The sequence below is a fragment of the Pinus tabuliformis genome, chromosome 4_1, assembly GCF_031772625.1.
Source record: "Pinus tabuliformis cultivar Carrire ecotype Pingquan chromosome 4_1, CPIR1, whole genome shotgun sequence".
NCBI lineage: Eukaryota > Viridiplantae > Streptophyta > Pinopsida > Pinales > Pinaceae > Pinus > Pinus tabuliformis.
The window spans coordinates 904,596,439-904,884,796 of record NC_142303.1 but is presented as its reverse complement, the minus strand read 5'-3'; positions in this window follow the sequence as shown (position 1 = coordinate 904,884,796).

The window sequence follows — 288,358 nt, the reverse complement described above, 5'->3', positions numbered from 1 at the left end:
CTCTTGAAATGCTTTGACAATGGAATCTACACAACATAATAGAAATTCATTAAGAAATATGTTTTCATAGTTGATGACTATACAATTTTAAAAGTTAAAGTTATGAATGCTTACCTCTTTATGACCCTTCACATTTACCCCCTTTTTATTTAAGAGAAGCACATGTACTGTAAATGCCCATCCTTGTCTTCTTAGGAATATCGACATTTTTGAATTCTTTCTTCCATATCTTCACAGAATATTGATATGTGATAAATCGACCATGTCCCTCAGCACCTTCTGCATATTCTTTGTATAGGTTGTATATTTCTCGTCTTGAGAAATTATATAGAATATGTATTGTCTCTCTATTTGGCATACACTCTCCATGCTTTGAAAATAAATCCTTCATCCCTGACATTGCAGTATTTGATAATGGCCCAAACTATTGTTTATGACGTACTTCTAAATAAAATGTGGGATCATTTTCCAAATTTTCTTGGATTCTTGACAGATGAAAATTACCCATTGAATGAAAAATTTTGAAAGCCTTTCTATAGATAAATAAAGACCAAATATGATAACCATAACCTAACAATGCAGATTGCATGCACCCCACTAAATATGAAATTTGCATGCTTTTATTCATTGACAAATATCTCTTCCTTTTCTCTAATGAAAACTTGAAATCCATTCGTTTCAAGCAATCTTTTTGACAACATTCACTTGAAATGAGAGCATTGATAGAACTTCTTCTCATCATATATTATGTTCTACCCTTTGTATAACTAGAACATCTTGGATTGATACGAAAAGGTCTGCTACTACTCCTCGATACAATATTTCGTAGCAACATCTCATTCTTTGGATCATCATTTGTATAAGCATTTTCATCATCATTATGAGGAATGTTATCCTCACTATGATCATCTGTGCTTTTGAAACATTGACATGGAGGATATTCTTCATCTTTCCCTTCTTTAGTTCTACCCTCATAGTCCTTAGAATTAGGACTAAATGGAAAATTTGACTCGATTTTTATTGGATATTCTTCATCATGTGCATTGTCAGTGTTGCTCTCATAGTCCATAGGATTAGGACTATGTAGAAAATGTAACTCTTTACTTACTGAAAATTCTTCATCCTGCCCTTTTTCATTGTTTCTCTCATAGTCCTTAGGATTAGGACTAAGTGCTTCATCCTATCCTTTGTCACTATTGCTCTCATAATCCTTAGGATTAGGACTAGGTGGAAAATGTGACTCTTGGTTTATTGGAAATTCTTCATCCTCGCCTTCATCACTGCTACTCTCATGGTCCATGGGATTAGGACTAAGTGGAAACTGCGACTCTTTAATTATTTGAAAATCCTCATCATGCTCTTCATCACTGCTGCTCTCATATTCCATAGGATGAGGACGAAGTGGACACCGTGACACTCTATTCATTTGAAATTATTCATCATGTTCTTCATCACTGCTGCTCTCATAGTCCATAGGATTAGGAATAAGTGAACACTGTGACACTCTATTCATTTGAAATTCTTCATCATGTTCTTCATCACTGTTGCTCTCATAGTCCATAGGATTAGGATTAAGTGGACACTGTGACACTCTATTCATTTGAAATTCTTCATCATGCTCTTCCTCATTGTTGCTCTCATAGTCCATAGGATTAGGACTAAGTGGACACCATGACACTCTATTCCTTTGAAATTATTCACCATGCTCTTCATCACTACTGCTCTCATAGTCCATAGGATTAGGACTAAGTGGAAACCGTGACTCTTTATTTATTTGAAACTCTTCATCATTTTCTTCACCACTGCTACTCTTGTAGTCCATGGGATTAGGACTAAGTGGAAACCATGACTCTTTATTTATTTGAAATTCTCCATCTTGTATTCCATCAGTGCTTCTCTCATAGTACTTAGGATTAGGACTAAGTGGAAGATTTGACTCTCTATTCATAGTGGAAGAATTTCTGTTATATTCATCAATATGAATAGAGTTGTTATGCGACGAAGATGTTGATGCCTCACAAAGTGAAACTTCAGTATCATAAGAATCCATACCTTTCAAATAGAAGAGGTTCAATGATACAAATGCACTCTCTCCTAATGATAATATATAGCTTAAAGAATGAAAATTTCCCTCCAAAGCTTCCCTCCAAAAAATTTCTTCGAAATTTTTCCACCCAAAAATTTCATTTCATGTATTTTCTTCTAAAATTTATTGAAAACTTTTAACTAAAATTTTCTTATGAAATTAATCTTTTAAACTAAATATTTAAATTAAAATTGTAAACTAAATCTTTTACCTTAATTAATTTCTTACTTAGACTATATAACATTTACTAGACAATTGAATGTTTTTTTTAATTTTATTATATCTTCTATCACACGTTTAAAATAAATTGTTATATCACCATAACACGATTTATATGTTAAGTTTTTATAATAAAAAAAAAGTAATACCACATTCACCATGCGGTAAAACAATTCCATAATGTTCGCTTTATCATAATTTACTATATTTCCATAACAAGATTTATATGTTAAAGTCTTTATAAAAACAAATTAATCCCATCGTCACCGTGCGGTAAAACAATTATGTAATGCCCGTTTTATCATAGTTTTCTATATTGCCATAACAAAATTTACATGTTAATGTTTTTATAAAAACAAATTAATCCCACATTAACCATACGGTAAAACAATTCCGTAATTTCCGCTATATCATAAATTTCATTATCATTATTCCCCACATCACATCAACATTTTCTGAGGTTTGTTAAAATACTTGGAGCGAATTTGTAGAGCAGCTACATTGCGATCAACAAGATATTCAACAGAAGATTATCGCATTTGAAAGATTAGTTTCCCTTTTGCTGTGTGAAAGTTTTAAAATTCAATAGGTTTAACAAAATTTAATTCTTTTTTTAGAAATTAGAAATTTAGATGAGCTGGATTTACCCAACAAGTTCATGGCAGGCAGAAGGCCGCTATGTCTGTAGTGCGTGTGGTGGGCCTGATCGTGCTCACCGGTGGAACCCAACCCCACGACCCAATGAGCCCGTGGGGAATCGGTGGAAGGGGGCTGCATGCAGCCCCTCTTGCCCCACCCCGATGGGCCATTGGGCCACGAGCGTGGGGTGGAGGGTCTAGGCACCAGCCCCTCCACCCCACCCCCGCAATCCAATGGCCCATCGGGGTGGCGGGCCGATTGTGCACAGCCCCTCCACCCCACCCCCATGGCCTAACGGCCCGCCGAGGGTGGCAGACCGATTGTGCCCAGCCCATCTGCCCCACACCCTCTGCCCAACGGGCCATCGCGGGTGGCGGGTTGATTCTCATGGGTCGCAAGGGTGGGGCGGGGGAGGTTGCATAGGGCCACCAGGGTGGGATGGGAGGGGTTGTGTGGGGCCGCCAGTGTGGGGCGGGAGGGACTATGTGTAGCCCCCTCTAAGGGGCTGCTCAGAATTGGGCCTCCACCCCTAGCAGCCTGTTGGGCCGCGGGGTGGGGTAGGAGGGGGCTGTAGATTTTTAATTTCTTTTTTTTTTTTTTTTTAAAGGTTATGTTTTACAAAATTATTTATCATTTATTGTTTTTTTGTTTAAGTTATTATTTTTTTGTAATTTACTGATTTATATATATGTGTATTTTTTTGTAGGAAAATGGCATCAAAGAATATTTATGTGAATCTTTCTAGACCAAATATTTCTAAAATTAAAGGCGGATACTCAAAAATCATTGTTGAATGAACCAAAACTGAGTTGATAACTATAAATCTGTCAAGTGTCTCAAACGATAAGAAGATGATTTCATACTGGAAGAAATCAAAAGAAGTGAAGCTTATAGAAAATGTATGGTATGTGAAAGATAGAGAAGGCAAAGATGTGCATATATATCTATATGCTGATATCCCTAACAATAGTGGAATTTATGAGGTGCTGAGAAAGGTCATAGACATGTGTTTGGTACTAGACACTGAAGTTGTTTATATACTTACAAAACCGCCCAAGTCACATGAAAAGATTAAATATCAGTTATCATTGTCATTTTATGACAAGGCAGAGGAATCTACAAAGTTGTGTAAACAAATCATAAATGAGATTGCACAATATATCGTAAGTATTGTTATATATATTGGTGTTTTGTGTTATTGTAATTGTCTCATTATATTTTTATAACTTGGTTTTTATTAACATATGATATTTTATTTGACAAAATTTTATTGAAAATCTTTTAATTATGTTGGGAGGCATTCATTTCATAGAGCAAGATATTGTGAATGTTATCAACAGTTTCTATTCAGGGTCAGAAAAAGATATGCCAAACAAGTAAAAAGTAGTAATTCATGATGCTACAAAACTACATCCAAGTCATCAGAAAAAAAAATGCCTCTAGTGGATAAATCTAGCAAAGGTAGATATGTTACTTTTGAAGATGAGGAAGTTGAAACTGACACTGAAGAATATGTTGCCATTACTGAGGATGAAATGAGAATTGATGTTATAAAGGAGAAGAGCCATAAAAGAACAAAAGTAACAATGCCCAGGAATGTCTTTGTTCTAGTTAATGATGAGAATGTTAGGAGGAAGAAAATTAAAGTTGAAAATTCTCAAGTAGTCATTGCCAACAGTGAAGATCCTAGTGAAAATTCAAAAGAAAGCAAGGAAATCATTACACCAGGAGCTGATTTAGAGGATGGAATTATTAAAACAAAACAAAATGTCATTTGATAGAACATGACAAAGAGAAACTTAATTGAGGGTGGTCATACCTTTCAACTTAATGAGAGACAAATCTATAAGCCAAGTGAAGGACAATGTAAATATGAAATCAAAAAGTCACACCACCTGCATGTTCACAACTTGAAGACATTGATGAGATACAATCCATATGCTCATTTGGTTAATTATGTGTTTCTTGTTAATCCAGTTCAAGTTACCAACAAATAAGCATTTGATAAGTCAAAATGTTTTGAATACAATTATTATGTGCTTGGGGGGAACCATTCTATAGAAGCTCAAAGGAAATTAATGGAGGAATATCCCAATAACCCACATTTTGAAACAATGAAATGAATCATTTATGTGGGTTTATCAGATACATAAGCAAATTTATTGGAATGGGATCATAATTCAAATAATGAATATAAGATGTCTATGACTTTCATCCTAAGGGTTAGATTTATTCATAGTGAATTTGAAGGAACATGTGGTGGGGATAAGATAAATGTTACTATAGAATGCTGAAAGGAATGTTGTATGGAAATAGGCTATCAAATTGAGGAGAAAATTATTTCAAAAGGTGACAGAGTAAATACTAATATATTTAGAAGTATTGATAACATTTTTCAGTTGGAATTTAGAACTAGAGAGATATAAGAATTGATTAATGAGATTTTTAGGATGTGGGAGAACATTGGCATTAAAAGCCAGAAGGTTAAAAGGTCTAAACCATTGATATGTAGCAATAGTAAATCAAGTCCTAAAATGAAGCAGTGTCCAGAAGATATGACTATCACACCTTGGAGAGCATTGCAAGGAGTGAAGGATGAAAAACGTTTCAAAGCAATATTATCTCCTATGAGGTCAGGGGAATTATCAGTGTAGGAAATGTATGAAGAATTTCAAAAGTAGGTTTGTTGAATTCTTTTTACTTATATCTATATTATAATTTTCTTTTAAATATAACATATTGTTCTTGGTAGTATTTGTTATACATATCATTATATTAACTTTTTTTACTTTATCTATTTAGTTACAAAGTTTACATGAAAATACAATAACAAATGGTTAAATTGTTGAATGAAGATAGTTGGGGTGATGTTGTATGCAACTATCTAGATTCAAGTTCTACATCAACACTAAAATATTTTTATCTTGCATTTAAAAAGGATTTATACATTCATTTTTATTCATCTATATACTATTTTTATTTTGTAACTTATACATATATTTGTTAATTTTATTAAAGATGAGGAAGGATGCAAATGAATCACCCAATAGTTTCGGAACCTTTATTGAAAAAATCAAGATCCAAAGACTAAAGAAGCAGTGTCTTAGGAATGTTGAACTTGATCCAACTCTTACTCATTTCAATTGGAATGGGTTTGAAACTATTCAATATCAACTAATACAAGGTGACTATGAAGACATTTCTAAACTCATACATAAAAGGAATTATTCCGTAGTTATTGCAGATATTCCCCATGGTTTCAATATCCCAAACATTGACTATGATAGTGACCCTTATACTTATCAAGATCTTAGTAAATTGGTTGTGAGATTTGTAGAAGTTACATCATCACCATTATGGAGATTTGTGACATTTCATTTAGACACACAATTGACAATATTATTTTCAAACTCCAAGGGGAAAACAAACTCAAGGATGCAACTTACATGGTAAGATGTTGAAAATGTATGTTTGATTAATGTTAAAACAATCATTTATGTATAAGTTAATTCAAATTTTACTATTTTTTGTTATAGGAAAAAGTCAAATCTTCTTAACCATGAATATTAACCATTTATAAATGATTGTAAGTTCATCCATATTGATAGTTGGGAAAAAGATGATAGCTATATGTCTATGCTTTTTAATTGGGTAGATGGAAAGAGTCATAGCTAAGTATTGGTTTATGATGTTGTTGTGAAAAAACTAACATATGAAGAGAAAGAAGAAAAATGAGAGATAGTTACAATTTATCAAAAACCATAGTCATTGATTAACTATCTTATAGACACATGTTCGAATGAAGGAGATTGGGTTCTGGATTTATTTTCTGGCTAAGGTAAGTTTTATTATATAGAATTGAATTTCAATATCTTCTTTCTTAATTTATATGTCATTATACTAATTTACTTCATTATTTATTTTGTACTTGATAATTAGGAACAACACTAGCATGTTGCCTACAAAAAGGAAGGAATTGCATTGCCATTGAAAAAGATCCAGTACAATGCAAATTTATTCAGTAAATAATTAATGCTCTTCAATTTTTCTTCCAGATGCAATGCATGAAATTGGGTTGAAGAAAGGGAATTTTAGTGAATCAGGTGTGGAGAAAAAGGCAAAGGAACCTCAATCACCATTACATCGAATGATTGGAAAGGCATACATTGGGATATTTGCAGACATGAAAGATCCATTAGAAGAGGAAAATGAGCAAAATGAAGCATAAAATATTATGGAAGAAGACAATGATGAAACTCTAGAGGATGAAGAGTTTGGATTACGTGATATTTTTTATTAAATATAAGTTATGCTTGGAAATAAAGCTTATTTTTTGTAACTATTAATTAGTTATACATGTAATGTTTTGACTTTGACATTTTATGAGAATAATAAGCATTGAATTAATGTTGCTGTGTTTTCAATGTTTGTATTATGTGATTTTCGCTTTAATTTTTATGTGAATCATTATTTTTTGAAAACAACAGTGATTATTATTCCTTTTTGACATGAAATTCATAAAAAAACATTATTTAACCATTTTTGCTAAATTTTTCCTATAAAAATTTTGATTTTGACATGTCATTTCTCGCAAAAAAATTATCAAAATGTGTAATTTTTTAGTGATATTTATGTTCAAAATGGTTATTTTTATGTCAATTGTTAAAAAGTATTGTTTTTTAGAGGCAATTATTTGATGTGAATTAAAAAATTAGTTAACGATATATAAATATGTAGAATATCGAAACTTTAAAATATCGACCTTCTTATTTAACTATGCAAAAAAAGAAAAACCTCACTACAAAAAAAAAAAAAAAAAAAACAAGAAAATATGAAGAAGAAGACCACTTCAAAAATTGTTAAATTTAGAAACTAATTATTCACATTTAACACATTATAAAATTTAAAGTCAAAAAATAGGTCTTTTAAAAAAAGGGCCTAATGCAGAATCAACACTTTTTAAAATCAGCATGCAAATCACTAACATTCTAAAAACTTGGTGGGCTTCTGTCGTTGTGCCTATGTTTCTAATTCTACCACTGTGAGCAAGCAAACAATAGTTACAATTATGGATTTTGAGAGGTGATTATTGTTTTCCAAGTTTGTTTCTTAGGTTTCTCATTTGAAATTTCCACAAAACCCTAATTGGAGCTCTTTTTCATCACGGTTATCTTATTTGTTGAATTAAATTAGCATACACTCAAATTGTATTCAAGAAACCATAGATCATACCTCTGCTATAAAAATTCATGTCAAGACCTGATAGAAAGAAACATAAGGGAGGAGTCATTGTTAGGTTGGAACCCTAATACCTCACCTTGATCAATTCATACCCAACAATCAAATTTTTCTTTGAGCAAGTTGGATGCAATAGATTTGGTGAAAAAAATCCAGGGATACAATGTACAACTCACTAAGGAGTTTTATATGAATTTCACTAGGCTGGAGGTTAAGATTCGAGAGCTCACCTTTCCAGTTTCAAATGTCACTATATTAGTGGCAAAAGAGATTCCTCTTCAGGGAGATAAGTGGTTCAAGGGCATGCCTCTTGATATTACCAACTATAAATATTTTTTGAAGCCTGAGTAGATAAATAAAGGGTATGGATCCATTGTCCCTAAAGAGTATTTAATTGAGCCCCACAAAAAACTTTTACAAGAATTTCAGAGATACTTTACCTGTGAGGTTAGGTTTGGGAGAATCTTACCATTTTATAATTTTGATGCACTATATAGAGAATATCCCCTTAAATCTACCCTTCTATCTATTCACAATTTTTAGCAAGATGGCAGACGAAAAGCAGGGAAAACAGAGCCAAGTGGAACCTAGTGATTTCCACTTTTCTTTAACCAAATTGTTTGTGTTGGAGAAAACAAACAAGATAAATCAATCATGGAAGTCATTTATATATTGTTAAAAGTTTTTAGTTGACTTACCAACCCGTTCTTTCAACAAGAAGGAAACACCATTATTGGGCCTAAGAATTATCCTTAAAATGCATCCACTTTCACCTTAAAATAAATCCACTTTCACTCCATTCACACATTTTCTCACCTCTATTTCACCACCATGTCATCACATCAAGCTTCACTTTCATCATTATATGGGTTACCCTTGTGTTTTCCAAAACATTATTAATTCTTAGTATTTTTAAGTGAATTTGTGGTTAAACTTTAGAAAATAATATCCTTATACTTATACCTAACAATTGGAATGAGAAATTTGACATGTGTAGGTACAAAGGAAGCTTCCAAGGCATCTTTATGTGGCACTCTATGTTCAAATTCGAATTTGAGGAGATCATGGACCTCATGGAGAAGATCATGGACCTCATGGAGGAGATCATGGAGGATAGGGTTATGTGTCACCATTGGTTGAGAAATATGTGGATCAAAGGAGGGAATAGTGGATCTACATTTATGAGTTTGTTATCATAGCTTTTGTATAAATAGGAGTGTTATCTCCTTCATTTGTAATCTTAATTTTTAGAATCTTAGAACCTAGTCCTTCATTGTAACCTAGTAATGTTAATCTAGATAGAATTTAGAATAGTTTTGGTTTGGATCATATGAGCTTATAGCCATTGTACTTTGAAAATTATGATGAATAAAATGGAGCTTTTTTTATCCTCTACATTTGACTTCTCTTTTGGTGTGCTTGTGAATCCTTGGAAGGATCCCCATTGCCTAGCAAGTACACTTTTGTTTTGGTAAGCTTTTATTTTATGTTTGTTTGTGAATTTCATTAGATTAAATTATTAGGTTCATATGTTTGAAATATTAATGAATGACCTTTCGTAAGAAAGTATTAATGTTTCCTTCAATGAATCTAATTTGTTATTTAATGTTTGATTTCATTAGTTTAAGTTTTTTATTTATATGCTTGAGATATAAATGAATAGTCTCTTGTAAGAGAGCTTTAATATTTCATGCAATCAATCAGAATTATGTTTAAGAGCTTCAATTTCATTAGTTTAAATAGTTGATTAGAAATATTAATGAACAATCTCCTGTAAGGGAGCTTTAATATTTCTTACACTTGTCACAATGTCTTTTAATTTTTAGATTTCATTTTGTTAAATGACTAAATAGATGATGGAGATCCCAATAAAAAAAAAACCTCCTGTAAGGGAGCTTTGGCATTTCTTCACCTAGCTTAGTTTAGTTTGTCTCTGAGTCCATATATTGGATGATCCTCGAAGTTTTACTTACCCAGGTTGACAGTAAATGAAACTCTAATTTGCATCCGCATTTTAGACCCAACATTTTGGCGCCGTTGCCAGGGAGGATGATTTGGAGATAGACTTAGGAAGTTATTTTTATGGAAATTTATTTTTATGGACTAACTTGTGAAACTTGGTGACAGCAGGATCTTCATAAAGGAGTTCAAGTTTGAGCTTTTTGATTTTTTTGTACTTAGTTTCAAATTCAGTTTTGAAACCCCCAATTTCTTACTAATCCATCTACGGATGAGAAAATTGAAAATGTTGAACATGTACTTCTTGGAGAGTAAGAAAAATATTGAAGATGGGTTTCAAAAGAACCTTGTGCCAACTCCAAGAATAAGACAGGTTACTCACATTCTTGCAAATAATCAAGTTAAAACTTTAAATCTAGATGTGAGCATTTTTGAATTTTTAGTCCATAGATGACTTCACTAGAAGCATTCTTTTACCTAGGAAATAAAAAAAATCTTTCAAGTTAAAGGTAGCATAGATTAAAGAAAAGAAGAGATCCCATAGAGTTTTCCTTTAGTCTCGTTTTCAAAAAATAAAAATAATAAAAATGTCATCCACATTTCTCATGAATAAATTTAGGTAAGAGCCACTTCATCCACGCTAACCTACAAAAATAAAAATAAAAAACAAATCAATAGGTTAGTATGCTCTCTTCCTGTGCTTCGAGCGATTAGGAAGATCAGAAAATCTCTTGATTTATTTTCAAAATTAAATAAAAATCTCTTGCTAGGAATTTTCACAAATCATTAAAACTACAAGCATTATAAGAAATCAAAATCATTTTTTTAAAGAAATTCTTTATTTTCAATTTCAAATTTAAAAATTAAATTTGTAGTTTTGTGATTTGATAATTGTGTTAAAACTTCTCCTCATATGTGCTAGGACCATTTCTTCAAACAAGCGAAATCTTCATATAAACAATTCAATATCTAGATATGGTTGGCCCCATCATTATTGAAATCAGTCTCGTTAAAACTCTCTCGAAAGGGTTCTGGTGTAGGAAAAACCTATCATCATTTAACCTGGTTGTTTACATAGATAACACACCCTTCTAGCACTCTAGTCCACCATTATTGGATGCAATTCAACAAAAGCAGCAATATGACTGCCTCATAGATTGCCATTACGATCTATGGCTAAAGGGTCTCACACCATGAATTTCTTGTTTCAATTACTTTCTTTAAACTCGAGAGGCAATGCACAATAACCTCACAGGGAGAACTAATAAACACAAACACTTTCCTTTGACAAAAGTGTTGAGACAGAAGGAGCTCTTCCATCAAAATCACACACTTGCACCAACCCCAATTGTTTAGTGCTTTGATCGTGTGCATCGTTCTACCGCTTCGAATGAGAATGTTCCCAAGCAAATCTATCCTACAGGCAATCCAAATGCAACATCTTTCTCAGATATTGGCCTCAAAGGGTGTTCTGCAGCAAAATTCGCACCTAATAGAGTGGATTTCGAATCCAGGTTGTCACTCAATGTACTCTCTCCATCACGCTGTCCCATCTTGCCATCCAAACTATTGTACGTCTAATTCCATTTGTTAATCTCACGATGAGCAACCATCACATCTGGCTCACCAAACAGAATATGCAACTGAATCTCAAATTGGAAATGAGGCTACTATCTCTTTGCTAGCTTATACCATAATGTTGCGCAATCACTCTTACCCTTATAACTTCTAAAATAGTGGCATGAATCCATCTAACCTACAGCCACAATTTGAGAAATTTGAGCGATTTGAGCATGCAGATTTTGGGGCAGGATTTGAGCAATTTGATGATTTGATGATTGCATGCAGATTTTGTGAAGCTATTAATTAGAGAAGATATCGATAGCTATTAGCCTTAATGGTGACCTGGCTAACTCATCTTGAACATATTTCACTTTCTCATTTCGGTAACTAGGGCTAAGCCAAGGATATAAGTAAGTGAGAGAGCCAAGGTTTAAGGAGTTGTGTTCTCTCCTTATTTCGTCTATATGAGTCACTGCGAGCTGAGTTAGCGAGTCAAAGAAAAAGTGATAGCGCTTCTTTCTTAAATGCTCAATGCTGAGCTTAAATCTTACCTAGCCAAATACCTAATTATTAAAGTCCACATTCAAATCTGGTTGCCTTCTCAAAATCCAAAACTCAGTCCACAATCTGCATAAATGACAATTTTATTGCAAAAAATGAATCGGTGGCCATTTAAATCAACACTCGTCGAAAGACCTCAGTTTGCTTGAAATGTAAAAGATATTTCGGGGAAACAACACAGTGAAGACCAACAATTTAATTAATTGAATACAAAACCTCACCTCGCATTTTTACAGACACACCAACATAATCAAATACTCGAGTCCGATCGACTACACTTTAGTGTTCCTTTCCACCTCGTTTCCCCAACTCTCTTTCTTGTTAATGAGTTGATTCGCCAAGCCCGTATTTCAGATCCCTAATCGTATGTAAACAAGCGAAGGCCCAAAATTATTACCATATTTATATTGCCGAATTAGTTTCGAATAGTTTTGAATGGAATGGAACATTTTCTCAGCACGCTTGGAAATCGTAAAAAATGCACAGTGGGTCAAACATGCCACTCAACGACCAGACGGCCCAGCGCATGCATAAGAAAGCTCAGTCACAGGAGAGTCATCAGGCACCATATGTGCAGCGAGGAAGTCTGAAAATGCCTGTCCTTTGATAGCTATTGGATGTATTCAAAATCTAACAATCATGCCATATTTTGCAGAACAGTTTTGTAATCTGCCGCCCAGAAGACTGTTCCAGAAACTTTCTGTCGAGGTAAGTGATCTGCGTTTTTAATATTTTGCCCAAAATAATGAGGGATCTCAACCCAAGCTTTTTTCCATAACATTTTGCAGGACAGTCACCATTTGAGGAGCTCAGTCAGCATTTCAGTTTGACTGTGCTCAACAGATATTGGTATTATCACGTTTCTTCTGCGCTATTATTTTTGTCCACCTGTTTCGATGGCTATCCCCCATGTGCACAGAAATATAGTATTGTTGCAATCTGACACTAATAATAATCAAATCCAATCAACCAAAAGTAAATTTACTGAGGATTGACAATGGCACCAGTCAACTCAACGTTTGGTAGCATACGAACCTACCCTTCATAGGAAAATTGACGATTATGGGTTGTATTCTTCAGGCCTCCATATTTCTTATGTTTCTTGTTGGTTCCTAGTCAAGCGCAGTTCTGTCAGCTGGAGTAGATCCTGAGGTCATATTTCTGGTTTGGGTTTCATTGATGTTGCAGCACAGGGCGGTATTTTGGTAGCAAAGTGGGTAGTTATATGTCTTGAGGGATCTGTGCCTTAGCAGGTCTTGTTTCAACATCAAGAGCAGACTTTGGAAGCGAATTTGGAAGATTGATTTATCGAACATTTGGAGGATTATCTTGTTTTGGCAATAAAATTATAACTTCTTCATGTTGTATGCTTTTATGTAACATACTAATCTGTAGGACACAACAAATCTATAATGCCAAGCTTTTACATGCACATTCCATGAGTCATCGGACACAAACAGGGAGTTGATTTATTTTTCATGGTTATTTTTATTAAAAATAGATTGTTATTAACATCATGAATTGGACTAAAATTATGCTTTTGATATTCCATAATCTGTTTCATTTTGGCATACAATTTATGCATAAGAATCAGGAAGGGAATGGCAATCTCTTCTTGAATAAACTTATGTTCTTATAACAAGTTTTTTTTTTAAGCAGGTTTCAGATGATCAACTGATCATTAAGGAGATTAAATTGTGATGACAATTGGTCTTCAAAAGACTAATTTCATGAGAAATTCTAAAGAACAAGACCATGATCATAAGAATGAAATTTCCAAAAAATTACAAGTTCTTGTAACTTCCTATAAGGGTTTAATGGTTTGATATGTTGCATGAGAGATTAGAAAATTCAAAGACTTGGGGTTTGTTCCTAAATGTACAAGGATGGTGAAATACCTATCCACACTTGAATTCGACGTCTACAGGTGGCTGGTCAATGCTGGTCAACCTCAGCTATTTCAACACAAATCCTAGAAATATTATTTTTTATTCTTGAGATTTTTCGACCTCTTTTGAAAAATTGTAAATCCCACCACTTGTCAAAGCATGCCATAATTCACTATTTCCCAGCAAGAGTCATTATCCATTTTTTTTTTCTCACATACACGTCATTATACATTCCTTATTGGAAATAATACTGAGAGGGGGGTGAATCAGTATTATCAGATCAAAAATTTTATTTCCCAAACAGATTTATATATGCTACTTCAGTGAAGTGAACTAGCGTGTACACACAACTGTGCTTAAAGAAACCAGCATATATGAAGAGAGATTGTGATTTAGACAGTTTATCTTGTGTTGAGCTTAAACCAGTATTTCAAAGATTTATTAGACAGTGTAATAAAATCAGAATAAAGAATCACACATAAGAAACACACATGAACACTAAGATTTAAGGTGCAAACCCAATGTGGGTAAAAAACCACTTGTTGTTGTCATCTCTGTCTTCTTTTAATAATAAGAAAATTTGTTTACAATCTTGTACTGGTGCAAACTCATACCAGTACGTAGGCTTCTACCTACAGAAGGTTACAACCTTCTCTCGTTTTCCAGCTTCTACTAGAAGGGAGCTACAACCCCCTAGCTCTTGTACTAGCCAATATGTTTACTAGTACGTAGGTGCCAGCCTACAGAAAACTCCACTCTTCCACCAGGGACCACATTTCATGAATTTTCAGACTGGATACTCCTGGATCACAACACCACAAGCTGAAGGCCACGTTTCATCAAATTTTCACACTAGACCCATCAAAGCCTTTTAAACTTAAACTGCATCAACCAATATTCAGTTAATCTGAACAACTAGATCACTGACACTAGAACATTGTGTTGAACCCAGAACCCTGCATCATCATCTAGAACCAGTTGTAACCTCAAAAATCATGCATTAGAGTGTATACACTACTTGGTTGAACCCAACCTACATGTATACGCTACTTCCTTTAACCCAACATGCGTATATCTCTAAAGATACTGAATCATAAACTTCTGAACCACAGACTGTACCAATCAGTGACATTCTGAAGATCTACTGTCATATTACAGAGTTAAAAAATAGATAGCAGCAAGGATCACCCTTCCTTCTCAATCAATCAATCAATCAATCAGACTCAATTTCCTTACACAACAGTTCTATGTTCAGATCTAAGAGGACTTCATTGACAAACAACAGAATTTGATCAGATAGATCAGTCAAATTTGAATAGAAGCTTTAATTTTTATATACGCTACTTGAAAGAGTCAAACCTACATGTATACGCTTTTTGGCTGAGACGAACCTGCATACAGATCTACAAATTTTGACTCAGAACTTTGCTACAATTTCAGACTTCAGACAAACCCAAATCATGATAGATAACAAGTAGAACAGGTGCAAAACCTCAGATCTAGTCTCAACCAATATCAGATCATTCAAGAATAAGTCATTTCAAGTCTCATGATTCCTGATCCAATGTTGAACTCAAGGTTCACATGAAAATTTCAGATCCAAATGCAAACATAACCTTGCAACATAATATATATACTTTAGATAGAAGTATTCCTTAGAATCTCATTGCTTGCGCACATTGGCCTAATGATCTTCTCCTCCTTATATACTCTTAGGCCTTTCTCAATACCTTGGACCAATACCTTGGACCCAATACTTAAGGTAAATACCTTGAACCAATGCCTCAGACCAATTACCTTGGACCAAGATACCATGGATCCAATACCTTGGACCAAAAACTTGGTTTTCCAACATGTACTTTCTTTTCCTCCTGTGAAAGTGTGTGTATACATTATACGCTACTTTTGTTCTGTTAAACCGCGTGTATACGTGCGTTGGACAAAGTGAACCAGTGTATACCTATCTTTCTTCATTCTTTGGAGTTTGATCTGTAATCCTTTGTTGTTGACCTGCTGCACTATGAACTTTTATCTGAGTGAGTTGCCATCAAGGACAACACCTGTATCATAATGCCAACAATCTCCCCCTTTGGACTTGATGGCAACAACAACACCAAGATACTCTCTGCCTTTGACATCAAGGGAAAATGGCGGACCAAGATATTCTCTCCCTTATGTTGTTCATGCTCCGCTCGAGTATATGTTGAATTGTCTGATTGAGCTCCCCTTTGTACATGCTAAGATGCACTGAAACCATCCATGCTCCCCCTGAGCACAAGCAGAGTCTGCAAAAATATTTTCCAAAAGAATAACATGACTCTATAACTCAACTATGTGAGTATGACCTTCCTATCACCAATGACTCATACATACATCCATCTCCCAACCAAGTGGGGATATACCAAATTTGACTCATCCACCCAACCAAGTGGGGATATACCAATTGTTTATACATGACAGAAATATAATTACATCATCCATCTTATGCAAAGTGGGGATACAAATTACATCATTTGTCCAATAGGACTTATTCAAATGTATGAGAGGACATATCACACCCTAGACTTTTACATGACTTAAGAAACAAAAGGTATAAATATATGAAGCCATAGCTGGACTCAGTAATCATAATGCCAAAAATGCAGAATTCGAGTGAAGGCTAATGCTCCCCCTGAACCTGTGCTACATGTGCATTGTTAACAAGTTAATGATCAAGGCATATTTGTCAGTTAGATAAAAATAAATGAACAGAGCATATCAATAGACTGTAATCACCAACATCAGACGTAGCCCCCATATCAAAGTCTGCCCCACTGTTTTTCTTGTCTAAAAAACATATACGCTCCTTGACCCACAGAAACCCGCGTGTGTACGCAACTATACTTCATGAAACATGCATATAATAACCTTTCTCTGAAAAATTAGATTTAACAGCAGGATGATGCAGCAACTACTCCCAGCTTTTGTCTGAGATATTCAAATGTTTCTCTGGGTAGTGGTTTAGTGAATATATCAGCAACCTGTTCTTTGGAGGGAACATACTCCAATTTGACCTTTTGTTCAAGCACTTGTTCACGTAGAAAATGGTATTTGATGGGTATGTGCTTGGTCTTGGAGTGCATGACTGGATTCTTTGAAACACTGATGGCACTTGTATTATCACATAGAATGGAGATGGGTGGAGTATATGTGATCTGAATGTCTTGCAAGGTTTGCATCATCTAAAGTAGTTGTGTGCAGCAAGATGCAGCAACCACATATTCTACTTCAGTTATAGATAAAGCAAATGAACTTTGTTTCTTCTTGAACCAAGACACTAACTTGGAACCCATATAGAATGCACCACCACTAGTGCTTTTTCTATCATCAACACTTCCTGCCCAATCTGCATTTGTATATGCATGAAGAGTAAGATCTATATCTCTAGGATACCATAACCTAAAGTCCTGAGTTCCTTGAAAATATCTGAAAATTCTTTTGACTCCCTAAAGGTGTGATTCCTTTGGATTTGCTTGGAATCTTCCAACTATTCCTACCGCATGCATGATGTTAGGTCAGGTACCCATTAGATAAAGCAGACTGCCAATCATGGATCTGTAAGTTGGTTGGTGTACTGCTGCCGATTCATCATTTGAGTTGAGACTACATCCTATTACCATTGGGGTACATACAAGTCTAGAATCTTCCATTCCGTACCTTTTCAAGACCTGTTTGAGATATTTGGTTTGTGAAAGAAAAATACCATCTTTATTCTGTTGAACTTGTAGACCAAGAAAATAAGTAAGTTCACCAAGCAAGGACATTTCAAATTCTTACTGCATTACTGAAGAAAAATTCTAACTCATGGATTCTTCATTGCTACCAAAAATGATATCATCAACATAAACAATAATAATTAGAAATTTATCAGTTTCAATCTTTGTATATAGATTGCTATTTGCTGAACCTTTTGTAAAACCTTGTTGGTGTAGATATTTGTCAAGGCAGTAATACCAGGCCCTTGGAGCCTATTTCATACCATAGAGGGCCTTTTCGAGTCTGCATACAAGTTTTTCATCATTTCCAAGAATGAATCCTTTTGGTTGTTCAATATAAACTTCTTCTTCTAAATATCCATTCAGGAAGGCTGATTTTACATCCATTTGGTATACTTTTAATTTATGAAAGCTAGAAAGAGCAAGAAACATCCTTTGGCTTCAAGTTTGGCAACAGGTGCAAAAGTTTCTTCAAAATCTATACCTTCTTGTTGAGCATACCCTTTACAAACAAGTTTGGCCTTGTTTCTAATGACTTCTCCATTTTAATTCAGCTTGTTTTTGAATATCCATTTAGTTCCTATAATATTTTTATCATGAGGTCTAGGAACTAACTCCCAAGTATCATTTTTCTCAATTTGCTCAAGTTCTTCATCCATGGCCTTGACCCAACATTCATCTTTGCATGCTTCTTTTACATTTTGAGGTTCGATGGAGGATAGTAATGCTAGATAGCTTGAGGTCCCTATAATAGTTCTTCTTGTCTATACACCTGCCTCTTTTTCCCCTATAATTTGAGTTTCTAGATGATTTTTCTAAACATCCTGGATGGAGTCTTTTCTTCTACCATTATCTCTTCTTCTAGTGCTTCATTGGTTTCTTATTCAATATGATTTTGATTTGATGTGGGAAATAATCTCCATCTTCTTCATTGTCATAATCTTTTGTTGATTTTATCTTTCTTTTTATTTTTGTGTGCTTCATCAACTACAACATCAATGCTTTCAACAATTTTTCCAAGTCTTTTATTATAACATTTATATCCTTTACTTCTAGAAGAATAACCAAGAAGAATACCTTCATCTGCTTTGGGTTCAAACTTACCAAGTTTTTCATCAGTGCTTTTGATATAAAATTTGCTTCCAAAAAATTTAAATTATTTCACAGTAGGAGTCTTACCATACCAAAGTTCATGTGGAGTTTGAGTGTTGTTTACCCGAACATTTGCTTGGTTGAGAATAGTTACGGCAGCGAATGCAACTTCACCCCAGAAGGTTGCAGGAGTTCCAGATTCATCTAGCATAGCTCGAGCCATTTGTTAAACTATTATGTTCATTCTTTCAACCACACCATTTTGCTGAGGAGTCCTTGCAAATTCCCCTCCGAGGTAAATTCCCCTCCTCGATCAGATCTAAGGCATTTGATTTTTCGATCTAATTCATTTTCAACCAAAGCTTTGAAGGCTTGCAACTTTTCAAAAGTTTCATCTTTATGCTTTAGAAGACCTATCCAACACATTCTGGAAAAATCATCAATGAACAAAATAAAGTATTCTTCTTCACGAGGTGATTTTTTCCTTGATGGCTCACATAAATCAATATGGACAAGTTCAAGAGGCTTACTAGCTGACCCTTCCTTTTCCATAAAGTGAACTCTGGTTTGCTTGCCGATTTGACATGGTTTGCATATTGTATTTTCTGGGATACTGATATCTGGAAGATCACAAACATCCTTGAATCTACATGCTTTTCTTATTTGAGAAAAGCTTAGATGTCCCAATCTTCTATGCCACAACCAGTTTTCATCATTTTTGCTTAGATAGCACTGTTGTTGTCCTCCCTTGAGTATGTATAAGTTGTTTGGAGTTCTTGTACCTTTGATCACATTCTCTCATATATCAAGCTCACAAACAACACATCTGTTTGATGGAAACACCACTTCATTTCCTTGATCACACATTTGACTGACACTCAACAGGTTATGCTTTAAACCATCTACATACATAACATTTCCAGCTTTAACCTTTTCTTTCAAGAAAACGGAGGCTTTACATTTGATGATAGCAGGAGTGTCATTTCCAAATGAGACATTCTTTTCCTTTTCTAAGGCATTATATGAGTGAAGTTTTTCTTTGTCCCCTGTCATGTGTTTTGAGCATCCACTATCAATGTACCACTGATTTTCTTATCCTTCTGCATACAAGGCTATACCACATGTTTCTGTTTGAGATTATTTCCTTCTCCATATCTTGGGATTTACTGGAGTTTTCCCTTTTTGAGATGTTTGCTGAAATTTTCTCCTGCATTCAGATTCTTCATGACCAAAGTTGTTACAGATTGAGATTCTATTTCATTTTCAAGAAGAGAAAAGTTATTATAGGATATTTTCTTGATCTCTGTTACATTCCTTTGATTTCGTGCTTCTCTAGTCATAACGGTTTTGTAAGCAACACATTGAGCAGCTTTGTGTCCAAAATTATGACATGAAAAACATTGCCCATTAAAGAAGTTCCTGCGATTATCGAATCTATTGACCTGGTGATTGTGGTTTCTATTGATATTCATTTTTGGAGAAAATTGAGTATGATTTACCTAAGGTTGGTTGTGTATTCTATTCATCCTTGGAGTAAATTGAATCTAATTTACCTGGTGATCTGCTTTATGCCTATGCTGACGATTGCCATACTGTTCACTAGTCTTTGCTGCATCAAGATAGCTTTTGGTGGAGGTTGACGGCTTTTGTGATTGAGATGCTTCTTTAGTATATCCAAGGCCTATCTTTATCGGAGGAGAACGTTGAACGTTGATAATTTCATTTAAATTTTTTGATCCTTTAGCAAATCTAAGATTCAAAGATTTCATTTTCTCAAGATCCTTTCTTAGACCCACAATTTCACATTCTAGTTTTTCATTGTGTTTTTCTTTTTCAGCAAGTTGGTATGTCAAGGTATTTATAATCATATTCTTTTCTTCTAAACAGATTTTGAGTTTAGATATTTCTTCATGAGGGTCTTCCTCTTCTAAAGCATCCCAAAAATTTTCATCGTCATAAGCCTTGAGAAGTCTGTAATCTTGTCCAATTTCATCTTCATAACTATTATATAAATCATTGCTATCTTCATGAGTATAGTAACTCCTTTTATTCACAACTTGTTTTCTATTCCCTTTTGCATATTCCTTTTCTTTTTCAAATTTATCTTTATAAGGACATCTGGAAACATAAGGACCGACTCTGCCACAAGAAAATCATTTGAAGGGTAACTTGCCTCTAAATCTTCCAGAACCCCGTTGAAGCTTTTTGACAAAGTTTACCTCATCTTCTTCTTCTTAAATATGTCTTGATTCATTGTGTTCTTCCTTTCCTTTTGCTAAAGCTTTGAATGTGGCTTCTCTCATATCTGATGATCCTCCTTTTCTCATCTTAAAGGTAGTTAATATTCTGTGAAGTTGCATCATAGTGATATTCTGCAGATCCTATTTTTCTTCTATGGAAGACACTTTGGATTCAATTTTAGCAGACAAGGATCTCAAAACTTTCTCAACTAAGGTAACTTCCTTAATTTCTTCACCCAGATTCTTCATACAGTTGACAACCTCATCTATACGTAGGAAGTAACTAGCTATGCTTTCATCACTATGCATCTTAAGAGTTTCATACTGAATTCTAAGAGTTTGAAGCTTAGCACATTTTACTTGAGACTCCCCTTCGTAGCTCAAAATGATTTTGTCCCATATTTCTTTGGCTAATTTGAGCTGCATGACTTTGACAAACTCTGTTTGTGATAGACTTCCCAATAAAGTATTGACAGCTTTGGCATTGGTTTCATATTGCTTTTTACTTGCCATATCTGTAGGAATTTTTGTTGGAAATGTATATCCTCCTTCCACAATTTCCCAGACATCTGTTCCAAGCTATTGTAGATAGGTTGTGGTTCTTATTTTCCAATAAACAAAGTTGCTCCCATCAAAGATTGGCGGTCTGATGGATCCCATGCTTTCTTTATTATTCATGTTAATGGATCTCCCTTCAAGCGATCAAGCTTCTTATGAAGGACCTGCTCTGATACTCATTGTTGGAAATAATACTGAGAGGGGGGTGAATCAGTATTATTAGATCAAGAATTTTATTTCCCAAACAAATTTATATACGCTACATCAGTGAAATTAACTAGTGTGTACACGCGACTTTGCTTAAAGAAACCAGCGTATATGAAGAGAACTTGTGATTTAGATAGTTTATCATGTGTTGAGCTTAAACTAGTATATCAGAGATTTATTAGACAGTGTATTAAAAGAAGAATAAAGAATCACACATAAGCAACACACATGAACACCAAGATTTAAGGTGGAAACCCAATGTCGGTAAAAACCACCTGTTGTTGTCGTCACTGTCTTCTTTTAATATTAAGAAAATATGTTATAAATATTGTACTGGTGCAGACTCATACCAGTACATAGGCTTCTACCTGCAGAAGGTTACAACCTTCTCTCGTTTTCTAGCTTCTACTGGAAGGGAGCTACAACCCCCTAGCTCTTGTACTAGCCAATATGTTTACTAGTATGTAGGTGCCAGCCTACAGAAAACTCCACTCTTCCACCAAGGACCACGTTTCATGAATTTTCAGACTAGATACTCCTGGATCACAACACCACAAGTTGAAGGCCACGTTTCATCAAATTTTCACACTGGACCCATCAAAGCCTTTTAAACTTAAACTGCATCAACCAATATTCAGTTAATCTGAACAACCAGATCACTGACACCAAAACACTGTGTTGAACCCAAAACCATGCATCATTATCCAGAACCAGCTATAACCTCAAAAAGCATGCATTAGAGTGTATACGCTACTTGGTTTAACCCAACCGGCGTGTATATGCTACTTCCTTTAACCCAACCAGTGTATATCTCTAAAGATACAGAATCATAAACTTTTGAACCACAGACTATACCAATCAGTGACATTCTGAAGATCTACTATCATATTACAGAGTTCAAAAATAGATAGCAGCAAGGATCACCCTTCCTTCTCAATCAATCAATCAATCAGACTCAATTTCCTTATACAACAATTCTACGTTCAGATCTAAGAGGACTTCATTGACAGACAATTGTGAAACAATAGAATTTGATCAGGTAGATCAGTCAGTTCTGAATAGAAGCTTTACTTTTTGTAGACACTACTTGAAAGACTCGAACCTACATGTATACGCTCTTTGGCTAAAACGAACCTGCATACAGATCTGCAAATTTTGACTCAGAACTTTGCTGCAATTTCAGATTTTAGACAAACCCAGATCATGATAGATAACAAGTAGAATAGATGCAAAACATCAGATCCGGTCTCAACCAATATCAGATCATTCAAGAATAAGTCTTTTCAAGTCTCATGATTCTTGATCCAATGTTGAACTCAAGGTGCACATGAAAATTTCAGATCCGATCCCAAACATAACCCTGCAGCATAATATATATACTTCAGATAGAAGTATTCCTTGGAATCTCATTGCTTGCACACATTGGCCTAATGATCTTCTCCTCCTTATATACTCTTAGGCCTTTCTCAATACCTTGGACAAAAACCACTTAGGACCAATACCTTGGACCCAATACCTAGGATCAATACCTTGGACCAATGCCTCGGACCAATTACCTTGGACCAAGATACCTTGGGTCAAATATCTTGGACCAAAAACTTGGTTTTCCAACATGTACGCGTTTTTCCTCCTGTGAAAGTGCGTGTATATGTTATACGCTACTTTTGTTCTGTTAAACTACGTGTATACGCACCTTGGACAAAGTGAACCAACGTATACCTCTCTTTCTTCATTCTTTGGAGTTTGATCTGTAATCCTTTACTGTTGACCTGCTGCACTATGAACTTTAATCTGAGTGAGTTGCCATCAAGGACAACACCTGAATCATAATGCCAACATTCCTAACCCAAAAATAAAACCAAGTAGCTCACTTAAAGGCTTTTTGTGCCACTTTCCATTTCCGTTGTCAGTTTCCATTTCCATTTCCATTTACAAGTTTGCAAAAAAATCCTACTTCTATCTAAATCACTGTCCATAGTCCTTGAGTCTAAATATCTTTCTAAAAACACCTTGAAGCTTACATTCCTTAAGGGCAAGCTATCATCGTTATTAACAATGGGAATTCATCAATGTCCCTTGTTCGTCAGATCTTCTAAGTATTCGACAACAAAAAATTCATTCATGCTTAGAAAGATGTGTTAGGGGCACCTTGACTCTCATCCAAATCAAAGATGGGAGCTCTCGTGTTGACTAGTGGCATCCATTAATGGCCACTAAGTTAACAATTTCTTGTTATGTTCGACACCGAAACATTTATTCACATGACAAGAATTGTGCCAACGAGTGTGGAAGACTTGAAGACATTTACTTTCATTTTGTAGCAGAGGAAGCAGATTTACTTTCATTACTTTTCAGTTTTTGATGTAAATGACTTGAGGACAAGTCAATAAATAAGGCTGGGGGGGAAGTGTAAATTCTGAATTTTGTATACCTTCCAAGCCTTATACATTTTCAGCCACATTCAACAGTAGATTCTAAACATTCAACAGAAGATCCAGCAGCAGATTTAGCAGCAGATGCAGCAACAATAAAAGATTCACTTTTTCGACTTCATCCACCATTTTCATAGCCAAGAGAAGACGACTATGATCAGAATTTTGCAGCCACACATGCACAACTCTCATCCATTTTTGAAAGGGTAAGTTGAGGTATGATATTTTCTAACTTTTAACCATTTAATTCCTTGAAAAAAAACCTAGAATGATAATTTTGGAAAAAAAGCACTTCCATTTCTCATTTCACACAACTGCCAAAACCATCAGTTTGGGGGGAGGATATATTTACATTCATACTTTGTCACATTCATATTTTTCCATATTCATATATCACATTCTAAAACCCACATACTTTCCAAATATATTTACTATTACATCATCATGAGCATATAAATGGCTTTGTAAAAAGTACTTAAAAGTTAATTGGATGCCAACACAATCATGGTTGTCACACAAGAACCAACCATGATGCATTCCAACAAAAATACTTTGCAATAAAAATCACATTATCATTATGCAAAGATCATACATTGAATGCAACAAACAAAATATGGTTGAAACACAAGAACCAACCAAGTTGCAATTCAACAAACACACTTTGCAAACATTAGTAAATGATATCATGCAAAGCTTAAGCCAAAAAGCTCAAGTATCAAAAGTAATGTAATAGATTGCATGAGGACATGCAATACCTTCAGTTTGGGGGTATGTTGGGCCTAAGAATTATCCTTAAAATACATCCACTTTCACCTTAAAATACATCCACTTTCACTCCATTCACACATTTTCTCACCTCTATTTCACCACCATGTCATCACATCAAGCTTCACTTTCATCATTATATGGGTTACCCTTGTGTTTTCCAAAACATTATTAATTCTTAGTATTTTTAAGTGAATTTGTGGTTAAACTTTAGAAAATAATATCCTTATACTTATACCTAACAATTGGAATGAGAAATTTGACATGTGTAGGTACAAAGGAAGCTTCCAAGGCATCTTTATGTGGCACTCTATGTTCAAATTCGAATTTGAGGAGATCATGGACCTCATGGAGAAGATCATGGACCTCATGGAGGAGATCATGGAGGATAGGGTTATGCGTCACCATTGGTTGAGAAATATGTGAATCAAAGGAGGGAATAGTGGATCTACATTTATGAGTTTGTTATCATAGCTTTTGTATAAATAGGAGTGTTATCTCCTTCATTTGTAATCTTAATTTTTAGAATCTTAGAACCTAGTCCTTCATTGTAACCTAGTAATGTTAATCTAGATAGAATTTAGAATAGTTTTGGTTTGGATCATATGAGCTTATAGCCATTGTACTTTGAAAATTATGATGAATAAAATGGAGCTTCTTTGATCCTCTACATTTGACTTCTCTTTTGGTGTGCTTGTGAATCCTTGGAAGGATCCCCATTGCCTAGCAAGTACACTTTTGTTTTGGTAAGCTTTTATTTTATGTTTGTTTGTGAATTTCACTAGATTAAATTATTAGGTCCATATGTTTGAAATATTAATGAATGACCTTTTGTAAGAAAGTATTAATGTTTCCTTAAATGAATCTAATTTTTTATTTAATGTTTGATTTCATTAGTTTAAGTTTCTGATTTATATGCTTGAGATATAAACGAATAGTCTCTTGTAAGATAGTAAGAGCTTCAATTTCATTAGTCACAATGTCTTTTAATTTTTAGATTTATTTTTGCTAAACAACTAAATAGATTATAGAGATCCCAATAACAAAAAAAACCTCCTGTAAGGGAGCTTTGGAATTTCTTCACCTAGTTTAGTTTAGTTTGTCTCTGATTCCATATATTGGATGATCCTCAAAGTTTTACTTACCCGTGTTGACAGTAAATGAAACTCTAATTTGCATATGCATTTTAGACCCAACAACCATCATCAGTGGTTAAAGATATACAATAACCATCTGGAAGCTCTGTGAAAAGGACATCAATTGTATTTCATTCATCAGAAAAGAATAAAGGTAAGAAGTATAATTTTTCTCTTGAAGTAGTGAATGTCCCCAAGAAGCCTCTCACTAGATCTGTTGCAAAGAAGTTTCCCTTGGAGCAAACATTTGAAGCCTTCAAAATCATACCAAAAGATGATGTTCCTAATGATAAAGACAAAGAGAATACACAACTACAAGAGCAGCTAAAGAAGGCACACATGGTTATTGCATGATTGCAGCAATATAATAGGGAATTGAAGAAGGTTGTTCTAGAAAGGATAGCTAGGCTTAATAAACAAGAACCAGTGACAAAGGCTATACCATATGTCACCAAATAAAAAGGCAAGGAGAAGATAGTAGGAGAGGACATTCAAGAGGTGCAAGCTCCAACAGCTACAATCACTAGATCTTCAGCTAGAAAATTGTAGATACAGGAAGAGAAGGTAGTAAAAGAGGAAAAGAAGGCAGACATAGATGAGGGACAACATACTTGTGACAAGTTGAGGATGAAATTAAAGAAGGCCCACAGTGAGCTTTTAGAGCTGAAGGAGCAATATGAAATGGATAGGAAAAAGATGAGTGATATTTTGGACATGTATCAACTAGCAATGGAAGATGTTAAATATATGTTGAAGAGGTATCTCCCACTACATAGGAAGCCAAAAAACATATGCAGGAAAAATCTTACCATGAGGAGGGAGTTGAGAGCTTCCAAGTAACAATTGAAGGAGATACAGGAGAGAGACAGAGGTAAGTTGTATTTGTTGGTTGAAGCAGCCAAAGTTTAAGTGCTCGAAAAGGTAAAACAAAGCAGTTTTGATTTTTGATTTTTTGCCTAAGTTTTATTGCTGAATGGGTTTGAGGTTAAGAGGTTATATTTGGCCTGAATTATTTCTTGCAAGTATAGTTAGTTATAGTTCTCAAGTGACTTTCCAAGAGAAGCAACTCACACAACATTTTTGTATCCTGTCAAAGCCGTAGGGTTAGGGTTTCGATGGAAAGACAAAAGTTTTTGTGAATAGGGGCTTGAATGGAGTTTGAAGCATTATAAACATAATTAGAATTATTTTTCTTTCTTATAGATCTCATCATCGATCAAAACCATGAAGAACAGGTCACACTACGCTTTCTCATTGGTGTTGTGTTTTTGTTATGGGTGAAATCGTGAGAGTTGAGAGCTTGATGTGATGAGAGAAAGTCTCTAAGGGGGGAGTTGACGATCTCCAGGCCATTTCTCATGTGAAAAAGTCATCAAGAAACTCAAGGAGTGACTGTAGCTACATAAACCTTGGATTTTCTCTGATTTTCTATTGTGTTTTTGTGTTTCTACTGAATTACGAGGTTGTGCAACGCTTCCAGGAAAACATCCTTTTGACCGAGATTTTCATGTCAAAACTTCATGTAATTTGTTTTTATGCTGATATTAAATTTCATGAGGCATCTAAGGACTTATAAGCCTGATTTAGACTTTATATTTAATGTAAATATGCTTGAAAAATATTTGGTCAAATAGTTCTTATTTTCTAAAAAAATAATAGTTATGTTTTCACTGCATTAGGTAGAAACATAAATCCTATTAGGGAATTTAGTTTCTAGAGGTGGGAACTGATTTTCTTTTTTTCTATATTTATCTTGTAATTTTAATGAAGAAAAGGTTTGGTCATGTTTGAGAAGAAATAACACTGTGTGTATTGTATTTTCTTGATTTTCAGTGAATGAAAAGTTAAAGGCCACATTTGACAAGGATTCCTGTGTTAGTTTCTTTGGATATGGGCTTGTTGGTTTTGTAAGTTATATTATGTTTTTAATCATGATTTTAAGTGTGTATTCTTGTTTAGTTGAATAAATATTTGTCTCATACTTTGCTTCAAAAAGTACTTTGTTTAGTTTGCTAAACATTTATGTTTTCCACTTGACTGGCATTTAGAATTCATCCTATTGGTTGATGCCCTATATGTAATTTTCCTACTATATTCTACTTACCCTCCTACAACGAATTTGACTAAAAAAACTTCAAAAATGATACCTACCTTGCCCCTGTAGAAGATCCCTATTTCTCTTCATCTTATCACTGGAAAATAATCAACTTATATGACTGTATTGCCCAATGGATTTCTCTACTCCCTTGCCAACAAATGTTTAAAATCTATATCCCTCTAAGCACCATACCTAGCCTAAAATCTTAGTTACTGAAGTTTTAGATAGAGATAACCCTCTCTAAAGCTAGAAGGGATAGATTCAAATATTCCAAGTGGTTTTTTGTTACCTTTGGGTTCCTCTCCTCAACTTAGAGGAATTATAGAGAGCTAACAATAGGGAAGTTGCCACTTGCACATTTGGAATGCTTACGAAAGTAGCATGATGTGCAGTCATATCAGGACCAACAAATGAAAGTTGATCAATATTCACAGTCCTTTCATCATGCAGGAAGCACATCACTCAAAAGAGTGTGGACACAACAACATTCATAGTATAAACATAGTCTCGCCCCAGGAGTAAATTGAAGTCCAAAGGGTCCATGATGACCATAACATCAATACATATATTTTTTCCTCCCAAGCTAATAGGAAACTGAGGAACCATCCCTAATGGTTGACTAGTTCTTCTTTTAAAAGCTAATAGATTCAGAGCGATGGACACAAGCTCTGGGGAACCCAAAGCTTTCCAAGCAATGGAGGATACAATACTAACAAAAGATCCCTCATCTATAACAGTGTGATGGATGTTATTATCACAAGCCTTTACCATGATCTTAAAATATATGTAAGAAGGGAGACAAGGTTCTATCAATTGACTCCAATAAAAATAAATGGCATGTTTTCTTAGGGGGGTTTCATAGGAACGGGAGAAATTCCCACTTGTCTGATAGAATTAGAAGAAATAAGAAGAACCTGAGTGGTATGATCCTCACTCTCTAGAGCAAAAGTATGATCGACTTAAGGTGAAAACATGTCAACCATTTTCTCAACCAATTCTTGGTTAAGAATGGAATGATGGGATTCACGTTCAGAGAGAGTGGGATTGACTGGATACATAGTTTTATCAATCACTTCATCAACTAGTGGAGGATTGGGAAAAAGCTTTCAATAACCAACTAGAAGATGAGGTTGAGAATCTATAAGGTTTTCCAACACTTTTGAGGCTTCATCCATATAAGGACAAAGGTAAATAGGATGATTCCTTTCACATAACTTACAGGGAAATTTGACTTTACCCTTTTTCCCGTGTACCTTGTTATCACTAGTTGAAGGTTTGTCACCAACATGATCTCTAGAAGCTGACGACAAAGGTTGATGTGAGCCTGTGTGTTATAGGCCATTTTTTCACATGCAATCAATAGGCCTCCTAATGGGAATAATCAACATCTTATTCCCCCTTATCATCATTGTTGCATAAATCCCTAAGCATGTATCTTTCATTCCCCTGAGTTTCTTCCCTAAACTGCATCATCTATGCCATTTTTAGGACTAACACACCCTGGCCTCTTGTTGGACAACATTCACCTACAAGTTTCTCCACTGTGGCCTGCGTTGGTGACCTATAGGTTTCTACCCTTTTCACTTATGTTGGTTCTATAAATTCAAGAAAAGAGATAAATTTAGAAAGCCTCCTATTCTAGAAGCTTCTAGTATTTGTTACAACCATTTACCTCAAATAAAGCATCCAGATCCTATCCTACCCTACTTTGGAGTTTCCATCCCTTATCCTTTGATCCCATCCTCCCATCAAAGGTGGATCTAAAACTTTAGATTGGTAACTGGATAAGAACTCCCAACTTACCCCACTCCTCTATATATTTACAACCTTCCATATACAATGGGTTGGCTTTTGGAGAGTGATTTTACCCTTATGCTATTGTGGTGAGAGGTTTCATTTCATGCATTTAGGGTGATTTCAGGTGCACATTGTGATAAGGAAAGAAAAAATAAGCCTTGGAGGATATTTTCTACAAGATCAACACCTATTTATGGTTGTAAACTCCTTCTATTTATATTAATGCAAATAATTCTTTGTTTTCTTATATGTGATGATGTGATTTCATGTATTTCATTACCATGTTGATCTACTAAATAGAGTATATAGATGATAGTGCATAAACATCGTAGTTTATTGGCTTGTGTCCTCTAGTTGTTCAGGTTATAATTTTGGAAATTGGAGCATTCAAGCTGAAGAAGGAGCGAAGCCCTCGACAGATTCTAGGTAGGCTTCATACCATCATCTATTAACTTTAACGAAAGAATTGGGTTCATTTTCTCTTTGTTGTTCTAGGTTAGCAACCAAACCTAGGGGAGATACTTTTGTCCGCAACCATAAATTCTGTATAACAAATTGGCAACCATAATGGGAATCATTGTATTCCCTTGGTGGTTCCTTTTTCCATTTTGTTTGATTACCTCCTTGATAGACTTTTCCTTCCTTGCCCAACCAAGAAAATACCTAGGAAGTGATTTCACTGAGTCTCATTTGCAGCTTTTGCGTCAGAATCCTCTATCCCTGGACAAACACACCTCCAGTTCCTCTGACAGAGCATTGCACCTCACCTGGGCCCACTTTGTACCTACGTTGAAAGGAACTAGTGCCTCTTCTGCATAGATTTTGGCCCTTGTTTTGCACAAAAATTACCTTTTTTGAGTCTCTCTTTGATCAGCCTATTCCAGGTGACCTTCCTAAGTCTTGAGTGTATTGTGGTCTCTCCAAAACCCCCATTTGGTTTGCATTTGTGTTTTATTGGCTTTGGTAAGAATTGGTTTTGTTTTTTCTTTGTTCTTGTCATTTGGTCGCTTACAAACTGATTTTTTTTGGTCATTGGTAGCTTGGATGAATTGTTGTCTTAGTCCTCATTCTAAAAAGTGCATTTGAATCAGTGATTACACATTTGCATCTTAGTTTTCTTCATTTTGAAAATTAAGTGTGTTGAAAAGAAAAAAATTGCATTGCCATTTAGTGTTTTGTATGTGCATTGATATAGGAATAATGTCATTTTGCACCTTGTTTGTTGCATGTTGTGTGTTGAATATTACTTTTTTCTTCCCTTCCTTAGCTATATTTTCATTAAAAGAGAAAGATTTCCATTTTCTCATGCTATATTTTCATTTTAGGATATTTAGGTGACATTCCTGTTGAGCCCAAAACTGAAAATTAATCAAAGATAAACTGTAAAATTTATTGAATCAACCTAAGGATAATTTGTAACATTAATGCAAAGATTTAGAGGTCTAGGCTAGAGACGTGTTCCAACATTGTTAAAAATAGGAGTTGTTGTTGTTTTCTAGAGTTGCATCCTAAGGATGATATCTCGTTCCACATACGTAAGTGTATAGGATCATACTCTGCATACCTTGGGGTATATTGGATGGCGCTCCATGCATGAAAATTATATGGGAATTATCTCATCAAACGATTACGCATTAGACAACACTACTATGGACTGCACTCCCACGTATCATCGAGTATAATTTGGGAGTACCCTATAGGTTTTTAACCATCCAAAGGTAAGAAATTCGACCACCTTGTATACCGTGATACACTGGACACAGAATCCAGGGAGATTGCCTCCATGTACGTTAAGTCATTGGTTCGCCAAGGTGTACATTGTAGTTCAAGGTTGCTTGGTAAACTTATCTAGTTATCCCTTTGTTTTGTTTGTGTCTTTAATTTCTAAAATTAATTAATTGATCAAGGAACAACATCCTTCTCGTGGAACAACTCCTTAGTGGATATTAGGTTGAGACTAATTGCAATAGTTCCAGAGTCTACCAATCATGGGAAACCATCTAACAGGAATCCTGGACCTTTTCCTTCTTTCAAAAATATTGGTGCTCCTTATATGCCAATGTTGTCCCTTCCTAGATTTATCATTCGTTTTCTGATTTGGTTATTTTCGATCCCTATGGTTCTGAATGCCCAAATTGCCTCTCAATCGAGTTCTCCTCCACTTGAAGAATATCAACCTCATGTTGATCCTAAAGCTAACCATTTTGCTTGTTCAACTATTGCTTCTTCATCCCTTTCTTCCTCTTCGCCTAGTGAAATTCTTGCTTCTAGTAACTAGGATGCTAAGAAGAAGAAGAAAAATTAACAGGGGGGAACTAGGCAACTAGTATGGACAAATATTCAATTAGCCTCGTAAAGTTAAATTCCCTTGCATGTTATTTAAGGGTGACCACCTTCTTAGAGATTGTCCTAGTATTCCCAAGGTATTTCAAGTGTGGTCCACAGGCTCACATCGACCTTTGTCATTAGTCTCTAAAGATCATGTTGGTGCTAAACCATCCACTAGTGATAATAAGGTCCATGGGAAAAAGGATAAAGTCAAATTTCCTTGTAAGTTATGTGAAGCGAATCATCATATTCACCTTTGTCGTTATATAGATGAAGCCTAAAAAGTGTTGGAAAACCTTATTGCTTCTCAACCATGACTTCCACCTAGTTGCTAGAAGCTTTCTCCCAGTCATCCACTAGTTGGTGAACTGATTAATCAGAATCTGAATACAATCAATCCTACTCTCTCTGAACGTGAATCCCATGATTCTATTCCAAACCAACCATTAGTTGAGAAAATGGTTGACTCGATTCCACCTTCAGTTGATCGTACCTTTCCCATAGAGATTGAACTTCATATCTCTCAAGTTCTTCTTGTTTCTTCAGATTCTAATGAATTGGAGAGAAATCCTCTCGTTCCCATCGTAGAAGAGGAAAATCCTCTTGTTCCCACAACACAAGGGGGTATTTATCTCATTCCCATGACACCCCCTCCAATTAGTATGGTCACTTCCTTTGATTGGAGTTGAATGACAAGATAACTTCTTCCTCCTTAAGTGCCCTTCCACATCATAATATAGGCTTATAATGTGGTTGTACCTAGCACAATCATAGATGAAGGTGCATCTATTAGTATTTTGTCCTCAACTTCTTAGCAAGATTTAGGTTCTCCGCAGCTTGTGTTTGTTACCCATAATCTATTGGTTTTTAACAGAGGAACTAGTCAACTGGTAGGGATCCTTCCTAAGTTACCTATTACTTTGGGAGGAAATATTATCTATATCAATGTGATGGTAGTCCAAGGCCCTTTGGATTTTAATTTACTCATTGGGAATGCCTATGTTTATGTCATGGGGGCTCTTGTCTCTTCACTCTTTCATGTGATGTGTTTCCTACATGAAGGAATAATCGTGACTATTAACCATATTTCATTCATTAGTCCTAATTTGGCTCCTAGTCAACTAGCATTTCTAAATGGTCCTTATATGCAAGTGGTATCTCCCCCACCACAGATTAATTATGTGGAAACTTTTTCAATGCGTGCGACTACTAATGATCTGGTAGGTGATATGGTGAATCATTTACTGGGGGCATTGGAGCATGATATTTCCATTGGATCCCTTGATATATATCCCTTTTAGGGAATTTTTCTCCCATTTGATGAGAACATCTTAGAAGCCATGGTCTCTCGGAGGCCATGATCAGGTCTTGGTGCAAAGTTCCTTTTTTTGTGTCAAGCTCCTTAAAAATTGAAACAAGGTCCTTGCATAGAGTTCCTTCTCTAGTGTCAAGCTCATTAAAAAAGGAAAAAATGTTTCATGAGCATAGTCATTTCCTGTGTCAAGCTCGTTAAAAAATTAAATAGATCCCCTTCCAAAGATCTAGTAAATTCCCAGTAGAGTCTTTCACTTCATTTCATAAGTGAACCTTCATTCCATCCATCTAGTAACCAGTATTCTACTTAGGTGAATGAAATGAATCTTGGGGGCATGTACCTCAAATTGAGTCATTACACTGAGCCATGCAAACTTATTTCAAGCATGGTTTTTTTCTATTTCAATATTGTGTAAAAATGAAACCAGTTTCAAGAATAGTTTCTTATGTTTCAATATTTTGTAAAAATCAAACCATTCCCATTTTATCCCTGATGATTGCCATTTTTATTAGCATGTTTCTTCTAGATGGGCCTTTGTTTTTTCATTCCGCTGTAGCCATCTTCTTGGCCGATCATACACTTTCACTTGGTTGTTTTACCCTTTCTCGAGGAACCGCTACGATGAGTGGTCTTATTAGCCAAACTCTTGACCTTTGCATGTGTTGGGGAGTTCCATCATGACCAGAACCAGTTGCTATCCTTTTGTACCACTCGTTCCTCTACGAGGAGTTCTCTTTCAGCTCTTTTCAGACTCCTAAAATATGAAAATATCTTCGAGGAATTGTCTTTTTGAACTCGTAAAAGTAAATGAAAAGACGTCTACTCAGTATAAGTTTAACTCTTTTCCAAATTGAGATAGACTATCTACGAAAAATGAATACATTATTCAAACATGGCTAAGAGGTTCTCTTGAATATTGTTTTCTATCTTCTCAGACTTGAGAGAATATCTACGAAAAGAGACATCTATGGTTTTCTTTTCGCATCTTCTTCAAACTCTCTAAACATGAAAAATATGTCGAGTTTTACCTTCGATGGACTCATTAAAACATCAAACAATGGTAGACTTGTTGAAAATTACAAGGTTGAACCACTCCTTCTCTGAGTTCGTTAAATATACTCGAAGGGATTCATTTGAAGGGTGAAGTTACAGATCAATCATATGTTATCCTCCTCAAGCTTGTTAAAAATAAATAGGTACTTACCAGTATGGTTGGGGAAATTGGGAAAACAGGGTATTCCATTTGCTAATTGCAGTGAGTCACTCTTGAACACGACACTCTTCCACTTCATCTCCGTGGCTATTGGGTTGGGTAATCTTCTTTTCTTTTTTTATCATACCATTTTTAGAGCCTCCATTTCGGTTGGGTCAATGCTGCCAACTCCATTCAATTTCACCGATGTGTTCAAGATAAGTCATTCAGATAATATCCATTACAATATTCTTAAACCTTCATTCCATGTTTTCCTTTCCTAATCCAATTCCATATCAACATCATTCTATCTCAATCATGATATATGTTTCATGTCATTTATGGCAGATACATCAAGGCCCTCCTACGACGGGTCACTTCCTATTGACATCAACACATTATCGAGGAAGTTGACTCAAAAACATTCGTTGGTACCTTGGTGCTTGCATACATCAATGGCAAGTTTCCTCACTCTCGGTGAGATGTTTACATAAATGGCCTTTGACCCAAAGACTTTGTTTGGTGTTCGACATCAACTCATTTATTCACACCATACAGATTGTATTGTAGTACCTTGAGAACCATTAACATCGTCGGTGGCTTCTCTCGCGCTTGTTAACAAATTACATCAACCAGTAATCAGATGGTGTCTACCATGTTTAACCTCAACTCATTGATTCACATGATTATGCTCGTATGTTGGTTGGTTGTGTGAAGGAGATAGAAGACCCTGGATCTAGTTTCATCCATTTGGCCTGTGATTTCAGGAGTTATACAAAGATCACATTATATGATGGTCATGATCATGTAGACAATCATCTAGTCATGGGTGCACCACTTTTCATCCATGGACATGTCTTTTCATCATTATACATGTTATGTTAGCTTATGTGTTGAGTATGCATATGCCTCCCTTAGCCAAAAAGATGTCATGATGTAAATTTATTGTAACAGATGAAGCTTGGTGATTGTTATTGATCTTGACTTGTCACAAGGTAAAGAAATTCAGTCATCAGTCATCATTTCTAACTTTGCGCTTTACATGGCACTTTGTTATAGGCCATTTTGTCACTTCTGATCAATAGGCCTCCTAATGGGATCAATCAACATCCTATTCCCCCTTTTCATCATCGTTGCATAAATCTCTAAGCATGTATCTTTCATTCCCCTGAGTTTCTGCCCTAAACCACATCATCTGAATCAATTTTGGGACCAACGTACCCTGGCCTCTTGTTGGACAGCGTTCACCTACAGGTTGCTCCACTATGGCCTGCAATGATCACCTACACGTTGCTACCCTTTGCACCTATGTTGGTTCTAGAAATTCGGGAAAATGAGATAAATTTAGAAAGCTTCCTATTCTAGAAGCTTCCAGAATTTGTTACAACCATTTAACTTAGCGAAAACATCTGGATCCTATCCTACCCTACTTTGGAGTTTCCATCCCTTATCTTTTGATCCCATCCTCCCATCAAAGGTGGATCTAAAACCTTAGATTGGTAATTGGATAAGAACTCTCAACTTACCCCACTCCTTTATATATTTAAAACCTTCCATAAAGGGGTTGGATTTAGCAAGTGATTTTACCCTTATACTACTGTGGTTAGAGATTTCATTTTATGCATTTAGGGTGACTGGAGGTGCACATTGTGACAAGGAAATGAAAAGTTAGCCTTGGAGGATCTATTCTACAAGATCAACATCTATTTATGGTTGTAAACTCCTTCCATTTATATTAATGCAATAATTCTTTTTTGTCTTATATGTGATGTTGTTATTTCATGTGTTTCAATACCATGTTAATCTTTTGAATAGAGTATATAGATGATACTGCATAGATCTCGTAGTATCTGGGCTTGTGTCATTTCACTGTGTAGGTTCTAATTTTGGAAACCATAGCTAGAATTGGAGCATTCAATCTAAAGGAGTGAAGCCCACGACAGATTCTTTGTAGGCTTCATACCATCATCTATTTACTTTAAGGAAAGAATTGGGTTCCTTATCTCCCTGTTGTTCTAGGTTAGCCACCAAACCTAGGGGAGATACTTTTGTCCACAATTGTAAATCTCGTATAACAAATTGGCAACCATAATTGGAATCGATGTATTCCCTTGATGGTTCCTATGTTTATTGTGTTTGATTACCTCCTTGATAGACCTTTTCTACTTTACCCAGCCAAGAACAGCCCTAGGAAGTGATTTCACTGAGTCTCATTTGCAATTTTTGTGTCGAAATCCTCTATCTCTGGACCAACGCACCTCTAGTTCCTCTGATAGAGCATTGCACCTCACTTGGGCCCACTCTATTCCTATGTTTCAAAGAACTGGTGCCTCTTATGCACCAATGTTTTCCTTTGTTTTGCATAAAACTTTCCTTGTTTTGAGTCTCTCTTTGATCATCCTACTTCCAGCTGACCTTCCCTTAGTCTTGAGTGTCTTTTTGTCTCTCTAAAGCCTCCATTTGGTTTGTATTTGTGTTTGATTGCCTTTGGTAACAATTGGTTTTATTTTTTCATTCTTCTTATCATTTGGTCGCTTGAACACTGATTTTGTTTGGTCATTGGTCATTTGGATGAATATTTGTCTTAGTCCTCATTCTTAAAAGTGTATTTCAATCAGTGATTAAACATTTGCATCTTAGTTTTCTTCATTTTGAAAATTAATTGTGTTGAAAAGAAAAATTTTACATTGCCATTTAGGGTTTTGTATGTGCATTGATATATGAACAATTGCATTGAAAGGAAATTGCATTTTTCATCTCGTTTGTTGCATGTTGTATGTCGCTTACTATCTTTTTCTTCCCTCCCTTAGCTATATTTTCATTAAGAGAGAAAGATTTCCATTTTCTCATGCTAGATTTTCATTTTAAGATATTCAGGTGACATTCGTGGTGAACCCAAAACTGAAAATGAATCAAGATAAGGAGTAAAATTTATTGAATCAACATAAGGAGAATTTTTAACATTAACATAAATATTTATAGGTCTAGGCTAGAGACGTGTTTTGGCATTGTTAAACGTAGGAATTTTCATTGTTTTCAACCATTTCATCCCAGGGGTGATATCTCATTCCACATATGTAAGTGTATAGGATCATACTTGGTATACCTTGGGGTATATTGGATGGCGCTCCAGACATGAAAAGTATATGGAAACTCTCTCATTGAATGATTATGCATTAGAAAACACTACTAGGGACTGCACTCCCACGTATCATCGAGTATATTTTGGGATTCCCCTATAGGTTTTTATCCATACAAAGGTAAGAAATTCGACCACCTTGTATACCGTGATACACCGAACACAGAATTCAAGGAGATTTCCTCCATGTAGGTAAGTGAGTCGACCACCTTGTATACCATGATACACCGAATGTAGCATTCAAGGATATTTCATGCATGTACGTTAATTCCTTGGTTCGCCAAGGTGTATATTGTAGTTCATGATTACTTGGTAAACCTGCCTAGTCACCCCTTCGTTTTTTTTGTGTCTTTAATTTTTGAAATCAATTAATTGACTGCAGAACAACATCCTCCTCATGGAACAAATCCTTAGTGGAACTTAGGTTGAGACTAATTGCAACATTTCTAGAGTATACCAATCAAGGGAACCCCTATGATGGGAATCCTAGTCCTTTTACTTCTTTTATAAATATTGGTGCTCCTTATATGGCAATGTTGTCCCTTCTCAGATTTACCATTGGTTTTCCAGTTTTGTTATTTTCGACCTCTATGGTTCAGAATGTCCAAACTGCTTCTCTACCAAGTTCTCCTCCACTTGAACAACATCAACCTCATGTTGATCCTAAATTTAACCCTTTTCCTTCTACACTTATTGTTTCTTCATCCCTTTCTTCCTTTTCGCCTAGTGAAATTCTTGATTCTAGTAACTAGGAAGCTAAGAAGAAGAAGAAAAGGATGAAGTAGAAAGAAAATAAGTAAGGGGGAAACCAAGCAACCATTTCTATTGACGCAACTAGTATGGACAAATCTTCCAATCAGCCTCATAAAGTTAAATTTCCTTTCATGTTATTAAAGGTGACCACCTTCTTAGAAATTGTCTTGGTATTCCCAAGGTATTAGAAGTGTGGTCCATAGGCTCACATTGACCTTTCTCATTAGCCTCCAGAGATCAGGTTGGTGATAAACTATCCACTAGTGATAGTAAGCTCCATGGGAAAAGGGTAAATTAAAATTTACCTGTAAATTATGTGAAGGGAATCATCATATTCACCTTTGTCCTTATATGGATGAAGCCTAAATTTTTTTGGAAAACGTTACTGCTTCTCTGCCACGACTTCCAACTAGTTACCAAAAGCTTTCTCCCAATCCTCCACTAGTTGATGAAGTGATTGATCAGAGTCTGAACCCAATCAATCTCGCTCTCTCTAAACTTTAATCCCATGAGTTTGTTTCTAACCAACCATTAGTTAAGAAAATTGTTTAATCGATTCCACCTTCATTTGCTTGTACATTTCCCATAGAGAGTGAACTTCATATCACACAAGTTCTTCTTCTTTCTTCAGATTCCAATGAACTTGGGTGAAACCCTCCCATTCTGACATTACAAGAGGACAATCCTCCCTTTCCCACAACACAAGGGGGCAGTTCTTTCATTCCCATGACACCCCCTCCAAGTATTATGGTCACTTCCTTTTATTGGAGTTGACTAACAATATATCATCTTCCTCCTTACGTGCCCTTCCAGATCACAGTACATGCTTATAATGTGGTCATACCTAGAACAATCATAGATGAAGGTGCATCTATTAGTATTTTGTCCTCAACTACTTGGTAAGCTTTAGGTTCTCTGCAGCTTATGTCTGTTACCCATAATCTGATGGCTTTTAACATAGGAACTTGTCAACTGTTAGGGATCCTTCCTAAGTTACGCATTTCTTTGGGAGGAAACTTTTGTCTATATCAATGTGATGGTAGTCGAAGGCCCTTTGGATTTAAATTTACTCCTTGGGTGTGACTATGTTTATGTCATGGGAGCTCTTGTCTCTTCACTCTTTGGTGTGATGTGTTTCCTGCATGAATGAATAATTGTGAATATTGACCATCTTTCATTCATTGGTCCTAATTTGGCTCCTAATAAACTAGAATCCCTAAATGGTCCTTATATGCAAGCAGTATCTCCCCCGCCACATATTAATTATGTGGCAACCTGTTCCATGCTCGTGATTACTGACGATCTAGTAGGTGATATGGTGAATAATTTACTGGGGCCACTGGGGTATGATCTTTCCATTGGATCCCTTGATATATATCCCTTCCATAGCATTGTTCTCCCATTTGATGAGAACCTCTCGGAAGCCATGGTCACTCGAAGGCCATGATTAGGTATTGAAGCAGAGTTCCTGTTGCAGGCGAGATCACCCTAGGGTCTTGGGTTGAAAACCCCAACATAGCGGATGGAAAACAACAGCAAGAAATGCTCAAGAAATCAACCTAAATGCTTATTCTATTGAATTGTTCAAGATTGTCCTTACCCGGAGGTCCTACATTTGAGTAGATCCTATAGGGTGCAAACCCTCATCTTCTCCTGATGTCTTTGAAACCTGAAAATTATTCAAATGAAACATATATAGTATTAGAAACATAAATTATGTTTGTAATATTGACTTTAGATCATATAAATGAATGAACAATTATGCATCAATATAAGATTCTGTTGAAGCCCTAAAAATCAGGTCTATAACAAGGGGGACACCCACCTAGTGCGGACCTTGAACACAGCTCCTTTTCCGTTTGGGATGGTGGGTCCAACTGGGGATAATGGGACCAGTTTCCCAATTTGTGTGTGTGTGATGAGAATCGATATTTCCTTTATAATGATTCTTAAGTAAAATGCTTTTAATCTAGTTCTAATTTAATAATATGTAATCATATTCTAATGAATAGAAATATGTAATTCTAAAACTAACCCAGGATTTAACTTTTCAGTTATGCGATCTAAAATAATTTCTAACAACAATTGGTAATAAAGATCATTCAATTACTATGAGAAAAGAATTCAATAAAAATGAACCATTTCGTATAAAAAGTTAGCCGAAACAATTTTGAGCATATCGCATAATAAGTCATTCATACATTAAGCATAAACAAAATAGTCATCACTGTACAAAAGTGCCAAATGATAAATCAAACATTCAAGCATTCATATATAAATAACTGAGCATAAATATAACTTTAACACATAAGTATAAATCATTAAGAGATAAAAGTACCATTGATAACAAGTTCTACTCATGAGCTTCAACAATATAGATTTATCTCTTCCTAATTCAACATCTACTAAGAGTACAAAAGTGCATTTCAGTAGCAGACATCAAACACAGATATCAATAAATCTTGTTCCACTCATTCATTAAAACCTCCTCCGAGGGTGCAGAAGTGCATGTTCTACGGAAATTTTTTTAACAAATTTCAGGCCCCCTCTCTAAATGCATGAGAGGGGTTAAAATACTACTAGCTAAATCCTAAAAATAGTCTATTACAAAAATATAGGAGGAGGTTTAAATGACCGTCCTCATCTAAGGCAAAAATAAATCAAAACTAAAACTAAAACTGAATCTGGAAATTAACTATCTATGTATATGTTCTCTGAGTTCGCAAGCATTCAGCATCAGCTTAAGGAGCGTCGGTTGGCCAACCTCTGATTTTAATTTCCCTGCGAAAACAGAATCAGCAAGTGTTGGCGCTATCTTCTCGGCAGAGTTCGTAAGGCATTTGAGAGTCATGCATTGACTATGCGGTTTAACCAAGTACTGTCTGTAAGAATCCCAATTCAACTTGGTTAACTTCTTGATGGACTCTACTCTTTCTTCAGCCTTTTGTCTCCAGCTTATCTACAGATGATGTGTCAAACAATCAAAAATTTGCATACCACCTAAGGATATCCCTGATAAATACTGCTGGTTTTTATAGCACGGGTTTCGCCTTTAGCCTTTAGCATTTCTTTCTATAATTTTCCAGGCTTACAGGCAACTGAGCGATCAGAGGCTTTCCTTCTCGAGGGGCTTTTCCCAGCAATGCATGATTAGCACTAAGCACTAATCACGCATCGTAAACTATCTCCATTTCTCGATCCGGGTTTCCCTGGTGCTAGTTTCACCTCTTGCGTGTTTTTTGGTAGATGATACATAAACCTAAAATCTTGTGGAGTGAATGACCCAATGAGTTCTTGGCTCTGAGTCTTAAATTTTCTATTTGTTACATCAGCACTGTCTAGTACTCACATGGCCATGTCTGTGTATGTAAGAATCTTGGGTCTTGCCGCTATCCGGTGCAAGAATGAACATGCAAGTTCTGTGATTGACGCCTCAGATGAACCGCGTGAGTCTACTGTTGCTTTAACCTCCAATTCTCTGGGATTTTCTTTTTCAAGTAGATTGTACATGCCTTCCCAAGTAGTTATGCCAGCGTCTCTGTTACAGGTGGTGTCTTTGTATAAGGGCGTCATTTCTTTATCCTCAGCAATCGGAGCTTTTCCCTTCTTTCCCATTACACTCTAAACATTGTTGCGTATATTTTTCTGCTTTCCACTCCTGCAATTTACAAGTGAGGAAAGAGTAATGATAAGAAATAAGGTGACAGGAAAGCTTTTAATGCCGAAATCATATAAAATATACCACCCTACGTGAAATGGCCTTTCGATCAGATCTAAACCTTATCTCATTAATGATCATCAACTAAACCATTAAATTGACATTAATGCACATAACTTGGTATCAGATTACGAAAAAAAAACTTTATTGAACGATGAGCCCTGCAGATCTGTGATAAAGCGATTTTGCAATTTGCTTCGTAATATCGCTAATCCGTTGTGTTAACAATCATCTATCACCACATGTTTTTGCGAGATGCCCTATCGCATATCACTGGGTTGAGATATTTAACCTTAAATGATACTTGAGGCATATGAAAACTGCGATGCGCGATGAGCTTCTATAGCGTACGATCTCACATCACGATCTTGCAATTTTAGTAGTTTGTTTATATGGTGTCGTCCATTACTTTTTGCGATGCAATGCTTTATTATTGAGAGAACTATTTTATTCGAACTTATCATAAAACCTAAGACCTTTTCGGTTTTGCGGGTGTTTTCCTAAGTTTATGATAGTAAGTTTTATTCAAAGGGGAATATAAGTTCTACATTTTATTTTTTTAGAAGGGTCCCCATTTATTTAGTATTAGTAATAAAACAAAATAAAAACGGGGGGTTGTTGCAGGCCACAACAATTGGCGATTCACTTGGAAGAACCAGTTATCTCTGATTATCTTTTGAATTTTCTAAACTTCCAAAACAGAAGATTTTTCTGGAAAATCAAACTTTATTATAGAAACATAAAGTACATCATGCTTTCAACTGTTAATGATAGTTTGTTTCTTCTGTGTTAACTCTGATTATTTACTTCTTAAAGCTAGTCATTGTATTTACATCAACCACTACTTAGTTTATAAAGATAAAAACAAAGTCTTCTCTGTAAATTAGTTTTAAATATGCTCATTTGTCGTAGGTAGAGGCTCTGCTGCCAACAAGCGTTCATAGCCTCGACAGGGTTACCTATTACCCAGCAATGATCCTGTATCCTACTTGGAGAAATATAATTTTTTCAAAGCGAAATCCATATCGACACTTATTGCTTTTATCTTTTAATTCTTAAAGAACACTGTGTTAGAAAATTATAAATTATAGAGCAATGGAACACATAGAATATATCATAAATATAAACACAGAAAATGCATAAAACCAAAGAGACACAGATATATGTGGTTCACCAAGTTTGGTCTACGTCCACCCCGAACAACCAGTTCTTCCTTTCTATTATCCATCGAAATGAAGAGACACAACCTACAGTAGATCCGCTGTAATATCCTCTATTTTCTCTCACAGTCTCACCTCTCTGTTTCTCGCTCAAAGAATACACATCTATATCATAGCCTCAATACAATGCCCTCATACAAAGAGAGGGGTTACCTTCTAGGGAAAAAAACCTTAAACTAAACATAAGTTCTACCGTGAGATCATCCGCCTAATGAATGGCCCAGATTGACTAGAAATTATTATACTTTTACAAGGAAATTTTACATCTATTTTTAGCTTCAGGGGCGCTACCCCCGAAACCCCCGTCGGGGGACCTTTGGCCCCTGGACCCCCCAGGCGGGGGGGATGGGCCCCCACGAACCCCCATAGTGGGTACAAGTCCCCCCTGCACCCCCCCCCCCCCCCCCCCCCCCCCCCCCACCCCGTGGAGGGGTGTACAAACTTCCTAGGGTATACATCTGGCTGAAACAAAGACCTCTAAATAATCATTCTCCACATCCAACAATCTCCCACTTGGAGAATGATTGTAGCAACTCCACCGCTGCTTCATTTTCTGGATAATGACTCCTCTTTAGACTTGGATGTTTCTCATCTTCATTGTCATCTTTGAAGACCATTTGAAACTGAGCATATTCTCAGTTTCTCCCTGGTTACAACTTTTGTTAGCATATCTACAGGATTCTGGTTAGTGTGTATCTTTTCCAACTTCAACTCTCCATCTTCCAACACTGATTGTATGAAATGGTACTTGAGTTGTATGTCTTTAGTCCTGGAATGAAATGTTGAGTTCTTTGCAAGATGAATGGCACTTTGGCTATCACTGTATAACATGCCCATATCATGCTCCTTACCCAATTCACCCATAAACCTTTGTAACCAAATCATTTCTTTACTAGCCTCTATAGCAGCAACATACTCTGCTTCTGTTGTTGAAAGTGCAACAACACTTTAGATTTTTGAAACCCAACTGACAGTTGTTCCACCTACAATAAATACATATCCTGTAGTGCTCCTCCTGTTATCTCTATCACCTACCATATCTGCATCAACATATCCCTGTAGAGAAATGTTTGAACCACCAAAGCATAATGCTTGATTTATGGTACCTTTCAAATATTTGAGAATCCAATTCACTGCCATCTAATGTTCCTTTCCTAGATTGTTCATGTACCTGCTTACAACTCCCACTGCATGTGCAATATCAGGCCTTTTGCAGACCATTGCATACATTAAGCTTCCAACTACTGATGCATATGGAACTTTAGACATATAATGCATGTCTTCTTGGGTCTTTGGACACATTTCCTTACTAAGTTTGAAATGGCTAGCAAAATATGTATTAACTGGTTTTGCATTGTGCATATTAAATATTTTCAACACCTTTTGTATGTACTCATTCTGAGACAATTTTAATTTGCAAATTTTCTTGTCTCTAGTTATTCTCATACCAAGGATTTGTTTTGTAGCTCCCAAATCCTTCATTGCAAATGAATTTGCCAATTTTCTTTTGAGCACATTTATTTCCTGCATGTTAGACCCTCCAACAAGCATGTCATCTACATATAATAACAATATAATATAGCTGCCATCATTTTTCTTTTTCAGATAAACATAATGATCAGAGTGACATCTAGTATAACCTTGTTCAAACATAAACTTGTCAAATTTTAGATACCACTGCCTTAGAGCCTGTTTTAAGCCATACAAGCTCTTCTTCAACCTGCACACTAGTTTCTCCTTCCCTTCTACCTCATATCCTTGTGGCTACTGCATATATATCTCTTCCTCCAAATCCCCATGGATAAAGGTTGTCTTTACATCTAACTGCTCAAGATGCAAATCTTCAACTGCTACTAGACTTAAAATAGTTCTGATTGAAGTCATTTTAACAAGAGGAGAAAATATTTCATCAAAATCAATACGTTTCTTTTGTGCAAACCCCTTCACCACAAGTCTAGCTTTGTACCTTTTCTTTCCTCCATCTTCTTCCTTCAGCTTGTGAACCCATTTATTCTTCAATGTAGTTTTTCTTGCAGGAAACCTGACTAAGTCCCAAGTCTAGTTATGCATTAAGGAGTCCATCTCTTCTTCCATGGCTAGCTCCCACTTCTTCCTGCTTTCAACTTGCATTGCTTCTTCATAATATTCGGGTTCACCAGAATCAGTCAACAATAAATAATATAATGAAGGAGAGTATCGTTTAGGGGGTATACTTATCCTGGTAGATCTTCTAACACCACATTCAGGTGTTTGGGGTACCTGTTGCTATTGTGGTGGTTTTTGTTGTTGTGGTTGTTGATTATTATTATTTTCAGGCACCTTTACTTTTTCAGTGATCTCATCAAGAACTGTGTATTCCTTGTTTTCTTTTTCCTGTTTCTTTTCCTGTAACTAATTCTTATACAAGACCTTTTCATTGAATATTACATCTCTGCTCCTAATGATTTTGTGATTTTCATAATCATATAAGTGATAACCAAAATCATTAACGCCATATTCAATAAAGGTACATTTCTTTGATTTTGCCTCAATCTTTGTTCTATTTTCTTTATTAATATGGACAAAGGCCTCACAACCAAAAGGCTTTAAAAAAGAGTAGTTTACCTTTTTACCTAACCATGCTTCCTCTAGAACATCACCATCCAAGGAACTTGAAGGCCCTCTATTTATTAGATAAACAACAGTACCCACAGCATCTACCCAAAATTGTAAAGGCAATCCTGCATTCAATCTCATGCACCTTGCACGCTCCATGATTATTATGTTCATCCTTTCTAACACACCATTTTCTTGTGGTGTTCTTGGAACTGTCTTCTCTCTGTGAACTCCATGCTCTGAATAGTACCTATCAAACTCTTTGCTTCAATATTCACCTCCATTGTCTGATCTGAGACACTTCAATTTCTTTCTTGTCTCAATATCAACCAAAGCTTTCCATTTCTTGAAAATATCAAATACATCAGATTTATTCTTAATACAATAAATCCAATTTTTTCTAGTTGCATCATCAATAAAAGTAACATAATAACGAGAGCCACTGAGAGATGATACCTGAGCAGGTCCCCATACATCTGTATGCACAAGCTCTAATTTTTCGCTCTTCTTTTCTTTCCCAACTCTAAGAAATCTGACTCTCTTCTGTTTTCCATAAATGCAATTCTCACAGAAGTCCAAATCAACATTCTTCAAACCCGACAAGAAATTCCTTGAGTGAAGAATCTTCATCCCTTTCTCACTCATGTGTCTGAGCCTATGATGCCATAATGTTGCATCTGCTCCTTTGGAAGTTAAAGCATAAATACAATGTACCAACCTTTTCGCCTTTTGCTATTATCAGGGCTCCTTTGGTGACCTTCCAAGCTTTATCTGTGAAAGTTTTCACACAACCTTCACCGCCTAACTGCCCTGTTGAAATCAGATTTTTCTTTAGATCTGGAACATGCCTTACCTCCTTTAGTAGCCATTGCTTTCCATTCTGCTGTTTTACAAGAACCTTACCCATTCCAACAATTTTACAGGGTTTATCATCACCCAAATCGACTTGTCCAAAATCTCCTTGAACATAGTCATGAAAACATTTCTTATCAAGTGTGGCATGGAATGAGGACCCTGAATCTACCACCCAGGAATCAATAATATTTTCGAAAGAAAGAATGAAAACATCTTGTAACACCTCACCTGTCACATTTACTTCATGATTGCTTTCTTGATGTGCATCTCCTTCTTTTCCCTTCCAAGATCTACAGACTTTCTTTAGGTGTCCTTTCTTTCCACATTTCCAACACACTATCCCCGATCTAGACTTGGATCTGCCTTGCCTTGATTTACTGCGATATCCTGAGCTCTTTCCTCTTTCCATTTTTCTTCCCCTAGACTCTACACTTAAAGCATTACCCAATGTCTCACTGGAGCTTTTCCATCGCATTTCCTCGCTAAGGATAGCACCGACAACATCATCAAACTTTAAAGTACTAGATCCAGAAACAGAGTTACTAATGGCCATTACTAAACCATTCCAACTTTCTGGCAATGAGTAAAAGAATAACAGAGCTCTAACTTCATCATCAAAGTTTACCCTACAGAACTTAACTGACTTGTAACAGTATTAAAATCATTTAAATGGTCTACAACAGATCCACCTTCCAACATCTTCATATTAAATAATCGTTTCATAAGAAATACCTTGTTTGATGTCGAGGGTTTTTCATATAGTTTTGCCAACACCTTAATCAAACCCTCTGTCATTGTTTCCTTCGAAATGTTGAAGGCGATCAATGCTGCGAGGCACAACCGTACTGTTCCGAGTGCCTTTCTATTGAGAAGGTTCCATTCTTCATCTGTCATACCCAACGGCATCTTTGTTTTTCTGCCCAACGATAGGTACAGATCTTTCTGATACAGAAAATCTTCCAACTGCATCTTCCACAGCGAGAAGTTTTGGCCATTAAATTTCTTGACCCTAAACTTACCATCTTCCACCATTGCTCCCACTCGAACAAGGAACCCTTCTTTCTTGCGAGTTTATCAGCCAAATAGACCTTCAGCTCTCATACCAATTGTTAGAAAATTATAAATTACAGAGCAATGGAACACATAGAATATAGCATAAATATAAACACAGAAAATGCATAAAACCAGAGAGACACGGATATATGTGGTTCACTAGTTTGGGCTACATCCACCCGAATAGCCAGTCCTTCCTTTCTATTATCTAGCAAAATGAAGAGACACAACCGACAACAGATCTGTTGTAATATCCTCTGTTTTCTCTCGCAGTCTCACCTCTCTGTTTCTCACTCGAAGAATACATATCTATATCACAGCCTTAATATAATGCCCGCATACAAAGAGAGGGGTTGCCTTCTAGGGAAAAAAAACCCTAAACTAAACATAAGTTCTACTATTAGATCATCCGCCTAATGAACGACCCAGATTGACTAGAAATTACTATACTTTTACAAGGCAATTTTACATATGTTTTTAGCTTCGGGTGCACTGCCCCAAAAACCCCCGCTGGGTGACCGCTGGCCCCCGGACCCCCCAGCCGAGGGGGATGGGCCCCCCTGGACCCCTGCGAGGGGGACAAGTCTCCCCGGCACCCCCCCGCGTGGAGGGGTGTACAAACTTCCTGGGGTATACATCCGGCTAAAACAAAGACCTCTAAATAATCATTCTCCACACCCAACACAATGTCTTGGTTTGGTAGCCAAATTATGACAATGCCATTCACTTGATTTGTAACTTTGCTGAACAAGCTGGCTCGTGATGAGACCCCTTGTCTTTTGATTACAACAATCTTGAGTCATTGCCCTATTTTGGTATGCAGTTTTTGGCAATGTCAGCAAGTTATAATATCTATGATCATGATAAGTCAGCTCGTGATGAGACCTCTTATTCTTTAAGTTTATAGTGTATCACTGGATTATTCCTTGAAGCTCGTAATTCTCAAGGTGGGGAGGAAGTCATTGGTTCCTTAAGAATGGCTCTAGACGATAATTATAGAGTTTTTGGAAAGAGCTTTTCTACAGAGAGTCTTCGTTTTTGTTATTGATGCTTTTCATTGGCTGATATAGAACAAATTCCCACTAGAGGTTGCTTTTTATCAGAATTCGCAAGGTTGAAACTAGTAACATTTCCAGGCTTATAGCCTTTGACTGTATCTTTCAATAATAATGACCAATTTTCCAAAGCAGTTCTATTTATACAAGCAAAAAACAAAATCTAAAAGAAACACTAGTTTTTTTCGTAAATTCCAAATGTAACCATTTACAACTAGTTTTATTATCAAAATTAAAGCTATAAACAATAATTTACAAAAATAGAAGAGGTCATCTCCTATGGAAAATAGTCTTTGAGGATCTTCCCATTAACAGGTAAATATTCTCTTTTCCCTGCTAAATCTTGCAACATAAAAGTGGATGGGTCTATGACTTCCATAATTTGGAATGGGCCAAGCCACATTTGTTGGAATTTCGTATGTTTTCCTTTTTCTTCGTGAGCTTTATCCCATTTTAAAACTAAATCTCCAATTTGAAAGTCGTTTCTAGTTACCATGCTTGAATCAAAGGAAGCCTTTACTAATGCTTGATGATGAGCGTGTGTTATTTTAGCATGTTCTCGTTTCTCTTCTAGCTTAAGGATTTGCAGTTGTCGTAGTTGTAAGGCTGAAGTTGGTGTTTCGTCAATAAACTAAACTAAGGCCAAAGAGGGAATTGCTAAGTGAGTTGGGAGAACCACTTCTTTCCCATAAACTAAATTAAAAGGAGAAGTGCCAATGGAGGCTTTCTGCATTATTCAGTCTACCCACAGAGCATACATCAAAGATTTGTGCCAATTTTTATGATTTTGATCAATGGTTCACTTAATGATTTTGATTAAGTTTTTATTCGTTGATTCGGCCAACTCGTTCCCCTGTGGGTAATAATTGGCAGAGTATTTAAGCTTAAAACCTATTTTGAGTGCAAATTCAGTCATAGCATTGCCAAAAAAATATGATGCATTATCAAACATTAAAGCAGAGGATAAGCCAAACCTGGTGATTATGAACTATTCTATGAAATCAATGATGTGTTGAGCATTCGCTATCTTGAGAGGAATTGCTTCTACCCATTTAGTAAAATAATCTGTAGCTGTAAGGATATACCTATGCTGTTTAGAAGAGTGAGGAACGATCTCACCTATTATATCCAATCCCCATTGATCAAAGTGTTGATCGATATTGATGGGTTGCAAAGGCAACGACGGTTTCTTTTGTCTTCCAGTAGCAGTTTGACAAACTTGACATTTCCTTACATAGCTATGCGCATCTTTGAATAGTGTAGGCCAATAGTACCCTGCACATAAAATTTTATGTGTTGTAGCATCTCCAGCATAATGTCCACCTACTAGTCCATCGTGGAGTTCCTGCAACACTTTTTCAGCTTCAAATTTCTCAAGACATCGAAGGAGAACAGAATCATAATTCATCCTAAAAAGTACATCGTTTACGAGTTGATATTGCTTAGCCTTCAATCTTAGGGCTCTTTTATTTTTATAATCCAGGTTTGAAGGAGCATATCCATTCTTTAGATAAACCTATGTTGTTTATCTAAAGCTGTAAGGATATACCTATGCTGTTTAGAAGAGTGAGGAACGATCTCACCTATTATATCCAATCCCCATTGATCAAAGTGTTGATCGATATTGATGGGTTGCAAAGGCAACGACGGTTTCTTTTGTCTTCTAGTAGCAGTTTGACAAACTTGACATTTCCTTACATAGCTATGCGCATCTTTGAATAGTGTAGGCCAATAGTACCCTGCACATAAAATTTTATGTGTTGTAGCATCTCCAGCATAATGTCCACCTGCTAGTCCATCGTGTAGTTCCTGCAACACTTTTTCAGCTTCAAATTTCTCAAGACATCGAAGGAGAACAAAATCATAATTCATCCTAAAAAGTACATCGTTTACGAGTTGATATTGCTTAGCCTTCAATCTTAGGGCTCTTTTATTTTTATAATCCAGGTTTGAAGGAGCATATCCATTCTTTAGATAAACCTATGTTGTTTATCTAAAGCTGTAAGGATATACCTATGCTGTTTAGAAGAGTGAGGAACGATCTCACCTATTATATCCAATCCCCATTGATCAAAGTGTTGATCGATATTGATGGGTTGCAAAGGCAACGACGGTTTCTTTTGTCTTCCAGTAGCAGTTTGAAAAACTTGACATTTCCTTACATAGCTATGCACATATTTGAATAGTGTAGGCCAATAGTACCCTGCACATAAAATTTTATGTGTTGTAGCATCTCCAGCATAATGTCCACCTGCTAGTCCATCGTGGAGTTCCTGCAACACTTTTTCAGCTTCAAATTTCTCAAGACATCGAAGGAGAACATAATCATAATTCATCCTAAAAAGTACATCGTTTACGAGTTGATATTGCTTAGCCTTCAATCTTAGGGCTCTTTTATTTTTATAATCCAGGTTTGAAGGAGCATATCCATTCTTTAGATAAACTATGATATCAGCATATATTGATTCAATATCATTTAGGCTTACATCATACATTTGTACTTCTTGATTTGAAGATGGTATTTCATAAATAAGTGATGCTCCAGACAACATTTTTCAAAATCCTTGACCTTTTACAATATTTGCTAGCTTATTCTCAGCGTCGTATTCTTGTAAGGCAGTAACCCAATTTGCTCTTTTCTCACCCACGTCTTTCTGTACCAAGAGATTTCTTACCGCTGGAAACGGTACTATGATTTTTGTATGGGTTTTAAGGAGAAAGGGTTTGAACTGCTTGATTGCTTTGAAAACAGCATAAGAATAATTTATTCTCAACGTCGGAATAATTTAATTCAGCCCCTTGTAGATTTGAACTGAAGAAGGCAATTAGTGCTTCCGCCTTGTCTTGATTTGCTTGAGTGAGTATCGCAGCATATGATTTATCAGAGGCAAATGTATATAAAATGAAAGGATCGGAAAAATTTGGAGTTGCTAAGGATGGGGCATTTACAATTGCTTTCTTAATTTGATTGAATGCTTCATATTCCTCTTGGCCCCATTTGAAGAGTGAATTCTTCTTGATCATTGCTTGTAAGAACCTTGAGAACTCTGGAACAAATCTCTTAACAAAATTAATCTGGCCAAGGAAGGATTGCATGGCTTTCTTGTTGTGAGGCAAGGGTATTTCGGAAATCTCCTTAATTCTATCAAGATCAATATGGATTCCATATTTTGACACTATAAATCCAAGAAGTTTTCCTTCACTTAATGCAAAAAAGGACTTTTTTGGATTGAGTGAAATCCCATACCTTTTGCAACATTGGAAAATCTGCTTTAAGTCCCTAAGGTGATTACCACATTTTTTAGAATATACGGTAATATCATCCAAGTAGATCACCACTGATTTGTTTACTAATCCCTTGGATGCGATGTCCATGGCCCTTTAAAATGTGGCACCAGTGTTGATCAGACCAAAAGGCATATTTTGATACACGTAAGTACCCCATTTAGTTCTGAACGTGGTCTTTAGTTGATCGTCAAGATGGACCAAAACTTGGTTGTAGCTGGAAAAACCATTTAAAAAGGACATTAATTCTGATCCTGCAACTACTTGTAATATTTCTTCCATAGGAGGTAGGGTAAAGTTATCCTTTTGGTAGGCTTTGTTAAGATTTCGAAAGTCAATACAAATTCTAATGTCTTCCTTTTTCTTTCTGACGGGAGCCAAGTTGGAAAACCATCTAGAATGTCGAACAGGAAAATAATTTTGGCTTTCAATAATTTGTTGAGCTCAAATTTAATCTTGCTTTCAAGATTAGGATGAATCTTCCTCAGCTTTTGCTGGACAGGTTTTTCATCAGTTATCATTGGGATAGTATGCTAAATGATTGAAGTGTCATAAGTCTTAAGGTCATCGTAGTTCTAGGCAAAGACACTTTTGTATTGTTTCAGGAGACGAACATAGGCTAATTTTTCTTCAAGGGCTAGGCCAAGACCTAGGTTGATATTCTGCGGCTTGGTATCCATTCCTAGATTTACTAATTCATAGTTCAGAGTTGAACTTTGAAGTTTTGAATTGGTATATCTCTTGAATCGGTCTTTCAAATCATATAGGTCTTCCAACTTGACTACATATTTTGGCATAGCATTATTAGTGCTTTCTTGTTGTAACTGTTTGTCGTGTTGGTCCTCATCGATTATCTGAGTAGTGTAAGAACCTTCCAATGTCAAGAAACTTACAATATCAGGATCATCGTTGAAAATTCTCTAGTTTGTAGCATTATCAGGAATCGAGGGCCTAAAGATCAATTCGATTGAGAATCTGTTTGGGCTATAGTCTTCTGAGGGAATGAGCTTGGAAGCTATGTTTTCCAGGAGGTCAGCACTAGCATTTTAGAGTCTGGGAATTGGTGAAATATTAAATGCTATAAAATGTTTAGTCAGATCTTGCACTAAAGATTGATAATGCTTTAAATTACCTGATAGACAATGTATAGTATTTCGTACCTATTTAATAACAATCTCAGTGTCTCCGAAGACATGTAGATACTTGATATCTAATCTGATTGCTTGTATAATCCTTGGACTACAGCTTCGTATTCCGCAGTGTTATTGGTGCAATCGAACTTGAGTCTACAAGTTAGCATAGTTTTGTTTCCCTATGGACTAACTAATACACATCCTGCTCTTGCTCCATTGTTAGACTTAGAACCATCAAAAAATAACTTCCAAAATAAAGACTTATTTATAGGACTATCTATAAAATTAACACATTTAGAACTATATATTTGAGAAAAGTTTTCTATTTGAGACAGAACAGAATGTTCTAAGTAAGGCGAAGTATGATCATTAAAATTTCCTAAGAAAGAGTCAACAGAATAGTTGCCAATTATATTGTTGCTATATGCTACAGGTTCGTTTTCTCCTTCCAATTCCGTCACTATGTACTTTTGGTGTCTTTCTCGCTCAACCTTTATCTGATTCAGTTTACCATTGTAATGGAGCCACATATGTGACCAATCGGTCGCAAAGTATCCATGAAGCTTTTCAAACCAATCCCTACTAAGCATTAAGCCATAAAATTTGGGAGTGTCTGCAAATAAAATATCAATGACTTGACATACCTTTGGATTAGATGACAGCCTTATGGTAACCTGATTTAGTTCACCAATTACTTCAACTTACGATCAGTCCAGCTAAACTATGCGTACCGCATATTTTTGAGGTTGGATGTTTAACTTTGCACATATTGTTTTAGGTAAGATATTAGATGAAGCTCCTGAATCTACCAAACAATTATGCAAGTTTTTATTGAAAACTTCATAAGTAAGAAGGAATGGGGGAGTATGAGATCTTGACCTACCTCCAATTAAAGCTATATCGTTCGGATCAAATTTATTAGTCATATTAGTTGGAGGTCTTCCCATTTCATGAGAAGCTTGCGAGATTACAACGGCAGGCAGAGGTGCAACAGGTATTGCGTGTAACTCTTTCAAAAGTAGCTTTTGTTGATGTTTTAGTTTGCTCAATTCATGCAAAGTAATGTTAGCTATAATTTTCTTCACGCCTTCAATGATATTATACTCCATCTCATCAGAAACAATCAGTGTTTTAGATGGAGTTGGTGAATTGGATTGGACTGGGTTTGTTTGAGTCGCTTTTGGTGATGATTTCTTACCTGTGACTTTATCCTTAGATACCGAGCTTGCGCTCTTCTGTTTAGAACTAGGTTGTGGAGGATCGAGTTGATTTCTACTTCTGGTACTGACTGGTGATGCCTCGTGATCCTCTTCATCTGGGAGGATGAAGTCCCACATTCCCTGTACTTCTACAACTTCATCTTCATCAGTAGGTTCCTCGTTATAAACTTCCTCTTCTTCTTCTTCTGATTCTGCATTTGTGATAGTGTTGGGAGGCTTTGAATCAGTTGAAGGATTTTTTCTATAAGGCTTGTAAGGCCTTTCATAAGAAGTCTCTGTTACTTGTTTCTTAATGCCAACCATTTCGTTAGACATCGTTTTTAAGACTTTCTGCAATCCTTCTAAATGAAATGGGTCTTTTGATTTTTTTTTCTTAGGATCATCTCTAAAAGTAACCTTCTTAGATTTTCATTCATCGACAACATTTTTCTTTTCTAAAGCTAAGATACGTTTTTCTACCACTATTGCTTCCTTCATATTAGCCAATGTTGTTTTGGCAGCCCTATCAACGAAGATCGCTATGTTTGATGGTAGAGCAGATATGCACCACTCACTTCGAATTTCTTCACTAGGCTTGGAAGCGGTAGGAATTTTATTCAAAGGCTTATTGAAACGCAAGTTAAAATCTTTGATAGGTTCTCTCGATTCAGTCTTAAGATTCGATAGATCATTGATCAATGTTGCAGTAGACCTATCATCACCGAACTTAGTCAAGAATTGATCTTGGAAAATATCCCAACTAGTGATGGATCCTGATGGTAATGAAGAGCTGGACAACAACATCTTCATTAGTAACTCCATTTAGATTTACAGATAACATAAATTTGTTTATGTGTTCTTCTGCTAGCATGCCTACTTCAGGATTAAACTTAGGCAGCCATTTTTCAGGATGGGCTGGTATTTGACTCAAGGGTTCAGGCATTAAGACCGCCCCTGGGTTATTCCATGGGGTTTGGGCCATCTTTGAACTACTAATAGAGGAAAGCGTAGAAGATGTTCCTTACAGTTGGGAAGATGAGGATATTACAATTCCAGATGATTGAGAATCATATGTTGAAGTTCCAGTAGTCTAGTGGACAACAATTTGAAGTGGACGGGTGGATGGTTGACTTCGCAGTGGACAGGTCAAGATGGATGATGATGATGAAAGAGTCTCACTATCAAACCCTTTAGGTGACTTCCTTGCTCTTTTCCTTTTAGGTAGAGGTAATTCAGTTGGTCCAATACCAAACTTTTCACTTTGAAATCTGGTAAGAGGATGAGAAGGATTGTATTGTGAAGTCACACTACCTTGAGATATTTCAGATTTTTGGGGTGATATGGAAAACCGTTGAAGTTTATGAATCAAAGATTCAACTTCAGGAGGCTCGATAGTAGATTTCTCTAAAATGTTCGGGTTTGTGGCAGTGTTTGTTGTTTTATCGACTTCTTTCTCAGGATTTAAAGATTCAAAGTGCGATGGAGAAGTCGGGGGAGATGTTGAGGGCAATTTACTCTCATAATGGTATTTAGATTTAGATTTACTAGCCATTCATAGTTCGAGGCCCTCCTTCTAGCGCCAAATATGTTGAAGCCCCAAAAATCAGGTCTACAACAAGGGGGATACCCACCCGGTCTAGACCTTGAAAGTAGCTTCTTTTCTGTTTGGGATGGTGGGTCCGACTGGTGATAATGGGACCAGTTTCCCAATTTGTGTGTGTGTGATGAGAATTGATATTTCCTTTCTAATGATTCCTAAGTAAAATTCTTTTAATCTAGCTCTAATTTAATAATATGCAATCGTATTCTAATGAACAGAAATACCTAATTCTAAAACTAACCTGGGATTTAACTTTTCAGTTATGCGATCTAAAATAATTTCTAACAGCAATTGGTAATAAAGATCATTCAATTACTATGAGAAAAGAATTCAACAAAAATGAACCGTTTCATATAAAAAGTTAGCCGAAACAATTGTGAGAAGCATATCGCATAATAAGTCATTCATACATTAAGCATAAACAGAATAGTCATCACCGTACAAAAGTGCCAAATGATAACTCAAACATTCAAGCATTCATATATAAATAACTGAGTATAAATATCACTTTAACACATAAGCAGAAATCATTAAGAGATAAAAGTACCATTGATAACAAGTTCTACTCATGAGCTTCAGCAATATAGATTTATCTCTTCCTAATTCAACATCTACTAAGAGTACAAAAGTGCACTTCAGTAGCAGACATTAAACACAGATATCAATAAATCTTGTTCCATTCATTCATCAAAACCTCCTCTGAGAGTGCAGAAATGCATGTTCTGAGGAAACATTTTTGACAAATTTTAAGACCCCTCTCTAAATGCATGAGAGGGGTTAAAATACTACTAGCCAAATCCTAAAAATATTCTGTTACAAAAATATAGGAGGAGGTTTAAATGACCGTCCTCACCTAAGGCAAAAATAAATCAAAACTAAAACTAAAAATGAATCTGGAAATTAACTATCTATGTATCTGTTCTCTGAGGTCACAAGCATTCAACATCGGCTTGAGGAGCGTCAGTTAGCTGACCTCCGATTTTAGTTGCCCTGTGAAAACAGAATCACCAAGTGCTGGCGCTATCTTCTCGGCAGAGTTTGTAAGGCATTTGAGAGTCATGCATTGACTATGCAGTTTAACCAAGTACTACTAGTAAGAATCCCAATTCAACTTGGTTAACTTCTTGATGGACTCTTCTCTTTCTTCAGCATTTTATCTTCAGCTTGTCTGCAGATGCTGTGTCAAATAATCAGAAATTTGCATACCACCTAAGGATATCCCTGAGAAATACTGCTGGTTTTTAGAGTGCGGGTTTTTCCTTTAGCCTTTAGCATTTTTTTCTATAATTTTTCGGGCTTACAGGCAACTGAGCGATCAAAGGCTTTCCTTCTCAAGGGGTTTTTCCCAGTGATGCGTGATTAGTGCTAAGTGCTAAGTGCTAATCGCGCATCAGAAACTGTCTCCATTTCTCGATCCGGGTTTCCTTGGTGCCAGTTTCGCCTCTTACGCATTTTTTGGTAGATGATACATAAACCTAAAATCTTCTGGCGTGAATGACCCAATGAGTTCTTGGCTCTGAGTCTTAAATTGTCTATTTTTTATATCAGCACTGTCCAGTACCCACTTGACCATGTCTGTGTATGGAAGAATCTTGGGTCTTGCCGCTATCCGGGGCAAGAATGAACATGAAAGTTCTGTAATCGACGCCTCAGATGACCCGCGTGAGTCTGTTGTTGCTTTAACCTCCACTTCTCTGGGATTTTCTTCTTCGAGTAGACTGTACATGCCTTCCCAAGTAGTTATGCCAACGTCTCTGTTATAGGTGGTGTCTGTGTATAAGGGTGTCATTTCTTTGTCCTCAGCAATCGGAGCTTTTCCCTTCTTTCCCATTACGCTCTAAACACTGATCCGTATATTTTTCTACTTTCCACTCCTGCAATTTACAAGTGAGGAAAGAGTAATGATAAGAAATAAGGTGACGGGAAAGCTTTTAGTGCCGAAATCATATAAAATATACCACCCTATGTGAAATGGCCTTTCGATCAGATCTAAACCTTATCTCATTAATGATCATCAACTAACCAATTAAATTGAAATTAATGCACATAACTTGGTATCGGATTACGAAAAAAACTTTATTGAACGATGAGCCCTGTAGATCTGCAATAAAGTGATTTTGTGATTTGCTTCGCAATATCACAGATCGCAATATCATTAATCCATTGTGTTAACACTCATCTATCACCACATGTTTTTACAAGATGCTATTTGTGAGATGCCCTATTGCATATCGCTGGGTCGAGATATTTTACCTTAAGTGATACTTGAGGCATATGAAAACTGCGACGCGCGATGAGCTTCTACCATGTGCGACCTCACAATTTTAGTAGTTTGTTTACATGGTGTCGTCCATTACCTTTTGCGATGTGATGCTTTATTATTGAGAGAACGATTTTATTCGAACTTATCATAAACTTAAGTCCTTTTGGGTTTTGCGGGTGTTTTCCTAAGTTTATGACAGTAAGTTTTATTCAAATGGGAATATAAGTTCTACATTTTATTTTTTTAGAAGGGTCCCCATTTATTTAGTATTAGTAATAGAACAAAATAAAAAGGGGGGTTGTTGCTTGCCACAACAGATTCATAAACTAATTACAACATAAATCAATGCATAAACATGTTTAATATCAGGAACTAAATTGCATTTCTTTATTGAAGTAAGCTACAAGTAAGGTGGAGAAATATGACCTGAGTCCTTCTCCGGCTCCAAGCAGAACCATCCTCCGATCCATCCTTTCCTGGCCTCAACAATCTTCCTCCATCACCAAAACAAGGATATCTCAAGAAAGATGAAGGATATCTCCAACAAGGAAACAAGGGTTTCCTTAAACTTTGGGGAGTGCAAGAGGCACAGGGATTTCGTCAAACTCGATCAAGGATAATCTCACTATAGTATCAATATCTCATATATTCTCCCTTAAGGCCTTCCCATGGAGGTTTATTTATACTTCTCCAAACTAGTTTGTTCAGTTGGGAAACAGTTGGGCCATGGGCTATAGGAGGTCAGTAATAGGTAAAACCCGTGAACTCTACCTGAAATTAAGGAAAAAAAATTAAGTGTTTTAACATATGTATGCGGGTTGGGTATATGCTGACCTGCATGTACACACCTTTATTATAGGGAAAAGTAGCGTATAGGGAATAAAACACTATTTTTTAGATTTTGGACCAAGTCTAGAAGGGTTGCCCTAGGCCATAATCAGAGCATCAAATCTACCAAGAGTGGTAAATGGTGCTATAAAATATGCCTCCTAATATATGAGGTCAGAGGGGGTACATGATGGCCGAAATGTATTAAGTGTATAGAAGGAATCATGCCGAGACTAGGGAGGAGTTCACCAGAATTCAGCTTGTCAAGCCAGTGAAAGAGATCAGAAAGAAAATTTTGTCTGAAGTAGGCATACCCATGCTCAGAAATAGTAAATCATGTCTGCATACAAGTACAAAAGCAGATCCAATAGGCATACAAGGATAAAGGAACTGAAAATACATAATGGATCATCTAATTATAATCAATAAAGTACATGTCTGAATATCACACAAAATGGCTGATGAATGATGCTGAAATATGAAGCTGATCACTGAAATCAAGAAACTAATCCAAATAGTACCAAGTCAACATGGTGGAATAAATGGTACTACACCGCAACTCGGGTGCCAAAATATAGGATGTCGCTATAAGGAACTAAAACATATAAGGTGGATGGTGTCAACTAGCAGAAATAGGAGCAATTGACAAGTGAACCAAGACATGCTGATGCAAACCCGAGGTCTTCACCGACCACTATGGTACATTTCTACACAATTGGAATAAATGATATGAAGTAGACCATGTGAGAAATCATTTGATTATCGGCCATTGATGTATACAGTTAACAAATGTGAGGCTACTCACTGATAATGATGATGACAGTCAAGGTACCCAGTACAATCTAACAAATGTGAATAAATGAGTCGTAGTCCAACACTTGGAAGAATCTATCAATCAGGAGACAATGATGTTTTTCCACTATCAATAGTTAAGGAATCTGCCACTGATGACTGCTAAGCCTAAGGTACTTCCAAATGGACTCTAGATCTCTTTCCCAGAGTAATAAGCTGAAGTCAATGGGAAAATATCCACTAGATGGAAGGCATTAAGGCATCCTTCATCAACCTAGCACAAGTGTAACCCGTAGGCCAATAATGTGGAATGAATCGGATGAACAAAGATGTAGTAACCAAACCAAAGCACGTTTTTGGCGTACACAAGATGTAATTAGCACACGATAGAAACCCTTTAAACCAACCAACAATGAAAGCTGACATAGAGATGAGGAATCCACCAATAGGGTCAAATGGAAACCCAGGACTGCATGAATCTTGATGCGTGATAATGAAAGCTGATGTCGATCACAGGGGAAACCAATCAGTCAAAGACCCATGATATTGATCAATGTTGAGCACAAGGTAACCAATCAATAATGAAATTAGGTTCAAGGTGTGGCTCTAGATCTACCCTCAGAACAATTTGTCATAGTCGATAAGAGGAAGACCCACCAGCAAGAAGTCAATGGAGACCTTCTCAAACCGGCACGAGAAAAGGACCAATATAGCTGATGTGATAACAAACATGGTGCTGACAATTAGGGATGACTGACTGAAAAATATGTCAAGAGACACCGCAGAGAAGCCGACTCAGGTTTACTTCATTTGAACAAAAGAACGACTCAATTGTGACTACATGGCAGCATATGATAACTTTGTATAAGTTTGTCATGCAGGAGGTGTAAGAAAACTCTCCATATGATTGGAAGAGATAACCAATTCGAGGAGTATTGACTCAATGACAAGGTTAAGGCTCTCCTAAGTCAAACTAAAGCCCATCCCAATGGAGGAAAGACTTACTTTTGAGTGCTTTGTTCAAGGGCGACACAACTGACTCTAGCTACCATCAAATATGGAAATAATGTCTCGTTCCTCCTCTTTTTTGGGATATATAATTTTTTTTTCTTTTTATTTTATATGAAACCTAAAAAAAATAAAAGAATGCTATAGTATAGTGGAAAGAATGAGTGTCAAAAAAGAATATGCTATAGTTCCTAGGAGGGGAACATTCCTATGCGTAATGCAATGTGGCAAAAACTAGTCAATGACCCTCAAAGAAATTTTCTTTCCACGGGTAAAAGGGTGCATCAAGTTGCAGAGGCTAAGTGATTGTAAGGTTGATTTTGTATAGGACATGGTTGAAAAGTGGCTTAAACACGAGTCCAAGTGAAGTCGGCTAAGGCCAAAAGGTGCAAATAGTCAATATGCAATGCAGCAGTACAACTCAATACAAATGATCCTCTAGGGTATAAGGCCAGAAAATAGCATAGAAGAACAAGAATGAGTCTTCAACGCACAAGTCATGGCAAGACTAAAGAGAAATCCTGAGCCTACTCAATGTAGCAACATGGGCAACAAATGTCAGCGAGGATCTAACTAAGATGCCCATGTAAAGTTTGTCTCTACCATTGCGTCATGATTTTAAAGTTGGTGAGTGAAAATAGTTTATGAATCAAGATACGATGGAGTGGACCCTATGGAAAAAATATCGCAATATGGAGGCTAGGATGCACAATGCAGCGAAGAGTGATATTACCTAACCTATATGCCAGTAAGAAAGTAATACCTGCCATGATGGGTCTATAGGCATGGGACCAAAGTGATTTCTCCAAGAAGTCTCCAAAATTTCCTGTAAAAATAACCCATTCCCGACACTCCAAGCCAAAAGGTCAAAACTTCCATAAGCTGAAAATCAACTTTTGAAAACATAATTTTTATTTTTCAACCTATATAAGGACTTTTGGACTCGGATTTTTGTCATTTGTGTTTTGAGCAAGGAGCTATGGAGAAAAACTCAAACAAACTTCTTCCATCAATTCAACCATTCAAATCGCTCGAAAACTTCCAGGTAACCCTTTAATCATGCTTTTAATCAATTTTTATACTTTTTAGATGTTTTTTCATAATTATGAAAATATGTTAAAATTTTCAACTTTGCGTACACATGTGTTGAATATAGGTAACCCATGTATACGAAGGCCGTACATGTGACTGTGTAAAAAGGGAACCCGCATGTGCGCGAGTAAAAAAATTTAAACATGAATTTAATGATTTAAAACATCTTTTTTTGGGTGAGTTAAAACATCTTTTTTTGGGTGAGATGAAAATTACCTGGTGTGAAAGGGAGCACAATGCCATTGATAACCACATGATGGAAGATCAAAATGCCGTAGATGCTTTGAGAGATTGTGATTTGTTAAAATTCTTTAAAATGCCAAACATGAAGGTGAATACTTGATTACTTGAGTTGTTGATTCACTACTGGAGTGCAGAGGATGATGCATTCATGATTAATCAGATTCCCCTAAGGATCGAGATAGGAGATATTTACTTCATTATCGATATTTCTCGAAGGGGAGAGATAGTGCATACTACTGGTAGGACAAGAGGTAGTATCAGTGTGTAACACTACATCCACATATACTGTCTTGGTCATCTTGAAAAGGTTGGAATCCAGATTCCATAGAGAGTTTATCCTTGAAAATCCTATTATTTACCATCACTAGGGTAAACGGTTTTGTTGCTTTACATCAGGCTTCACGTGTATCCATGAGCCTAGCAGTGGAATGTCTCACTACTGTGTTTGATTGGTGCACACCTCTACTGACCAACATGAAGAACCAACTCACCTCCATATAGAAGGGTCAGATAAAGAATTTCCGATATGGCACTATCGTATGCTCGTTCTTCTTTAAGAAAGTACCTAGGCTTTGACCTAAGGTATTATCGACCATTAGTAGCCCAAGGGATCCGCAGTTGGGCAGATGGGATGACTTGATGAAACACCTAGGGGATGGTGATGTCCCTACGATGACTTTTGATCACGAGTTTTTCCTTTGGTGAGATTAATAGGTCATTGTAGTTGACGATGACCCGTATGCCAGAATGGACTTCTAGGGAGATCCGGATCTAATATTGCCACCAGATGCAGCATGGGGTGCCATAGGTATAAATGAGTTTTTAATTTTTGAATTTTTAAGATTTTTTTTTGGATTTTCAATATAAATGAATTAAAAGTATTTTTGATGAGACAAGACACTTACAAAATATATTGATCATGTTTCAAATGTGGGACCAGTGAGACCTGATGGATTTCCTTGACATAAGGGTCATGGAAGAGATGTTGAAGGGGCTGCAGCTGAGACTGAGAGAGTTCTCCATGCAGTTCAGAGGAACATGGTAAGACTAACTCACCAAGTACCCATGATAGCCATAGAGGACTTACCAGAGGAGATGAAGTGCCACATGGTAGGAGTACCATGGGACAAAGTGAGACTATTTCATTGTGTGGCCAATGCCATTGTTTATTTTCTAGCTGCTCATCCTGAGCCAAATAGATAGATGATCAGATCTTTTTATGATTAGACATGATGATGGGCATAAGCCCAAATTTTGTAGGGAATTTTGTCCCAAATTTTTGTATATTATTTTGGACACAAACACTCTATCTATATACAGACGATTTTATGATGATCATATATACAGATGATATTTCAATTATTTTTTATGTTTTTTAATTTGATGAATGATTTATATGCCAGTCCAATGCTTGATTAGCAATAGAATCTGCTAAGGAATTTTTTGATCGTGGAATGTGAACAAATGTGATATAACCAAATGATTGTTGCAACAACCGCACTCTCAAAAATTGGTGATAGAAATAGGGATCTCATACCCGATAAATGTTATTCAGCTGAGATACCACCTGTTGTGAATCTAAATAAACCATTAACGAATCAATATCAAGAGATAATTCTTCAGATAGAAAATTAATAAGAGTAGTATATTTGGAAATATTATTCGAAGCAGGACCGATACATACTCCTCTCGAAACCATCAACTAGCCTGATGGATAATAAATCACTCACACCGTGGAAGCAAGGTTCTGGGTATGCCTACTTGTGCCATCAGCAAACCCTAAATATATTGAATCGTCCATCAATACCTGACAAAGCAGATCAAAAACATCAACATCACTAAAATTGATAGATAGATATGTACAAACATAAAGTATATAAAAAAAAGTAATTGCTCGATCAAAGCCTAAGCAAAGTACTTCTTAAGGTAGAGCCAATTTCTGGGCTTTGCCAACTTTTTTCCTTCAAAGTCAATCAATTCATATGCTTCCTTTTTAAAACTCTCTTGACAATAAAGGGACCATGCCACATAGACTTAAATTTGCCTGCCCCAAAGGCATCTTTGTCTTGATCGTAGACCAGGACAAGGTCACCTTCAGAAAAATTTCTTGGAGGGACAATTTTATCGTATTGAGTTTTTACCCTCCTTTTATGGGCTTCATTTATTGTGGCGGCATCTCGAAACTCCTCATCAAGATGCTCCAAATGAACAATGCGCTCTTCAATACTAGAAGTCTTTGGAAGAAGTTAAAAAACTAGTTTAAGAGAAGGAATTTCACATTCAATAGGAAAGATAGATTCCAACTTGTAAACCAGTTGAAAAGGAGTGAAGCTAGCGGTAGTCTTAACTGACTTCCGGTATGCCCAAAATTCCAGATACAACATGATGTGCCGATTGGATCTAGCTTTGTTAATCATCCTTTGAAGGATGATTTTAAGGGATTCTTTCATGGCTTCAACCTACCCATTGGCCTGAGCATAATACGGAGATGAATGCTCTTGTCAAAAACCAAACTTGAGAGCCAATTCAAATATCAGTTGATTTGGAAATAACTTCCATGGTTAGTAACAATCTCTTTAGGGATACCAAACTTGGAAATAACTTGATTGAAGAGAAACAAGGCCGTTGTTTCACTGTCATTCTTAAAAGTAGGCATGGCCTCAACCCACTTCGTAAAGTAGTCTATGGTCACAATGATATACTTGTGATTTCCTGCCAAAGGCGGATTAGAAGTAGTAAAATCAATGCCCCACTTCGTGAAAGGACCAACGATGATAACAGGGAAAAGCAGAGCTAGACGTGCATGCATTTTCCAAGTATAGACTTGACAAGGATGGCATCTTTTAACCATCTCAATACAGTTTTTGAAGATCAAAGGCCAAAAGTAGCCTGCTCGCAAAAATTTTTAGGTTGTTGCAAGCCAGATAGATGACTACCACAAGCTCCATTGTGGCAATCATTAAGAACTAACTTAGCTTCTTCCAAGGTTAAACAACGCCTAAGGATTGAATCAATCTCGCGACAATACAATGTGTCACCTATAATAACATAATTCTTAGCGAGGTGACGTAACTTTCTACACTCGTCCTTGGAAAAAGTGGGTGGAAACTTCGAAGTCTAGAGATATATAATGATATCCCCATACCAAGGATCTTGTGAGAAAATAAGAAATAAATGTTCATCATGAAAAATTTCCTCGTGTATAATTTCTTCCTCACAAGGCAACTCTGATATCAACTCCGCAAATACTAAAGATTTATTAGATTTAACCGACATGAATTCAAGATCTAAATCTTCCAAAATGACAATCCATCTATTATATTTTCCCCCAATCACTCACCTACTGAGAACAAATTGAAATTGATTGACGACTACTAAGACAAACATTTTTTGAAGAAGAATGTAATGTCGAAGCCGCTGGACAACATGGATGGCTACCAAAGCTAATTTCTCGATGGGAGAATAGTGCAGTTTAGGACCTACCAAGCCTCAGCTTAGATAGTTGATTACATGCTCACATAAGGCATCATCTTCCTAAACTAGAACCATACCCATGGTTGATTGTGCTGCAGTGAGATACAAGAGGAAATCTCTGCTATAATTAGGTGGACTCAACAATAGGGCAGAGGTTAATTATTTTTTCAAAGCATTAAAAGATCATTGTGCGAAATCATCCCAGACAAAAAGGACCCCTTTCTTAAGGAAATGCATAAATCCCTTTGTGATCTCAGCATAATTGGCTTTAAATCTCCTCAAGAAATTTACTTTTCCTTGGAGACTTTGAAGTTGATGTATGGAAGACAGGGGAGGAAACTAAAGTATTAACTCAACCTTGAAGGGATCTACACAAATCCCCTCTGTTTACACAATGAATCCTAACAACTGACCGGATGTTGCTATGAAAACGCACTTATTCGGATTCAACCAACTTTTATAAAAATGACACTACTCAAAGATCAATAGAAGATGCTTAGGATGATCTATTATCTTTCGAGAACGAGAAGCGAAATCATCTAGATATGCTTCAATAACGTGCTTGATGTCATGAAAAGCATAAGACATGGCCCACTAAAAGGTGGCTCCAGCATTTTTGAGGCCAAAAGGAATATTTTTATATGCAAATGTACCCCAGGGACAAATAAAGGTTGTCCTGTGCTGATCTTCGGGATGGATAGTAATTTGATTATAACCAGAGAACCCATCCATGAATGAAAAAATTGTATTATCTACACATTCATCAATAATTTGATCAATAAAGGGCGTGGGGTAATTGTCTTTTGAACAAGCCTTATTTAGGTCCCTAAAGTCAATGCATACTCAAATCGTTCCTTGCTTTTTGTCGACGAGGACTCGATTAGGGACCCACTTAGTTAAAGGAACTGGGTATATGAAACCTACCTTTAGCAGCTTCTCGACTTCAGCTTTGATAGCTGTTGATTTTCTAGGATTAACCGATCGAATTTTTTGACGAATAGGTTTAGCATTTTCATATGTCTTGATCTCATGCTAGACTATATATGGATCTATTCTAGGCATTTCCTCATAAGACCAAGCGAACACATCACGAAACTCTTTGAAGATATTGGTATAAGTTTGAATTTCTTCAAGGGAACAGTCAGCTCCAATGAAGACATTTTCAATTATGTTAGTATTCCTAGAGATGTTCACCAGTACAATTTGTGAGATAACAGACATGTTACCTTCGGCAAAAAACTATGCTGGGGCCAAAGGATTTAAAACTGTATGAACATCACTAATAGAAAGATTGGACAGACTTGACTCAATTCTTGCAAATGAGGGAGGAAATATGAACAATGATGTAGGTCATCCCATGGTTTATCAACACCCATTATTGCTTCTAGAATTGCTCCCTCAGATGGTAAGACAGTATCTAAGCAATCCTGAGCTGAAGTTGAATCGAGGGTCCAGGCCAGAGCCACATCTCCATATAACTCTTCTGGTGAGAAAGGAGTAGGATGGAATATGCAGAGTTAACATAAGACTGATAAGAAATTTATGCTTTAGACATAGGACATGCCATTCCACCTACCTGTCCTCCATCTAATGTAGTGGTAGATGACGGTAAAGGCCAAGGGCCTGAAAAATAATGAATTTGAAAGAAGTCTCTTCGAGAAGGTATGTTGGAGGATGAAATAGCATTTATTCTAGCTATAGGAGCAGGAAGATCAAAAGCAGCCATTAAGGAAGAGTACATTCCAACTCCTAAATTATCTATAGGTTGCATAGGATTATCCGCTGATGGAACAATATACTCAAAAGATGCGTGGGAGTCACCAGGAGAATAATCCATCTGATCAAATTTTACGATCCTCCCTTCATGAGGAAAATAAAGGATGCGAAATAATGATGATACTATGGCATCCATCTCATAAATCCAATTCCTTCCTAGAAGGAGGTTGTAATCTAGATTTGCATCAACTATTTCTACTTCAATATTTTACCCCCTTTCCCCCAACACAGATCGAAAAGGTTGGAATAATTCCATGCGGCCTATGAGAATGTCCATCAAATTTCATCAATAGAATAGGTGAAGGAACATATTGAGGTGATATAATGGCCTTCCAACATGACATGGACATCACACATGTGGAAGCTCCCTCATCTATAACAGTTTGAAAGATGTTGGTCTTTCAATATGTGGACTTTATCTTGAAAGCCATATGATGTGGAAGTCTCATTTTGACGTTTGACATATCAAAAGTAAGCACAAGAGAATTTTTTGGATCTACTGCTCTGATTGTCGAGAGTAATGTACTCCTCTGAGCAGGGCATGACTGGAGTACCTCTAATGCTAACATAACACAAGGACTCTGAGCCAGATCTTCTACAATCAAGTAGTTCTAGGCTGCCCTAGCATTAGGGTTAATGGTTGAGCACTTTGTGGAGCTTTTCAGCATCCGAGGTATAGACTCAACAGAGGGCCTCTCAATATGGAGCAGCACTGAAGCATCGGAAGCATACTTAGCCTTAGATGATTCTGATTCACCGTAATCATGCAATCACATAGTGACGTCGATATGGGAACTCGTCATGTAGACATTTGATGAATGATCCCCTTCTTGATTGCCCCCCAAGGGGGTACCAGTGTTAGAGTTTGCGCCAGCAAGTAATTGTTGCCCTTGGGGAAAAGGGTTAGTGAGGACATCCTGGAAGCTAGAGGACCCTTGCTGCACTAATAAGCATTAACTATCTTGGATCTTAGGGCAGAGATGAGTCAAATGATCTCCATTGCATAACTTGCATGGAAATTTTACTTTTCCCCTGGACTCTTTCCTACCCCCTCCGGCATCATTGTCGGGTTTGTTTGCATTTCCCTTCCCATCCTAGATCTTTTTCCTACCTCATCCTTTCTTCTTCCCATCGGATTGTTGGTTTCCTTTGGGGTTAGATGTTTGGACGATGTTTATAGATGTAGGTTGGGAAGGTGTAGATATAGACGACGATGCTTGCATAGAAGAAGCAGTTTGTAAAGAAAACTACTGCAATTGATTCAGCAGGTTAGCCATGTTAGCATTAATTGATTTGACTAACCTGTCTGCATGGGGACCTGGCTTCGATTTGGCTATATCCACATCGGATATAGGAGCATCAGGTAGAATTTTTTGAAGAACCCCATACTGAGAATATATAAGTTCCAACTGTTGGGCTCTGAAAATAGCCTGCTCTTTGGTGAAAACATCGAAGAGAGACACATCCTTAGAGATCACGAGTTGTAACAATTTAAGAAACCATTCAAGAAGGAATTATTGTGGAATATCGGATTTAATGAGCCTCTTTCTTCTTATCGATTCCTAGATATGATCTAAAATGTGGGTTGCGTAATCCTATTGCAAATTAGCCAAAAGCTCAGTTCCAACATCATATCAGAAAGGCAATTGAAAATGGTTCAAAAAGATAGTAGCCAAATCGCTGAAAGAAGTGAAGGTGCCCCCAGGAAGTTCTATGTACCACTTAGCCACATTCCTAGTTAGGGTATGTTGAAATAATCTCAACCTGATTGAATCATCTATCAGGGAGTTTGACGAACACCACAAGTGGAAAGTGGTTACGTGGTCACCTAGATCTTCACTAGTTTTCCCTTCAAATTTAGGTATATCTTAGGGACTTTTGATTGGTACCAGAGGCTAAACCGAATTATACCTAATTGGATCATTAGTTAATTTAGAGATATCTGGAAATTTTAACGTTGCCAGAAAAGGTAGTCGCGGAGGACCCTGAGGATTCCATCGATGTGGGCGGAACTCCCAACATTTTGAAAAGAATAGCCTAGATTTGTAAAGGCACCATGTTGCCTAAAGTAACTCGTAGACCCAACTAAACCATAAGGAGTTCCTAGTGGTCCAGAAAGAACTAGAGTTTGACCAACTCCTGCCGAAAAACTTTTGTAAATAGTAACATTTCCCCCTAGAAAAGTGTTAAAAGGAGTAGAGAACCCTTGGTAAGGGTTCCATGCATTAGCATAGGGAGAAAAGTTCTAGAAAAAACTGACAGAAGAATGGGACATGTTCCCTTGTTGGCCGAAATAAGATTGATTCTCAGCTCCTAACCCACTAACCATAGGGTTTGTCTAACCCTGAAATAGATTGTAACTTTGACCTGAAGAGGAAAAAGGTATTTATCCCAAAGATGGGTTGGAGTGTGGTATATGACCACCCCTGAACGAGAAACCCTGAAAAGAAGCTAATCCACTTGCCATGGATGTGGAGGCAGTTGATGGAATACTTAACGGAACTGAAGGAATCGTGTTGGTCGGCATTCCAAAAGGGAAAAACCCAATGCCAGAGGTAACAGCTTGAGAACTTCTACTCGAAGATGGAATGGAAGTAGAACCAAATATAGCAGTGCTAGGAATAACAGAAGGTATAGAAATTGTTCCTCCTCCTTGTATGAATACCGTAGTTTTCATACTCATAGCAATCTTCGTGGATTCCATGCTTCCATCAGTGGTCATCGAAGGAAAAGATCGATATAAACCTATGCTCGAAGGCCTGTTGGTCGAAGTCCTGACCTATAATAAAACATCTGGATGATCTAGAGGCAGAGGAGAATTAGGAGTCAAAATAGACTCAGGGAGCTCCTCGGCCTCAATAATGACTTCCGACTGGAAGAGGACCCGAGAAAGAACTAGAGTGTTTCTCTCTGATTCTCTACTTGTACCAGGTCTATCTTGTGAATTAATAACTCCAACCAGAGGATCAATCTCTGATGCATCTTCTGCCACTGATTGAAAACCACTGGAAGAATTGCTCCTACACCTCTGAGGAGAAGGCTCAGGACTCGTAGGTGAAAGCCCATGGAGTCCCCTAGACTAACAAGCTGGTCAATCAGCCACTTTGAATTATTTTTAAGAAATATACTTAAAGACTCAAAAAGAATTGTAAAGCTAGGCCAACTAGGAGCAAAGACCATTCTCTAAAAGTCCCTAAAGTTACAAACAATCAAACTACTTTCAAGTATTTCCACTCCAGGTGATTAGGACTGGACATCAAAATACAAGAATGCCAAAATCAAGAGCCTTTCAAAGATAGTCTGGGGTAATTACACCCCAGGACTACTAGCAAAGGTATCAGAAGTAGTTATGCTAACCTCCATGTAGAAATTCTGAGTGTAGATTAACCTAATAATGTAATATAACTAAAGAAAAATACTTTAATCTACTTCTACAATCAATTAGTGGAAGCTTAAAAGATTTGAGCAAGATCAAGCGGAACACATATAACCAGAGAAGAATCAATGCACATGAAAACACAGAAAATACTCATGGGGAAGCCTCAGCTAAAAACCCCACTATCTATATTATCATTACAAGTTGGAAATATCTCAAAATTACACAAAGGCCTTATCCTCTGCCCTCCTGATCTCCTATTTCCTTGCGTAGTTTCTCCAGGGTCATCCTCCTATTACCAAGTGTAACACTGATCACTCACACTAATCTCACACCCTATAAAACTGTGCAATCCTCAAGGAATGAATTCCTTCTGCATGCATGAGTTTTGTTTATAGGAAAACACATGCAACTGATAGTACATCGTCCCTCTCTTTAATATCAACTAGGTCTTTCTCAAAATAGACATCCATACGTTAAAGATGAGAGAATCTTCAGTTATCTGGGGTACACTAGCTGAGTGCATGCATGCATCAACTGACTGATAACTCACACTTAGTTCCTCAAACAGTTTGGAACTAATTTAACTGGACTTAACTCAGTAAACTGAGTAACTAATTACAACTAAAATATAACTCAATGTTATCTCCTTAATTAAGGGATAATCTCCTTAATTTAAGAGATAAATGTTGCATGACTTCAGAAAGGCTTCTAACTTGAATTTATCCAACTAATTATCTCATGATGAATTAGTTAATTATTTTTCAAGCAACTGGTGAGACTAAATTCGAATTTTAATTCACAATTTTAATTCAAGGACAAATTAAAATTCGAATATTATTGTTCCACATTTCAACACTCCCTCTCAAGAAGAAAGGGATTATCTTCCACCCCGATCCTGTCTCTATGGAGCTTGAATTTACACTTTGACAATGCCTTTGTAAAAATTTCAGCATCTTTCTCCTCTATCGAAATATACTGCAGCAACATGATCCTCCTCACTACACAGTCTCTGAGATTATGGTACCAGATATCGATGTGCTTGGACCTATCATGAAATATGAGATTCTTAGATAGTTTGATACAACTCTGATTATCACAATATATCACAGTTGGATCCATCCTCTAACCAAACAAACCAACTAGGATTTTCCACATCCAGATGGCCTCACATGTTGCCTGACTTGCAGCCATGTATTCAGCCTCTGCCGAGCTGAGTGCAACTGTCCTCTATTTCCTGCTGTACCAAGAAACTATAGCTAACCCAAGGTTGAAAATCCCTCCTGATGTGCTCTTTTGATCTGATGGACTCCCTACCCAATCTGCATCAGTGAAGCCCTCTAGCTTCACTTCCTATGTCCATCTATACCATAATCCATACTAATATGTGCCTCTAAGATATCTCAATACATGATTTTTCACCTTCCAAAACATATTGGTAGGTTGAACCATTGCTTGACTCAGCTAGTTCACCGCATAGCACAAATCTGGTTGTGTTTTCACTAAGTACATTAGTGAACCCACAAGCTTCCTGTACACAGTAGCCTCTACTACTTCTCCTGAAGTAGCATCCTCCTTCCTCCAGTTACCTGCTAGAGGAGTCTGCATGGGCTTGCACTTATCCATGTGGAATATCCTAAGTATCTTGTTGGCATACTTACCCTGAGACTCAAACAACTCCCCATCCTTCTACCACACTTCCATGCCAAGGAAGTAATGCATGACACCCATGTCTTTCATCTCAAATTCTCTTGCAAGGTCCTCCTTTTAAGACATGATCAACTGATCATCACTTGTCAATATGAGATCATCAACATAAAGTACAATGATCAACTGCTTACCTTTCACCATGATGTGGTATAGGTTCGCATCCGCTTCACTCTTTGTGAAGCCCAACCCAGTCAAGTAGTTGTTTATCCTGGTGTACCAAGCATGAGGTGCTTGCTTCAGCTCGTACAAAGCTCTCTTGAGTCGGCACACATGCAATTCATGATCGAAGGTCCCAAAACCTTCTGGCTGCTCTATGTACACCTCTTCCTCAATCTTGCCATTGAGGAATGCAATCTTCACATCCATCTGTTGGATCTTCCAACCCATCTATGCTGATAATGAAAACATCAATCTGATAGATGAGTACCTTACGACAGGAGAAAAAGTCTCATCATAGTCAATCCCCTCAACCTGTGAAAAACCATGGGAAACAAATCTTGCCTTATGCTTCTCCACACTACCATCATCAACTTGCTTTACCTTGTAAAGCCAACAGGAACTCACAACTAACTTTTTCTCCAGTCTTAGAACCACGTACCAAACACTGTTACGAACTATGGAGTCATATTCCTCCACCATAGCATCAACCCAAATCGGCTGCTACATTGCTTCCTCAAAGGAAGGTGGCTCAGTCTTAACACATTCCCTAACAAGGTCCATGTATTCAATGTACCTCCAGGTGACCTCCTCTATCTGCGCTGAGAAGATGGTTCTTTCACATTCTCTCTCGCATCCGTCAACAATCTGTCAGCTTCTCTTGTGTGCTTCCGTCTGTCTCTGGAAGACTACTTGAGTGGATGTCTCCACTCTTAGAACCTCTGCATGTGGTTGCTCCACATCAGTCTGAGGCTCCTCCTCCTTAGGAACCAACAGTTCCTCCACAGCCAGTAGTTGTAGCTCCCTCTCAAGGGAAACTCGCATGGCCTTCTGCTCATCAAACTTGAGATCTCTGCGAACCACTGTCCTCCAACTGGTAGGCAGATACACCTGATAGTTGTGGTGTGTATCAATGCACCCCACAAGTATCCCCAACTCTGCTGTCAGCTCAAGCTTCTTCCATGCATCCTTTCTCACATGGCAATATACCGATGAGCCAAAGATCCTGAAGTGACCCACATCTGGTCTCTTACCGAAGAAATCTTCCTCTGGTGTCTTCATCCCAAGTATGTGATGCGGGCTTCTATTCTAAAAATAGACTGTTGTGTTGCATGCCTCGGCCCACAAGTGAAGTGTTAGGCCTTAGTCATGCAGCATCACCCGTGTTTCCCCCACAATAGTTATGTTCTTCCTCTTGGCCACCCCATTCTGTTGTGGGTTATGAGGTGCCATCAATTCTCGTTTAATTCCTTCCACTACACAGAAGTCCTTAAACTCTTGAGAGACATTCTCCACCGTTGTTACTTCTCAAGTCCTTAATCTTCTTCTGAGACTCTTTCTCGACCAAAGCTTTGAACTCAGAAAACTTGGAGAAGGTTTGGTCGTTCTTCTACATGAAATAAATCCATCATTTACGAGAATAATCATCAATGAAAATCACATAATACCTTTGCTTCACTGTGGATTCCGTCGAGAATGGTCCACACACATCTGTATGAACCCGCTCTAAGATAGCCTCTACTCGATTGTCTCAATCATGAAAGGAATACTTGGCGTACTTTCCCAAGGTACAACCTTTGCATGTGTCAACTTTCTCAAGTTTACCTTTGGGAAGTCCTATAGATCTCTGTTGCATTATCTTCAAGGCCCCATGATGCAAATGGCCCAACTACCTGTGCCACAACTTACCAATGTCTTGGCTTTGCATCAATTTTGCTTTCGTACTCAATGCTGCACAATCATCTACCTCTAGTTTATAGAGATTCTTAACCCAAATCCCTATCCTCTTGGTCTGAACCATGGCTATGTGTCTTAGGAACACCTTCCCTTTACTGAAGACAACATCATATCCCTTGTCCTCCAACATCGTAATCGATACCAAGTTCTTCTTCAGCCCAGGCACATACATCACATATGTCATGGTCCATCGTCACCCATCTCTATGCACATATTGAAGTCTTTCTCCTCTAAGGTACCAAATAAACTTTTATCCTCAGTCATGTGGAATGAGGTTCCACTGTCAAGATACCAGACACAACCCATCATTGATGACACCATGCATGTGATGAGGGTAAAGTCCATTTCAAACTGAGAGGCTAATGCCTCACCTTCTGATCCTTTCAAGGATCCCTTCTTGGACTTCTTCGATGGGAAATTAGTCGCATAATGTCCCATCTCGTGACAATTAAAGCATCTCACTTTAGACTTGTCAACCTTCTTCCCATGAGAAGAATTCTATTTGGAATGGGAAGCCTTCCCCTTCCCTTTCCTTGCCTTACTTGCTAAGGCCAGAATTTCTTCATCATCATTCTTGGATGAAGAACCATCTTGTGTGCTCCTCCTAATCTCCTCTGCATGAGATCTAACCACATTCGCTCCCAATGCGGTAGTTTCTCCCTTCCATTCACAGATTCTTGGTAGTTATTCCAGCTTTTTGGAAGGCCCAGGGGAGCGAGGCTCACCATATCATCATCGGCAGTAGTTATTCCCACACTGCTAAGCTCATCTCTGCAGCTGGTGAGCTTGTTCAGATATGTGGAAATAGTATCACCCTTCTCCATCTTGATTCTTGAAACCTTATCCTTGAGCGCCGATTTCCTCTGGTCGCTACTGTTCTGGTAGAGCTCCTTCAATGTCTTCCACATTGAAAATGGAGTATCCTTCCCATGGAGACTCGAAGCAATATGGTCTTGAACTCCCTCAAGGATGATCCATCTCACCTTCGCCACACACTTCTTCCACTCAGCCAACTCTTGTGCATTATTTGAAGCTGGCTTTTGGATTTCTTGATCAATGAATTCCTTCAAGTCATTGTCTTCTAATATAACCTCCATGTGATCTTTCCATGCTATGTAATTTGAGCTACCATCCAAGGCATACTCGAGTCTCAAGCCATTGAATGCCATTGGCCATCCTTGAAGTATGATAAGAATTCAATTTTTTGCACCTGCAACCCCAAACTTCAAACTTAGAATTCTCTTCTCAGTATATTGTTCACAACTCTGATAACCTTTGCTCCGATACCATGTAGAAATTCTAACTATAGATTAACCTGATAATGCAATATAACTAAAGAAAAATACTTTAATATACTTCTACAATCAATTAGCGGAATATTAAAAGATTTGAACAAGATCAAGCGGAACACATATAACCAAAGAAGAATCAATGCACATGAAAACACAGAAAATACTCAGGGGAAAGCCTTAGCTAAAAACCCCACTATTTGTATTATCATTACAGTTGGAAATATCTCAGAATTACATAAAGGCCTTCTCCTCTACCCTCTTGATCTCCTATTTCCTTGTGTAGTTTCTCCTGGGTGATCCTCCTGTTACCAAGTGTAACGCTGATCACTCACACTGATCTCACACCCTGTAAAACTGCGCAATCCTCAAGGAATGAATTCCTTCTGCATGCATGAGTTTTGTTTATAGGAAAACACATGCAATTGACTGTACACTGTCCTTGTCTTTAATCTCAACTGGGTCTTTCTCATAATAGACATGCATGAGTTAATGATGAGATAATATTCAACTATCTAGAGTACACTAGTCAAGTGCATGCATACATCAACTGACTAATATCTCACAATTAGTTCCTCAAACAGTTTGGAACTAATTTAACTGGACTTAACTCAGTAAACTGAGCTAACTAATTACAACACAAATATAAATCAATCTTATCTCCTTAATTAAGGGATAATCTCCTTAATTTAAGGGATAATTGTTGCATGACTTCAAAAATACTTCTAACTTGAATATCTCCAACTAATTAACTCAAGATGAATTAATTAATTATTTTTCAAGTAGTTATTGAGCCTAAATTTGAATTTTAATTCAAAATTTTAATTCAAGGACAAATTAAAATTGGAATATTCTTGTTGCCACATTTCAACACTCCAAACAACAGCCTTTGCCGGTGCAAGCACCCAAGCTTCGTAAGGGTACCCTCAAGAAGTATTGTTGAACGTGATGCAACCTCAACCTCAGGTGCCACGGGATTCCTCTTCATAGCCACCTATGTGATCCCTAGGAAAGGAAACTATGGATACCAACTCATATCAAAAGTTGAACAGAACAGTCGTGAGGCAGGATCCAACAAGTAGGAGAGGGGGTATCTCTCTTCCTTGTCTTCACTCTTCCTCATGCTTAACTCTCAGTCACGAAGCTTTCCCAGTATTTCTAACGATATTGGGTTTCGCTTGTTATTCAACTTCTAAGTTTTATAATTTTAGCGGCCTTCGAGAGTTAACTCTCCACTCATCTATTCCAAGGCCCTAATGAACCTAAACTTGTTGGGGTTTGTTAATGACAAAAATAAAAGTTCTAGTTCGTTTTATTAAATTGCTTGATTTTATATAGTTGTTCTTTAAATCAGAGTGAATTATAAGAGTGAAACTGATGATGTTTTATAACGCAAAAGAAACCAATAGAAAAATAACTGTATGCATGCAGTTATTTTCTTCGATGAAGAGTGATTTCTACTTGGGTTCTACGAAAACTTATATTTAAGCAAAATATTTTTCTTTTCTTTTCTAAAACAATCCACACACGTCCAAAATATAAAAAGACTAAGAATTCTTAAGATGAAAACTAATCCTAATGCAAGTTAAAATGATGATGCAAGATCTTAAACAATACTCGTAAGCAAATGTGGTTCTTTATAGAGTCAATTAAGTCAATCTTGGTAATGAAGAGGGAAAAAAATTAAAAACAAATCTCTCCCCAAAGCAAGCAGAACAAACTGCAAAAGAAACAAATTGCTTCACAACAACAAAACAAAAGAAATCATGAACCAAAACCTTGGAAAAAGAAAAACAAAATATTTTATTTTTTTTTTCTTTTAAGGAAACAAAAGCAACTTTTTGAGGTCTCAAAAGCACTACTAAAATTCGAAAGATCAAGAAATAAGCACAAGGAGTCTTTAAATCTTGCAAGTTATAAAACTCATTAATAAATGAAATTTGAAATAAGAGAGACTACAGACTTGCACAAACTGATCTTGAACAACAGCAAAATACTTCGACAAACCGACAAAATGTCTAGAAAGAAAAACTTTCAAAATTGCCAAAAAGGACTCTCAAAAGAGCAGAAAAAGCAACTAGGCCAATTTAACAAGGAAAAGCAAAGCAAGGCAACTTGAATTCTGGGTTGCAAACGAAATCGAAATCAATTTATTGTTCTAGAAAACCAGAACATCCAAGAACTTCATACAGAAGTCTTGAACCCAAGACACAAACCACAAAATTGCTTAAGAAGTAATCCTAGGCCAACTAGGCTTTTCGGTGAGAAGGAATTTTGAAAAAGAAAGCTTGTAGGAAAACTAAGTTCTCCAGACAGTAGATGACCATACAACAGCATAAATCATGAGGCAGGAGACCTAACTGGGCAAAGAGATTTGAAAAAACAATTCAAAAAATTGTATACACAACTATGTAAAGACATAGAAGCATGCAAATGCGTTTCTAACACAAGAAACTCATGTATACGTGAGTATGCTTGAGGAAACATGTGTGTATACATGACTGTAATCCAAGAAAATAGCGTATATAAAGCTCAATTAGGAAAAAACAAAAATCAAGGTCTGATCAAAAAGATCAGATTTGATGCCTGGGACACTATTGAATCAAGCAACACTGTAAAATCAAGCAATCAAGAAAATCAACCCTGATTAAGAATAAACAACCCAAACCAGGACTTGTCTTTTCAAACTCATAAAAGTTTAACCCTTTTCCGGACTGAGATAGAATATCTACAAAAAAGTAATGCATTAGTTAAACATGGCTAAGAGGTTCTCTTGAGTATTGTTTTCTACCTTCTTGTACTTGAGAGACTATTTACAAAAGGGACATCTGGAGTTTTATTTTTCGCCTCTTTTTCAAACTCTTTAAATATGAAAAACATGTCAAGTTTTAGCTTTGTTGGACTCATTAAAACATCAAACAATGATGGACTTGTCGAACATTACAAGTTTGAACCACTCCTTCTCTAAGTTCGTTAAATCTTTGCCAAGGGATTCATCCAAAGGGTGAACTTATATATCAATCATATGTTATCCTCCTCAAGCTTGTTAAAAAATAAAGAGGTACTCACCAGTATGGTTGGGGAAATTGGGAAAACAAGGTATTCCATTTGCTAATGGTATTGAGTCACTCTTGAGCTCGACACTCTTCCACTTCATCTCCGTGGTAGGTGGGTTGGGTAATATTCTTGTATTTTTTTATCATACCATTTTTAGAGCCTCCATTTCAATTGGGTGAATGCTGCCAACTCAATTTAATGTTGCCACTATATTCAAGAGAAGTCATTCAGTTGATATCTATTACAATATTCTTAAACCTTCATTCCATGTTTTCCTTTCCTAATCTAGTTCCATATCAGCATCATTCTATCTCAATCATGATACATGTTTCGTTTCGTTGATGGGGGGATACATTAAGGCCCTCCTACTATGGGTCACTTCTTGTTGACATCAACAAATTATCCAATAAGTTGATTCAAAAACATTGCTTGGTATCTTGGTGCTTTCATACATCAACGGAAAGCTTCCTCGCTCTCAATGATAGGTTTACATTAATGGCCTTCAACTGAAAGAATTTGTGTGGTGTTTGACATCAACTCATTTATTCACACCATACGGATTGTACTATAGTACCTTGATAACCATTAACATCATCGATGGTTTCTCTTGCGCATATTAACGGCTTACATCATCGTCCAATAATTAGATGGTGTCTACCATGTTTGACCTCAACTCATTGATTCACATGGTTAAGCTCGTACATTGGTTTATTGTGTGAAGGACATAGAAGACCCCAGATCTAGTTTCATCCATTCGGGTTGTGATTTCAAGATTTATACAAAGATGACAATCTATGGTGGCTATGATCATACAAATAGTCATCTAGTCATGGGTGCACCACTTGTCATCCATGGATGCATCTTTTGATCATTATACATGTTATGTTAGCTTATTTTCAGAGTATGGGTATGCCTCCCTCAGCAACAAAGATGTCATGATGTAAATGTATTGTAACAAATGAAGCTCGTCAATTGTTCTTGATCCTGACTTGTCACAAGGTAAAGCACTTCAGTCATCATTCATCAATTATAACTTTGCACTTTAGGTGGCACTCTGTTATAGGCCATTTTTTCACATTTGATAAATAAGCCTTCTAATGCGATCAATCAACATCGTATTCCCCCTTGTCATCATTGTTTCATAGATCCCTATGCATGTATCTTTCATTCCCCTGAGTTTCTACCCTAAACTGCATCATCTGAGCCAGTTTTGGGACCAACGCACCTTGGCCTCTTGTTGGACAGTGTTCACCTAAAGGTTGCCCCACTATGGCATGCGTTGATCAGCGACACATTTCTCCCCTTTATACCTGCGTTGGTTGTATAAATTCAAGAAAGGGAGATAAATTTTGAAAGCCTCCTATTCCAAAAGCTTCCAAACTTTGTTATAACCTTTTACCTCAAGTAATAAATTTGGATCCTATCCTACCCTACTTTGGAGTATCCATCCCTTTTCCTCTGATCCCATCCTCCCATCAAAGGTGGATCTAAAACATTAAATTGGTAATTGGATAAGAACTCCCAACTTACACTACTCCTTTATATATTTACAGCCTTCCATAAAGGGGTTGGCTTTTAGAGAGTGATTTACCCTTATGCTGCTATGGTGAGAGGTTTCATTTCATGCATTTGGGGTGACTGGAGGTGCACATTGTGATAAGGAAAGGAAAATTCAGCCTTGGAGGAGCTATTCTACAATATCAACACCTATTTATGGTTGTAAACTCCTTCCATTTATATTAATGCAAGGAATTATTTGTTTTCTTATATGTGATGTTGTTAATTTATGTATTTCAATACCATGTTAATCTATTGGATAGAGTATATAGATGATACTACATAGATCTCGTAGTTTCTTAGCTTGTGTCATCTGTATGTGTAGGTTCTAATTTTGGCAATCAGCACTGGAATTGGAGCATTCAAGCTAAAGAAGGACTGAAGACTGCTACGAATTCCAGGTAGGCTTCATACCATCATCTATTTACTTTAAGGAAAGAATTAGGTTCCTTGTCTCTCTGTTTTTCTAGGTTAGCCACCAAACCTAGGGGAGATACTTTTTTCAGCAATCATAAATCATGTATAACATTATGGAACACACTTCTAATACATTTGGAATACTAGGACAATCTCTAAGAAGGTGATCGCCCTTACATAGCTTGAAATGGAATTTAACATTGTGGGGATGATTGGAACATTTCTCCATACTAGTTGCGTTGGTAGCAATGGTTTCTTGGTTTCCCACCTGCTTATTTTTCTTCTTCTTAATATTCATTTTCTTCTTCCTATTATCCACTCATTCAAGATTTGGGTGAATGAAACTAGGTTAAAACATTTTTAGAGGCGAGGGATATTGTTGATTTCGATATAGTAACCACATTTTTGAAGGATTTTTGAACCTGTGCTCTGTAATTTTTTATTGATTAATGCAATTATCCCATTGTTGATTAGTTTTTGAGTTTATAATCCTATAGTGCTCCTAGCCAGGAAGGGACCCCTGTCCTGGGATGCACTCACAGAGTTAGATAATTTCTTATATGTTATTTAATTTATTTCATGCACAATTATATCATATTTAAGTATTTTCGTCTCCTATTTCTATAACTTTTATATTCATGATTTATTTATTTCATGCATAGTTAGACCAGATCCAATAGTTTAATTCTTTCAATTTTTATATTTTTTTGTGCTTCTGTGATGTGGTTTTCAGGGCCCAAGTGTGAGGAGTTGTTAACTCCAGGTATCCAACAAGTGGTTAAGAGGACACATGGCTCAGACCTACAACTCCTACATGTTTATTTCAGTCTTGCGTTGAGTTTGTTTTTTGTTATAGAAATTATTGAACCTATTGGACACCTTTAAGATGATGATGAATGGGATGATATTCTAAATTATTATCTATTCCTTTATTTATGGGGCATGAAAATGGTGCATTCATATTCAATTAATTTCTTGTAAAGTGTGTTTATAACAAAATGTTATAGTTTCCTTGATTTAGAGTTATCTAATCATATTTCTACATATATTTTTCTAGCACCTCATTAGTTTATGAACCCTCAATCGATAATTTAATGAGCAGCAATTTAAGCAATTAAATTGTTTGTCATAATGTATGCTTAAAAATCAATCCTTTCTATCCCAACAACTTATCATTATTATTGCATCATTTAATTCATCATTCGTTGAATCAAATTTCATTTTGTGAGTAGCTATGAGTTTTGGGATCATAATTTCACATGCATTTTAAGAACATTTCATTCATTTCTACCCCCCTTATTTAACTCACTTTTGTCTCTAATATTTTATAGGAGTAGTATTTTTGGTAGTTTTTTATGTAAGTTTCTTTCTTATAGCATTCCTATAACAACATATAAGGCATCAACAAACTCACATCATGAATACATGATTATCAAATCTCAATGAAAAAAAGTACACCAATAATAGTTTTGGTGAGAATAATAAATAATTCCCTTTATGCAACAAATACAAATGAAGTTATGCATATGATCTCTCTATACACACCATAATCCTATCATCACATTATCAAATCCTATGCTCATTTGTCTCATGTGATATGATCACATTATCAAACCATATCATCAAAATATCGAATCAAGAATGTATTCATTTGTCCCTAGATATCTTGAAGAAGCAAGTTGCAACTCACTTCAAATTATTGCTAAGGGAACCATCTCCCATGCTTTCATTGCTTGAGAATTGTTTATTCAACAATCTTGGGAACTAGGATTTTCCTTAGCAACATGATATGAAATTTTGCATAAAAGGTTTAATTTGTGTTAATTTTGGTTTGGGATCATGTGGATAGAGTGATAATTATCACTTTCTTGAGCACACTTACAACACTCAACCATAAATTTTCTTGGTTTGGCTTTTATGCCCTCAAACCAAATTGTCATGTGTCTTCAAACGGATTAAGGAATTGAGCTACAAATTATCATAAAATAATAAATATTAGTGGGATCAATTATTTATTGATTCTATTCAAATTGTGACACTGGATTATCTCTAGGGTCACTTTGCTCCAATGGTTCCATTTCCCAAAAACAATTTTTATTGTTGATCTCTAGAACTAGTTTTTTACTCAATAGGAAACAATCCAATTTTCGCACTAATGGGTTGATAGTTAAAAATAAAAAATCAAGAAATTATGGATAGATTGATCACATCATCCTTGCCTAAGAAAACTTTTATGATATTCAAACACTCAATTCTACTTCTCAACTTGCTTTTGATGCCCCCATATCAAAATTTCCATGTTGAATAACTTCAAGAAGAGAGTCACAAATCACCATATAACACTAAACATGAATAAGATGTATGAACCATTTATTTTATTGAAGTTTTAAAATAAAATTAAAACTAGGCTTCCCCCACTCCCATGATTCGCTTGCACCAGAAAATAATTTATTTGACAATATCTAAAACTAGGGCTTTACTCAGTAAGAGGTAATGCAATTTTTGAATTAAGGAGTCAATTTTTTACCACTCTATATTGAGTGATTGTGGACAGTGTTTTCACATAATCCTTTTTCAAACTAACTTGTAGGATATACAACTCTCAATTATACTACTCATTTGCTTTTTATACCCTCGAACCAAATTCTACATGTGTTTATGAATAACTTTAGGAAGTCAGTTACAACTCACCATAAAACAATAATGGAGAATCAAATTGATGAACCATAAATTTGTTTTAATTGATGACATCATATTATACCTAGGTGCACTCCTTTCCTAATATTTTGTTGTAATTGTTTGTTTAGTTGATGATATTTGAGACTAGGCTTTACTTCGTATGAGGAAATCTAATTTTTATACTAGGGGTTCAAGTTTTGAAGACTCTAGATGAGATGATTATGGATATCATTCTCTCATAATCCTTTCCTAAACACACTTCCAAGAGTTTATGACACTAAATTCTTCCTCTTGGTTTGGTTTTTATGACCCTTCATGAAATTCCCCATCTGTCCTTGATTGGCTTCAAGAAAGAAGTTACAACTCTATTGACAGTGTTGGACCTGCCAACATCATGGGATCTCCCTAGTATGAAGTCCCAACTAGAACTCATGTCGTTTGGTGTAGGAGTCCCATCCTGTACGATGGCCCAGTTTTCATTATCTTAACTATATGCCTTAGCTCTTGCTTGTCAACACGTGAGAGTGGTCTACTTTGTCTTTGAATGGCTAGATTCGCATGCCTGGTGATTGATAGTGTTAATTGTGTTAAGGTTCTTTCACTTGAGAGAGAAAGGATGGGAGTGAGTCCCAAGTCGAATGGGAGGAAATCCAACTCTGTTAGGAACACACAACACAATAGGACACACGCAGCTTCCAGAGGAAGAATCCATATAGATGCGGAAGTCACAACACACAAGGGAAGATAGCATGTACAACACTCAGTGGGAAATCCATGCGAGTGTGACAGTCGTTATAGTGAGTTTATGTGAAAGCTTCTATCTAATGTCCGAGAGGTAACCAACATGGGTAGGACAACGTTAACAACTTATACAACACATTTTCATTAAGATATATTTATTAGAACAGTTGAATGAATCCAAGTGTTAAATACAGGTTAAGGAAACATGTATTACAAGTGTTCAAGATGAATCTTACAAATAGTTACAACACATGTGTGAAAATGTGTTGGCCTCTTAGTAGGCTTCTGAATTAAGCAAAAGTTCCAAGACACATCGATACACCATACATCACTAACCCCATGGACGGGGTGTTGGAGCCACTTCTTACTCCTCAAATAAAAGATTACAGACTCTCAATTCTATGTAGGAGAAGCTAAGGTAAAAAGTATTTTGCATGTACACATGAGGGGGTATTTATAGCCAAGGGTGAAACTAACCCCTGTGATTGTTTGACTTCCCTCATGATTGTTTAACTTCCATGACCTTTCAACTCTACTTGACTCTTCATATGACAAGTGGGTCTGTTGAACTTCCACATTACATTACATTGATTGAAAATATGGCCCATAGTAGAGATGTCGATGACATGACTCATGACAAGACTCGACATGACAGTGATGATACATTTGTGTTGTTTTTGGTGTGCATGTCGAGCTGCAGTGTTGCCGGGATATGGATGTACTCATCGTGTGTCACAACTTCACCTTCGCATGGCAAGGTGCGCGGAGTCTTCGATGGTCGTTGGGTTCACCTAATGTTGCATTCGTGCGTTTCTCCTTGCTTGTATGTTGGCATGCTTGACAAGTTCATCTGTTTGCAAAAAGTGTATGTTCATCCATCCATCCGTCTGCGAACACATCTCCGCTTGTTCGTTCGTTCGTCCATTCGTGAATACATATTTTCATGATCATCCATTCGTGAGCACATATATATGCATGCATCGTTTGTTCACCCATTCGTGAACAAGTTCTCTTGCATGTACTCCCCTTACTCATCCCATCCATTGTCGCACAATGTTTTTTTGTGTACCTGTACCTGCAGTCACTCATGACAAGACGACATCAAATCCATAAACCTCTTATTCTACCATGATGCATGATCGTTTCGGATGCAGGCGACTGAGAGAGAAGACAAGGTTACAAAACTACGCGAGGCAAGCTTTGAGCTAGGATGGAGGCTCCAGGCACTACTGGTGAAAATTGTGCACAAGTCACTATGAGATGGTGATGGGAAATCAGGATCGACAGTGACTATCCGCGAGGTTTGGCTCGGCTAGACAACAAATTTTTGGGAGGAGAAGTTTAGCTGCAAGAAGGCTAGGCAAACCAAATCTACACAATTTCTAGAAGGAGCAGGCACCAGCAGCTTGGCAGCAAAAAATGCGCAATTCCTGGAGGGAACTGGCAACAGGCTGCTGGGAGCATGGCAGAAAAAACTATGCAATTCCTGGAGGGAGATGGTAGCGGGCTGCTAGGAGTTGTTGGTGGGAAAAACTGCACTGATGTTAGGAGGTTGGCCTTCTGACCACCTCTGTGTAGTTTCTGAGCTGAGTAGACTGTTGGGCAACAGAGGGATTGCTCATGAAATCTATGTAGTTTTATTAGTGAGCATCGGGTTGGCTGACTAGTGGAGTCGCTGGGAAAACTGCACAATTTTCTGAGGGAGACAGGGAAGAGCACTGGGTGTCTGTCCAACATGTCTACACAATTTTCTCAGTCAGCGAAGCAGGCATGGTCTACAACCTCTATGCAATTTTTGAGGGGAGTCAGTCTTGGGGTGACTAACGAGTCAAACTCTCTGGTTGACTAGCAGGAGGGTTGGTTGATCAGCTTGCGGTCAGCACAACTTGAAATGGCTTGTTGAGTGCTACTGTGCTGTTCTGGGTGACAGTTGATCAAGTCGATGGCGGGGTGAAGGTTTGGCTGTTAGTTGGTAATCTGGTCATCAAAACTTCAGCAAAATGACTAAGTGTGTGAGCGAGTGAAAAGGTGCATACGCGAACTTGCAAACACACACCTACATGACTTGACAATGAGACGACTCAAACCATCTAGTCACACATGCTCAACATGACTGACTGATGGTGCAATTTGATAAGCATGACGTTTGTGATTGATCGTTGGACGACAGCGACGACACTTGCACCACAATGTATATGACTTTGTGTGTGCATGTGACGGATGCTTTCATAGCAAAGACAACATGTACACATGAAGCAAAGACCTTGTGCATGACCAGAACATGGTCACAAGCATGACATAGAAATCAACATGCAGAAGACAATAGTTGGTCGAACAAGTGAAAATTAAGCACGACATGTAGAAGCAACACATAAAGTGACTTTTCGCATTTACGCACATGTATGTTACTAAGGATAGGATGATATGATAATGACAAATAGTCCTGCAAACTCAACTAAGTGGTTTACTTCGAAAGATGTTCTGTACATACCATACTTACCCTCAAGATGATCCTGCATCTGACGGAGTTTGCATGTGGTCTTGATCTTTTCCATTACTCGATTCCCTGGTCCTTCTCCTCAACTCCTTGGAAGCGATTTCAACATGTCACCTTTTCCTATAGTCACTGAGAGGTAGGTCTATGCAATTTCAGCGAACAGTGGTTGTTGCTAGGATGAGGCCCTAGGAGGCCCGTCTATGCAATTTTTGCATGCAAGGCTGACAGGATAACCTAGAAAACACTATGCAGTTTTCATGCTCAAAGCACTGCTGTAGGACAAGGGTCCCGGGAGGACACCTCTGCACAATTTCTTAGTGTAGTGCTGCTGGACTACTCGCCACATTTCTGGAGAGAAGTGCTAGTTGGGGCCTCTATGGGCTGCGAGGTTTCAGCAGGCAAGGGAGGTTGGTGTATCTGTGTATTTCGGGGTTTCAGCAAGCAAGGGAGGAAGCTTTATGGTTGCAAAAACAAAGCGCATAGTTCGGGGAAGCTGGATGAGGCTACGTTGCTTGGGAAAATGGCTAAGTGTGAGATCATTGAAACATATGCAAACATTGATAGGACTTGACTGTGATTGCACACGAAGACGTAGACCATCTAGAATACGTAATACATACTTTTCTTGATGCAAAAAAATTCATGACATGAGTGCGTGAGGTGAGTGTGAAACATGTCTATGTGATGGCAACCACTCATACACACAATTCCCTTGAAGCAAGACAAAATTCCCTTTCCATGATGGAAAACAACCGCTATACCCAAAAATGACATATGCTACAAAAAGATGAGAACGCGAACAACTCTTTAGGATCAAGGAGGGTAGCTTGAAATCATCATCTTACCAACAAATGACCAAAGATGATCAATCGCTGGATCCAAAGTAGGCTTTGGAATTTTCATGCGAGCGAAAATTTTCGAGGGTGGTCGTAGTCGCTACAACACTTGGCGACACACTAGTAGAACTCCAGCTTCTCTGTTTTGGTTCATTGACAACACAGGGCCTTGGTCTTTCAGGGAGTATTGAATCATTGTGCAGGTTACTTCGGCTTCCCCTGTTAGGATATTCCAACACATAGTAAATAGTTAAGTATAGCTTGGTCTAGTGTAGAGTTAGGTAAAGTGTGTTTCTTTACTATGTACTTTTGTAACTTACAATCCGACGGTCACAATATGTTCTAAACATGAATTGATATGATGGTTCATTCTCTCCTCGATATTACTTACACTTGATCTGTGGATTAACACCTAATTGGTCATTGATCTCTATTTAAATAGCATGGAGGGTCATTTGTAAGGTGACCGTTCATGAGAGAAGCTTACGTAAATTTTCTTTCTTTTCCATTAATAAATTTCATGAAGTAGTCGCATTGGCTCAAGCCGTGGACTGTTTCCCTCTTTGAGGGTTTTAACCACGTCAAAAATACTGGTGTATTGATCTGTGATCTTTTTGTGAGTGGTGTCCTTTGGTGTTCTATCTGAGGAACTTACCCTGTAAATTCCTACATGGTATTGGATCTATTTGAGGGTCGCATCAGTTGGTGATCCAAATTCGTAGCCGGTACAAATACATTCGATTGTCGTTTCCTAGATCTACTATTTCTTACCACTTTCAGGCTGAGAAGACTTCTATATTGTGTTAGGAGCATCTATTCTAGTGAGGAACCCCTTTCATTCACGTGAAAAGGTTTCTAGTAGCCCTAGATACATCATTTTTAAGATCTGGAGGTCTACATTGTTTATTTTCAATTTTAGCTATTTATCTCTCTGTTTATTTTGGTTTATTTATCTCTCTTTTCTTTATTACTGGATCCATACCTTTCATTTCTGCATATGCTCTTTGCCCCGCAGCTCTGTGCAATATGGGCAAATCAAAAATAGAAAGGAAGGATTTTTCTCATGCATATGCTCTTTTCCGTCGTGCCTTTATGTGATCTCAGAAAATCAAAAACATTGAGGAAAATATTTAGTTTTTAGTGAAGTCTAACTTCAAGCCGTAAGGTTTGTTTTTTTTGCATGTCCGTTTTGGATTGTGTGGTTTTTTATTTTGTAGGAAAAAAGGGTTTTCTCAAGTAAGCATGCACTCCAAAGCTTCAGTGACTAAAAAAAAAAAAAAAATCCTTCCTCTTTTCCAAAAATTACTAATCTTTTAAACTAACTCACTTGGTCCAAAGTTGCTTTATGAGAATAGAGGTCTTGGATTCAAGTCTTTCTTTTTGTTGAGTTACTTTTTCAAAAAACACATGTAACTTATGTTTTAAATTTACTTTATGTAAATGTTTTCTCACCCATTATAAAAGGTGAGTCACTTATAATTCTAAAGTCTCTTTATCTTTTATTTCAGTTGCAATTTAGTGGGTAACTCATAAAGTACCATTGTAAAAGTGACTTTCACTTATTTATAAAATGGGTCACATAATTTTTTTTTAAAGTGAGCTAATTAGATCAAGTTTGGAAAGAGGGGGGATTTTTTTTTAAATATAGCATTATCATTCACTTCCGAACATTCACATACTTTGTTAGCATCTTCAACAACGTTTCTTCAAAAAACCATAACTTCTTCATCCAGACGCCGTTTTCAGAGCTGTTTTTTTTAATCAGCCTAATTTTTCGAAATCTTTCCATTAAAACACTTACTTTCAACATCTACATCTTCATTTTTTGTTAAAATTGAAAGTCCATGCCAAGTTATTCTTGCTAGCACCAACTACTTCTGATGGGTGTCCTATGTGGAAGATTTAATTAAAAGTAAAGGTCTTTATAGAATAGCCTCAGGCTAAGGATCTAAACCTAAATATGAAGATAAGAAAGGTAATGGGAAATTAGGCAAGATCAAGCACGTGGGTTGATAGGGATGTCTATTTTTCCAAACCTTAGATTCCATATCGCAGAACTTGATACCCCTGATGAAGCAATGAAACAACTCAATAATGTTTTTGGAATTAAAAATGAAATTAGAGCCCATCAACTCGAAAATTAGTTGCTTACATTGGACCCAAACAATTTTTCTTCCATTGAATATTTTTTGTCCATGTTCAAGACCCTTAGACTTTTCTTGCAAGGTGTCCAGGTTAAGAAAGAAGATGGTAGCCTTATTTGTTCCATTCTTACTAAGTTGGGACTAGCCTACTTTGTGTTTGTTTCCACCTTCCATTCTACTAGAGAAGCCCTTATTTCTCAAGGACAAGACTACAATTCGCCCTCTTTTGATGCCTTTTGTGATTCTTTAATAAGAGAACAAGAAAAACTCTTACCTATTGGTCTTCTTAATCTTGGAAACTCTTCTAAAAAAGCCTTAGCCACCCAGCAGCAACCAATTTCAAAGAATCATAAGAAGTAGCGCCCTAAAAAGAATGGTCCTAAACCAACCAAGTGTCCTAGGCACTTTTAGTCTCAAAATGAAAAATCAATTCAACAAAATGATAAGGAAAATAAAAACAAAGGGAAGAATACTGATAGACATTGCAACTTTTGTAATAGAGATGGCCACCTAGAATCCAAATGCTTTAAGAAGATGGAAGCCATGGAAGCAACAATGAAGAAGCATAACATCCATTTGGCGCACTCTTCAACTTCAACTTCATCTTCAGGAATAGCACTTTCTGCATGTGGTTGTCAAGCATCTTGGTCTGGTGTGATTCTAGAGCTTCTTATCACATGGCCAAAAACAAAGCCATGTTTTCTTTTTCAAATGATTGTAACACCAAAAATATATATGTTGGTGATGATATTTCTCTTAGTGTTGTGGGGACTAGAACTATTCATCTAGATAATGGTCAATTTAATGATGCATTATGTGTTCCAACCTTACCTTGCAACCTTCTATCTGTATATCAAATAACTCATTCAGGTGAAGGTAAAACCATTCAATTTTCACCTCACGATGTTGTAATTAAGGACCTAAGAGATCCTAGATATATTTTAGCTACTAGAATTGTTGATGATTCTATAAGGTTGTATAAGTTTAACAACTTTTGGTTATCAACTCTTCCCTCGGTATTTGTTGCTCATAATGATGAAGTGAGAAAACTTTGGCATGCGCGATTTGGTCACTTAAACTATTGCTCCCTTCAAAATATATGTAAAGAAAATATGGTGATAGGTCTGTTCTGGATGTGTACTCAAAAAAAATCATTGGGATAGTTTTGAAAAACGTGCCTCTTGGCACACCTCAACACTTTTACATCTTGTGCATAGTGATTTATGTGGTCCACTTCCAGTTGTTTCATTTTGTGGCTACAAGTATTTCTTAGCTTTCATTGATGATTTCTCTAGACGCACATGGGTATACTTCTTAAAACTCAAGAGTGAAGTATTTAAAATGTTCTTGGCCTTTAAGGCCTTTGTTGAGAAACAATTTGGACATCAAATTCTTAAGCTAAGATCTGTTAATGGTGGAGAATATGTTAACAACAAATTCATCAACTTTTTCACTAAGCATGGAATTCAAATGCAACATATTGTTCCATATACTTCACAAAAAAATGGTGTAGCTGAAAGGAAGAATCACACCTTAAAGGAAATGGCTAATTGTATGCTTCAATCTAAATGACTTAGTCTTAATTTTTGGGTAGAAGAAATTAATTGTGCAAATTACATAGTAAATCACACTCCTACTAAGGTTTTAAAGAATATCACTCCAGAAGAAGCATGGAGCTCAATTAAACCATATTTAAGTCACTGTCGTGTTTTTGGAAGTGAATCATGGGCCGATATTCTAAATGAGAAACATAAAGCCTTAGCACCTAAGAGTGAAAAATGTATTTTTTTTGGATATTTTGAAGATGTCAAAGGATATAGACTTCTTCCACCTAAATTCAAAAATGTTATCATTAGAAGAGATGTAAAGTTTGCTGAAAATATATTGGCCTATGAGCCTAGTTCGGCGAATGTGCCACCTCTCTCTATCCCTTCCACTTTTGAAAATATTTCTTCTTCAGATGATGACAGCGAGGATGAAAATCCTCCCCCTCCTTCTCCAGATCCTCCTCCAGCTTCTTAGCTTCCAAAATGGGTCCGCACTACTCGAGATGCAATAGGTGCTCTTACAAGTGATCCTATAGATCAGCGTCACACACATTCTCAGTTTGATAGAGCCTCTTCTTTACTGGCTCAAGCTTCAGCAAATTATGATCTTGACACCTTTGTAGAAGCTTCAGGCCATCTAGAATGGGACGTAGCTATGAATGAAGAATATCGTTCATTATTGGAAAACAATACATGATATCTTGCTCCGCTTCCACAGGGACAAAAACTTGTTAGATGCGAATGGGTTTATAGAACCAATTTTGGACCAGATGGAAAAGTTGATTAACATAAAGCTTGTCTTGTTGATAAGGTTTTTTCACAAGTTGAATGCATTGACTATACTGAAACCTTCTCCCCTGTTGCCAAAATGAACTCTATCCACCTTTTTCTTTCCCTTGTTGCCTCTTTCAAATGGGAAGTCCGTCAGATCGATGTTAAATCTGCCTTCTTACATGGGGACTTACATGAAGAAATCTATATGGAACAACCTCCTGGCTTTATACAAATAGACTCCAGCCTTGTATCTCAACTTAAGAAATCCATTTATGGTCTCAAGAAATCCCCTCGGGCTTGGTATACCAAAATGGATAGATTTCTTTTAGATACTGGCTTTTCTAGGTGCCATTCTGACAATACTATCTACACCAAGAAAGTGGGTAAGTCTCTTATCATTCTTGTTCTTTATGTTGATGATCTTGTCCTTACTAGTAGTGATCCCAACCTTATAAACTATGTGATTTTCAGCCTTAAAAAGAAGTTTGAAATGACAGACTTAGGACACTTGCATTATTTTCTTGGTCTTCAAGTCTTGCAATCTAAAGAAGGTATTTCCCTTTCCCAATCCAAGTATGCTTGTGATCATCTATGCCACTTTCACATGGAAGACTGTAAGCCATCCCCTTCTCCCTTTCAGTCTGGAGCCAAACTTTCAGTCACTTATACTTCCCCTGAAGTTGAGCTACCTTATACCGTCAGCTTGTAGGAAAACTTTTGTATCTAACCCATACCCGTCCTGACCTTTCCTTTATTGTTGGTCTTATTGCTCGGTTTATGCAAAACCCACATGAAATTCATTGGAAAGCAGCTAAAAGAATACTTCGTTATGTTCGAGGTACAGTTCAGTTTGGGATTCATTACATTGCAGAAGCATCTCCTCTATTGGTTGGTTTCACTGATTTCAATTGGGTTGGTGACCCTGATGATCAGAAGTCTACTACAGGTTATGTCTTCACTCTTGGTTTTGGACCTATTACATGGGATTGTAAGAAACAAAGTGCCATTTCTCTTTCTTCTGCGGAAGCAGAGTATCATGGCACCGTAGAAGCTAGTAAGGAATCCCTGTGACTTCATCAGATCCTGTCAGAGTTTGGCTTTTAGTAGCAACATCCGACTACACTTTGGCATGCTAATCAAAGTCCCATTCAACTATGCAAAGATCCAATCCAACATCAGTGCAGCTAACACATTTAACTACATATACACTTCATCTTAAAGCTCATTCATGACCATGTTCTTGAAGTGCAATATTGTTCAACCGATGATCAAGTTGCAAACATCTTTACAAAGGCTCTCACAAAGGTGAAGTTTACTAAACTTCGATTTATGGTTGGAGTTCAGGAAGTTGTCACTAGGGGGGGATATTCTCTAATTCCTCCTTCCTTCTCCTATTTTGTCATATTTGTACATCCTTCAATCCTATCCCAAGTTGTTCTTAAGGGGGGATGTTAGGATATTTCGACACATAGGAAATAGTTAAGTATAACTTGGTCTAGTGTAGAGTTAGGTAAAGTGTGTTTCTTTACTATGTACTTTTTTAACACATAATCCAATGATCACGATATGTTCTAGACATGAAGCGATTTGATGGTTCATTCTCTCCTCGGTATTACTAACACTTGGTCTATGGCTTAACACCCGATTGGTCCATGATCCCTATTTAAAGAGCATGGAGGGTCATTTGTAAGGTGATCGTTCATGAGAGAAGCTTACGTAAATTTTCTTTCTTTTACATTAATAAATTTCCTGAAGTGGCCGCATTGGCTTAGGTCATGGATTGTTTCCCTATTTGATGGTTTTAACCATGTCAAGAATACTGGTGTATTGATTTGTGATCTGTTTGTGAGCATGTTCTTTGGTGTTCTATCTGAGGAACTTACCTTGTAAATTCCTACATGCCCACTTACCCCATGGATAGACATGGTTCACCTTCTGCCAACTCAATCCAACACAACAAAAGTTCAGCTTGATCACATTGTTTCAAAATTGGGAATGGTAGTTTGGCTTACGAGTTGAAGATTTTCATAGTATAAGTTTTCATCTTTAGTGTTTCTCCGCTGCTAAGAGGCCTGGACAGTACCACGGTAGAGTCACATAGGAACACATGCATTGCTCCACTACCAACAAGCTTAGTCAATACCCCGGTGGAGTTGCATGCTTCACCTCTCTGCGCAAGAAGCCTTTCTCTTCTTTTGTCTTTGTATTTTTTAAGAGGACTATGCATAGGCACTTATTTATTTCTGGGGTGGAAGAGGGATCCTGACTTATTGAGAGCAGAAGAGGTTATTCCTTCAGAGAAGCATGTAAGACCTCTGACATAGGTTTGCTTGTTTAGAGTTTCCCCTTCTCCGTTTCTACTAGTTGGATGAGCTTGAACACACAAAGCAGAAGGTTGAGTACAGGCATGGGGCTTCCAAGTGTGGACATAGGTTCATGGTTGGACCAAAACTCCCCTTGAAAATAGCTCATATTTTCCATCAAGACTTCATCGACTGAAGGTTATAACCAAGCACATAGAAGAGGGACACAAGACTGGACAAGTGTTGCAGTGTCACAAGTCTTTCCATGTCTCAGCAACATACTCATTCAAAAGCCAGAACTCAATAGATGGCAGCACTATTTCTAGGGAAAAAAATAGCTAGGTATCAAGCAAACCAAACAAAACAAAAATAAAAATAGTAAGAAAGGCATCAAAGTGACAACAACAACAAGCAAGCAAAGAAACCAAGTCAGCAATCAAGCAAACATGCAAACCACAAAGCAAAGACAAGCGAAAAATAAAACACTACTCCTACTCCTACATTAAACATTCTGGGTTACGTGAAATTAAATTTCTAGTGAAGCCAACATAGGTGTACCTTACCTGTAGTCACAAAGATATGAGCAATTAAAACAAATAAAAAATATTGTGCAATAGAAAATGAAAAAACTTGACAAACTTGCACACAAGAGAGAAGGTCTTGCATGTGGGCTGAAGAATGTGTCACAACCACCCAACACACATTCTTACCTCTTTCATGACTACCATTTTTCAACAAAACTTGGAGGCCTCTTACAAGTGTGTGTTGTTCTGCAAGGAAGGATTGAAGCTTGTTACCTACAACATGACTCACCAAGTAAGATTGTTCCATCCATTCAACGATTGCATCATAAAATTCATGATGGTTGTTTTGAAAGATTCATGATCTTTGAGAAGATGGATTCCTGATTCGAGAGAGGGGATCACGATGGGAATCTGATATGGATAGATATATCTAGGCAATCTCATCAGTCTTGTGAAAACGGCGAGGGTCTGCCATAGCCATCAGCGTAGGCCGAAGTGCCTCACTTGCTTGACAAAAGTTTAAGAAGAAAGATGTTACATGGTGAATATCATAGTGACCGAAGTGACTGTCATTGGATATACTATTGGGAAAATGATAAACTACATGACAGCCACCCAAGATAGAAGAAAAATTAGACCAGTTAGTCGAGATGTCGGATTCCCAGTTTGACATGAACAAAGAAACTTTTTGAACAATCATGTGAATGCTCTAAATGAGGGAACCAAGTTGTTGTGCGCTAGACATGACAAAACACCCACCTTCAACTAGTGAAAAAGTGCATAGGCATCATGGTCATCACAGAAATGTAGAAAGGATGCCAGCACTGTGAATGTATGAAACTGGTTGGGGTGTGGTGAAATTAGACTAACTTGATTCACGCTATAGGTTGTGCACTCGTCATCAGATAGGGAGATTGCTGGTGTGATGAGTAGGTAGATTTGACGTGCAAAATTTGCAAAAAGAGTAAGGATATGATTACGAGAGAGAACATCCAATAAGTATGATTCCAGATAAAGATAGTCTTTGAGATGATCAACTTCGTTGTCCAATGATTGCATGAGGGATGGACACTCCCAACCTGAATTGGATGTAAGAGAGGTGCATGAAGATGGACATGTTGTAACAGACTCGTGGATTCGATCATTAGCGAAAATATGAAATTTTGAAATATCACATCCCGAATAGTAAATATTCTTTACACGGGGATCCACGTCGAATGCAACCATGCACATAGACCGATTGTGCGTGAGAGACAAGATCTAATTTGGTTTGATGATCTTACCAGAATCGCAAGGTCCTGGCATAACCATCAACGGATATTGAAGTGCCTCAACTCCCTAGCACATCCTAGAAATTTCCAGAATTGAAAAATTACATTTTGAGATGTGAACCAAATCATGCATGGCTTGAGGATGGTTGTTGTTACAGATTTCAAAACTTCTCTTAGAATCACAGCCATCTCTGTCATAAGCTTCATCAAAATTTTCAACAAGATGACTTGACGAGTTGTCTTCATGCAACACACAAGATGATGACGAATGGGATGTTGAAATGTGGCAACAAGAATATTCCAATTTTAATTTGTCCTTGAATTAAAATTTAGAATTAAAATTCGAATTTAGTGTCACCAGCTGCTTGGAAAATAATTAATTAATTCAACTTGAGTTAATTAGTTGGAGAAATTCAAGCTAGAAGTCTTTGTGAAGTCATGCAATAGTTATCGCTTAAATTAAGGAGATTGTCCCTTAATTAAGGAGATAAGGATGAGTTGTATTTGAGTTGTAATTAGTTAGCTCAGTTAACTGAGTTAAGTCCAGTTAAATTAGTTCCAAACAGTTTGAGGAACTAATTGTGAGTTCAATCAGTTAATGCATGCATGCATGCAACTAGTGTACTCTAGATAACTGAAGATTCTCTCATAAATAACTCATGCATGTCTATTCAGACAAAGACCCATTTGAGATTAAAGACAGGGACAATGTACTATCAGTTGCAATATTTTTCCTATAAGAAAATATCTTGCATGCAGAAGGAATTCATTCCTTGAGATTTATACAGTTTTACAGTGTGTGAGATCAATGTCACACAAGGTTACAGCTAAATCACCCAGGGAAAACTGTGCAAGGAAATAGTAGGCCTGGAGGGCAGAGGAGAAGGCATATGAGCAGTCTATTTGTCTATGAGCAACAGTGAGGGATTGTACTAAGAGCTGGATAGTTGTGAGAGCTAAAGCCATGTGTAATCCTGAGATATTTCCACTTGTATGATAATACAGATAGCGGAGTTTTTAGCTGAGCCTTTCCCCAGAGTATTCTTCTGTGTTTCATGTGTATTGATTCTTATTCTCTATTATATGTGTTCTGCTTGATCTTGCTCAAATCTATTAAGATTCTGCAAGTTTGATTGTAGAAGTAGATTAAGTATTTTCCTTTATTTATATTGCATAATCAAGTTAATCTACAGTCAGAATTTCTACATGGTATCAGAGCAAAGGTGATCAAAGCTGTGAACAAGTATACTGAGAAGGGAAATTCGAAGGTTGAAGTTCTTGGTTGCAGGTGAAAAATCGAATTCTTATCATACTTCAAAGTTGACCAATGGAATTCAATGGCTTGAGACTCGAGTATGCTCTGGATGGCAGCTCGAATTACATAGCATGGAAAGATCGCATGGAAGCAATATTAGAAGACAATGGTTTGAAGGATTTCATTGATCAATAAATCCCCAAGCCAGCTGCAGCTAATGCATAAGAATTGGCTGAATTGAAGAATTGTGTGGCGAAGGCGAGACGAATTCTTCTGGAGGGAGTTCGAGACCATATTGTCTCGAGTCTCCATGGGAAGGAGACTCCATTTTCAATGTGGAAGACATTAAAGGACCTCTATCATAACAGTAGCGACTAGAGGAAACTTGCGCTCAAGGATAAGCTTCGGAAAATCAATATGGAGAAGGGCGATACTATTTATACATATCTGAACAAGCTCATCACCTCCAGATATGAGCTTGGTAGTGTGGGAATAACTACAGCCGATGATGATATGGTTTCTCTCCTCAGTCTTCCAAAGAGCTGGAATAACTACCAGGAATCTATGAATGGAAGAGAGAAACTACTGGATTGGAAACCACTGTGGTCGGATCTCATGTAGGAGGAGATTAGAACAAGCACTCGAGATGGTTCTTCATAAAAGAATGATGATGAAGAAAATTTGGCCTTAACAGGTAAGGCAAGGAAAGGGAAAGGGAAGGCTTCCCATTCCAAATCTAATTCTTCTCATGGAGGGAAGAAGATTGACAAATCTAAAGTGAGATTCTTTAATTTTCATGAGATGGGCCATTATGCAACTAATTTCCCATTAAAGAAATCCAAGAAGGGATCCTCAAAAGGATCAGAAGGTGAGGCGTTAGCCTCTCAGTTCGAATTGGATTTTACCCTCATCGCATGCATGGTTTCATCAATGGTGGGTTGTGTTTGGTATCTTGATAGTGGAGCCTCATTCCACATGATTGGTGATAAAATTTTATTTAGTACCTTGGAGGAGAAAGACCTCAAGATGCACATAGAGATGGGTGGCGACGGAAAGCACAATGTTTTAGGAGTGGGCATGGTTGCTTTTCAGAGGGAGCATGGCTCTCCTCTCACCTTGACAGATGTGAAGCATGTGCCTGGACTGAAGAAGAACTTGGTATCAGTCACAATGTTGGAGGACAAAGGCTATGATGTTGTCTTCAGTAAAGGAAAGGCATTCCTGAGACACATAGCCATGGGTCAGACCAAGAGGATTGGGATTCGAATGAAGAATCTCTATAAACTAGAGGTAGATGATTGTGCTGCATTGAGTTTGAAAGAAAATTGGTGCAAAGCCAAGACATTGGCGAGTTATGGCATAGGCAGTTGGGCTACTTGCATCATGGGGCCTTGAATATAATGCAGCAAATCTCTACTGGACTTCCCAAAGGTAAACTTGAGCAAGTGGACACATGCAAAGGTTGTACCTTGGGAAAGTATGCCAAGTCTTCCTTTCATGATCGAGACAGTCGAGCTGAAGCAATCTTAGAGCAAGTTCATACTGATTTGTGTGGACCATTCTTGACAACATCCACCATGAAGCAAAGGTATTATGTGATTTTCATTGATGATTTTTGTCGTAAATGCTGGATTTATTTCATGCAGAAGAAGGACCAAACCTTCTCAAAGTTTTGTGAGTTCAAAGCTTTGGTTGAGAAAGAGTCAGGGAAGAATATCAAGATCTTGAGAAGCGACAATGGTGGAGAGTATCTCTCTCAAGAGTTTAAGGAACTCTGTGTAGCAAAAGGAATTAAACGGGAGTTAACGGCACCTCATAACCCACAACAGAATTGAGTGGCTGAGAGGAAGAATAGAACGATTTTGGGGGTAGCTCGGGTGATGCTGCATGACCAATGCCTACCACTTCATTTGTGGGCTGAGGCATGCAACACAGCAGTCTATTTGTAGAATAGAAGCCCGCATCACATACTAGGGATGAAAACACCAGAGGAGCTTTCTCTGGTAAGAGACCAGATGTGGGTCACTTCAATATCTTTGGCTCATCGGTATATTTCCATGTGACAAAGGATGCACGGAAGAAGCTTGAGCCGACAGCTGACTTGGGAATACTTGAGGGGTAAACTGATACACCTCACAACTATCGGGTGTACTTGCTTACTAGTTGGAGGACAGTGGTCTACAGAGATCTCAAGTTTGATGAGAAGAAGGCCATATGACTTTCCCTTGAGAAGGAGCTCCAACTAGAGACTGTGGAGGAACTTTTGATTCCTAAGGAGGAGGAGCCTCAAACTGATGCGGAGCAACCACATGCAGAGGTTCTAGGAGTGGAGACATCCACTCAAGCAAAGTCTTCCAGAGATGGATGGAAGCACACAAGAGAAGTTGATAGATTGTTTTCAGATGCGAGAGAGAATGTGGGAGAACCATATTCTCAACGCAGACAGAGGAGGTCACCTGATAGGTACACAGGATACATGGCCCTTGTTGGGGAATGTATTGAGACTGAGCCATCTTCCTTTGAGGAAGCAGTGCAGCAGCTAATTTGGGTTGATGCTATGATGGAGGAGTATGACTCCATAGTTCATAACAGTGTTTGGGATGTGGTTCCAAGACTGGAGAACAAGTCAGTTGTGAGTTCTCGTTGGCTTTACAAGGTAAAGCAAGTTGTTGATGGTAGTGTGGAGAAACATAAGGCAAGATTTGTTGCCCGTGGTTTCTCACAGGTCGAGGGGATCGACTATGATGAGACTTTTGCTCCTGTAGCAAGGTACTCATCTATCAGATCGATGTTGGCACTATTAGCAAAAATGGGTTGGAAGATCCATCATATGGATGTGAAGACTGCATTCCTCAATGGAAAGATTGAGGAAGAGTTCTACATAGAGCAGTCAAAAGGTTTTGAGACCTTCGATCGTGAGTTGCATGTGTTCCAACTCAAGAGAGCTTTGTACGGGCTGAAGCAAGCACCTCATTCTTGGTACACCAAGATCAAAAACTACTTCATCGGGTTGGGCTTAACAAAGGGTGAAGTGGATGCGAACCTATATCACATCATTGTGAAAGGTAAGCCATTGATCATTGTTCTTTATGTTGATGATCTCATATTAACAGGTAATGATTAGTTGATCATGTCTTGCAAGGAGGAACTTGCAAGAGAATCCAAGATGAAAGACATGGGTCTCATGCATTACTTCCTTGGCATGGAAGTGTGGCAGAAGGATGGGGAGTTGTTTGTGTCTTAGGGCAAGTATGCCAACGAGATACTCAGGATATTCCACATGGAGAAGTGCAAGCCCATGCAGACTCCTCTAGCAGGTAACTAGAGGAAGGAGGATGTTACTTCAGGAGAAGTAGTAGAGGCTACCGTGTACAGGAAGCTTGTGGGTTCACTAATGTACTTATTGAACACACGACCAAATTTGTGCTATGCAGTGAACCAGCTGAGTCAAACAATAGTTCAGCCTACCAAGATGTTTTGGAAGGCGGAAAAGCATGTATTGAGATACCTCAGAGGCACATCTCAGTATGGATTATGGTACAGATGAACAGAGGGAGTCAAACTATAGGGCTTCACTGATGTAGACTGGGCAAGGAGTCCATTAGATCGGAAGAGCACATCAGGAGGAATTTTCAACCTTGGGTCAGCTGCAGTTTCTTGGTACAATAGGAAATAGAGGTCAGTTGCACTCAGCTCAGCAGAGGCTGAATACATGGCTGCAAGTCAGGCAGCATGTGAAGCCATCTGGATGCGGAAAATTCTAGTTGGTTTGTTTGATCAGAGGATGGATCCAACTGTGATATATTGTGATAATTAGAGTTGTATCAAACTCTCTGAGAATCTAGTATTTCATGATAGGTCCAAGCACATCAACATTCGGTATCAGCATCTCAGAGACTATGTGGCAAGGAGGATCATGTTGTTGCAATATATTTCGACTGAGGAGCAAGATGTTGACATTTTGACTGAGGCATTGTCAAAGTGTAAATTCGAGTTCCATAGAGACAGGATCGGGGTGGCAGATAATCCCTTTCTTGTTGAGAGGGAGTGTTGAAATGTTGCAACAAGAATATTCCAATTTTAATTTGTCCTTGAATTAAAATTCGAATTTAGTCTCACCGGCTACTTGGAAAGTAATTAATTAATTCATCTTGAGTTAATTAGTTGGAGAAATTCAAGTTATAAGTCTTTGTGAAGTCATGCAATAGTTATCCCTTAAATTAAGGAGATTATCCCTTAATTAAGGAGATAAGTATGAGTTGTATTTGAGTTGTAATTAGTTAGCTCAGTTAATTGAGTTAAGTCCAGTTAAATTAGTTCCAAACAGTTTGAGGAACTAATTGTGAGTTCAGTCAGTTACTGCATGCATGCATGCAACTAGTGTACTCCAAATAACTGAAGATTCTCTCATAAATAACTCATGCATGTCTATTTAGACAAAGACCCAGTTGAGATTAAAGACAGGGATAGTGTACTATCAGTTGCATGAATTTTCCTATCAGAAAATCTCTTGCATGCAGAAGGAATTCATTCCTTGAGATTTGCGTAGTTTTATAGTGTGTTGGAGCAGTGTGTGAGATTAGTGTCACACAAGGTTACAGTTGGATCACCCAGGGAAAACTGCGCAAGGAAATAGGAGGCTTGGAGGGCAGAGGAGAAGGCATATGAGCAGTCTATTCTATCTATGAGCAGCAGTGAGGGATTGTACTGAGAGCTGGATAGTTGTGAGAGCTAAAGTTGTGTGTAATCCTAAGATATTTCCACTTGTATGATAATACAGATAGCGGGGTTTTTAGTTGAGGCTTTCCCCAGAGTATTCTTATGTGTTTCATGTGTATTAATTATTCTTCTCTGTTATATGTGTTCTGCTTGATCTTGCTCAAATCTATTAAGCTTCCGCAAGTTTGATTGTAGAAGTAGATTAAGTATTTTGCTTTAGTTATATTGCATAATCAGGTTAATCTACAGTCATAATTTCTACATGGGAAGAGTCCTATGTGTTGAGACTATTTTCATCATGGACAACCTCATTGTCTTGTGTTGCTCGAGGAGATAACTCATAAGATGAAGAAACAAGAGAACGTGGAGTATCTCTAACACATGTTGATGCGTTGTGAATTATAGGACACACGGGCAAGTGAGCTGTAGAGGAAGCTTCGATATGGATGTCTGCTTTGACCAGTGTGCATTCCAGATCTGAGTTAGTGTACATGAGATGACAGTAGATCATATGATGTGCTTGGGCATTCATCACAACATACGGAAGTGTGGGAGTGATGACAGCCCAAGATTGGAGGTTGATCAAAAGAATTGATTGTGCATGATGTTTCACCAAGATTCACAGATCAAGAATCGGTCAAGAATGGAAGCTCAATGTTTTGAGAGGAATTGATTATGTCTTCACCATCCTGATCCTATGCTTATATGATTACACTGCCTTGCACATGACTGCAACTTAAGCCAGCAGCTCGAGAATCAAGAGAGTTCACATAGCTAGCTTGTGAAGTAGATCACTCAAGCAAGTCATGGCGTAAGGAGTTATGACTTGTAGATGATAGAGGATGGTAGAGATGTAGATTAGACTCAAGACTTGGGTTATGAATGGTGATGTCCTCTTGTGGAATGGAGGGATGATTTTTTGCCATATTCTTTCTTAACCATTCTGGAATTTCCTCCGTTTGGGCAGGAGATACCTGAGCAGATGGGTTGGAAACATGTTGTGTAGATTTTTTTATCTTTGCGACTGCTGCGAGGGGGTACATGCCATACAGATTTCTCAGCTTTGCAACTGCTGCGAAGGGGTACCTGCCGCATAGATTTCTCATCTTTGTAATTGTTGCGAGGGGGTAACTGTTACACAGCTTTCTTAGCTTTGCGATCATTGCGAGGGGACACCCTCTTCGAGACATGAGGTGTCTCATGATCTGCAAGCGTCAAGGAATAAAGGAAATCAAGAGGTTCACCATTTTGGGAGACATGAACCAAGTGTTTCAGCTCTTGGATTTGAAGTCAAGGTCCACAAACCGTTCACGAATTTCGTGACAGAGGTGAAGGAAGCGGGTAGCGAATTCATCAACTAATTCACCAGGCTTCATTCTTCAATGAGAGATTATTTCATAGACATCATGGTGGTCACACTCATCGAAGGCTTAATGGAGCTACTTGAGGAAAGTGAGAAGGGAATGGATGAAAGGAGGTGGCAAGGTATGACACCACTAATTAGAATGACCTTCAAGGTTGAGGAAGAAGAGTATGTAAACAAGATCATCACTAGCAATTTCATGAGATTCACAAAAATGAATAAAATCATAAATGTTCTCGGTTACAAGAATTATGTCCTCACCGTCAAACATTAACAAGGACAAGTGATCGAGAAGCTCATCGGGGATTGATAGTTGATTAAGGGAGAAATGAGAGAAACAGCGCGGGAGCACAAATTGTGTATGATTCATGGGTAAGAGATTCATCCCATATGTACGGGCTCAACTTGTCATCTGGCCCTCCTTCTACAGCCAAAATGTTGACGGTGTTGGACCTGCCAACATCAAGGGATCTCCCTAGTATGAAGTCCCAACTAGAACTCACATCGTTTGGTGTAGGAGTCCCATCCGGTACGATGGTCCAGTTTCCATTATCTTAAAGATATGCCTTAGCTCTTGCTTGTTAGCACATGAGAGTGGTCTACTTTGTCTTTGAACGGTGAGGTTCACATGCCTGGTGATTGATAGTGTTACTTGTGTCAAGGTTCTTTCACCGGAGAGAGAAAGGATGGGAGTGAGTCCTAACTCAGATGGGAGGAAACCAAACTCTATTAGGAACACACAACACAATAGGACATGCATAGCTTCTAGAGGAGGAATCCAGACGGATGCGGTAGTCACAACACACAAGGGAAGATAGCATGTACAACACTCAGTGGGAAATCCACATGAGCACGATGGTCATTATAGCGAGTTTACGTGAAAGGTTATTTTTTATGTTCGAGAGGTAACCAACACAGGCAAAACAACATTAACAACTTATACAACACATTTTCATTAATATATATTTGTTAGAATAGTTGAATGAATCCAAGTGTTAAACACATGTTAAAGCAACATGCATTACAAGTGTTCAAGACAAATCTTACAAACAGTTACAACACATGTGTGAAAATGTGTTGGCCTATTAGCAGGCTTCTGAATTAAGTGAAAGTTCCAAGACACATTGATACACCATACATCACTAACCCCATGGATGGGGCATTGGAGCCACTGCTTACTCCTCAAAGAAAATATTACAGACTCTCAAGGCTATGTGGGAGGAGGCAAGGTGAAAAGTATTTTACATGTACAAATGAGGGGGTATTTATAGCCAAGGGTGAAACTAACCCTTGTGACTATTCAACTTCCCTCATGACTATTTAACTTCCATGACCTTTCAACTCTACATGACTCTTCATATGACAAGTGGGTCTCTTAGACTTCCACGTTACATTACATTGATTGACAGTATGGCCCAAAGTAGAGATGTGGATGACAAGACTCATGACAAGACTCAACATGATAGTGCTGATACATTCGTGTTGTTGTTGGTGTGCATGTTGAGCTGCAGTGTTGTTGGGTGATGGATGTCCTCATGGTGTGTTACAGCTTCACTTCCGCATGGCAAGGTGCACAGAGTCTTCGATGATCGTTGGGTTCGCTTGATGTTGCATTCGCACGCTACACCTTGCTTGTATGTTGGCATGTTTAACAAGTTTGTCCTTTCGCAAAAAGTGTGTGTTCATCCATCCATCCGTCCATGAACACATCTTCATATGTTCATCTGTCCATCCATACACGAACACATCTTTTCATGATCGTCCATTCGCAACCACATCTCTTTCGATGCATATTTTGTTCATCCATTCACGAACAGGTCCTCTTGCATGTAATCCCCTTATTCATCCCATCTGTCGCTGCGCCATGTTTGTTTGTGTACTTGTATTTATAGTTTCTCATGACGAGATGACATCAAATCCATAAACCTCCTACTCTACCATGATGCATGATCGTTTCGGATGCAAGAGACAGGGAGAGAAGACAAGGTTACGAAACTGTGTGAGGCAAGCTTCGAGCTGGGATGGAGACCCCAGTTACTGCTGGTGAAAATTGCGTAGAAGTCACTGGGAGATGGTAATGGGAAATTTGGATCGACAGTGACTATCCGTGGGGTCTGGTTCGGCTACAGGAAAAATCTGTGCAATTTTTGGGATGAGCAATCCGAGTTGTAGGAAGACTGGGCAGATAAAATCTACATAATTTCTAGAAGGAGCAGGCACCGGGAGCTTGGCAGCAAAAACTGAACAATTCCTGGAGGGAGGCAGCAAGCTGTTGGGAGCTTGGCAGCAAAAAACTTTGCAATTCCTGGAGGGAGTTGCCAGCGGGCTATTGGGAGATACTAGCGGGAAAAACTGTGCTGATGATGGGAGGTTGGCCTGCTAACCACCTCTGCATAGTTTCTGAACCGAGCAGACTGTTGGGTAGCAAAGGGCTTGCTCATGAAATCTGCGTAGTTTTCCAAGTGAGCAGCCAGCCAGCTTGGGTGGGCTAGCTGGGAAACTTCACAATTTTCCAAGGGAGACTGGGACAGGCACTGGGTGTCTGTCTAGCCTATCTATGCAATTTTCCTAGTAAGTGGAGTGGGCATTGTCTGCAGCCTCTGTGAAATTTTTTAGGGGAGTCAGTCCCGACGTGACTGTCAGGTCAAACTCTCTAGTTGACCAGCAGGAGGGTTGATTGATCAACTTGCGGGTAACGCAGCTTGAAATGGCTTACTGAGTGCTATTGTGTTGTTCTAGGTGACAGTCGATCGAGTCGATGGCGAGGTGAAGGTCTGGCAGTTAGAGGGTAATCTGGTCATCAAAACTTCAACAAAACGACTAAGTGTGTGAGCAAGTGAAAAGGTGCATACGTGAACTTGCAAACACACACTTACATGACTTGATGATGAGACGACTCAAACCATCCAGACACACATGCTCAACATGATTTACCAATGGTGCAAGTCGACAAGCACAATGCTTGTGATTGATCGTTGGACAACTGGGATGACGCTTGCAGGACAGTGTATATGACTTCGTGTGTGAGTGCGACGAATGCTTTCATAGCGAACATAACATGTACACACAAAGCAAAGACCTTGTGCACGACCAGAACATGGTCGCAAGCATGACATAGCAATCAACATGCAGAAGATGACAGTTGGTTGAACAAGTGAAAAATAAGCACGACATGTAGAAGCAACACATAAAGTGACTTTTCTTGCTTGCGCACATGCATGTTACTGAGGACAGGATGATATGATAATGATAAGTAGTCCTGCAAACTCAACTAAGAGGTGTACTTCGAAATATGTTATATAGCTACCATACATACCCTCAATATGATCATGCATCCGACGGAGTTTTCATGCGGTCCTAATCTTTTCCATTACTCGGTTCCCTGGTCCTTCTCCTCAACTCCTTGGAAGTGATTTCAGCATGTCTCATTTTCCTATAGTCACTGAGAGGTAGGTTTGCGCAATTTTAGCAGACAGTGGCTACTACTGGGATGAGGCCCTAGGAGGCGAGTCTACATAATTTCTGCACGCAAGGCCGACAAGACAACTTGGACAACATTATGCAGTTTTTAGGCTCAAAGCACTGCTGCCGGACAGGGGTCCCGAGAGGACACCTCTGAACAATTTCTAAATGCAGTGTTGTTGGACTTCTCTGCGCATTTCTGGAGAGTAGTGATAGCTGGGGCCTCTGTAGGCTACAGAGTTTTAGCAGGCAAGGGAGGTTGGTATCTTTGCATATTGCGGGGTTTCATCAGGGAAGGGAGGAAGCTTGATGGTTGCAAAAACAAAGCGCATAGTTTCGGGAAGCTGGATGAGGCTAGGTTGCTTGGGAAAATGACTAAGTGTGAGATTAGTGAAACATATTCAAACATTGATAGGACTCCACTGTAATTGCACACAGACACGTAGACCATCCGGAATACGTAATACATACTTTTCTTGATGCAACAACCTTCGTGACATGGGCATGTGGGGTGAGTTTGAAACATGTCTAAGTGATGACAACCACTCATACCCACACAATTCCATTGAAGAAAGACAACATTCCCTTTGCATGATGGACAACAACCATTATGCCCAAAAATGACATATGCTACAAAAAGATGAGAACGCAGAAAAATCTTTAGGATCAAGGAGGGAAGCTTGAAATCATCATCTTACCAACAAAAGACCAAGGATGATTGATCACAAGATCCAATGTAGGCTCTGAAATTTGCATGTGAGCCAAAATTTTGGAGGGTAGTTGTAGCTGCTACAACAAACTCACCATAAAATAATAACAAAGACTTGTATTGATGAGCCATCAAATTTATTTGGAATCAATAGATTTTGTTATAGATAGTTTCACCCCTTTCTAACGATTCCATTACCTAGAAAAAATATTATTCAACAATCTATAATAGGTGATTATTGATAGTTTTCTCACATTTATATTTCCTAAACACACTTTTAGGATCTTAAAACACTAAATTTTGATACTCAATTTTCTTTTTATGCCGCTTTTCCAAATTGTCCATGTGTCCTTAAATGGATATACTAAGCAATTTCCAAATAGGCATGAAACAATAAATGAGACTCAAATTGATGAACAAACAATGAAATTAGACTCATAGAATAGGATTATAGCTAAGGACACCCATTTCAAATTATCTTATCCCCTAAAAATATTTTATTTGCTAATCTCCAAAAATAAGGTTTTGCTTAGTAAAAGACAATGCAATTTTTTCACTATGGTGTCAATTTTTTAAAATCCTAAAACAAGAAAATATGGATAGAGTTCTCATATTGGTATTACCTAAACACACTTGAAGGATCCTATGCATTCAATTGTTCTACTCAATTCACTCTCAATTCCCATGGATCGAATTCCCATATGTTCCTAAATGGATTTAAGAAGTGACTTTCAAATTGCCGTAAAATGATAAAAAAAAGACCTAGATTGATGAAGGATCATTTACAATGGACTTATGACATCAAATTATAGTTAAATTCACCCCTCTCATTAATATTCAAAACCTATCATTTTTCTCAATAAGAGACAACACAATTTTTGCACTAAGGGGTCAAATTTTAAAAATTTTGGATTTAGAAAGTATGGATATGTGCTCACATTTCCCAAACACACTCAAATATACTAATTTATTTGGGTTTTATTCTCTCGAACCAAAGTTTCTGTGTGTCCCTAAATAGCTTCAGGATTTGAGTTAAAACTCAACATAAAAAAATAATCATGAATTGAATCAATTAATTGCTAATTATGTTATAATTTTAACATCAAATTATAGCTATGGGAACCCCTCTACAATGATTCTATTTCCTACAAAATGTTCCATTTGATAATTGTTATAGACATTTTTGTGCCTTACAGCATTGAGCATTAAATGTCCATAATCTAAGGGATCCAAAGTCCCTAAACATGTTGTTCCTACCCCTAGAGGAACAAGGCTAACAAACCACAGCAATTCACAGAAGTTCTCCACCTGAAAATTGCTCAAAAACAAGTCAATTCAGGATCATTTCAGTGGCTACACTAGCTGTTTGCGCTGAATGTCAAAGCCAACACTGGCTACCTGCGTTGAATGTCAACTGGAACATTGGCTACCTGCGCTGAACGAGAGTGGACAAGTGGCAGGCTCATTTCTCAAGGTGTCAAAACCCAGGAAGCTTCCAAAATGACACTTGCCTCAGGGAATTCGACTGGTGATGAGTAAGAGGTTCCAATTCTCCAAGTGGAAGCAAGAACCTCCAAGTGGACTCAAGAACTGACAGAGGGAGAGGACACTAGTCAGATCTCAAGCTGACTCATCCTCTCTCCAAACATCTATATATGGATCTCTACTCCATGAGATCTAGGGGCTGGAATTTTGTTATTGCAAAGAATTGTTGTTGGTTTGAGACTGGAATCATTGGGTGCTTAATGCTTTGAAAGGGGCTGAAGATAGGAATTCCATTTGCTGGGAAGGAGATGCTGGATTGGAGCCCCTCTGGGTTGTATCTCTTCCTAAACCTTGTTATTCATCAATAAAGCTATCTTGGTTTCTCCTATATGCTGATGTATTTTGATGTATGAATGTATTAGTGTATTTGATTTGTTTCTAATCCTGAATCATTTATGAATATGTATATTTGCCTTTGTGTTGTGTTCTTCTCTTGTTGCAAGTAGCTATTCTCTTGTGATCTCGCAGGAATCAAGTAGCTGTTCTCTTGGACGAGCGAGGAGGCAAGTAGTTGTGAACACCCAAAGGGAAGAGGATCTGGATCGAGGGACAAACGAAAGACACCGGTAAGTCTATTGATCTCTCTTCTTTCACATTTCATAAAGGAAGAAACCAGTATAGCTGTACTCGTTTGTTGCTAAGGCACTGTCACACCTTAGGTGGATAGGATCATCCTGCATAGGCATTTTTCCCCACAACAAATTGGCAACTCCACTGGGGACATTTGTTTAGTCATTTTTATTTGTGTTTCTATCATTGTTTGCATCATAGACTTGACAGTAACAATCGAACTGCATCTTTCCCGGATGCAAAGTAGAAAGTTGCTGCTTTGATCCAATTGCTGGACTTGTCTATGATCTTAACAATGGATCCACAAATGATTTGATGGTCCTAGTGATAGATCTTAGTGGCTTTCAAAGCATCCCTTTGATTATACCTTGCTTGTGTTTCTGATTTGGCCTGAAACTGTTGATTTTTGAGCAATTTGTGACCCAGAACCCAGGAGAAACGAGAGTTTCTCCTTCAGCACAACTGCTGTGAAGGCAGTCTGCATTTCAACGCAGGTCCCGTGAAGGCTACCTGCGCTGAATGTCAAACCCACAGTGTTGAGGTTGCGCTGAACCAGTTTGGCCTTGTGCGGCTGGGATTCTCTGCTCTCTGTTGCCCTGTTTAGATCTCTGTTTTTTGCAGCCTTTAACCAGCATAGGTACCAGTCAGATAACTCCTTTTCTTTGCTTGAATTCCGCCTCCTTTTGTACAAAAAGACTGTTATTGTTTTTATGTGTTTGTGGCGTCATTTACAGTTTTCCTTTGCATGAGTAAAATAGTCATCCTGTAGCCTTTGATTCAGATCTGATTGATTGTGATCTTAGAAGAGAGTTCATTGGCTGTTTGCAGATTGATTATAGATTTATTTTTGCTTATTGGTTTGAATTTGTCTCTTTTAAGTTTCAAAACAAGTCTTTATTTCGAAAATCGTTAAGTAGTGTAATCTCTTCTACCCTCTCTGATTTCGAAAAAGTGAACTTGTTTGTATTGATCATTTAAAAGCAAATTCAAAGTTGTACAAAAACCTTTCTTTGTAGGCATCAATACTAAGAAAGTGGAAAACAAACACCTGCATTGTGCATTTGCATTTGATAAGTTTGCATGTTGGATTTAGGAAAAGTGCATTAGAGTGCGCTGATTGCTCTTTGAGAAAAGATGGTGTCTTTCTTTTCCCTTAGTAGCTAGGATTTTCAAAGTTGAAAAGATATAAAGCTTGCTTATCATCTTTAGACTGCATTTAGGAATTTGTATCATACATCTCGTGGTGAACCTTGAAAGGCAAACTTTAAAAAGATCAACCTAAAATAAACTGAATGAACCTAACAATGCTTTGTAACATAACGCACAACATAGAGGTCTAGGCTAGAGACGTGTTCCGGCGTCGTTAAGCCTAGTGACTGTCGATCTCGTGGAAGGTGGGTGATTCCTCCTGAGGGAGGATAGCGCTAGTACGGATTGTGCTCCCACGTACCGTTGCGTATATATTGGGAGACCCCTATAGGCATATATCTTTTATCCTTAGGAAGCCGTGTCGGCCGCCCTACTGATCGCAATGCAGTGAACACAGCATTCACGAAGATCGACCGCCCGTACCTTAAAAAGTATTCTGCGGTTTTGCGAAAAGTTTGGCACACCCTCTGCCTAGAACTCCAGAGCAGTTCCTTTTGGCCTTTTTTAGACTCTATAACAGAAAAAGTCCATCCGAGCATTTGTCACTTCGGGCTCGTTAAAACATCGAAGGAGACTAGAGTCATCTTTAGCTTTTTCTCGACTCTTTAAAACTTAAAAAGCAAGTTGTGTCTAAAGCGTCGTTAAAATTTATTTTAAATGGAACAATCATCCTTTATTCCTGCGTTGATCTTTAGGTTGAAAAAATGGAGCACACCAACCAAGGAATTCCCCTTGGTGGAAATCCTAGTCCCTTCTCCTCTTGGGGAGATGTTGGTGCGCCCCACATGGCCACATTGTCACTTCCAGGACTGACAATTGGCCTGCCAGTTTGGCTCTTTTCAACCAATGTCGTTCAGAACACCACAATTCCTGAACAGTCGAGTCAACAGCTAGACCAGACCAGAATTGCCCACCAGCCTTCTACTTCATCTTCCTCTCCTCCTTGCTCTTCGCTTGACGGAACTGGTAAAACCAAAAACCGAGTTCCTAAGGAGAAGAAGGAAAAGAAGAAGAAAGAGAAGAAGAAGAAAGAGAAGAAGAAGAAGGAGCCAAAGGCGACTGGGGGCAAACAAGTGTCGTCTGACAAAAATCCACACACATCGCTGACAAGGCCTAAATCGCCATGTGTCATATGCAACGGAGACCACTTCCACAGAGATTGTCCCTGTATCCCTCGAATACTTAGGGACTGGTCTCCCCGTCTGCACAATTCGGTAGCATCAACCTCTGATAGCCATGTTGACTGCTCACTGTCAACTAGTGAAAGTGAAGCCACAGGACAGAGAGGGAAAGCTAATTTTCCCTGTAAACTGTGTGAAGGCGATCACGCCATCCACCGTTGTCCCTTCTTAGACGAGGCTAAAAGAGTTCTGGAAGATCACCCGATTTTACGAGCGCAACTTCCTCCTGGATATCAAAAAATCCTGCCAAGTCCTTCACTAGTTGAGAACCCGGCTAGCCCGCCCAGATGGTCAGCCGAAGCACCTATCATTGAAGATGAACCGTCTGGATCCATGCCTGACGAAAGTCAAAAGGTTGATACGGCAGTTGACCCGGTTTTTCCTTCAGAGGCTCTATCTTCGAATGATACCATCACAGAGGAGAATAAAGACGACACCGTCCAAATTCTCTTCATCAACACTGACTCTGATGAACAAGGGGGCAATGCTCCCATTCCTTTATCACAGGAAGGAAGTTTGTCAGAGCGATATTCGGCCGTTTATTCGGTCCCACCACCAAGAAACGTGGTTGTGTCCTTTGATTGGAACCAACTAGGCAGACCCCGGTTGCCAGCAAGCATACCATTCAGAATTATCGTTCAAATATACAGAATGGTAATGGCTGGCACTATCATTGATGAGGGGTCATCTGTGAGTATCCTTTCCTCTATTGCTTGGAAAGCGCTTGGTTCGCCAGCGCTTTTACCTGAAATGAGAAATCTATCAGGCTTTGATAAAGGAACCAGTCGACCTTTAGGGATCCTCCCCAATGTGCCTATAACATTGAAAGGGAAGACCGTTCAAATGAACGTGATGGTCGTTCAAGGACCCTTGGATTATAACCTACTCCTTGGACGAGACTATATATATTGCATGGGAGCTATAGTCTCCTCACTCTTTAGAGTAATGTGTTTTCCGCATGAAGGAAGAATGGTCAAGCTCGTGGACCAACTTTCGTTTCCTGAATCACACATCGCAAATAGTCATGTACCATCCCTAAATGGTCTATACACGCAAGAAGAGTCTCAACCCACGGTCCGTCCTCCTGATGAGCGCGAGTAATCCAGGAGGATACGACTGGAACCCAGGGGGCATGCATCCTGGTCTGCTTCGGCAGGAAAACTTTGGGTATAGGGTAGGTTTCCGCGGGAGAATATGACTAGTCTGTACCCCGTCCGTAGAGGAAGAGGGGTTATTCTAGAATAAGATTCTTTTGTCAAAGTTATGTGAGTTGACAAGAGCGTCACTCACCTTTGTCTATTTCGGTAGACATTGCTGAAGAAGTGTTTTGTTTGGAAGATTAACGAGACAATCTTTGGGTAACCTGAAAGAGGTAAGCCTCTCTCATTAAAACAAATGTTTTGACGGAAGAGAAGTAGAGGTAACCTTGAAACTCTGTTTTATGCCTGGGGGCATGCAAACCTTTTGGAGTGTTAGCAAGGGGCGGCTATTTATTTTTTTAATTTTTTAGGACCTCTAACCCTTTAAACTCATAGGATTAGTCATTTCCGAGCTTGCATAAAGAAAGGATGGGGAGCAAAGCTTAGTGAGATGAAGCTCCATAAAAAATAGAATCTTGATGAGACACTCTTATCTTATGACTGGGTAATCGAGCAGTTTTAGCATAAAGTTCATGCTCATTAAAAAATAAACGCAAGATCCGAGCAGTTTTAGCACATAGTTCATGCTCGTTAAAAAATAAACATAAGACCGAGCAAATGTTTCCACCCGTGTTTAAGCTCGTTAAAAAATGAACTATCCCGGTAAATAACCACTGTGAATGTAATATCATCAGCCACTAAAGCCTTGGTCGTGTTTGCACCTGTCACCTCCACTTTTCATTTGGCTGATCGTTCACCTCCATATGATTGTTTACCCATTTTGAGGAACAGCTGCGAAGAGTGATTTCACCTAGCCATCCTTGTGACACTGCCGTGATTGGAAAATTCCAACCTGTACCTGGAATCTGCTGCTAACCCTGTTTATCACTCGTTCCTCAAAAGACGATTCTTCTTTAAGCTCTTTTCAACTGACTCGTAAAATATGAAAAGATTGCTGAGTTTTGGCATTCCAGCTCGATAAAGTGACCGGAAGAGCTATCCCTCCTCTAGATTTTAATCTTTTTGGACCTGAGGGATTATTGCACAAAAAGATCGAGCGCTTGTTTTATTCGGCTCGTTAAAACTATCGAAAACTCATCCCTTCTGTATTGTTTTATACTTTTTCGGACTTAAGGGATTAGATGACGAAAAAGGAATTTTGGAGTTGACTTTATGTATCTTTTCAGACTCTCTAAAAATGAAAAGAACCGAGTTATCCTTGTCGTTAGACTCGTTAAAATCATTAAATAGCGACAAACTTGTCTTTAGACGAGAACGAGTTTCACTATCGCTAGGCTCGGTAAAACATAGCGATGGGCTTTCCCGAAGGGCAGGTTATAGAACAAGCATATGTTATCCTCCTCAAGCTTGACAAAAATAAAGAGGTACTGGTCAGCAATGACTGGGGAAAAATTGGGAGAAACTAAAGAAAACTTTGATGGTAGCAAGTCGCTCTTGAACATGACACTTTTCCTCCGTGCCACATTCGGGTTGGGTTGTTTCATTCACCGGTCACATCCATGGTCTCGCCATACCATCCATATTTGGGGTAATGCTACCAATCCATCGCATCAGTGTCGCCATATGTTCAAGAGAAGTCGTTCAAAAGAGTCAACCATGTCCCATCCACTGCCATACATCATCCTTCATCCTTTCATGACCGCCACCCTGAATCATATGTCACAGATCGTTTTCACCTCCATTAAAGTCATTAGCTCCGTTCCGTGTCACTGATGTGGGATTCATTAAGGCCCTCCTGTGACGGATCACTTCTTGTCGACATCAGCTCATTATCCAAGAAGTTGATCTAGGAACAACCCTTTCAGTACTTTGAAGCTTGCATGCCACAATGGCAAGTTTCTCACTTCCGACGACAGGTATACATCAATGACCTTCGACCGAAAGATTTTGCGTGGTGTTCGATGCCAAGTCCTTTATTCACACCACGTGAATTGTACTGCAGTACCTTGAGGGTCATTATCATTATCGGTGATTCCTCTCGCGCTTGTTAACGGTTTACATCATTGGCCGGTAATCAAGCGATGTCTTTCCGTGTTCGACTTCAGAACAATTCTCACATGGATCGACTTGTACTTAGAGTGAAGATCGAGCGAGTTTGAAGACCCCGGATCTAGTTTCATCCATCCAGGCTGCGATATATATTCAGGAAATATAAAGACATTGACATGTACATCATTGTAGCAGATAATCATCCTACTCAAAGGATGATAATTTCATCAAAATTATCAGTCTACCATCAGACGATTGTCTGTTCTATGTACAGAAAAACGAATTTATAAAGCTGAGCATGGGAATGCCCGCCTCAGCTAGATCATGAAAGCAGTATGAAAAATAATGTATTGTATTGTATTGTATTACATGTCTCTTCCCAGCATTGGATGAACTTCGGATCCCCCTGATAAAGCATTTCGCCCGATAAACAACCTCATACTTTAGGGGGCAACTGTTATAGACATTTTTGTGCCTTACAGCATTGAGCATGAAATGTCCATAATCTAAGGGATCCAAAGTCCCTAAACATGTTGTTCCTACCCCTAGAGGAACAAGGCTAACAAACCACAGCAATTCACAGAAGTTCTCCACCTGAAAACTGCTCAAAAACAAGTCAATTCAGGATCATTTCAGTGGCTACACTAGTTGTTTGCGCTGAATGTCAAAGCCAACACTGGCTACCTGCGTTGAATGTCAACTAGAACAGTGGCTACCTGCGCTGAACGAGAGTGGACAAGTGGCAGGCTCATTTCTCAAGGTGTCAAAACCCAGGAAGCTTCCAAAATGACACTTGCCTCAGGGAATTCGACTGGTGATGAGTAAGAGGTTCCAAATCTCCAAGTGGAAGCAAGAACCTCCAAGTGGACTCAAGAACTGACAGAGGGAGAGGACACTAGTCAGATCTCAAGCTGACTCATCCTCTCTCCAAACATCTATATATGGATCTCTACTCCATGAGATCTAGGGGCTGGAATTTTGGTATTGCAAAGAATTGCTATTGGTTTGAGACTGGAATCATTGGGTGCTTAATGCTTTGAAAGGGGCTGAAGATAGGAATTCCATTTGCTGGGAAGGAGATGCTGGATTGGAGCCCTCTGGGTTGTATCTCTTCCTGAACCTTGTTATTCATCAATAAAGCTATCTTGGTTTCTCCTATATGCTGATGTATTTTTATGTATGAATGTATTAGTGTATTTGATTTGTTTCTAATCCTGAATCATTTATGAATATGTATATTTTCCTTTGTGTTGTGTTCTTCTCTTGTTGCAAGTAGCTGTCCTCTTTTGATCTCGCAGGAATCAAGTAGCTGTTCTCTTGGACGAGCGAGGAGGCAAGTAGCTGTGAACACCCAAAGGGAAGAGGATCTAGATCGAGGGACAAACGGAAGACACCGGTAAGTCTATTGATCTCTCTTCTTTCACATTTCATAAAGGAAGAAACCAGTATAGCTGTACTCGTTTGTTGCTAAGGCACTGTCACACCTTAGGTGGATAGGATCGTCCTGCATAGGCATTTTTCCCCACAACAATAATCTCCCACACTATGGTTTTGCTTAGCAAGAGATAATGCAATTCTTGTAATAAGGGGTCAATCTTTGAAAACTATAGATCAAGTTACTATGGATAGTATTCTCGCATTTCCCTTGAACAAAAAAATATGTAGAATCTTATGGCACTCTTTTGTTTTTATGCCCTCAAGCCAAATTCTCCATATGTCCTTGAATGGCTTAAGAAAGTAAGTTGCAACTTGCTATAAAATAATAATCAAGATTCATATTTACAAAATATTGATTGCATTATACTAATAACATTAAATAATGAATATTTGCACCCCTCTCATAATTCCATTACCCAAAAAATGTTTTATTTAATAATAAATGGAACTAGGGTTTTGCTTAGTAATAAGTGATGTAATTTTTACACTAATGAGTTGATTTTTGAAAACTATATATCAATCAGTTATGTATAGTGTGATGGACTAAATATTTCCAAATCACACTTACAAGATCTTATGCACTCAATTATACTACTTGGTTTGGCTTTTATTCCCCAAATAAGATTCTCCATGTCTTTGAGTGGCCTTAGAAAGTGAGTCATAACTCACCATATAATAATATCCTCGACTGAAATGGGGAACCATTGATTGTGTTATGCAACATTGTATTATAGCTAAGGGAACCCCTCGCTCAAGATTCCATTACCTAGAAAATGTCTTATTTAACAATGTTTGTATTTAGGGTTTTCTCAATAAGAGACAATATAAGTGTTGCATAAACGCATTTGTAGGAGCTTATGGAACTCCATTATGCTCGCCAATTTTTTTACAAGACCAAATTCTCCATGTGTCCTAAATGGCATATAGAAGCAAAATTATACTAACCATGAGAAATAACTAGGACCTATATCGATGGATAATCAATTACATCAAAAACATGAAACCATTTTACATCTAGGGGAACTCCTCTCCTATGATTATGTTACCAAAAAGTGTTTTATTCGATGATCTTTGTAATTAGGGATTTACTTAGTAAGAGACAATGCATTTTTTTCACTAATGGGTAAATTTTGAAAACTTATTTATTTTAATCATGTTAGGATATTTAGACACTTAGGATTTAATTTATATTAGCTTAGCCTAATGTGTCTTTATGTAAAAGTGTGTTTATTTTGTATTCATTTGTAGTTATATAATCTGATAGCCACAATGTGTTATAGGCATAGAGTGATATAATGGATCATATTCTCAATAGTAATAGTTATTTATCCATCTCTTAACACCTAACTGATCCATGATCTCTATTTAAAGAACATGTCAGGTGATTTTTTGATGATTGGTTGTGAGCAACCCTCTTGCGTAAAATAAAATCTTAGTAAATTTCCCCAAGTGGCCACATTGGTTGGGGAAGTGGACTATTTCCTCTTAAAATGTTTTAATAACATAAAAAAACTATTTTTATGATCTTTTATTTAGTTGTTTAATTGATTACTTAAAGTTTTTTTCCTATGTGGAATGTCTTGTTTTCCTAAAAACACCAATATCAAATCATTCATGGATTTTGTGAGAAATATACTTATATTATTGTAGGTCAAAAAGGATTAGACAACAAAAGAGGATAGATCAACTCATTATTAGTGTGATCCTTAATCCATTCAACCACTTTAATTGGAATCCCAAGGTTCTACTCCTATTTCACACTAAAGGAATTTACAGAATCATAATGAGGACTAAACTAAACCCAATTTAGCTATAGAGAAGCTAAGGTAATTCAATGGAGTGGATAATAGCTATGGGATCCTATGATTGTCCATTTGTCCAAACTTACTCTTTCCTATTGAAGCCTTTTCTACTCCCAATGAACTATGCACTAAGTAGGAATCTTTATTTGGTAATTTGGAAGAGTTGAGAGGACATCAACTAGAGAATGAGCTCATAACGTTGAGCCAAGGCCCTATTTTTACCCTTCATTGAATTCCATTGATGTTTGAAGTAGTGATAGGAATCCTCTTATTCTTTCTTATGTTGGAAAGGTTCTTAATATCACAATGATTTTTGGAAGAAGAGGAAAGTGTTATATCATAGGAAGGTATTAGTGGTTCTTCAAACCATAGGCCAATTTGACATGATATGGCTAAAAAAAAATGCATTTCCTTATACAAAGTAAACTTATTTTGACTTGAAAATGAATAATACAAGGATTTGTAATTGAGGGAATTGAAACATTTTACTAAGGATGGCAGATTGGATATGAAATATTTTCAAGATAAGCTTGTCAACATTGATAAATTGACTCAAAGTTAGAAAAAGGGGAAGGAAAATGGATAGGAGGCCCTAGAAGAAATTGAATTGAAGCTAGAAAAGGCCTATAAGGAAATAACAATAAGTTTCTTCTTTAAGAAAGAACATAAAGAACTAGAAGAACTAAATGAAAAAAAGAGAAATATTTCAAAGTGGGGGGAGTCGAATTGGACAAAGACAAGTATGGTGATTCAATTAAAACTAGAGGATGAATAATGCAATTTTTTCCCATAATTATTCTAGCATGAGGAATATCATAAGAATATTCCAAATATAGAAGTGATGCATTTTGAGGAACTACATAATACCTTTTTAGACCTAATTTAGTTGAATTTATAACAATTACTTCCTATCCTCCAAGTTTCATTAGTGATGAAGAAAATAAATTCATGGAAGAAGTATATACATAAGAGTTAAAAGGGGTATTATACCCTACCCAAAATGACAAGACATTAAGATTGGATGGTTGGACAAATAATTTATTCATATTATTATATGACCTTATAGATAATGATATTCTAAGTGATTTTAAATAATTGAGTACTTGTGCTATTCCAGGAGCCTTCAAGGACACTTTTCTAGTAGTCATCACCAAGGAGGATGCTCAAACATATTTTACTAAATTTAGGCTGATATGATTTTGAAACATAATTTAGAAAAAAAATAGAAAAGATCATACAAGTTTGTCTTTAGTATGTGCTGTTAGAATTTATTTGTAGAGAACAATTTGTTTTCTTGAGAGAAAGGAAAATGCATGGTTCCATTGGAATATTCATATTTCACCTGTGTTAAAGTAGTTGACATGGTGATCAAAGATAAACTCAACCCATAAATTTTTAAGGAAAGACAACGAGACCTCCCTATTATTGCAAGGAGGTTGTCAAAAAACATAACCACCTATCCATCCAATTATTTACAAAATGTTAGTAGTTGCACCAATCTATGAAAACGTGTTCCTTCATCACTATAGGCTATGTTGTGGTTCTAAAGCCAATAAAGAAGGTCATCAAATCTTTTTTGAAATTTTTAGGTCTCTAAACTAGTTTCTATCTAAAACCATCCTATATTTACTCAAACATCCATCCCTATAATAAAAAATATGAGACAAATGGCCTTAGGCATTAGTAATGGAAGAAACAATGGTATTCAACAATGTAGCGAGTGAAATGCATGAGGTCTCTCTTGTATTTCTTAGATCTTATATTAGGGATCTTAATGACCTAATTCTTGTGTTGATTTCAAAATTTTCATTTAGTGGTTGTGGATTAGTGTACGATCTATATTCATTTGGTGATGGTGGTTCCATGGTTTTTTTTGGGTGTAGGATCTATGTGATTTATATGCTACATTTAAGAAGGTAATGATACATTTTTGTTTATTTTTATAATTTATAATTTATATTATGCAATAAAAAAAGAATAAGGTTTATTAAACCTATCTAGAATTAATCATAAAATAAGTCAACATTGGCAATCAACCACTCCTACAATGCCTCCCCAAATCGCTCAATATCTTACAAAATGTGTTGCAAAAATAGGTAACAGTGGACTAGCTACATGTTATTTCCTATCAAACTACAAAGGAGCATACATGTGCTTAGGAGTGTGTAGATGGTTAACAACACACACATACACACACTTAGGAATGCATATGCATTACTAAAAACCATGTGGTGTCAAGTGTGTATGCTAAGTTGGAAAGCATGTGTTGTGGTTTGCGGAACACTAAGGATACAAGATCATGAACATGCATATGTTTCTAGGAACATGAGCGCCATTATGTGTGTACATGTTCCTATCCACCCCATTGCCATAGTTTTTCCCATCAACTTCTTTTGAATTCAGTAGAGTTCATTATAATACTAGCATTGGTAATCTACTTATTGCAATTTTTCATTGATGTTGGAGGTTAGGGTGCATGGAAATCACGCCTTCCCTAATTACATATTCTTGTAACTAAAAAAATTACAAACTTTATAGAATGTGACTACAACTAGGAATAATAAAGTATGATTATGAAATGGTGACCATACCCACTCATTAACTCTTAACCAACCAAACAATGTCCAATTAGACGATATCTTTGCTATATTATTATCTTGCCTAGGTTGATTAGATCAAATGACTTGAAGTTGTATAATCTAAATGATATATTCATTGTTGTCAACCAACAAAGACTAATAATTCAACAAGATTTACACCACAAGGGAGATGTCATGATATGTCACAGATGTGAAGAGAAATTTTATCAATAGAATAGAATGACATCAAATCCAATAACAATCCACCAATAGTAAATGCTATTAATTGAAAAAATGATTCAAGATTATTGGATTTCATTAAATCATGTGTGTATATGGTGATGGAAGATGATATTTTAGCATTGTTACAATATAAAATAAAATTGTATCTCATGAACATTATGAAGATTAGTGAGAAGATTATGTATCACAACTTGTGTAATATATTGTTGAGTTTAATCTTATATAACCTAATATTATTGTTTCCATTTTTATCTTTTATAAGATTAACTTAGAAAAAAATGAGCAAATAAATTGTGACATGAAAGTGATTGTGACATGAAAATATTTTGAAGGTGATTTTCTTTTCTTATTACATGGTTTCATGTGAGTTATGATATCAAATTACCATTTCAATCATTATTTTCATAAATTCAATGAAATATAAAAGAAAACAAACATTAAAAAGTTAGAAATAATAAAGGTGAAGAAAATCAATTGAAAAATCCATAACTATTTATTTACTAATTCCAACCCAACCCAACCCAAAAAGAAAACCCACAAATGCTTATTCATTGTCTATTAAAACTTTTTAAATATCAACCTAAGAAAGTAATATATTTTCGTTGAGCAAATCATTATCTATTATGCAATAACTAAAATCATAATTCCAAATTATTGAGCAAATAATTTTCTATTATGCAGTGACTAACCACATAAGTATTGAGAGAAAATGTTTCTTGAAGACATTGCATGCCCTCATTTATTAAAGGCATCGAAAACTTGACCATATGGTTTTACAAGGGTGAAATGACTTAATAGTAAGATGCAATTTGCAATGTGGAAGCCACCATTAAAGGGAGTACCTCAAAAGTCACGAGGCTCAAGCCTTATACCCAGCCTTGTACCAACCTATAAAGATCGATTTTTCCCATATGATTATGACAAAATGAAAAATCACTGGCACACCCTAACGTAGGGAACAAGGCTCTTTATTAAAGTTTAACATATTTGAGAAATTTCAAAAATAAAATGCTTTCAAAGAAAATTTGGATATAGATCTTAATGAAAAATATGGTGAAAAAATTGATTAAAATTTGTATGCAGATTTTAATGAGAAAGATGGTGAACAAAATGATTATCTTCTATGGTCTCAACGTGTTCGTAAATATTTGACTCTTTCGATCGAGGGATTCAAAACCGTCCGATTAAACTTTCCGCATATCTAATTTCTTGTTGACAATAATGATAAATGCATAGTTAATTTGCTCGTGACCATATACAGGAAATAGCCCACAGTAATGCATGGCTATTTACTTGATGTGGCGAGTTATGAAGGTGAAATTGCTTGACTTTTCATCCAGCCGGTGGGCATTTTACTTATCATGATCTCAAAGTGAGGGATAATAAATTAATGTGAGATTTAATAAAGTGAATATTGTGTTAAATGAGTGCTAAATAAATTATTTAAAAATTATCAGAAATTAGTTAGTTATTATTATTTCTCATGGAAATGATCATAGATTAATGATTTATTTAACGGTGTTGAATCCCAAAATGATATCTAATATAATACACAGTGAAAACACCTCAATACTTAAATTGAAATATGGGATGGGTGACCTTCGGGAAAGTCCTGGTTACCTGGTGCAAGCCCCACAAGTGATGATTGACGCTATGTGATTCATTTCACTAGTTTCAATCCCACTTCTTCACCCCTGTGAGCATCACCGGATGCAATGAGTGTTAAGTGAACTATTCAAAAATCATGAGAAATTAGTCAGTTATGACTACCTCTCATGGAAATGGTCATAGATTAACCCGATGCAATGAGTGCTAAATGAACTATTCAAAAATCATGAGAAATTAGTGAGTTACTACTACCTCTCATGGAAATGGTCATAGATTAATTACTTACTTAAGGTTGTTGAATCTCATTTTGATCACAACAAATTGACGTAACTACTACCTCTCATGGAGATGGTCATAGATTAATTACTTATTTAATGCAGTTGAATCCGAAAAAGATATCTAATATAAAAACCCCTCAATATTTAAATATTTATGATCGCAACAAATTGAGGTAACTAAAAAATTTTAAAATTAAAATGACAAGATTAATCTGAGACATATTTGGCATTGTTAAAATGATTATATTAATATTAGTTGAATTTATATATTATTGATAAAATTATTCATATGTTCTTTAGATTTTTTTTGGCTACACACAACTGAAACCAGTTTAGATCCATCTTAACTCTAGATCTATCAAGTGCGGAGAAAGATCAAATCTCTCTAGGTAAAAACCTTTCCTCAAGTTTTACATTCAAAAAAGAAGTTTACATCTCGAAATCATAAATTAAGATAAATCTAGACTGGTATATTATTTATCAACAATTATAAATAATTAATTAAATAAAAACAAAATAATTTTTTTTTAATGAAATGCAAGTATAAATTTATGTAAGTTTATAATAAAAAACAATTTTGTTTTTAAAAAGTATTTAATGAAGGAAAAAAACTTGTAAATCTACTAACCACCTAGAATTATTGTTAAATAGAGCTTTGCATATTAATTAAGTTGTGAGATAGTCGGGATTTCTGACTATTTTTATATTAATTGAGAATTTGAAAGTCGTTTTTGGGAAAATTGATTTGGTACACGTTATTATGCGAGATCATTTCTTTACATATGCCAGAATTAATTTTCGCAAGAATTAATTTTCATTTATATTATAATTTTTTTTTGTTTATTTTTAATATATTTTTGTTTTATTCTTATTTATTTCATTTAATAGTTCTGAGATGCAAATGTAGAAGTAGAATCATAACTAATAATTATAACTTAGTTATTTTTATTTATAATTTAAAAAATTTGTCATTAATGAATAGTAAAAATGTGTTTTTTTGGGGTAAAAGTTTGTTATTTCTTTTGGTTTTATATTTGATATTATTGTTTTTTATTCCATTCTAATTAGGTAGCTGGGTATTTTATTTTAGTCTAAATGTAAAATTAAAATTATATTTAGAAAGTAGAATTTATTTTTACTTTTATAACAATAAATCAGTAATGATAGTTGGGCCAAAATTTAGAGGGTTTCCCATCTTAAGTTTGATTGAAACATTTTCGTGACTTAAACTGATAGCTAAAAATTTCTTACCATTACTAATTGCAAATTGAAATCAAGTTGAGTTTCTAGAAATTACAATTTTGAACATTTATGAAAAGAATGGAGAATCGCACAAACATTACCTTTAGAAAATATAGATGTGAACAATGTATATGTATGAAATATGTTTATATAATAATATATTAGTGTATAATAGATTCCACTTTTAAAATGATGTTTAATTTTCATACATCTATATTGATATAGGTATATTAAACTTGAGATACATGTAATCAAATTTTATTATTATTTATGCTCATAATCATTATTGGGAAAATCTTAGTAAAATATGTTTATATAATAATATATTAATGTATAACTGATTTCATTTTCAAAATGATGTTTAATTTTCATACATATATATTAATATAAGTATATTAAACTTTAGATACATATAATTAAACTTTATTATTTTTTATACTTCTAATCATTATTAGAGAAATCTTAGTGATAAGCCTTCATTTATTGGTGGTATTAATGAGATGTTATAGAATATATTTTTAATATTTATCTATTTACTCTTAATGATTTTCTATATAATAACTATAATTTATATGATTTTTATATTTTATTAATATTTTGTATATTTTTTTTTTAAATAACTATGTTCTATGTAAAAATTATATATTTCTCTATTCATAAACTATAAAGTTGAAATTATATATATATATATATATTTTATAAAAACTTAATATTAAAATTATATTTCAACAATTAAACCATAAATAAATAAATTCTAATTTAATTAATAACTCAAAAATATAAATAAATCTTCATTACTTTCCTTATTATAGATTAATTAAATAACATTTTTTTATAATTTCAATGACCAACTCATAATGAGAAATAAATATTTCTTATTATTATTCATTTAGTAAGATTAACAATTTTTTTTTTTTCTAATTCTAAATTACTTTAAATCTTACTTGTATTCATTTACTCAAAAGCTAGATAAGAATTTGGTATTAAATTGGGAAAACATTAAACATAAACCATGATTGTTAAATTGCCACTCGGCAAGCTAGAGAGAAACAAAGAGTCATACAATTATCATTAAACTAGAAGTTTACCAAAAAGAGGCACTAAAAACCATAAATTTGTGCATATAAAATGGAGGGAGAGTCAACTACTATTGTTTTATGGCTTCTTCTATTCTCCTCAAAGGTTGCAAACTTTGATCTTATTGTTCTCCTTGCGAGTATGGAGACCTTGTGATCCAATTATTTAACCTGGAATTGAAGGACATCTAGGCATAGAAATATTTCGTGGTATACCTTATTCTCTTAACCAAATCTTGCCCAATATAGGTGCCTCATGATTGTATTAATCTATCAGTGTAGGTCCATTATTAACAAGTACTTAATTTTTCTACTTCTACTATTTCTCATGTATAGGACTCATTGGCCCACAACTTCCTCTATATATTTGTCATGGGTGCAACATATTTCCACTTTAGTTTCTACTTCAACCAAGTTGTTTTTTTTGCATGGGTTTTCAGAGGTATCTACTCCCAATATAATTATAGTATATGCTTCATTCCCAACTAGGCACAAGATATTAGGTCGCTATGATGTCCCCCGCTACCATGATGGCCAAAACTAGAATTGAAATTATCCATATTTGTGAGAGTGTAATGGATAAGGGAAGAAGGGTGAGGGGCTAATAGAGAGGTTATCCACTTTGAGAGACCAAAGGATAGATACCATGGAGCAGGAGTTGTGGGATGAGAAAATGAATGGGATGATTTAGTCGAGGACATAGAAAAGGGCGGTCATGACATTATAGATGGAGGACTCATGACACTAGAAGGCTAATAAAAGCAAGAGAAATAAGCCATTAAAATTAGAATATCAAGGGGGGAGGGTGAGAAAATCAGAGAGGGTAACCTACCCAAGGAGGGGGAGTGAAGTAGCCTTGATCCAAAAAATATTCCCCAAAAATCCAAGCTTCTTGCCATCCATTCTTGAGATGATAATCATCGGAAGTAAGCTCAAAGTCGTCACAAAATCATGTTGCAAGCTAAAGAGAAATCACATATAGAGTTCTATAATAGCAAGGATTACTCAAATCTTCTTTATTAAATTTTGCATTCTACAAAGGACCTTCAACTCTGTCATTTGTCCCAAGCCCTTGTACATGATGGTGTGTTGTTGGGGTGGTGTTAAGAAAATCCAATGAGAGGTATAATATAATGTGAGAACTTGAACATACTAATTGTAAAACATTCCTAAAATAACAATAAACACACACAACTTTAAAATTATTTTTTATTTTTTTATATTAAATTTTCAAATGTTTGAAGTCATTTTATCCTTTTACTTTTTTAATGTTAATTTTTTTAAATATAATGTTGTATAATGTAATGTGAGAACTTCGACACGCTAATTGTAAAACATTCCTAAAACCAACCTAGATCCATCTTAACTCTCGATCTATCAAGCGCCAAGAGGGATCGAATCTCTCGAAGTGAAAACCTCTTTTTTTAGTGCAAAACTTGAGGAAAGGTTTCCACCTCGAGAGATTTGATCCCTCTTGGTGCTTGATAGATCCGGAGTTAAGATGGATCTAGGTTGGTTTTAGTCATGTGCGGCCAAGGAAAATCTATCGAACATATGAATAATTTTATCAATAATATATATAAATTTAATATTAATATAATCATTTTAAATATTCTAAATATATCTGATATTTATCTGGTCATTTTAATTTTAAATTTTCTTAGTTACCTCAGTTTGTTGAGACGATAAATATTGTTAATAACTTAGATGATGAAATAAAAATTTTGAATGCAAAGTGATAATGTAATAATGTTGAATGATAAAAAATGTGAATAATAAGAATGTAGCCAATTACAAATAGTCTTCATTGTGATTAATCTCAAACTATTTTCTTCTACTATTCTTATTGTTTCCCTTGTTATTTTTGTCATCTTTTCATATCGATTATATGAAAAGGACAGTCGAAATTGTAAACCATTTAAATATTTAGCTCGAGTTGTTGTAGTAATCATCACACCTTGTCTCTTTTGCTCTCCAATATTAATAGGTTGAATTACTATAACACAAAAATCAATGTACATTGTCAATATTTTTTTTTGTGTTTACAGTGAAATCAATGCACACTATTAATCCAATCACTTTAAAATTAATGTACCATCATACATTCAATTACATCAAATCATAAATCAACATATACACTGAAATCAATGCATCTAATATAAGCAGTCAAATAAGATTAGAAAACAACATCTAAACTGAAATCAATGCATCTAATGCAAGTAATCAAATAAGATTATAAATCATTTACACTCAAATCAATGCATCTAGTGCAAGTAAGCAAATACGATTAGAAACCAACATCCACACTCAAATCAATGCATCTAGTGCAAGTAAGAAAATAGGATTAGAAACCAACATCCACACTCAAATCAACGTATCTAGTGCAAGAAATCAAATAGGATTATAAATCACCATCTACACTGAAATCAATGCATTTAGTGCAAGCAATAAAATAGGATTGGAAATCATCTACATTAAAATCAGTGCATCTAGTGCAAGTAATCAAATATCATTTAAAATATATATCTCTATCTCCCTCTGCATCTCTATATCACCCCCAAAACATACTTTCTCTTTCTCCAATCTATCTATCTATCACTCCCTCCTCTCCCTCTCTCTTTCTCTCTTCCCCTTCTCTCCCTCGTTTCTATCTCTCTTCCCTCCGGTTGTCCTCTCTCCCTCTCTCTCCTTCTTCCTTATCACTCCCTCTCTCTCTCTCTCCCTCCACCTTTTTCTCTCCATGTCTTTCTTCTTACCTCCCTCTCTCTCTCTCTCCCTCCACCTTTCTCTCTCCATGTCTTTCTTCTTACCTCCCTCTCTCTGCCCCTCCATGTCCATGTCTCTTTCCCTACCTCTCTCCGCTCTCTCACATCCTCTCTCTCTTCCTTCTTCTCTCTCCCTTTCTCTCCTACCTCTCTCTCTATCACTTTCTTCACCTTCCAACTCTGTTACTATGTGCCTCTCTCTCTCTCTCCTTCTCTCCCCCCTTCTCTCCATCTCTCCTTATTTGTCTCTTTATCTCACCCCCAAACATACACACTCTCTCTCCATCTCTACTCTGTCACTTCCTTTATCTCTCCACTTCTCACTCTCTGTCTTTTTTCTTCCCTCCCCCTCTCCCCCTCCAACTCCATCTCTCTCTCCCTCCCCTCTCCTCATCTCTCTCAAGTCCTCTCTCTCCCTTTCTCTCCTACCTCCCTCTCTCTCCCCCCTACAATCCTCTCTCTTCCCCCATCGCTCTCTTCCTCTCTCTCATCCTTCCTCTCTCTCTCTTTTCCATCAAATCCTCTCTCTCTTTGCCCTCTAATCCTCTCTCTTCCCCCATCACTCTCTCTCTCTCCAACTATGTTAATATATCCCCCTCTTTCTCCTTCTCTCCCCCCTTGTCTCCATCTTTCCTTCTATGTCTCTTTATCTCACCCGTAAACATACACACTCTCTTTCCATCTCTCCCTTGTCACTCCCTCTCTCTCCACTTCTCACTCTCTATGTCTTTCTTTTTCTCTCCCTCTCTCCCCCTCCAACTCCATCTCTTTATCCCTCCTCTCTCTCTCATCCTTCCTCTCTCTCCCTTTCTCTCCTACCCCCGTCTCTCTTTCCCCATCTCTCTCTCTCTCCCCCTGCCCTCCAATCGTCTCTCTCCCTCCAACTCCATCTCTCCTTCTCTCTCTCTCCCACCTCCATCTTTATGCCTCCCTCTCTCACTTCTCACCCGCTCTCTCTCTTTCTCTCTCTCTCTCTTCATTCCTCCTCTCCCCTCTCCTTCAATTTATCTCAATCTCTCATTTGTCACTCCCCCTATTTCTCCACCTCTATCACTCTATGTTTTTGTTCTTCCTTCCCATATATATCTAGTTTTAATATATATATATATATATATATATATATATATATATATATATATATATATATATATATTTAATATTAATATTGTATTAATCTTCAGCTATTAAATTTAATAGTATTAATATTATAATGTATTAATATGAATATTAGGTTTAATAATAATAATAATAATAATAATATTAGGGTTAATAATGTTTTTTTTGCATGGTATTAATAATAATTTGGTCATGGTATTTGGCCCATAGGCTTGGTATATAATTACATGTTGATTTTTAATCTTATTTGATATATTTTTATTTATTTACCATATCTCTTTATACCTCTTTTATATTTATTTATTTACCATGTCTCTTCTATAAATATGGTATTTGGCCCATGGTATTAATAATAATTTGTCCCATGGTATTTGCCATGGGCTTTACCTAAATAAAACATATTTTTTGAGTTTTTGTAAATATAAAGAGGTTTATGGAGTAAATATAAAAAGAGGTTTTAATTATTTATCATACCTCTAGTTTATTTATATTTTTATTTATTCACCATACCTATGGAGTAAGTATAAAATGAGGTTTTGTTTATTTACCATACCTCTTCATATTTTAGATTTATATTGTGTTTATGCATAATAATAATTAAATTGATTTTTAAATAGCATCAACATTAAATTAAAAATATTAATTGTTAAACATTCATATTAGATTTAAACTTATGTTTATATGAGATCTACCCCATACTAAACTATAAAAAAAATATCTCATTCACAAACACATATATAAAATTCATCTTAAATTAAAAAAAATAAAATTAATATATATATATATATTCTTCCTCTATTTACTAATTCAAATTTTGAAAATTATTTATAATATTCTGTGTCATAAACGAGAAGACAATCCTTTAATCTTTAAATCTAATCCAACAAACCAAACACAAAGCCTTGAGAAATATACATTTATAAACATCTCTCTCATTTAATATGTGAGCCCAATCCAACAACCACACACAAAGTCAATATGTTTACAGAGCTTTAGATTATGCTCCAATGTGGTACACGACATACATTCAAATGTTATAAATATCCCATACATATATTTCAAATGTTACGAACCAATCCAAACCCCTCAAAATGCTACTTGATGGAATATCTTAGAAATTTGGAAAAGGGAGATCCAGGGGAATCATTTAACTTATTTTACATTGCCGAAAGTGAATCTTTTTATATCTAGTTGGATTGGACATTTCACTATTTACCTGTTTTAACGGATGTTGACGGAAGTTATTTACGTAACGAAGTAAAAGTAAAAATTCAAGGTTTCGTGTAATGCACGCTAGGGTTTCGTCTGCAACCTCGATCTGATCGCTCCCACCGACGGCTCCCTACGATCTATCCTCTTTGTCTTATTACCTTCAAGCCATGCGGTTCTTTAACGGCTTTTTCTCTGCGAATGAGCATCTTCGTGAAAACCCAGAAATTCCTTGTACCTTCTACTGACTATGCCACAAAGTTGGGACCAGTTCTCCCCAAATGTCGTCTCTTACTTCTAGAAACTCGCGGAAATTCCCGGCTGTCTGCAGAAATTCAGGGTCTCACGGACTCTGTGAGTAAAGAGCTGTAGGTCAGGCTTTCTTGCAAAATTCAGGAGCGGGAGAAGGGAGGTTGTCAACCTACCATAGTGGGACAGCAAAAAAGAAACGTGCCCAAAAACATACGAAAGGCAATGAGCAGCGTTGGAATTTGATGGGAAAACGTCAAATATGTTTAATAATTTTGCATTGCCTTTTTATAGGATGTGCTTTGAAATTTATATATAGTTCACTAAGATTTTCCATCATCATTAATACCTTCCTATATAGTCCACAGAGATTTTCCAGCAGCTATCCCTCTTAGGTCCTCTAGTTCTAGTGTTTTGATTTTCACCCCAGTGAATAAATTTGAAGGGTTGGTCTTAATATAATTTTGAAGAGAATATATTCATTTAATCTTTTAAAAAATGTTGAAAAACGACAACAAGAAATTTCAGTGTAATTTGTTCTTGAATTAAACTGTGAATTTTTATTCTCATTGCAATTTGTAAATAGTTAATTAAGTATGAATTAAAATCGAATTATATTCTCATAGCAACTTGTAAATAGTTAATTAAGTCTAATTAACTTAATTAGCTTAAGTATTTTGAGTTGGAAGTCATGTAAGTGTTCTCCCTAAATTTAGGGATCCAGTATGAATTTAGATTGAGTTCTAATTAGATAACTCAATTTATTGAGTTATAGTCATTTTAACTAGTTCTAACTGTTTGTTGAACTAGTGGAGGATTAACAGTCAATTGGTGCATTGGTGCATCCACAAGTGCTACTCCAGATAACTAAAGATTCACTCATTGGAAATGCATGCATGTCAGTTTTGAGAAAGACCCAGTTGAGATTAGAGTGTAGCGACAATGTACAATCAATCGTATGAATTATTGAGTTGTAGATATCATGCATGCAATCAGAAAGAGGACATAATTAGGATTTCGCAGTTTTGGAAGCATGAATTCCCTTTATATATGGCCTATTCATCCTAGGAATTGTGCAAAGAAATAGGGGCTTCGTAGGCAGTGGAAATTGGCTAACTGTTGACTAAGAACAGGCTTGTGAGACAGAGAGTTGAGCATACTTGTGCTGAATTGTTCTTGTGATAATAAGCTTTGTATCTTCACTCACACTTCTGATTAATGCATTACAGATAGGCGAGGTTTTGAACAATGGCTTTCCTATAAAAACTTACTATGTTATGTGCCATTGATTTATCTTCTTCTTGTTCATATTGTTTTCGTCAATATATTGTCTTCCGTTAGTTGAAAGTAGAAGTAGATTCTTGTCATGTGCTTTAGTATATTGCATGAGCTTATGAATCTACACGAAATTCTACAAAACAATTGCACTTCTATTGACAAGTGTACACTAAATAATCCCTTCATAAAAAATGCCAAAACATAATAATGTCGTTTTAAATCTTTAAAATTTTAAATTATGACCAACCCTATTCATCTTTTATATCTTGTATTGCACGTATCTAGCGTATGGTATCAATTAAATCCTTACATGCCCCATGTCCCTTTACACTTGCTCTATTACCCTTGCAAATACTAGGTTTGATTTGATTGAAAGTGGTTTCAATTTTACTTTATTGACACTCATGAAACCCTTTTTACAAATCTAGTCTCGGAAGATTAAGCAAAGAGAATATCCCACCATGATTGGATCCCTTCTTCAGTTACAACAACAAGTATGATTATATTGGTCATGTTACCCACCATTTTGTGGGTGATATTCTTAGGAGAAATTTTTTTTCCTCCAAGATGGTCCTCAGCCGACAGACAACAACCCTTCGCAGTGACTAGCTAGCTCATTGTGCCATTTCTCTGCCACCTAAGCGAGCCATGTGGTCCCTCGTCCATCTGCCATGATCTTATGTTTGAAGGTGGGTCTCCCAAACCTAAAGGTATGCCTTGTCATTTGATAATTGAGTATTGTAGTTTGTTTATCATGTAGGTTTGTTCCCTTGTCCCTTAAATCCTTTATGGGTATTAACCTTGCATTCTAATTGCATGGGATCCCTTTTACTGACCATTTGGCTTTAGGGATGGTATTTCACGGGAAACCCTGATTTTGGTTGCGTGGTCCCGCTTTCTTATTTTCTTATATTACCCTATTTCCTCTCACTATTACCCCATTCATAATTTCCCCTACCTGGTTCCACATAGGCTTAGATTGCCCCTTCCCCTTGCCCACACCTTAGGTCAGACTTGGAATGATGCCCGAGAGGTTGATGTTGCTAAAAGGAAAGACAAAAGCATATTTGACCACATTCAATAGGGAAATGTGCCACAAAATGCAAAAGATGGTCAGGACAAACACATTTAGCACGTGGGAAAAATCCAATACATGAGATCCACCCCATCACCATGGGAATCACCTTGGTTCCTTCAGGTTCTATCAGTGTCCTTCATCATATAGGAACCCATGATTGTCCCAACTCGTGGTGGGAAATGAATCGCCCTGCCTTAAAAGGGGTTATTCAATGTTATATCTTATGCATCATGCTCTTACCTCTTGAGCCCTAAGCAGTTAATCAAAGAAAAACATAAAAAGGCAAAATGCATATAAAAAAGGGTGGAAAAATCAAGGTCGAGGCACCTCATGTACCATGATTTCTCCCTCCTATACATTATAAACTCAAGTGTGGGATTCCCTTTTATTAGCTACCCCTGTACCCTAGAGTGTGGCCCATGGCTACCCTTTATCATCCCCTACTTCATTCACCTATTTGTCACATGCCACCACCTTTTGAAGGGTGTACCTTGAACATTTTATCCTCTTTAGAAGTAGAACCACCTAATATGATATTTGGTCAACACCATTTGGAGCTTAGGAGACATTGGCACATCCTGAAGCCCATTATGGAAAGGCATGCCATTATGAAGTCCCCACATGTGGTCCATGGTTGGTAATCTCATTTAATCGATTTCCCTAATGAATTATTGTACTCGAAGGCTAGGGGACGCATTGAATCTTATGCAATATTGCAGATGGTCTCCATATTGGGTTTGGGTCTCCCTATACAGGGTCCTAATCCTCCAAGAGGGCTACATTGGCACATGTGTTTAGAGCCATGGGCCTCCACAATAGTAGACAACACCCTATGGATCCCCAAGGATGACCAGAGATGCTTGAGATACTCCCATTGGATGAGGATGATGCACCTATTTCACCTTTGCCCAACCAACCCTAGAGATGTACCATGCACTTGGCAGCTGACCCAAGACTTGTAGGATGATTTCGCATCCCCTACACCATTGTTAGAGCCCTTGTAGATATTCTACATGCATCCCTCAACTCATTTGGAGACCCATGACGTTATTATTGTGCCCCCACACCCATTGGGAGCACTACAGGTTTATTGTTTGGAGAACAAAGGGCCAACCCCTTGTCCATCACTTTTGAGGGTCCTACTCTTCATTATGGCACCCATGGACCTCATTAGGCCTCTTAGAGGGCCCTATGATATGCATAGATTATTATTTGGCCTCTTGAGATGCTTATTCTTTCATTTGTGAACTAGTTTGGTGGGCTTCTCAGCAAAAGTTAGATTATTGGAACATTATTTTATTTTTGGGGCTTATGTAGGCCAATGAGGCTAATTCAAACTCCTCATTAGTGTATAAATACAAGTGGGATGAGTTCATTTTCTCATCATCACTTTGGATTGCATATTTTCTCTCTCTTAAGAATTTCACACTTTTTTCTAGAGGATGAATTGGAGCTTTATGAATGAATTTTGATGTGTGGATATTGGTCTATCTTATCTTAGAGCTTCTCTTTTTTCAATTGTGGATGGTTGGACATATTCTGTTACATGTAAGCACATGCTTTTAATGTTATTCTTGTTTTACTTTATCGTATACATTGGATTGAGATTTTCACTATTTTTAGGGCTAATTATTGCATGCATCTACTGCTTTAAATTATGGAATTGTGCCTCTATTATAGCATCCCTCAATATATGGGCCATGTAAGGTAAACAAAATGCCCTAGGGGTAATTCTATCAACTAATTGACCTTGATAAGTCATCTAATTTGCAAATCGAAGTATAAGAGCTGCATGATTGCTTCTCTTTGACCTAGAAGGCTAGCAGACTAGTCTTGAGGCCTCCTTGACCAAGAACCAAACTCCTTGACTCATTCATCATAAACTCCATTCTCCCAAGACTAAGGCACTGATCTCCTAAGAGGTGGTCATCTAAAATCACATATTTTCACCTTTCCCCAGGTCTAGCCAAGTTGGGTCACCTAGGGCATCATTTCCCCGACAAACTCTCCCTCCAAAAAAGTTTGATATCCCAGGGTCTCATGCACCGGTGTGTCCTCAAGGCCTCCTCCAATTTTGAAGCCATTCTAATGGTGGAGTTGGGAGAAAAGCCAAGCCCCAGCTGCGAGATCAAAATTTTCCCTAGCATCCCCAAGGTTAGTACCTTATAGGATCAATTCAACACCTTAAAGTGAAAATTATTTCTTTGATCTCTTCCCCCACCTTGTCTAGGGTAATAACATCATTGGTTTCCATGCTCCTTCCTCCTACCCTAGACTAGATCCACTTGATCTCGTGTGGTCTTATTCCTTTGAAAAGACAATTCTTCAAGAACCATCCGGGATACCAATTTCAACAAGCATTTTAGGGATTGGGAAACTCCTTCACAAGTCATATCCCATAAACCTAACTATCAAATCCTCCCTTCATTTCCCTAAAAGACATTGTACCTTGCTTAGAAAGAAAGCAAGCTCCATCCTTCAAGCTCTTCTGGGAAAGGGATTATTTGGGTCACTCATATCCATTCATTTATTTATCCTTCATCAGCGAATCCATAATATACCAAGTCTCCTCCCATCGGTGAAAGTCTGTAAATAGAAGGGATCCTTAGCTGAGGTGACAGTGGGCTAAGTCTCCATTTGTTGTCCTTGGCCTAACATTTGCCCTTTAGGAATCCCCTTTAGGTCCCCTGCTAGTTTGAGCAGTAAAATTTTGGAATCGTTGTCGGGGAATGTGTGCTTTATTCCCTATAAGACATATTGACATTTCATTATTGTCGACTTTGTTTGCTTATTTGGGCCTAACCTAGGTTCGGAAGAGTTATTTAGCCGAACAAATCCCGCAGCTACCAATCCTTTCGGCAAAAACCTGCGGAGCGCGGACTCAGGTCTCACCCGAGGTAGCAAGGGAGGGTGCTGGAACTAGGTTTCTGCACCCTAGGGATGTCTTGGTGTGGTCTGGAGGTTTCGCGCACTGGTTTATAGCTCTGTGTTGCTCGATATTTGCACATATCCGGCTTGATTATGTTTTTCTTTTTAGTGCGCTATTCTATTAGATGACGTGGTTACCAATTACCAAGGTCTTTAAGCAAACAATTAACCAATACAACTGATTCGCGTATTAAAATAAACCCAAATTTATACTCATTCCAACCATAAGCAGATGAAATTACACAGATATTACGATAGTTCAGAAGAAACATAGAATTTCAGAAGAAACTTATCTTTATTTCCACTTTATCCTTAATACATCCAGATCTGCCCTGCGCACTCAGTTGCAGGGGTTTGCGCACACAACTGCAGACTTTCCAGGCCTCTGCGCACATAGCTGCAGAGCCTCTACCTACTACCCCAATCCCTCGACTTGGACTTACAGACGCTTTCAGACTATCTTCTTCAAGAACCCATTACATTTCATATTTCAGATTCACTATCAAAAACTCTCCTCCTTCTACCCATAGAGCCTCACTCTATTTATACCCTTCCTTGGCCCGCGATCCCTGTGCGAGCCGACTCTTTTTACATTATTTTTGGGCGGACTACCCTTTGACTCGACCTATTATAATTCATGCTCCGCGCTTCCAGCGGAGTCTTTATCCTAACTTTACCCAAAATATCCGGCTTCACGCCCTCTAATCATTATGCGGGGCTTCCGCTACGCAACAGACTCCATTGCAAGAACAGAGCCCTAGTTCTTCATTGAAATTTAAGGTCAATGCTCGTAGGGTGAAGTGAACATTTGTTAAGGCATCTTTAATTTCACCCGAACGACTCCTACATATTTTTCATGCATACCTCAAATAGGTTGTCTTTCTTTGATAAATTTCCCGCTTTGGACATTTCTAGCATCCTTAGGCATCCTAATCATGTCGCGGGAAGGATTGTACATGGGGTGTATGTGTTTGATGGTGATCCACTCTCCGCAATTGACCATGTAGAAAGATTTAATTAACATGATTCAAGAGAGAAGGTTGTTCACCAATATGTCCTTATGTTATTATTCATGGGATCTCTCAGTGGTCATAACTCATGGTTGCATGATCATGAACCCAAAAGCATCTCATTTATTGAGGAGTTCGTTGATGGATTTCTTAGTCACTTTCAAGTATACCCTGCATTAAGCATCCAAGAGGAAACCTTCATCGGGCATCATCAAGGCATTGGGGATCTAAATAATGAGCAGGAAGACGAGCCATCATTGGGTCTACATGATGAGAAGGATGATTTTGAAAATAAAAATTTTGGGAAGAATGAGACTATGGAAGGTGAAGTTGATATTAACCTTACCTTTCTCAAGGATATTACTTCTAATGATTCTCCTATTGAGAACCTTGAGGAAGCTGACCCCATTAACCCCTTGAAATATGACATTGAATATTATTTCCACATTGAAAAGGAAAAATGGGAAATTGTTGGTCCTCAATTTCTTGTGCTCCCATTTACGATATCGACAAGGAGGATGAGGATGGGATTTATCTTCCCTTCCCCTCTGGCACTATTTATGATGACGTACCCATTGATACCCTTGGGAAGGAGAGTCTTCATTTTCCTTTGCACAAAGAAGGGCAGTTGGAAGTCATCAATTTTCCTTTTAGGAGAGACCTAATCTTTGATACTAAGGAAATTGATAAGGCTCACCCTTCTCATAATGATTCTATGCTCAAATCACTTAAGCCTTTAGATTATGATTTTGGGAAGGAAAAACCTATTAAATACAATACTTCTTCCTCCATTTTTCCTATTGGTCATCATATTGAGTCTTCATCAAGTGATTCCCCTGCCCCTCATCATATGATCTCAAGTAACTGTGAGCCCTTCCCCCCACACCCCTCCCACCCCAAGTATAGTGTCAAGGAAGAGCCCTTAATTGATTATACTTTTCCTCCTTGGATGCACCCTCAGGGTGTTGATCACTCCATAGTCTCCCCTCTCCAGTGTAATCATCATGTGAAACTACTTGTGTTTCTCTGTCTCATCAGCCTCCTTTTCCTACTAATCATAACCTGATAAAATCCATAAGCCATGATGTAAATAATAAGGACAATGGTGGAAGTGATATGCCAGAGGTTGCCATCCATCAAAAGTTTATGAGCTTGGTTGTTGACATCCCTATATTTTGGGTTCAAGAGAACATCTCATGGATTAGATTACATCATTTTCTTACCTCTTATCACATAATATTCCATGTGTGGCCATCGTATTTTCCCACCCCCCCACCTCCCGCCCACAGCCTCCTCCATGTGTTTGGTTTTGCATTCACTTTGGGATTTCTTGCATGATAATAATATAGGCAGGAATATTTATATTGACTTGATGATATGTTGGTTGCATTGGCTTTATGATTATGCTTAATAATAGCTTCCTCATATGCATGTTAGGGTAGGATGCATTGCATGCTCAATTTTGCATTAGAAATAACATCATATGATATTTCTCATGGTAAATAGGTGCATATATCCATATTTTTTATTTTTATTTTATGGCCTAACATATAGCATGTGAGATCATGAGATGTCATGAAAGCATGTTTTCCTATGTTTTTCTATTTATTGTATGTGTAGGTGACAGGTCTACAATAACCAAGAGATTGATGGAGTTCTCATGACCTCCCGTTCATCTAACTTTGCGTACTTCTTTGAGAGATCATGTCCCAGTTGGAGCTAGATCTTACCCACCATTTTGTGGGTGATATCTATAGGAGAATTTTTTTCTCCAAGATGGTCCTCAACCTATAGTCGGTAGCCCTTTGTAGCCATTAGCTAGCTCATTGTGCCATTTCTCTGCCACCTGAGCCAGCCATGTGGTCCCTTGCCCATCTTCCATGATCGTATGTTTTAGGGTGGGCCTCCTAAACCTAAAGGTATGCCTTGTCATTTGACAATTGAGTATTGTAATTTGCTTATCATGGACACTTATGGGAATGGATTAATGGGGGTATTCAACAAAAGGAATGGGTTAGGTCTATACCCTTTTCCCCTAGACCCCTTGTGGATATTAACCTTGCATTTAGTTCTGTGGGATCCATTTTACTGACCATTTGGCTTTAGGGATGGTATTTCACAGGAAACCTTGAGTTTGGTTGTGTGGTCCCACTCCCTTATCTGCTTATATTAACCTCTTTCCACTCACTATTACCCCATTCATCATTTCTCCCACGTGGGTCCACATTCCTCCAATGGGTCCACATAGGGTTACCTTGCCCCTTCCCCTCACCCACACTTTGGGTCAGGCCTAGAATGATGCCTCGAAGGTTGATGTAGCTAAAAAGAAAGATAAAAGCATATTTGGCCACATTCAACAGGAAAATGTACCACAAAATGCAAAATATGATCAGGACAAGCACATTTAGGATGTGGGAAAAATCTAATACATGAGATATACTCCATCATCATGGCAATCACCTGGGTTCTTACAGTTTCTATTAGTCTCCTTCATCATATAGGAACCCATGATTGTCCCAACCCCTGGTGGGAAATGAACCACCCTACCTTAAAAGGGGGTATTCACTACTATATCTTATACATCTTGCTCTTACCCATTCAGCACCAAGTAGTTAATCAAAGAAAAACATAAAAAGGCAAAAAGCATATAAAGAAGGGTGGAAAAATCAAGGTTAGGGCACCTCATGTACCACAATTTATCTCTCTCCTAGAAATTATAAACCCAAGTGTGTGATTCCCTTTTATTAGCTACCCTTGTACCCCAAAATGCGGCCCAGTGGTTCCCCTTCTCATCCCCTACTTCATTCACCTATCTGTCAAATGCCACCACCTTTTGAAGGGTGTACCTTGAACATATTATCCTCTTTAGAGCTAGAAACCACCTAATAGGATAATGGAAGGGTGAACCATTATGAAGTCCCCACATGTGGTCCATGGTTGGTAAGATCACTTACTCAATCTCCCTAATGACTTGTTGTACTAGAAGGCTAGGGGACATATTGGATCTTATGCAAGATTATAGATGGTCTCCATCTTGGGTTTGGGTCTCCCTATAGAGGGTCCTAATCCTCCAAGAGGGCTACATTTTCACATTTAAGGTGTGTTTTTAGAGCCATGGGCCTCCAAAATAGTAAACAACACTCCATGGATCCACGAGGATGATCAGAGATGCTCGAGATACTCCCATTGGACGATGATGATGCACTTGTTTCACCTATGCCCTACCGGACCCAGATATGTACCATGCACTTAGCAGCTGACCCAGGATTTGTAGGATGATGTGGCATCCCCTACACCATCATCATATCCCTTGTCGATGATCTATAGGAATTCTCCACTCATTTGGAGACCCATGAGGTTATTATTGTGCCCCCACACCCATCAGGAGCACCACAGGTTTCTTGTTTGGAGAACAAGGGGCCAACCCCTTGTACATCACTTTTTAGGGTCCTAATCTTCATTATATCACCCATGGACCTCATTAGGCCTCTTAGAGGGCCCTACAAAATGCATAGTTTATTATTTGACCTCTTGAGACGCTTATTCTTTCATTCGTGAGCTAGTTTGGTGGGCTTGTCACCAAACGTTAGATTATTAGAACATTATTTTATTTTTGGGGCTTATGTAGGAAAAGGAGGCTAATTATAACTCCTTATTAGTGTATAAATACAATTGAAATGAGTTCATTTTCTCATTATTACGTTGGATTGGATATTTTCTCTCTCTTGAGAATTTCACACTTTTTCTAGAGACAGAATTAGAGCTTTATGGATGAATTTTGATGTGTGGATATTGGTCTATCTTATCTTGGAGCTTCTCTTTTGTAAATTGTGGATGGTTGGATATATTCTGTTACATGTAAGTAGACGATTTTAATGCTATTCTTGTTTTTCTTTGTCATATACATTGGATTGGGATTTTCACTATTTTTAGGGCTAATTTTTGCATACATCTACTGCTTTAAATTGTGAAATTTTGTCTCTATTATAACATCTCTCAATGTATGGGCCATGTAATGTGAACAAAATTTCCTAGGGGTAATTCTATCAATGAATAGACCTTGATAAGCCATCTCCTTTTCACATTGAAGTATAAAAGTTGCAAAATTGCTTCTCTTTGACCTAGAAGGCTAGCGAAGTAGTCTTGAGGCCTCCTTGACTAAGAACCAAAGGCCCTGACTTATATTCATCATAGAATCTATTCTCCCAATAATAAGGCATTGGTCTACTAAGAGGTGGTCACCTAAAATCACATACTTTTCATCTTTCCCCAAGTTTATCCAATTTGGGTCACCTAGGGCATCATTTTCACAACAAACCATCCCTCTGAAAAGTTTGATCTCCTAGGGTCTCCTACGTTGGAGTTTCCTCAAGGCCTCTTCCAATTTTGAAGTCATTATGATGGTGGAGTTGGGAGAAAAGCCAAGCCCTGGCTCTGAGATCTAAATTTACCCTAGTATCCCCAAGTTAGTACCTTATAGGATCAATTCAACACCTTCAAGTGAAAATTCTTTCTTTGATCCTTTCTCCCACCTTGTCTAGGGTAAGATCATCATTGGTTTCCATGCTCTTTCCTCCTACCTTAGACTGCGTCCACTTGGCCCTATGTGGTCCCATTCCTTTGAAAAAGCAATGCTTCAATAACCATTCAAGATATCAAGTTCAACAAGGATTTTAGGGATTGGGAAACTCCTTCACAAGTCATATCCCATAAACTTAACCCTCAAAACCTCCCTTCCTTTCCATAAAAGACATTATACCTTTCTTAGAAATAAATCAAGCTCCATCCTTCAAGCTCTTCTGGGAAAGGGATTATTTTGGTCAGTCATATCCATTCATTGATTTATCCTTCATCGGTGACTCCATAATATAAAGTGTCTCCTCCCATCTGTGAAATTCCGTAAATAGAAGGCAGCCTTAGTTGAGGTGATAATGGGCTAAGTCTCCATTTGTTGTCCTTGGCCTAGGATTTTCCCTTTAGGAATCCCCTTTAGGTCCCCTGCTAGTTTGAGCAGCAAAAGGTCAGCTTCAGAAGCCTACAACTTGAATTCCAACATAAAAGTTCATGGAAAATTGTTTAAAATTTCCTACAAATATACGTTCATAAAGAATTTTTATTTTTTGGTCGTTGGATAGCAAACCTTTTTGGAGTCTTGAATGATATTTATTTGCAAAATTTTCGTAAAGAATGAGATTTTGTTCTTGTTTTTGGTGCAGTTGGGGGCTCATATCATCCATTCGACTATTAATTGTTTGAAGTTTTTGGAACAAGAATGACCTGGTTATTGGTTAATGCAAAGAGGCCTTATGTAACTTATAAATTACATTATAAGCCTACATATATAAAATGAATATTACAATAAATGAGACTAAATGATTGGATTGAAATTGATTAGGAGAGAAAATATTAGCTTCACCAGAAAATATTGCAGTAAATGAGATTATATGATTGGATGGGATCAGGAGGGAATCTTAGTGTCACCAAAATCTAGTTCGGGATGGTAATATTATGTATGTAACCAATTTTTCAACAACAAGACATGAAATGACCCAAATCAAATCTCAAATCTTCTGGCCATAGTTGTTTGATGTCTAGTGTGTATTATTTTCAATATGTCTATCTCATTCATATTCATTCCCTTACTAAATCTGATTTTTCTTTCTTTCTTTTTTCTTTTGGGGGGAAATAAAAACACCTTTGAATAAATTCAAAAACCATTTTTAAATATTGCAAGCACATGCGACTTTTGTTGATATTCCCTCCTTTATCATATAAAATCCAAAATTCTAACTAGACATTTACAACTACATTTTAGATCCCAATACTCTTATGAGAGGTATACCCATAATTCTCTTAATTTGATTGAACTCCCCATGCATTTATGATCCATAATATTTGGTAGTGAAAGTACTCACAATCACTTGAATTATACTGATATTTTGATGTATTCATAATTTATGTTGTTGTTATTTGTTATTTGATTATTCATATAATAATTTTCAATAATACTATTGTCACATAATGGAGGACAATTTGAGAATGTATAATTTCTATCGTATTGTCACTTAACCATCTAGTCCATATGTATAAATGTGAGTATGCCATTTTTAATATACCATCAACCAAGTATCTAGTCCATCAATTTGTTTGTATTGGGCCCATAAGAATATTTTATTGGAAGAAACTCTCATGAATTTCAACACAATTACATCTTATTAAAAATAAAACAACAATGAGGAAAGACTTATATGGGTGGATAATTATCTAGTGCATTAATTTTTCATATTTCTATAACTTTGTAGATGTAATGCCCCACTTAAATCTTATCCTACAAATTTTGTTAATATTTACATTATCTGAAAATATTGAGAAATATTGGTCTAATATAAAATTCATGATTTCCATTATTCAAATTCCCCACTTACCTTCTCAAATTGAATATTAGGTATGATATGGTCTCCTTCCATTATTTCAAAATATATGTACTCATTTCACATTACCCGGTGTACCCTCACATTTACTAAGGAGAAGACATGGTCCTCTCCATGTAATTACATCTCACATTCCCCAATGTACCCTCACATTTACTTGGGAGAAGACATAGTCCTCTCCATCTTATTATCAATATATATATTCATTTCACATTCCCTAATGTACCCTCACATTTACTTGGGAGAAGACATAGTCCTCTCCATTTAATTATCAATATATATATATATATATATATATATATATATATATATATATATATATCACCTCACATTCCCAAATGTACTTCTCAGATTTACTTGGGAGAAGACATGATCCTTTCCCATTAAATTCTCAACTTTATATTCATGTCACATTTCCAAATGTACCCCTAGCTTACTTGGGAGAAGAGAAGTCAATTGTAAGGATGGAAGAGAAGTTAATGACATTAATGAGAGGTGGTTGAGATGGAGAAGGGGAGGATGGTATAAAAGGGAAGGGGGAAGAAAGAAAAGGGGGGTTGGAGTCTTGCTTAGGATTGTGGGGGTTGGTTGTGATTGTTTGGCCTTGTCATGATTTTGGGAGACCTTGGAAACCTGTGGAGGTTTCTTGGGTTTGAGAGGAGGAAAGTATCATTATCTAGTTTTGCACATTCTTCTTGAGGACACACTATATCTGGTTGGACTTGGGCACGGAGGGCTAGGGAACCTGTGGAGGTTTCCTGGGCTAGGAATTTATTTCCTAGTTGGCCGGGAGGTAAATCCGGTTGGGTCGGTGAGAAGGAGCATTCAGCAGGAGCTATAAGACAAAGGTATCATCATCAACCGCCGAAACAGGTATTTTCCATGGACCACTCTTGTTAAGTTGATATCAATGGAATGCTCACCTTAATTTATGTTGCTTATGATAAAGTGATAAGATGTTAAATGTTTAAATCTATGTAAGAAGGTCAGAGAGTTCTTTTTTTTTTAACTTTTAAAACAATAGGAAAATAGATCTGTTAGTGTAAAATAGATTGAGACTCTAATAATAGGAATCAGGCCCCTACACATGGTATCAGAGCTTTGGTTCAAAATCTGGACCCAAAGCCCACTAAACCCACAATTTATACTTTCCACAAGTCTCCTTGTCATTTGATGTGAATCCCCACCCATGACTACTGGCCTTTACTTCTGCCGGGAGCCCATATTCCATTCGCATTTAGTTTGACTCTGCCATTTCCTCCACCAATCTGATGGCTAGTCTGAGGAGTTTCTGTGTTTTATAACTTATTTTTTTGCGCTAGCCAATTATCTGAGAATAGCATATGGATTAGACTCTCTGCAAGATAAATCTAGGCATGTGCGGTTCATAGAGGGACCAACAAAGTCTAGCAGAGGCAGTCAACAGTAAGCTGAGCTTCCTGTCTTCTGTGAATTTATTTCACACACCGCTGAGTGCTTAAAATTGGCCATAAATGCCTGGAAATTGAAATCTTTAGAGCGTAATTTGGTGGAAACTTAATGCTAGCATTAATGCACCAGGCAATCGGTACAGCTACTATACTACAAGGCTCTGGATTGGAAAGCCGCCACAAGAATTTGCTCTAATTGTGGATTTAGGAAGCACTGTTACATATGTTCCCTGTTCAACCTGTACACGATGTGGCAATCACGGCAAGTATACATTGGGTCCACATCAAAGGACTTTAAAAGTCAGACTAATGTCTACAGGTTAAAACTCATTGTCCGGTGAAAACTCTGCCTGGATTCCGTAAATAATAAACAAACTAACTTCTGCTTGGCTAATTCTATCCATCATTGTTGCTTACCAAAGTGTAGAGAGAAATTTGTTACTTGAGAAACAAATCAATGTATATCTCTATCTAGAACATAGTAGCTTTCCATGGACTTTCACTTGTTTTGTGCAGTGTTGGGTTGTGATGTCATAAAGAAGGCATTGCTGCTCTGAGCATATGTTCATATTTATCCTTGATGTCTCAATTAACTGAATCCTTTTGAGCTACAGACTATGAGGAGGAAGTAACTTTTACGATTGGGTTACAAGAATAAGCGAGAAGCAAGCTTTTATTATCATAATGAGATTTAGCGTCAATGGGATCTTGACTGCTTGTAGTCTTCGAGTTCATTCCGTCAATGATTTATTGTTTTGCAGTTTACGCCCATTCCTTAGCACTGGCTTTTGTTAAGTTCCTCTAAACTCTTTGATATCTTCGGTCGTCCCAAAAGCTAGTAGCGAGGTGTAAGTTGTAACTAGTAAGGATTAAATCCCAATTATCCGGATTTGATGAAAGGAAATGTTGAAAGTTAGTGCCATAAGAAGAAATTCAGGAGTAAAAACCAAATTCCAGACAACCTTTTCATGCACATTGCAGCCAAGCACTTCGAGTTTTCCAAGTAGGTTACATACTATGTTGGGTTAAGTTTCTGTTTTAAATGGAGGGTGACATGCGTATTATTCTAATGCAAGCCACTTTTATGCAGCATATACTTATTATTTGTGTTGTAGCCATTTGTATGACGTGGATTATGATAGAGAAGTTGTTGGAGACTCATTTAATATTTTAATCCATTCAGAAGAGAATATGTACCATTTCACTCAGTTGTTTATATATATATAAAAGAAAATCAGAGCAAAAACGCAACGAAGCACTAAGAGCTTGTCAAGTAGGTTACATACTGTGTTATGTTAAGATTTTGTTTTAAATGGAGGTATGCTGATCAATGCTTTCATCAATGCGCTAGAATATGAGAAATTTCCAGCCCGGAAAATTCTGTTCATACTCTATTCTATTTTGTGCTTGAGTAGCCATTTCAGAAATTTTCAACATGTGGAACTCTGCTTCTGAATTGTGTTTATTCTATTGGGTACTTTATTGCAGTCTAATTCGGTACTCGGCTTGGTACTTGATAGGTTTCCTGGTAGTGGAAATTACAGTGAGTTCACTTTACTCTTTGTCAATGAAAAATTGAGATGTATGAAATGCAACACTGTCTTTCTAATCCAGCAGAAACAACATAACATGAACAAGATTCTGATAATTGTAAGTGTTGAGAAGCAAATACAAGAGACAATGAGATATACCTGTAGATTATAACCCTTGTGTTGATAACTCCAAAACAGAGAGCAATATTCACAGGCCTCTTGGAGGGAATAATCTCCTTTGATCAAAGCTTCAATATAGTAACATTCCTTTATCAAACATTACATACAACTGCCCCAGTGGTTGTCATCCCCATAACTTTTTCTCGTCTTAGAATTTGCAGGTATAGCTTACGATCAAGTTGAAGTAACCCATCACAGAATTCCTTTTATATCTCAGACAAGCGATGCAGTTCCCCTTCAGCATTTTCATTGGCTCTCTGCAACCAATAATTATGAAGCCTGATCCTTGATTTTTTTTTGGTAACAGCCATACATCCTCGGAACCAAGGATTCTTTCTAGAGAAGATTTATTAGCTGGATTTGCAGGCACAACTTCATCATCATCAGCAGGAGGAATAGCAATAGACTCACCTTTATCATCATCAGCAGTAAGAATAACTCTAGGTTCACCATCCTCATCAGCAGTAGTAGGAATAACATTAGGTTCATCATGATCATCAACTTTGCCTAGTGAAGAGAATGCACTATATGTTGTTACATGCATGGTTGACAACATGTTTTGCTTCCCTTTCCATTTCCAACCCCCTTTATCAGCTACTAGTTCATCTTCCTTCCCGTCCAACCCCCCTTTTGTTCTTCATGGGGATTGTTTTTGTATCGACTGCTAATTTTTTTTTCCATTTTTTTCAGTGGGTTTATCCAATGAATCCATACAAGAACTTGTCAAAAGAACATACCATATTACTAGACTAAAGTGAAAACAGGGAGTGAAAATGGTTTCACACCATCGTACCTGGAAGTGTCCATGGTCTATTAATATTGCACATGGTTGAAGAAGAATCATTGCATGTGCCCATACAAGGTCTTCATCATTCCACCCATTATAATAAACAACAATGAAGTATAAGGCTGCAGGAAAAAAAATAAATATGATTGCATCTGATGTTAACACTGTCCAACGCATTAGGAGTTTGCTGCACATCACATGAGGCACAGTAAAATATCAAGTCTCTTTATTCTCTCTCCCTCTTTATTATATAGATGAAACACATGCAAAGAAAATTATAGGCCAAGGGTTTAGCATCATATAGACAAGTTGTTTTCCAATATGAGAGGAGACAAAATCCTTAACCATATAGCAAAGAGCAAAGAAAAGTCCACAAGGCCAACCTTGTATATACTATAGATCTTTGAGGCTTTAAGCAACAAGAAGACACATACACAAGAGTGTCATATGCAGCAAAAACACATAAATCTTCAATCTATAAATATTTAGGAGTGTAGCAATTGGTTGTGTTAAAAACAGTTCCACTGTAGGTAGGCTCTTGTTAGCAGCATCGTTCACACAGACAATGGCAGTGTTGCAACTATATTCTTTACTCACTGCCAAGTTTGTTGCAATACTTGTTAGCAAATCTCGACATGAAAACACCTTAAAAAAAAATTAGTCCTTTAGTTGCATCTTCAATGGACAACATTGCCATGGTGCATAGCTTAGCAACCAGATAATAGCATTCTGGGCTGACGTCTAAACACCCAGTGTAATGTTCTCTTCTAATTAAATAGCCCAAGGGAGGACGAAGAAGCCTATCCAACCCGATAGGCTATAGTCGTTTATAAAGGGGAACCCATTATTCAATGTTATTGGGGCAACATTGGGCAAATTGGACTAATTGGAGGAAAACTTGTGAAAGAAGCCAAATTTGAGGCAGAATGGAGGGAAACTTGTTAGGCCCTCAAATTAGGAGAAGAGACCCCAAAGGGAATCTATAAATAGGAGAAAGGAGAATCATTTTTCTCATCATGGATTGTTGATCTTCTGATTTATGAGCCGAGGCTCTTGAGGATTTTAAGACCCCTATTCTTTCTGATTGCTTTCTTTGGTGAAAGATTCCACCCTAGCCAATCCCCTTCTCTCTACTCTGTTTGGCATAATTTTTCAGAGGCATCTTTCATCTGTTTTTGGCAATCAAGGGAGAACTTCTGAAGATTGGCTTGTTTGGGCTACTAAGGAGCAATATTGTGATAGCAAGGTCTGTCCAAACAATTCCAGGGGCAGTGAAGGTCATATCTGGGCAGCAAACATCCCTTTTTGTGGCAACAGAATCTTTCAAGATAGAGATCTGGGCAGCGACTGTCTTTAAGGACCTTTCTGAGGATCAATTTATGGCAGCATATCTCTCTGAGGCTAATTCTGAGCAGCTCTGTGGCAACGCCCTAATCTGGGCACAATCAGTGGCAACGTAGGAGGCTCTGTTGGTGGCAGCAGATCCCTCTTTGGGATAACTTTGTGACAACGAATTCTGGTTGAGGTGGTTCTTTAGGGCAGTGACGCCAGTTTGAGGGTTTGGATAAGGGTTGCTGTTCTATTTGGAGGAATCACTATGACAGTAAACCACTCTTGAAGTCCGGTTTGAGCAGCAGAGGGTTGTTTGATAGCGAAGTGCTGTTTGGACAACAGCAACTCACTCTGTAATCCCTTTTCATAAGAAATTTGTGGCAGCGCATTGGAGTTGAGGCTTGATCTGAGCACCAGGTCATCTCTGTGCAGATCTCTGGCATCAGAGAGACAGTAGGAGGTAGAAATTATTAAGGTTGGTTACAAGGTCAGATCTAGGGGATTAAGACAGTAGGGTGTTGTTGGTGCAATAGCAATTGTTATGAATTTTGAAATTGATCTAAACAACTTATGTACTGCTGAATTGGTTTCATGGGAATGAATTGTTGAATACATGGTTACACTATCTTATTGCATCTCAATACTGCCTCTAGTTGCAAAAATTGAAGTATATTGGGATGCTACTTAGAATATAAAACTTGTCATGTGCTCTTTTTGAACCCTAGGGGGAATTTTACCCTAAGGGATATTACACCCAGGGACCAAAAGAAAAGGCCCAGTCTTTCCAGAAAATAGGAGCATAATGATGAAAGGTTAAGCTATAATTCCAAAGACCTTGAAGAGGCAAAGATGCATGAGGTGACTTAGAAAATTAACTGGAAAGGTGGCATCAAAGCAATCAAAGGATTATGCTTTATTCTCTCAAAACATGGATCAAAGGGCACTTGCTTGCATTTAAATTATGAGAAATCCTAACACTCAACGACATGAAGAGCAGTAGCATATTACAGACATCCTTAGAATGGGAGTGTCAGGACACATAAAAAATACGAGTATATTGGTATTTCATCATTGATAAAAAGATTCACCGAACCTATCATATCTTCAATTGGGAAGCATGCTAGTTTAGCTGAAGTGTTTTAAAATATGTGAATGCCCTCGCCCAAACTCCCTATGAGATTTAAATCAATGTCTATATTACAGCACACTAAGGTGAACAAATGGGTTACTACTATCCAACCTCCACCCCAACCTTGCAAACAGTTTTTTTGCATCATTTATGGAGGGAGATATGGAGAATGCATCTGATCACTAGGACTGTCATGAGAAAAATCATATCAGATAAATTATCATTGTCAAAAACTTGTAGGGGACACTGCAAACCTCTCAAGTTATTGTGAACATGGGTGCCTACTAAATATGAGGAATTATGTTTAAGCTTTGATAAAAATCAAAATCAAATCAAGTATCATGACGCATTTGCATGCAAACAGGGGGATAATTTAGACACATGCAAATAGGAAGATAATGCACAATAAAGAAAAGTGCAGCACGAGAAGAGTGCTTTGAAGCTTCATGAAGAAAGTTTCAGGGTAAATTCCCAGGCAACCCAATTCATGGATGAATGCAGTAAGTATGAAGCCTCACGAGCTAGCTCAAATTGTTGGGTGCTTTGAAGATTCATGCAGGACGTCTCAGGGTCAATTCCTTGGGTTGGCTGTCATTTTTGTATGCATCACTTAAGTCAGAGCCAGATACAGCACCATAATAAGCGTTGATAGGTTTGCACCAGTTAACATTAACGAACGAATGCGGGGAAGTACCTAGGCATTTCCCTGCGTGATTTTCTTTGGAGAAAAAATGCAGCAAGTATGCAAAAGAGTAATGGATGGCAGAGATCAAGAAAAAAAACAAGATGGAAAGTCAACATGAGATATGCATGAAGACAATAAAGCACTATTTTGGAGAAGGCCAGCTGTACTTAATAGTAGGTTATAGAGAAGTTAGTAATGGTTATCTCAGCGTTTGATAATAGTGAGGAGGAGTGCTAATGAGGCTTTCATGGTTAACACTGTAAAGTTATAAGGCATTCGCCAGGGTTTTATTCACATTGAGTTATGCTGCACCTAAATTACATGTTACTGAAAGGGTTGAGGCTAGGTGTAAGTCCCAGGTGATTATGAAAAATTAGATGGCCTCAAGCAAATAGCATCTAAACCGAAGTAAGCTCGTATTATTTGGTGAAGCCCCTCAGTGTATATCTCTAAGAATTACTTCCTAAAAAAAAATAGTAGGAACCCTATTAGAAGAAAATGTGAGTACTTTTCGAAAACAGAGGAAAAACGAATGGAAAAGATAGAAGTACAGAAGCTTTATTTATTTGTTTTTAATGAGCATAAATACAAACTGACATCTTTAAGGGGAATTTCACATTTTCTTGATAAGTTATGATAAGTTCATTATTAGAATTCTGATGTTTCATTGTGTGCTTTGTTACTGTTTTTTTTATTTTTTTTGTCAAGCTTTAGTCGGGTAAATTTAACTAAATCTTTCAAATTTTGATGCTTCATGGAATTTCTTTTTAAATGACTTTAATTTACTTGAACAGCTATTTTAATATAATTAGTTCATATCTGACTATTTGAAGCAGCACATTTAATTTAATTGGCACATGTCCGAGTCTTTGAAATCGTCACAATACTAGCTTGAGGAAAGTTCATACTAGATAGTAGAAATTGTTCTTCCAAATCTTTTCAACTTTGCTTGCAGCCAAAATACAAATAGAAAACTAGAGACTGTCAGATTCTGGATCTGAGTAATAGGAACAAAATGTGGATTTTTGTCATTTGTTTCCATGGTTATTTTGATCCTTTGGCTGACCTTGCAGCCATTACAAGTGTTCCAAAAGGATTTATTGAACCTTCCCTAGAACTTTTATAAATTATACTCTTTTCAAAATGACAATGCAATGAATATTTTGAACGAAAATCCTCTTTTGCAAACTGTTTTGGAATTGTAATTTATTTCCAGAATGTGTTAGTGTGGTATGCAATATCCTTTAGAGAGCTTAAACATTTTTTTTTATGGTTTAATTGGGCAGTACTACTTATGGAAGTTTTCAAGTTTTATTGTGTAAGCATTATACAAATAATGATAGAGATGACTGCTGATATCTTTTGGAGAAATCTTACTAATGTTTCTCTTTTTCAAGCACAGAGATACAAAGCTAGCGAATATATGTTTATCTATTTATTCTGAGTAAAGGAGACTAGTAACATAAGTAATCCATATTTTAATTTATAGGTATGGGAGGATTATTTAGTTTCATTTGCAACAAAATATTGTCAATGGTTTTGAAATGTCGTTTATATGAGGTATTCATAGTAAAGATTGGAATTTTTTTTTTGAGTACCCATGTTTTATACCAGCGAGTATGTATTTATCAATTTTTATACATTAAAGAAGATAAGTAATATGGGCAATCTATATTTTGTTTTGTAAACCCTTTTCTGTTTGAACTGGTAATTGCATACATTGTATTTACTTATCAAATGAAACTTCTTAACTCCGCTTTACTTTCTAGAACAGGCCATTCAAATATGGCCTTGATCTTCTTGGATCTATGCTTAGGGCATCTACTGAAATTGAATTTCAAAGTACTAAGGGTTCGTCTTTTCTTTGCAAGATTCGCTCTTTTCAAGGTTGATTATAAATTTTTTTTTTATACAAGTGTTCTAGATATCAATTCATGGTTATCCTAACAATTATTATGATGAAAAATAAAATAAAAAAATACACATATATATAAATATATATATGTGTATATTTCAATGTATAGTATAAATACCTAGTTTATTGTTCTTATAAATGATCTGAGGGTGTTTATTAACACAAACAATGTGACTACCTATTCATACAAACCATTCTTGGTTTTGAATCCTGTATTTCACTCATCTCCTTCTCGAGTTTAGAGTCGGTAATATCCACTCCTCAGAGTTTGATCTCCTTTGAGTAAAAAAAAGCAAGGGCATAAAGAAAAAAAAAAAAAAAACAAGAGACCATGATCAAGGTTGAATTACATTGACTTTTAACACAATCTAATTATGTTTATTGAGAAGCTATAAGAGATTGAAAATGCATGAGTTCGAATATCTGATATTCTCGTCACCTTGAGGACTAACATAAATAAGTAAAAAAATTATAGGTTTAATAAATATGCATTGGTCTTTACTGTTATGGATATCATGGTTTATAATTTTGCTGAGCATTGATTAGAGATTAATATGCATTAGTTTGAATGTCAAATATTTCATTGCATAAAAGACCAGTGAAAATATTAGAATACACTTTTACCATTATTCTAGGGTTGAATAAAAATGTCGTGAAAAATAGTGTGTCTCTAGGACCCTCAACTTTCTTCGCAACTTTTATGGTCACTGGCCACTTGTGAAAGGGGTAGGCATCTTTAAAAATGCGGTGCCATTTAGAAGGGAAATACTAATAGTAGCAGGGCAAAGGCAATTATTCCATTCCTTTATTTATTTCTCATTTGTCTGGTCATATTGTGAGCTGCAATATATATATCATGAAAATTGTTTTAGTACTAGTAAACAATGATTAAATATATAATAAATTTGAACCTTTTACATTTAGACGACGTTTCTCTCAGTAAGTATGAAAATCATGTTGGAAACAGTTTTTGAAGTTTGGAGTCTTTTATTTTTAAGTTAACTAATTGGTTTGGAAGATGAAAAACCAGTAACTTGAAAGAGTGGGACTTTGATATTCACTAAGGTTTTAAAGAAATTATATGCATAAAACTTATACTAACACCTTTTAGTGGAATTGATAGTGCACTAATCCATTGCTTGCCATTATTTTGGTTTGGTACCACCTTATAGGATATCCAGGTTCAAATGCTATTTTCCATGACGGATAGTTGAATCTATTTCAACTCTAATTGTTATTGAAGGGTTCCACAAGGATGTCACATGAGCATTTATGATGCCCCCTTTTAACGTAGATAGCCACCTATGTTAAGGTTCTATTTTGCAGTTCCATGTTGTTATTTATGAACATTATACACATTTGGTTGGACACATGAAAATCAATTGAAGGATTTGGTATTGATGATGGAAATGTTGGATGTGTGACCAAATGCGTGACTTACTTGGTTACAATTTATCTAGTGCATGACTTGTCAGAGTTATTGTTGCATCGTATAGGCTTATATAGATATGGTTTATCTAATCAATGACTTAGTGAAATTATGATTTATCTGATGTAAGATTTATTTCCAGTATGAACAACAAAAATTGACACGTGGACACTAGGCTTAATAAACATGATGTTTAAGATCATGTATCTATATCTATTTTGTGGTTGTATATATGCATGGATGAGAACTAAACTATAGGTTGGAAAGAACCATATGACAACCAAGATCTACTATTCCATTGGGGAAGGTTGAGACGACCAATGAGGAAAGGTACGATGTACATTGTTCTATTACATTTGGTATCTACTTGATATGCACTCTTATGACATGAGTAAAATGCAAATGACAGGTGGCAAGATGACCTAACTGGATTATTCGATGACAAGTCCAACCAGCTCTGTAGTGTGGTCTGTGCTCTGAAGGAGGGGTGGAGGTGTTTCCCACCGTGTATCCTCCGAAACCTGGAATCGTGGGGAGGACAGCTGAACGCTCCCCCTAGACGTGTGATGACGATTGCCAGATGCCTGCTGGGGAAGTTAGGTCGATGTATTCGACGCTCCCACCATGTCGGTTTTATCAGTGGTTAGTATGGCCGTTGCCACTGATAAAGCAGCAGAGGACGGATAGGGTGGGAAAGGAAGTAGGCCTGGGTGGATAGGAGGATATAGATCAATTGGAGACTCTTGAGGGGAAGAAATGTCATTGTCGGACTTATCCGATTTTATTGCTATAACTCTCTCTGGTTGCTATGCTTTCAAACTCCTTGCATCTTTTCATTCTAACTTCGGGACGAAGTTTTCTGAAGGAGGGGTGTATGTAATGCCCCACTTAAATCTTATCCTACAAATTTTGTTGATATTTACATTATCTGAAAATATTGAGAAATATTGGTCTAATATAAAATTCATGATTTCCATTATTCAAATTCCCCACTTACCTTCTCAAATTGAATATTAGGTAGGATATGGTCTCCTTCCATTATTTCAAAATATATGTATTCATTTCACATTACCCAATGTACCCTCACATTTACTAAGGAGAAGACATGGTTCTCTCCATGTAATTACATCTCACATTCCCCAATGTACCCTCACATTTACTTGGGAGAAGACATAGTCCTCTCCATCTTGTTATCAATATATATATTCATTTCACATTCCCCAATGTACCCTCACATTTACTTGGGAGAAGACATAGTCCTCTCCATTTAATTATCAATATACATATATATTCACCTCACATTCCCAAATGTACTTCTCAGATTTACTTGGGAGAAGACATGATCCTTTCCCATTAAATTCTCAATTTTATATTCATGTCACATTTCCAAATGTACCCCTAGCTTACTTGGGAGAAGAGAAGTCAATTGTAAGGATGGAAGAGAAGTTAATGACATTAATGAGAGGTGGTTGAGATGGAGAAGGGAAGGAGGGTATAAAAGGGAAGGGGGAAGGAAGAAAAGGGGGGTTGGAGTCTTGCTTAGGATTGTGAGGGTTGGTTGTGATTGTTTGGCCTTGTCATGATTTTGGGAGACCTTGGAAACCTGTGGAGGTTTCTTGGGTTTGAGAGGAGGAAAGTATCATTATCTAGTTTTGCACATTCTTCTTGAGGACACACTATATCTGGCTGGACTTGGGCACAGAGGGCTAGGGAACCTGTGGAGGTTTCCTGGGCTAGGAATTTATTTCCTAGTTGGCTGGGAGGTAAATCCGGTTGGGTCGGTGAGAAGGAGCGTTCAGCAGGAGCTATAAGACAAAGGTATCATCATCAACCGTCGGAACAGGTATTTTCCATGGACCACTCTTGTTAAGTTGATATCAATGGAATGCTCACCTTAATTTATGTTGCTTATGATAAAGTGATAAGATGTTAAATGTTTAAATCTATGTAAGAAGGTCAGAGAGTTCTTTTTTTTTTAACTTTTAAAACAGTAGGAAAATAGATCTGTTAGTGTATAATAGATTGAGACTCTAATAATAGGAATCAGGCCCCTACAGTAGAAGTATAGACTTAATTTGTTTGATGTTTCATTACAATATCTGTATGCTATTTGAAACTCCTCCATCATTTTTTCATATGATGTTATAAGGTGAGGGAATTAAGTGTCTTAATTTGTTGTTATATGTTGAGTATTAATCTAGTGACACCATTAAATTTCATGTGTATAACATCTCCAGGATTGAGATGAATCTGTGTTGAGTACACATAGATAAAAAATAATCAATCAACCCTCATGTAAAACATGGTTATTCCTGCTCAAAATTTGGATGTACATGGGTCAAATTTATTTCTTCTCTATGTATAAAAGACTTCATGGAGAACAAAATTGAGTTATTATATTTTTTCCATATGGTCTAGGATGAAGTAGAAGTAGCAATAAATGAAACAAATAGTGTTGTCTAACCATTCTTAGTTAGTTGACCTTGGCAAGTGCACATTCAAGTTGGGGAAGTTGAATAATTTTCCTCACTAGAGACTCCATTCTATCTTTAATTTTTTTAATTTCTTGGACAATCTTTGTTGGTTGCGTACTTTGTACATCAACAATTTTAGAAATGAGAACGAGGTATCTTTTTTAATCCTTACTCCATTGGGTTACTAATTTGTTTCTTTCAAATTTGTTTGAAATTTAAGCATAGAATATTGATTGAGTTTGAATCATAGGAATTCTAGCAAGATTTTATCCTTTTTACAAAATCCTACATCTTCAATCATTCTAGATTTAATTTGAATGGGGTAACTAACCTCTCTTGTGTATATGCTAGTTCTAGTACAACTATACAATGTTTAGATTCTCCTCTTAAGGTGAACCACTATTTTACCTAGTTATGTTTGTCCAGAAAGGATTCAAAGAGTAAAACTTGGCCAAGCCTATTGTTAATTCTATCATATTTGATTCTTTTGTTTTTCCAAGTGGGAGATGACTTTGTTGATTCAACGTCTTCAAGGCCACTAACTCTAGTTTAATTAATAAGTATCCTGAAATACCATCTATATAATCCAAAACAACCCATATCTTGAAGGATCATAAAGTGAAACTTAGGTTACTCATATGACCACAAGGCCATTCTAAATGCATCCCCATTTGAAAAACTTATTTGAATACTCCACCCTATCTGACCACAAGCCATAAGCATTGAGAACAATGATCATTTTTCCCATGTCCATGGAGAAGAGGGAAACCCATAGACCCAGGGGAAAAGCTAAGTAGTTAGATAGGGTGAAGGAGAACCTTTTACAACTATTTTTGTTCCCACCAAATCGATCAACAAAATTAATAAAGCTAAAATCCCACCCATTCAAGAAATTTGAAAGTTCCTAAATTGTTTTCTCTCCTTAAATCATAATTTCCTTAAAAAAGATAATAAAAGGTTTTGAGGACTCTATTAACCTCTTAATGGCCATTTTATTAGATGTATTGATGAAGCCTTGGTAGTTTAGCATATAAAATATCATCTGAGACCTTCATCAAGAAATATTCTCTAAGGGACCCCTATTAATAGAATATATTTATCCACAATTGATATCTAAGGATTCTTGTTTCCATGCTAAGGACAAGTGAGACTTTCTCCCTCTTTGGTTAGGTTTTTGACTCTTTCATCAAGAATCCATAACCCCATACTACTTTACCGAGGAAGTCGATGTTTCATTTACCCATAGGTCTTGTTATTTAGACTCTATGAATTAGATTATTCACAAAGAAAATGGCAAACAAAATTATACACAATAGTACACAAGATTTACGTGGTAAAACCCTAAAAACTTGTTAAGGAATCATCCACGGGAAAGGAAAGTAGGATCTTATTCTTTAGGAGAATTATTACATTTAGGTTTCCCATACATCCTCCTCATCTCTCAGAACATATATGAAGATAGTTTTAGTAGCTATATTTTTGGTTCATTAAATCGAATAACTGCAACAACATTTACTTGAGTAAACATAAATTTAAATTTACTTATTTTTTTCATATTTTAACAATATCTGCCTTGACAACAATTTTCCTAATGTCTTGCCAAATTCCTATCACCTTTCTGTAAACCAAGAGAAGTGAGACACCACCGTAGCTTCTCTATCAACACTAGTTCTGTAAATATGTCTGCACAATTTTTTCAACACTAGTTTTGTAACTATGTTTGTGCGATATCCACCTTGACAATAATTTTCCTAATGTCTTTCCAAAATCCTATCACCTTTCTACAAACCAAGAGAAGTGATATATTACTGTAGCTTCTCGATCAACACAAGTTTTATAAATATGTCTGCACATTTTTCTCAAGTGTGGATGAGATCTACTCCACCTCCATCTATAACTTATATTACAAAATGGTACTTTATATCAATATGTTTGGACTTTCTATGAAAAACTGGATTTGTATCCAAATATGGCACAATTTGACTATCACAGAATATAATTACATTATTTTTCTTTCTCCCAAGTTCACCTAGAAGCCCCTTCAACCAAATTTCCTCTTTGCAAGAATGTGAGACAACAATATATTTTACCTTTGTGGTGGATAAAAACAAATGTTTATCAAAGCTTCAATTGATGGACCCACTACAAAAGTAAAGACATATCCTAAGTGGACCTTCTCTTGTCCAAATTACCAACAAAATCTAACTCAACATATCTACAAACATAAATTATACAACCATTAACTTTGATACAATAATCATTGGCGCCTCTAAGATATCGAAGCACCCATTTCACTTCAACCCAATGCTCTTTTCTTGGATTTCCCACGAACCTGCTAACAACACCCACTGCATGTGAAGTATTAGGTCTAGTACAAGGCATCACATACATCATACTTCCTATTGCATTCACATACAATACATTAGAAATATGCTCATTTTCTTCTTCATTACTGTTATCACTCCTCTGGATCTCCAAGGCTGAGGAAGAGTCCAACTGAGGTAACCACATACCAACCTTTTGACTTGGTAGCTAGCTCTACCAAGCCAGAGAGGGCTCTCTCCACAAAAACACAACCAAGAGGGTTGGATGAATTAGGGTTTTAGGCTAGTTATGATGTGTAGAGGGTTTTGTTTGTTTGAAATTGGGTTGTTGGATGAGGATAAGGTCAAAGAAGATAGGTCAGGGCAAATATGATATGATTGCAGACATTCAAAGGGGAAAGATAGGCAGAAGGCTTAACACTTAAAATGTTATTTGGTGAGATGGTTTAAGACTGATGAGGAGTTAGGAAGAGCATAGGAGATCTATTCTTCCTAAACTAAAGAAAAAATGGACAAATTATGATAAATTTCCCAAAACAAAGCATGAGCAAACATGTATTCTGCCTATCAACTTGAAGATTATCATATAACAGACATGAAATGGTTTATGAACTTACAAAAATTTCATACAAATGATAACAAATAAGAAACAATTCTAAACATTCATACCACATGTATCCCAAAGAAATAGTTGCAACTCATCTATTAAAATTGGCCAAATTCTAATATAATAGTGTCTTTGATCAATACTACAACATCCAACTGAGTTGAACCTTTGAAAAGACTGAAAAAAGATATAGGCCTCAAAACAAACTCCTCCCAACCTCAGCGGTCGAATCCATGAGAGGAGTAGTTGCACCAAAATATTAATTGATAACTAGAGTGTAGGGTGGTCAAAGTGACTCATCCCTAATTACATTGAAGTTGATTCATTTCACTTGATGATAACTTTTACCTGATGAATCTACCCTAGTTAAATTATCCACATCATTATTACATTTACCATCCTTAATTACATAGGTGAAAACATCATTTTCTGAAATAAAAGTCAAAATTACAGTGAAAACTCAAAAATATTACCAAGTGGTTAAGTGCACCATTTTTCTGTCAAGTGCACCCTCCCTATTGTATGTTGATTATGATTGAGTTGTAGTTGTCCAAATTAGGCCCAAGATGGCTTGTTGGAAAGCCATTCAAATATACTTTTTGAGTATACCTCTAGTTTGCAAAATTAATTTGATTTGACCCCTCAAAACTTCATTCTCCCAAGACTACTCTATGCGCATCGCTTAGGCCAAAATTGAGGCAGAAACATGATTTTTTGTTTGTTTTTTGCCATTTTCACTTGCTAGTTTTGCAAATAAGGCTGGAAAAGTGGTTTTCTTAGATGTATTTGTCATTTGGCATCCAGTGGTGGTCTCCATTTACTCAAAAAGTTCCCCAAAAAAGTGCACAGTGCTTAGGGCGCTACGCGTTTGACCATGTTATTGATATAACATTGTCCAAGAACACACAAAAAAAGATAGAAATTTGCAAAAATGAGCAAAAATGCTTCAAAATTGGTGAAGTGGCTGATGATGGTGTGGCTAGGCTTGGAGTGAAGCCTCTGCAAAGTATATCAAGTTTCTTTTTCTTTTCTCGGTGAGTTAGGGCTTCAATCTTTGCATTTGCTGTGTTGAGCTTTGCCCTTGCATTTATTTCTATTTTGGCATAATGTTTTGCCATTTTTCTCTAAATGTCATTTTCTTCATTGGCCTTGTCTAGGAGCTTCTCTAAATGCTAGTTTACCTTATCAATCCAATGCTCATGGTTCTCATTAATCATGATGGCAAACTGTTCATTCCATGTTAGCTGATTTGCAAGCTCAACCTCCTTTTGTCTCTCTAGTTCTAGAGCTCTTTTCAGCCCTCTAGTCCTAGGTATGCTTTTTGGTTCTTTCTCTTGTTTAGGTTCATCACATATTCCATAGGCCTCATCAAGCAATGCCTTGACTTTCATTTCTTCTCTTTTTGCCTTGATGCGTTGAATCTCCATGAGATCATGTTTGGCTTGAAGCTATTGGTTTCATGGAAAATTTTAGGGGCTAATGTTCGCCCAGTGGGCTAATTTTCCATGATTTTTCCACAAAAAAAATTCGCCAATTTCCAATTTTATAAAAGACGATTCGCCCAAATTTTAGAATATAAAATTATTTTACCTTAAAAATCGCCAACATTATATAGAGACTATATATAAAATAATTATAAATTTGAATAATTTTACAAATATATCAATAAACATTTATAATTTTCATATTAGGGATTAGTGAGATTCGCCAATGTTTTAAACTTCAAGAAAATTTTCCATCCTTAAAATTTTCCTTGATTGGTTTTCTTTCTCATAATACGAAATAATATATTTAGACCTCTCTAAGTTGGTATGGAGCTCCCTGATAAGTGCATATTTTTCCTTGATGACAATTCTAGTGTCCTCATTGTCATCATGCTCATCTAGGTCAACCAGGTCAAAATCCAGCTCTATCTCATGGAGGTCCTCCTCCTCATGCTGAATCTCTGTTTTTGTCATCTTTTCTTTGCCTTTGTGTACCTACTTTGTTGGTGAAGAAGGCAGGGCCCCTCCCACAATATGTGGGGAAAACACCTACCTATGACCTCTCTGATAAGTATGTGCCAATGTGCCCAAATCTATCCTTTTAGGTTTGATGACCTCAACCTGTTTAGTCTACTCTGGCTCATCGATCTCATCTCTGCTAGGTGAATCAATGTGCTCATGAAATGGTGATGGTGGAGGTGATGGTGAAGGAGACTGATTTGATGATGATGCATGATCTGTGGGTTGAGATGGAGGAATGGATGTGGATGGATGAGATGATGAAGGCACGTTTTGAACATTCTGAATATATGGATCAGTGAATATGGGATTGGCTATGAAGGTACTCCATGCAATGTTCAGTTAATTGAGATGATAGAGGACTATGATTTTGATGAGAAAATGATGGAAAAGACTTTTCATTTGATGTTCATAGTCTCTTTTTTGGACAATAGATGTCATATTATCAATGCTCCGGAAAAGGTAGTACGGTATGTTGAGCATCTTTACCCTAGTGAAATGCATTAAGAGCTGGATGTGATAGGAATAAGTCTAGAAAATATACCTTCACATGAAAAGTATTTCAGGATAATCTTCATCATTGGGGCATGTTTGTCCAGGAGGTAAGAAAAAGGAAAAAAAATCTTTTTCTCATTCCTGTACCTTGGTTTTATGAAAGGCTCATCGTAATGTTTCTCCAATTCACTTTGCTTGAACCGTTTCTCCCCAACATTTGGGATCCTGGTGGTAGCTGATATAATCACAGTGGATATGGTAAAAGTGACACCAGCTAGAGTAACTTTGTTGTCATGGAGGTTAGATATGAAAAGTCTAGTTAACATGGCATGGTGTTGGACTTTTTGAATTTCTTCATAGAATTTATAACAACCAACATTTTTTAAACATGTCACAACCATAGGAGATGCCAAGAGTTCCTTGATATATGTTGGCTCAAATCTGAGCACTCTCCCCCCTTTGTGTGGTCTCTTCACCTCTGTTTCTTCTCCCTCTGTTAGGTCCCTATAGTACTAGTGATTACCCCATTACTATTGTAGTTGTATCCCTTATTAATATTGTTGTGCCCTTATTGTCCCCATATTGTTATTACTATGCCCCATAGGATCCCTCTATTGTTATTTTTGTGCCTTTATATTATTATTGTTAGGTCAGCGGGGTTATATTGTGACTCCTTAGACTCCTATATATAGAAAGGAGGTTTTGTCATTTGAATCATCCAAGAATTGTTCATTTATGTAATGTAAAGGAGGTTTCCCCCTCAAAGAGGCTGAATTCTAAGGCGTTGATCTATCTTTTCTATCTTTTTGTGAGCTGGTTTCATAACATTTGGTATCAGAGCTTTGGATTCTAGGGTTTCGCTGCTCCAAAATAGGTCATTGTGGTATTTTCACTATAACTCATTTTCTGCAACGTTTCAGAAGTGAAAAAAAAAACCCATTTGAGATGAAATCGCACTGAACCTCAGGTCTGAATTTCAAAGCTTTTTGCGCTATATTTGCAGAGATATGATCTGAGGAAGTTGGTCTTTTTGTAGACTCCTGAATTACATTCCAAACAGGTGACCTGGGGAAAATCGTCATAACTTTCTCTCTGAGCATCAGATTGAAATTTCGTAAGAAATTACAGAAAGAGGACGGACTATAGTTTCTTGAATATATTTTTCAGAGCCAAAGGTCAAAACAGGGACACGTGGCACGTCGTACAATTTCGCTCTACTGAACTAGTCTATAATCAGGTCACTGTGGGAGATTTTGCATAACTCTTCCTTGGAGAATCCAATTTGGATCAGATTGGTGGCATTGGAAAGAGGACATAGAGGGCTACTGTAGTTCACAATTTCAAAATTGGATGATTCTAAATTACAAAGATACATCAGAGGAAATATCGAGCTCCTACAAAGTGAAAAAGGTGTGTAGATTTTTTTAAATTCTTGCTTAAGCTTGGTTTGAAAAATTATTTTGAAGGAATTCAAAGGGCATAGTAGAGCATTATTATCGGTAACTGATGCCCCGAGGAAAGAAAATGCAAACACCTAGTAAGCAACCTGAAAGCTCTAGCATGACTCATGAAGAAGAGGAAGAAATGCTACATGATATATCAAAATTACAAGACCAAGTGCAACAAATGTCACTCTCACAAAAGCTAACAGAAGCCAAGATAAATGGTGTGGAAGCTAACATTAATGGCATGGAAGCTAAGATGGATAATTTGAAGATAGATTTGAACACAAATTTTAAGACAGGCATGATAGATTTGAAGATGGATTTGAAAAATTTTCTACAAGAAATATTTACTAATGGTGAAAGGGTAGTAAAGGAAACTCATGATGTGAACAAAAGAAATGTTAATCATGATTTCATAGACTCTAATGTTGGATTGAAGACCCACCATATTCCTAAAATCGATATGAGGAAGTTTGATGGCAAGGATCCCGCAACATGGATCTTATAGATGGAGCAATTTTTCGATCTCAATAATGTGCAAAACACACAAAGGTACGTATTGCAACTTTATATTTGGAACCAAATCAGTTTGTATGGTATCATTGGCTTTGCTCTTGTAAACAAATTATCACTTGGGCAATTTTTACGGAAGAATTGACAACACATTATGAGGATACAAAAAGCAACACTTTTTTTAGCCAATTGATAAGTCTCAAACAAAAGGGTTCAATAATGGAGCACATTGAGGAGTTCCAAAAATTGAACATAAGGGTAAAAAATATTCCAGAGGAGCATAGGATTGATGTGTTCATAGGTACTTTAAAGGATAATATCCAACATGATGTTCGCCTTTGGGAACCTGATTCATTAGAGAAGGCATTCAGGTTAGCAAGAAAAATGGAAAGCAAAATCATGGCAACCAGGAAGAATACCACTCACAACTATAAATATGGAAGTGTTGTTGCCCCTAGTCTTCCACAACCTATAAGGTTGACACCACAACAATTGGAAGAAAAAAGAGCAAAAGGGCTTTGTTAGAGTTGTGATAGCAAATACACTAAAGGTCATAAGTGTGCTGAGAAGAAATTATTCTACATAGATTGTGAAGAGGAAGAAGAAAAGGAGCAAGAAAGGTCAAAAGAAGAGGATATACTCCAGGAACAAAGCCTAGATAAAGAAGAAATGAATCCGACCATATCTTGCAATGCATTGGCTGGAATTACCACTCCTCAAACCATCAAGATAGAAGGACAAATCAAGAAGAAAAAGGTAATTGTGTTGATTGATTCAGGAAGTACACACATTTTTATTCATTTTAAGGTAGCAAAAGAATTGAATTGCTTCCTATATCTAGAACCAGAGTGTCAAGTGATGGTTACAAATGGAGGAACAATAAATTGCTCTGGAAAGTGCCATAATATCAAGCTATCCATGGGAGAATATGTATTGACTAGTCCAATGATTTCCATTCCAATGGGAGGTGATGATGTTGTACTAGGAGTCCAATGGTTACAATCCTTGGGTACAATAGCTTTTAATTTTCAAGAACTTTTCATGAAATTTTTTGTGGAAGGAAAGGAAGTTGAATTAAGGGGTATTGCAGGGAAACCATGAAAGATAATCAGCTCTAACGGTATGACAAAGCTTATAAAAAAGGAACAAAGAGGTGTAATTGCATAATTATGTTCGTTATATGTTTCCACATCAAATTCATCTATTTCTCCAGATCTCCAAAAAGTCTTGGACAATCATCCCAAGGTATTTGAGACTCCCAAAGGTCTCCCACCTATTCATGATCATGATCATGCTATTCGTCTGATTCCAGGAAGTGTTCCTCCAAACATCAGGCCGTACAGATATCCCTATGCCCAAAAGAGTGAAATTGAACATATGGTTGCACAAATGCTAGAGGCCAGTATAATTCAACCTAGTCAAAGTTCTTTCTCTGCTCCAGTAGTATTGGTGCACAAGAAGGATGGATCATGGTGCATGTGTCCGGATTATAGGGAGCTCAACAAGCTCACTATTAAAGATAAGTTTCCCATTCCTGTCATTGATGAATTACTGGATGAATTGCATGGATCAATTTACTTCACCAAGTTGGATCTTCGTTCAGGATATCATCAAATCAGAATGAAGATTGAAGACATTTCGAAAACAGCATTTAGAACTCATGAGGGTCATTATGAATTTTTGGTCATGCCTTTTGGCCTTACCAATGCACCTTCTACATTTCAAGGTGTGATGAATTCCATTTTTAAACCCTTCCTTAGAAAAGTTGTGTTAGTATTTTTTGATGATATACTAATCTACAACAAGTCTTGGAAGGATCATGTTGAACATGTTGACAGGGTGCAACAACTATTGGAGGAGAAACAATTATATGCAAAAATATCCAAATGTTTCTTTGGAGTACAAGAGGTGGAATATCTGGGTCATATTGTATCTCATGAAGGAGTTAATGTAGACCCTAGCAAAATTAAAGCCATTAAGGAATGGAAAATCCCCACATCCATAAAGCATCTGTGAAGATTTCTCAGGTTGATAGGGTATTATCGCAAGTTTGTTAAGAATTATGGGAGAATAGCAGCACCTCTAACAACATTATCGAAGAAAGATGCATTTTCATGGACTCCAGAAGAAACAAAGGCCTTCGAACATCTTAAAGAGGCAATGTGCCAAGCACTGGTCTTAGCTACACTAGACTTCACAAAAACCTTTATTGTGGAATGTGATGCTTCAGGAAATGGAATTGGTGTTGTTTTAATGCAAGATGAAAGACCCATTGCTTTTGAAAGTCATCCAATCAAGGGAAAGTTTTTACAAAAAGCTATTTATGAGAAGGAAATGTTGGCAATACTACATGCACTTAAGAAATGGTGACCCCACCTAATGGGAAGACACTTCAAGGTAAAAACGGATCTGATAGCCTTAAATAATTTTTAGAACAAAGATTATCCTCTGAAGAGCAACAAAAGTGGGTCACAAAGATGTTGGGTTATGACTTTGAAATCATCTACAAAAAAGGGAAGCAAAATGTGGTGGTAGATGCACTCTCAAGAAAGGATGAGGATGTGGAAGCATTGTTGTGCGCCATTTCTATTATCCAACCAGATTGGATAAATGAAGCAAGGGAGGAATGGAAGAATGATGAAGAAGTGTGGGAACTTATTCGAAAGTTACAACAAGATTCCAGTACATTTGATACATTTAGTTGGCAAAATGATTTGTTATGGTACAAAGATCGATTATACCTCTGTAAGAATTCCCAACTCAAGCAAAAGATTCTTATGGAATTGCACACTTGTCCCTTAGGAGGGCACTCAGGATTTTTAAAAACTTACTACAGGGTTAAGAAGGAATTTTTTTGGGATGGCCTTCAATCGGATATTCAAAAGTTTGTGGGAGAATGTTTGGTTTGCCAACAAAATAAAGTTGAAACAATTAAGACCTCGGGTCTATTACAACCTTTATCCATTCCAAGCCAATGTTGGGAGGAGGTTTCAATGGATTTTATCATAGGTTTACCCAAGTCTGAGGGAAAGAGTGTCATCATGGTGGTAGTTGACAGACTTACCAAGTATGCACACTTTTGTGCATTATCACATCCATTTAAAGCCAATACAGTTTCTACTGCATTTATGGAAACAATTCAAATGCTACATGGAAACCCAAAGATTATTGTAAGTGATAGAGATCCCATTTTCACTAGAAATTTTTGGATAGAATTATTTTCTTGTCTCGGTACTCAGTTAGCTCATAGCTCATCTTATCATCGTCAATTTGATGGGAAAACTAAGATGGTAAACAAATGTTTGAAAGGATATCTTCGTTGCTTTGTATCTGATAAACAAACACAATGGGTCAAATGGTTGCCCTGGCTGAATGGTGGTGTAACACATCCTTCCATACAGCAACAAAAATGACCCCATTTATGGCACTTTATGGATATCAGCCACCATCCATCACATCATATTTAAAAGAAAATTCTAAGGTTCAAGTAGTGGAACATCACATCGAGCATCAACAACAAGTCCTCCAACTCTTAAAGGATAACCTCGTGTTGGCGTAGAATAGAATGAAACAACAGGCAGATCAACATTGCAACGAAAGAAGTTTTGATGTAGGTGATTGGGTATTCCTATGGCTACAACCATATAAACAAATGTCCCTCAAGCAAGCTAATAAGGATAATAAATTATCACCAAATTTTTATGGTCCATACAAGGTGTTGCAAAAGATTGGTACTATGGCATACAAATTGGAGCTTCCTGCAGCGTCTCGAGTGCACCCAGTTTTCCATGTTTCATGTTTAAATAAGGTTATAGGTGACAAGCTCCCAGTTCAAACAATATTGCCAGACCTTGACGAGGAAGGAAAAATTATATTGGAACCGGAAGCATTCACAGAAACAAGAACTCGATAGCTACGAAATCGATCAATTTCGGAGTATCTCATTAAGTGGAAGAACTTATCCGCTGAAGATTCCACATGGGAGGATGAGAATTTTATACAGAAGCATCCAGAACTACTCAAGCATTGAGGACAACACTTTTTTGAAGGAGAGGGGCATGTTAGGTCCCTATAGTACTAGTGATTACTCCATTACTATTGTAGTTTTATCCCTTATTAATATTGTTGTGCCCTTATTGTCCCCATATTGTTATTACTGTGCCCCATAGAATCCCTCTATTGTTATTTTTGTGCCTTTATATTATTATTGTTAGGTTGGCTGGGTTATATTGTGACTCCTTAGACTCCTATATATAGAAAGGAGTTTTTATCATTTCAATCATCCAAGAATTGTTCATTTATGTAATGTAAAGGAGGTTTCCCCCTCGAAGAGGCTGAATTCTAAGGCGTTGATCTATCTTTTCCATCTTTTTGTGAGCTAGTTTCATAACACCCTCACTGTACGGTTTGTTTCTTATTCTGCCATGGTGTTTTAATGTCAAAACCCTAGGGAGGTATGATGTTGGTGGAATGTGGTTTTTAGGAATAAGGAATGGGAAAGGGAAATTGAAGGAGATGGTGTTAGGGATTTATGAAATGGGGGAGGGGACATGGAGTAGTAAAATGATGGAATTTAGGATGGGGAAATTATTTATAGGTTGGGGGTTGGGAGCCTAAGTAGTTATAAAACCTATGGCTTAGGGTATAGGGATAAAGGGTTTAGGGAGAGGGAATTGTAATGAGAGAAGGGTATGAAAGTGTAGGGGAATGTAATTCGGGATTTGAGAGTGCAATGGTGATTCGAGGGAGATACTAGGGTTTGAAATAAGTAAAACACCAAATCTTTAATGAAACTTCAAAATACCATAAGGAATGACAATAGGAGGAAGAAGAAAGATATTTTAAACTATCACTCACTTGTTGGAGGTTGAAGACAACGTTGCTGAAGCTTTGGAGGCAATTTGGTGAAGTCTGGAAATGTTTCTGGCTTTTCTAGGCAAGTGAGTAGTGCCACAAAGAAGTTCACCCTCTCTTTGGAAAGTGCATAGTGCTAGAAGGAAATGCGTAGCGCCAGAAGCAAGTGCGCAGTGCCAAAAGGAAGTGCATAGCGCCAGAAGGAAGTGCGCCCTCTCTTTGGCAAGGGCATAGCGCTTGCTCTATTTTTTGCAATTTTTGCCTTAGGAACTTGAAAAATTCACTCTTGGAGTTTTCTCAACGATGGTAGGAGGCAAATGAAGTTGAATTTGATGTTATGAAGGCTCTTATACTTGAGTGAATTTGATTTTTTGATTTTAAAACCCACTTTCTAATGTTTCAATTCACCTTTGAAAACTTTGTTGATTACCCTTTACACTTTGATTTTCTTCTTTGCAGATTGATGATGGTGGAGTTTGGCACTCTTTACATTTGACTTTTATTTGATGAAGTTGGCATATAGATTTTGATTTGGAAGCTTAGGAAAAATACTTATTACATATAGTGAACATAAAATTACATAAAAAATAAAATAAATTACATCTCTTTTTGAATGAAATTACACTTTGGTATGAAAATCATATTTTGAAACCAAAATGAGAACTTTAGCAACCATGCTTACATGTTTGGAAATCATATTTAAATGGAAAAGGGATATTATTGGTGTTCACTCTCATACCTTTTGCTGGCCTTATGCAGTGAAATGGTGTTTTATTGGACCTTGGAAAAATGAAACCTAGAGAGACCTAATGAAAACCTTGAGTGAGCAAACTTCATGGTGACTTGACTGACATAAAGACATGATGAAAAGATCTTTCATGATTGATGTATGCTCAGTAAGCATGAAGGTGGGCCAGCAAGTATAAATTTTTTAGGGAGAGTGAGGTTTTTGGCTAGGGCTATCATCAGTGAGTAAATTTTTGAATGAAGACCTAGGTGGAATGACAAAAATTTCTGAGCGAGATCCTAATATGAATATGAAAAGAGGAGTTTTGATCATTGATGACAATATGCAAATACTGACTCTAACATCAACCTTATTGGGGATGTAAGCTCCTTGGAGGTGTCAAGAACACCGTATACCAAGTGCTTAACCATGTGGGCCAATATGGTCAAAAACTTAAACTGAAATGCATGACTAAATGTTGACAGCTCAAATGACACAAGTACTTACAAAACTTATTAATAGTAGTATACCATCGAGATTTGACGGCTTCAAATCCTAATGACAACCACCCACCTACTGAAGAAATATGTACAATCATGTGAAGTGATCCTTCCAGTGTAACAAATATAGTAGATGGCTACTTACTGAAATTCTTCTCTCACTTTCCTCGAGCAGGAAAAATGATGTACGTGTAGGCAAATCACAATAACCACTGAAACCAAGGCTTATGCTAACAAAGTAGACAAAATTCATCTTCTCCAATGCTTGCAAAAAATTGTCCAAGGGATCTTGAAAATTATGAAGCATTACATTTTGTGAATCAATAAAAGGAGAAGAATAAGCATTATTTCCATATGGTTGTAACAAATTAGAAAAAGGATTCTCCATAATATTTTCAACAACATATGTGTCCATATCTATGGGATCTGGGGAAAGCTCCTTTTCATCAATAGACCTTTCATTTTATGAACCTTGAGGAAGATTTGTATCTGCAAGGGGCTCTAAAACAAATTCTTCTTTATCACTGTTCTCCTTTTCATAATCACCTGGAAACAGGAAAGACTGTACAATAACATCATCATTCTTAATGGATGGAATATGGATTTGCAAATTAAGAATATGATTTATTTCTTCTTCAATCAAAGGAGGAAGTATTCTTTGTTTTCTTTGGATGACACAACGATTGTCTTCTTTCCCTCCTAAAGTTTGACAAGGATGTTGAATATATTCATTAATTTCGAGCAAAGGAGTATATAAATTTTCATCAGATTATTGATTCATTTCATGTGATTCCTTTTGACTATCAAGATGCAAAATTCCTTCATCTTCAAGAAAATAGGAAGCTATTGTATGTTGATTGGCTTCTTCAGACTGTTGTTGAAGGGAAAAATCAAAGAAGGCTTCAATGATTTCTTTATCATCCATACATTCGATATCATCAATACTTTTAAGATATGCAATGAAGCCTTCACTAACTTTGTAAAGAAAGATAAGACTTCACATAATGGTTGGAGAACACATACTCTATTGTTATTTTCAAGGGTAGCGATAAACAGCTTCATGAGACAGTCCTCAGGAAACTCAACTCTTAGTCTACATACATGTACATGAAACCTTACTAAATGCAAAGTAGCATCATATTCTTGTTCATTTTTAAATATAGGAAGATTGTAAACCAATCAACATGGGGCATAGGATTTAGAAATCCAGGGATCTGAGATCGATCCATAGGAGCATAATTGGGATTTATTCTTGTAGTAGAACTCATCTTGACAACAATGAAGTCACCAAGAAGGTTTTCAAACTACTGGTTCTTGAAAAGTGGAGTCGCCATGAAGTGTTGATTTTCTGGATCTTTCAGTCATTGGAGTCACTAGGTGAATGGTACATCCTTCCTATGTATCCAAATGTTGTTCACCATCAATAATTAGATCTAAATCATTGTCATTCTTTCCCAGGGAAGATAGAGCTTTCGCTTCCCGACAACGGCGCCAGTATGTTATCACTCCTTGGGATCTCCAAGGTTGAGGAAGAGTCTAGCTGAGGTAACCATATACCAACCTTTTGACTTCGTAGCTAGCCCTACCAAGCCACAGAGGGCTCTCCAAAGAATCACAGCCAAGAGGGCTAGACAGATTAGGGTTTTAGGCTAGGTATAAAGTGCAATTTTTTTTTTGATTTGATTTGATGGGGTTGTTGGATGAGGATTAGGTCAAAGAAGCTAGGTCAGGGAAAATAAGATATGATTGTAGACATTCAAAGGGGCAAGATAGGTAGAAGGCTTAACACTTAAAAGGTGATTTGGTGAGATGGTTTAAGACTAATGAGTAGTTAGGAAGAACATAGAAGATGTATTCTTCCTAAACTGAAGAAATAATGGACAAATTATGATAACTTTCCCAAAATAGAGCATGAGCAAACATTTATTCTGCTTATCAACTTGGAAATTATCATATAACAGAAACAAAATGGTTTATGAACTCACAAAACTTTCACACAAATGATAACAGAGAAGAAACAATGCTAAACATTCATACCACATGTATCCCAAAGAAATAGCTGCAACTCATCTATTAAAATTGGCCACATTTTGATACAGTAGTGTCTTTGATCAATCTAACAGCATCCAACCGAGTCCCACCTTTGAAATACTGAAAAATACAAGATATTGTCCTCAAAACAAACTCCTCCCAACCTCAGGGGGCGAATCCATGAGAGGAGGAGTAGTTCCACCAAAATCTGAACTGGTAGCTAGAGTGTAGAGTGGTCAAAGTGACTCATCCCTACTTACATTGAAACTGATTCATTGGACTTCATGATAACTTTTACCTGATGAATCTACCCCTAGGTAACTTATCCACATCATCATTACATCTACCATCCTTAATTACATAGGTGAAAACATCATTTTCTGAAATAAAAGTCAAAATTCAAAAATATCAGCAAATGGTTTAGTGCACCATTTTTCTATCAAGTGCGCCCTCATAGTGTCAAGTGCACCCTCCCTATTGTAGGCTGATTATGACTAAGTTGTAGGTGTCCAACTTAGGCTCAAGATGGATTTTTGGAAAGCCCTTCAAGTCTACTTTTTGAAGATGCCTCCATCTTGCAAAATGAAGCTGATTTGACCGGGCCTCAAAACTTCATTCTCCCAAGTCTGCTTTGTGCACAGTGCCTAGGCCAAAATTGAGGCAGAAACATGATTTTTTGCTTGTTTTTTTCCCTTTTCACCTGCTAGTTTTGCAAACTAAGACTGGAAAAATGGTTTTCTTAGATTTATTTTTCATTTGGCATCTAGTGGTTGTCTCCATTTTCTCAAAACGTGCCCCAAAAAAGTGCATAGTGCGCGTTTGACCTTGTTGCTGATATAACATTGTCCAAGAAAACACAGAAAAAGACAGAAATTGCAAAAATGATCCAAAATGCTTCAAAATTAGTGAAGTGGCTGATGATGGTGTGGCTAGGCTTGGAGTGAAGCCTCTGCAAGTATATCGAGTTTCTTTTTCTTTTCTCAGTGAGTTAGGGCTTCAATCTTTGCATTTACTGCCTTGAGCTTTGCCCTTGCATTTCTTTCTCTTTTGGCATAATGTTTTGCCATTTTTCCCTGAATGTCATTTTCTTGATTGGCCTTGTCTAGGAGATTCTCTAAATGTTGGTTTACCTTATCAAGCCAATGCACCTAGTTCTCATTCATCATGATGGAAAATTGTTCATTCCATGTTAGCTAATTTGCAAGCTCAACCTCCTTTCATCTCTCTAGTTCTAGAGCCCTATTCAGCTCTGTAGTCATAGGTCTACTTTTTGATTCTTTCTCTTGTTCAAGTTCACCATATATTCCATAGGCCTCATCAAGCAATGCCTTGGCTTTCATTTCTTCTCTTTTTTCCTTGATGAGCTGAATCTCCATGACATCATGTTTGGCTTGAAGCTGCTAGTTTTCTTGCTCATAATACGAAATAATATATTTGGACCTCTCTAAGTTGGTCTCGAGCTTTGTGATAAGTGCATCTTTTTCCTTGATGATAATGCTAGTGTCCTTATTGTCATCATGATCATCTAGGTCAACCAGGTCAAAATCCTTCTCTCTCTCATGGAGGTCCTTCTCCTCATGCTAAATCTCTGTCTCTATCATCTTTTTTTTGCCTTTGTGTACCTTCTTTGTTGGTGAAGAAGGAAAGCCCCTCCCACAATTTGTGGGGAAAACACCTGCATATGACCTCTCTGATAAGTATGTGCCAATGTGCCCAAATATATCCTTTTAGGTTTGATGACCTCAACCTGTTTAGTTTGCTCTGGCTCATCGATCTCATCTCCGCTAGGTGACTCAATGTGCTCATGAAATGGTGATGGTGGAGGTGATGGTGAAGGAGACTGATCTGATGATGATGCATGATCTGTGGGCTGAGATAGAGGAATGGATGTGGAAGGATGAGATGATGAAGGCATGTTTTGAACATTCTCAATAGATGGATCAGTGAATATGGGATTGGCTATGAAGGTACTCCATGCAATGTTTAGTTCATTGAGATGATAGAAGACTATGATTTTGATGAGGGAATGATGGAAAAGAATTTTCATTTGACGTTCATGGTATCTTTTCTGGACAATAAATGCCATCTTATCAATGCTCCAGAAAAGGTAGTAGGGTCTGTTGAGCATATTTACCCTAGTGAAATGGATTAAGAGTCGGATGTGATAGGAATAAAGTCTAGAAAATATGCCTTCGTATGAAAAGTATTTCATGATAATATTCATCATTGGGGCATATCTATCCAGGAGGTAAGAAAAAGGAAAAAACTTCTTTTTTCTCATTCTTGTACCTTGGTTTTATGAAAGGTTCATAGTATTGTTTCTCTAATTCACTTTTCTTGAACCATTTTTCCCCAACCTTTGGGATCCCGGTGTCAGCTAATATAATGGCAGTGGATATGGTAAAAGGGACACTAGCTAGAGTAGCTTGGTTGTCATGGAGGTTAGATATGAAAAGTCTAGTCAACATGGCATGGCATTGGACTTTTTGAATTTTCACATAGAATTTATAACAACCAACATTTTTGAAACATGTCACGTCCATAGGAGATGCCAAGAGTTCCTTGATATATGTTGGCTCAAATCTGAGTACTCTCCCCCCTTTGTGTGGTCTCTTCACCTCTATTTCTTCTCCCTCACTGTACGGTCTATTTTCTTCTTCTTCCATGGTGTTTTAATGTCAAAACCATAGGGACGTATGATGTTGGTGGAATGTGGTTTTTAGGAATAAGGAATAGGAAAGGGAAATTGAAGGAGATGGTGTTAGGGATTTATGAAATGGGGGAGGGGACATGGAGTAGTAATATGATGGAATTTAGGATGGGGAAATTATTTACAGGTTGGGGGTTGGCACCCTAGGTAGTTATAGCACCTAGGGCTTAGGGTATTGGGACAAAGGGTTTAGGGAAAGGGAATTGTAATGAGGGAAGGGTATGAAAGTGTAGGGGAATGTAGTTCGGGATTTGAGAGTGCAATGGTGATTTGAGGGAGATACTAGGGTTTGAAATGAGTAAAACACCAAATCTTTAATGAAACTTAAAAATACCATAAGGAATGACTGTAGGGGGAAGAAGAAAAATATTTTAGACTATCACTCACTTGCTGGAGGTTGAAGACAACGTTGTTGAAGCTTTGGAGGCAATTTGGTGAAGTTTGGAAACATTTCTAGCTTTTATGGGCAAGTGAGCAGTGCCAGAAGGAAGTGTGCCCTCTCTTTGGCAAGTGTGTAGTGCCAAAAGGAAGTGCGTAGTGCCAGAAGCTAGTGCATAGTGCCAGAAGGAAGTGCGTACCTCCAGAAGGAATTGCACCCTCTCTTTGGAAAGTGCATAGTGTCTACTCTGTTTTTTCCAATTTTCGCCTCAAGAACTTGAAAAATGCACTCTTGGAGTTTGCTCAACGATGGTAGGAGACAAATGAAGTTGAATTTTATGTTATGAAGGCTCTTATACTTTAGTGAATTTGATTTTCTGATTTTAAAACCCACTTTCTAATGTTTCAATTCACCTTTGAAAACATTGCTGATTACCCTTTACACTTTGATTTTCTTCTTTGCAGACTGATGATGCTGGAGTTTGGCACTCTTTACATTTGAATTTTCTTTGATGAAGTTGGCAGCTTAGGAACAATACTTATTACATATAGTGAACATAAAATTACATAAAAAATAAAAATAAATTATATCTCTTTTTGAATGAAATTACACTTTGGTATGAAAATCATATTTTGAAACCAAAATTAGAACTTTAGCAACCATGCTTACATGTTTGGAAATCATCTTTAAATGAAAAAGGGATATTATTTGTGTTCACTCTCATACCTTTTACTGGCCTTATGCAGTGAAATGGTGTTTTATTGGACCTTGGAAAAATGAAACCTAGAGACCTAATGAAAACCTTGAGTGAGCAGACTTCATGGTGACTTGACTGATATAAAGACATGATGAAAAGATCTTTCATTATTGATGTATACTCAGTATGACATGAAGGTGGGCCAAAAAGTACAGATTTTCGAGGGAGAGTGAGGTTTTTGAATAGAGCTACCATCAGTGAGCAAATTTTTGAATGAAGACCTAGGTGGAATGAAAAAAAATTCTAAGCGAGACCCTAATATGAATATGAAAAGAAGAGTTTTGATCACTGATGGCATTATGCAAATACTGACTCTAACAATTACTACTACACAAGCCCGAAGAAAGATTAAAATGGTAAGTGAAAGGGATATTAATTGGTTTCACATTGTTCATCCCAAACTTCTTAAGTATTTTTTCTATATACTTCTACTATGAAAACCTTAGGTTACCATTTTTCTTGTCTCTGTGTTTTTCAATGCCCAATATTTGTTTGTCAACTCCTGCATCCTTTATATCAAACATCCTAGCCATCTGACCTATTGATCTCTTCCATGATTTTACTTGCAATGAGAATATCATTAACATACAACACTAAAATAATGAATATCTTGACATTCAAAATTTTAAAATACACATAATGATCATACTCACTTCTGATATAATTCTCACTCATCATGAAGGCATCAAGCTTCTTGTACCATTGCTTAGGTGACTTCTTTAGACCATACAATGATTTTTTGAGCTTGCAAATTAATATTCCATTATGATGTTATACAAAAACTTCCGAATGTTCCATATAAATCTCCTCGTCCAAATATTTGTGCAAAAATGTTGTTTTAACATCTTATTGTTCTAACTGCAAGTCATGCAAAGTAACTAGTGCTAACACAATCAAAGAGAATCAAGTTTAACAACTGGTGAATTTTTTCATGAAAATATATACCTTTCATCTGTGAGTAACATTTTGCAACCATTATGGCATTATACCCTTAAATACTACAATCAACACCTTTTTTCAATTTGAATACCCATTTGCACCCAAGAACCTTCCTGTATTTTGGGAGTTCTACTAGGTCCCATGAATCATTTTTCTCCAAGGCATCCATTTCCTCTTTCATCATTGCTTTCTATTTTTCATTGTTGATATCATTTATTCCTTCTTGACAACAAGAAGGTAATTCAACATCAGTAACCAAAGTAGTAGATGAAACAAATTCGATATACCTTTTCAGATATTTTCTCTCCTGTGTAGATCTTCTCAATGTAGGTTTTGGAACTTCAATACTTTCCTGAGTGTCTTCAATATCTACAACTTCTTTATTTCCATAGGCTTCTTCTTTCTTCCAAGTTTTTGTATACAATTATGTCTCAAATTAAATTTGTTGATTTGGTGTTGTTCTCATTTCACAACATCTTTTGCATGATCTGATTTAGTAAGAGAATATTTATCAAATATCACATCTCAGGAAATGAAGATTTTGTGGGAATTAGGATCCCACAATGTATATCCCTTAGTGACATCGTCATAAACAACAAAGATTTGTTTCTTAAATTTAGGATCTAATTTAGAACGTTGATTCATAGGTATAAGAGAATATGCATCACAACAAAAAATCTTTAAATTCAAATAATCACATGGATGACCTTTCCATACATCTTAAGGAATTTTTCAATTTTTTGCAACAAATGGTGATCGATTTACCATATAACAAGCAGTACTAACTACTTCTTCCTACAACTCTCATTGCAAACTGACATTGCTTGTTATGATCCTTGCTCTTTCCAAAAGAGTCATGCTCATGTGTTCTACCACACCATTTTGCCGAGGAGTATTAACTGTGGTTTTGTGTCATAGGATAAAAACTTCCTTGCAATATGCTTCAAACCCTAAAAAAGTAAAATCACCTCCATTGTCTATTCTTGCACATTTGACTTCCCTTTTAGTTCTCTTATCTACCATAGTTCTAAATTGCTTAAATTTTTTAAACATATCACCTTTTCTTTTAATACATAGACCCATACTTTTCTAGAAAAATCGTCTATATTGACATAAAATACAATGATCCTCTGAAAGAAATAGTAGGGGTGTTATAGACATAATTGGGCACTGCAACCCCAATCACATATGTCCATAAACCAAGGGCTTCTAAGCCCCTAAAAGTGTTTTTTCATACCCTAAAGGAGCAAGGTCAGCTGATTACATCATCTCCCAGAAGTTCTCCATGAAAAGCTACTCAGAATTGGTCAAAGCAGGACCATACAGACTGACCAGTGCTAAAGGTGCGATGCATCTCACCTGCCACATGCAAAAAGTACGATGCATACTGGAAAGCCCTTCTATAGGGTGCAATGAGTGAGAGCAGACAAATGGCACAAGCAGTTTGCTAGGTGGAAACCCAGAGAATCTTCTAGAAACTGCTCATTTGACACTTGCCTCTCTGAGTTCGCCCAGGGATGAGTAAGAGATCTAAAATCTCCATGTGGAACCAGGAACTATCAGAGAGATGACACTAATCAAAATCCCAGAATCTGACTCACCCCCCTGCAAATATCTATAAATGGATCCCTCATCCAAGAGATCCAAAGGTTGGAATTTGGTAATTTGCAAAGAGGTGCTACTGGTTTCTCTTTGAAGACATTGTTGGGTGATCTTGCTTTGTGTGAGGTGAAGAGGGCTTTCAAGCTGGGAGGATGGCGTTGGATTAGACCAAGTGGTTGTAATCCTCTCTTCTATGACTTTTACTAATAAAGCTATTTGATTTTTCCTCCATATTCTTGTGTATCTCGGAATACTGTGTTTGTTATATGCATTTGTATGGTCAATATATATCTAATCTTATATTGCTTACAGTGAAAGATCTCTATGCTTTGATGGTATTATGCTGCTGTGAATCTACAGGTGTTCTTTGATGCTGGACAAGTAAGGAAGCAATGGCAAAATTCTGTCAAAGGGGAAAGGAAACAAGCAAGGAGCCAAGCGGAAGACTGAGGTTGGTACTCTCTGCTTCTTTCTCATCTTTCCCTCGTAAAGGAAAAACAAGTGACTTTAATCTGTTTGTTTCTAAGATAGCTACCCGTCTTAGTGGGACTAGCAGCTCTGAATAGACAATAGATTTCCTGATAACAAAATGGCGACTCCGCTGGGGAGCGATTAGTTTGATTTCTTGTCTCTATTTGTTTGATTCATAAACCATAGACAAAGCCTGAAGTCAAGCCAGCTAGCCTTCGAACTGCATTTGCTATGCAAGTGCAAAGTAGATCAATGCTGCTTCAGTCAATCTCCGGGTTTTTTTATGAACTAAACAATTGACTTGCAAACATCCTAAGTGCTCTAGAGGTAGCTTGAGTAACCTCATTAGATTAGGCCTATATTTTGTAGTTACTGACTATCATTTTCTCGGCCTAAATCCCTGAGCTAAACTGCAAACTGTGACCAAAAACCAAGTTAAAGTCTCGTCCCTGGACCATCCAACCTTGTCTTCTTGGCAATTTGGATGCATCGCACCTCTCATGTGCAGTAGGTGGGATGCATCCCTGTTTCCCTGTGTTATAGGTGCAATGATCAGACAAGACTAGATCTGCCTTCAGATTTTGGTTTTTTCTTCACTGTCTTCAGTTTTATTAAGGAGTTTTGTTGTCTATGATCAGTAGAACATTGTAGAATCCCCCTTTCTTTGCATCATCCAACCTCTATTGTACAAAGAATTGTGAATGTTTTTATGTATTTTGCGCCATTTACAGTTCTCTTTTACAAAATAGTAGCTTAATTGAACAATTGTCTTTTGATTTGGAAGTGTCGCAAGTGTCATTTTTAGTCAAAGAAAAGAATACTTATGTTCTTGATAGTCAATTGTATTGTTACTCTTGTATTTGATCTGAATTAGTAGTATTTCAAGTGTCAAAAGTAGTTTTCAATTCAAAATTGTAAAGTGTCGTCTTGTCTCCTTTTCGTTTTTTGAAAAGAAAATCGTTAGTATTGTCGCTTTGAAAGAAGGAATAGTTTAGATTTGTACTTAGCATTCTTTTTGTCATTCACACATTAAGAAAGCAAAAACAAATACATGCATGTGCAGTTGCATTTAGACTGCTTGTCGATTTTGATTTAGGATAGTGCATCTAGTGTGTGCTCTCTGCTCTATGTTGAAAATATTTCATTTCTCTTTCCTTAGTAGCTAGGATTTTCATTGCAAAAAGAAGATTAAATGACTGTTTATCATCTTAGATTGCATTTTAGGAATTGTATATCTAAATCACTCGGTGAACCTTAAAGGCAAACTTCTTAAGAAATATCAACTGTAAAATAAATTCAATGAACATAAAAACTCTTTGGAACCTAACACACAACATCTAGAAGTCTAGGCTAGAGACGTATTCTGGCGTCGTAAAGACTGGTAACTGTTGCTTTCATCATAGGTTGGGTGATTCCTCCTCTTTGAGACGATAAGTGCTAGTACGGACTTGTGCTCCCACGTACCCTCGAGTATATATTGGGAGACCACAATAGGCTATATCCTTTATCCTTAGGAAGCCGTGTCTGCCACCCTATCGATCGCAATGTACTGAACACAGCCTTCGGGAAGATTGACTGCTGTACTGTAAAAAGTATTTTGCAGTTTTGCGATTGGTTTGGTAATCCCTCTGTCTAGATTTCCAGAGTAGTCTCTTTCGTTCCTTTTCAGACTCCTTAAAGGAAAAGGTCCATCTGAGCACTTGTCATTTCAGGCTCATAAAAATCGGAGGCGACTAGAGTCATCTTTATATTTTTCTCGACTCTTAAAAAGTGAAAAAGCAAGTTTTGTCAAAGCGTCTAAAAATTTATTTTAATCGGGAATAACATCACTGTTCCCTCGTTGGTCTTAGGTTGAGAAAATTTAGTCCACCAACCAAGGATTTCCCCTTGGGGGAAATCCTAGTCCTTTCTCCTCTTGGGGAGATGTTGGTGCACCTCATATGGCCACATTGTCCCTTCTAGGACTGACAATTGGCCTGCCAATATGGATTTTCTCGACCTCTGTCGTTCAAAGCACCATGATTCCTGAACAGTCGAATCAGCAACTAGATGATACTAGAGTTCCCCCCCGACCTTCTACTTCATTTGTCTCTCCCTCTCCTTCTTCCTCTTCGCTTGGTGAAGATAGTAAAACTAAAAACCAAGTAACTGAGAAGAAGAAGAAGGGGAAGGAGAAGAAGAAGAAGGAGCCAACAACAAAAAGGGACAACCAGGCATCGTCTAGCGAAAATCCACACACTGCACCGTCCAAACCTAAATCTCCATGGGTCATCTGCAAAGGAGACCACTATCACCGAGATTGTCCTTGCATCCCACGGATCCTAATGGACTGGTCTCCCCGCTTGCACAATCCGGTGTCATCAACCTCTGACGATCATGTTGAAAATTCACTGTCAACTAATGAAAGCGAAGTCACCAGAAAAAAAGGAAAATCTAAATTTCCTTGCAGACTGTGTGAAGGTGATCATGCCCTCCACTGTTGTCCCTTCCTGGATGAAGCTAAAAGAGTCTTGGATAATCGTCCTGTATCACCGCAGTGACTCCCTCCTAGGTACAAGAAACTCTTGCCGAATCCATTGCTAGTTGAAAACCCGACTGACCCACCTTTGGAGTCGGTCGAAGCACCTATCATTGAAGATAGACCATCTGAGTCCACATCGGACCAAAGTCAATAGGTCAAGATGGCAGTCGACCCCATCTTGACTTCAGAAGATTTGCCTTCAAATGATACAATCACCAAAGAGAATGAGAATGACACCGTTCAAATTATATTCATAAACACAGACTCCGATGAACATAGGGGAAATCTGCCCATTCCTTTACTGCAGGAAGGAAATTCATTGGAGTTGTATCCGGCCATTTATTCGGCCCCACCTCCAAGCAACCTAGTTGTTTCCTTCGATTAGAATCTACTAGGCAGACCCCATTTACCATCTAATGTACCATTTCGAATCATAGTGCAAACTTACAAAATGGTCATGGTTGGTACCATCATAGATGAAGGGGCTTCTGTGAGTATCCTTTCCTCAACTGCTTGGAAAGCGCTTGGTTCGCCATCGCTTTTGCCTGAGATGCAAAATCTGACAGGCTTTGATAAAGGAACCAGTCGACCATTAGGGATCCTTCCAAGTTTGCCTATAAATTTAAGAAGGAAAACTGTTTATCTGAACGTAATGGTAGTCCAAGGACCTTTAGATTACAATCTACTCCTTGGGCGTGACTACATTTATAGCATGGGAGCCATCATCTCCTCTCTCTTTCGAGTAATGTGTTTTCCGCATGAAGGCAGAGTGGTCCAGCTCGTAGACTAGCTTTCATTCCCCAGTTCACACATTGCTATTAGTCCAATGCCGTCCTTAACTGGTCTTTTTTCACAAGGAATATCTCATCAATATCCAGTCCATCCACCTAATGAGCGCGAGTGATTCAGTGGTCAAGACTCAAACCTAGGGGGCATGCACCTTGGCCTGCTTCGGCAGGAAAACTTCAGGTATAGGGTAGGTTTCCACAGAGGATATATGACTGTTCTGACACACCCGTCCATTTAGGAAAATGGGATTGGACCAGAATAAGGCACCTTTGTTAGAAGGTAGGCCTTTCCCGATAGAACAAATGTTTTGTCTGCAAATTGAGGGGTAACTTGGAGAAGGTAGGCCTTTCCCGATAGAACAAGTGTTTTGTCTGCAAATTGAGGGGTAACCTAGGAAACTATACTTCGCTATACCTGGGGGCATGCAAACCTTTTTGCATGAAAGTGAAAAACAACCATTTATTTTCTTAGTTTGTAGGTTCTTAACTCTTTAAACTCGTAGGATTGGTTTTTCCTAGCTTACATAATAAAAGGAGTTGGAGCATAATTTCGAATGGTGCAAGCTCCCTAAAAAATGAACCTATCGATGAGACCTCCTTATTATAGGACTGGCACGAGCAGTTTTACGTGAAGTTCAAGCTCGTTAAAAATTAAACCTAGCAATGAGCATATGTTCCACCAGAGTTTAAGCTCATTAAAAAATGAACCCACCTCCGGTAAATAACCATTGCGAATGTATTATCATCAGCTTTTGAGCCTTGGTCGTGTTCTTACCGTCACCTCCACTCTATTTTTGCTGAACATTCACCTCCATTTGATTGTTTACCCCTTTTGAGGAGCAGCTATGACGAGTGATCCTATTAGCCACCTTTTTACACTGCCGTGATTGGAAATTTCCAAATCTTACCTGGAACCAGCTGCTATCTGAAAACATCACTCGTTCCTCAAAAAACGAGTCTCCTTTAAGCTCTTTTCATCTGACTCGTAAAATATGAAAAAATTTCCGAGCGATTGGCCCCTCCAGCTTGTTAATGTGATTAGAAGTGTTATCCCTCTAGATTTTAATCTTTTTGGACCTGAGGGATTATTACACAAAAAGATCGAGCGTTTGTCTTGTTCGGCTCATTAAAACTATCGAAAAGTCATCCCTTTCTCATTGTTTTATACTTTTTCGGACTTAAGGGATTATGTTACGACAAATGAATATTGGAGTCTTCTTTCCATCTCTTTTCAGACTCTCTAAAATTGAAAAGGACCGAGTTATCCTTGTTGTTAAACTAGTTAAAACAATAGCGACAAACTTGTCCATTCAGACAAGAGTGAGTTTCATTGTCGCTAGGCTCATTAAAACATAGCAACGGGTTTGCCTGAAGGGCAAATTATAGAACAAGCATATGTTATCCTCCTCAAGCTTGACAAAAATAAAGAGGTATTGGTCATAAATGACTGGGGAAAATTGGGAAGAAGACTTGAAGAAACTTTATTGGTAGTAGGTCGCTCTTGAACATGACACTTTCACTCCATCACCATGACTGAGTCGGGTTGGGTTATTCCATTCACCGGTCATATCACCATTGGTCCACCGTACCATCCACTTTTGGGGTTAACACTACCAATCCATTTCAATGTCGCTGATATGTTCAAGAGAAGTCGCTCAGAGAATCCACCTACCCAACTTGTGTCTCATCCGCTACAATACCTTCACACTTCATTCTTTCATGACCGCCACCCTGAACCTTGTATCATCAGATCGTTTTCACCTCTACAATATCATTTGCTCCGTTCCTTCTCGTAGATGTGGGATCCATTAATTCCCTCCTACGATAGGTCACGTCTTGTCAACATTAGCTCGTTATCCAAGAAGCTGACCTAGGGACAACCCTTCCAGTATTTTGAAGCTTGCATGCCTCAATGGCAAGTTTCTCACTTCTGGCGACAGGTTTTCATTAATGGCCTTCGACTGAAAGACTTTGCGTGGTGTTCAACGTCAGCTCATGTATTCGCACCACGTGAATTGTACTGCAGTACCTTGAGGGTCATCATCATCATCGATGATTCCTCTCGCGTCTGTTAATAGCTTACATCATTGGCTGGTAATCAGACAATGTCTTTCCATGTTCGACATCAGAACATCTTTTCACATGGATCGACTTGTGCTTCGGGCAAATATTGAACGAGTTTTGAAGACCCCGGATCTAGTTTCATCCATCCGGGCTGTGATATAATCAGTAAAATAAAGACATTAAATGTACATCATTGCTACACAGATAATAATCCAAACTAAGGGATGATGGCTCTACCAGAATCATCAGTCTGCACACAAACGGTTGTCTGTCCTATGTACATGAAAATGAATTTATCAAGCTGAGCATGGGAATGCCCGCCTCAGCTAGATCATGAAAATATTATGAAGATAATGTATTGTATTGTATCTTATTACAGGTCACCTTCTAGTGCGAAAAACCTTGGATCCTCATTATAAAGCATTTCACCCGACATCAAAAGATTTACGACCTCATGCTTTAGGGGGCAACTGTTATAGACATATTTGGGCACTGCAACCCCAATCACATATTCCCATAAAACAAGGGCTTCTAAGCCCCTAAAAGTGTTGTTTCATACCATAAAGGAGCAAGGTCAGCTGATTACATCATCTCCCAGAAGTTCTCCATGAAAAGCTACTCAGAACTGGTCAAAGCAAGACCATACAGACTGCCCAGTGCTAAAGGTGCAATGCATCTCACCTGACACATGCAAAAAGTGCGATGCATACTGGAAAGCCATTCTATAGGGTGCGATGAGCGAGAGAAGACAAATGGCACAAGAAGTTTGCTAGGTGGAAACCCAGAGAATCTTCTAGAAACTGCTCATTTGACACTTGCCTCTCTGAGTTCGCCCAGGGATGAGTAAGAGATATAAAATCTCCATGTGGAACCAGGAACTATCAGAGAGATGACAGTAATCAAAATCCCATAATTTGACTCACCCCCCTGCAAATATCTATAAATGGATCCCCCATCCAAGAGATCCAAAGGTTGGAATTTGGTAATTTTCAAAGAGGTGCTGCTGGTTTCTCTTTGAAGACATTGTTGGGCGATCTTGCTTTGTGTGAGGTGAAGAGGGCTTTCAAGCTGGGAGGATGGCGCTTGGTCAGACCAAGTGGTTGTAATCCTCTCTTCTATGACTTTTACTAATAAAGCTATTTGAGTTTTCCTCCATATTCTTGTGTATCTTGGAATACTGTGTTTGTTATATGCGTTTGTATGGTCAATATATATTTGATCCTATATTGCTTACAGTGAAAGATCTCTATGCTTTGATGGTATTATGTTGCTATGAATCTACAGGTGTTCTTTGAATCTGGACAAGTAAGGAAGCAGTGGCGAAACTCTGTCAAAGGGGAAAGGAAACAAGCAAGGAGCCAAGCAGAAGACTGAGGTTGGTACTCTCTGCTTCTTTCTCATCTTTCTCTCATAAAGGAAAAACAAGTGACTTTAATCCGTTTGTTTCTAAGATAGCTACCCATTTTAGTGGGACTAGCAGCTTTGAATAGAGACTAGATTTCCCGATAACAAGGGGATATTCCCCAAACATCAAAATTAATTTAGTCAAGAATAACTTTACTGCTATGAGTGTCTGCTTTAAATTTTTGAGATCTACATTGTTTTCCAAATATAAAATGTTTGCAGAAACTTAAATTTAGAGATTTCAAATTTGGAATTAACTTGTGGTCAATCAATACTTGAAATCACTTCTTGCTCATATGACCCAGTAGTTGAGGCCATAGATGAGTGGATTCAACTTCCTCCTCAAATGTCATTGTTTCTTCACTTATATGAGTACTTCCCACTAGGTTGTGAAGGTTTTATGTCTATGTAGCTTCCATGACCACTAAATCACCCTTGGACACTTTCAACGTTCCACCTTGACCTATGACCTTAGAACCACTAGAATGCAATAGTCCCAAAGTTTTTTTTTTTTTTGTAACTCAAGTACATGTCGTAAATTTATTAACATTCTCACAATACTATCAAACATTTTGATTTTGACACTCACAACACCAACATGTTTATAGAAAATAATATTACCCATCAGGATAGATCGATTATCAGCAACTTCATATGTTGAAATCCAATTTTTATATATACACATGTAATGGTATGCGCTAGAATCTAATAGCCAACCTTCATAATATTTAGGAACCTCACAAATTGAAAACACTTCATCAATCATACCTAAACTTGATTCAACTTGATTTGCCTCCCTTTTTGAATTTTCCTTGGATTCCTACCTTTCCCAATAGTCTTTCTTGAGATGGCCTAATTTTTTACTGAACCAATATCTTGGTTTTCTCTTTCTTTGTTTTGACTTTGATCTAGAAGAACCTCTTGATTTGTCTCCTATTTCTCTGGAGTGACCTCTAGCCACTATTGGTTCTGGTGTTGAGGTTTCAACACTTTATTTATTTCTCTCTTTTTCAGACAACAATGTTCCAACAACAACATCAAATTTAAGGGTTTCTTGTTTGCTCAAATTAATAGGGGTTACAAAATGGTCTCATGATTCATGTAATGAACAAAATAATGTAACTTCTATATCTTCACTATCAAGTTTGATATCTATATTGTTTGACTGGAAAATAAGAGTACTAAATAGATTTAGGTGATCTGCAATTTTCATACCTTCTTTCATCTTCAAGTTGTACAACTACCTCTTTAAGTAAATTCATTTCGTTAAGGATTTGGTCAAGTATAGACCTTCCAACTTATTCCACAAGTGTGGTTTTTTCACTTCTTTGATGATGTTAAATAAAAAATCATCAGTGAGGTACAACCAAATTGTACTAAGGGGCTTGGCATCTAATTCCTCCCATTCGTCATCATTCATTGTCACGAGATTCTTTCTCCTGCCACCTAAAACCTTACACAATTGTTTTTCTACTAGCAGATATCGAGTTTTCAACTTACACAATTCAAAAAAAAATCCCGTTAAATTTTTCAACCTCAAAATTTTCATTTTCTGTAATTCTTTACAAAGACTCTTCTCCTAGGAAAAACTAAATATGTCTTCAATCCCCTTTTTTTATTAACAAAAATATATTGGAAAAAAAACCTCATTTTTCAAAAAAATATCTATTTTCAAATAATTCTCAAACCCTATTATAAAAATTGGGTTACTTGTTTCATAAACCCTACTCCTTTTTTTTCAAAACCCCACACCCTAATTTAAAAAAAAAATGATTCTTCTCAAAATGTTTTAATAAAATATTTTTTTTCCATATTTTTTTGGAAGGGTTTTTTTTGTTTTGTTTTTGAAACAAAAACGCCTCAAAAAAATTGCTACTACGTTTTATACTTCAAAATAAAATACCCAACCTCCTTATGAACTCGAAGGCTAAGGTTTGATACCAAAACTACGAACTCAGCTCCTGAATGATGTTCTACTCCATTATTCCTTTGTAAACACAATTTCTCAATAGGCTTTGTAGGTCTAAGTTATCTCTACACAAGTGGATCAACTTCCATCAATTTGAAAATAGGTATCCACTCTGGTAACTTACTCTTTAAGTCAGAAAACTCTTCAAGTAGCACGGTTCCTTCTATTCCTTCTTGTCACACAATGGGGTTTGTTCTGTTACTTCTTGTTGATGCCCATCTTTACTTCCAATTGGGAAATTTTTAAGGCCACAGTTGTTGTGGTATCACTATTGAAAGATGTTCATTCGGGTCTTAAATATCACGCCTATTCCTTTTCCCATCTTATTCCATGCAATGGGAGCTAGTACAAAAAAATTGTTCTTCTTGGATAGGAAGCAAATATTGTTTTGGCACAGAAAGAGTCATGGGTAGAGGATGACTCCTTTATCTGAGAGTGGCTAGGGTTTGCATAGAATCATCTTTATGTGTAGATCTAAAAAATTGTTTCTTGGATTTCCCTCAGTGATATGTGGGTCTTTTCTTTTTAGCCTTCTCGGTGGCTAAAACATCAAAATTTTCTGTGACTAAGTACCTAAAAATGCTTCTCACTCCGTGTCTCACAACTCTCACAACTACAAGGTTTTGATACCACTTTTTATTCAAAGTGTGGAAATTTGATCATTCACAAAGAAAATGACACACAAAATTATACACAGTAGTACACATGATTTTTGTTGTGAAACCCTGAGAATTGTCAAGGATAAATCCATGGGCAAAGCAATTAGGATTATATTCTTGAAGACAATTATTACATTCAGGATTCCCATATAGACTCCTCATTTCTTGAACATATATGAACTAGGTTCAGTTACAATAGCTTTGGTAATTATATATTTTGGTCCATGAAAGTGAATAACTGTAACAACATTTACTTGAGTAAACAAAAATTTACATTTACTTATTATTTTCATATTTTAATAGGTCTAAGTTTTATTTGGATGATTGTTTGGGGGTATAATATTGAGAAGGTGGCTATGCATTTGTGTGCTCCCTATGGGATGTCCCTACTTGGACATCATATTATGCCTAGGGACTTTCAATTGTAGAAAAGAGAATGTGATTGAGATAGATAGGGTTTCTTATACCTAATAGCCTAGGAAAGAATGAGATAATGGATTTCAACCCTTTAGTTTCAACCTCTAGCCAAAAAAATCCAAAAGAAAAAATTTCAGTGGAATTTATTTTGCAAGGGGGATGTATCTAAGCTGACTCACTTGAAACGAAATTGCTAAATTTTTTGTCATGAAACTGCATTAAAACTATGATCCTTGTGAATATTTGAGGTATATGATCCTTTGATTATACTGAGATAACTAGAGGGTTCAAACTAATCATTTTATTATTAGTTTACTTAAGTCTCATTTGAATGACAATGTTTTATGCCCCTTCTGCCCCCACCATGATTGGCTATGATTTATACATCCACACTCTCCTCTAATAAGGGTTTCAACAATCCACTATCAAATGCCCATAACTATTCAATGTCGACACTTAAATGGAATGCCTTCATCATGTAGAGAGTGCTCATAAAGGTCCACTTCACACTTAATGACCATTTCCTTTGTCAAGCAATTGATTGTCTCTAATTCCCACTAATATTATTTCCATTATATAGTACCTTTTATCTCGAAAGCAGTAACTATCTTCATAGCATGAGAAAAATTCATTCTCTATATCTATAAATGCAACCTTAGACCATAAAATAAGAGAGATATATAGAATGTGAACCCTAACTAGAAGGATATCAACGAGAGAATTACTAACATTGAAATCCCCATGCCACATTTTCCAAAATAAGGTTTACCTCAACCACTATTTTGAAAACCCAAACTAACCAACTTTTTACCAATTTCATAATTTGCGGATGGTATATAGCCATAGGTTCAACTTTTTCCTTCCTCTGGTCCTTAAGATAATCTCTATTCATCTTCCTACTGAGAAACTAGCCAAGAACCACTCATCACATTATTGAGCCTGGTTTTGGTCCTTGAGATTAGGATTAGAATATACTCCATCCTTTTAATACATTTCTTTAGGTCACCTCTATCCTCTAAGAAGGATGCCCTCTACTCCCTACCTCAACTGTAGTGGAGCCACTCATATGGATAAGATCCAATTTTTTTCACTAAAACCTTTTTAAGATTTCAATATGAACAAACTAGAAACAATTCTATAATGCTATAAATTATGAACAAACTAAATGCCCATAACTAAAATCATAAATACCAATGACCCATAATGCTTCCTTCATAATGCTATAATTTCTCTAATATATTTAGTCGAATACATTGACAAACTAGTTGCAATATCATCTCCATCAAGTTCAATAGTTATGACTAAGGGAGAATTAATGACTTTAGAGAGAGCCTGGAACCCTCACCTCCATCTTAGTTTCCACCTCAAAATCAATATTCAATAGTCACTATGCTAACTCATTGAGTATGTTCATGGTGTCCTCCTAAAGTAACTAAGACCCCACATTGTAGCTTTTCCCTGCACCCATGAGAGTACCATATATGTGTGGAAGAGGTATCATCTAGATTTTTTATCCCTCCAATGAGTCAATTGAGTAATCAAGAATCACCCTTTCCATTTCTAGTTCTATTACCATGTCCTCCATCCTATGGAACCTTGAAGTACCTCAACTTGATATTGATGGGAACCCTATTCTACTCTTATAAAGGCCCACCACTATATATGACTGTAGATCCTTTGAATACTTTATAAGAAACTTGGTTTGGTAATCAATGGCTCACTTGAATTCAAAACTCATAAAAATCATAAGTTAAAACTCACCAATGACTACCTAGGTATTTTGTGTGCTAAAGGCCTTACCTCCATGGTTTTCACATATTCAGGAGGAATCACAAATAAATGTGCATTGCCAAGCTCTTTACCTAGGACAATGCCCTAAGAAAGTGTTACATATTGGGAAATGTGTTGAAGGACGAATCCAATTCAAAATTTGGACTTATGTCTCATCTCCATGGACCCATGCTTCTCATACAAATCACACTCTTCCCTTGATGATGAACTATATTGGAAGCACGCTAAGGATTCGTTCTTGTGTCAAAATCCCTTAAAGGAAAAAAGAATAAGGACCACACATTGATCTTTCACCAACCTTTGTATGAGGGTAAAGATTCAGTACTTGACTGAAGTGCACTCAAGTTAAATCTAGTTCATTTGTGTCTTATTTTCTCTCTACGATCAAGTAGGATGACGTCTTCAAAATTTAAGGTCATTTAACAGTTCCCTATAGAAAATTAATTTTCCATATGAAGTTAATAACTCGGAAATGTACCAATAATAGCGCAAGATTTTATGGAATGTGGATACTTATCATAATAGTATAAAAATAATTATCAAATATCAAAGTTATAAATATTAGGAGATTTTAAATTAATGGTGGATTGTGCTAACAATAACCGTGGAGTTAATATTTCTTGATACTATCAAATCAAGTTTCATTTCCTTTTTCTTTTTAGAGGAAAAAAACGTTGGTTTATATTAATAGAAATAACCCAGTACATATATTCCAGTACATATAATCAAGCATGTTAAAAAAGAACCTGATATCCATCCAGCATATGACATACAAAAACTCTGATATAACAAATATATTATAGCCCATGCATCTTTCATCTAATTATAAAACAAAAATATAAGATTCTAAGACATTACACAAAATAAAAAAACTTGAATGGATCATCAATCTTCAAATCAAGAAACTAAAATAGATATGTAAAAGAAGCAACCAAAAATAGAAGCTCTTCATAGTTTGATTTCCCCCTCTTCGGCCACACTATATTCATCACATAACCTATACTGTAGTGAACTGTAGCAACCAAAAATCCTTTCTTTGATAATCCATCTTTCATTGAATTTAGTCCCCTATAAATATGCTTAAAAGAGATATCAACGAAGGACAGTTTCAAAAGCTCTATGTGATCCAATCCAATTTTCCGAATTAGGAAGTGAAATTGAAGCCCTCCCATTAGTAGCTTCGATAATATTTCTGGAATCACCATAGATAGAGATACTTCCAAAATGATTTATCCTTACAAAAAACAACAAATCCCAAATGGGAGCTTGGATCTAGTATTCGTGCCTTCCCCCCATGGAAATACAATAGAAAGTGTCGCTTTGGGTTGATTCTCAACCAAGCTCCATAACCACAATTGCCAACTTGGGTTGCACCATCGAAAAATACAACTGGGAAAGCTGACTACAAGTGATGTTACATTAGTCTGGAAGGTTTATCAAAAATTTTGTTTCTCTTCCTATTCACTAGCCTCACTTGTATAAAAGAACAAATTAAAAGGTATGTTCTCAAAGATAAGGGAATTTGTAGCCCACCAAATCTCCCAAGAAACATACAAAGGAAGTGATTTGTATTTCCCTTCCTGTTAAACCACAACTAGTGATAGGACCTAAGGGAGTCAAAGTTATGAATTTGCTGAATCTAAACATATTCTAAAACTCTCAAACACAACTCTTTGGTCACAGGGCATTGAATGAGCAAGTGTAATGCATTTTCATGTTCACGTATACACAATGAATGCCAACTGGGATCTTGGAATCCCCTTTGACAAATGTTATCCCAAGTTATAATTTTATTTTTCCAAGCGAGCTAGTAGAAAATGATTATCTTCAAGGGCACATCCCAACCCCAAGCTTTATTTTACTAACACTTATGAATCAAAGGATTGATCTTGCATGGGATGTATTTATATATATATATATATATATATATATATATATATACCCTCACCACTCCTTTAAACCCTCACCACTCCTTTATGCATACCTCCATTCCAAACTAATTTTCCCCTCTTTGACTTTATAATTAATTGAACACAGTGAAGAACATGTATAAATTGATACCACACCTCTGCATATAACCCTGATAAACCAAATTGTTCTGGATTCTTCTATAACAAATACAGGAAAGCATCGTGCCACTAGTTGATCACTTGATCCAAGTAGAAAACTCTTTTTGCATGCATAACATTGATAATCCCAATAGAAAGGTTATGTGCAAACCCAACTCCAATAATTGAATCAATGTTGATCAAGAACTTGTCGCCCTTTCCAAATGAGCATTATAACTTATCAAACAACCATCTAATAACTTTGTGTAAACTATTCTAAATGTATGAACCCCTCTTCACACCAATCTCACCCCTTCTATACGATTCCAAAATGTTTGTACACTATAGATATTTATCTAGGATAATGTCCTGCCATAAGCCATTGTCAAAGAAAGCTCACCTTAAGGTTTTTGTTAATAAAGCCTCTCAGAAGGTCTTCAGATCTAGTATGCCCCACTTGCCTACATATTTTCCTTTTTTAATAGCATCAAACGAATCAGGTGATATTTTTGCACCCCGTGGTTCTCGATCAAAGGAATTAGCCATTATAGAATTATCTTCTTAATGATATTTTCTAGAAGCTAGAACAAATGCATCTAGTATATTGATATTTCCTGCAAAACAATTTGGATAAGAGTATGCCTGCCACCCATGGATAACCAATGGTGCGTCCACAAAGATAATTGATTCCAAAAATTATATAAAATCCAATTCCAATCCAGAATCCTATACTTGTTGGGATTTAATCTGAATCCCAAATATGTAATCTTGATCTCAATCTGCACAAGTTGCACACCAAATAAGATGGCAATATTATTAATGATATCCAAATCCCTAGATGAATAAATAAAAAGTGATTTTCTTCCATTCATATTCAAACCCAATGTTGCTCCAAATATTCTTATAATGGAATGTAATGTCCTCCATTGTTCCCAAGAAAACTGACCAAAGTTAAGAACATCGTAAAAGAAGATGTGTGACATAGATAAAACACGATTCTTGAAAACCATTAAAATTACCATGCATACGAGCCTCCCTAATATTCCTAATCATCCTGTCCATGAACAAAATGAACAAAAGCGGAGACAAAGAACACCCATGTCGAAGTTATCTGCTGGCCCTAAAGAATTTTAATGGAAATCCATTGATCAATATAACAAAGTTAACAGAAGATACACATGCCATTATCCACTCTACATTGACCATAGAAATCCCAATCTTCATCAGGATCAGTCTCAGATAGGACCAATCTATACTATCATAGGCTTTATTCAAGTCCATATTCATAATTAATGCCTCTTTCTCCTTAGAATGGATTGAATGTAGACACTCCTGTGTAGTGGCTACATCATCCTATATCTCGCGCTTGGAAAGGAACCCAAATTTTTTTAGAGTGATGTGTTTAGATACGGTTTCCTTAATCCTCCGAACAATTACCTTGGAAAGTAATTTATATGTGATGTTGCGAAGGGAGATTAGCTGAAAATATAAAAAGGAATTCAGATGAGAGGTTTTGGGGATGAGCATTATGAATGTGGAATTAATCACCCCAAAGACATGAACGCAAGTGCGATCTTCCTCTACCATATTTAGGATATCCTTTCCATAATATTAAAGAAGTGCAAAAATAGTTCTACCACCTAGCCACCTAGACTCGGAAACTTTTCCTTTGCAAAAGACTTGAGAACCCTAAATATTTCATTCATAATAATAGGTATATACAAAGTTGCATTCAACTCATCTGAGAACATACATGGGAAATTATTTATCCTCCAAAGTTGATCCTCAGTATCGACCCCCCAACGTTCTGTATACATACCTTCAAAATATATAACAACCTCCCTCTATATTTCTGCAATGTTATGGACTCTACCTCCCTCTGTCGAATCCATTTCCCAAATAGAATTTATATTCCTATTGACTAGAAAAATTCATGAAAAAATGTATATTTTGATATCCTTTAAGCGAGATGGCTCGACTTTTAAACCATTAGGAGGCCTCTTGGATTTTTAATATATTCTTTTTTTCTTTTTCAAGTTCCTGCATTAAGTCCAAATGGTCAAGGGATGAGATACTGTAACAGTCAATGGATGACTTTCCATATAAATAAAATAAGACCAAGGTCATAGTACACGTATTGCAAGCTAAATGGTGGGAGAACATTATAATGGACATCACTTGTAGTTTATTGATGGCTGTGGAAATTGGAAGAGGCATTGGCAAAGGTAAAGAGGCATTAATTGAAATTTAATTATGAAATTAAAGAGAAATAGGAGAAAAGGAAGGTGAACAGACACTAATATGCATGCAAGGGAAATTAGAGGAAAATGAAGAAAAAGGAAGAAAAAGGAAAAAATAAAGGAAGATACTAGGCATCAATGATAAAAAGGCACTTGAGAAATAATTGTCTACCTTTTGCCCAACTTATGAGCAGGTGTGCAAAAGGAGAGAGAACAAGCACTTGGACAAGCAAGCAAAGGAAAACAAGGAGAAGGTTGGATCAACAGCTTTAGCAAGAAGATATTGCATAGGTTTCATGTGTGATTTAGCATGCCTAGATTCGAATGCATGGTACATGCATTTGGTTATTTGGTTCATTGTTGTCACTGGCATGGATTATTCCTAGTTTGAAAATGGTTTTAGCCTTGCCTTTCCATTTATTGGATAACCATGGTGTGATGGGTTTCATTCTTGGTTGAGCTTTGGATTGCTGGAAGGTTTTGGATCTAGGTGAGGTGGACTCAAGAAAATCCAAAGGGTTGGGGGTGGAGATTTTTTTCTCTAGGAAGCCCTAGATAGGTGGGTGGAGACAAGAAAATTCCTCAAGTTATGGTGAAGGAATTCTAAGGCTTCCAAGCTTGGTTTGATTTTGTGATCTCAGGAACGGTTTAGGTGAGATCACAGTAGCGTGAGGGTGGAGGTGGTTTAACCTCTGGATTACATGTTTGGTTATGTCTTGGTCTATCCGATGAGATCTCACATGCATGCTTGGAATATGGCATAGGGGGTGATTGGCTGAAAGAAAGATTTGGTTCATCCTAATTTATGGTCAGGTAGAATGCGGAAGTCCCTGAATTAGTTGGCTTCTGTATATGCTAATGTGAGCTATTTTTCCATTTTGATTAAGAGCACATGTACTTGTTATTATGTTGATTTTAAGGCAGATTTGTCATGGTCTTTATTTTGGATATTGTTGGTCATATGCTCAGTTATATGATGTGCTCTTACAATGGCTCTTGTTGATGATTTGATAAGTTATAGAATGGTTCATGAATGCATGGGCTAAAAAGTGTTGTTGTAGTTAGCCTGAGATAGAATTGAGCCTTCTTGGTGTTTCTTATATGAAGTTCGGACCCTTATGATTATATATGCATTCATGACCTATAACTTATACATTTACCATATGTTTGAAGAAATGTCTATCATGGATTAGGTATGCATAGGTCAAGTTCTTTCTTGAGTGTGAATGGTGAGCATTGTTATCATCTTAGCTATGATTTTGGAAATTTACAGGAGGTTTTGGGTAGTGGTTTGGAGGTTAGCCTGAAAAGTGGCTCAGATCTCGGAACCACTAACACATAACTAGGGATTTTAGGTCATAACCACATGGAAGCAATCTTATGAATGATATTATAGCCTCATAACCAAATGCACATTGTGTCAAGGGTGAATTTATGGAGTTAGGTCAATGAAAAAGAGTTCCATATTAGGGATTGATCACCTGGGGTGGTTGGTAAGCTCTTGGGTGATCTACAATCTTTGAGGGAAGCCAATTTACTTATGGTTTGTAGGCCCCAATTCCATACATAGAACTTCGAGGTCATCTCATGTCATAGTAGCACTAAACTCATGTTTACCTGAGAGAGCTTGTAAAAGCGGGTAAATGTGGGAGGAGGGATGTATAGGGTGGTATCAGAGCGAGGTTTCAACACTATACCTCAGGGTAAAATTAGATCATCATATAGGTTTAGATGTATGGCATGTAGGCATGATGGTTAATGGTTGTTGTATGCACACTTTTCATTTTATTTCTATTGTGGTTATATGCATAATAGATGCTAGTTGATTAGTGCAGTTATATGCATGTGCATCGGTTAATCATGCATGATAGTAACTTGTTGGTATATGCATTGTGGCCATATGCATAATGACTATTGTCATTGCAGTTAAGTTCTTGATATTATTATGTATTGTGATACTAGGGACTAAGTTGTGCAAATGTGATAGCCTCCCCTGAGATACATTGAAGTATGATCTTGATTATGTCTTCTATTTGGTTTATCTAACATGGTATGTTGCAAGATACTAGAAGGCTAAGAGATGAAGAGTAGTGTAGTGGACTACAGTCCATATGACTCTCCGTACAAGGCACAAGAGACATTGGTAGGATGGGAGAAGTCAACTGAGTAGCAAGGAGAAGAGTATTCGCCTGATCTAACAGATACACTGAGGAGTTTAAGGTCAGAGATCAAAAGTTGCAAGGAAGATAATAAGATGTTGATTAAGGCACATGAAATACTTGCAAGAGCTCAAGAAAAGAAAGCCAAGGTTAACGTATTCATTCTTCAAAGCCTTGCAAATTCGCATAAGTAGTGATAGATGGGGATCAGTCATGGATAGGAAGAAAAGACTAATGATGCAGATGGAAGCAGGTCTTGAAGGGGTATATGTTGGACAGGGACGATAGAGTGAGATGCGGCATATGGTTGGATAGACCTTAAAGGAGAGGTCATGCTTATGGGTTATATTCTATTTTTGGTTCAGAGGGACATCATCGTTATCACTGTCGTCATCCTTATAGGAAGAGCAAGAGGGGATACTGTCTAGATGATTTCAGGAAAGCTAAGTCTCCTACTTTGAATGTTGCAGCCGACTAAGGTAGAAAACGTAGAAGCATGGCTGCATGGGATGAGCGTGAGAGACTCTTTAAGAAGAAGTACATGTCTGAAAGGTACTATGATGAAAGGGCCAAGGAATTTTGTGATCTCAGGATGTAGGTGACAAGGAGATTGTGGCTCTGTATAAGAAGTTCAATGCAATTGACAAAGTACATGGATATCAGCCTGTGGAGTAGTAGAGTAAAGAAATGGTAGAGAACCATTGCAGTATTGAACTTTTTGTGGAGATCATCACAGGAAGGATTTATCTTTGTATTAGAGTGGCGCAACGAAAGCATGGTAGGTCTCAAATCTATAGTGCTCAGGAGGTGCAGGAAGTTGGGGATGTAGGTCAGAGAATTTCCTAGATCTAAGTAATAGTGGATCACAAGCAGGCATATCATCAGGTATCCATCATTGAAGTGTAAGGGGAACTGGTGGGAGAGTTCCAGGTAAAGCCTCAATGAATTTTACAGTTGAATAAACTCGTGCTCTGGAATTAGGTAATAGAGAAAGTTAAAGTGCGTGGAAGAACTTTGGGGCCGAGGAAGCTACATGGAAGATGATTGATTAGATGCGGGCATAACAACTAGTTTCAGTTATAGATGGATTTGTCAAGGGAATTGGAATCCCTTGAGAGATGATATGTCGAAGTGTTGAGTTGTAAGGTAGTGTGCTGGGTAAAACAGGGCAAGGTAACTGGTATATTATTATACTTATTTATGCATTGACAATTGTGTGTGTATGGCTATGATGTATGGAATTACATGGAAAAAGAGACTTCCATGAAATCTTGAAGAAGTCTTGGGTTGAGATTTCCTTTAGAAGCATTGGGAACCATGGGGTTGAGTCATGGTGTCAGTTGAAAGTCTTGTTTTTTCGGTGTTTTTTGATTTGTTTGTGCTTTATTTGTAGTTTTGATTGTGTTTGGTGCATGGTCATGCCACTTTGTTTGTGGTGTTTTATTTTTCTTGGTTTTACATGATTTTCTTCTTGTTCTTTCCTTTTATGTTTTAAGGGTCTTGGGAATTGGTTGGGAAAGAGGAAATTCAATGGAGCTTGGAGAGAGCTGAGTGAAACACAATAGGTAATGTAAAACCCAAATGAAGCATGATACATGAATAAATAGTACCTGAAGGCAAGAATATGACAACTGGATGGGCTAGTTGGGTCCATTGGGATAAATGGACAGTGGCAGGACAATCATGAGAAAGGGAGGTAAAGTAAATGGAATTGAGGCATTAGATGCCTTGGCTATGTTGTGAATTGTTGTTCTAAATGTTTTGCATACTGTGCACAGATAAAGGAAGTTCTCTTAACCTTGATCTTATGAACACTGGTTAATGTGTTATGATCATGATTATGCTTGTGTGTGTGTGTGTGTGTGTGTGTGTGTGTGTCATTGTCTGACAGGGTCATCATGGATCATTCTTGTGGAAGAATGATTATTTTCTGTAGGTGAATAACATGAAAAGGTTCTTGGTTTTATGAGGAATCAAATGGGAAGAGTAGCCCTAGAAGACCTATGAGGTTAGTATCATGTGGATATGATTTTGATATTGCGTGCTTAGAACTATACTTATGTTTATTCTATGGCAGACAATGCTGAAGGATACATCAACGAAATGAAAGGACTCTGACCTGTGACATGATGGGAAAAACATGGATAGTGGAAAGAGCCACAAATCTTGGATTGGGATTGTGGATGCATGTAGTAAGGCATGGGAAATGAACTAGAGGCAAGAATGCCTAGTAGAGATGATGTGGTATCTGTATGTGCAGTACTGTTGTTGTGTACATGGTTTGTTATGTACATGTCATACATTTTGTGTTTTGTACATTTGGTACCGTGTCATGTGTATTATGTAGTCACTGTATAGTGACATGTGTATTCACTGTGTTGTACACCAGGTGTAGGTGTATGTGTTGTATTGTACACAATGTGTAGGTGTATGTGTTGTGTTGTATACCGAGTGTAGGTGTAGGTGTATGTGTTTGAAAATTGATTCATTGTGTGTACGAAAAGAACAAAGAAAAAAGGCAGAAGCAAGGAAAGCTAAGTATCAATATTTTATTTCAGTTTTTAATTATGCACATAATCTATGATTATGATTTATGATGGTTGATTTTTGAGCTGACCAGATGTGATATGTTTATACATGACGATTCGATCAAGGAGCTACTTTGATTTGTTGTGACTTGAAGTAAACAAATTTACAAGTGTACCTTGCAGATGAGCTACCAATGAGGTATGATTTGAATTTATTTAAATTCCTTTTGAGTCTAATGGAAATTATCTACTTGGTACAAGAAAAGCATCGAAATGCCCAGGTTTGGGTGGATGAAATTAGCTGCAAGAAAATTAGTAGCAACAATAAGAGGATTTGGAACATGTAATAATGTGTTGGTAAAGCATTCAGGAGCAGGGCCATTGTGGGACACTGGTACCCAATAGTTTCCATTGATTTCCATGAGCATTATATGATTGATATGATGCTCTTGAGGCAGATATGTGCCTTCTGCAAAATAATAACCCCTTTTGGTGTTGTTGGTGTTGTGGGTGAGCTCATATCTTACTGTTGTCTCTTTGGTTTTACACATTATACAGGGGATGTGCGATAACTTTGTTGCTATGAAGTTTGGCAGAGGGTTGCAAATGGGAATACAAGGAGTAGGTTGCAGGTAGTTTTTTCCAGTATCTTCATCTATGGTTATCGACCAAAGTTTTTGTACATTGTATCAGTTCCAGGAGGATTTGGTATCATATTTGGATGTTTACCTTCTTGCCTCTCGCGATGGGTAGTTGCATTTAAGATCTTCTGCATTTTTGCATGGTTGTTGTAATACACTGAGTACTACCTAGATTATGCATGGTCGCCTCATTGATCTTGAGGTTGTTTCAGGCATTTTGGGATCGTTCTTGATCTTTTGGTTTAGGATGACCTCATATCTACAAGAATGTTTTTTACTCTGGGGATTTTGATTCTTGAGGCCTAATGTTGCAATGTATTTAATGTACCTCTTTCCATTTAGTGGTTATAATTGGGTTTTCCCTCCTTACTTTCCATATAGGGTAGGTGATCAAATTTGATCATTATTAATATTGGATTTGGGCTAGATTTGGCAATTCAATTTTATCTTAGTATTCGAGTTTTTGTGTTTACCTGAGGGTGTCCCACTTCTTGGGAAAATATGTCATGGTCCGGTGCGGACTCTTTCGAACAAGAAGCGATAATCAAGGCTTTGCCATCATACTAGACAACTCAGGGATATATGCCCTCGAAGGAATTGACTTAAGGCTGGTGAGGCTCAGTTGGAATCGACATAGGAGCGATGATCATGGAGATTCTCTGTCTCTCAAGAGGACTTGGCATATGCCTCCTTAGTCGTTAGTGTGGCCTTGATTATCACTTCCTGCTTGAAAGAGTATGCATTAGACCATGACATCTTTTCCCAAGAAATGGGACACCCTCAGAAAACACAAACACTTGAATACCAAGATAAAATTGAATTGCCAAATCTGGCCCAAATCCAATATTAATAATGATCGAATTTGGTCACCTACTCGATATGGCAAGAAAGGAGGGAAAACCCAATTATAACCACTAAATGGAAAGAGGTACATATGAATTAAATACATTGCAACATCGTGCCTCGAGAATCAAAATCTTGAGAGTAAAAAACATTCCTATAGGTATGTTGTCGTGCTGAACCAAAAGATCAAGAACAATCCCAAAACGCGAGAAATGGCCTCGAGATCAATAAGGCGATCATGCAAAATCAAGCTAGCACTTAATGTATTACAACAACCATGCAAAAATACAGAATAACTTAATTGTAGTTGCCCAACACGAGAGGCAATAAGGTAAACATCCAAATATGATACCAAATCCTCTTGGAACTGATACAACGTACAAAGACTCTTGTCGATAATCACGAATAAAGATACTGGAAAAAACTACCTGCAACCGATCCTTGTATTCCCATTTGTAACCCTCCGCTAGACTTCAGAGCATCAAAGTTACTCGGGTATCCCACACATCCCCTGTAGAATGCATAAAACCATAGATGCGATAATAAGATATGAGCTCACCCACAACACCAAAAGGGGTAATTATTTTATACTTATTTAATCGCCAAAGTATAAAATTGTTTTAGCTTAAAAATCACCAAATTTTTATATAGAGACTGTATAAAAATATTAAAAATTTTAATTTTTTTACAAAAATATTACTAAAAACATTTTATAGATTACATATTATAAAATAGTCAAATTCGCCAATATTTTTAAAATTTAAAGTAAATTTATATCCTTAAAATTTTCTATGGAGTAAACCCGACCAAAAATATTTCTATAGACGAAACCCAAAAATATCTGGAATTTTTTTTCCTTATTACAAACAACATGGTTTGCATTGGCGTAGAAAAAGTTCATCTTATTACAAACAAAATAGTTTGCGTTGGCCAATAACAATCTAGTAATAGTTTTCCCATTCTCACTTTATGATAAATTTTCTATGTTAGAAAAACGCTTAAAAGAAGTAGGTGTTGACACCATCAAGTTTACACTCGGTAAATATGATGAATACAGATTGGTCCGCACTCGGTTTTTGGTTGGGCCCACACTAATTTTTTTTAATTGAGAGCGTGCCACATAAAATCTTGGTTTGTCCCACACTCGTGTTTAATTGACATGTACGAAAATTGCTCCATAGAAAATTTTTTATTTTAAGATTTAATTTAAAAAAACAACTATATTACTAAAAAATAAAATGTATGTTGTAATGTAAATTTAATTTTATAAATATAAGATGCATTTGTAAATATTAGATTAAGATTTAATTTAAAAAATAAACAACTATATTACTATTAAAAAATAAAATGTATGTTTTAATGTAAATCTAATTTTATAAATGTAAGGCAAATTTGTAAATATTAGATTAAGATTTAATTAAAAAAGAAATTATATTACTACTTAAAAATGATGATGATGGCAGTGTTGGTTAACGTCCACTGAGATCAAATTGGTCTATCGAACCTACAATTTTCTTAGTTTTTAATTATCTCGCTCTTCGTCTTTCTTGGCGAGATTAGTGTTGTAGCTTTCTTTTTTTTCTCTACGGTCTTCCAACTTCCTTTATCTTCCATCTCCATCTCTTCTGGTTCTTGGGACATTGGTGTCTTAGCTTCGCAATCTATTGTGTAATGTTTTAATGTAAATTTAATTTTATAAATGCAAGATGTATTTGTAAATATTAGATAATGGTTTCTCGAGTTAAGGGTTATTATGATTAGGCTATATAAAAGTGTTGTAGTCAAGCTTAAGACTATCAAGGGTGGGTTCTAAAGAAATTAAATGTAATATTGGCATTAAGTAAGGGTGTCCCTTATCCCCTATTCTTTTTGGTATTTATATCTATAAGCTAGAAGAGTGTTTAAAAGTTGAGGATGCTATGACCCCATGATCGCTAGTATGGTCATTACTCTTCTCCTTTATGTTAATAATATCGTTCTTCTAGTGAGAAGTCATGAGGATCTTAACAAGCAACTTAAAATCCTCCATGATTACTGCTCCAAGATGGTCATGACTATTAATACCGACAAGACAAAAATCGTGATAATTAAATCCAAAAAGATCAACCTTGATAATTTCATCTATGATAAAAATCACTTGGAGAATATTTCTTCATACAAATATTTAGGTATTGACATTCACTATCAACTCAATTGGAATTATAGCATTGAGAAAAGGATTAGTGGAGGTTGTAAAACTTGCTATGAGCTTGAAAACAACTGTAAGTCCACTAATCTTTGGGTTTGGAGTAAAAACAAGTTCCTCTTTGAGACTCTTGCCACCCCTATTATTCTATATGGTTGTGAGGTTTGGGGTTGTAGTGTATCTAGAGAATTGTGGAGGAAGATCGAGCTGATCCAAAAGTAATTTATAACTTACAACCTCAAGATTAAAGGAAATACTCCCTATCCTATCCTCTTGATTGAAGCTAGCATTTCCCCCACTAAAATCATGACTATGTTTAGGTATGTGATGTATAAGAAGAAGCTTTACAACATAGATGCCTAGAGGTTCCCCAAAATTGATTGTAACTCTAGCCATAACCCCCACCTTCGGCTCAAGCAAGGATGGCACAAGGATGCGAAGTCTTGGCTCGACCATTGGGGGAATAAAGGAGGAGATCATCTTGGAGACTAAGGATATTAAATATTAAAAATACTATTACTTCCAAATTTAAGGATAAGCTATGGGATGATAAGGATCTGAATAATGTGGTGATTAACGCCACTCTTGCTAACCAGAATTATGTTTTCATCTTAACTAGTGCCAAGAAGAAAATGAGCATTGCAAAGATAAGAACTGATTCTCATGAGCTCCCAAGTGAAACTGAGAGTTGGTTTATTCCCAAAACACCTTGGGATGAAAGAATCCATGACCTTTGCGATACTAAGATGGTTGGCGATGAAAAATACTTTCTATTGGATTCCCTTGCTATTACGGACATCCATTTTCATTTCCAAAACATTTGTCACACTACAAACCTTCATGACTTGCTAAGTCAACAAAACTAGTGACCTAGGAATGCTTGTTTCCCTTCTTTTTAATCATAGAAATAAAATATTCAAGAGTCTCAATTAATCTCTTACTTTCTTAAGGTCCAATAAACCACATTGGTCTTAGTGGATGTTAATCATCATCAACTTCATCACCATTTATATTTATCTTTATTTACAAATAATATACTTTTAATTTTATGATGAAATAAAAATTATGATTTTTCTCATACAAGTCCCATCACCAACTCCTGACTCTCGAGTTTTGGTGTTGGGAATTGGCTTGCAATAGTCCCACCCGTGTTCAAATCTTTGTAGACATCACCCATACGTAAATAGTGTAGGAGGATAAAAGCAATATGAATGCAAGTCCCATCACCAACTTCGACCTCTTGAGTTTTGGTGTTTGGAATGGATTTAGAGTAGTCCCACCCATATTCTTTGTGTATAAAATAATATCAAGAAATGAGAGAAAAGCAGAATATAATTGTTGTAGCGGCTACAAGCACCCTCCAAAATTTTGCCTTAGCCTGTTTTGGAGCCTCCCTACCAACCTTTCATAGCACTTTGTCTTGCTTTGTCAAGTACTCAAGCTTCAATGTTTTCCTCGCACAAAGGTAGCTTTTCGATCATAGTCGATCCATTCCCCTCACAGGTTGTTCAACCGGACTTGGTCTAGTTGCAGGCTGAGCAGCTTCCCCTTGAAATTTGCGCATTTCTCGAGGGTAGCCAACCTTCCCACCAGAAATTGCGCAATTCTCCCTGGCAGTCTGTTGGGCTCCAAGATTGTACAATCCTGCTAGCTAACACTCCCAACAAGATTTGCACAAATTTCCCCAGCGGGGCTGCTTAGCCTAGGATTTGCGCAAATCTGGGTAGCAGTCAGCTGCTCTACCTAGAAATTGCACAATCCTCCTGGGCAGTCAACCCATCTCCCAGCTAGGAATGTGCATTTTTCCCATGAAGTTGAGCAACTGCATGCATGAACAGTCCGGTTGACCAGTTCCACTCGGGACTACAGAGACTTGACTTGCATCCATGCATGACATGCTCTACCGAAAATAGCAAGAGACAACATGAAAAAGGCATCCCGTGATTTAGGGAGCTATTATTAGTAGTCGGGGTTACATGCAAAGTTGTTTTAGAATTTTCCCTCCAAGTGTCACTTTTTCCTAGATTTGTGGCATGCGTGTCATGACACCAAACTTATTTATTTGACGCATCAGAGCTCATTCATTCACATCGATCTGGGAGCTCTGACATCCCACATCACATCCGTGACTCTTTGACAAATCTCGCTTAGCTATTCACCGATAGGTGGCCTCAACTTGTCTTTTTCAGCATTTTTGTCGCTTTTTGTGTATTCACTTGTGTGAGTGATGTTTTCTTGATTTATTTGAATTCTTGCTGTCATTTACATGTATACTAGATTGTCCTAGCTTTGTTTCAGTTTTTGTTGCTATCTCACTACTATCGCATGCATGAAACTGTTTTGCACAAACGTTCGCCCAACCGGTGAACTGCCTCATCCACATGCATGTTGACCTGTTTGCTGAATATTTCATTCATGTTTTGCATGCACTATCAATCACTTCTGCTATCACTTAATTTCGCCATGCATTTATTGTCTTAGTTGCTTTCAGTTTCCCGTCGGCAAGCTGGGCCAATGTTGGCCCGGGCTTTTGCCTTCACTAAGGCTGCATTACACAATCTAGAGAAGGAAGGCTCACCTTCCTCTCCAGAAATGCGCATTCCTACCTAGCACTAGCCTCTAGGACTATTTTGCGCATTTCTGGAGGACAGTGGCTGCTTGGCCCAAGAAATTGCACAAATTTGTCCCTGGGCCAACAGTCCTTCACAGGTGGAATTGAGCATTGTGCAATTGCAGCTTCCAACTGCCTAACTAGATTGCGCATTTCGCAAATCTAGCAACCAATCTTTCCTCCCACAAAACCTAGACTTCCTTTTGCACAGTTATTGCAGCCAGTCACCCAGCCTCCCAGTAAAATTTGCGCAATCTTGCTCATCAGTTTCCCAGGTATGTGTTGTTTCCTTCCTCGGATTTGATTTGTTTCCACTGACATATTTATTTCCATGCATGCTACTTTTCTGCAGATATTTAAGGTGTTCATCTCTCTCAATGGTCCAAGAGAACAGGATCACATGACACTGATGGAGTTGCAGTTGGAGCAGCAGTTGAGTAGGTGTCCTCTAGTTTGCCAATTTATGAAGATACGAAGTTGTATCTAGACAAGGACATCAAACTGAAGTGGCAAGAGGTTAATGAAGCATTCATAGGAACTTTTGGGGAATACCTCAAAAGACCATGAGGTGTATGTGAACATTCACAAGTCGGGCTTGTACCGAATTGCATACAGATACCCCATGTTCCCATGCATGCACATGATTCACTGGATCCTCTCTCACACTGACCCCGAGATGATGACCTTGAGAAGTGCTAGTGGGACAAATCTTACAACCTTTTGGGCACGAGATTATGATGAGATGTATCAAATGTCAGAGCCCGTGACTATCATGAGTCCTCCATTCAGCTTGCCCAACAACAAAGGTAACTCGAGAGACATTCTGAAGGAATGGGTAAAGGAGCCAACTCGTTTAAGGATGACACCCAACCATATCTACAAGACAAATACATTGAGGAAGGCGTACCAATACTTGGTCATATTCGCATGTCGACTGAGTGACCAAGTGAGCATTGAAACCTTTCCTTAGAGTTGGGTGATTGCATTAGACCAGCTGGCTAGGGAAGGAAGACCATGCAACTGGTCCGACATACTGGCTCATCAGCTGAAGGAACAAGTCACGAAGGCTCGACAGTCACTTGAGGGTATGCATGCAAAGATTTACATGTCCGTCTACATCCTAGATGTAGTATATTCTCGACATGAGTTCCCGGGCTTGGAGTGGGCATGGTCACTGGCAAAGACTGTTGTGAACACATATTTCAAGTTGTTGTCCGAATGTAGCTTTAGGGGAGTAATCATATGGCTGTTCGACCATTTTTTCACCCTAGTGTATAGGTTGATATTTGAACATGATCAACCTTGCATGTCAAAGGAAGCAATGGAGGCATTTTTAGGCATTGCAGATTGGTATGCCTCATCGTTCGACACTTTCATCCGAATGTTCAGTGCGGAGAAGCCTCCACATGTTCTGCCAAAGTTTTCCTTGGACGTACTTGTCATGTAGGAAGTAGCGTATCACATCTCAATAGGATTGACAGCTAGACTGCAGCGGAAGAAGAAGGCACCTTGGCCCACTCTTCCATTGCGGATTGGGTTATATGAGATCCGGAGTATCAAGCAAGCAGATGTCGAAGCAGAACAGATGAAGAAGTACCCGTTCGACCTCCGAAGCTTCAACCCGTATGACCCACATTGCATTGTGAAGGATCACTGCATGAGAGTTCAGTTCAACTGGATCCATGGGGCATTTCATTGGGCCGAGGAAGACTCATGGAGGTATTTCTACAATTCCTCTGGACCCAATGAATAGGTCGGCTTCGCCATAGAGTGGTTAGAAAAGCAGCATGAAGCAACATCACGAAGAGCACCAACAGTAGCAGCAGCAATAGAGGTAGCAGAGCCAAGCATACCTATGCACGACAAAGGGAAGAGGAAGATTGTCGACCGCATGGAGGAGGAGAAAAGATGCAAGTTTTGAGCAGATCCACTTGTAGAACAAGCAGTTATGGCAATTTAGGCAAAGAGGCAGCGGTGCGACAAGGACATCGTGCGAAGGTAGAGGGATAAGAAGAGAATGGAAGAAGCAGAGAAGGAGTTGCATGAGCTGAAGGAGAAACTCCGGAAAGAACAAGAGTTGCACCAATGGGAGAAGTAAGCACAGCAATAGTAGATACAGTAGGGGCCGCATCATGTGCCGACAGACGAAGCGACACCCGTACAAGTAGTTGATTCATCTGAATAGCTAGCATCAGGCAAATAGGGTGAACCATCGTAGGGGCAGGACTTTTCTCATGAGATAGAACAGGTGCTTGAACAGTTGGATGCAGACATGGAGCAACAGGAGTTGGAATAGGACACCGACCTCATGCCTCACCACAAAGAGTTTGATTCACCCGCTTCAATGCATCCAGATGGTGAGCAAGTCTCGAATGACCAAGGATGCACTGAGATCCTTGGTGGTTAGCTGGAAGCAGAGGTGCACAACATCTCCTTTAACAAATCTCATCACTGAGTTGTGTAGTCTCACAGAGTACTGACTCTGGAGGACCAAACATCTCCTGCGCAAGTTGAAGAACAAGTGATCATGACTGATGTGCACAAGAATTTGGCTGCTTTGGCCAATGCAACTAGAGTGTATGCCGAAGCCACTAGCTCAAGTGTTCGTTTCCTCATAGCTGCGAATGAGCGAATGGCGAAGGAACTACAGGTGGCCAAGTAAGGGGGAGACTTGGTGATAATGTCTGCCCGAGCTTAACTAAAGAAGGCAATACTAGATGAATTATTGTCCCTTGACACAGTTATGAGAGCATTGTACTCCAAGTTTGTTACTGTGCACCAAGCAGTCGTCCATCTCCATGGATGGCAGCAGAAATGTGCGAGAAGAGCATGCATCTTGAAGAACATACATGCTATCATTGATAACATGCAAGCATGGGTGATGAAATACAAGAGAGCCTTGCTTCACTTTCCAAAGATGATGAGGGCCAATGTGGTTGAGCTACAAGCATGTATCTGGAGTGAGAACTGGAACTATGAAGTCCTACCACAACTCATCACTAGCAGACAAGCTTCCCATGCACGAGTATTCAAGATCATGGATGTTATAGTGCACACTCATGCGATCCCATCACTTAGGACTCTCACCCAGGCAAAGACAAAGAAACAGGTCCGATAGGAGCTTGACTCGTACTTTGAAGAGTTGATGCGCACCACCACCAGCCTAGACTTGCCTATCAGTGTAGACATAATGTGCAAGTATGTTGTTGATCTGGCCAAATTGAAGACAATGATGTGCATGCTTTTGGACAAGTTGGACAAAGGAGCCTAAGTAGTGTACCCAGATGCTATGAAGGCAAGGTTCAGGTTTCAAACAGATGTCACAATGGAACACACGGACACTATCAAAGACTACCAATCTTGGCATCAATATGTTACTATTGATCAACATGAGGATGTCGAGTAGTTGGACTTCTATAGTTGTCTAAGTCAGAATGATGTCTAGTTTGGCTTGTTCAAGCCATTGCTCACATGGGTACATGTGCATTGTAATGTTGAGTCATTTCAAGTGTAAGTCAAGTCTCAATAGTGGATGTAACAGTCATGGAGTAGGTGAAGAGTCATGAGGGTAGTCGAATAGTCACAAAGGGAAATGTCAAGGGTCACCCCACCCTTTGCTATAAATAATCCATAATCCCTCATAACTCATTGTATAGGATTTTGTAAGCCAAGCTTCTATTAAGGCTATCTTGAAGAAAGCTTGAACAATATTGTAACGCGCCTTGGCTTCTCCACTGCACGGAGCTAGTACATCTATTTGGAGGAGCAGGCAGATGTGGCTGTAACGTTTCACTGATGGGGCTAGTAGGTTTACATGGATGTATTGTATGATTGGAACTTACACATTTTATATAATAAGAGCCAACACATTTTCCTGCATATGTTGTTATTGTAGTTGGACTGCTCCGGTTTCCTTAATGATATATGTTGTTTAACTTACATATTTTTGTATGAATTGATTTGTATACAATTATATGAATCTTGTTGCAAATGTGTTGTATATGCTGTTAACGTTGTCTCGTCCGTGTCGACTTCTCTATTGGACACCAGATAGACCTTTCACATGAACCTTGCTGTAACAACTGTTGCACTCGTTCGGACTGATCGGTGAGTGTTGTACATGTTATCTTACCTTGTATGTTGTGACTACCACATCCTTGTGGACTGCTCCACTGGAAGCTGTGTATGTCCTTTTGTGTTGTGTGTCCCTAGGCGAGTTGAGACCGATCCCTTTCAACCTGGAACTCACCTTCACCCTTATCCCCCCCTTTATATGTTAGAACCTCTCATACACCTTCCTTGACTCACTACAACAGTCACACCCTTGCTACTGATAGAGTTATCTTACTTGCCTCTGTGTGACATTGCGGTCAAGGCATTACCTTACGACCCACTACTGGGACTCCTACACCAAACGGTCTTAGGTCTAATTGGGAATTATTACTGGGGAGATCCCCTTGACATGTTGGCGGGTCTAGCATCATCAACAAGAAGGGAGAGCCCACTTGCACATAAAAGGGCATTAGAATCAAATGGGTACTTCCTAGTTATGTCCTCCTCAACCTTGTCTCAAAAAATGTCTCAAAAAATTCATTGATCGAAAGAATGTCTCAAACCATTCAAATCTTTTTGTCATATAAGCGCATGAACCAGCTGTAGCACCTTTATCTCCAACTTCACAATATTGATCATATGATGACCTCTTCTCATCATCTGACAGAGCCTCATATTTTTTACTAATTTTGAACTTATCAGTTGCTTCAGGGTCTTTGTTCACATCCTTGGTCAACATTGCCAAAAGTTCATATCGTAAATATGGTCACCCTGAAAACACTTAAAAACCCTATACCTAGTTGTAAACTAATTGAGTCAAGTGGGAGGAGTGGAAGTGAGTAGGAGAGATTGGTTTAGGGTCATTTAGGGTTGGTATAAGGAGCTAAGGTGACATGTGGCCATGTATGTCCTTTGCTCACATGAGGCCTGGGCTTTTTTTCTTTCTTCTTTTTCATGTTTATTTATTTATTGTTATAATTTTTTTTTATATAAATAATTAGATATTTATTTATGTATAGAAATAATTTTTGTTTTATTTATTATGTAATTTTTATTATTATATAGAATGTTATATATAATTTTATTTTAAAAAAGGTTATTTATTTTATATAAAATGTTACAATTAATGTTATACGAAAATGTTAATTTTTTTAATAAAGTGCTATATTTAATATAATTCTAATTAAATAAATTTAAAAATGGGTTTTATTAATTAATCAAATTAACTATTGAGAGTTAAGATTAATATGGTGGATATATTAAATAATTAAGTCTAATGAGTAATTATATAACAATCAATTAAAGATTAATGATGGTTAAAATAAGGTTAACAAAGTTAACTAGATAAAGGTGGATAGGTTATGGTTAATAGCTCTTCTCAAATACATTAAAGTCAATGCTCCATTTAAGTAATTGAGGTTACAAGAGGAAACAATTTGATGTTAAGAAGGTGAATAAGGTACTTGATTGATAGGGCATCATAATACTCATTTAGCTAGCGATGGAGGAGGATTTAGTGGATCGATGAGTGATCCAGGTGGCTCCAGAGAAACACACAGGACAAAGAGGACTCAGGGAATCTCAAAAATAAAAGTGATCAGAATGCTTTCAAACTAGAACCAGAGCGTAGATCTTGTCTTCTTGATCACGGCAGTGCGAACAGTTCATCAATCCAAGTCCGGATGCGAAAGTTAGGAGCAGTCAAAATTCGGTTGACTTTTTGATGACTGGGCAGCTTAAGGAGGCCATAATTTGAACTTTTTCCAGCCAACTTGGGCCGGATTCCAGGCAAAATTGTGGGGTCGTTAATTTGACTCCCACGGCCTAAATTTCGAATTTTAAAAAAGGTGAATTGGTTATTATATAAAACAAAAAAAATATTAAATTAAGGGGGTGGGGGCCACCAACCCCACACCATACAATCAACATGATACGACATATTTGGGAGCTGGTGGGGGTCAAACCTACCTATCCCATGTGGGCTAGCCCCCGAGTGGGCGACCCCATACATTAAATAAACATACCATAACAAAACCAACACAAACCTTAAAAATTGCAACGGCCCATGTATAACGACGCGCAGAGGCAGGTATGGTGGGTGGGCCGCCCATGGCGGGCCCGACCCAACCAGAAATGTTAAATTAAAAACAAAATTGTTATGCAATGTATAAAATGGGAGGAGGTAGGATTTGAACACCACCTGACCTCCCCATTAATAAATGGAGCCCTAACCAACTCAGTGAAACCACTTTCTTGTTAACTCCACCCACATAAATTTATATAAATCTAGAATTTATTTAGTACATGGGCAAATGGAGGAACTAGGAGCGGGCACACATTTCAAGGCAGTAATTTTTAATGCAGGTGGAACCATGAATTTTGTAGGAGGGCCAAATTTCCACTTTGTCAGAATTTGAAAAATTTTATATGGTTTCAACACCTCTCGATGCCACGAACGCGATGGCACTACCTGTTTCTCCATCAGATTTCTGAATTTTTCGGCCATTTTTTAGTATGGAGGTGGAACCATGATTGCCACAAAAATAGGTAGCAGAACCATGATCCTTGCAATTTTCCCAAGGAGGTAATTTTTCTCCATGTCTAAATATAATCAAGTTTATAGTCGTTTTTCATGGTTTTCCGCAGGGATCGCAATGGCAAGGCCAGATTTGCCTTTGGAGTTGCATATTTCTAGTCCACTCATGGAGCAAAACCTTTGAGGAATCTAGGGGGAATCTAAAAGATTCCTTGAGCCCCAAATTCTCAACTTCTAAGAATTCAAAAATTGGAGAGTCGATTTTGCACTATTCAAAGTCACAAATCTGATGGTGCATTCAAATTTCTCATTCTCTCATTCTATTCTTCAGCCACTTTTCTAAGTGGAATGCAGGTGTCAACATCCATGTGCGAGCAATCATGCGATTGATGCAGTGAGATCGATGGTCCGAACAACTTCAGCAGTTTGACATTCGCTTCTTCAGATGGCCCTTGGTTGTGAGGTATATGCAGTGTTCATGTAATTCTTCTTTATGCATTATGATGCATAGATCCTTGCTGATGTTTGATGTGGGATCTTGTTTCTTACTCATTTTTATGATCCCTGCTTGATGTGACGCGGAATTGCCTATGTGATGTACTTTTTGTCATGATTCATCATGTTGTGTTTTGAGATCCCTTTATTGTATATGGGATACTCATGTGTCGCCATGCATATTTGTTTTGAGGTCCCTTTTATGCCATGTTGGAGAGATGCTCATCATGCATGAGTTTTGTGTCATACTAATAGGAGTCTTTTCATCAAGAGTTACTGTAGTGGAACATCTATTACAACCACTCCTGCATGAGGACATTTTCCTTGTATGATCACGACCTCATATCTTGTGTACATCATCACTATTGGCAGCACTTAATGCAGCGACCTACACCATCTTGACACCGGGGCCTGGAGACGTAGTCCCTCCTGGACGAACTCCGTTATGAACGTCTTATGTTTTCATATGTTGATGATTGACATGTTCCTTCTTATTTACAGCATGCACATGTATTCCTTTATGTTCTTTTAAAATGCAATTTAACACATCATGAAAGTAAAAGGTCTTGGAAGGGTCCTTCGTCACACTCGGACTTGGATCAAGTGGTATCGGAGCAGTCTTTGCATTGATGTGAATTGCAGCTTGAACAATGGAACGTACAATGATAGAGGATGAAAGAGTGATGTATGAGACCATGCTCAACATTTCCAAAAGAGTGGAAATCATGTATGAAACTCTACAGAAAGAGACAGAGGAAAAGGAGTGATTGCAGCTTTAGTTGCAAGCCACAGAAGAGGCCATGGAAGAACTAAAGCAAAATAAACATAATCTTCAAACAAAGAACGCTGAATTGAATATGTGTCTACATGAAGAGAAAGAGGAAAAACAAAGTTTGCTATGACAGCTGCAAGCAAAGGACGAGGCCTTGGAAAAGCTGCAGCATGACCCATGTGAGGTAAAATGTAATTCTCCAAATTCATGTATGTTTCCTGATGATGATTTCGCTATTTTTGAAAATCATACCACAGGAATTAGCTCCGAACTGTTGAAGATAATGGGGTATGAAGGAAAAGGCTTGGGTGTTAATGGCCAAGGCATTGTCAACCTCATCAAAGTAGAGGAATTACCTCATCAAGCAGGACTTGGGTATGTCAGAAAGGAAGTTGGGGAATGCGCTGAGACAACAAGCAAACCACCAACAACAGATGATGAACAACACTCATCAGTTCTTTCCAAATCAAAAGAGGAGGTAAAAGATGTTGATTTCCTTTTGGTTTCGTCTTCACATAGTATGATTTCTGTTGGAGATTTGGAGATCCCAATTACAGGGACAAACATGAGGCTCCTTACAAGGACAAGGCACAAGGAAGAAAAACTTGGTGTTGATAACCAAGGCATAACTCAACCATTCGAGGTTGTGTAGAGACCTCAATTTGTAGGCTTGAGATACACCAAAGGGGAATGCTCAAATGTGTCGTATGCTTCTGAGACATCATCAAAATTGTTGAGGAAAGATAATGATGGGAACCCATCCCCATCATCCCATGGCAGTTTCCATTGCAAGGAAAGAGCTGAGGTGAGCTCTTATCGCCATACTTACACTAGAGAAAGCAAGGGAAGGTATAACCACTTTCGATCTTCGAATGCTCATTTCGATTATGATCATGTTGTTAATGATGAATGTAAAACATGGCATCGAAAAACATGTATATTTTTTGGATTACATAACCATACATTTTCTAAGTGTTGGAAAAGATTGGCAGCACACAAAAGGATGAGGAGTGAAATGCCCTCTCAATAGCATGGAAAGAAAAAGGTTAAGAAAATCTGGAGGAATAAGATGTATTGCAGTCACTGTGACAGAAATGGCCATAAAAGAGCCACTTGTTGGAGGCTCCATCTAGAGAAACACCTTAAAGACAAAGTGTCGATGCATGAACCAAATGAAGTAGTTGTTCGACCATTGAATGCACCACAAGGAGGCGAACCATTCACCTTGATAAGTGAAAAATGATTTCTAGACATGTTGTTGTTTCATGGTCATGCTTTCGTAAATCATTTGTTGCATTTTGAAATGTGAAAGTGATGATGTGTTTTCCATCACTTGTTCAACAACAATGATGTCTGGTTGTATTTTGAGTTGCATTTTACACTCTAAAAGTGATGCTATGTTTCCATCACTTGTCAAAACAATAGTGTGTGGCCTTATCTTTGTAAATCACATGTTGTAGTGATGATGTGTTTTCATCACTTGTTGAAGCAACAATGATAGGTTGTCCTTGTTGTCATAGCTGGGGTATTGCATCCATCTTGTTGTAAACTTGACCACTGATTATGTGTTATAAACTTGTGGCAAGTGTGGGACACTTGGGTCATTAGTTGGTCATGAAAGTCAAGCATGTTATTTGCAAAACAATGTACTACAGGTTGTAGGTGTCGGCTCATCGCTTAAGGCTCTGAAGAACAGAGGTGAAGGAGATGGAAGCGAGACCTTTTCAGAATGCTTGTGATGTAGACAAGGTACAAAGAAGTTGCAAATTATTTTTCATGCTTTTGGAGGACCAAAAGCTCCTCAGTGGGGAGGATTGATCTAGGTGGCTCTAGAGACACACACGGGCAAAGAGGACTCAGGGAAACTCAAAAATCAAAGTGATCAGAATGCCTCCAAACTAGGGCCAAAGTGTAGATCTCATCTTCCTGATCGCGGCAGTGTGAACGGTTCATCAATCTGAGTCCAGATGCGAAAGTTAGGAGCAATCAAAGTTGGGTTGACTTTTTGATGACTGGGTAGCTTAAGGAGGCCACAATTTGGACTTTTTCCAGCCACTAGATTCCGACCAACCTAGGCCAGATTCCAGGCAAAATTGCGGGGTCGTTAATTTGACTCCCACGGCCTAAATTTCAAAAATTTTAAAAAAAGGTGCAGTGGTTATTATATAAAACAAAAAAAAATATTAAATTAAGGGGGGTGGGGGACACCAACCCCAACCACCCCCTCACACCATACCAATCAACATGATAAGACATATTTGGGGGTTGGCGGGGGTTGAACCCGCCTGGCCCATGTGGGTTGTCCCCTGAGTGGGTGGCCCCATACATTAACATAAACATACCATAAGAAAGCCAATGAAAACCTTAAATATTGCAACGGCCCATGTATAACGGCGCGCGGAGGTAGTACAGTTGGTGGGCCACCTAAGGCAGGCTCAACCCAACCAGCAATGTTAAATTAAAAAAAAATTGTTATGCAATGTATAAAATGGGAGGAGGTAGGATTTGACCACCTAACCTCCCCCTTAATAAATGGAGCCCTAACCAACTCAGCCAAACCACTTTCTTGTTAACTGCACCCACAAAAATTTATATAAACCCATAATTTATTCAGTGCATGGGCATATGGAGGAACTAGGAGCGGGCATGCATTTCGAGGTAGTAATTTTTAATGCAGGTGGAGCCATGAATTTTGCAGGAGGGCCAAATTTCCACTTTGTCAGAATTTGATAAATTTTATATGGTTTCAACTCCTCTTGATGCCACGAACGCGATGGCATTTTCCATTTCTCCATTAGATTTCTGCATTTTTCTGCCATTTTTTAGTATAAGGGTGGAACCATGATTGCTGCAAAAACAGGGAGCGAAACCATGATCCTTTGCAATTTTCCCGAGGAGGTAATCTTTCTCCATGTCGGAATATAGTCAAGTTTATAGTCGTTTTTCACGGTTTTCTGTAGGGATCACAATGGCGAGGTTAGATTCGCCTTTGGAGTTGCAGATTTCCAGTCCACCCATGGAGAAAAATCTTTAAGGAATCTAGGGGGAATCTAAAAGATTCCTTGAGCCCCAGATTCTCAACTTCTCAGAATTCAAAAATTGGATAGTCAATATTGCACCATTCGACATCACAAATTTGATAGCGCATTCATATTTCTCATTCTCTAATTCTATTCTTCAGCCACTTTTCTAAGTGGAATGTAGGTGTCAACATCCATGTGTGAGCAGTCATGTGATTGATGCAGTGAGATCGATGGTCCGAATAGCTTTAGCAGTTTGACATACACTTCTTTAGATGGCCCTTGGTTGTGAGGTATATGCAGTGTTCATGTACTTCTTCTTTATGCATTATGCTGCACAGATCCTTGTTGATGTTTGATGTGGGATCTTGTTTCTTACTCATTTTTATGATTCCTACTTGATGTGACATGAAATCGCCTATGTGATGTACTTGTTGTCGTGATTCATCATGTTGTGTTTTGAGATCCCTTTGTTGTATATGGGATACTCATGTGTCACCATGCATGTTTGTTTTGAGGTCCCTTTTATGCCATGTTGGCGAGATGCTCATCGTGCATGAGTTTTGTGTCATACTGATAGGAGTCTTTTGACTGAGAGTTCCTATAGTGGAACATCTCTTCGAGCCACTCCAGCGTGAGGGAATTTTCCTTGTATGATCATGACCTCATCTCTTGTGTACATCATCACTATTGACAGCGCTTAATGTAGCGGCCTACACCATCTTGACACTGGGGCCCAGAAACGTAGTCCCTCATGGACGGACTCCGTTATCAATGTCTTATGTTTTCATATGCTGATGACTGACATGTTCCTTCTTCTTTACAACATGCACATGTATTCCTTTATGTTCTTTTAAAAATGCAATTTAACACATCACGAAAGTAAAAAGTCTTGGAAGGGTCCTTCATCACACTCGACCCTGGATTAATGAGGATATTATCAATATCAGTAATGCTCATTCACAAGGATAACAAAAGGAAAACTTTCACCTAACATTTTTTAGTCATGTGTGAGCCATGTAAGAGCTAACAATGTCCTAGGTTGGACTAATGAACCTTGTGTTTCATGTAGATATTTGACCCACTAATAATGGTAGGGGCACGAGTAAATTGGGGTTGAGGATCATCGCAAGAACCATCTCCAATATAATGATAATTTCCATGCAAGAGTTCGCTCTCATTTTGTGCTCCCTAGAAACAGTTAATTAAACATTAAGAGGTCACCAAACAATAAAGGTTGAAGTAGAGCACCCTCTATTAGGGGTAGGAAATATTGAAGGATCAAGAGACTTGAATAGAGTACCTCCAATCAAATAAATTAGTAGGAAACTCCAGATTATTAGGCTCCTAGAATTTGTTGGAGGCCCTGCCAACAAATGGTAGAAGCTTGGTTAAAGGAATGACAATATGTTTTGCACTAACAGAGTATACTTACAATTCTAAGTCTAAGATAGTGATATTTGATCTCAAAGATAAAACCTTGAATTAGCGGGGTAACCTAGAACAAAAGATGAACCTCAATCTTGACACTACCACCTTGGAGTTATTTGAGGAAAGGTTCAAGAAATACCTGCCAACATATTATGAAGAACAACAAGTAGGAACCTTCCATGCTTTGGTGAAGGGAAACCACATAATAGAATAATATGACATCAGATTCATGGATTGGTTAAGTGTGTCTCCTACATGGACATTGGTTAGTGCTAAGAAAATAATCTCATCTATGGATTAAATCCTAACATTAGTGAAATGGTTCAGAAGTTGAAACTATCATCATTTGCAGAAGTTGTTGAAAATTATTGCTATGTAGAAGAACACTCAGACTTGAAAGGGAAAAATGAAGTTATTTTTCCACAACATCCAAGGTTTGGGAAGGTACCTTAGACCTTCTCCTAGGGAGGGATTTCGAGGCCACTACCAAAATGAAATAGGGTAGTACCTATAACAGTGGTAGTAGGAATTTCAAAGGCTGCTAGTGCATCCTTACTAGTAACTTTAGGGACTTGTGCAAGTCAAGGACAAGTTTTTGGAGTTGCAAATAGAGGCAGGGCTCCTTGGGGAAGTAACTCATTCCATAGGCCCCTACAACATTATATTTAGAGTCTTTTGTGCATTACTTGTTGGGAATGCAGGGGATGTCACTACTAGTGTGACTTCCATGAGTTACAACCTAGTAACAATTATAGAGAAGGAACGGAACCACCTTCTCCTTTCCTTCTGAGGCTTACAATGCAAGGGAGTTAGGTATTAATGGATAGATTAACGTGACATTGAATTCATCAAACTAAAGTGATGAATAACTAGTACATTGATACATTTTTTGCTTGACATGGAGAAGGACTTCCCCATTTACATGGATGCTTTAAAGAAAACATCAAGACTTGTACTAATACAAGATGGGGGAATAAAAGTGTATGCACCCATGAATTTAAAGAAGAAAAAATATTTTTATGCTATCCATGACTTAGAATTAGCAGCAATGATGCTAGTTTGAAACTATAGAGACATTACCATATTGGGAGAAGCTCTGAGCTAAATATTGATCATGAGAGCCTAAAGCACCGCTCCACTCAAAAGAATATATATGTTAGACAGAGGTGATGGGGTGAATTCATGAGTGATTATAATTTTTGTATTTCATACATCAATGTAAGAGAGAATCTGGTAGCTGATGTGCTAAGTAGAAGACCCTATATGTTCTCCCTCGTACCGTTGAAGGTCATTTTGAGAAAGTGTGTGTTAGAGAAACTCTTTGAAGATAATTGATATTTGAAGGTTACATTAGTGATCCAAACTGGAGAGAGGATAGAACCAATATACCTTTGAACTACATGGAAAATTAGGATTTCAAGAAATAATATACATCCTTGGGGATGAGATTATACAAACAACCATCCTCTAGGAGTCACAAAGAGCACTTTCCTGTGTGAATCCAAACAAGAAGAAGATGTATGAAGGCATGGAGAAAATTTTCCTTTGGCATGAACGGAGTGTGACATGGTGCAATTTGTCCCCAAGTGTCTCAAATGTATGCAAGTGAAGGTTGACCATCACCACCTAGAAGAACTCCTACAACTCCATGACATTCCTATGTGTAAATGGGAGGTTATTTCTATGGATTTTGCTCTGGGTTTTCCATTCATGTCACAAAGGCACAATGCCATCTCGGTTGCATTTTATAATTTGACCAAAATATCCCATTTCATCCCATTGAGATACACTTATGATGTTACCAATGTGGCATGAGTGTTTATAAGAAAAGTTATCTGTCTACATGGTTTACCCAAAAGATCATTCCTGATACAAACTCTTAGCTTACATCTAGATTTTGGATAATTTTGTAGTTAGCGTTGGGGTATCAGTTGAACTTGCGCATTACATATCATCAAGAAATAGATGGGGATACCGAAGGAGAACTTTAGGTTATGGAAGACATGCTCAGAATATATGTTATGAATAAACAAACTGAATGGGATAAGTACCTACCATTGGTATATTTCTTCCATAACAAGAGTTACCACAATTCAAACATGATACCTCCTTATCAAGCTTTGTATGAGAGGCTGTGTAGGACATTGTTGAGTTGGGAATGGTTGGATGATGAAGTGAATAGTAGGGCTAGAATTGATTCAAGAAATAGAGTAGGTAAATCATATTAAAAAAATATTAAAGGAAGCATAGGATAGAGAAAAGAGTTATGTCGATGCACATAGGAATAATTTAAGGTGGTAGACCAAGTTTGTACTCATATCCAACCCAAAAAGAGATCCATTCAATTTGGAAAATGAATGAAATTTTCACCTCCATTCATACGAAATTTTAGGATGAAGGAGAAAATTGGACCAATTTCCTATCATCTTGTGCGTCCACCCAACTTTCATAAAACTCATGATATTTTTCATGTATCTACGTTATGACATTATATTTCTCATCAATCTCACAAACTTTATTAGAGGGAATTGCACATATTATACATGGGAATCTGATCTAGGTGGATGTTGATGGCCACCTACCTATTCCACTTGGACCTCCACTACCATCTCTTTCAGTTTCCTTAATTGTAGCACAATTTACTATTTTTGGCAGATTTTCAAGTCCTGAACTTCTGGAGCCATTTTGAGGCCCTAAACGACATTTTTTGGGAAAAATGGGCCAAATATAAGCTGTTATTTGATGTTTTCCACCCAAAAGTTGTATTCCTCAGATAGATATTTCTAACGAGGTACTGTGTGCATCAAACGAAGATCGTATGCCAAAGTTACAACCCCGAGAGGTTGATGTACTAATTTACCCAAACAGAGCCCAAAGTTTTGGCGCTTCATCTCATAGGGTTAGGTTTTTGGATGTTTAGGGTTTTACATTTTTTATCAATAATAAATGGGCCTTTGAGCCTCATTGTAACACAATTTAGAGGCATTTAGCTGCCACATCTCTTCTTAGAGATGAGCTAACATTGCCTGAGCTAGTTTATTTCCATTATGTTTGTAAGCATATCTCAGTATTTGATATTAATGAAATGAAGTGTTATTTATGCTGCATCTTTGCATTTATGGTTATATTTGTGATTTGTTGTGTTCCTATTTAAGTTTGGATCAGTGGTATCAGATGTAGAAATTCTGCTCTCTACACATCTTGTAGAGAAATTGCTGCAGGTTAACTCGATAATGCAATATACCAAAGAAAAATACTATAACCTACTTCTACTATCAACTTTGCTGAAGCTTAAAAACTTTGAGCAAGATCAAGCTGAACACATATAACTAGAAGAAGAATCAATACACATGAAACACTGAAAATACTCAAGGGAAAGGCTCAATTAAAAACCCCACTGTCTGTATTATCATACAAGGTGGAAATATCTCAAAATAATACAAAGCTTTAGCTCTCATAGTTATCCAGCTCTTAGTACAATCCTCTTGGATTCTCACAGGCAAGCAAGGCTTCTCACAAACCTTCTCGTCTGCCATCCAAGCCTCCTATTTCCTTGCATTGTTTCTCCTAGGTGATCCTATTGTTACCAATTGTAACACTGATCACTCATATTGATCTCATACCCTGTAAAATTGTGCAATCCTCAAGGAACCTTAATCCTTCTGCATGGATGAGTTTCCTTTATCGGAAAACTCATGCAACTGATAGTAACCTATCCTTGTCTTTAATCTCAACTGGGTCTTTCTTAGAATAGACATGCATGAGTTATTTATGAGAGAATCTTCAGTTATCTGGAGTACACTAGTTGGATGCATGCATGCATTCACTGACTAAACTCACAATTAGTTCCTCAAACAGTTTGGAACTAATTTAACTGGACTTAACTCAGTAAACTAAGCTAACTAATTACAACTCAAATGCAACTTAATCTTATCTCCTTAATTAAGGGATAATCTCCTTAATTTAAGGGAGAACTGTTGCATGACTTCACAAAGGCTTCTAACTTGAATTTCTCCAACTAATTAACTCAAGATGAATTAATTAATTATTTTTCAAGCAGCTAGTGAGACTAAATTCGAATTTCAATTCTCAATTTTAATTGAAGGACAAATTAAAATTGGAATACTCTATTTTTGGCATTTCTATTTTTATCATTTCTTGTTGCCATTTTCAACACTCCCTCTCAAAAAGAAAGGGATTATCTGCCATCCCGATCCTGTCTCTATGGAACTCGAATTTACACTTTGACAATGCCTTTGTCAAAATGTCAGCATCTTGCTCCTATATCAAAATATACTGCAGCAACATGATCCTCCTCACTACACAGTCTATGAGATGATGATATCGGATGTCAATGTGCTTGGACCTATCATGAAATACTGGATTCTCAGAGAGTTTGATACAACTCTGATTATCATAATAGGTCACAGTTGGATCCATCCTCCGATCAAACAAATCAACTAGGATTTTCCGCATCTAGATGGCCTCACATTCTGTCGGACTTGCAACCATGTATTCTGCCTCTGCCGAGCTAAGTGAAACCGACCTCTATTTCCTGATGTACCAAGAACTACAGCTAAACCAAGGTTGAAAATTCCTCCTGATGTGCTCTTCCGATTTGATGGACTCCCTGCAAAATCTGCATTTGTGAAGCCCTGTAGCTTCACTCCCTCTGTCCATTTGTACCATAATCCATATTGAGATGTGCCACTGAGGTATCTCAAAACATATTGGTAGGATGAACCATAGCTTGACTCAACTAGTTCATGACATAGAACAAATCTAGTCGTGTGTTCACTAAGTACATCAGTGAGCCCACAAGTTGCCTGTACACAGTAGCTTCTACTACTTCTCGTGAAGTAGCATCCTCCTTCCTCTAATTACTTGCCAGAGGAGTCTGCATGGGCTTGCACTTCTCCATGTGGAATCTCCTAAGTATCTCATTGGCATACTTCCCCTGAGACACAAACAACTCCCCATCCTTCTGCCATACTTCCAGGACAAGGAAGTAATGCATGAGACCCATGCCTTTCATCTCGAATTCTCTTGCAAGGTCCTCCTTGCAAGACATGATCAAATGATCATCACCTATCAATATGAGATCATCAACATAAAGTAAAATAATCAACTTCTTACCTTTCACCATGATGTGGTATAGTTCGCATCCACTTCACTCTTTGTGAAGCCCAACTTGGTGAAGTAGTTGTCGATCTTGGTGTACTAAGCACGAGGTGCTTGCTTCAGCCCGTACAAAGCTCTCTTGAGTTGGCACACATGCGGCTCATGATCGAAGGTCTCAAAACCTTCCCGCTGCTCTATGTACACCTCTTCCTCAATATTTCCATTGAGAAATGCAGTCTTCACATCCATCTGATGATCTTCCAACCCATTTGTGCTGATAGTGCCAACATCAATATGATAGATGAGTACCTTGCTATAGGAGAAAAAGTCTCATCATAGTTGATCCCCTCGATCTATGAGAAACCACGAGCAACAAATCTTGCCTTATGTTTCTCCACACTACCATCAGTAGCTTGATTTACCTTGTAAAGCCAATGGGAAGTCACAACTGACTTGTTCTCCAGTCTTGGAACCACATCCTAAACACTGTTCTGAACTATGGAGTCATACTCCTCCACCAAAGCATAAACCCAAATCGGCTACTGCACTACTTCCTCAAAGGAATATGGCTTGGTCTCAACACATTCCCCAACAAGGGCTATGTACCCAATGTACCTCTCAGGTGACCTCCTCTGTCTGTGCTGAGAAGATGGTTCTCCCACATTCTTGCTCGCATCCGTCAACAATCTATCAGCTTCTCTTGTGCACTTTCGTCCATCTCTGGAAGACTCTGTTTGAGTGGATGTCTCCACTCATGAATCCTCTGCATGCGGCTTTCCGCATCTATCTGAGGCTCCTCCTCCTTAGGAACCAATAGTTCCCCCATCGCCTGTAGTTTGAGCTCCCACTCAAGGGAAACTCGCATGGCCTTCTGCTCATCAAACTTGAGATCTCTGCGAACCACTGTCCTCCGAATGGTAGGCAGATACACCCGATAGTTATGGGGTGTATCAGTGTACCACACAAGTATCCCCAACTCTGTTGTTGGCTCAAGCTTCTTTCGTGCATCCTTTTTCACATGGCAATATACCGATGAGCCAAAGATCCTGAAGTGACACACATCTAGTCTCTTACTGGAGAAGGCTTCCTCTAGTGTCTTCACCCCAAGTATGCGATGTGGGCTTCTATTATGCAAATAGACCACTGTGTTGCATGCCTCAGCCCACAAATGAAGTGGTAGGCCTTGGTCATGCAACATCGCCCATGCTTCCCCTACAATCATTTTGTTCTTTCTCTGGGCCACCCCATTTTTCTGTGGGTTATGAGGTGCCATCAACTCCCATTTAATTCCTTCCGCTACACAGAAGTCCTTAAACTCTTGAGAGACATATTCTCCACCATTGTCGCTTCTCAAGGCCTTGATCTTCTTCCCTGATTCTTTCTCAACCAAAGCTTTGAACTCACAAAACTTTGAACTCACAAAATGTTGAGAAGGTTTGATCCTTCTTCTGCATGAAATAAATCTAGCATTTATGAGAATAATCATCAATGAAAATCACATAATACCTTTGCTTTGCTATGGATGCCATCGAGAATGGTCCACACACATCAGTATGAAATCACTCTAAGATTGCTTCTAATCGACTGTCTCGCTCATGAAAGGAAGACTTGGCGTACTTTCTCAAGGTACAACCTTTGCATGTGTCAACTTGCTCAAGTTTACCTTTGAGAAGTCCGGTAGATATCTACTGCATTATCTTCAAGGCCCCATGATGTAAATGGATCAACTACCTGTGCCATAACTGGCCAATGTCTTGGCTTTGCACCAATTCTACTTTCGAACTCAATGCAACACAATCATCTACCTCTAGTTTATAGAGAGTATTTACTCGAATCCCGATCCTCTTGGTCTGAATTGTGGCTATGTGTCTTAGGAACTCCTTTCCTTTACTGAAGACAACATCGTAGCCTTTGTCCTCCAACATCATGATAGATACCAAGTTCTTCTTCAGTCTAGGCACATACTTCACATCAGTCAAGGTGATAGGAGCTCCATGCTCCCTCTGAAAAGTAATCATGCCCACTCCTGAAACACTATACCTTCCATTGTCACCCATATCTATGCACATATTGAGGTCTTTATCCTCCAAGGTACTAAATAAACTTTTATCGCTGGTCATGTGGAATGAGGTTCCACTATCAATATACCAAACACAGCCCATCATCGATGAAACCATGCATGAGAAGAGGGTAAAGTCCATTTCAAACTGAGAGGCTAATGCCTCACCTTCTGATCCTTCCGAGGATCCTTTCTTGGACTTCTTCGATGGGAAATTAGTTGCATAATGTCCCATGTTGTGAATTCATTTTGCACCTGCAACCCCAAACTTCAAAATTCGAATTCTTCTCAGTAAACTGTTCACATCTCTAATAACCTTTGCTCCGATACCATGTAGAAATTTTTCTAAAAACGCTCACTTTGATACCATGTAGAAATTCTGCTCTCTACACATCTTGTAGAGAAACTGTTGCAGGTTAACCTGATAATGCAATATACCAAAGAAAAATACTATAACCTATTTCTACTATCAACTTTTCGGAAGCTTAAAAACTTTGAGCAAGATCCAGTTGAACACATATAACCAAAAGAAGAATCAATACACATGAAACACTAAAAATACTCAGAGGAAAGCCTCAACTAAAAACCCCACTATCTGTATTTGATCCGAATGGAAAATGGCATCAACCCATGGTATTCATCCACCCATGGAATTTACCCATGGTATTTTAAGTGGCATCCACTCATGGTATTTATCCACCCATGGTATTAATTCACCCATGGAATTGCCCCATGGTATTGTGACATCCACCTGTGGTATTCATTCACCCATGGAATTGACCCGTGGTATTGTGACATCCACCCATGGTATTCATTCACCCATGGAATTGACCCTTTTTATTAAAACCAATAATAACTATAAAGGCTACATTGTGGCAGACCATCCATCCTTTTACAAAATGCGACTTGTTACTTATAGTATTTTTCAGTTACAATACGACGGGTCAATTCCATGGGTGAATGAATACCATGGATGGATGTCACAATACCACGAGTCAATTCCATGGGTGAATGAATACCATGGGTGGATGTCACAATACCATGGGTGGATGCACTTACAATACCATGGGTGGATAAATACCATGAGTGGATGCCACTTACAATACCATGGGTAAATTCCATGGGTGGATGAATACCATGGTTTGATGCCATTTTCCATTTGGATCAGTATTATCATACAAGGTGGAAATATCTCAGAATAATACAAAGCCTTATGTCTCACAGCTAGCCAGCTCTTAGTACAATCCTCCTGGATGCTCACAGCTAAACAAGGCTTCTCACAAACCTTCTCCTCTGCCCTCCAAGCCTCCTATTTCCTTGCGCTGTTTCCCCTGGGTGATCCTACTATTACCAAGTGTAACACCGATCACTCACACTGATCTCACACCCTGTAAAACTGTACAATCATCAAGGAACCTTAATCCTTCTGCATGGATGAATTTCCTTTATAGGAAAACTCATGCAACTGATAGTAACTTGTCCTTGTCTTTAATCTCAATTTGGTCTTTCTCAGAATAGACATGCATGAGTTATTTATGAGAGAATCTTCAGTTATCTGGAGTACACTAGTTGGATGCACGCATGCATTAACTGACTGAACTCACAATTAGTTCCTCAAACAGTTTGGAAATTTAACTAGACTTAACTCAGTACACTGAGCTAACTAATTACAATTCAAATACAACTCAATCTTATCTCCTTAATTAAGGGATAATCTCCTTAATTTAAGGGATAACTACTGCATGACTTCACAAAGACTTTTAACATGAATTTCTCCAACTAATTAACTCAATATGAATTAATTAATTATTTTTCAAGTAGATGGTGAGACTAAATTCGAATTTTAATTCTCAATTTTAATTCAAGGAAAAATTAAAATTGGAATACTCTATTTTTGGCATTTCTATTTTTAGCATTTCTTGTTGCCATTTTCAACATTAGAGCATTATCCTATTTCTCAATTTTTCTTTGCATGTCCCCAATGAGGTTGGGATATCAGGAGTTAGGGCTTGAACTGGTTGAACCTTTGCAAGACTAGCCTCGCAAATCTCGATGACCTCCAATGGTGGAAAAGAAGAAAGGCGAGGGGGCAGGAGATCCTTTCAAAATATTACTCAAGGAAGCCCTCGAGCAACAGAGGAACACGAAGATGGAAAACTTTTCCCAGATCCTTCAGCGACTACCCAAAGATGTCACATCTTCTTCCAACAGCTACTCTAGAAGCATCATGCCCTTTAAGGTACAAGTTAACTTTGACATCCCCATCTTTGAAGGTCAGATAGATTCAGATGCCATAGATAAATGGTTAGATCTGCTAGAAGTATAATTTTTTGTTCATGATTTTTCCAGTCGGGAAAATATTACTTTTGCACTTACCAAATATGCCCCCCATGTAAGGGACTGGTTGGAAAATTACTATGAGAAGAAGAACAAAATTACACCCTCACTATTTTTAGTTGCACCGACTTGGAATTTGTTCCAGGACACCATCGAGGAGCAGTACTACCCTCTCAGGAGCTATGAGGATAAATACATAAAGTGGACCACGCTACGACACAGAAGGGACCAATATGTGTTGGAGTTTATCAATTTTTTTCATACCCTTCGCACGAAGTTGGGTATTAAGGATTCTAAGCGACATTTGTACTCAAGTACTGTGACACACAAATACATCTAAGAGAAGATGGAGTTCCTAGATATCTCCTTGCTCGGCATGGCATATCGACATGCTGTCAACATGAGAAAAATTTTAAATAGAAGAAGCGAGACTTTGGATCTGCAAATCCGAAGCAAGGGAAAGGTGCCCCCAAATAGTAGAGCAAAGGATAAAGTCTAGGCGGGGTGACCTAGGAAAACCCATCAAAGCCATAAGAAAAGAAAAACACCCTGAAGACAAAGAAGGACATGATGAAATGGTGTGAGTTCCATAAGAGCTCCACTCACAACACAAGTGAGTGTCAGGCCAAGCAATCACTGGTGGTTGAGATGAAGGCTTCCAAGTCAGACACATGCTTTGACTCTGATTCCAAACCCGAGAAGGGGAATGACAAAGGCAATCAGATTATTGATGTGGTGCCCAGTGCTAGTGTGGCCACCACCAAGATCCAGAAGAATGAGGTTGAATATCCAGATGAGGAGGAATGCCTCTTCCATGAACAGATGTTGGTGAATGGTTCTCCGCTATTGTTCATTGTTGATAGCTAGAGCCAAAAGAACCTTATTGCAGAAAAGGTTGTGAAGCAGTTGGGTCTACTGACTACAACACATCTGCAATCATACACCATCGGGTGGCATCACCAAGGATGAGATCTCCATGCCATCTAATAGTGCCGCCTTCCCTACAACATCAAAACCTTCACATATGAGGTACTGTGTGACGTTTCTCCTCATGAAGTTTGTGATGTATTATTAGGAAAACCATACTTGTAGAGGTAACATGTTTTATATGAGTTTAGACCTCTCTTTGTGATTATTACTTTGGGAAATAAGTTGTACAGGATACTGAAGGTAGCCCAAGCTACCACCATCTCTTTGATCTCTACAAAGCAATGCAGTAAGATCATTTTAGAGACCAGGAAATTTTTTTTCCTTATGATTCACTCTCAGGGCAAGGATAAGAATGTGGCCATGAATTCCAAATAGGGCTCCTCCGCACAACAACAGTAGATGGATATGGTCATGGAGGAGTACAGGGAAGTTTTCACCTCACCTACACAGGTACCTCTGCACTGTTAGGTCAAGAACTCCATCGATCTGACCCCGGGCGCATCGCCACCAAATGGATTGATCTACTGACACTTTGTTTTGTAGAACGATGAGATCAAGAGGTAGATTCAGGAGCTATTGCATAAAGGGCACATTAGGCCAAGCTCATCACCCTGTGGGAGCTCGATTGTATTGGTACAGAAGGACATGACTTGGATACTCTGTATTAATTATCGGGTGCTGGATAAGATCATTGTTTGGAATAGGTACCCAATCCCATAGATTGATGAGCTTCTAGACCAGCTCAATGAGGCCAAATATTTGAGCAAGATTGACTTGAAGTTCGGTTATCACCAGGTGCCTATTGAACCCTCTGATGTGTGGAAGACTGCCTTCAAATCCAAGGAGGGACTTTTTGAATGGTTGGTCATGCCTTTCGGGTTGACGAATTCCCCCACAACCTTCATGAGATTTATGGACGACATCCTGCGACCCTTAAGCAATTCATTCGTGGTGGTGTATTTAGATGACATCTTGATATTCAGCTAGAGTTTGGAAGAGCACCTCCACGATATTCGATAGGTCCTCCAAACCCCATGACAACACAAGTTGTGTGCCAATATGGAGAAATTCACTTTTGGCATGACTCAGGTTCTATATCTAGGGTACATCATTGATCAGGTGGGTGTGCACATGGACCTAGATAAGATACAAGTCATTCGGAATTGACCATCCCCAACCACTCTAACAGAGCTCCGAAGATTTATGGGCCTTGCCAATTTATACGCAGGTTTGTGTTGGGGTTCTCTCATATCACTTGGCCTTTAAGTCAAGTCAGCAAAGGCAGAGTGAAAGAAAATTTCTTTTGGTCCAAAACCCAACATAAGGTGTTTGCCGAGTTGAAGCAACACCTCTTCTCTACACTAGTTCTCACATTATCAGGCCTGCAACAACCATTTTATATTGAGACAGATGCCTTCGACTATGTTATTGATGTATTTCGTACTTAGTAGGGGCATCCAATGGCTTACCATAGTGAGACACTTTAAGACATAGTCCGAAAGTATCCCACCTATGGAAAATAAATGTATTCCATTGTGCAAGCTTACCGTTAATGGAAGAATTACATTATGGGGAAGGAAATGGTCATCGACACAGACCATTGACCTCTGTAGTTCATACAGACGCAAGGGAAGTTTCAAAATGATCATCGTCAGAAATGGTCCACATACCTGCAACAATTCCATTTGAACATTAAGTACAACAAGGGCAACACCAATAATGTTGCATACTACCTTAGCTGATCACCAGTCATGGTGCTGATCGCTGTGCTTGACTCCTGTGGGCATGAGACTTCAGGGTGGATGCATATTTACAAGAGTGATCTAGAATTCGACAGAACATACCAGACACTCTTGGAAGGTAAGAAAGTTCCAAAAATTCCCCTCTAGGATGCACCGTTATTCCACCTAGGACACATTTGTGTTCCTTCAAGCAAGCATGCCATAATGATTTGGGAGGTGCACTATAGTCGGATCGCTAGACATTTGAGAGTAGAAAAAACAATGGAAGTACTGCAAAAATATTTTTATTGGCCTAATATTTGTCAAGATTTTGGGAGGTAAATTAAATCCTGCATGGTCTATGTCATTTCCAAACCAACCATCAAGAATCAAGGCCTATATACTCCTGTGCCTACACCTTGTCGACCTTGGGAATCCATCTCCATGGATTACATGTTGGTTCTTCCTTCTACTAAGCACGACAACAACTCTGTTTTCGTGGTCATTGGCAGATTCTCTAAGATGCCCATTATGGTGGCCTGCAATAAGAGTATCACAACAGAGGCCACTGCTAAGCTCTTCTTTGAGCAAGTGTGGGTACAGTTTGGGTTCCCATAGTCCATTTCCTCAGATCAGGACAACAAATTCTTAAGTTCATTTTGTTCAAGTCTCTGGTCGATGTTGAATACCAAACACACTAAGTCCATGAATTTCCATCCCCAAACTGATGGCCAAACAGAGGTCGTGAATAAGATGATCTTACCCATTCAACACATTCACCAGGAGGTCCATGATATATTGGAAAAATCTAACGCTAAGTACAAGTAGTGCCATGATCAACACCAGGTGTCTCACAAGTTCCAGGTGGGTGACAAAGTTTGGCTACTTTTGCTGAAGGAGCACCTCATTGGACCCCACCACAAGATTTTCCCACTTCGATATGGCTCATACAACATCACCAAGGTTGTAGGGGACATTTCCTTCAAGCTCAAAATTCCACCATTCCTTTTTTTGCACCTAGTGTTCAATGTAGATCACCTTCGACCATACTTTCCACCATTGTTGGACACATTCGACATTATAGAATGACTCACACCAATAGAGCTAAACCAAGACCGCATGGAATATGCCACAACTAATCAGATCATGGACACATAGATCAAGAACACTTGGCAATAGTAGATCCAACTATATCAGGTTTTCAAATTTTGCCAACTCCTGCACCAAGGCAAGTGGCTCACCAGGGACTAAGTTTAGTAGAATTCCCCATCTCATGGAGGCAGTCAATGCAATGGGGAACATTGATTCTTAAGGGGGGAGGACTAATCCAGGTTGATGTTTGTAGCCACCCACCTATTCCACTTGGATCCCCACCACTGTCTCTTTCAATTTCCTTAATTGTAACACAGTTTTCTATTTTTGGGAGTTTTTTGGGTCGTGAATTTCCAGAGCCATTTTGAAGCCCTAAACAACATTTTTTTGGGAAAAATGGGGAAAACATGAGTTTTTGATTAATGTTTTCCACTCAAAAGTTTTAGTCTTCGGATAAATATTTCTAATGAGGTATTGTGCATGTCAAATGGGAATCATATGCCAAAGTTACGACCTCGGGAAGTTGATGTACCAATTTACCCAAACAGGGCTCATTATTTTGGCTCTTCATCTCCTAGGGTTAGGTTTTTGGATGTTTAGGGTGTTCCATTGTTTCTTAATAATAAATAGGCCTTCGAGCCTCTTTGTGACAGAGTTCAGAGACATGTAGCCACCACATCTCTTCTCAGAGATGAGCTATCATCGTCTGAGCTAGTTTATTTCAATTCTGTTTCTAAGCATATCTCAGTATTTGATATTAATGAAATGAAGTGTTATTTCTGCTGCATCTCTGTGTTTATGGTTATATATGTGATTTGTTGTGTTCTTGTTTAAGTTCAGATCATAATCATTATGATCAAACCATTACACATATTGTACTGTAGAGTTCAACAACTCAAACATCACTTGGTTGACTAGGTTAAGGTCCAATGAGAGAAGTATATCCCATGGTATACTACCTGGGAGGAGGAAGAGACTACGCATCGAGAATACCCCTAACTTTTGACCATATTTGGTTCTGATTAATTGACCTAGATACCTGGTTATGATGTGGCCCTATTATATTTTCATGATGATTGGTTTATGTACACCATGTAATATCGATGCATTTCAATTGGACATATGAACTTGCTAATATAAAAAAATTGATGGATTATGTTTATGTTGTTTAATGTATCTGATTTATGACTTATTCGATGTATGATTTTTCTAATGTATGACCTATCAGATTTATGATTTATTTGATGTATTATTTACTTCTAACATGCTAATGTTAATTAAGAAATTTTGGTATATGGATACCAAATATAATAACATGATGACAAGGATGAATTATGTATATATCATTGTTATATATATGTTTGGATGAGAACTAACCTACATATTGTAAGCAACTATGTGATAACTAATGATCAATGCTATAACTAGTGGATTTTGAGACATCAAGAAAGGAATGGTATGATGTACATTATTCTATTCTATTTTATATTTATTTGATATACACTAATATCACATGGGGTAAGGTGCAAATTACAGGTAACATGAGTTTCAAATCGAATTATTCAATGAAAAGCATCCAAATAAGCATCGTAGTGTTGTCCATGTTAGGGCATTGACCCTAGTTCTTTGAAGAAGGGTGGAGGAATTTCCCACCATGTAACCTCCAAGCTTGGAATTGTGGGAGGCCAATTATGGACACAATCCCCTAGAATGTGATGGTGATTTCCAGTTTCTTGTTGGGGAACATAGATTTATATAGTCGACCCTTCCACATGTTGGTTCTATTAGTGGTTAGATCAGTATAGCTGATGCCATAGTTTATGTAGTAGATGATGGATAAGATGGGATTATAATTAGGTTAGATGGGAAGAGATATCCTTGAATGGTTTACATAATTTTACTACTATATATTCACCCTATTTTTTTATAACTTATTGTTATATTGCTTCTTGACTACTTGTATCCTCTTTACTCTAACTTTGGGATGAGATTTTCTAAAGGAGGGGCAAAAGTAATGCACACTTCCTAATCCTATTAGCTCATATTAGGTTATTAAAATACCTACTGAGTGATTACCTTTTGTGATTAATTATTATAAGAATTATTAGTATATGTATAAAGTATGTCTATGCTAGCTACATACCCACACGTCGTACAAATATACTAGTATTATATAACCTATTTTTCTAGATGACTAATTAGTGTTTAAGCTTGATAAATGAATACACTATGATTAACCTTCAGCTTGATTGATGATCAATATTATGGTTAGTTTTAAAATTGATTAATAGTTAACCTTGAGCAGTGATTAGTTAACCCTTAATTTTGATGTATAATTAAAAAAATACATTTTAACATGATTATTGCGCTGAGAGGCGCTCTACAACCTAGTATATGAGGGAGATGTTGTCACGTAACATAAAGTTACATTAAAAAATATTAAAAAAATATGAGGGAGATGTTGCCACGTAATGTTACATTAAAAACATTAAAAAATATGCAACGTTACATTAACAAATATGTAAGGTTACATTAAAAAATATTAAAAAAAATATGTGTCGGCTAATATATATTGTATATGTTGAAGATATATGTAACGTTACTTTAAAAAAATTTATGAAATAAAAAAATGTGTCGGCTAATATTAACAAACTCAATTTTGAAAATGATATATATCCAATTTAAAAACAGATCAATTAACTTATTCATCGAATAACAAAGAAAATTAGGTAAAGGAAGCAGATGATTCAATTGGGCATATCCTGTAATAATAACCAGGTAAATTTTGTGGCATTTAGATTTGTAATAATAATAAATAACCCGGTAAAGTTATATTTCGTGGCCTTCAAGTTTTCATTTGTTTGATTTTTGTAATATTGTATTAATAATAATAATCAGGTAAATTTCAGGCTTCAGTTATAGGAAGGTAAACTCAATATAATGGAAGGTGCTCAATATAATTAGTAGGAGTGAGGGGAAAAATCGAGTAGAATGTAATATTTAGGCTAGGGTGTGACCTAAAATATTAGGTAAAATTTAATAATATTACATTTAGGAGTGAGGGGAAATATTGAGTAGAATGTAATATTTAGGCTAGGGTGTGACCTAAAATATTAGGTAAAATTTGAAGATATTACATTTTAATTAGTATTTCTCCCCACCTCTGACCACTATTTATTAGATGGGGGTGGTTCTATTTATTGGGTAACATATAATATTGTAATATTATATTTTATGTAATCAATATATTTGTAACAATTAATATAGATGCGTTCCATCTATAAATTTAATTAATAAGCAGATATAAAATTAATATTTGCAATATGACAAGATTTTTAATCATGAATATTTACCATGGATATCATTAACTTCTAAGTAGGTTTTTTTACTTTTGATTATTATGTTATGGATCTAGGATTTTAATTGTTACAATACCATGTCTTATCAATACCACATGCCCAAAAACAATGACTTATTTAAAAATAAAATTATTTTACAAATATTTTATTTTAATTTAATTTTATAACATTTTTTAATTAAATCTAAGAGAAAAATGGTTATAATTACTTTTGAGGCATATATAAACCCTCCATAGAGATTCATAGAGAATAAATGGAGGTTTTAATAAATTAAAAAGTGAGAATACTTTTATATATACATACATGAAACATATATAATATAAATAATATTATAATGAACTAGGATAGATGTATCTTAACCAAGGATCCAAGCGAAGTAAGAAAGCAAAGTGATTAACAATGATAGAGGAAAGATAATGCATGATTCTTTTAATTTTTTTATTATTGTATTTTATTTAACATGATTGATCCAAAATGTAGGTTTAATATTTTACAACCAATTACGTTTTTTTATTAATTTAGATATGTTCTTAAATACAATACAATGGGATCATATTTAAGAAAGATAGTGAGATGGAATGGGGAATAGAGTGTAGGAGAGAGACATAGAGGTGAGAGACACACTGAGAGAGAGAAAGGAAGAGAGAGAGGGAGAGAGATGGGTTTGGAGGGGGAAAGAGAGGGAGTGACAAGGGAGAGATGAAGATGGAATGAGGGAGAGAGGAGATGAGGAAGAGAGAGAAAATGAGAGGATAAAGATAGGGAAAGAAAGGGAAGAGAGAGACAGGGAGACATATATATGGAGGGGGGAGAGGGGGAGAGAGAGAAGGAGAGAGGGAGGGAGTTGTGATAGAGTTGGAGGGTGGAGAGAGAGTGTGTGTATGATGGGGGGAGAGACGAAGGGAGGTGGGAGAGAAGGGGAGAGAGAGGAAGGAAAAAGAGAGAGGACTTGAAAGAGAGGAGAGAGATAGGGGGAGAAAGAGATGGAGTTGGAAGGGGAAGAAAGACATAGAGAGAGAAATGTGGAGATGGAGTGGCAAGGGATAGATGGAGAGTCAGAGAGAGAGAATGAGTGATAGATAGATATGGAGAAAGTGTGTGTATGTTTTGGGGGTGAGAAGGAGAGACAATGGGAGATAGAAATATAGATGGGGCAGGGCAGGGGGTAGAAGAGAGAGGCAAAGAGAGGGAGGGAGGAAGAAGGATAGATGGGAGATAGAGATATATGTGGAGGGGGTAGAGAGGGGGGGGGGAAGAGATAGAGAGGGAAAGGAAGAGGTAGAGATAGATGGATATATAAATAGATATGGGGAGAGAGAGAGAGCGTGACATATGTTTAGGGGGTTGATATAGAGAGAAAAATAAGGAGAGATGGAGGGAGGTATAAATATAGATGGCAGGGGGAGAGAGGAAAGAAGAGAAAGATAAAGTTAGGGAGAGGCATATAGAGTGAGACATGGGAGAGAGGGAGGGGAAGAGAGAGAAGGAGAGGGGGAGGTAGATAGACACAGAATGGAAGGTAGAAGGGGGAAGAAGAAAGAGTCTCACAGAGACAAATATAGACATAGAAGTTAGATCTAGAAAGTCATGAATATTTTAGATTTTCACTAAAATAGATGTATTGATTTCAATGTAGTTGTTGAATTCTAATCGTATTTGATCACATGAACTATATGCATTTATTTCAATGTAGATGTCGATTTATAATTCTATTTAATACCTTACACTAGATGCATTGATTTCAATGTCGATGTTGATTTCCACTCCTATTTGAATGCTTGCATAGGATGCATTGGTTTCATTGTAGATATTGATTTCTAATCCTATTTGATCACTTGCACTAGATGCATTGATTTCAGTGTAGATGTCTATTTCTAATCATATTTAATACCAGCATCGACATTGATTTCTACTCATATTTGATTGCTTGCATTAGATGCATTGGTTTCAGTGTAGATATTGATTTCTACTCCTATTTGATTGCTTGCACATGATGCTTTGGTTTTAGTGTAGATATTTATTTCTAATCCTATTTAATCACTTGCACTAGATGCATTGATTTCAGTGTAGGTGTTGGTTTCTAATCATATTTAATACCTTACACTAGATGCATTTATTTTAACGTAGATGTTGATTTCTACTCATATTTGATTGCTTGCATTAGATGCATTCGTTTCAGTGTAGATATTGATTTCTAATCCTATTTGATTTCTTGCACTAGATGAATTGATTTCAGTATAAATATTTATTTCTAATCCTATTTGATTGTTTGCACTAGATGAATTTTTAGTGTAGATGTTTATTTCTGATTTGATGCAACAAGATGTATGATGTACATTAATTTCAAAGTAATTAGATTAATAGTGTGCATTGCTTTTAGTGTAAGCACATCTCTACCTCCTCCATCTATATCTCTATCTCCCATTGTCTCTCCTTCTCTATCTCTCTATCTCATCCCCTTACATACACACACACACTCTCTCTCTCTATATGTATCTATATCTCTCTCCCTCCCTCCCTTTCCCCTCCCTCTCTCTCTCTTCCCCTTATCTCTCTCTCTCTAACATTTCTCTCTCCATATATATATATATATATATATATATATATATATATATATATATATATATCTTCCTCCCTCCTTATCTTTGCCTCTCTCTTATTCCCTCTCCCCCCCATCTATATCTCTATCTCCCCTTGTCTCTCCTTCTCACCCCCAAAACACACACACTCTCTCTCAATGTAAGAACATAAAAATTATTCAACCATAAATACAATACTTGAATTTTCATCCTAAATAAGAGGTTTGCTTACCCCAAATGTTTGCTTCTTGAAACTATAAACTATTTATAATTGGGTGCATTCTTATTATTCCCATTTTCCATCATTCAACATTGTTAATTACTTTCCATTCAAACCCAGTAATAGAAAATAACTACCATTGAAAACTGTTTGGGGTTTAACACTCCATAAGTCACAATGATTGACTTTGGAGAAAAATACTATTAATATTGGAGAGAAACAGAGACAAGGTATGTTGTTTACTACAATAGCTCAAGTTAAATATTTGAATGGTATATGATTCCAAGTACTCTTTTCATATGATCGATATGAGAAAATGGAAAAATTAATAGGTGTGATAATAAGAACAATAGAGGAAAATAGTTTCATATTGATTGCAATGAATATTGTTTGTAATTGATTATATTCTTAGTATTCACATTTTCTATCTATGAAAATTGTTACATTGACACTTTTCACTCAAAATTTGTATTTCATCATTTTTCATCATTCAAGTTACTAGCAGTCTCTCTCATCTCAACAAACTGAGGTAACTAAATTAAATTGACCAAATTAATTTTAGACATATTTAGCATATTTAAAATGATCAAAATAATTAGATGTTCAGCAGATTTTGTATGATCGCACACCACTGAAACCAACCTAGATCTATCTTAACACCGGATCTATCAAGCACCGAGAGGGATCAAATCTCTCGAGGTGTAAACCTTTCCTCAAGTTTTGAATTCAAAAAATAGGTTTGCACCTCGAGAGATTTGATCCCTCTCAACACTTGATAGATGTGATATTAAGATGGATCTAGGCTGGTTTAATATTTAAATTGATAGGATTATTACAAATCCATAAGTAAGGTTGTCATTAAAAGGAAATTAATATTTTATTTATTTTATTATTTACCATGTCTATGCCCTAACATGATTGTCTCCCTCAAATTTAATTTTGGATAAGGGGGATAGGTGGGGGATGGTAGGAAGATAAGTTCAAGAAATTGGAGGAAGGTGGGTGGGGGAGCATTTTTATGAGGAGGATCTGGGAGAACTGGGGGAGGAGAGGGGATATTTATTTTTGGATGGAAGAGAGGTTTTGGGAGTGGAATAGAGAGTTAGAGTTTGAATTTGTTGTTGGGCACCAGAGGGGTATTAACAGACGGATCTCAGGCACAAAACAACTATAGTTTGGACTTGAGATTAGAGGGATATGGAACTTATGGAGATTCCCTATGATATTTTTGACGGTGTTGAATACTTCCAACATATAGGGCATCTCCTTGATGTGAATTCCTAATTTGACCTCACACCATTTGCAGTAGGAGCCCCATATGGATTATTGGCCCGACCACCATAACTGTAAGGTTCTCCTTGGTTTCAATGGATAACATAAGAGATTATATACATAAACCTTAAACAAGAAATTAATTTAACATTGTGAAACGCAAATTGAAATGTGTAAAAATAGAGCTTCACGAGTGGGAGACAAGAGTGAGTCTTTGGAAGGAAGTAATAATACTAACCTAAGAGAAGTACACGAGAGCATGAAAATATTCGTTAGAAAAATAGTTCACACAACAATTATTAAAGTGAATACAACACACATTCAACAAGATGAGTACTAGAGCCATAAAAAAAGTTCAATTTATCTAGTACATATGAACACAACATATACAGTAGACATCCCAAGAATGGTCCTAAAATATTTACGATACATGCATGAAAATGTGTTGGCTCATTGAATTACAATTAGGTGAATTATCCAAGAACATAGTTACAATGATGTAGCACTAGTTCCAGTAGTGGAACATTAACTTCTTGCTTCTCCAAAGAATAGTTTTTTCTCCTATGCCAAGTAGAGAAGCCAAGACTAGCTCTCTAAAGCTCAAGCCTCCAAAAGCTTTTTGCTTGAGTTAGGAGGTGTATTTTATAAAAAGAGGAATGAACTTTCATATCCTCATGAATCTTGAGTTACCGTTGTGACACTTGGACTTCTAAGCGTTCTCTTCAACCCCAAACCCAAACTCTTTGAGAAGTTGAAACAACAAGCAATTTTATCTATATCAAAAAAAGGACCTAAATCTGTGCAGGACAAATGAAGAGATAATCTCTTTCTATAATGATAAGAGAAACAACTCTTGAAATTCTAAATGACCTTTAGACTTCTCTATTTGACTTTTGTCCATATATGACTATGTGACTCTTCATATTCCACAAGTGATCTTTGGACTTCCACACATTACATTTTTTCATTTTCTCTATGATAATTACATCATTATATTCCACATGACGTGGCATGACTCACAAACACACAAATACCCATGTTACAACTTGACAATGATTACATGGAATTCGTGATGAGGTGGCAATACCAAGTTGTCTTCCTTGTTGGTTCATCTTGAATTCTTGAAGGTAGATTTGATCTATGCTTCATATTCATGAAATATCCATTGTGTTGCTTATCTTCACCCTCCAAAGGGTCTTTGATCAATATTGTAATCCTATGAGTCATCATGCAATGTATTTTTTATGTCTTGGTCCATGATAGCTCTCTTTTGTTCTTCTTCTCTGCTTGTGTTTCTTTATACTTTCTCCTTGATATCTACCTTTAGCATTTCCTTGACATGATAGGAAGGTACTCCTGCCAATGAAATCCATTCATTACAAAGTAAAATTAGTATTAAAATCATCTATTCTATCACTACCTAGCTAATGAAATGATCAGCTCATGATAGGCCTATGAAAGGGTTGAAAGAAGGAGGCCTAATGGGAAAATCATAGTTGAACTCATTTATGACTTAAGAAAGCTCAACTTTGTTGGGAAAAATACCGAGAGGGGTGGGATGAATTAATATTTTCAAACCAATAAACTTTTCAATTTCATATCCATATTTATATACGCAACTTTACTAAAGAGAACCCACATATGTATGCGACTGGTATTTAGACAACTAGCGTGTATCCAATAAAATTACTTTTTCAGTTAATTCATCATATGTTTATCTTGATCCAGTGCATTAGTAATTCATTAGACATTAAATAAATAGTAACCATGTGAATTAAAACAAAATAAACCATCACACATAAGAAAAACATCAACGCACATGAAGACGAAGATTTTTAGGTGGAAACCCAATGTGGGAAAAAACCACCACTGCTGTCATATCTGTCTTTCTTTTATTATAAAAGAAAATTCTTACAATCTTGTATTGGAAAAGGATCATTCTAGCATGTAAGCACCCACTTGCAGAAGGCTACAACCTTCTCTCATTCTCCAGTACCTACTGGAAGGGAGCTCCAAGCTCCAGATCTCGTTTATCGACACCCACCAGAAGGGAGCCCCAACCCCCTAATCTGATTTACTAGCTACCACTAGAAGGAAGCTTTGAATCCCTCACTGAAGACTCCAACCCTCAACACTTCCATGGACCACATTTCATAAATTTTCATACTAGATCCTCCTGATACAACACATCACAACTGTAGGCCACGTTTCATACTAGATCCACTACCATCATTTAAGCCCAAAATCAAACAACAAAGTTGAAACTGATCACCACTAAAAACTACTCAATCATCAACTGAAACAACCAATATTTGAATCATATGAATGAACCATTTACTAAATCAAATGAACCCCAACTCAATCAACTTATTCTCAAACAACCAAAATAGTTAGATCAATGTAACCAAAGTAATAATATTGGACCCAAACACTGCATCATCTTTACTAAATCAACTGAAATCCCTAATCAATAAATTGTCAGAATAAATATGCTACTTTGTTGTAGTAAACCTGTGTGTATACAAGACTTCCTTGAAGCATACCCACGTACAGATCTCAAAACATTGAACCTTGAAAATGAACCATAGTCATTATGAAATAAATACTGAATCATACAAAAATCCACTGCATCATTTTGAAATAATCATAAATCGTTACTGATCTTCAACCAGGAGCTGCTAATAGCTTCACCATTATTCAATCAATCAATCCTCATGAAAAACATCACTATTAAGCATATATCATCAAGTAAGACTTCATTGATAGACAACAAAAACACATCAAGACTGATTAAACTAATCATACATCTTTTTCAGTAAAACCCTAGCTTATATACATGCTTTCTTCAAAGCATTTCCGTGTGTATACACATTTTTTAGGAAACAAACCCGCATATATATCTGAATATATACACGACTTATTAGTGTTAAACCCACATGTGCACGTGCCTTTCAGTTTATCAAACTCGCGTACAGATCTACAATTTCTGGCACAAACCTTCACTGCATCACAAAACTTCAAACATACCTAGATCAAATCAACCCATAATCAAAACTGTCATTTCGGATCTATTGGATATGATCCACCATCAAATTCCTAGGTGCATACATTGTTTTAGATTAAACAAATCAATAATAGCACATTACATGCACACTTGCTTCAGATCTAGCTATTCCTGAAAATATTCATCGCTTGAACACAAGTAACACTTTGATCTTCATCTCCTTATATAGCTTAGCCTGTATCCAGTACCACAGGTCAAAACCATACTAATGTCAATGGTATTCTTAGATGGAATCAAATATTTTTTGCTGGGCTCAATACCACAAGTCAATACCATGGTAAAGACCCTTGGTATTTAGAATATCATGGTGCGAAAACTGTATGCGTCTTTCCTTCTTCATGCCAGCGTGTGTACACATATTTTCTTTACAGAACCCGCATATACTTATTCAAATTTCAACTTTATCAATCCTCTATCTCTGAATTGATAATCCTTTTCTATCAAATGTAAACATATCTTGTTAACATCTGCATCAAGTTGGTTTTTATCACAGGACAATTCATCAAGTAGGTTGCCATCAAGGACAACACATTAGTCATAATTCCAACAATCTCACCCTTTGGACTTGATGGAAACTACTTTGGTGTTTGGTCACCACCACCTGTAGATACCTGTAAAGCACATCAAGATAAGCACCAAGTTTTTCAGACACCAAGATAATATCCCCCTTTGACATCAAGGGAAAAGGGCTGACTAATGCTTGAATGAAGGCTTCTATTACTTTGTTGATATGCGTGTTATAAATCTGATCTGAATGAATATGAACACTAAATACTGACCATGCTCCCCCTGAGTACATGCTGAAATTTACGAAGGATGTTCAAATGACGTACATGACTCTATGAATCAACTAAATATGAATTTTCCTATCAATAAGGACTCAAACTTGCATCAATCACCCAATCACAGCAGGTTTAGATGTTTGAATTCATTATTACATCAACCAGCCAAACCCAGTGGGGTTATGAATTACATCACATGCCCAAAAAGATTTGTCCACAATAGCCCTTACATGACTATATTTGACAATGATTACATCATGAACTTTAGATCAAATGACATATATGACATGCATAACAAAGACCAAGGACCTCTATAGTGACGTAACAGCCATCATATACTATGTAGGATCTCCATCATATGCATTTGTCAGCAACAACTCATCTTCAATATGTAGGATAGAAAAATGTAGCTTCAATATCATCAACCTATGACTAGGTATGCAACAAAATCATAAGTCAGGACCAAGAATATCATCATAAAGTAAGGTTGGATATTGTAACATCATCAAAATATGCTAATTTCCCAAGTATCATCAAGCAGATGTAGCAATAGTATATAATAACCACGTCTTTGTAAAAACTGTAGCAACATCATTCTCTTGGCCCAAATTATTCATACATTAGAAACTATGAAACTCAACCAATCATCCCATAGACCTCATCTATGATAGCAACATTATCATCAAATAACCATAGTATGAGATAATAAGATCTACATGTTCTTTCCACAACTGATAAACATCAACCATAAGTATCAACTCATGCATAATCATTCAAGAGCTTCACCATTGATAAGCATCATTATGTATCAAGGAATTCTAAAGAAAACATAATTCCAACAATGCATTATTAGAATCATAAAAAATGCTCCCCCGGAACCTGTGCCAATTGTTCACTCTCAGATATGATCATGTCATCACATATATCAGTAAATCAATCAATCATCCATAAAGGCATCAATGACTTATAAAAACCACTTCTAAATAGTATCAACAGGCTGAAATCATCAAGCATCACAATAAGAAATCTAAAAATAATTGATTGAAGCATATTAGATCCTTTTCCTGAGTCTGTCCCACAGTTTCTTCATCAAAGAAAAACATAAGCAATTGTTCAGATTAGAACTTGCGTATATATGCGACTTGTCTTTATAGGATCCGCGTACAGAAAGTTAAATACTGAAAGTTCAAAAATTCAGCTGCCCTAAAGCCTGTACCATATGTATCTATTCACTTCTACTACACTAGATGCATTGTTAGTAGTATACGTAACATGAATATTAAAACAATCATAGGAATCATCATCAATATAAAACATGTATTACTCTCCCTGACATTACACATCACTGATAGAGGAACTGCTATTCATCTTCTATTCTCATGAGGTCACGTACCTCACATCACTTATATAGTCACTGATAGAAGTATTCTTTAAGAATAATGGACTACAATGGGCACCATCTTCTTTTACTCTAAGTCTGAATCCTCATATCTGTGAGAATTTCGTTCTTCAAGAACATATAATTTGTTTGGGTTTCATATATCCTCTTGCTATGACTTTTCCAATTTATTCATCCATAAATTTGTACTTGGTTGATGTAAACAAAATTATATTTCATTTATTTTCCATTTTACCTACACTTAGAATATTCTACTTTAGCCCTTGAACTAGTAAAGCATCAACTTCTCATCTATGTTTATTAATTCTGGCTTTACCCTTTCTCAAAAATTTTCTGGAACATTAGTTCCAAAAATACCATTACCATATTGAATTTTCTTGAGAGACTCCATCTTGCTCTTATCTTCTCTCGTATGATGTGAGCATCCGCTATCTATGTACCATTCATCAAATTCTTCAAATGAGCAAAGTGCAAGACCACACCTTATTTGTTCCTCTTCTTTCTGCTTGTTATGATAAATGTTGGTGGATCCATCTTTTTCAGGTCTTTTGACATAAAAATTCTTATCTAATTTCTTTTCATGTTGTATGCAGCGATCCATAGACTTGTTCCTGTATTATTTTTCTACATGCCCAAACTTGTTACAAGCATAACATCTTATATGAGTAGAAAAATCATAATACTTCTGCTTCATATTCCTTTTTAAGCAATCAATATCTTTGTGACCATATTAATTGCAAGAAAAACAATATCCCTTAAAGAGACCTGAGTACCTGGGCGCTGAGGATCTTTCTGTGAAGCATTTATTTTCTTTTTATTGAAATATTCTACTTCTGCAATTAGCTGCAATGTATCCATAATTATGGCATATCAAACATTCAAAATTGTTGGTCAGAGGAGAGAGTTAATTAACATTTATATAGTTAGGAGTAAATGATTTCCTTTGAAGATTCAATTTCCTTATTTGTTGATCAGGTTGACTTTTTATCTCTTTGTTGAGCATTTTAGATTTTGCATTGTTATTATTTAAATTCATTGCCTCAACTTGTGAACCAGATTCTCCTTCAATAGTTTCATGAAAACTAAGACTAGATTTGATGGCGGGAGACCTTTGACTACTAAGAATATTATCTAAAATCTTAGTACTATCTTGAAATCTCAAATGTTTATCCTTTTCTTCTAATTTACATTTTAGTATGTTTACCTCAACCTGATATTTCTTTTACTTTTCTAGATGTTGCTTCTTCATAAATTATTCAACCCTTCTTCCTTCCTCCACTTGCTGCTTTAACTTGAGAATCTCTTCTTTCAACCCATTTCTTGTTCTTCAAATGCTTGAAGTAGTTCTTCATTCCACTTATTTGATTTTTCAAGATATTCTTTTAGAGAGACGATCTTAGCTTCAATACCTTCATAATTTTGTTTAGATACCATACCAGCATGATCCTTGTTATCATAAAACTACAACTTATCTTTGATATTAACAAATTTTTTCAAAGAAAGATCAAATTTTGTTCTAAGATCGAAAATTTCTTCTAACCTGTCTTCTTCTGAATCAACAACTCCATCTGACATAACAAAGGTTGACACATTGTTAAGGATAGGATTACCTGATAGTTCCCTGTTTGGTATTTTTTCATGGATTGCTTGTATCTTATCCCATACTTTCTTTGCAGATGTATAATGCATAACCTTATTTAATGTTGAATCAGGTTTGCTACAAAATATGTTGCTCAAAGCCTTATTTTTCTTTTGCACTTCCTCTTGTGATGGACGAGACTTGGTGTAGCCATTGCATATTAGACACCAAACATCAATATTAATTAGATTAGACTTCATATTTTCCTTCAATTGATGACAAATATCTTTTCTTAGCATAGGTACATCTGCACTGGCCATTGTTTTTGACATTCCTTGTTCTTCTACTTCTACAAGCATCATTTTTGAATCTATTTTCATTTTCGAGTGCTTACTTTCAGTTTTACCCATGAGTGCAAGTTCAGGTTCTTTACTATCATCATCATCATCATCATTATTGAATAGACAAGGAAATGGATCACAGTTAGAACAAAAGTCCATACCTGATAATGCTTTATTATCCTCTTCATCATTCTTGATCAATAGAAAGAAAGGTGCTCCCAAACTTGAATATTTGTTGACATCTATAACTGTCATTGTATATGATATATCCCTGTCAAAGTTTTCAATAAAGGTATTCTTTTCTCCAATGCCATTAAACCCATTACTACTTATATCTTCAAATTCCATAAGTAAGTGACATTCTTGATCAGGCTCACCTTCTTCACCATTTGAAACACCATCACTGCCTTCATGTGTATAAAAACTTCTCTTGTTTTCAAAGTTCTCCTATTTGTTTTTGAATCTTCTTTGCCTTTCTCTTGATTTTATTTATAGGGAAACTTAGTAGCGTAATGACCAACTCTACCACAAGAAAAACATTTAAAGGGAAGCTTACCTATGAATCTTCCAGTAACCACTTGGAGTTTCTTTACAAAGTTTTCCTCTTCTTCTTCTGATGCATAACCTAATTATTCCTTTTCCTTTCCTTTTGTAGTTGATTTGAAGGCTGCTTCTCTTATGTCCGAAGGACCACCTTTCCTCATCTCAAATGTTGTCAGCATTCCATGTAGTTGATCAAGTGTGAGACTTTTTAGATCCTACATTTCTTCAATAGTGGAGACTTTGGAATCGAACCTTTGAGTTAGTGAAATAAAATCTTTTCAACAATAGTAGCATCTTTTATTTCTTCACCAAGGTTTCTCATCGAATTAAAAATTTCATCTACTCTAAGAAAAACTGTTGCAATGCTTTCATCATCATGCATTTTCAGTGTCTCTTTCTGTATTATGAATGTTTCGAGTTTAACACTTTTACCTTGGTGTCACCCTCATAACTTTGGATAATCTTATCCCACACTCCCTTTTTTGTGTTTAGTTGCATTACCTTTACAAACTCGGACTCAACCAGACTTCCCAAGATGGAATTTACAACTTTTTCATCGATTTCATAATGTTTTTTTTCCTACAGTACCTGTGGGGATGGAGGCTAGATATTGATATTCGCTTTCAACAATTTCCCATACATCAAATCCTAGTTACTGCAAGTATTCTCTCATCCTAAATTTCCAAAAGACAAAGTTAGTTCCATTAAATATAGGTGGCTTGATAGAAAATACTGCTTCTTGACTACTCATCTTGATGGATCTCCTTTAAGTGATCAAGCTTCTACTGAAGGACCTGCTCTGAAACCAATTGTTGGGAAAAATATTGAGAGGCGGGGGGTGGGTGAATCAATATTTTCAAACCATTAAAATTTTCAATTTCATATCCATACTTTTGTATGCAACTTTACTGAATGGAACCCACATATGTATGTGACTATTATTTAGAAAACTAGCGTATATCTAGTAAACTTATTTTTCAATTAATTCACCATCTGTTTATCTTGAGCTAGTGCATCAATAATTCGTTAGACATTAAAGAAATAGTAACCATGCGTAGTAAGAAATAAATAAACCATTACACATAAGAAACAAATCAACACACATGAACACCAAGTTTTTTAGATGGAACCCAATGTGGGAAAAAACCGCCACTCTTTCATCCCTTTCTTCCTTTTACTATAAAAAAAACTTCTTACAATCTTGTACTAGTGCAGACTCATGCCAGCACGCAGGCACCCACATGCAGAAGGCTACAACCTTCTCTTGTTTCCAGCACCCACTAGAAGGGAGCTCCAACCCCCTAATCTCATTTATCGACACCAACCGGAAGGGAGCTCTAGACCACTGATCTTATTTATTAGTTGTCGCTAGAAGGAAGCTTCAACTCCCTCATTAAAGGCTCCAAACCTCAACACTTCCATGGACCAAGCTTTATAAATTTTCACAATGGATCCAACTGATACAATGCATCACAACTGTAGGCCATGTTTCACCAATTTTTCAGACTAGACCCACTACCATCATTTAAGCCCAAACAATAAAGTTGAAATTGTTCACTGCAACAAATTACTCAATCATCAACTAAAACAACCAATATATGAATCATCTAAATCAACCAATCACTAAATCAAATGAAACTCAACCCAATCAACTTATTCTCAAACAACCAAAATAGTTAGATCAATGTAACCAGAGTACTAATATTGAACCCAAACACTGCATCATATTTACTGAATCAACTGAAAGCCTTGATCAATAAATTATTCGAATATATACGTTACTGTGTTGTAGAAAACCCACTTGTATACATGACTTCCTTGAAGCATACCTGTGTACAAATATCAAAACATTGAGCCCTGAAACTAAACCACTGTCATTTTGAAGTAAACACTAAATCATACACAAATCCACTGCATCATTATGAAATAATCATAGAATCATCATTGATATTTAATCACAAGCTGCTAATAGCTTCATCATTCTTCGATCAATCAATCCTCATGAAAAATATCACTATTAAGCCCAGATCATAAAATAAGACTTCATTGACAAACATTAGAAACACAAGAAGACTGATTAAATTGATCAAACATCTTTTTTAACAAAACCTTAGCTTATATATGTGCTTTCCTGAAAGAATTTGTGTGTGTATACACATTTTTCAGGAAACAAACCCATGTATAGATTTGAATATATACAAGACTTATCAGTGTTCAACCCACGTGTGCACGTGCCTTTCAGGTTATCAAACCCGCTTATAGATTTGCAATTTCTGGCACAAACCTTCACTACATCACAAAACTTCAAACATACCCAGATCTTGACATACATAGAAAAATCACACGTGAAGACACAATCATCACTATCAAATCAATCCATAATCAAAACTACCATTTCATATCTATTGGATTTGATCTATCATCAAATTCCCAGATGCATACATAGTTTTAGATTAAGCAAATCAATAGTAACCCATTACATGCACACTTGCTTTAGATCTAACTATTCATGAAAATATTCATCACTTGCACACACATTAGGGTATTTTTGATGTCTAAAATGGGCTTGCTAAGGAAACTATAAAATAATAGTGGAAATGATAAAATAAGATTAGGTTACATCATCAAACTTTAGAGGAAAAAATAAAAGAAATTATTTTTCAACTCGTATTTTCAATTTATCTCCCTATGGGTTTACTCAAATTTTGAGTGGAGACACTTGATGTGTGCATAATTTGATTCCTCATCCAAGGAGTACCCATGTTGCATACTTTTGATGGATCTTGCTACATGAAAAATGAGAATGTTTTTCATGTATTTCTCATTTTTAATGTAGCAGGATCCATCAAAAGTATGCAACACAGGTACTTCTTGGATGAGGAATCAAATCATGCATCCAACGAGTGTTGCCGCTAGAAATTTGAGTAAAATTTTAGGGAGATAAATTGAAAATAAGAGTTGAAAAAGTAGTTTTATTATTTTATTATTTTTTAATCCTTTTACTTTTTTACTCCAAAAATGGTGAATCACCCCTCATGGTTGACATCATCATCTTGAATCCTATTGGTTCTTATAACTTTTATTTTGGTTGTACATTTTTCTTAGGAGCTCCATTTTAGACCTCAAAATTCCCCTAATGACTACCACTTTCATATTCATCTCCTTATATAGCTTAGCCCTTATCCAATACCACAAGTCAAAACCATACTAATGCCGATGGTATTCTTAGGCGGGATCAAATATACTTTGTTGGGCTCAATACCACAGGTTAATACCATGGTAAAGTCCCTTGGTATTTAGAATACCATGGTGCAGAAACTGTACACGCCTTTCCTTCTTCATGCCCATGTGTGTGCACGACTTTTCTTTACAAAACCCATGTATACTTCTTCAAATTTCAACTTTATCAATCCTCTGTATCTGAACTGATAATATGCATCAAGTAGGTTTCCATCAAATGAAAATTCATCAAGTAGGTTACCATCAAGGATAACACATTAGTCATAATGCCAAAAAACTATTCATTTTTTACTGCGATGAAGGTAGTGAAAGGTCAAGGATCACAAGAGGTCTTCAAGGTGCATTTGTGTGCTCAAGCAAGAGAGAGAGAGAGAGAGAACTTGATGGCATAGGGAGCAGGTCTAAAGCATGAAGGAGAATCATTTTTTAGTTTAGGGTGTTCTTGTTCACTTAGGGGATGAAGGAGGGAACATACCAAAGGAACAAGGGATCAGGATTCGAGCCTTCCCAGCGTGCTTAAGAGGAACTAAGAGGGCACAGTTCTTTGACTCAAAGGAGTGCACTCAAATGAAGGCTTCAGAATTCATGACTATGCCATGTGCCCTATGTGAAGAGGGAAGGATGAAGGATTTATTCAAGAGTGCGTTACGTACCCTAAGGGGAGGACGAAGGCTTTGTGCTTTGTGAGTGTGCCATGCGTCCTAAGGAAGTATGAAGGCTTTGTGATTTATGCGTGTACCATGCACCCTAAGGATTTTTTCTTTGTGAGTGCGCCATGTGCCCTAAGGGAAGATGAAGGATTTGTTCTTTGTGAGTGCGCCATGCACCCTAAGGCTTAATGCTTCGTGACTCTGCCATGTTATTTTTAAAAGATAGAGGATCCTTGTTGTTTCGAAGTATGCTTTGTTGTTCCTAAGTGTGTTTTATTTTTTTGAAGTGCACTCGTTGTTCTGAAGTGTGCTTTTAAAGGGAGAGAATGGTCTTGTTCTTCTGAAGTGTGATTTTTCACTAAGGGAGGTAACAAAAGGCTAGTTCACTTATCTCAGGAAGTATTGATGCACTATGAGAGGTAGGTGACCTTAGAAAAGACTTAATGCAGAAGTATGGGAGGAAAATATACATCAATGAGGCTCATTAATAGGCAACGCTCATCACCTAGTGAAGGATTGAAGATTTCATAACTTGCACTTTTCAATAGGAAAACATGAATACGACACTTGCAAAATGTGAATGACCTTGAAAGTGACACATGCCAGAGCGAAGATAACATGGAAAGGTCACTTATTAAAGTGAAATAAAGTCAAAATGACAACCACGAATGTGAAAGAAAGACTTGTGGAAGCAAAAGTGCATAAAATACAATAGTTAAGAAAACTCACCAAAATAGAAATACAAAAAAAACCAAGGTGAGGGAGGTTGTCAATGAAAGTGCACACTGACTGTCAAATTGAGTTGAACATTGCAGAAGCACTGTCTTGATGGATGGTGCTATGTTTGTTTAATCTTGCATAAATAAAGTGCACTCATGAGTTCAACCAGGATTGTGCATGTGTAAGTAAGTGAATTTGAAAAGTAGAACTTGAGAAGAAGACTTAAACATATCACAAAACATCAATCAACCATGAAGGGATTATGGAACGACAAATTGTACGATCCTCAGTAGGCTCCAAAATTCATGTGTAGGAAAAATTTTGGAGGGTGTTGATTACAACATCAACACTTGGCGACACATTGGTAGAACTCTAGATTCTCTGTTAAAGTTTAATTCTCTAAGAGAAAGGTCTCAGTATTTCAGGAAGTATCAATTCAGCCTTTAGATTACCTTGGATTCCCCACTTACCATGGTTAAAGATGTAGTTCCCTTAATTCCATTACTTGATTAAACACATATTAAGTCCTACCAGAACATAATTGTTTTGATCTAGGAAAGGGTAATATATAACTATGAGTTTAAGATAATAAAAGTATGAGTTTTCTTATTTTGTGTTGCTCCATTGCCACCAGGCCTAGACAATACCATAATAAAGTCACTATAGGAATAAAAGCATCACTTTGGTATGAACGAGCCTAAACATAACCCCGATGGAGTTACTTGTTTCACCTCTCTGCATAGGAATACTTTCTCTTCTCTCAGCTTTTATTTATTTGACTTATAGAACTTTGCTTAGAAACTAATTTATTTACCAGGGCAGAAGAGGGATCGTGACTTATTGAGAGTAGGAGAAGTTTTCCTTTAGAGACAGGTATATAGACCTTTGATATTGGTTTTATTGCTAATTGATTTTCCCCTTACCTTTCTCTACTCAATTGGATCAATACGCAAAAAAATATTTACTTACAATGTTGAGTTGAGGAATGAAGATCCTAGAATAGAAACATGATTTATAGTTTTACCAAAGGGCTTCCATTTGAGTAGATCATATTTTCCATTCACATATCATTGAATTTAAAGATATGTAAACCCAACATAGAGACGAGGTAACCAACTAGCCAAGGATTGTTTTCCATCACAATCACCCTTTTCAAGTTTTGCCACATTGTCTTGTGAGACAGTCAGGAGCATATTTCATGAAGATTCTTATTTAACAAAATGACAAAATAAAATACATGTCAAAACAACGAAACAAAACCAAAAGAACAAAGAAAATGGAGGTGGGACATAAAAACAATATGCATAATATACAATAAGAAAATAAAAAAATGCAGCGACTCGATGAAGAGCATGATAGAGGGTGGATGTAATGCAATGGAAACTAAATGTAACTAAGCCTACTCCTCACCCAACCAGCTAGAAGTTCAGGGCTAAGTGTAATTATATTTCCAATGAAGCCATCATAATTAGTCCCAACTTGCAAATGCAAAGATAAGATCAATTAAAACCAATATTTAATAATGTCCATTAGAGAGAATATGAACTTGAAAAGCTTGCACAAATGTTGAAGGCCTTTCTTAAAGGAAGAAAGATGTGGCATATCACCTAACTTTACCCAATTTTCTACCTTTCCTTATAGATGAAAACCATAATCAAACAAACCTTGACGGCACGTTGTGAATGTACCTGTACTTATATTGTTTTTCTTAGAAAACATCAAGAGAGATAAAAAATTTCTTTGATAAAATGGACTTTCCAAGTAAGATGCTTCTAACTCATGATAGATTGGATCATGAAATTCAAAAAAATCCTCTTGGAGATCCAAAAATCCTCGGGAGAATAAATTTTCAATTAATGGCAAGGGATCAGGATGAGAATATTGTGAGGGAAAATAAATCTGATCATGTCCAGGAAGCTTGACAAGATAGTGAGGAATTGATATAACCATCAATAAACACTGAGGTTCCTCAATTGCTTGAAAAGTATCTGAACATTGATATGAAAAATAATAAGGGCAAATCAATGTAAAACAACTATCATGAGATATATTGTTGGGAAAATGATATATTAAATGCCAATTATAATGATCAACTATAGTAATTAAGGCACAAGACTCTTGATCAATACACAACAAACATAAACTAGTTTTAATAGCTTTGTAAATGCTTTGAACAAAAGCATCATCTTCCTCATATGTTGAATGTAACAAAAAATATACTTGTGACTAGCTACAAACTAGATGGGCATCATAATCATTAAAAAGGAATGCCAGTATGGAAAACACAATAAAACTAGTGGATGAAAAAGAGGAATGTGATTCACCAAATAATTCAAGAATTCACTAATACTCAAGAAAACATTTAGTTCCATGAGGAAAATGATTAGCATTAGAACATTCACAAGAAGGATTAAGAGTTGATTACTTTCTAAAGTATATAATAGGTATGAACCTTTTGGCCAACAATAATTTTCAAAATAATCAACTCCATATTACTATTCATCCATGAAAGTTATACACTACAAAACCAAGTTTGATACAAGATATTTGCATGAGTATGAACTAAATAAAACAAAATATTTAATCCGATCAAAAACCAAATCTTGAAAGTTGAAAGAGATATATTCAAAATAATAAGCAATTTTTAAGAAGGAATTTACATTCAATGAAATCGTGCAAAGAAAAGAATTTTGCGAAAAAATCCAAATCTGGCTTAGTTCAAGGACTTTATCAGAGTTGCGACAACCTGACATAACCGTCAACATAAGTTTAAGTGCCTCGAATCTGTAATAAGTCTTATAATTTTCAAATATTGTAGAATGACATATCAAATATTAGATCATATCATGCATGGAATGTGGACAACTACCATCAATAATTTCAACTGAATTACTACTATCGAAATGATAACCATCTACATGACTAATTTAGTGAGAATTTACATCTTTGCCAAAAATATTACCTAATTCATAAGGTTATTTTGATTGCACATATAAGGATGAATAGGTTGAATATATTTCATGAGTAACCTTAATAAGATATTTTTCTTCATGCAAAATTTGAAATACTAAGAGATGGAAAGGATAATCGATGATTTTATTAACTTCTTCACCATGGGCTACCTCATTACCCCATGAAAAATCAGAATTCAACATAACAGGTGGGAGATCAGAAGAGAAAGACATAGAAACACTAGGACATAATGAAAAAGAATTTAAGGGAGAAGCATTCATGAGAAAATATTCTTTGACTAAAACAGATTTAAGATCTAAATCTTTCGAAACAAAATTTTCCTTAAAAACCGAAAGATTAGATAGTTTAGTTTGGAAACCATCATTAAATAAATTAATGAAGTCAGAATCAATAGAATGAAAGTTTTCCAATACTTAAGATTGATTAGGAAAATCAATTTCAATTGATTCATCACTGAGATTGCTAGATTCATGATAAAAAAAGGATGGAAGAACGTAATATTGGCATGGAAGATTTTGGAAAAGCGAAGGGAGATAAAAAGAATCCTCACCTTCCAGCTCCTCTACCTATGAAGAGTCCCTACCCTACACTTGATCATTACTTAGATTTGAAGATTGAGAATCGGGTAAATCAAGGGGATATTGGACACAGATTGTCATTGATGTCAATATGGAAATATTTGAGGAGTAGACAGAGCCAAGAGGAGCCAAGAGGAGTAGACAGAGCAAAGAGGAGCAGAAGGAGTTGAGAGGAGTAGACACAGCCAAATAGGAGGAGACAGAGCCACCAGAGGAGCAAACAGTGGAAAGAGCAGACAGAGCAAATGGAGGTATGCAAATAAGTCATCGGAGAGCTTATACGCATGCATTTAACAGAGCTATCAGAGCATAGACATATATATGAATGCTTTGATACTATCAGTGGGCATCTATGGCACATTACAGCTATCGGAGCAGAAATCACGTGTATGAGTCCATAACACTATCGGCGACAAAAACACTGTCGGGAGTCCATAACACTATCGGCAGCAAAAACCATGCATATATGTGTTTAACACTATCAGAGGAGTAGTGGACGTGTTTTAACAATGAACAAACATGCACCGTCAGATTTCTAGCGAAAAGATCCGACTGCTACCACGTGACAAAGATGCACGGGAGATAGCGAGCGGGAACAGCGGTAAATGGTATTGTTCACTGTTATCGGGAAATCTAGTGTCTATGCAGAGCTGCTAGTCCCACTAAGGCTGGTAGCTACCTTAGAAACAAACAAACTAAAACCACTTTCATTTTCCTTTATGAGAAGTAGATAAGAGGGGAACAAAGGAGACCAACCTCTGTCTTGCGCTTGGCTCCTTGCTTGATTCCTCTCCCTTCTAATAGATCTTTGCCACTCTCTTCCTCGTCTACCCAGCTTGAAAGAGCACCTGTAGAATCAAAGCAGCATAACACTATCATAAACAATATAGGACCATATATATATTGACCGCACAAATGCATATATCATCAATCATACATGAATGTGGAGGAAAACTTGAATATCTTTATTAATAATCAAGAATAGCAAAGAGGATTACAACCAATTGTTCTGACCCAGCGTCATCCTCTCAACAAGAAAGCCCTTCTTCACCTCATGAAAAGCTTAGATCACCCAACACTATGATGTTACACCAAGAAACCAGCAGCACTTCCTTACAAGATACAAAATTCCAGCCTCTAGATCTCTGGGATGAGGGATCCATATATAGATGTTTGCAAGGGGGGTGAGTCAGCATTTGAGATTTGATTAGTGTCCTCTCTCTGATAGTTCTTGATTCCACTTGGAGATTGATGATCTCTTACTCATCCCTGGGAGAATGCAGAGAGGCAAGTGTCACAGGAGGAGTTTATGGAAGATTCCATGATCCTCCACCTTGCAGATTGACCCTGCCATTTGTCCACTCTCACCCATCGCACCCCATAGAAGGGCTTTTCAGTATGCATCGCACCACCTGTGTGCATTTAGGTGGGATGCAGTGCACTTTGACCATGGAGTAAGTGAGATGGTCCAATTTTGACCAGTTCTCAGTAGTTTTTCACAGAGAACTTCTGGGAGATGATGTAATCAGCTGACCTTATTCTTTTAGGGGTTGGAACAACACTTTTGGGGACTTAAGAGCCCTTGGTTTATGGACATTTATGACTGGGGTTGCAGTGCCCAAAAATGTCTATAACAGTTGCCCCTTAAAGCATGAGGTCGTTAATATTTTTTGATGTTGGGTGAAATGCTTTATCACGAGGATCTGAAGTTTTTTCAAGCTGGAAGGTGACCTGTAATAAGATAAAATACAACACATTATATTCATAACATTTTCACGATCTAGCTGAGGCGGGCATTCCCATGCTCAACTTTATAAATTCATTTTCATGTACATAAGACAGACAATCGTCTGTGTGCAGACTGATGATTCTGGTAGAGCCATCATCCCTTGGATTGGATAATTATCTGTGCAACAATGATGTAAATTTGATGTCTTTATTTTCCTGAATATATATTGCAGCTCGGATGGATGAAACTAGATCCAAGTCTTCAATCTCGTTCGATCTTCACTCAAAGTAGAAGTCGATCCATGTGAGAGATGTTCTGGAGTCGAACATGGAAAGACATCGCCTGATTACCAGCCAATGATGTAGGCTGTTAACAGACACGAGAGGAATCACCAATAATGATGATGACCCTCAAGGTACTATAGTACAAATCACGTGGTGTGAATAAGGGACTTGGCGTCGAACACCACGCAAAATCTTTCGGTCGAAGGCCATTGATGTAAACCTGTCGCCGGAAGTGAGAAACTTGCCATTGAGGCATGCAAGCTTCAAAGTACTGAAAGGGTTGTTCCTAGATCGGCTTCCTGGATAATTAGCGGAGTTGCCATTTTGTTATCGGGAAATCTAGTGTCTATGCAGAGCTGCTAGTCCCACTAAGGCTGGTAGCTACCTTAGAAACAAACAAACTAAAACCACTTTCGTTTTCCTTTATGAGAAGTAGATAAGAGGGGAACAAAGGAGACCAACCTCTATCTTGTGCTTGGCTCCTTGCTTGATTCCTCTCCCTTCTGATAGATCTTTGCCCCTCGCTTCCTCGTCTACCCAGCTTCAAAGAGCACCTGTAGAATCAAAGCAGCATAACACTATCCAAGAACATAGATCTACTATCATAAACAATATAGGACCAGATATATATTGACCACACAAATGCATATATCATCAATCATACAAGAATGTGGAGGAAAACTTGAATAGCTTTATTAATAATCAAGAATATCAAAGAGGATTACAACCAATTGTTCTGACCCAATATCATCCTCTCAGCAAGAAATCCCTTCTTCACCTCATGAAAAGCTTAGATCACCCAACACTATGATGTTACACCAAAAAACCAGCAACACTTCCTTACAAGATAAAAAATTCCAGCCTCTGGATCTCTGGGATGAGGGATCCATATATAGATGTTTGCAAGGGGGGTGAGTCATCTTTTGAGATTTGATTAGTGTCCTCTCTCTGATAGTTCTTGATTCCACTTGGAGATTGATGATCTCTTACTTATCCCTCGGTGAATGCAGAGAGGCAAGTGTCACAGGAGAAGTTTCTAGAAGATTCCATGATCCTCCACCTTGCAGATTGACCCTGCCATTTGTCCCCTCTCGCCCATCGCACCCCATAGAAGGGATTTTCAGTATGCATCGCACTTCCCGTGTGCATTTAGGTGGGTTGCAGTTCACTTTGACCATGGAGTAGGTGAGATGGTCCAATTTTGACCAGTTCTAAGTAGTTTTTCATGGAGAACTTCTGGGAGATGATGTAATCAGTTGACCTTCTTCTTTTAGGGGTTGGAACAAAAATTTTAGGGACTTAAGAGCCCTTGGTTTATGGACATTTATGATTGGGGTTGTAGTGCCCAAAAATTTCTATACCAGTTGCCCCCTAAAGCATGAGGTCGTTAATCTTTTTTGATGTCGGGTGAAATGCTTTATCATGAGGATCCGAAGTTTTTTCGAGCTGGAAGGCGACCTGTAATAAGATACAATACAACACATTATCTTCATAACATTTTCATGATCTCGCTGAGGCGGGCATTCCCATGCTGTTACAGGGAAAAGTGTCTACACAGAACTGCTTATCCCACTAAGGTGTGGTAGCTACCTTAGAAACAAACAAAGTAAAGCTACTTTCGTTTTTCCTTTATGAAATATAGATGAGAGAAGAACAAAGAAGACCAACCTCTATCTTGCGCTAATCTCCTAGTTCGATTCCTCTCTCTCTTGATAGTCTTTCGCTACTTACTCCTTTGTACGCCCAGCTTCACGGAGTACCTGTAAGATCACAGTAGCATAGCACTATACAAGAACATGGATCTATAATCATAAACAATCTAGGATCAGATGTAAATTGACCATACAAATGCATAAAACATAAATGACACAAGAGTATGGAGGAAAACTTGAATAGCTTTTATTGATAAACAAGAAAGAGCCAAGGGAGTTACAACCAGTTGTTCTGACCCAACATCATCCTCTTAGCAAGGAAGCCCCTCTTCACCTCATACAAAGCTTAGATCACCCAAAAATCTGATGTTGTCTCAAGAAACCAACAGAAATTCCTTACAATATGCAAAATTCCAGCCTCTGGATCTCTAGGATGAGGGATCCATATATAGATATCTGTAAGGGAGATGAGTCAGCTTGTGATTTGATTAGTGTCTTCCCTCTGATAGTTCTTGCTTCCACTTGGAGATTGATGATCTCTTACTCATCCTTGGTCGAATTCAGAGAGGCAAGTGTCACAAGAGAAGTTTCTGGAAGATTCCATGCCTCTCCACCTCGCGGAATGACACTGCCATTTGTGACTTCTCGCCCATCGCACCCCATAGAAGGGCTTTTTGAAATGCAATGCACCCACACAATGTATTTAGGTGAGATGCAATGCACTTTGCCTGTGGAGCAGCTGAAATGATCCTGTTTTGACCAGTTCTGAGCAGTTTTTCATGGAGAACTTCTGGGAGAAGCTGTAATCAGTTGACCTTGTTCCTTTAGGGGTTAGAACAACACTTTTAGGGACTTAGGAGCCCTTGGCTTATGGACATTTCATGATTGGGGTTGTAGTGCTCAAAAATGTCTATAACAGTTGCCCCCTAAAGCATGAGGTCGTTAATCTTTTGATGTCGGGTGAAATGCTTTATTATGAGGATCCGAAGTTCTTTCAAGCTGGGAGGAGACCTGTAATAAGATACAATACAATACATTATCTTCATAATATTTTCATGATCTAGCTAAGGCGGGCATTCCCATGCTTAGCTTTATAAATTCATTTTCATGTACATAGGACAGACAATCGTCTGAGTGTAGACTGATGATTCTGGTAGAGTCATCATCCCTTTGATTGGATGATTATCTGTGCAGCAATGATGTACATTTGATGTCTTTATTTCCCTGAATATATATCGTAGCCCGGATTGATGAAACTAGATCCGGGGTCTTCAATCTCGTTCGATCTTCACTCGAAGTACAAGTCTATCCATGTGAGAGATGTTCTGGAGTCGAACATGGAAAGACATCACCTGATTACCAGCCAATGAGCTGTTAAGAGGCACGAGAGGAATCACCGATAATGATAATGACCCTCAAGGTACTGCAGTACAATTCGCGTGGTGTGAATAAAGGACTTGGCGTCGAACACCACGCAAAATCTTTCGGTCGAAGGTCATTGATGTAAACCTGTCGCCGGAAGTGAGAAACTTGCCATTGAGGCATGCAAGCTTCAAAGTACTGAATGGGGTGTTCCTAGATCGACTTCTTGGATAATGAGCTGATGTCGACAAGAAGCGATCCGTCACAGGAGGGCCTTAATGAATCCCACATCAATGACACGGAACGGAGCAAATGATTTTAATGGAGGTGAAAACAATTTGATGACATAAGGTTCAGGGTGGCGGTCATGAAAGAATGGAGTGTAAATGTATTGTAGCGGGTGAGACACAGGTGAATTCTCTGAATGACTTCTCTTGAACATATCGGTGACACTGACGTGATGGACTGGTAGCATTAACCCCAAATGTGGATGGTGTGATGGGACCACAGTGATGTGACCGGTGAATGAAACAACCCAACCCGACTTGGATGCAGGGTGAAAGTGTCATGTTCAAGAGCGACTTGCTACCAACAAAGTTTCTTCAAGTTTTCTTCCCAATTTTTCCCCAGTCATTGCTGACCAGTACCTCTTTTTTTTTGTCAAGCTTGAGGAGGATAACATATGCTTGTTCTATAATTTTCCCTTCGGGCAAACCCATCGCTATGTTTTAACAAGCCTAGCGATAGTGAAACTCATTCTTGTCTGCTATGGATAAGTTTGTCACTATTAAGTTTTAACGAGTTTAACGACAAAGATAACTCAGTCCTTTTCAATTTTAGAGAGTCTAAAAAGGAACGTAAAGGAAACTCCAAAATTCCATTTTCGTCATCTAACCCCTTAAGTCTGAAAAAGTATAAAACAATACAGAAGGGATGAATTTTTGATACTTTTAACGAGCCGAACAAAACAAGCGCTCGATCTTTTTGTGTAATAATCCCTCAGGTCCAAAAAGATTAAAATCTAAAGGAGGGATAGCACTTCCGGTCCCTTTAACGAGATGGAGAGGCCAATGGCTCGGCAATATTTTCATATTTTACGAGTCAGTTGAAAAGAGCTTAAAGGAGACTCGTCTTTTGAGGAACGAGTGATAAACTTGGGTAGCAGCTGACTCCAGGTAAGGTTTGGAATTTTCCAATCACGGCAGTGTTACAAGGATGGCTAGTGAGATCACTCTTCGCAGCTGTTCCTCAAAAGGGGTAAACAATCAAATGGAGGTGAATGATCGGCCAATACAGAGTGGAGGTGATGGTGAGAACACGACCAGGGCTTTTAAAGGCTGAAGTACTACATTCACGATGATCATTTACAGGGAAATAGTTCATTTTTTAATGAGCTTAAACGCGGGGAGAAACATTTGCTCATGGCTTATGTTTATTTTTTAACGAGCTTGAACTATGCGCTAAAACTGCTCGATGCGGGTTTATTTTTTAACGAGCTTGAACCTTGCGGTAACACTGCTCGATTAATCTAGTCGTATAATAAGAATGTCCCATTTAAAAACGACAATTTTTAGAGTTTTGCCCCACATCCTTTCTTTATGCAAGTTAGGAAACGACCAATCCTACGAGTTTAAAGGGTTAGAGGACTTACAAATTTAAAAAATAAATGGTTGCTCTTTGCTTGCATGCCAAAAGGTTTGCATGCCCCCAGGTATAAAATACAGTTTCAAGGTCACCTTTTGTTCTACCGACAAAACATTTGTTTTATCAGGAAAGGTATACCTCTTTCAGGTTACCAAAGATTGTTTTGTTCACAGCGCAAACAAAACATTTCTTCGGCGATGTCTACCGAAATAGACAAAGGTGAGCAGTGCAGACACCTCCACTCACATAACTTTGAGAAGGGAATCTTGTTCCAGAATAACTCCCTCTTCCAATCATAGACGGGAGTATAGTCTAGTCATATATCTCTCGTGGAAACCTACCCTATACCCGAAGTTTTCCTGCCGAAGCAGACCAGGGTGCATGCCCCCGGGGTTTCAGTCATGCCTCCCAAATCACTCGCGCTCATCAGGTGGACGGACTGGAGATTGATGAGACATTCCTTGTGTGAAAAGACCATTCAGGGATGGCATATGACTATTTGCTCTGTGTGATCTGGGAAATGAAAGCTGGTCTACGAGCTTGACCACTCTTCCTTCGTGCGGAAAACACATCACTCTAAAGAGTGATGAGACAATGGCTCCCATGCAATAAATATAGTCTCATCCAAGGAGTAGATTATAATCCAGGGGTCCTTGAACTACCATTACGTTCATGTGAACAGTTTTCCCTCTCAATGTTATGGGCACATTGGGAAGGATCCCTAACGGTCGACTGGTTCCTTTGTCAAAGCCTGTTAGATTTCTCATCTCAGGCAAAAGCGATGGCGAACCAAGCGCTTTCCAAGCAGTCGAGGAAAGGATACTCACAGAAGCCCCTTCATCTATGATGGTACCGGCCATAACCATTCTATATATTTGAGCAATAATTCGGAATGGTATACTAGCTGGTAAACGGGGTCTGCCTAGTTGATTCCAGGCGAAAGAGACAACTAGGTTGCTTGGAGGTGGGACCGAATAGATGACCGGGTACGACTCTGACGAACTTCCTTCCTGCGGTAAAGGAACGGGTAAATTTCCCCCATGTTCATCGGAGTCTGTGCTTATGAAAAGAATTTGGACGGTGTCATCCTTATTCTCTTTTGTGATTGTATCATCTGAAGACGGAACCTCTGAAGGCAAGACCGGGTCAACTGCCGCCTTGACCTTTTGACTTTCATCTGGTATGGGTTCAGATGGTTTGTATTCAATGATAGATGCTTCGGCCGACCACCTGGGCGGGTCAGCTGGCTTTTCAACTAGTGACGGACTCGGCAAGAGTTTTTTATATCTAGGAGGAAGTCGTAACGGTGAGACTAGACGATCGTCCAAAACTCTTTTAGCCTCGTCTAAGAAGGGACAACGGTGGATGGCATGATCGCCTTCGCACAGTTTACAAGGAAATCTATATTTTCCTTTTTGTCCTGGGGCTTCACTTTCACTAGTCGACGGTGTGCTTTCAACATGATCATCAGAGGTTGACGACACCTGGTTGTCCAAATGAGGAGACCAGTCCCTTAAGATCCGAGGGATGCAAGGATAATATCTATGATAGTGGTCTCCTTTGCAAATGACACATGGCGATTTAGGCCTGGTCGGTGCAGTGTGTGGATTTTCACTAGACGATGCTTGGTTGCCCCTTTTCGCTTTTGGCTCCTTCTTCTTCTTCTATTTCTTCTTCTTTTCCTTCTTCTTCTCAGGTACTTAATTTTTGGCTTTACCAGCCCCATCAAGCGAAGAGGAAGGAGGAGAGGAAGAATTAGAGGAAGTAGAAGGTTGGTGGGTAACTCTGGATTCGCCTAGTTGCTGACTTGATTGTTCAGGAATTGCGGTGTTCTGAACGACATAGGTTGAGAAGAGCCATACGGGCAAGCCGATTGTCATCCTAGAAGTGACAATGTGGCCATATGGGGTGCACCAACATCTCCCCATGAGGAGAAGGGACTAGGATTTCCTCCAAGGGGAATTCCTTGGTTGGTGGGTTCCATTTTCTCAAGCTAAGATCAACGTAGGAAAGGGTGATGATTATTCCATTTAAAATAAATTTTAGACGCTTTGACACAACTTGTTTTTTCAATTTTTAAGAGTCGAGAAAAAACAAAAGATGACTCTAGTCACCTTCGATTTTTAATGAGCCTGAAGTGACAAGTGCTCAGATGGACCTTTTCCGTTAAGGAGTCTGAAAAGGAACGAAAGGGATTGCTCTGGAAATCTAGGTAGAGGGATTACCAAACCAATCGCAAAACTGCAGAATACTTTTTACGGTACGGCAATCAATCTTACCGAATGTTGTGTTTGGTGCATTGCAATTGATAGGGCGGCAGACACGGCTTCCTATGGATAAAGGATTAAGCCTATTGTGGTCTCCCAAAATATACTCAACGGTACGTGGGAGCACAAGTCTGTACTGGCACTTATCGTCTCAAAGTGGAGGAATCACCCAACCATCAGTGAGAACAACAATTACCAGGCTTTATGACGCCGGAATACGTCTCTAGCCTAGACTTCTAAATGTTGTGCGTTAGGTTCTAAAGCGTTGTTAGATTCATTGAATTTATTTTATAGTTAATATTGTTTATGAAATTTTCCTTTCAGGTTCACCACGAGATGTAGATGTACAATTCCTAAAATGCAACCTAAGATGATAAACAGTCTTTTATCTTCTTTGTGCAATGAAAATCCTAGCTACTAAGGAAAGAGAGACAATATTCTTTCACAAAGAGCAAAGAGCACACTCTAAATGCACTGTCCTAAATCAAACCAATCAAACAGTCTAAATGCAAATGCACATGCATGTATTTGTTTTCGGCTTTCTTAGTATGTGAATGGTAAAAAGAAAGTTGATGCACAAATATGAATTACTTTTCAAGCGACAATTACTAACAAGTTTCTTTTCGAAATAAAAAATGGAGATAATCACAACACTTTACGATTTTGAAATGAACACTTGCTTTCGACACTAGAAAAATTACAAATTCAGACCAAATACATTAGTAACAGGATAATCGACTATCTACAGCAACCAAGCTCTTTCCTATGACTGAAAATGAAACTTGCGACACTTTCAAATCAAAGGACGACAGTACGATTACGTTACTTTTTGCAAAGGAGAACTGAAAATGACTCAACAAATACACAAAAACATTTATAGTTCTTTTGTACAAAGGAGGCGGAATAACAGCAAGGAAAAGGGGTTTCAAACAGAGATATACTTATCACAGGCAACAAAATTCATGAATAGAACTGGAAAGAATGAATCACAGAAACCAAAGTTGAGCAATGCCTAGTCTGATCAGTGCACCTGTAACACATGGAATTTGAAATGCAGCACACCTACTACACTCGGGAAGTGCGCTGAATTTCAGATTCACAGAACAGTACCTGCGCTGGGCCAGAGACGAGACTTTGCTTGGGTTTCGGGTCACAGTTTGCAGTTCAGTTCATGGGTTTTGGCCGAGCAAATGGTAATCAGTGATGCAACAATCAGGGGTAGATCTAAGGAGCTTCTGAGAGCTACCACAAGGGGCAATCAGAGAGTTTGTGAATCAGTTGTTTAAGTTACAAACAAATCCCAGAGATTGACTGAAGTGACATTTATCTACCTTGCATTTGCATAGAAAATGCAGTTCGAAAGCTACCTGGCTCAACTTCAGGCTCCGTCTGTAAGTTTATAAAATAGACAACAAGGAAGATAAACAAACAAACTAATTCGTCCCCAGTGGAGTCGCCATTTTGTTACAGGGAAAAGTGTCTACACAGAACTGCTTATCCCACTAAGGTGTGGTAGCTACCTTAGAAACAAACAAATTAAAGCTACTTTCGTTTTTCCTTTATGAAATATAGATGAGAGAAGAACAAAGAAGACCAACCTCTGTCTTGCGCTAATCTCCTAGTTCGATTCCTCTCTCTCTTGATAGTCTTTCGCTACTTGCTCCTTTGTACGCTCAGCTTCATGGAGTACCTGTAAGATCATAGTAGCATAGAACTATACAAGAACATGGATCTATAATCATAAACAATCTAGGATCAGATGTAAATTGACCATACAAATGCATAAAACATAAATGACACAAGAGTATGGAGGAAAACTTGAATAGCTTTTATTGATAAACAAGAAAGAGCCAAGGGAGTTACAACTAGTTGTTCTAACCCAGCATCATCCTCTTAGCAAGGAAGCCCCTCTTCACCTCATACAAAGCTTAGATCACCCAACAATCTGATGTTGTCTCAAGAAACCAACAACAATTCCTTACAATATGCAAAATTCCAGCCTCTGGATCTCTGGGATGAGGGATCCATATATAGATATCTGTAAGGGAGATGAGTCAGCTTGTGATTTGATTAGTGTCTTCCCTCTGATAGTTCTTGCTTCCACTTGGAGATTGATGATCTCTTACTCATCCTTGGTCGAATTCAGAGAGGCAAGTGTCATAGGAGAAGTTTTTGGAAGATTCCATGCCTCTCCACCTCGCGGAATGACACTGCCATTTGTCACTTCTCGCCCATCGCACCCCATAGAAGGGATTTTTGAAATGCAACGCACCCACACAGTGTATTTAGGTGAGATGCAACGCACTTTGCCTATGGAGCAGCTGAAATGATCATGTTTTGACCAGTTCTGAGCAGTTTTTCATGGAGAACTTCTGGGAGAAGCTGTAATCAGTTGACCTTGTTCCTTTAGGGGTTAGAACAACACTTTTAGGGACTTAGGAGCCCTTGGTTTATGGACATTTCATGCTTGTGGTTGTAGTGCCCAAAAATGTCTATAACACATGCTCAGATTTATAAATTCATTTTCTTGTACATAAGATAGACAATCGTTTGTGTGCAGACTGATGATTCTGGTAGAGCCATCATCCCTTGGATTGGATGATTATCTATGCAACAATGATGTACATTTGATGTATTTATTTTCCTGAATATATATCGCAGCCCAGATGGATGAAACTAGATCCAGGGTCTTCAATCTCATTCGATCTTCACTCAAAGTACAAGTCGATCCATGTGAGAGATGTTCTGGAGTCGAACATGGAAATACATCGCCTGATTACCAGCCAATGATGTAGGCTGTTAACAGGCGCGAGAGGAATCACCGATAATGATGATGACCCTCAAGGTACTACAGTACAATTCACGTGGTGTGAATAAGGGTCTTGGCGTTGAACACCACGTAAAATCTTTTGATCGAAGGCCATTGATGTAAACCTGTCGCCGGAAGTGAGAAAATCGCCATTGAGGCATGCAAGCTTCAAAGTACTGAAAGGGTTGTTCCTAGATCGACTTCCTGGATAATGAGCTGATGTCGACAAGAAGCGATCCATCATAGGACGACCTTAGTGAATCCCACATCAATGACACGGAATGGAGAAAATTATTTTAATGGAGGTGAAAACGATCTGATGACATAAGATTCAGGGTGGCGGTCATGAAAGAATGGAGCGTAAATGTATTGCAGTGGATGAGACACAACTGAATTCTCTGAGCGACTTCTCTTGAACATATCGGTGACACTGACATGATGGATTGGTAGCATTAACCCCAAATATGGATGGTGTGATGGACCAATGGTGATATGACCAGTGAACGGAACAACCCAACCCGACTAGGATGCGGAGTGAAAGTGTCATGTTCAATAGCGACTTGCTACCAATAAAGTTTTTTCAAGTTTTCTTCCCAATTTTTCCCCAGTCATTGCTGACCAATACCTCTTTATTTTTGTCAAGCTTGAGGAGGATAACATATGCTTGCTCTATAATTTTCCCTTCAGGCAAACCCATCGCTATGTTTTAATGAGCCTAGCGATAGTGAAACTCGTTCTTGTCTGTATGGACAAGTTTTGTCACTATTCGGTTTTAACGAGTTTAACGACAAGGATAACTCGGTCCTTTTCAATTTTAGAGAGTCTGAAAAAATACATAAAGAAAACTCCAATAATCCTTTTTCGTCATATAATCCCTTGAGTCCGAAAAAGTATAAAACAATACAAAAGGGATGAATTTTCGGTAATTTTAATGAGCCGAACAAAACAAGTGCTTGATCTTTTTGTGTAATAATCCCTCAAGTCCAAAAAGATTAAAATCTAAAGGAGGGATAGCACTTCCGGTCACTTAACGAGCTAGATAGGTCAATCGCTCGGCTATCTTTTCATATTTTACGAGTTAGTTGAAAAGAGCTGAAAGGAGACTCGTCTTTCCAGGAACGAGTGATAAATTCGGGTAGCAACTAATTCCAGGAAAGGTTTGGAATTTTCCAATCACGGCAGTGTCACAAGGATGGCTAACAGGATCACTCTTCGCAGCTGTTCCTCAAAAAGGGTAAACAATCAAATGGAGGTGAATGATCGGCCAATATAGAGTGGAGGTGATGATGAGAACACGACCAAGGCTTCAAAGGCTGATGATAATACATTCACGATGGTTATTTATCGGAAATTGGTTCATTTTTTAATGAGCTTAAACTCTGGGGGAACACTTGCTCATTGCTTATGTTTATTTTTTAACGAGCTTGAATTCCACGTTAAAACAGCTCGATCCAGTCGTATAATAAGGATGTCTCATTTAAAATGGCATTTTTTTTCAAAGCTTTGCCCCACATCCTTTCTTTGTGCAAGTTAGGAAACGACCAATCCTACAAGTTTAAAGGGTTAGAGGACCTGCAAATTTAAAAAATAAATGGTCGCTCTTCACTTGCATGCCAAAAGGTTTGAATGCCCCCAGGTATAGCAAAAAATTTCCAGGTTACCAAATATTGTTCTATCCATACTTCAGGAAAAACACTTCCTCGGCGATGTCTACCGAAATAAACAAAGGTGAGTGGCGCAACTAGCTCCACTCACATAACATTGACGAAGGAATCTTATTCCTGTCTAATTTCATAAACTAGTCATATATCCTTTGCGGAAACCTACCCTATACCCAAGGTTTTCCTGTCGAAATAGGCCAGGGTGCATGCCCCCTGGATTTCAGTCATGTCCTTCGATCACTCGCGCTCATCAGGTGGATGGACTGGGGATTGATGAGACATTCTTTGCGTGAAAAGACATTCAGGGATGGTATTTGACTATTTTCTATGTGTGAACTGGGGAATGAAAGCTGGTCTACGAGCTTGACCACTCTTCCTTCATGTGGAAAACACATTACTCTAAAGAGTGAGGAGACAATGGCTCCCATGCAATAAATATAGTCGCTTCCAAGGAGTAGATTATAATCCAGGGGTCCTTGGACTACCATTACATTCATGTGAACAATTTTCCTTCTCAATGTTATCGGCACATTGGGAAGGATCCCTAATGGTCGACTGGTTCCTTTGTCAAAGCCTATTAGATTTCTCATTTCAAGCAAAAGCGATGGCGAACCAAGCACTTTCCAAGAAGTTGAGGAAAGGATACTCACAGAAGCCCCTTCATCTATGATGGTACCGGCCATGACCATTCTATATATTTGAGCAATGATTCGAAATGGTACACTAGCCGGTAAATGGGGTCTGCCTAGCAGATTCCAATCGAAGGAAACAACTAGGTTGCTTGGAGGTGGGACCGAATAGACGGCCAGATACGACTCTGATGAACTTCCTTCCTACGGTAAAGGAATGGGTAGACTGCCCCCATGTTTGTCGGAGTTTGTGCTTACGAAGAGAATTTGAACGGTGTCGTTCTTGTTCTCTCCGGTGACTGTATCATCTAAAGATGGACCTTCTGAAGGCAAGACCGGGTCAACTGCCGCTTCGACCTTTTGAATTTCGTCTGGTGTGGATTCAGAGGGTTTGTCTTCAATGATAGATGCTTTTGCCGACCACAATGGCGTGTCAACCGGATTTTCAACTAGTGACGGACTCGGCAAGAGTTTCTTATATCCAGGAGGAAGTCGTAACGGTGAAACCAGACGGTCGTCCAAAACTCTTTTAGCCTCTTCTAAGAAGGGACAATGGTGGACGGCATGATCTCCTTCACACAGTTTACAAGGAAATTTACATTTTCCTTTTTGTCCAGGGACTTCACTTTCACTAGTTGATGGTGTATCTTCAACATGATCGTCAGAGGTTGATGACACCGGATTGTGCAAACGAGGAGACCAGTCCCTTAAGATCTGAGGGATGCAAGGACAATCTCGATGATAGTGGTCTCCTTTGCAAATGACACATGGCAATTTAGGCCTGGACAACGCAGTGTGTGGATTTTCGCTAGACGATGCCTGGTTGCCCCTTTTCGCCTTTGGCTCCTTCTTCTTCTTCTCTTTCTTCTTCTTCTCCTTCTTCTTCTCAGTTACTTGATTTTTGGCTTTACCAGCTTTATCAAGCGAAGAGGAAGGAGGAGAGGGAGAATTGGATGAAGTAGAAGGTTGGGGGGTAACTTTGGTATCGTTTAGTTGCTGACTTGATTATTCAGGAATCACAGTGTTCTGAACGACAGAGGTCGAGAAGAGCCATACGGGCAAGCCGATTTTCAATCCTGGAAGTGACAATGTGGCCATATGGGGTGCACCAACATCTCCCCAAGAGGAGAAAGGACTAGGATTTCCTCCAAGGGGAAATCCTTGGTTGGTGGTCTCCATTTTTCTCAACCTAAGACCAATGTAGGAAAGGTGATGTTTATTTCGATTGAAATAAATTTTAGATGCTTTGACACAAATTGTTTTTTCAATTTTTAAGAGTCGAGAAAAAACAAAAGATGACTCTAGTCACCTTCAATTTTTAATGAGCTTGAAGTGACAAGTGCTCAGATGGACCTTTTCCTTTAAGGAGTCTGAAAAGGAACGAAAGAGACTACTCTAGAAATCTAGACAGAGGGATTACCAAACCAATCGCAAAACTGCAGAATACTTTTTACGGTACGACAGTCAATCTTCCCGAATGTTGTGTTCGGTGCATTGCGATCGATAGGGCGGCATGTTAGCGCTCGAATCTACCTTCAACTGAAATAAGGTAAGACTCAAGGCTACATCAAACCATGCTTAGCCTCGTAGCTAGCCCTACGAGGACAGGAGAGGGCTCTCTCCAGTCAATCTCGGCAAAAGGTAATCAGAGAGGCTCGATATGACTGAATTGATGACTAATTTTAGGCTAGGTATGAAGTACAAGGACGATGGAATTTATTTTTTGAAGTTTTGTTGAATTCAAGGGAAAGGCAATTTTGGGTGCAGGGATGAGGCACAGCTTTTGCAGAGGTCTACTTGGGGAAAGATAGGCGATTGTTTTGATGCCTTTAAAGTGATTGAATGAATATATCTAACAAGTGAGGAGCTAAGGAGAGAAAGGAAGTCTCAAGGATTCTCCTTAAACTGAAGAAAACATGGAAAATTAAACAAATTTAAAGGCAGAGCATAGCAAATTTATGGATTCTACCTTAACACTTCATTTGTTTAATTGCAGAAGATTAAATAAGGAAAGTGGTACACATACACAACTTACAAGTACTGAGAGAAACACACCATCAACACATAAGGCCACATGAATCCCAAATAGTGCTGCAAAACCTGGTCTATCCTTTGCCAAAAATGCAGATAAAATATGTACAATAGTGTATCAAGCTATTCCCAAGAGTCCAACCATGAAAATGACTAAGAAAATACATAATATAGGCAAGCCAACCCATTCCCTTGCCTCTAGGGGTTGAGCTCATCATCCTAGGAGCTGTTTCAACCAATTCTAAACAAAGCACTACAATCTAGGTAGTCAAAACAACTTGCCTCTATAAGGTAGGAAACTGATTCATTCATTTAATTTTCACTTTTTTAGTGAATGAATCTTCTAGAACAAGTAATAAAGTGCTAAAATTACATCATGTTGCATTAATTACATCAAGAGGAGTGAAAAAATCCATCAAAAGTCAAAACTGGTCAAACTGGCTACGTTTCCTGAGCTGAAGATGAAAATTGTGCCAAAAAAAAACCCTGATGCGCCGCGCGCCTTTCCACCTACTTTTGGGGCACTTCCCGGCATCCAAATTGAGCTTAGGTTGGCTTTTTGGAAAGCCCTGGATGTCTGTTTTCCAACCCAATTGGAATTTTCCAATTTGATGTCCATTTGCCCCTCCAAACGTTCATTCTCCCAAGACTGCTTCCTGTGTGTTCAAAAAGGGGCAGTGAGGTCATTTTTTGCATGTTTTTTGACCTTTTGGGGACCCAAACCTTGATGAAATGCCTTGGAAATAGCTAAGCAGGTATATTTCATCATGACAAATCCAAAACTACAAGCCATTTGTGATTTGGACCTCCCAATCTTATGGGTCGCGCGCGGCGCGCTACGCGTTGAGCTGAAAAACCTGTTTTGCAAGCCAAAAATTTAAAATTGACAAAATTTTCTCCAAATTCCTTGAAATTTGGGCTGAAGGCACCTCATCAAGTGCCATGTTCAGCCAAAGAAGCTTCGGCCAAGATTCGAAGTCTATCCTCCCTTTTTCGACATTTTAGTACCCTTCTGGTACATGCAGTTCTGTGGTAGAATCATTGTCTCGGTTGTATGATGTGTTTTGTAATAGAGGTGAGGGACTAGAATTTGAGGGATTATAGTGTAGGATGAAAGAGGGAATTAATGGGGAAAAATAAGGGTGAATTTGGGAATGGGAAACAAAGGGAAATGGAGAAATAATGACAACCTTGGTTACACTCTGTTTTTGAAACCCTTACATCAATTTTTTGCATTCAAACCCTACAGCAATTTCATTGACAAGGAGGGTTTTCCACTTGGATTTCTCAGGCAAACATATCATTAACCCATTACATTTATCTTTCAAAAACCAAGCACAAGTGGTGGATGTGAGCCTACCTGCAATTTTGTGCGGAGAGGAGGCGAGTTCATGCGTTTCCAAGCAAATTTTGGGCTTAAACCCCAGTGCGCCGCACGCCTCACCCAACGCGCCGCACACCTCTGATGCACCGCGCGCGTGTATTTTACACTGTGGTTTTATGCCTGATGCACCGCGCGCCTAGTCCAATGCGTCGCGCACCCCTGAAACTGCTCCAACTTCCTCACAAACTCACAATTTCGTTTTGGAATGATGTTCTTCACTCTTGGCATGCAAAATGAGTTGAAAATGTCATGAAATATCTTTATAAAGACTCCCTTTGATTTTTGCTTGGTCCATGACCCATTTTGTAATGTTTTGTCGCTGACACTTTTTCAGGGTTAATAGACTTCTGACCTTTTTGGTTTCCTCCTTAAATTTGGTTGAAATAATGATTTTCTTTGCAATTCTTTGCAGGGATAGCTGTGATATGATCTGGAAAAGGAGACCAAGGTTGTGCTTGGACGATTCAAGAACTGAAATTTTGAAGATTTTTACAAAAATGAGATGACGACTTATCTTCAAAACAGAGTTTTGAAGAGAAGTCCTAATTTATCTGTATAATGATGAAAATTATTGAAGTAACCACCTATCAAGGACATCCCTCTAGCCTGCTGGTCTTCTTAGACTTTGCAAAACAAGACTGACTCAACCCAAGACCTAATGACCAAGAACCATTGTTATGACCCAGAAATTTGAAACAGGACTGTACATGACCTTTGAAAACTTGTTTTTATGAATAGACCTGAACCAGCAGTGCCAAGCAAGAGGGGAATGAGTAACACAAACCATTCTGTCAGAGTTATGGCATGCCTAACGAAATGCAACTAATCAATACTGATGGGACACCTAAACATGAAATGCAAAAAAGAGCTTTGATCTCTGACGGAGGGATAACTAGACCGACTCTAACACGGCAGACACGGCTTCCTATGGATTAAGGATAGAGCCTATTGTGGTCTCCCAATATATACTCGACGGTACATGGGAGCACAAGTCCATACTGGAACTTATCGTCTCAAAGTGGAGGAATCACCCAACCAGCAATGAAAACAATAGTTACTAGGCTTTACGACGCCGGAATACGTCTCTAGCCTAGACTTCTAAATGTTGTGCGTTAGGTTCCAAAGCGTTTTTAGATTCATTAAATTTATTTTACAGTTGATCTTGCTTAAGAAATTTTCCTTTCACGTTCACCGTGTGATGTAGATATACAATTCCTAAAATGAAATCTAAGATGATAAACAATCATTTAATCTTCTTTTTTGCAATGAAAATCCTAGCTACTAAGGAAAGAGAGACGGTATTCTTTCAACATAGAGAAGAGAGCACACACTATATGCACTATCCTAAATCAAACCAACAAACAGTCTAAATGCAAATGCACATGCATGTATTTGTTTTCAGCCTTCTTAATGTGTGAATGATAAAAAGAAAGCTAAGTGCAAATTTGAATTATTTTTCAAAACAAAATTACTAACAAGTTTCTTTTCAAGACAAAATGAAGACAATGACGACACTTCGTTATTTGGAATTGACAACTTGCTTTCGACACTTGAAAAACTACTAATTCAAATCAAATACAAGAGTAACAGTGTAATCGACCATCAAGAACAATCAGATTCTCTTCTATGACTGAAAATGACACTTGCAACACTTCCAAATCAAGAAACGACAGTTCAATTACGCTACTTCTTTGTAAAAGAGAACTGAAAATGGCTCACAATACATAAAAACATTTCCAGTTCTTTGCACAATGGAGGTGGAATAATGGCAAGGAAGGGGGTTTCCAATAGAGGTATAATGACTATAGACAACAAAACTCCTGAATAGAGCTGAAAAGAGTGAAAAAGCCAAAGTCTGAAGGCAAAATTAGCCCTTTCTGATCAGCGCACCTGTTACACAGGGATTCCAGTATGAATCCCACCTACAACACACGGGAAGTGTGATGCATACTGATATCCTTGAAGAGAGGGTGCGATGGTACAGTGCGAGACTTTTGATCCAGTTCTCGATCACAGTTTGCAGCACAGTTCAGGGATTTAGGCCGAGCAAGTGGTAATCAGTAAATAAATCACAGGGGTAGATCTAAGGAGGTTAGTAGAGCCACCACAAGGGAAATTAGAGAGCTTGTAAATCGATTGTTCAGTTCATAAACAAAACCCAGAGATAGATTGAAGCAGCATTGATCTACTTTGCACTTGCATAGCAAATGCAGTTCGAAGGCTAGCTGGCTTGACTTCAGGCTCCGCCTGTAAGTTTATAAAGCAAACAAATATAGACACACAAACAATCTATTCACTCCCCAGTGGAGTTTCCATTTTGTTATCGAGAAATCTAGTGTCCATGTAGAGCTACTAGTTCCACTAAGGCTGGTAGCTACCTTAGAAACAAACAAACTAAAACCACTTTCGTTTTCCTTTATGAGAAGTAGATAAGAGGGGAACAAAGGAGACCAACCTCTGTCTTGCACTTGGCTCCTTGCTTGATTCCTCTCCCTTCTGATAGATCTTTGCCCCTCACTTCCTCATCTACCCAGCTTCAAAGAGCACCTGTAGAATCAAAGCAGCATAACACTATCAGAGAACATAGATCTACTATCATAAACAATATAGGACCAGATATATATTGACCACACAAATGCATATATCATCAATCATACAAGAATGTGGAGGAAAACTTGAATAGCTTTATTAATAATCAAGAATAGCAAAGAGGATTACAACCAATTGTTCTGACCCAGCATCATCCTCTCAGCAAGAAAGCCCTTCTTCACTTCATGAAAAGGTTAGATCACCCAACACTATGGTGTTACACCGAGAAACCAGCAGCACTTCCTTACAAGATACAAAATTCCAGCCTCTGGATCTCTGGGATGAGGGATCCATATATAGATGTTTGCAAGGGGGGTGAGTCAGCTTTTGAGACTTGATTAGTGTCCTCTCTGATAGTTCTTGATTCCACTTGGAGATTGATGATCTCTTACTCATCCCTGGGCGAATGCAGAGAGGCAAGTGCCACAGGAGAAGTTTCTTGAAGATTCCATGATCCTCCACCTTGCAGATTGACCCTGCCATTTGTCCACTCTCACCCATCGCACCCCATAGAAGGGATTTTTAGTATGCATTGCACCTCCCGTGTGCATTTAGGTGGGATGCAGCGCACTTTGACCATGGAGCAGGTGATATGGTCCAATTTTGATCAGTTCTGAGTAGTTTTTCACGGAGAACTTCTGGGAGATGATGTAATCAGTTGACCTTGTTCTTTTAGGGGTTGGAACAACACTTTTAGGGACTTAAGAGCCCTTGGTTTATGGACATTTATGATTGGGGTTGTAGTGCCCAAAAATGTCTATAACGTTCACACTGCCTTTAGAGGGTGCATGGTAATTGTACACGGGCGAGTGATCACAATTACTGGGTGACGCGTGGCAGATGGGATAGGTCAAAAAACTGTTTTATTGCGAGTTAACACGTGGGCAGTTCACGGGATCAGGAGGAGCGAATGTTGTCGGATCACCTGATGAATGATTAGATGACCAGGATTAACTTCATGTGTTTTTGAATGATGTGACAGATAATCATATGCGGACCCGCCGCAACATCACAATATATGTTAATATGTTATCACATCCGTCCGTCACAAAATATCGCATCAGGACTTCGGGAGGGTGGTAAGCGGCCCCTTTGTGATCGCCGATAGTGATGAACGTTGCGGACCCGACGTGACATTATAACATGGTTAAATGCTATGTCGCATCCGGTTCATCGGAGCAGGGGAGGATTGGCTGTCGGCCATCGACGGAGTCATGGGTCCAATATATAAAGGACCTTGGGAGTCACGAATTGCCGATTGCAATTTAAGCATGGACCCGATATAGGTTTAAATGCAGGTGTAATATTTCCTGAAGTCCACCCCTTCAGTCTTTTCAACTGTTTCACACATATTTCCTGTGTAATCGAATTTTTTTTTTGGGTTGCATGGGGTTTTTGGGCCCAAAGGCCTATGCTAACTATTCTGATGAATTAGAAGGCTGAGCATCAGTTACATGGGGTGTATCAAGGCGATGGAGATTGCGATTGGAGCATAATGTCTCCGTTAAACTGGAAAACTTGCACAGTGAACTTGCGATTGGAGCATAGCGTCATGATTGCGATTGGAGCATAACGTCTCAGTGAACTTGCACAATGTAGAGGAAGCCATAGCGACTGAGGAGGAAGCATAAGAGGTGGTGTAAGTGGAAACGAATGGACAGAGGTATGGATATAAATAAAATGGTAAAAACAGAGAACGATAGTTGTTGTTGTTGTGGTAAAGAACCAGAGGGTGAGGTAGTAGAAGTAGCATAGGCAAAAGAGGTAGAAAAAGCAGTGGAGGCTATAGAGGTAGCAAAAGCAGCAGAGGTAGGAGAGTGGGAGTGAGTGAACATCAACTAAATAGAGTGCAACAACATACTAGTGTATACCAAGATTGGGTTGGAGCCCAAGAGTTTGGGGCCTCATAACTGAACAGGACTGAAGTCATTGGGGGTTGGTGCTCCTAAGTGCAAAACCACTGCAAAATAGAGTTGGTGCTCTGGAGGTTGGAGCCTCACTAAAGTCCAAGTTGGAGCTTGGAAAATTTTCACAGTCAGATATATATTTATATTGTATTTATTTCGTTGCACTGTCTTGACTTTCTTAATAAAAGCATTTATTCCAGCTGTTGATTTCTGCGTTCTGTGTATACATATACATATCTATATATGCTTTTTGCAATCACTAGAACAATAAAAAAAATTAATAAGAAACATTGATTCACCCCCCCTCTCAGTATTTCCAACAATTGGTATCAGAGCAGGCTTCTTCATACTAGCCTAACAGCTTTAAGAAGGATCCGCAGCCATGATGAGAAATCACGAAGCATCAGGAAGACCTCCTTTGTTCGATGGCACTAACTTTGGTTTCTGGAAGAGAAGAATGACCTACTACTTAATGTCCCTTGGACCTGAAGTCTGGCATTTTGTTCAAAATGAATACCAAATGACTTCCACTCTTCCAATAGACCAAGACGAAAGGAAAGCCTACATCACAAATGCAAAGGCCATGAACTCCATCAGTGGTGGAATCAATGATTTGGAATTTACAAAAATCATGCACTGTACCTCTGCCAAAGAAATGTGAGAGAAGCTAGTTGGCTTGTATGATGGAGACTCAAAAGCCAAAAAGGAAAAGCTTCAAACTCACAGAAGACAATTTGAAAGTTTGAGGATGGAAGATTGTTAAGTTATGGTATTTTCTATGCTTATAACAGTTTACTTCTTTTTCTTATTATATTCCACCGATTAGCAATCACATGTACATAAAGTAAAGTGCAGATAGAACATTAAACGATCGACAGAAAACAAGCCAAGACAAGAGAGACAAGATGTGGCGGCTAGCCAGGGACAAACCCCACAATGTGTGGGGAAACCCTTTGATCAAATCTTCTTTTATCTTCAATAATTCAGCAGAGAGAAATAGTACAATAAATCTGATTCATATCAGCAGTAGCAAACCCTAGATCAGTAGCATCAGCATTAGCGGCTTCATTATCAAACTAGGGCAGACCATATCTCACAAACCCACAGTCGGATTGACTTCATTCCACCACCAAAAGTTTCGGCTTCCAGAGGAGGTTCAGATGAACCTACAGCATAGTTCATATGAGGAGATCTTCTAGGCCACGCAATTCAATCTTTACTTCTGCAGTTGCAGCTTCAGTTTCAGCAGTTTCTGGCTTCAAACTAGGGCAGTCGATATCTTGCAAACCATTCGTCGGATTGACTTCATTCCACCACCAAAAGTTGTGGCTTTTAAAGGAGGTTCAGATGAACCTACAACACAGTTCCAAAGAGGAGATCTTCTAGGCCACGCAAGTCAATCTTTACTTCTGCAGTTGCAGCTTCAGTTTCAACAGTTTCCGGCTTCAAACTAGGGCAGTCGATATCTTGCAAACCGTTCGTCAGATTGACTTCATTCCACCACCAAAAGTTGCGGCTTTCAAAGGAGGTTCAGATGAACCTATAGCGCAGTTCCAAAGAGGAGATCTTCTAGGCCACGCAAGTCAATCTTTACTTCTGTAGTTGCAGCTTCAGTTTCAGCAGTTTCCGGCTTCACATGTGTGAGAGAGAGAGACCCATTTCAGCGCAGTAGAGAAGAGACTCATATCTGCGCAGTAGAGAGAGAGAGACATGATGAGATGAGTGAGTCCAAATGAGGAAAAGTCCTCTTATATTTATACACAACGTTGGTGGGTGAATAGATGCGACTGTTGGGCTTCTGAGCCTACATGAGTTGTAGGTCGGCTTGATAATAATTCCATAATCAAAATAAATTCATATCTCCATGAATACTTATCGGAATTGGATGATCTTTATATCAATCCTACACCTCTCGACGAGAGGAATCTAATAAAAATATTATTAGCCATGAATAAGATGACCCACATGAAGTTTTTCCCTGGTTGCCAATTTTAACACTCCCTCTCAACCATGGAGAACTTCATCTACAATCTGTCTATCGGTCGTTACTATTCATCCATCAAATGCACTGCCTTGTATAGCCTGACCCTTGCCCTGCTCTTCTCTATTTTGCCTGTTCTACTTGGTCTTGTTCTGCCCTGCACTAATCTGTACTGTTTTGTTCTGTTCTGCTCTGCTCTTGCATTGTTCTGATCTACTTTGCTTTTGTCTGAATTATGAAGAAGAAGAAATGATCGAGGATGTATCATACTGACTCAAAGTCAATCTCAGAGTATGTACCACTGGTCCCAGACCAGTCTCAACCAACCCAAAGTCAGCGTCATAGTGAGTAAAACTCCAATGGTCCCAGACCAATATCATCCTCCATTGACTCAAAGTCAGTCTCAAAGTATGTACCACTGATCCCAGACCAGTCTCAACCGACCCAAAGTCAGCGTCATAGTATGGTACAACTCCTACCACTGGTCCCAGACCAGTATCATTGATCCTAGATCAATGGAGGTCATCCTAGCGTAGGGAGTACGGTAGTTACAACGATGCGTCCATCGGTACTACTATGGTCCCTAACTTCATTTCCCTGCTGATTGATCAGATGAGAGGTACTTCCCATGAGTCCCAGATTGCATGGGTAGGATGCCTCGACAGGAGAACTAATCAATCCTATCCTCACAGGAGAACACATCAATCCTGCTACAATTGCCATGGAGAACACATCAATCCAGGCCTCACAAGAGAACACATCAATCCTACTACAATTGCCATGGAGAAAACATCAATCCAGGCCTCACAGGAGAACACATCAATCTTGCTACAATCACCGTGGAGAACACATCAATCCAGGCTGCCATGGAGAACACATCAATCTAGGCCTCATAGGAGAACTAATCATCCTGCTACACAGGAGAGCGGATCATCCTGTTCCACAAGAGAGCGAATCATCTTGTCCCACAAGAGAGTGAATCATCTTGTTCCAGTGTGCATCACCAGGGGAGGGTGAGTCACCCTGTGGTCATATGTTGCTCCAGCAAGAACCACAAGCCCTCAAAGCTCCTAGAGCTCAATGTATGCAACATGCAACACCCTTGTACAAGGGTTTCTTGCCGACTCCAAGTCTTTTGGGAAAATCACAGATTAGATCTTTCCTCGGGGTTTTGACAAGGTGTATCAACCTGTACATCATCTTAATGTGATGGAGCTTCCTTGCTCATCGACTTACCATATCCCAGATGATGTCTATCTGCTGGAGCAATTGACGAATACAGGATTCCTCAATAATCGAATCCCACCTCTGGTTGTTACAGAGAATCACAGTGGAATCCAATGTAAATCCAAACAACTCACTGAAGAGCTTTCGCAACCAGACTGCCTCACATGAGGTTATGCTAGCAACAATATATCCTGCTTCGGCGGTGCTCAAAGCCACTGACTTCTGCTTCCTGCTCATCCAGGATATCGAAGCAGATCCCAATGTGAAACAATACCCGGAAGTGCTCTTACGGTCCACCACACTGCCTGCCCAATCAACATCAGTATATCCAAGTAGTCTCACATCTCCGACAGTGTATCTTAATCCATGAGAGATTGTGTCCTGAAGACATCTCAGAAGATTCCTGGCGTCAATCCAGTGAGGCTCAACCAAATATGAGCTCACAATGCTAACTGCAAAACATATGTTCGGATGGAGGTTCACCAAGAACATCAATGTGAATGATTTTTTGAAACTCAAAGGCATTTCCCAAGTCTGGTCCAACATCACTACCATATAACTTCTAAAAGTTAAGAATCCTTGAGGTAGTCACAGGCTTGTAGTCCATCATACCAAATCTTTCCAATATATTTACCACATATTTTCCCTGAGATAGGAAAATTTCCCTTGGCTTTTGCCACACTTCAAGTCCTTGGTCCTTCATTTCAAATTCAGAAGCCATCTCCCTCTTACATTTGTGAATGAGAGGGTTTGCACCTGTTAGAAAGAGGTCATCCACATACAACACCAGTATGAGAGGCTTGTCATCTTCAACCTTAAGGTAAAGGTTAGGATCAGCTACACTCATAGTGAATCCCAGCTTCATCAAGTAGCTATCGATCCTCTCATACCATGCTCGGGGTGCTTGCTTCAGCCCATAGAGAGCCTTCTTCAACCTGCATACATGAGATTTTCAATCATAAATCTCAAATCCTCCAGGTTGCTCCACATAGACCTCTTCTTATAATAGAACCATGCAAGAACACGGTATTAACATCCATCTGATATAGGTTCCATCCTTGTGAAGCCACAAGGGCTATGATCAAGTGGATGGTCGTATATCTGGCAACAGGTGCAAATATCATAGTCTATACCTCCCTTTTGGGAGAAACCTCGAGCAACAAAATGAGCCTTATACTTTTCCGTGCTTCCATCTGCTGCATGCTTTATCTTGTAAAGCCATTTGGAAGTAACAACAGTCTTGTCCTGGGGTCTGGGAACTACTTCCCAAACATCATTCTTTATGATAGACTCATATTCTTCGGTCATAGCATCCTTCCATACATGATGCTTGACGGCATCTGAGAATGACGAAGGCTCATTTTGTATGATCGTGCTCATGATGGTCAGGTATCCTTGATACCTGTTAAGTTTCTTACTTTGATGGAAGGTTCCTCAGGGTGCAGCATGTCCTTCAGCATCATCAAGTATCCCCCGAAGCCATGAAGGCCTCTTCCTAGAAGAGGAAGGCTCATGTGGATGAGGATCAATTGGATCCATGGGTTCTTCTACATCAGGCATTGATTCATCATCCTTTTCTTTCGGTTCCCTGGTGTTGGCTTCTTGAGAGCTACTCAAAGTCAGCAGATTGTCCACCTTGTTGAGAGCCATATCTTTGTCAAAGGTGACATCATGACTAATCACGACTTCCCTTTGACCGGTGGTGAACATTTCTTCAGGAGTTTAGGAACCCAATGCTTGATGAGGGCATCGATTTTGTACATATACGGTGGTTATTGTAGTTTCAGCCCATAGAAACTTTGGAAGTCTTTGATCATGTAGCATGGCCCGGACAGCTTCCATAATCGTGTGGTTCTTCCTTCCCACCACACCATTCTACTAAGGAGTATGTGGTGTAGTAGTCTCCCTCTTAATGCCAACCTCAGGTATGCCTAAGTAAACCAATTGTAATATATCAGAGGTCTTGCTTTGGCTTGAGGGGAATGGTCCCCTTTTGAGCTTTCCTTTGGCACATCCTGGACATACACCTTCTTTCTCTACTCAGAATTCGGGCATCCCTATCACCATTTGTGTTACACCGAGTATAGCTTTATAATGAAGGGGCCAAACCTCTAATGCCAAAGTTTGGACTGAAGAGATGTGTCATAAGACATGACACCTAGCAGACTTCCATCGACCTGATATAATGAATCAACACTAAACCCAAGAGTAAAGGCATCTTTAACATTATTTTTCCATATACGTACCTTGCCATCGCTGAAGGTTACCTTGTAGCCTTTGTCTTCCATTGCCAAGATGGACACTAGGTTCTTTTTGAGGTCAGGTGCATTTAATACATCCTGGAATTTCTAGCCTTCTTGAATGCTTGTCCTCTTCCTTGATTCCTAGCTCTCCTTTTTCCTTTGTTGTTGAATTTTCCATTCCTTCGATTACCATGAGAGGGATTTTGATCATCGTCACGGTGAGAGTCCTTTCTATTGGGGCATTCCCTTGCATAGTGACCTGCTTTATTGCAAATGAAACATTGTCCTTTTCTTCCACCCTTAAATCCAGCCTTTCTTTTCGATTTAGACCCAGAATTATTTCTTTTCTTAGCATGAGAAGAAAAATCAGCAGGAGGACCTTTAGGCAAGGGCATTTCCTGCTCTTCTACCCTTGTTTGTTCTTGAATGCATCTAGCCATTAATTCCTCGAAACTAGGAATTACATTATTGTTCAGAAGAGTAGTCCTGAACACATACCATTCAGATGGTAATCCTCCGATAGTTTGAGTGCCATTTCTCTGTCAGTAATGGTTTCCCCAATAGATAGGAGATCGTTCTTGATCTCGGTGATTCTTAAGAAGTATGCTTGCATACTTTCATCTTTACCCTTCTTGATTTCCCTCAACTTATTTCTAAGAAACAAAACTTGATTTGCATCATTAAATTTAAATAAACTCACCAGTCTGTCGTAGATTTCCTTGGAGGTGTCTAGATCAGAGATGTAAGCCACCAAGCGCTTGTCAATAGAGTCTTGGATGATCTTCTTTGTTTTGACTTCTCCATTTTTCCATTTGTTCCATGCAGCAGCAGATGCATTTGATGAAGGCTCAACAATATTGCCTCTTACATGGTCCAGCACTCCTTGATCTTCAAGGGTTAGATTGATAGACATCTTCCATCCGTGATAGTCAGCTTTCTCATGGAGCTTTTCTTCAGCAGGAAAGAGTGTTGAGGACCCCATAGTTCTTTTAGGATAGCCTTGCCAATATTCTCTTCGATGATTGCTCTTGCTCTTGCTTGGGCTTTGTCTTCTCCTCAGCTCTAATACCATGTTAAGTTATGGTATGTTCTATGCTTATAACAGTTTACTTCTTTTTCTTATTATATTCCACCGATTAGCAATCACATGTACATAAAGTAAAGTGCAGATAGAACATTAAACGATCGACAGAAAACAAGCCAAGACAAGAGACACAAGATGTGGCGGCTAGCCAGGGACAAACCCCACAATGTGTGGGGAAACCCTTTGATCAAATCTTCTTTTATCTTCAATAATTCAGCAGAGAGAAATAGTACAATAAATCTGATTCATATCAACAGTAGCAAACCCTAGATCAGTAGCATCAGCATTAGCGACTTCATTATCAAACTAGGGCAGACCATATCTCACAAACCGACAGTCGGATTGACTTCATTCCACCACCAAAAGTTTCAGCTTCCAGAGAAGGTTCAGATGAACCTACAGAGCAGTTTAGATGAGGAGATCTTCTAGGCCACGCAAGTAAATCTTTACTTCTGCAGTTGCAGCTTCAGTTTCAGCAGTTTCCGGCTTCAAACTAGGGCAGTCGATATCTTGCAAACCGTTCGTCGGATTGACTTCATTCCACCACCAAAAGTTGCGGCTTTCAAAGGAGGTTCAGATGAACCTACAACACAGTTCCAAAGAGGAGATATTCTAGGCCACGCAAGTCAATCTTTACTTCTGCAGTTGCAGCTTCAGTTTCAGCAGTTTTCGACTTCAAACTAAGGTAGTCGATATCTTGCAAACCGTTCGTCGGATTGACTTCATTCCACCACCAAAAGTTGTGGCTTTCAAAGGAGGTTCAGATGAACCTACAACGTAGTTCCAAAGAGGAGATCTTCTATGCCACACAATTCAATCTTTACTTCTGCAGTTGCAGCTTCAGCAGTTTCCGGCTTCACATGTGTGAGAGAGAGAGACCCATTTCAGCGCAGTAGAGAAGAGACTCATATCTGCACAGTAGAGAGAGAGAGATGTGATGATATGAGTGAGTCCAAATGAGGAAAAGTCCTGTTATATTTATACAAAACGTTGGTGGGTGAATAGATGTGACTGTTGGGCTTCTGAGCCTACATGAGTTGTAGGTCGGCTTGATAATAATTCCATAATCAAAATAAATTCATATCTCCATGAATACTTATCGGAATTGGATGATCTTTATATCAATCCTACACCTCTCGACGAGAGGAATCTAATAAAAATATTATTAGCCATGAATAAGATGACTCACATGAAGTTTTGCCCTGGTTGCCAATTTTAACAAAGATGAAGAAGATATTGCAGCATACCTCCTCCGAGTAGCTGAAGTGGTAAATTCCGTAAAAGGATTGGACGAAAAGGTTGAAGAAAGTACCATTGTTCAGAAGGTATTAAGGTCTCTTCTAGATAGATTTGACTCCAAAATAAGCGCTATATAAGAAGCAAAGGATCTAGATACCCTCAAAATGGATGAACTCCATGGAATTCTCACTGCTTATGAAATGAGGAAAGGTGGCCCAAGCTCCAAAGATGCAGCATTCAAGGCCTCAAAGTCAAAGAAGGGGAAAGAAAAGAATGACTGTAGTGACAAGTTAGATGTGGAATCTGAATTGGCTCAATTTATACAAAATCTGAAGAGAGGATCTAAGCTTAAAGGCAAGTATCCTCTTATTTGTTTTAAATGTGGCAAAATAGGTCATTATGCAACAAAATGTCCTCATAAACATGACAGTGATGATGAAGGAAATTCTAAAAGAATGGCACACAAAAAGAAAGGGTTCAATAAGAAAAATTTCTTCTCCAAGTAAGATGAGTCTGATGAGGATGATTTTATGGTCATCAAAAAGAAATCAGATAAGGAAAGTGATCATGATGAAAGCCAAGAAGCATTATTCATGGCACTCACAGATGATGATGACTCAGGGTTGGAAGGAAACTTAGATGAACTGTTAATCAACGCCATTGAAGAAAATGAGAAATTATGGAACAAAATCATTTCTCTCAAAGTGGAAAATGAGGAAATAAGAAGGAGAGAAGATCTCTTGGAAGCAAAGCTTAAAGGAAAAGAAGAGACTTGTGAAAAATGTGAGGCCAAAATAGTGTCCCTGAGAAAGGAGTTGGAGCAAATTAAAAAGGGCTGTAAAAGCTCTCAAATACTTGAGACTATTATGAAAAATCAAAAGCCTCAACATGACAAGTCTGGAATAGGTTTCAAAGGAGAATCCTCAAGCACTAAGAATAATGCGAAAAGCTATGCCAATGCACTTTCTTGCAATCCAAAAGATGAAAAATTATGTTATCAAAAGTGCATCCCAGATCCCAAGAATGAAGAGAGAATTACTCCAAAGAAGAATGTGGAATAGAATCATGGACACTACAACAAATACAAACCTAAGCTCCACCAAGGGACCAACGCAAATCCAAAGAACGAGGGAGGATTAATTCCCGTGAAGGAAATCGACTCAAACCGTGGTTTCTTCAACAAGTACAAAACCATCGTTTTTGGACACTGCTTTCACTGTAAAAACTTCGGTCATCAAGTCAGACATTGTATGGTTCGCAGAAGTGAAAAGACAAAGCTAAAGGACTGAATAATCAACTCATATGCCCCCAAAAGGCAGGGACAAGTCAAAACCTTCAATTCATTTGATCCTTGACCAAAATTTGATCTAATTTCTCTTTCTGCTACAATAATGGACACTATGAACAAGACTGCTCAAAGGAAGAAAGACGAGTAGTAATAACTCCAACATGGACAAATGTGGCCTGGCTCTATATGCCCAAAATAATGAAAACCGGTGGTTTGTAGATAGTGGGTGCTCCAGACACATGACAGGAGACAGAAGGAAGTTTTTCTCACTAAGTAAAAAGGAAGGGAATGTGTCCTTTGGAAGTGGATCAAGCAGAATTGCAGGAAAAGGAACAATTAATCTGATCAATGGAAAAGGAAAAGCTCAAGATGCTCTGCTAGTTTACGGCTCAAACACAACCTCCTGAGTGTCAGCCAAATCTGTGATCAAGGACATAAGGTCATTTTCAGCACCAAAGGCTGTGAAATAAGGAACTCTACCTCAGGGAAACTTGTGGCAAAGGGGGTGAGAACACCAGACAACATTTACATTCTGAACAAGATTCAAGAAATAAATGCTACTTCATTTAGATAGATGAGTGTTGGCTGTGGCACAAGCGACTTGGACATACAAGCTTCGAAAATCTGATCAATATCAGCAAGATCAAAGTTGTACGAGACATCCCAAGGCTATCCAAACCAAATCAAGTAGTGTGTGGTCCATGTCAACATGGAAAGCAGACCAGAAACAGCCACAAGACAAAGGAGCTCTATACATCTAAGCCCTTGGAGATCATCCATGCTGATGTGTGTAGGCCAACTAGAAATCAAGCACTCCAAGGAGAAAGGTACTTTGTGTTATTTGTTGATGATTATACTAGAATGATGTGGATATATTTCATAAAGTATAAATCTGAAATTTTTGAGTGTTTTAAGAATCTAAAAGGCCTTGTAGAAAATGAAAAAGATTCAAAAATTAAGTGCCTCAGAACAGACAGAGGAGGAGAATTCACATCAAACGAGTTTAGTGAGTTCTGTAATATTCATCGAATTAAAAGGGAATTCTTAGCTGCCAGAACACCTCAGCAAAATGGGGTAGTTGAAAGAAGAAATCGAACATTCCAAGAAATGGCAAGAACTATGCTATTAGCAGCAGACTTACAACCTAAATTCTGGAGAGAAGTAGTAGGAACAACTGTCTATACACTGAATCGAACTCAATTAAAACCAAATTGTGGAAAAAATCCTTATGAGCTATGGAAAGGAAGACCTGCTTCGGTGAAGTACTTCAAGATATTTGGAAGCAAGTGCTTCATAAAAATAAATGATGGCTCACCCGAAAAGTTTGATTCTCGGGTTGATGAAGGGATATTTCTTGGATACTCTACACAGAGCAAGGCTTACAAGTGCTACAATTATCGACTGAAGAAAATAGTGGAAAGCATTGATGTAAAGGTTGATGAAGATCTTCTGAAAGGGGAAATTGAAGAACATGAAGATGCCTCTCTCATTGAAGAATAAGAACCTAAAGAAGAAGTAATAGATGAGGAACAAGAAGAAGAAGAAGAGGAAAGAGAACCACCTAATACTCGTTCAAAGATGAAGTATGTCCAAAGACATCATCCAGAAGAGTAGATCATTGGCGATAAAGATGAACGTGTGTAGACATGAAGAAGGATATCAATCACACCCAAGAGGAAAGTCATTGCCCTCCTATCTATGATGAACCAGAAACATTTGTAGAAGCAAGTAAGGGTCCTCATTGGGTAAAAGCCATGGAAGAAGAATTGTCCCAAATTGAGAGGAACAAGACATGGGAGCTGGTGCCTCGTCCAAAGGACAAAAACATAATAGGAACCAAATGGGTGTTTAAAAATAAAATGAATGAGGAAGGACAGGTTATCAAAAAAAAGAAAGACTTGTCTGCAAAGGCTATTCACAAATTGAAGGAATTGACTTTGAAGAGACATTTGCACTAGTGGCTCGTATGGAAGCTATCAGTATGTTCTTGGCATTTGCTTGTTCAAAAGGATTCAAAATCTATCAAATGGACGTGAAATCAGAAATTTTAAATGGGGAACTCAAGGAGGAAGTCTACATGGAGCAGCCATAAGGTTTTGATCTAACAATAGGAAAGGACTTAGTTTTAAAGTTGGAAAAGGCTTTATATGGGTTGAAACAAGCTCCTA